The sequence below is a fragment of the Falco rusticolus genome, chromosome 1 (assembly GCF_015220075.1).
Source record: "Falco rusticolus isolate bFalRus1 chromosome 1, bFalRus1.pri, whole genome shotgun sequence".
NCBI classification, from domain to species: Eukaryota; Metazoa; Chordata; class Aves; order Falconiformes; family Falconidae; genus Falco; species Falco rusticolus.
Genome location: NC_051187.1, coordinates 125,987,781 through 126,276,138, shown reverse-complemented (window position 1 = coordinate 126,276,138; position 288,358 = coordinate 125,987,781). Strand labels below are relative to the sequence as shown.

Below are 288,358 nucleotides of genomic sequence, written 5' to 3'. Positions count from 1 at the left end.
CACATTGAGAAGATGACATATGACTAAGAACCTCCATTGTAATAAAAAGATGTAACAGTAACAATTGGCAACCAGCAGAAGCACAACAAATATGTGATTACATATTCTTCTCTAATACAGACAGCAAGACAGAAAATAGCATGAAAGAAAAAATACATTCTGTAAATCAATTAAAAAAAAACACCAGTACCATGTACTGTATAAAACTTACTCAGGTAAAAAACACAACAAAGGAACTACCAAAATGTCTGTAGAAATAATTTCCAGTGAGAGCAGGAATCTGAAAACCTTCCAGAAAGCACTTCAAGGCCCAGAATGAGATCTGCACTGCTACTGCCTTCCATCTTTCTCCTCCAGCCTTCCCCCATCCTTTAAAATCCCCTCCCAGTAAAGGAACACTAGAGGATTTTAGGGAGTATCCATTGGACAGTCCCATGCCTGTCTTCCTTAACTGGGAACTACCTGGGAGACACAACAGACGCTGCAAAAACTGCGCGCAGATAAAGGACTGTTTGCCTGCACTGGATGCTTGTGCTTGACCAAATTAACAAGAGGACACATAACGGTCCTCTGCTTTCCTGTGGTGCACAAGTGGGCTTAAACAGAGAGGACAAGCTACGCTCGTACTCTTGGGTAGTTATGATAGGGTCGTTACTGTTAAAAACCTAACAAATAAATGAACCAGCCTCAGTTAACGCAGAGATAGGGTTGCTCCGGAGCACTTCCTGGCAACATTATTACCAATGAAAAACCAAGTAAAATCAGCATTCAACTATTGCCAGAAACTATTCATGGCACTGCCCAGGCTTCAAAATCCCAGATACTCACCCAGGCTGGCTCTGTACCAGGAGCTTTCTTATGCTTTCAAATTACACTTACCAGCAGCACAGAGTTCAGTCAGATCACAGAGCTGTAGGTCTGTTCTCCTCCCCCCAAAGGGATAATGTGGATCATTAATAACAGGCCAGGGCCATGAGCAATATGTTGATAACACCTATTTCAGTGCATTATTGAAAATAATTATAATTACAAAAAGCCTCGTAGCAACACCTACAGAAATCAACGTTTAATCTTAAATCTATGTATTCAAAAAAGCATACAGTTTAGGGCAGTCACAAAAAGGTCACAAAAAGCAGTTCATTCTTATTAAAAAAAAAAAAAAAGTATGTTCTGGTTTTATGATAGCTGGGTGAGAGGTGACAACAGTGTGAGATCCGTTTGGCTGAAGTTTTGCTGAGGATTTTCTCTATTTTTAGCGACAGTAACAATAGCAAGTGGAAGAAGAACTGTAGGTTAGCATCACGCCACAGAAAAGCTTGCCACACCTTTCTGTGCATTGCCTAGTCTTCCTTTCATCTTTCCTCTGGTCATGCTTTTCCACATGAATTAGCCCACCTGGATGTATTAACCCAATTTCACCTTAAAGGTTTTCTTTTCAAATAAAAAGATATATTTCTATGCACTAATATATAGAGAATAGTGGAAAGTATAATTTATCACATCAGAGTACCTAAACAGGTAGTTGGGCTGTAAGTGTGTAAATCTGGCTAAATCCATCAATTTATTTTGACATATCCATTTCTTCATGACAAATGAAAGGAATAGTTCATACCTTACGTGGCTTATGTTTCAATGTTTAGACATCTCCAAGACTCACAGAGTCACAGATACGCATACAAAGCTCAGAGAAAGCTGGCACATTTGGGGAAGGAACAGGTTTCTAAAAAGCAGCAGCCATGAAGTGAAAAAAACCCACCCAGAAATAAAGGGATCCCGAATGTAGAGTTATAACTCGCATGCCTAAAAACAAAATAGCAATGACTAATCGTGTGTGAGGCCTGGAAGTTAAATTCCAGGACAATGGATGAAAATTAAGGGATGGACGGAAGAACCTTTTTGAACCAGAGTAACAATTACCTTGCCTCTCTGGCCACTGCAGTCTAAGCAAGTCTCCCCGGGAGCAAGGCAGAGCGTTGCAGTTGGATTACCCTGCTCAAAAATCTTTGCACAGCTACTCATCACCTCCACCCCATACTAGGACATGTGCACGAAGGGGCTGCCAAGGCGAGTGAGTGCTGTACCCTCTGCTTTTACACTTGAAATAAACTCAAGTTCCATTTTGGAGAATCAAGCTCTTCTCAAGTGATGTATAAAATCTGCTGCTAAGCTAGGGGACTCTGTCAATAATCAAATTAGACATGAATAGGGGGAGGGACATTTCCTTCTGCTATACTCAGATTTGCCAAATTTAGGTATATTTGTGACATTTTAGACAGTTAGAGCCATCCATCAGCATCTCTGTCACTAGCTTTGGGTTTGCAAAAATGGAAACAAGATGTTGCCTTGGAATGCAGCTTTGTAAAATTCTGCAGATTAAAAACCATCTCACTACAAATCCAAGTTTCTGTATGCAACTAGAAGCTACTGCTGTAACATGATAAGCAAGATAGGTGCTACATTAAATGGCCATGTGAACGGTCATTTAATAAAATGTTAATCGTAGGATACTGAACTTACTCACATTAACTTTCCTATTATTTACAAAGAACATCGTTAGGCTATCAACACACACCACACTATAGCCCAGAAAAACAGGCAGTGTGCTGGGGGGGTGGAAGGAATCAGCATTCTGGTGCAGTAATAAAGGTTTCTTTCTCCAATGATAATCAACTCTGCATAATTAAAATAGCTCAGACTGCTGAACTAATTTTCAGACTGGAGGTTTCTTCCTGTAGCAACACTTACACACAAAGTTTCTATTGCGGCTGAATTTAATCTTGAGTCTAATTACAATTTTAATGAATATCTTCAACACTGCATGTAAACTTGCACTTCACAGTCTTGCTATCTGAGCATTTTTAGAAGCTTTCTGCATTTAATATAAAGGCTTGTTCTGAGAGATACTCATGGTAAAGCAGTATTTTTTTAAAAAAAAGCTCAAACTATATTTGGGCAAATTGAAATAACGTTTAAAGTTGGTTTGAAATAACTGGAAGTTTTAATATGCATATTTCAGAATATTTTTACTATACATTTAATTAAGAATGAGCATTTGGCCTATTTCTAATCAAGCTCTAACTTCAGCATGGTCCAAACTGTATCTATTGAGTTTCCCTTCTTCTCTTTCGCTCCTTTTTGTAAGATTTGTAGCTTTTCTCACCAGAGGGCAAAAACCAATACAGGAAATTCTCTGTTTGTTGGCAGGAAAGAAGCCCGTCTTTTCATAGTCAAGGCCTAAAACCCACACCAATAAAATAGCAATTCTGTCTGAATTGCCTGATTTTTTTATGTAATTCTGGTGCAGTGAACTAAAAATTCTGTAGCAGCCTCACATAAATCAGAAGCTTTTTAATTAAACCTGAATACTGACTGTTCTCCACGGAGTTTCTTCTTCTATAAACTGTTCTTCTACAAACATTTTGGTTTATTTTACACTCCCCTCAAATTTGCAATAGCCAGACTGATGTACCATTTACATTACAGCAATGCAGGTTGGTGGTAAAATAAAAGTGGCCTGGTAATCCAGCAGTTGGCAGACAGGATAGATTCAAGATGACAGGATACGTTCTGTAGCAGTTATCGACGTGTCCATCAGTACTGAAATCGTCACTACAGAATAAGCATTTTTATGTTCCAGGGTTAAACTTCAGGTAAGATTTCTACGAGGAAACCTATTCGGATGTGCTGAAGGTTTCCAGGGTTGAGTTTCCTCTCCCCATTCCACCTGTGTACTTCAGTTGAGAAAATGTGTTTCTTATTTGCTTTAGAATTTAAATCTGGCAGGAACATCTTCAATCACTGAGTACTATTCCCTGCTTCTATATATTAAGAGTATATAATCACTCTCATAAATTTATAAAACTTGATGTTGAAACCAGTTAGGTCTCTTGTCCCACTAGTTCTACTGGGAGGCTGTTCTAGAATCCCACCGATTTACTGGCCAGAACCCCCCCCACACTTTGAATGTTGTCTGTTAAGTTTCTGTGCAGGAGGATTTCTCCTCCAGACCCTGCCTCGCTGTCCCTCGCTGTGATGCTGGAAACTTCTGCATTCACAGTTCAACACAGAGGCTTCTCTCTCCAGCTCCAGGAACCCCCTGCGCCCGATGGTCCCACTTCGACCTCCAGCCAGCTGTGTCTCACATGTGGCCCTAGGAACAGGCTGCAACATTATAAAGCAGATGGGGTGCTGTGTTCAAAGGAGCCTCACGGGAAATGCTGCTTTTCCCAGCTGCAACTGTGACTGCAGATCAGACACAGCTCCTCCCACCATGCTCTGGGTATCAACTAAGTTGAAAGACCTGCTATTTAAGATTAAGGAGAAAAGGATTCAGAAGCCTGAGAGGGGTATATTTCCTAGTAGATTTTAAACAAAAACATTTTTCACTATTTGCTTTGCTTTTTCTTGCTTCAGTTCAAATGTCCATCTAAACACACCAGGTTTGCTCTTGGTTTCTTGGTGTGTGGGTAGGTTTTTTCTTTTTTCTATGACTTGCATTTAATTTCATGAGGAGAACAGCAAGAAGTTGCTTTTTAAAATTCAGAAGCAGTGGAACTCTTTAATCTGTGCATTTCATGGGTAAATTCAGCCATGTTTCAGTAGAAATGTGAATGCTCAAAGAAAAGAGGTTGTTTTTTAATTTATTTTACTTTACTCTGGAAGACATCACTTCAGTATTGGGTCATATATATGCATATATGCTGTAAGGATCAGGGACAAGAAAGGGGAAAGTTTTGTTTTTCTATGAGTTGTTTACTTCTAATTATGCCCTATCAGATAAACATCTCCAACCTAAAAGGTAATACAGGTAATAATAATTTGCCCTACTCTCAGTGGAGGCCATTTTCCTACTTGATTAAGTACCAGTACAAAAAACACCGTCCAGAGTTTAAAAAAGAAAACAACAACGGGCCAGGGGGAAAAAGCTCAAACCCAATAAAACTAAATCTTTTCAGGAATTTGCCAATGTTAACCATTATTATGCTTGTAACAGTCCAGAGTGATTCCATGAAGAGGTGATGCTGCAACGGGAGGCACAGCCAGGCAAACATCAACCAGTGAGGAAGTATGTTGTACCTACAACCCCGTGCTGTGTAACACAGAAGGAGCTGTAATTGAAACAGCTTGACAATGCACGTCTGTAGGCGTGATTCCAAGGTTTGGCTAAACTGATCCAACTGCAAACCAGTGCAGAAAGGTGCGGTCGTGTCCCCCTTGTTCCTCTCCAGATGCATTTTGCCACCTCTTCCTTCTGCCTGTTCACACACAATCTCACTCATCTAGCAGGAAAATGAAAACTTCCGTGTTATCTTTCGGTCAGCTGGCAAGCAGGTCTGGCTGGCTGGGTACCGTACGCTGGCAATACAGCAGGATGGCTGCAGGACTGTACAGCCCAGCATCAGGGTAACGACAAAGACTTCGCTGACGGTGGCAACTTCAGGCAGTCTGATCTGCTCAGACCGCTATGATACCCTGCACTATGCCCAGAAACTTGACTCTGACATCAGGCTAGCAACTGGTGCAATAATGACATTTTCGTTTTTTAAATTATGCACACAGTGGAAGAATGAAGTAGCTAAAAGCACGATGAGAGCTGGAAATACCTACAAAAAGGAAAAACATAAGGAAGTTCACACAGCACTTCAAATGTACTTGCAAAGAATAGCAGCCAAAAAATTACATACACAGGAGGTGGTCTGATTTTTCACATAGCACTGGCTGATTCAGAGCACAAATGTTTTAATAGTTTTCAGCTATCTTAGACATAGAAGTCTAACTATGAAACCATACTAGAAATTCGAGGAGCACTGCATTCCTTGTAAAAATGAAACACATGAAGTATGTGCTTTTAATCAGAGCACAGAAGAATGTGAAATTACAGAGTGGGTTGTGATCAATCTAAGCCAATTTTGCAAGTCTAACTAGGACCAGATATGAGATAAGATTGTAATTGAGATCTGGAAGAAAAACTGAGTGTTCACTGGAAAACGCAGAATTAACCCTGAAGTATGCAATTGGAATTTACAACACAATCGTAGTTGTCCAATACGTAATGAAGATTATGGGATCGTGAAAGGTACGCAACGGTCTGACACTGAAGTTACGATTAAGGATACCGAACAGAAGAGAGATGTCATGAGAAAGGTTAGGGGGGAGTTTCAGTTTGTACCCATTATGATAATTAAGGTAAGCTGCAACAACGGAAAGAGGTAAGACATTAAATTAAATAAATTAAATGGATTTTATCACTTCACAGCAGTTTGCAAGCTCCAGCAATGTGGGCTGCTGACAAGAAAACATCACTTCTGCCAGCTGATTGCCCCAATACAAGTGAATAGCCTAGAACCCGGTCTTAATCAAGTATGACATTTTTTCTTGCACATCAGCCCAGCCCATGCACTAGGGAGTAGTTGGGAACAGGGTATGTATGTAATGTAAATGGGTGAAAAATACAACTTAGAGGAGTGACTGTTCTCTGTGGGGAGGGAGCTAAGCACATCCATGAGAAAGAAACTGCAGTAACACCAGTGAAACAGAAGTAATTGTTATGTTAAAAACTCCTCCTACATTCAGTCTCATCTAATAGACAGGCCAAAATGATTAAAGAGGAGACTGGATCAACTTTTTGGGGACAAAGTTAACCCCAGAAGACAAAATACGGCTAATTCCATTACCTGCAGAAACGTTTCCCTTACCTTATGACAGAAGCCAAAAGAGAAGCCCAAGAGACACATTGTTCCGGGCATACAAGACAGAACCAGATAACAGAGTGAGTATACACATTGTGCATTGTTTTAAAAATAGAAGAAATAAAAGAGATAGAGAGATCAAGATCATACTTTATTTAGAGCTAAGTTACATAGCAAGGAGCAGGTATGTAAAAAGGGAGGATTTTTACCACCTGCTGAACAAGAAATACTGGTGGAAGGGAAAGAAATAATGGATTTCAAATATTTTTCATGTGTGATGTAAGAGGTTGTCATAATAAGTAATATGTCAAAGAAAAAGCTCATATCCATGTATAACAACAAAAAAACTCAACCATTTTTTCACACTCATATATGAATTCCAGTCAATACCCAGTTATATCTGAAAACACAGAAGTTTGATCATATAAAAGATACTTAGGTCTATATAGGTGATCTTTTAAACTGGGGAAAAACAACAGAAGAGTATGACTGGAAACTCTAGGCAGTTTTTGGCAGAGCTACAACTAAGACAAAGGAAAATGACAGAAATATAAATCCCATATAAGCAAAATAACAAATAGGAAAAGCATTAACTTAGCAAAGCATATAAGAAAATTGGGGCAAATTGAATAATCTATAGAGAAAACTCTTTTATGTAAGACTATTAAATGTTGGGATAAAAACTCTGACACTTTTGTTTCTTCCAAGTCCCCTTGCTAGGGTTTGCTGGAAGGCGTTGTGGAATACGGCTGATTCTGGCTCAGGTTTTCGGATAGATCACTGAAGGTTTTCTAAATTGGTCGGCAGTAGATTTTGCCAACACTCATCTCAAACTTCCCCAGCTTTCTCCAGGGTGCAGAGTAAGCTGGATCATGTTTCATGTTTAAATTAATTTGGAATTGCTTTTTCCAAAAGTGACTAGAGTTTGCAAGTTTTTCTGCTTTCCTTTGCTGGAGATGAAATATTACTTTCTGCCACTATACTTTTCAGAGTCAGAGTCTCCAGCATTTCAGCCTACCTACATGACCAGATCCTTCTTGCCTTCTACCACAATTCATTTGTGTTTCGTTCTAAATTTTTCTTAACTGAGTACAGTTCTATTCCTGTCAGATTTACCCAGTTCTGAGATCCCATCTGCTTGGCTATATATTCTTTAACAGATTCTGTTTTCTATATGCTGACCTAGTTCAAAGTTACATTTGCTCATTGACTGTTCTGTACTCCACCTTCTCCCATGTTTATTTCACCAGAAAATTGTGTGGGTTTGAAGTTAGGTTTTTCACCTAGGGCATTTTTATAGATTAGAAACAGTACAAATTCAAGTATTGATCCCCAGAGACCCTATTTAATACTTTACCTAAATTGAAATAGCTCTGCTTCCAATCACTTTTTATTCTATATGTGTAACCACTGGGCTATTCATCCAATTTCATATTACTGCATCTCCTGAATCCTTGAAGGTCTTTACTGTGGGCAGTCTTGTGACAATGCTTGCTGCTTAAATACTTCGCATTACACCCCTGCTGTGTACGTCTGAGGTACGTTATGTGTACAGGTCTAACATTACACGTGTTGGGTCATCTAATGATTTGCCTTCTGTTTATGCCTGCTTTGTTTATCAGAAAAGGAAATTCTTCTGGTTTTGCGGTGGTAACTGTTGTTCTTACAGGAAAAATGCAGTGATCAAGACTGACTGCCATTTTTTGGCTATTCTCTCTAACATGTAGGTTTCATTGCTCTAGTTAGCACACTGAAAGTGTCACCATAGCAAAATGCCTCACAGACAGATCTGAAGCTCCTCCTGAGCTGCATCTCCTTTTTGAAAGCTCTACCATTCCCTACAAAACTGGGAAGTTTTACTGGGCATTAATGCAAAGCCCACATGGAGCAAGCAGATCTCATACCGTATAAAAGCTCCAAAACTCCACGATACCTGTGCAAGCTCAGGCACAGAAAAGCTAATCTAGCATGAGAAGAAAAGCTCCAAACCTAGCAAAAAATTTTATGCTGACTGGGGGTGTGTGTGCAAGGGAATTTATGACAAGTCAAGCAAAGAAGCAGCTCTGATGCACAAGGTTAGTGTAGTTTCCCTCTCCAAACCAAGCTCCCAGAGGCCGACACATTTCTCATTGGAGGGAAGACTGTACAAGACAGCAGAAACAACTCAGCATTTTAAGGTTCTCTTCCCACCTTTGTCCGGTTCTTGTTGAGGGGAAAAAAAAAAAAAAAAAAAAAAGCTCTTTCTTCTGCCCTCTCTAACAGTAGGCTTTATGGAGAAGTTGGGGATCATAACCACTTCAAGGCTTTTCAAGGAACTGGAGAAACCCAGGGTCTGAAGGAAAAGCAATGATGAAACTAAAAGCAGCAATGCTGAAACAGAGAAATGAATATACTGGAGCGGGAAATGCAAGACCTGCTGGATCTAGAGATGGAACTGATATGGGAACTACATCATTCATCCATAATAAGAGAAGCTTCAGTCCTCTCAGAATGGGCACCAGAATTGAGGACAGGCAGATGTCAATTCTGTTGCAATGATCTGCAGGTTGGGAGAGGCACAGAGTTAATTATAATTTTGGAAGCCTCACAACATCAGGCAGACCAAAACAGCTGATAACCCTGTCAGACGAACACTTTGGAGCTAGACAGGGATATTCAAAATCAAAAGGCACACCAAAATAAGCCAAATTCTAAACATTTCAAGCACAGGCACATAAATTCAGATTCTCATACATAAATGCACATACATACACACATACCAGCTAATCTCAAAGCTTTTTGGAACCTCAATATTTTTAATTTTTGGATTTGGCTATCCTGCACTTCTAACGGGGTTATTTGTTAAATGAATATGAAGTTACTTGTCACCCTGCTAAGGGACTCGCTGTAGATTTCAGTGGAACTAGATAGGATCTCCTTTTTCCCCTAAACACAACTCAGAAGTTTAGTCATGTTATTTTAAATGTGGTATTAGATCTTTATGTAATATTTTTTCTGTCTCTATTCAATACACCATCTGTTGCATACCACCCATGACTACTTCCATATTCTTTTGTTTGCAGCTGAGAGGACAACTGGACTTGATCCATTAGATCAGCTTATCCTGCCCATTTGGTATCTTTTCAAATAAACACCTTTGCATTTTTTCCGTGCTACTGCCCACACTTTGAACACTGCCCTTAAGTATCTGTAAAATTTCCTCATTATCCTCCTTTGAACTTTCTTTGCATCCAATCTTGAGCTGAGGTAGGGCGGGGAGGAGAAGACAATAGGAAGTAAGAGCAGGTCCAATGTGTGTTACCTTCTGCAGAGCCGCAGCAGAGGCCTGAGGTTACAAGTAAAGAGTAAGTTTGCTGCTTTTCAGCAAGTTGATGGATTCTCTTTCCCAGAACCCATGAAATAATTCTACATTAAGTTTAGCTATAAAGCCATGACCCTGGAGAAAGGACTTGGCTCTAAGCCAAGTGTTTTTCATATTCAGTTTCACTTTCCCAATATAAAATATTTAAGAAAACGTAATTCTGCTTAAAATAATTCTATAAAAAAGTCATCACATTCTTGTCTTTTTTAAATGTATCAGAGTCAGACATTTCAAAATCATTTCAAGGCTTCAGCCTCCCTTATGCTGTAAGTGATCAGTACTTGTGAAAGCCTACAGAATTTATACTGAAAGGCAAGCCAAAAAAAAAAAATCTTAATACATTACAAACCTTCTTCCTCTGATCTGAGTGTTTGTACTGTCACCAGCCATTGGAGAATGTGAATGTTTCTACATAAAACAGATTAGCGCTAATGAAGTCCCTGGTAAGCCATGTGGAATTTCTGGCCCTTCTGTCTGTTGAGGCTGTGGAAAAGCTCTTCTCTTGTTGAGATTTTTTTAAAATTATGATTATTTAAGAAGTGTGAGTGTTTGGTGTTGTGAGTGACATTCTAGTTTTGATGGAAACACTTTATCAGATGGAGAGGTTTTAAAGCCTTTTTTAAAGACGGTCAGTTTCAATTCACCTAATCTCCTCTGGAAGTTCATTCCACAGCCAAGACCTTTTGTCCCCAGGCTTTACATGTGCTTCTACATCAGCTTTGTGATGCATTTAAAAAAAAAGGGGGGGGAGGGAGAGTAAAAGACACTATAATTCTGAATCTCTATAAAATAAAAAATGGTTTATTTAAGGACAAAGCATTGCAAGTTTCATAGTTCAGGCAACTGTTTTTGTTAACCAGTAGAATTTATTTCATTTGTTGAACTAATTTATTTGACTTTTTAAATAAAGCTTTTATATAATCTAAGTTTTATATAACCTAAGATTTGGCCTAAATAGCTTTCATAATAAATACATCCTGAATAGTTAGGCATATTAGATCCTTCTTCTTAATCTGGTATTTTTGAAATGTATAAGGTATACATGGCAAGCAACCAAACCACATTCATGTTTAAAACAGGTCTTTAAAGCCGCTGTCCTGAATATACAGCTGTGCAGGATGCCCCCAATGAGAAAGTTTTCCCTTCAGTAGGAGTCACAATGCTTGGTCCTTTCCCAAAAGTGGCACTACAAATTCTACCATATGGCTGGCTGCCCAGTGGGGCAAAGCCTGTGAAACTCATGTTTTTGGGGTGGTTTGTTTTTTCTCTTTTTTTTTTTTTTATTTTTTCTGCATTGCCCAGGAGGCTCATTGATTTTCCACAGGGTGGCTGCAGCAGAGCCTGTTTTCTTCTGCTTAATCTGTTTTAGGGAGGTCAGTGAAACCACCTGATGTCTGGTGTAAACACAGAAGGAGAAAGGAATTTGAAGAGGATGCTAGGCCCAATACTTCTTTCTTTAACAGTATCTACAGGAATCAAGAGGTTCTAGAGATCACTGATCTCCTTACGTCACCAGTAATGTCTCCTTTTTATGAAGTGAATCGAGAAGTCAGTATTTTTAGCAGCTGAACTTACTAGAACAACAGTTTTCTATGAAACTAACTAGGTTTCCATGAAGAGAAGTGAACAGGCAGCTATCTCTCCAAAAAAAGGTCACAAAGGAATTCCTTCAGTCCCAGAGACGTTCCTGAAAAATTAAGTACCTTAATATGTGGGACAAAGACAAGGAAGCAGACTACTGCAGGGAAGTGAATAATTTCCTGACACATAGCACTCTGCTGGAGGTCTTCCTTCCCCTTGTTTGCCTCTCAGAACTTGCAATCTCTGTTCTGCCAGCAAAAAAACTACCCTGCGCAGAGGTATAGCCCTCCGACGCTTCAGGGCCAGGATGCTGACATCCATTCAGAGAGGCTGGTCTCATGGCAGTCTTCTGCATTAAGTTTCTCATTTTTAGAACTGTTAGGAAAAGAAAAAAAAAAACCACTTCATTCTTTGAAAGTAATTAACCTTTTTGAGAATAATCATGCTGCATTTCAGAAGGTCAGCAGCTAAAGGATGAGCGCTTTGGCTTCAGCTCATCAGGCTACACATACTCCCTTTGAGACCGCAGTGTATCGAGTCACGTCTTGGGTCAGTTTTAGTGGTTTTCAAACACAGTTCACTTTGCTGCAACAAACTGTAGCTTTATTATTATTATTATTATTTTAGTACAATACTTCACATCCAGACTATATTATAGGGTCAAGCACAAAGACATGATCTTGTGTATGCCAAGGCATTTTCTAACATTAACATTTGCTAGAACCATCTATTACCATTTCTCATTTGGTCTACTAAGGCAAAATGGCAAAGACACTGTTGACCCCATGAATGTAAATGGATGCTTAAGCTGCAGCTGGGAACGTGTAGCTCATAACATCATGTAAGCAACAGTAGCTTTGACTTTAAGGTAAAAACTAAAGATGTATCTCTGTACTAGAATTCCATAAATATTTACTATTTATCCATAATTTTCTATTTTTACATGTTGTCTCTATTCTATTTCTACATATTATCTCTAAACTGGAAAGACATGGATTTGATGGGTGGACCAATTGGTGGATAAGGAATTGGCTGGATGGTCGCACTCAAAGAGTCAATGGCTCAATATCCAAGTAGAGACTGGTGACAAGTGGCATTTCTCAGGTGTCAGTACTGGGACCAGCGCTGTTCAACATCTTTGTCAGGGGCATGGACAGTGGGATTGAGAGCACCCTCAGCAAGTTTGCTGGCGACACCAAGCTGAGTGGTACATTCAACACCCTGGAGGGAAGGGATGCCATCCAGAGGGACCTTGACAGGCTTGAGAGGTGGGCCCATGCAAACCTCAAGAAGTTCAACAAGACCAGGTGCAAGGTCCTGCATGTGGGTTGGAGCAACCCCCAGTATCAATATAGGCTGGGTGGACAGTGGGTTGAGAGCAGCCCTGAAGAGAAGGGCTTGGGGGTGCTGGTGGACACAAAGCTCAACATGGCCCGGCAATGTGTGCTTGCAGCCCAGAAAGCCAACAGAATCCTGGGTTGCATCAAAAGAAGCGTGACTGGCAGCTCAAGGGAAGTGATTCTCACCCTCTAGTACTCTCTCGTAAGACCCCACCTGGAGTACTGCATTCACCTTTGGAGCCCCCAACATAAAAAGGACATGGACCAGTTGGAGCGAGTCCAGAGGAGGGCCATGAAGATGATCAGAGGGCTGGAGCACCTCTCCTCTGAAGACAGGCTGAGAAAGTTGGCGTTGTTCAGCTTGGACACATGTCTGGGGAGACCTTACAGCGGCCTTTCAATACTTAAAGGGGGCTTATGAGAAAGGCAGGGACAGACTTTTTAGTAGGGCCTGTAGCAATAGGACAAGGGGTAATGGTTTTAAACTAAAAGAAGGAAGATTTAGATTAGGTATTAGGAAGAAATTCTTCACCGTGAGAGTGGTGAGACACTGGCACAAGTTGCCAACAAGTTGTGAACCCCCCATGCCTGGCAGTGCTCAAGGCCAGGCTGGATGGGGCTTTGAGAACCCGGTCTAGTGCAAGGTGTCCCTGCCCATGGCGGGGGCGGGGGGGGGGGGCAGAACTAGATGACCCTTAAAGGTCCCTTCCAACCCAAACCCTTCTCTGATTCTATGATTTTGAGAGGTTTTGGCTCCTGTTCTTACAGGACAAATACTACACACATACCAACTTTACTGTTACTTCTGCCTTTTGATTTTAGTTTCTCTTTAGCTTTTCTTCTTTTTTAGATGAAGGTAAACTACAAACTTTGCTACTTCGGGCTTTCTTTACCGTGTCTTTCCTTCCTCTATTTTAAAGATTTTAGCAATCACAAGAACGATTCACTGAATCTGTGCCTTGCATTTTACAGCTAACGGCCGAGTTGTGGACTGAGTACTGAGCTTTTTTTATTTGGAACACTGGGGCTTCCTTAATAAATGAACCTTTACCACTCCAGATCAATTCCTTGGGAATTTTTTTTTCATCCTGGTCAAATGCTAGACTATCATTTCCAGCCAGAGTCTACTCTACTTGTGTCCCAAAGGGAGACCCTTTTCTGGTGTTGACCACCATAATGACAATCCCTAGATTTATTCATTTGAATGTTAGTTAAACTGCGGTTTATCTCTTTTTGCTCTTGATCAGATTAATAACCCCACCCTCACCTTGACTCAATTACATTTATTTCAATCACATTATCTTCACAGAAAGGCAAAACTTACAACATACAAGGGATCTGCAAGCTGGTTACTTAGCAGTAAGTTTATTAGTATCCTTAGCACTGACAGTTCTGTTTTCTGCATTATTTTTGGATTTTCATGATTTTCTTTCTTCCATTCCATTTTAGCTCTTTAATCAGCCTTCAGCCATGGAACATTTTTTTCTTTTAAGATTTGCTTGATAGAGTAGCTTTGGAAGAAAATTTTTTATTAGCATTTCACAGCAATTTTGTTTTATCTTTAGTTTATGGTTCAGTATAAATTAATCCTTGGTTAAGGCACTGTGTGGCTCCATGGGGCATTTTGACATGCCTAACATATTAATGGTTCAAAATTACCAGTCATCTCCCTTCTCTCTCCCTTGGTTTATCTCTCTGGGAACCTTTTGAAATTAACAGGTTACATTTTATTACTGTTTGATGGATATTCCTGTCTTTTTGCAACAAATTATTTAGCACAATGATTTTAAATATAACATTTGTTATTCAGCAGGACTTAGCAGTGAAAATAGGGTTCAAACCTTTTAAATTTCAAACTTACAATAGGCATTCAAAATGAAATGATTCAGCAGTGACTAGTTTCTGAATTACTTACTTAAGTTAACTATGTAAGTAACAAATTCTGCCTCCGTAGTACCGCATGCGTACTTCTCTCCATGATGATTATCGTAGGGATGGAAAAAATGAATGTAGACTTAGATTCAGATTTTCATATTTCTTGTTTTCTTTCAGTTTTAGAAGAGGGGTGGGGGGTGGGGTTATATTTTCTCAGATTTTCTTCCCTAGTTAAAACAAGCAAATGTCTTGAAACTTCAATATGTTGTAGAATTTTCTGTTCCTCCATTCCTAAGAAAAGAGTAGGCATTCATTGAAATTACATTGGTTTTGACTTAATTTCCATCTTCTGGATAAGGAGATTATATTTGACCTTCTAGAATAATGGTAAAAAGTACTTATAGCAGAGGTCCATCTAGTCCTGTCAATATTCTGAACATAGCCAACAGCATGAAAACATGTAGTATATCCCAGGATATGCTCGAGCCTCCATGTATTTGCTACTGAGAGACAAAGGTACCTGAACTGATGGTTGATTTGGGTGGGGTTTTGACATGAATTTTCCCAGACACTATTTAAACCCATTAAGTGCACATTTCTTTATATATGTATAATACATAATGTACATATACATATAAATATATACACACACACACACCATACAGATATGAAAATTTGAAACAAGGCATTCCACAGATACTACGTATCACTTTTACTTCACTTTTAATGTGCTCCATAAAGTAAAGAGTACAAGCTTGTTAGTTTACTTAGGATCACCCTAGATTCCTTAAAAGTCAAATGTCAATTTGAGTTATTTGTAAGTTCCCTTTAGAATAATATTTTTAAAGTTAAAGATTTTTAATATTCTAATAATATGGTAATCACAGAAATACTGAGAGGATATACAGCATAATTACTCAGTCATTATTTTGTAATAACACTCTAAAACCTCTTTTAGCTAATAAAATTTCCCCACATCGAGCACATAAGCACCTTAGCTGTACGCAGCATTGTACCAATGGACGAGATCTTCATATTTGGTGTTATGAACAATGCCTGTGGATATTTTCATGTCATATTAAAGATTTCTTCTTGTGAAAGTTCTACTTACCAACCTGTAACAATAATGCAGCAGTAAAATCTGATAAATGAATGCACAGGGTGCTTCACCAATAAGTAGGTTTCATCCCCAAGCGTGAAAGCAATGACTGAGGGCAACTTTACTGTAAATGAGAGGGCAGGAGAAGGGAAAAACATTGAAGCTGACCTTGCCTTTGAGCAATGCTGACCACTGGATCAATAGCTATCATTAATAGAGGTCCCTTAAAGGAAGCTAGCTGCCACAGTGCTGACATTTAACCTGTGTCAGGTGGCACCATGTGCACACACCGAGAACTTCAAGTTTAGAATTGGAAGAAACAGAAAATAAAAGTAGGTTCCTAAGCTAAACCAATTCTTTCCTGGAATCTTGAGTAGCTGTTGAGTTTCAGACAAAAGTAACCTCGTTACAACAAACCAGTGAAGCTAGAGCAAATTTCAATACTAAAGTTTAGATGTTGCAGCTCATTATGTGTACTTGGGATCATTGGAACAGAGAAAGCAGTGCATATCTGCATAAACCTCATTACCAGTTGAAGGCATGTCATATTCATTTGATTAATCTTAAATTGCCATTGAATCTCATTTCATTCCAAACAGGTTGTCATTTCAAATAACTTAACTACACCCCCCAACACCCCCAAATAATGAACTTACCAAGCTTGGTAAATGCGCTGCTTACGTTGTTTGTGTTACCTGACTCAACTGACAACCCTCTCTACAATAGTCTGTATTTTTAATATTGTAGCATGATCACAAAACACTGAAAATACAGATAGCATATCCATGTCGATGGAATTAATAATGAGATCCAAAAATTTTTCAAGACTATTATCAGCACATAGATACAAAATGCTTTTGTCTCCAAAGGCACCGAAGAAGTAAAACCAGACTGTACCTGAATGCTAGATAACTTCACATATAACTGCACTGTCTAGAAAACCCTCTGGAGAAATGGATTTCTGATAGTTTCATCAGTGTGCAATCATCACAATAAAAAATAATCCCCTTACTCCAAGAAAGTTATAGTCTGAATAGACACGACAAAAAGGGAAGAATAGAATGAGTCACCACAGAAAAGTGAAATGTCCAGAATTAGATAGGACAGGATCTGTCAGATTCTATTCCAACACCACAGTCATCGATACTCTGATAACACTACACATGTAAGGAGCATGCTAACACATGTTGTTACTGATTCTTGTTTAAGGATCATCTTCCCTCATGCAAGCAACAGCATTTAGGAATATCAGATTTAAAAGTGCACAAATACAGAAGACAATTTTCACTTTAAGTTTGGCCCCTTTGTTCTGAAAGAATGCCAAACATAAAAATCTTGGCTTCAAATTCTTTCTCAGAATCACTCTCCCCAGCTTTCAGACAGTAGTCCCGTGGTATATAAGGCATAATAGAAAGTGTCTGCTGTGACCAGAACAATTAAAAAAGCAAACTCTGACTGACGTTTACAGAGGAAACAGAAGACGGAATGATTTCAAGCAAATTACAGACCTGCAATACCTTCCAATAGAAATGAGGGAGACAAAGCTTTATATGTATTTTAGAATTTTGTAAAATTATCTTCATGCCATTCTGTGCCTGGTGGGAGTAAGATAATAAAGAGTTCTTCATCTCTATTCCTGGGGAAGGTGATCCTGCACAGTTAGGTCCCTAACCTGTTTAGCTCCACCTGCATCAGCAGCAGCACTATGTCACTTTTCACCTTCTTCTTGGCTTCCATGCTCCACTTGCAGCCAAGGACAACCTCATCTTCAGCTTTCAGATCTTTTCTCCTCAGTTCCTTAGAGCCCCACAGAAAACAGGCCTAGAACCTCTTTGCAATCCTGGTAAATCTGTTAGCCATCTCCAAACCTGGCTTTTTATTCCAATACAAGGATGGGTTTGCTTTGATCTGTTCTGGTGCACACACTAAGATTTTTCTGAGGGCAACAGCTGCAAAGCTGACAGCAATGTCTCCTTGCTCGTACAGCTCCTGAAATATTCCTTTTTAGCAGTAAATCATAAAAGAAACTGATGATACATTACTGCTTTTTTTTATGCTCTCATCTCCATCAGAATTTGTTCATAGTGTAACTTTGTACTTAGGGTGACTGCTAAACAGTTAAGGTAAAAAGCAATGCAACATTTGAGAAATAACTGCTGCGTTCAGTGAGACACTACTTTAACACAGTCCCCCCCCTCCCCATTTTCACCCTGACCATCCAACAGACATTTAACGCTTGGCAACAAACATGGAGTTCTTTTTTGTGCTTAGACTTATTAGGACATCCACTTGAAAAGAGATGTCTAACCACACATTGACCAGTCCATTGGTGGAACTGCTCTGACATCTCATGCTTTCACAAAACCTTTCTTGTTCCTCAGGCTAAAACCTTCATGTACCCAACTCCCAGGAATCCCATTTTTCTAAATGGCTTTAAAGTTTTGCAGTTTTCATTTTAGTAAAATAAGTTTAAGGGGTTTTTTGTTTGGTTGGGATTTTTGCTTCTTGTTTCTGAAAGCTTTGGGTATGTTTGAACCAACCTTTCTGATGCAATAATGAGAAAGCAATAACAGTAAGTCACATGACCCCAGGAATTTGAGATAAATATGGTGAGATTAACAAGAAACCTGCTGGAGCTGACAAAACTGGAAGAGTAAACCCAGCAGTGTCAAGAGAAGTCCACTCATGAGTCGGTACAATTTATGTGAATTTAAAGTTCTAAGAATGTGAGAAATTACTTTTGATTTTTTTAAACAGATCTGAAACAGATAATAAAGACAAATTTTCTATTTCATCATTTTTTATCCATAAATAATAGTAACCTGCTGGTTGTAGGCCTAAAGCAAGGAATGTTTACCTTCAGCAAGCTATTTGGAAGAATGAGCACCGTACTTCTTTCATACTCTTCCCCCCATCCCTTCTTCTTTTAAATGCTTCCTTTTGGACACACAGAAGAGATTGTCATTGTGTTGAAAAAAAAGGAAAGCCTCAAAATATAAAAACTAATTTTACTAGAAAGTTAATGAATGCATCATAACCCGTATTTTCTATGGCTATTGCATTAGGGAGAAAGAGTTATGAAACTTCATCTTTTTACACATTTTGTTGAGCTTGCAATCCTGGCTGAAGGAGAGAGAGAGCAAATTCTCAGGTGCTAAACATGAAATTGCTTATTGGAACAGCTGCTGCACTGAGCTGAGTAAGCAGGACATGCAATGAGGGGCGTTTTCTAGGCTGGTCTTTGACCAGCTTCAGTGCTAACACTTAGAAAGTAAAAGGAGTATCTTACAACTCAAACGTTGTTATTGCTATTTCTCTTCCACTAAATATACAGAGATAAATGTTCTTTTTGCATCCCTTACTTTTGGTTCCACTGTTTTTGTCCAACACTGGTTAGGCTCTGCAATGTGTATTTTATGTGTCCTATTCTCCAAGCTGTAAAACCTGGGAAGGAGGGGGGCTGTTGGTTTTGGTTTGTGTTTGGTTCTGTTTTGGAGGGGTGGGGTGGTATTTCTGAACAAATATTGCTTCAAGTAGAGGACAGGAAAGACTTTCCACTTTGAGGACCAGTGAAAGACACTGGGGTAGAGCTAACGTTAGGAGACTGCATACCAGTTTTCTTCTTCTTCCAAAGAAAAAAAGTATCTTCTTATGCTACTAGTGCAGAAAATCCTCCAAAGTACAGATATTTTATCTTTTTTTCTTTGAATACATTACAAAGAAAAATGTTTACTGATTTTATTGGGGCTGGGCAAAGAATGTTAAATATCATGAAATAACACTTATTGGAATGTAGATTATTCAAGATTCAGGCTCTTTAACTCCAGAGATGAGTTTTGGTTCTTATGTTGACTTAGATGATGAATTGAATCATTTACCTGGGAGCAAGTAAGGCTGAGCAACTATTAGTTGCTCGGTGATAGAAACAAGATTAATATGGCAAACAACGTATTTTGGCTGTCAAGGTGGAAGCAGGGGAATGCTGGAGCACCTTTCACCGCAGACACTTTACATCGACAAGCTCTGGAAGCAGGTAGGAGTGTCTTAAGGAAAAGGCATGATTCTGAAGAGCAGGCTCCATCAGACTGCCATTAATACCCCTCCCCACCCCCCTTCTCAGTTTCAGGCTTTATTTCCTTAACCTTTGATTTCACTCTTAGTGTTTCTGCATTTTATGTTTTTTTGCTCTAGTGAAGCAGGGGTTCAGCTCCCGCTGGGGAATAGAAGGTGCCACTCCTGAAATCTCCTGCTCACTTTGAACAATGACTTTCTCGGTAAGTCAGCTTCTGTTTCCAGCAGGTTCCAATTCATGTTAGAAGCCTGCAGGAAATGGGCACATTGCAGCATCTGATTAAAGTCTTTCATTGCTTAGATTAATGCAGGGTCAGCTGGTGAAAAATCTTTTTTTAATAGAAAGCAAGCTGAAACAAAACTAAAAAGCCTCTTCACTTAAAACTCAAGCACAAAACCAAATATCCCAATCTTGAAAAGAAACCCTAACAGTTATATAGATGCTTTTGAAAACTCTCCTAAAATGTGTTTTCCCCAACAGCAAAAGGGTGTCCATATTCTAACTACAAACCTTCACATTTCAATAATTGGTGGGAGACAATTATCTGGAGATCTAAAAGCAGCTTCCGTACTTTTCCATCCCAATTAACAATAAGCAAGTATGAAAAACACTAGAAGTTTGATTTATGAAAGTCTAGAAGATGCATGCTAGGACACACCCAGGACGTAGTCAGGCCTTCCCTCTTCACAGAGGCAGAACTTTCACAGTTTCTGAATCACTACTTGCCATTACAACCCTCTATTTAAGCTAAAAACCTGCCAATCACTAGCTTGATTCATAATTCTGATGCTTCATATGGTCTCAGTATATCAACAGTTGCCTTCTAAGCTGTCAGGTTCTCAGATTTCTTGCCCCTTTAACAACCCGCTCTGAGATTTAATCTCCCAGGTGCTTCCTGTTTGCAGATTGCGGAGCAATAAACAGCAACATCAATAAGTATGCAAGTTTGCTGTGTCTTGCTAGTTGGGAATCTAAAGGCAGAGAACTGGTCTGAAAGGAGGATGATATTTAAGTACGTTGTTCTAAAAACTTAGTAAAGAGCTGCATTTATATTTGGTTTCAGTAGAAAGTGTCAGAACCCAGAGCTTTATAAATTCTCCCAAGCTAATCCACCAAAAACATTCAGTCATTCTGTTGACCACTGCAGAAGTTGCCCTTGGGCCATTTAACTCCTAAACGAGCTACAGAGGAAATATAGGAGAGTCTGATTAAATGTTTTCTGAGCAGACAGTTTTTAAAATAGGTCCATGCCCAACATACACATGCCTGTAAAATAGGTTTCTTGTTAAAGTAAGCATGTGCTGGCTTTCACTGTAGAATTAATTTAGTAAAACAAATTTTCTAGATCAGACCTTGGTGTCTATTTTGCAGCTGAAAGATACCTGGTGTCTTATGCTGTAGGAAATGCTGACTGAAATGTTTGGAAAATGGAACTTTTTGGAAGTTCACATCAGCCCCTTGCTTTCTGACAGTCTTTGAAAAGCTCAATCCAAGTGTCTCCAAATGGCTGTTTTCCTCCATTTTAATTCTATGGCCTTTGCTATGTTTCTTTACAAAATAATGTTGCAAGTTCTGAACACTCTGAAGGCCCTTAAAGCATCTTGCTGCTGTGTTTCCTTTTAGTGGCACGTCAATTGGAGGCAACTTTCCAATCTTGGTATGGACTAACAGGTGACTACCTCAAACCTCTTTTCCGGACTCTTAAATAGACCTCTTATTCTGAGTTCTCATTTTTGTGGTTATTTACTTTCCAAAGTCAGACCACCTATCTTTGCCTGCAATGCTTTTACTATAGGTAGTATTTAAAGCTTAAGTGCACAATGTTAAAATTTGTATGTAGCAAAATGGAGTCACGTTGTCATTTCCTACACAATCTATGGTCTCTTTGTGAAGAATGCCATTCACCAGTGACTGTTCATACAGATAGAAGGACTTAAAGCATAGCCTTTTCCCAGATGTCTTTGTCTGAAAAAGAATGTTTTTTTGGTCCCAGGATATTGGAAAGAAATATATGCAGATATGTGAAAAGAAAACAGGGCTGTCTTCCTGAACCTGCCTGCAGGCTGTTGTGACAATGATATGCTGCTATTACTCAGCATATTCCTCGTGGAACAGAGGACTGAATTTCATAACTGATTAAAGCCTCTGCTAGGAAAAGGCCACAGACCCCAGCTAAGAATCTAGCCAGGAGTCCTCAAAAATTGTCCCTACAGCAGCTTCATGCAAAAACAGCAGAAGCAGATGCTACAGTTATTTATAATGAAAAATGACTCAAAAAGATAAGGACTGACACAGCAGTCAGAAGGGTCGTGAGGGACCCCTCTAGTAGTTTTTGGCATAGCATGAAAAAGATGTCACTTCTCTTTTGGACCTTCAGAGTGTGTATGGGAGGTGGGGGTGAGGGGATGAAGCAGACTAACCCCATGAAGAATTTGGCGCAAGGTTATGTATTCATTCTTTTTCTATTTATGAGCATGACTTCACATTGTAATGAAGAAATGAACGGTTATGATGATATAGTTCGAACACATGTAAGTCAGTACAGAAGCCAAAACTCAAGACGACTTAGCTAAGCTACAAGGTTGCTGGTAAAGCTTGCCTATATAGGAAATTTAAGGCAAAGTGAGCTAGAACACTAATTTATAGTATGTTATTCATTTCAAACAACTTTCCTGTGATGGTGAAAAGTAGCTTTCTCCAAATGGAGCAGACCTTATGCCCTACAAAAGGCTGAGAAAACCACATTGCCCTTGCACTTCTCAGTAAAGTATCTGAATAATTTGGTAGTAGAGACTAGCTAAAGTACTGTGAATCCACACCCTAGCTAACTTCAGAGTTCTATTCAATATAAGACATCCTCTGCATAAACAGAAGATGGAAAAATCAGTTGGAACGCTAGAGTATCCAACTCTACAACAGGGATAAAGTTAAGATGTGTTCAAGCATCATCAATTCACTTAAGCTATGTCATTTCATCATTTCATTTTTCATTATCACAGCCCAGGGCCTTTAAAAAGTCTGCAAGATCTTTCCTCTCAATTTGTTTGCTGCTGTAGTTCAGCAATATTTAGCACCAATGTGTGTTGGCCCTTTAGCACTTCCCTTCATCTTTAACATAATTTATCAAAGAAGGTAGCAAAATACAAGTTGATCAGTCTCTCTGGTTTAATTTAACAAGGCAGGTCATAAAGGCTTTTGTTCCTTGACCAGCCATGCCAAAGTGCTGCTTTCACGTATTAATGTGACATGACTCGTACAGTCATAATTACTATGACAAGATAAAGGGAATTAGTTAAAACTTAATTAAAACCACATGCCTTACAACTGTGACACTGTACATATTTAGTAACTTCACTTCTTTGTTCCTGGTTTATCAAAAGGGGAAGGGGTCCGCATGAATTTTCCTGGTATTACAAGTGCATCAATTAAGAAAGAAAATTAAACACTGATCATAAATAACAAGATAAGAAACAAACCTGAAATAAGACAAGTACTCTGGTTCATGGTGAGTAATGAATTTCCTCACTGATACCTACATACTAAAGCAGCAATAAAGGACAAAGAGCAACTCCTCTTCCATGGGTATGAGAATAATTGATCGGTGCAGAGGTAGGGCACCAAGATGGAGATCTGCAGTGACTCTGTGTTGCATTATTGGTAGCCCTTTCAAAACAGGCATTACTGAACAGCACCACGAAGAACAGAAATAAGGCTTGTCTTTTCACACTAAAAATAAGGGCAATCAAAGGAAAACAACAGCTTTCTCTGGTTTATCATTACACTGTACAGGTCTATAGAGGGAAAGCAAATAGCCTAGTCTAATACTGGTTAAAAGTTTAATCCTATGCAGTATACTATAATAAGTCGGCAAAATCTGGTTATGTGTGCTTTGATTTAGTAGATATACCATTTTCCTATGAAGAATCCAGCTATACAGATGCTCTGTTGTCGTTTGTTGTCACCACATCTTTTCTGTTAGTCACTCCGCCAAGGGCAAGACCATATTATCATGGTACAACCCCATGGTCCAACAGCATCACATTACCCTTTCCAGGTTCTGGCTGCAGAATAATCTATTCTTCTACTATTGTAGAAGTCATATGCTTTTAGTGCAGACATTCTCAGTATGATCTGGGCTCCATGGTGACAGGTTCCCATCACTAGGATTTGACTGTTTCAACCAGCTTTATAGGCTTCTCATTCTCAACATCTCAATAAACTTTGTATGTCTCAATGTGTTTCTTAACCCCTGTTCACTAGCAGAAAACAATGGCAAACTGTGGGGAAAGAGAAGAAAGCAAGAGTGTGAACACATTGCCCCAATAGGACAATTGGATCGTTCTTGAAGAAGGTAAAGTGGTGGGTTATCTCCCACACTGGTACTAGTGGTACCAAATAAGCTCTGGCTCTTAATAGGTTTTGCAGCTCTTAATAATTCTGCTCTAACATGCTTCTGATCAGCAGTGAAAGAGTTAACAGCACTGACATTTAGAGTATAACTAGGTATCAGCATTAATACCGTTGAAATGAATGGGCCCATCACATCTGTCAGAGCTATTGTTTCAGGTCCCCATACCCAGTGCCTGTTTTCAAGGCTAACAGGTAGGGCTTGACATTTTTATTAAAACAGAAAACGTACCAGCATGGGGAAGAAGGCGTCTGCACCAAGAAGCATCTCTGTTCTGATGCACCACAAGTCAGCACAATCAGACCTTCACCGCTATATCTCGAGGCTGGAAGAGTGTGTATCCAGGAGAGTGCAAAAACATCTAAGGATCTAGGAATTTGAGAACATTTACAGGCAAAATAAACACCTTTCCGGTTTCCTTTGTAAAGGAATGCTTCAGAAATAGACCTACAACTGAATCCGACTCAAGGTCCAACTGCTTTGTAGTGACTGTAGGTCTTATAAGCAGACATAAACTAGATTAAAACCAGCTAGTTCAGGTGTCACTGGTAACATAGCTGGAGCAACACAGAATGTGACACCATCTACCTACTTAGATAGTCAGCATCTCAAGGGCGAGCCTTGGTGTGAGCTGCCATGATCATGCCTTTCTACAAAAAGCTAGTACAGGCACGTAACCCTTTGAAGGAGGAGACATAACATCACAATAGCAGTCTGGTTCTTCTGTTCGTATTCCATGACACAAAAAAAGTTTCACATGCATCAGAAAAGAATGCATCAAGCTTTTGCTTCTGCCCAATAATTTGTCTTTTTCTGCAAGAATTTTTGGTGTATAACAGCATTTTATAAATACCTTTTTAAGGGAGTTCCACCTTTTCTGGCTGCTAGAGGAAGGGGAATTATGTGAAATACAAACCCAAGATTTTAAGGTACAATTACCATCTTGCAACTAGTAAGAATAAGAATAATTAAAGTGAGAAATAATCCAATCAATAAAGTATTATCCTTGCTCTCCTATTCTGGGTCAGCCATACTGCAGCTATTGCAATCAGAGCATATCTACACATCAATTAGACCTATCTGTATTAGTATCACGTTAATGTTATATAAACAGGTTATGTATGCCTGCATGCTATAAAGTATAACATGCTCTATACCACGGTAATGCTTCTAAGGCAGATGTTGCTATACTGACAGACCAGCACAACCTTATCCTCACAAGTGGCACTAATAAAAATACATTTTTTAGATGTAACAGACTCACTCTTACGCAAAGCAAACCGCTGCAATGCTTTAAGACATTATTGCATGCGGTTCTTTACCTCACCCACCTGGCAGAGGTAACTGCCCCCCACAGCAGGGACAATGAAAGCAAGCTCCGGTTCACAGTTTTGCACAACCTTATTTTCATTAGCAATTTAAGCAAATATAGCAGAATGTGAACTGGAATACCCATAACGAAGGTATGTGTTCCTTTCTGCTCCCTCTGCTCATCTGTAGCAACTGGATAACGTAAAAAAGTCAAGGCCAGCAGCATCTTGCCTCATTTCATTGAAATCCAGACATGTGAGTCAGAGTGGGATCAGCCAGCAGAGCACAATTTACCTGGCTCACAGAGCTATGCCAGCAGAAGTCCACCATGCAAGCATACACTCAACAAATCTAGAACATTCCTTAGATAATTACAACTCAATGAACACTGGAACTGATATGCTGCAAGCTGCACATAAGCAGAGTCAAAGAACCTGAAGCATGATCTATCTTTAGCTTTCAAGGTAGATGTCCCTTACTGACTTACAAAAGTAGCAACATCTTGAATCAAACGCAAATGTTAATAAACTAAAATACATACTTCTTGCAGCCCTGTGGCAACTGCTGGGATCTGCACATTTGTAAAATAGTACAAGTCTTCTGTCACCGCATCATCTGCAAATGTGGAAGATGTGAAAATATCTTTTTTTGCCCCAGCAGTAACATATCGGGTGCAGTACTAAAGAGAATGTTTCAGACAGCAAAACTAACTCTGAAAGGCAAAAATATCAAGAACAGAAAGGAACATTTAGGGCTGTAGCAAGGCATGGCTACTTTGAAGACTGGGATAAATTAAAATCCAAACTAAATTTTATATTTTGATTTAAAAAACACTCCCATTTTGAGCTGCTCTATATGGTGTCATTTACTTACTGTTACGCAGTAACAAAATAGACATTCACAACAACAAAATCCAGACCTGAAAATTCAGGGAAACAAGTACATCTAAGCAACCAAACCCACAAAAGATATAACATGCTTCCTGAATAGAAACATGACAGAAATATGTATGTAAGCAAGCCATATAAACAAGGGAAAAGTTTTTTGCTTTGGACTTTAAAACCTACCAAGTTTAAAGCACTCATTGGAATACTGACCTGCCATTTTGCAACCAAAATCACCCTGACCCTTGCACTCCTGAAGGCTTTTCTTATTGCTCCGTCTACCCAAAGACAGTTACTCTGTAACCTAGGAAGTATGCATCCCCAGCGCTTTCATCCAGAAAACTATGACAAGACCCTCATATGTGTTATTTAGCCTGTAACTGGAGCAAAATCTCGAAAATTTGTCGGGGAAATGTCCCTTACACCCGGTCTAACATAAAAGCACAGGAAATGTCCTGCTGCGTTAGACTATCTAGCCAGCCTGTCTCCAGCCACATCAGAGGCTCTGCTCCTAGGACAGGAGAGCCCGTCAGCCAGCCCACTACCCGCCCCTCATTGCTCCCTTGCTTTCCCAGCAGCTGCTATCAGGGGTTAGGGATATCAGAGATTCATCCCTGCCTTTTTCTTTAGTATCTGCCTTGGCCCTGTTGGCCAGGAATTTCCCCAGGCCTCTTTTCCACCTGATGATACCATCTGTGTCCTCAATCTCCTGTGGCAACAGTTTCACAAGTTCACTATCCACCATGTAAAAAAATCCCTGATTTCCCCTGTTTTCATTTCTTGCTATTTTCAGTGAGTGACCCTAGATCTACTGTTGCTGCATTTGTTGAATAGAAAATTAATTTTTGGCAGATATCAGGTGTATTATGTTCAGTTTTTACCTCTCCCAGGTAAAAGGTCCCATCCTTTTCAGTCTGTCCTTGCAATGCAACAGCTGTCACCCCCTCAACCATTTCAGTTGCCCTCTTCTGTAGCTTCCAGAGTTCTGCTGTGTCCTCTACAGAGACCAGAATGGCACACTGTGCTTCAGATGTGGGTTCTTTAAGGCTTTAATTAGCAGCAAAATTAGACCCCGCGTCTCGATCTCAAAATGCCTCCTGATGATGCCAGACGTTTCGTTTGCTTTTCTGGCTGACACCACACGTTGCACCACCAATTGCTTCAGAGAACTGAAATTAATGACAGCTCTCGAGATCTCTTTCCTGAGTTGTAGCTACAAGGTTTGCAGTATGTATATTTTAAAGTCAGTTTTCTGCAGATGCATTATGGTACATTTATCTATAATGAAGTTCATCTGACACATTTTTGTCCCCTCACTCAATTTTGCAAGGTCTTTTCAGAGTTCTTCATCAAAAGCGTGGCATTTGAAAAGCTGAAAGAGCATAGTATCATCCATGAACCTGGAGATTTCACCACACATTCCCTTCTCCAGGTCAGTAGTTGAATAAGAATGGTGCTAGTACTGATCTTTGGGAGCCTCCACTACTGACTCTTTTCCTTCCTGAAGTGACCTTGAAACTCAGCCATCTGCTTCCTAACCTTTAATCAGATCTCAGTCCTCAAAAGGACCTTTCCTCCTGTTTCTTCGATAACCCCAGTTCTCTTTTCCTGCAGGGCTCTAGCTTGCACCAACTAAAAGAAATGTAGAAATAGCCTCAACCAAGCAGTAATAACCATGGATTCCTTCCTCAAATCCTTTGTGTACTAGAAGATACTTTTCTGGGTTTCCCTTAGCTTTAAAGGTCTCTTCCTACAACCCTAATGATTTTCCTGGCACCTCCTCTCATCTCTCTCTGTTACTTTTTCTTTTCTAAATAGTTCCACTGCTACTGGTACCAACTCCCATCTTTCAAACTCAAATAGTCTTCTTCCTTATTGCACCTTATCAGTTGCTTCACTGACTCCCAGTGGATTAGGAGGAGTGCATTTCCTTTCTTTAAGGGGTAATTATTTTCTCAAAAAAAATACTTAGTTAGCTTGCTCCAATCTTCTTCTATATGTTTTCTTTTAAAAATAATGTTTATATTAACATTTTAAAGAGTAGTTAGCAGAAGGGAAAGTTGGGTAATAATTTCATAAGCAACAAAAATGTCTAAAATTATCTGCCAATTTGTGACTTGGTTACACTTTCTTTACATAAATGATTTACAGATGAAGTACTAAACAGACCCCATTAAAGGGTTTTTTCATCTAGCTAGCAACTTGCTGCTAGCTAATCTGGTACAGCAGGAACCATGTCAGAGGGGAATGATCAAAGTATTGAACTAAAAAATAAAGTAAAAAGGATTGGGTGACAACAGTTTGATGTCTCATTGAAGAGAGAGTAAGGCTTGGAAACAACTTTTAACATTTGGTTGTACATTCAAAATCCAGTTCCTGTGTAGCTTACACCAATTAAGAAAGGAAGGGATATTTGCTAATACTATTTAAACTACTGATGTTTTTCTGGTACTTATTAGCACCTACTTGTGTACAATAACAAGGGAATGTTTTGGACAAATGAAGTCTTTGTTAAATATTCAGTACTTCACTTCTGGCTACATACTTCATGATAAACAGAGGCCAGCCAGCAAAGACAGGTAAGGCTCTCCCCAGACTCAGTCTAACCAGCCGTGAAAGGGGCCCTTGTAATTTGGGCTAGGAATTAGAAGTTGCTGGCTGATGGCTGCTGATGTTGCTGAGTATGTTCTCATGTGCTGCTAGCTACAGAAGTTTACATAACTTGATTGACTTACCCCAGGGGTATTTCAAGATCCACAGTCTATCTGGCCTTGCTATAGATATTTTCTATAAAACTGAGAAAGGGCAAACATTTCTAGCATGAAAAAGACCTTTTTCTCCCTTAAATCATCAAAGGGTAGGACTGAAGGGCTATTTGAAGTTGGAAATAAGAAACAGAGAAAAAAAAAAAAAAAGAAAAAAAGTGAGAATTTTTGGGATCTCCTTTGCAGACCTAGACCTATGCCATCAGAAGATAAATGGGCATAAAAGAGATGAGACTGGCACAAAGTTATCAGACAGCTAACTCTCACTAACAAGGTACTCTGTATAGTCTATCAACTCCTTTCTGTCGCCGCCTTTGTTTTCCCAGTAATTTCATTCTGTAGACTGCTATACAGAGGCGGGATTACATCTCTCTTTATATCTTCTTCTAACAAAATAAAATATTGATAGCAAGGCAGTTTCTATTTCATTGCAATTCTAATATGTTTAGGCTAATGCAAAGTGCTAACAATAAGTATTAAATACTTCCCTTGGGTTTCATTTAGGTGGATTTTGTCTTCCAATTACTGTGTCAACATGACAAGAATCAGAACAGGACTAACAAACAATGATGAAGCATCTAAATATAATATTTATATTATATATAGTATATATAATAAATACATAACAACAAAAGCAAGTTAGTTACAGATAAGCAACTAGCGTTGAGTCTAGTCACTTTTATTTATCATTTTTTCTCTCTGTTTTTCCCTGTTTGCAAGGGGAGAAAATACAATTCCTAAGAGACATTTAGTTGTCAGCTGCAACACTGAGAAAAAAATTAAGATATTGGATCTTGGTTTATGCTCTTGGAAAGCATCATCCTGGGGTTTGTTACATAAACCAAACTGAAAAAAAAAAAAAAAAAAAAAAAAAGAAAAAAGTCAGAGACCAACCTGAAAACCAGAACTCCAGGGAATTGTTTGACTTAAGACATTCATTTCAGGTTAAATGAAATGTTTTGTTTGATCTGTGACAATCTGGGGGACATTTTTAGTACATGGTGAGAACATAAAAATAAAGAGATCCTGCTTATGCTCTGAATTTCAACGTTTAGACAAATTATTTTGGGCTAATTTTCCTCGAAGAAATAGGCCTGGGCACTGCCTATCTTACCACTGTCTAACACTATGCAAAGAAGATTCTCATCTTCAACTTCTTAGACACCCCGGCAACAGGAACTATTAAGAATTGCTTTAACCTTTTCTTAAAGATAAAATGGAAAAACAGTCAAAGAACTGAAACTGTGAAGTATTAAATCACTCTTTTATATTAACTACCCCTTGTTCCTCTGCCCTTTACTTGTAGAGACATTTTTAAAGGGAAACAGTCCTGGTAATCTTGCAGGTGATATTAAAGATGGTAAGAACTGTCCTTTTAGCAACAGTTGATATGGGTGGGAATTGCTGTTAAAGTTCAGTATTGATTGCTTGAAAACAAAACTAGACAAACATACACCTAAAGGTGAGACAAAAGAACAGCAACAGAGGCAAGAAATGCAGTTTTTGTTGACAGCCTCCCTGACGACAAAAGCAGATGCTACACAAGGTTTTATCAGCTACTATGGGACTTGAGTGACCTGTACCTATGTCAGCCTGCTTAAGACATTGCTTTTAGTCGCCTTCTAAATTATAACTTGATGCAATGTCACAAAAGAGGCCTTTTTAGCCATAAATGTCAAAGCAGAAGGCAAGGGAGGGGAGCAGGGGGAGAAGTCAAACCAGACTGAGATAATAGGAGAACAAAATATCACAGCCAAGGTGTTTCCCCCAGCTAAGACACTTTATAACCATGATAACTGCTCTTTGGGGTAAGAAAGTATCTTAGTAGTAAGTATTCTTAATAGCAAGGTGCAGCTATGATGACTGAGCCCCCTTAGTTCAGGCTGGCTGTAGTAGATCTGTAGTAGACCAGTAGTAGATCTGGCACTAGTTGGGATGTGGCAGGGAGCTTTTCATCTGCTTGCCTGCATCCAGCCACGTGAACAAAAGCACATGGCAGGCAGAGAAGTACCAAGAGAAGGCACGGTTCTGTTTACCAGAAATTCATGTAATACGGCGTGTAGGTCTGGCAGTAGTACTTCTGGTTTGGAAAAAGCTCGTGCTGTGGTTATATGGTAAAATAAAAGTAACTTAAGGATTCTTAAATTAACCAGATCAAAAATGTTGTGTCTACAGAACTTACATAAGAACTTCAACTCACTCTGGCGGTTTGTATTTGTTCAAAACCCTTTGTATTGCCAGGTTTTACTCTGGAGCAGATATCACCTGTCTCTCTACAATCAGCATAAAATCAGTGTAAAAGTAAGCAAGCTGACACAAACCTCATACCACGTTCTGACTAAATAGACAGAAATGCAATTGTGTGCTTGTGCCTGATCCGGATCTAATTTGTCTTGCTGGATGATTCTCCAGAACCAAGATCTGGTATTAATGATCATGCAACCATGGCCACAGTCTCTTTTTTTTTTGGTTTTTTGGTTTTTTGTTTTGGCTTTTGCAAACATTTTTTTAATATAAAAACTGGATTGGACTCTTGTTACGTCTGACAGTTTCAAGTCTAGGCCTCTGCTGAGTGATAACACAAATTCAAATTCTCTCTGCCTGTGATTTAGCAGGAGGATTTCTATCAAAATCTCCAAGCAGGCTGTAAACCACCATTCTTCCACTTCTATCAGATTGCATCATCTTCTCAAAGCCTCATTTTATGGTACATTGCAAAAGACCACTCACATTTCCATGTCATGACCTATTCCATTACTCTTGCTTCTCTTAAAGACTGTTTTCTTTTAGGCCTGGGCAAAGTCTCTCTACTTGGTAACTGAGTGGGATACGTGTTCATCTTGTTTCTGTTGTCTGCCCTAGGCATTGCAAAACCATCCATGGCATCCTTAGGCCCAAGATTCAGGATTCCATAGGAACATCTGCCAAGTAACCTACCCGGCAAGGGTAAAATGCCCCTGATCTTTCATCATTTTATGGGCTACAAAGCCTAAGCTTTGTCTCCAAGAATGAAGGCATTTTACTAAAGGCAGCACATTGAGAAGGGAGATACAACTCCCTCCAGCAGTGCCCTTTCAGCCACGTGAGAAGAGTAGGTCATGTCACTGCTGCAACACTCTCCGGTTGTATGGCAGGACAAATAGGCTGATGAGAACGCAGGTGTTCCGGCAGAGCAGTGCCAGTAAGAGATACACCAGTATATGTTGGGGGGCAACCGGCTGGACAGCTCCTTTGCAGAAAAGGACCGGGGGTTCCTGGTGGACACCAAGTTGTACATGAGCCAACAATGTGTCCTGTAGCAAAGAACTGTAATGGTATCCTTGGCTGCATTAGGAGGAATGTTGCCCAGGAGATGATCTTTCCCCTCCATCCTGCACTGGTGAGGCCACACCTGAGTGCTGTGTCCATTTCTGGGCTCCTCAGTACAAAAAAGACCTGGAGAGAATCAAGTGAAGGAACATAAATATTTGGAAAGCACTGGAGCATCTCTCACATGAGGAAAGGGTAAGAGCTGGGACTGTCTAGTCTATGGAAGAGAAGGCTCAGGGGAGATTTCATCGATGTCTTCAAGTATCTAAAGGGAGAGTGTAAAGGAGCCGGTGGTGCCCAGTGACAGGACAAGAGGCAATGGGCACAAACTGAAACACAGGAGGCTCACTCTGAACATCAGGAAACACTTTTCTACTGTGGGAGTTACCAAGCACTGGAACAGGTTGCCCAGGTAGGTTGTGGGGTCTCCATTCTTGGAGATATTCAAAAGCCATCTGGACACAGCTCTGGGCAGCCTCCTCTAGTTGACCATGCTTTAGCAGAGGGGCTGAACAAGACGATGTCCAGAGATCCCTTCCAACCTCAAAAGATTTTTGATTCTGCACATCTGCAAGCCACGCTTGCCCACTTTTAAAACTGTCCACCCTTTGGTTTGCAGTGGCCTCTTGGAACAGCTTTTGGCACAAGGGATGTTGCAGCAGTTCTGTACTGCTATATAACCTTTCCTCCCAGCAGACTTCCTAGTGCCAGGCATTTGTGCCAGGATTTATGCCAAAGGAAGCTGGCAGAGCCCCAAGTAGAACCTTACCCAATGTTTTAAGGAGTCTCAGAGCCAGTTGAGGGAGTTTGTTTTTCACATGCCATCACTTGTTATGGCAGCACAGCACGTCCAACCCTAGCCAGGCCCAAAAGTTAATTTCTTGGAGCTGAGACATAAAATGCAAAGTTCTTCCCCATTTGAAAAAAGGCTTACATAGTTGATGAAACTGAACTATACTCATTCTCTCCTTCATCCTGGCCTCTTCTTTGAATCGCTTCCCTTGTTATACATCCCAGCCCATCATTTCTAAACCTAACACCCCATCTGCCCATCTCACTCCATCTCATGCTCCTGTTCCCGTTCTGGGAAATACAGATTTGGCATCCGGAGGATGTTGTTCCTTCTGAGGACTGAAAAAAGCAAAGCCCAAGTGACACTGAAAATCCTTGTGATTTTGCACCAATTATGACATTGAGAAGTTATCTGCTTATTTATTTTTCTGTTCCAATTCCTTAAAAGCTGTTATTTCGAGAAAATTCAAACTTTCATTAAAAACAAAAAGGGAAAGTGTTGCCTTTTTGGCAGAGAAAAGCTTGAAACACATTCTGAGTATATTTTACATGCTCAAAACCTAAAAGGTTACTACAAAGGTCCCACCACTGTTCATTTAATCTAACCTAACAGGTTTGGAGGGGGAAAGGCCAGTACTTTTCTAGCCAGAAAAGACAGGAGTACTGCCTCTTCAGGCTTCTCACCACACAATTGCTGTTTTCAGTTGAGCTCTAGACAATCTGTGGCTTCCTTCTCCAAACAGAAACACTGAGCTTGGAGACAGTCATATGAAAGTTTATTTCCTGCAGATTTATTTCTCTGCCTACAGAGATCGCATTCTAATCTAAAAAGCAGAAGAGGATCCAGTAGGAACAAGGAAATCTTCATTTACCTTACCTCCATGCCACTTTGACATGGTAGATTTGTATTTATTAGAGAACAAAGATTTTTGATGCATCTCTGGGCATGAAATATGACCTCCTGGTGAACCACCATTGAAAAAGAGCTTGGCTTAAGTCTTCTTTGGTCAGATTTTACCTGGATCAAAGAATATGGAGTTTCCTGAAGCTGAAGCCCATAATCAGAGGGTAAAACCTTCCTAGGCTCTCAGGTAGAAAAGGACAGCAGACTAGCAATGGTGCTTACTATGGAATTAATTGCTTTCCTATTCTGTGGAGACAGACTTGATAAGAAGCCTTTTCGAGGCTGAAAGATGAACAACTGCCTAGGGAAATACAGTGGCCAAAGTTTTGGAGTACTTTGGCAGAAGAAGCCAGTACAGAACAACATGAACTGAAGTCTTAGTTTATGCAAATTTGCAGTCAAAGCTAAGGACCTGAAGAAACATTTAGCAGTCCAGAAAGCAAAGGTGAATGCTTCCTGGTGCTATTGATCTGGGGGGGGGAAAAAAAAAAAAAGTAAAAATCAGGCTTTGAAAAATCTGGAATTTTATTTATATATATATGTGTGTGTGTGTGTATGTGTATATATATATATATATATATGGTTTATTATAAATCTAGGATGCCTACATCACTAAATCCAGGTCTTCACAGTGACAGGTAACCACATAACAGATACTCAGTTCAGAAGAATCCATGAACACATGCATCTTTTCACTAACTGAGCCCAACATGCACCCCATCATCCTATCTGAAACTTGACAAAAATAACAAAAGACACATACAGAGATGTTAAAAAGGAAAAGAGTATGCAATTCAGTCTCACTGGCCCTTACAGCAGCAGGGAATGTCCTCAGTGAAAATGTGTAGTATCCTAGTATCTCCTAGTATCCTAGGTGAAGGCAGGCAAAGTATCCTGCACAGCCCCAGCTAGTCTGACATGGGGGGAAATTACTTGCTAACACCAAATATGAGACTGGTCTAGCAGTCTACTACAAAAGCTCTTACTAATCGACCCAAGCGAATCAAGTACTGAAGACACAAGAGGTGCCCTCGCCCATGAAGAGTTTATAATCTAAAGCAAAGTACGCTGGACAGTCTAACAAGCTGATGAGATTGGTATTGCCAGAACTTTCCATTTAACAGGAACAAATATTAATCTCTGCTACACTAAGCAGAACTGAAAAGAAACAGATTTGCACCTACTGCCTAAGTAGCCCAGGAACCCAATGCAAGAGGATGCTGTGGATACCATCAGTATGGATACATTCAGAGAGTGATCAGACAAATTAACAAAAGAAAAATGTATTCAGGATATTAAACTTAAACAACAGGATATAACTGAAGGGTCAAGAAGTTCCTGAGCTGCGGTACAATAGGAATGTAGAAGATAGGGAGAAGAAATAATATATAGTATACTACCCTGGTTTTGTGTCCTTTTCTTAGTCATCTGTTACTGCCTATTACAAGGGGTGTCGGGTGAGCAAAGGGATCTGTGGCTCAGTAAAATTTTTCCTACATTCTTACATTGTGTTATTAAACTGGGTGACAGAGAGGTGAAGGGCTGTACAGCTCATTAGTAGTGTCTTGTCATATAAGCACCAACTTTAAGCTGAAAACCTTACTTTCTGGAAAGAGAAGGCATTTAAATATTTAGTATTAAACATTTTTGGCCTTCAGAACTCAAAAAGACAAGAGCGTCCACTCTCTGCTTGCACTGACGAAACTTTGCCTTTTGTACTGCTCTGATTGTTGAACCTACTAAGCCTGCAGCACCCAGACTGTGTACTTTTGAAATTGTAAACATTAAACAAAATACAAATAGTTTTGAACAACACATTGGAAAACAAATACTACTGCAAGGGCTAAATTATGTTTGAGCACAACATCCAACAACAGAAAGCCATTCAAAAAATTATTCCAATGATCTTTTCAATGACTCTTCCATGCATGCTGTTAGTGTTTTTCATAATTCGCCCCCCGTGGCCATAACAAAAGCAAGGGATTTAGCTCAAAAACTTCATAATCACAACTACAACCTCTTCCATTCCAGAAAAAAAGGGGCAGCATAAAGAGAAAGGAGTTATCACAACTCTGTAGACTGGACCATATAGAGGAGGTCTGTCCCTTCATCTACATGTCCTCTTTGCTGGTAGATTACACAGTAGTCCAGCAGTGCTAGGAGATTGCAGCTACTCAATTTCTCTTCCTGGTTTTAGGAACAAATTGTGTTACAGTGTTTACAGACATTAAAAGGAAATTAAAAAAGTGTTTGTGTCTGCATTACAAAAAAAGACAGAACTCCCGGCCCCGAGATAGAAAAAGCACCACTCCTCACTTGGTTAAAGCAGCATGTGTAAGTCCCTACAGCTACGACCAAGAACGGCCAAGCTCTCCCTACCTTCCCAGCAGCAGAATCAGAAACTTCAGTGCAGGTTTAGATGCTGTTGAGTGACAGCACCATAAAATGGCAAAGCAGAACAACATAGATCAGCTTCTTGGAAAGCTGGACTCTGCCCTTTGCTTGGCCACCCTTTCTCAGGTTCTCGGTTGAAACCACCAAGTAGTGCCACACGTGTCCAGGTATGAAGCCTGGAGAGATAGAGGGACGGTAAGGTTCAGACATTTTAACACAACTTCCTGGGACATCTATGAACAGGGACCCTAGTCCCTCACTTATTTAACATACGTTCCAGTTTCGAAGGCACCAGAAGATAAAGATGCAGGGTAGAGCTGATTTCTCTCACATCATCTTAAGGCTGCTGGCTTTCACATCACACAAGACTTCCCGCAAAAGCGAAATAAAAAAAGTCTGTGAGAGAAAAAACATTCTTGAAGATATGACCTAGTGGATACATCAGCTTTGTAGCACAAGAGTATCCCAGGGCACATAAGAGGAAACAGGTGTCGTCACACACATCTACAGTTTGCCTTGACTGTGCTGCACCTCTCCACACAAACAGCAACTGCATAGCTTACCGGAATAGATGGACATGGTCTTAGTGCCAAACTGGACAGTAGGAGTGTGGTGTGGAGTGAAGCATTTAAGCAAAGGAAACAATACACAGCCGTTTAGACAACAGCCCCTTAAAAGGAGTCTTGCATTGCTTTGATAGCATTGCCTTTCCCCTCTCGAAAAACATGCTTAATTATTTTCCCAATAGCTTGATTTTTTCAGGAAAATATTTGAAATAATACATTTTTAAATGTGGCAGTGAGCATTTTAATCACTATTATCCACTTCCTCCTCTTTGATGCTCAGGGACTGATGACAATCAGAGTGCCCAGATGCCAGTCTGTATATTATAGTCTCAGCCAGAGTATTTTTCTCCTTGGCGAGATCCACAGGCAGTTATTCTGGCAGTTCTCAAGTTGTCCCTGCCTAGCAAACGATTAAGGCTGTTGACTGACTGCTCAGACTCCCCTGCTCTGGACGTGCGGGAGTTTCCCCCTCCCCTTACTTATAGCAGAATAGCTGTTCTGTGCATGTATTGCATTTGTGCATGTGTGCATCCACTTATTAACAAGAAATCAAGAAAAGTATGTTTATACAGGTCCATTTTAAGTGACAAAACACATGATTATCCCCTATGCTAGTATGATTCATCATAAATTAGAGAGAAAGTTTCCAAACAAGTAGACACCAAAATATGCATGAACGGCCATATCTGGGAAAAGGTCTCTACACACATGTAGGTCTGTAGCAGGCAATGCATATTGCTTGTTGCTTTCCCCCGAAATCTAAAGAACACTTGTTTTAATAACATGTGCCTAAGAAAGTTGCCAGAGACTCTGTAAACCCCAACTCTGACCTTAGCCACCTCTTTGACTTCCTGCACAGAATTTCCTCTGCACCAAATGGGCCAGAAACACTCCATATGTGGCTGATCTCTCAGCAGTATTGGCCTTAATTATCTTTTTTTTTTGAGTACCATCAAGGTATCTGAGTCTGTGTGATACAGAGGGAAAGAAGTGGTCCCTGTCTGGTGAGACTTAATCTAAATTAGACAGAATGCTTAGTGCAGATATTTGAAGTAATACCACACAGCATGAACAGGTAAAGGGCCAGGATCAAAATTTCATCACTCAGCTCTGTTATTATCTAACATTATTGCAGAACATGTGTGCTTTCAGTAAGGCCAGGTGTGCACATAAAGATTTTCTTAGATTACCTACATTAAGATGGAAAGTGATAAAAATCAGACCTGTTTGACATAATCGTTCCATCCAAAACCTCAGCATGGATGAAACAAGGTTACAAGTAAGAAAGTCCCCTTGTGATTTAGCTTATTTTGTTTGATGAACAGGTATAAGCCATTGTAGCCGAGGAACAGTTTTGTTGATATAACCAGTCTCTCTTAGAAGGTTTTGCTGCCACAGCAACATTGTAAAATATTCCTAATGTACAAAGGCCTAAAAGTGCTTTGAATGCCAGGTACAATCCTGGAGGTGGCAGCTAAAAGTTTTTGAAGAAAACTTGGACTGAATACACATAAAAGTTACTGTAAGATTACATAAAATTAGATAGCTGCCACTCAGTAGCTACTTTATGCCTGGTCATGCTCAGTAACGCACACACTTAAAAGGGTAAGAAAGTATTTGGAGGAAAATGACTTATATTTGCAGCCAGGAAGAGAATGCAGTTGGGTAGTTATGGGGGTGCAGCTGACACACTGTAGGTTCCCAACCTAACCTACCTCATGGCCGTTTGTTTGCATACCCACATGCTTTGTGAAGTAACTTTACTCTAGCAAATGGGCATGAAGATGATGTGGAAAGAAGTGAGCAGAATTCCAGGCACAGCTGGAATCACTCACAGTTATGACTGCAAGGAAGCTGGAACTGAATGCAATAGATATGGGAAAGTCATTAAAAGGATCCAAACGCAAAAATAACATGGTCTAAAGAGTCACAGGGAAAATGGATTGGATTGGTAGGACAGAATGAATTGAGAAATCTGAATATTGAGATGGGTGAAGTATGTGAGTCAAAACCTGTTTCTGTCAGATGTCCTAGACTAGCTTACTGAGAGGATGTCCCCTCTGCAACAGGGCAAATGCTCAGGATACCTAGTTTGGATGTAAACCTGATAGCCTACCCAGGCATTTTGCTTTTTATGTTTCATGGTATTTCAAATCCTGGTCTAAATTCCCATAAATGAAGAACAAACATGACTACTGACTGCCTACACATGCCCATCTGTTCAGATGGCACAGCTCCCACTAACAATTTAGTTGGGCAGTTTCACTAAAGTCTAGGTGCCAAACCAGCATACGTTTCACAAAGATAGTCTGTATGACACTACAAGCACCATTTCCTTTGCAAGATTCCCTTGTCTGGGACAGGTTTGAAGATTAGCCATCCAGTTCTTCCCTGTTAGCCCAGTTTCGCAGAAAACCAGATTATGCAGTCGCAGTGTGACTCCGCATCTGTTAGCCTGCCCTCTTCTTTCCTACAGAAGTTTGGCAAATCTGAACCAGATTTGACAGAAAAGCGATGATTTCAAAGTTATTATTTTCCTATATGTTTCATTAAAATGGCTGGTTAGAGGAGACCTTATCAGTGAGTTTACTGAGGGAAGTTCAATGGTGTGAACTAAATCCTTACTAGACAACAGAAAATCTACACAGGTGAATGCTGGTTTACCCATGGGAAAAGCTGCTGTCAGAACTGCGCTGGTACTAGGCAGAAGGGAATCCAGTCTTTAGACACAAACCTGTAGTAAAGAGGACAGATGCTCACAGACCAACTTGGTTTTGTTCACACATCTCATCCAAATATGTGACCAAACCAAATACCTGAAGGCAAATGCTGGAAAATCTCAAAGAGTTTACAAACATTTCTGGCCACAGCTCAAGCACTCCATGTGTGTAGCAGAATAAATTGGCGGCCCGCTCCCAGCTTGCACAGGGCAAGCACAGTGCCACCCACCTACACGTAGCAGGAGCGCACTGGAGTATCTGTTGGGGTTTTCAGATTTTGCAAGTTCTTCAGTAATTTCTTAATGACTGCTACAGAACTTGGAAAATTCACGTAAGCTCTCTCACACTTTCCTGAATGTTCAGTGCTGTCCATCAAACACTTGGCTGCAGGGGAAAACCGATTCGATGAGCAAGTCATCCATGGACTTGTCCAGTAAAAACCAAAAGGCTTTGTGACAACTTCTTCTAGCTGGTACAGTCCACTCCAAGTACCTCAAGCCATTTCACTAAGGCTACTTACAAAGTTACACCACTAAAAACTCTCAGTCAAAGATAACATTGTACTCTAAAGACCGATGGCAGCAAACTGAGCTGTTTTTCTGCCTCAACAAATGGCAGTGCAGAATGAAATGAGGAAATATAGGCTAGTTTCCAAACAGAGCCATAACAAAATGTGACCAGTGCATACTGGTCACAAGAGAGGGCAATTATTTATCTTTTTAGCTTCAAAAGAAAACAAAATCCACAAAACTATCAGCATACAGAGGCGAGCTCTACAAAAGCAAGTAGCTGTAACAAAGGATGGGGAGAACTACCACATTTGTGCTTGCAATATTGATGCAACCACCCAAAAATCAGTCCCAGCTGTCCTAGCTAATGACATGACCAGAACTGGATTAACCGTATTGCGGGAGATGGCCAGCACCCGTAGCATGTAAATAAAGTCATCCCAGCAGGAAGAAGGAACACCATCCCATTTCCTTCCAAATGCACTGTGGCCCCAGATGATCCACCTCTCCCAACAAGTCTGTGGCAAAGAGCAGATGTTAATCTGGATGCGTGAACCATATCGGTATCAATAGTATCAGTGTTCCCACCATGAAATCTGCCCTAAACTGGAACCCTCCCAGACTAGGATGTTATTACCAGAAAAAGCAGAGGCAGGCCAATGTCACAATTCAGAATTCATTAATAGAGATAATTTTCACTGACACCCTTATTTGAAATTGCTGTTTTGTACAAAAGCATTTTATCGTAGTTTAGGTTTAGTTTATTTTTATTTTTTTTTAGTAATAACAAGTATTTTCTTTGGCAAACCTAACTAAGATTAGCATTACTGTCACTGATATTCTATCCTGGGAAGAGCATTCCCATTAGAAATGGTGAATTTTGCAGGTATATTAATTGTCCCTCTTGACCTTGTTGAACCAAATACAGCACAGTTTCTGTGTACAGGTGGTATTTACAGGCGGTTGATATCCTACAGAATAGCTTCACTGGAGCTGCATGCAGAACAGTGTCACTGACACTATGAGAAGATGACAGATATAAAACAGACCAACAAATTATTATTTTTTTTCTAACTGTAGTTTAGAACTAAACAGAAAAAATATTCCTTGTGTTTTCTGAGAACCTTTTACTCTGTTAGATAAAATTGGTGAAGATTTTTGAAGGATCCAATTTCACTGGCAGTTACTCCTCAAACTAAATCAATAACTCTAACAATTTTTAATAGCAAAGCTCTTTCCATCTGAGTGGCTGCAGTGCATGTGCATAAGCTGCAGTGATGTTTATTGTATATCAAGATGGAAAAGCTAGACTCTAAATTGTGTAACTTTCCATAACACAGTTTTCCTGAGGGCTGTTCAACTCAACAAGCAGCCAAGGAAAAGGGAGGGTGAATACAGCAGATCTGTTCCTTTCCAGCTTGAGATGCAGACGAGGCCCCACCCAGCAAACCAAACCTTTGGCACTCATCCACACCATCCTCCCGGCTAAGGAAAGAGGAGCCATGGATGGAACAATATAGCAACACAAGAACCTCCGCGCCCTTGGCATCCTGGTGGTTTCCTCCTCACAGAAATAAACTGCCCGAAACGGTAAACGCGGCTGTCAGATGATGGTCCACCATAACTGTAAAGCAGATGTGTAAATCTTGCTCCTAGTATGCATTCTAGAATTGGATAATGCTAGAATTCTAGCATTTGCCCAGCTTCATTATGGTAGAAGCCACAGATTTTTCTTCCCATTCCTCACTGTGTCCATCATACTGGGCACTAACAAGGTAGACTCTTCAGCACAGCCAGAAACAAAACATATTACCTTTCCAAACCTAATTATCAGTGAACCAACAGGAAGGCTCACACATCTGAAATTTAAGAAGTTATCAGAACTCCCTCAAACTACAAGATTTTTACTGCAAGATCAATGTGCAAATAATTTGGTAAAACATCACCATCTGGTGGATACACACACTGACAATTTGGGTTTAATTTTTTTCTATATTTCCCAGATATTTCTTCAGCTCACTGAAGAATATTAGATCATAAGGAAAAATTCATTCCAGCGATCCAATAGTAATCTTCTTCTTGGGACAAGACACAAATGTGCAAAAAGAGAGGGAAATTCCTGTTTTCATATACCATGATAGGTGGCAGAGCTGTTAAATAAATAAGAGTCCAGCTTCACCTCACTGTGATCAACAACTCTTCCAGGCTGCTGTGGAAAGATTTCATCCTTTGTGGAAAATAACAGACACCTCCTCCAAATAAAGTCAGAAAGCAAGTAGTTTTCTGCTACCAGTTGGTTAAACAGCACATTCCACACCAAAGCTGAGACGTCTTTTTCTTTTTACTCTCAGAACTGAGAAATTAGTCTCACTGTTGATGGACATCACCTTCTTTGCATAGTCCCTACTCCCCAGTATGTCAGCAATGTGCAAGATGCCATACTTCAGAGCTCTGCCTGGACAGGGGAGGAAAAGAGGAGGCAGGGAAACAGAAAGCACCCATGCTGGTCCTGTGAAGGCAGTCTGACATCAGTCAAAAATCAGATTGCCTAAAAACACCACCTGCCCTTAGACCTTGCATCTCATGTCCTTGAAACAAGATGTTGAATATGGTATTTTCTTTCTGCTTTCTTTATTTTTTCTAAAACAAAAAGCCCTATCAAAGAAAGCACATATATAGCAGGTTCGATAATTTTCTCATAGCATTATGAAACAGCTTTTTTCCGTCTGTTTCCTATTTGTATGAACCTTCATCCTGCAGTTTCATATTAGCCCTGTGGCAATGGGCCTTATGTGATCATTCTGTGTGTTTATGTCTTTGCCTGAATGTCCACCTGCTTCTCTCCACTGAAATCTGAGAGAAGGTAGTGGTCTCTAGACCCAGTACGTTGCAGCAAGCCCCATATAACTAGGCTGATACATAAATAATGGGATGGAACTTACACCACCAGGGAGATCTCTGCAGCACAGAGTGTGTGGAGCTCAGATGCCCAGAGACAAAAGTATGCCAGTCACTGAAGAAAAACTTAGAAAAGGCCTCATGAGATAGTTAAGGCATCAGTGCTCCCAAACTACATGCTAAAACCCATAGCCTACCATTACTGTCTACCCCACCCCCTTTATAGTTTGTAACTTAGTCCCTTATTCCACAAATTCCTTAGTCTGGCACGCTTAAACACTACATTATACTGACAGCCATAGATGCTTGGCAATGAAAAAGCACAAAAATCAAAGTGATTTCAATAGAAATATGTGTTGTGAGATTCATATTATAATCTTACACCAACGTTAAAGCATAGGTAAAAGTTGAGAAAGGAAATCTTTTTGGTGAGATTTTACATAATAAAATAAAAACACATACAATGCAGCTGCTTCCTGCTGTGCTTGTCAGGAGTTTGTACCATAAAGTTCCCATGAAAGTCTGTGACAAGAAATGACACAGTAAAGTAAAGCTGTACAGCCACTCAAATTTATCCTATCCAATACAACTTGAAATAAGGACAAATAAAGTGTTTAGATGTAATAATCTTCAGGTGCTACCAGAAAAAAAAATATTTTAACGCATATTTTAAAAAAACATAAAACTACTAAAAACTATCACTACCACAGTAATTAAAGAGTTAACAGAAAAATCCTGTTTCTTCTTTGTGGGTGTGGGAGAGGGCCCGGGTAAGTACATGACCTGAGAGAGAACCCTGTGCTTTAAAAGACTGTGAAGTCTCAAGGAGAATCAAAACACCTGAGCAGTGGCTGAATTACCTAAGGCTTTTGTAATATATTTAAAACAAAAGATTTTTTTAAAGAAAGCCAAAATACATACTCGGAAGATGACAGGGAAACAGGATCAATAGCAGATCAGAGATAAACATCCTTAAGAAACTGTCAATAAAAAGAAGTACAATTTGGATTCCTTGTTGTGGCAAAAGCCACTTTGAAAAAAAAATGTTTAAAAGCAATTAAGCAATTTTACAGAAATAGTCTGGGATTTTGTGCAAAGGGAGAGAGACTCCAGGCTTGCCTCATCTCCTAGAAGCATCCCATATTCTTAGATGTGACGTTGCCATGACAACCACAACTTGGTGACCTCGTTATTTCAACCTAATCCTGCTTTGAAATTATAGTTGCTCCACCCTTTTGCCTGGCTAGCCTGATAACATAATCATTGTAAATGAGGATGGAAAAACACAGCAGGATACCATTCCCCTAGTGACATGGGACTAGTCTCACCTTATCAGGGAAACATACCAACAATTAAACTGTACAAATCTGAAAGCCCGAAAGTAGATATTTTTTTTGTTGTTTGCTATTCTGTTTTGAAAAAAAAAAAAAATCTAATAGCTTCTCAGTGTGGGGATTCAGTTTGGAATGGGGGCTTTTGGGGAAATTCCTTTTAATTTAATTTAATGTCTTTATCAGGAAATTAAACAGTAATAAGGGGTAGTTCTCCTTAATTATGCATTTGTTTTGACTAACAGCTGGAGGAAGATTTAGGATGTACACAAAGAGTCAGTACAGAACTTGTTTAGCAAATCAGATTGGGGTTTTTAGGTTCAGGCTTGTCTTGCTTTATTTAAACTGGTTAAAGCAGTGAGCATTACAAAATCCCAGCTGTAGACATTGTGGAAACACTTACTATATTTACTCAAATGTTACAGGAACATTACTGTAATTCTGCTCTTATTAAACACATGGACAACAGTACTGTTGCTGTCGTAGATTTAAAGGAAACATTTTCTTGGCTCCTTGGGGAGGGAATTCAGAGTTTTCTATGTACACGGACATATGAAAGCTAGAGGAGGAAAAAACGGAGAAAATACCTTTAAAAGGACATAAATTTGGAGCTATTGATGTGTGATCCAACTGAAGCTCCATAGACCGTAGTTGACAAAATCCTTTTATGACTGTTCTTGCATACTTCTGTCTCCCTCTCTTTTCTGGCAGAGCACTCCGATTTCTCCTTTTCTTGGTATTTGCATGTTCTAGTATATGGGGGCAGATTTTACCTTGGAGGTGGTGGCGTTGCATGAGACTTCTCGTGGAAACAACATGCACACTGAGGCAACTATATTTGTAAATAATGATCATTATTAGGAGAAGATGACAAAAAGAAAGAAAGGGGAGCTAATCTGACAGAGAAGTGCGGAGAATTATTAGCTTGCTCAGTATGGACACAGGACTTCTGTTATTATGGTTATTTTCAGGAGGCAAACACAAAGATTTCCTCAGTTCTAAGCTTATGTGCCTCTGCCAGCAAAGGGGCTGAGTCAGCTTCTGGGGATATGAACCTGTGATTCTAGAAAGAAACCCTACATTTTAGCATTTAGGTTGGTGTAGTGCTAAATTGTTCTTTCCAGCTTCCATGTCACAATAGGGAATTTGGGTGATACCCTCTAAAATAAATCAGCAAGGACTCCGTGCACAAGCAAAGGTACCTATTAGGCACCCATAGATTTTACTCAGCAACAAGCCAGGAAAACTTTTAGCCAGAAACTGTTTTATTAACAGTATAATCACAAGTCTGTTAGCAGTCATCAGCTCTGACATAACCGATGAAGTAGCAGGGCAAATAAAGTGATCCTTTTCTGGTAAGGTTTTACACAAAAAAAAAAAAGAAAAAAAAAAGAAAAGAAAAATCTTTTGCATACTGCTTCAACAGTACTTGGGGATAATTTTCCTGAATAGCCAAAAAAGTCCCCCAAAGCACTATAGCCATACATTGCGGGTACAACATGTTGAGCTGTAAACTGAGCTCTTTCTGTGCCACGAAACTTTGTATTGAAAAGCATCTTCAACAGGCAGGGCTAAACCACCACCGGCCTCTCTTTTAAAAACTTGCCACTCCCAGGTAAAGAAAATCAAACTACTAATAGCTTACACAGCCGCCTTCACCTATGATCAGCATATGGCGTCCCAGGCACACAGAATTTAGCTTTTCTCAACAACAATAAAAGGAGACTGACAAAACACAGTTAGTTTCCTCCATGAAGGGACCATTTAACATCCCCCTGGCCTCTCCCTTCAAGTGTGGCATTTTGCTGTCAATTGCCAATCATTAAATGATTAGAAGAAATGTGAATGTAATTGTTAGACATTTATTGCTTGAGATGTTCAGCAGGGGTTAGAAATCAGCCTCCATCCAAGTATTTTTCTTAAGCTGAGTTGAATCCCAAGAGCAGAGAACAGACACGAGTAGGAGATGTTTATACAGCACTGCAGCAGAGGAAGCAGGTTTTCCTTCACTAAAAGGCCAAAGTTCATTTTCTTAGAATAGCAGCATACATTCCAAAATGGTGCATCACATTTACCAAGAGCTATCATTGAACAAGATTTATGTCCAGATTCACATTTAGTTCTCCTACATACAGTAGTAAAAGGCCAGACCATTCAATACTTAATCAGGTTTTGAGTCTGATTTCTCCAGCCTTGCTTGTGATCACCATATATCATGTGTAGGCTGATTAATTCTTCTAACTATGGATGCTAACACATGAACAGGAATCCAGAAGCCCCAAATTAATTTCCAAGCAGACGTGTACTTTGACAATTGATTTTTGCATATATAGTCTGACTTCATCTGTTACAACCTAGTTTTCTGTACTCCTTTCAAAAAAAGTAAAACACTGTCCCTTTTACATTATGGTCCTGGATTTGAACAGCACCTAAAATCATTCTGTGTTCAAAACAGCTAACATACGGGGGGGGGTGTGTGTGTGTGTGTGTGTGTAATACTAACTCCTCCCTGCGTAGTACAAGTGGATTGCACAGCAGACTTTTTGCTGAATTTGGGAAGCATGCAATGACTCCTTACAGACTATGCTATGGAGTCTTTAGGTATGAGTTTTTATAGACAATACAAAAGTTTTATATACAAATGATTTTCTGCTTTGTACAAATTTAAAACAAAAACAGAACCAAAGCTTTGCTTTTCTCCTAGATCGCGAGTGACACCTAGTGACCAAATCCAAAGGAACAGCGCCTGGGGAGGACCGATTTTCACAAATTTGTGCTGAATTACATTACCAAAAAAAATGTTGGCTGTGGACAAAACCACCACCACAAAAACTCTAGGGTGTGGCAGGAGGACATAAAACAAATAAATACTGACATTAGCTATGGGACAATTTACAAATTACATAGAAATGCTACATCTGCTTTAAAAAAAGACATTCTGTGATTCAAAAAGGAAAGGAAGGGATGCTTTCCACAAACGGGAGAAACCATTTCGACAAGTAGAATGTAATTACCCAGCGAAACCTGGAAAGTCTGTAGCAGAGCATTCCTACACATGAATGGTGTCCATAGGACAGGGAACAATTCCTAGTTGTAAGAACCCCAGTTTTCCGTCTCATCCAAAGAGGATAATTACCAGAACAGAGTGCAACTGCTCCAGTGTTATGCTTATTCTGGTCTCTATCTGGACATACTGCTCTAGAATAAAAATTATTTTGTTACTGATAATTACCTGGATCAATGACTTGTGGAGGCAGGAGAGCGCTGAAAAGACTAGGCTTCTTATCAGCCTTGTCCAGCGTTGGTCATATATTCTGTATTATATGACTATGGAAGAGCTATGCGGGTGCAGATATTCCCCAAACAGAAGGCTAGCTCCAATCTCTAAGTCACCTTTACTTGGTAACATACTATCCACTTAATAATCTTTTACCAAGTGGCAGTAACAAAGAAGCTCGGCAAGCTCCAGTAATGCTAATCAACGTTATGGAAACTGCTTCAGGAGGAAAGGATGCCACTTTCTTCCTAAGAATCACTTCTCCTTTCCAGCTTTTCACTGGGTTTTAAGATTTGTGAAGTGCTCCGTGTGGCACTTGAAATATAAAAACTTAAAAAGAAGCCCAGGAGTAAAGTTAGGAGAGTTCCCAGAGGAAAAGTTTAGTCAAAATAGAAAAAAGTTTAAGGGAGGTCAAATCTGGGCAAAATCCATAGCAGAAGAGATTAGCAGAAGATGTACACCATAGATCAAAAGACAAATGTGCAGTTCAAAAGCAGAGCCACCAAATCCTTCTGCAATATATCTCAGATTATACTTACAGTGGAAGAAAATTATTTTTTTAGTATCACAGAAAAAAGTGGACAGTGAAGTCTGCATCAGTCTCCCTTATCTTCATGTTGTATTAATTTCTCATCAAAGAAAGTAACTGCAAGTCTTAACACAGTAGAGAATCAGGCTTGTAATGTCCAAACTGGAGAAACCGTGCTGATTTGTGCAAGGATGCTTGCACAAAACAGTTAAAATCACAGATGGCTAAAGTAGCTGAAAAAGAACTTGAGTGAAAGGAGAGACATCCATGGCCAGCAGCGAAGAGATCATTAACCACAGAGCCAGAAAAGCTATACATATTCCTGGGAGTTTTCAAGACAGGTGCACTAGAAAAAATGTTCAGAAATACAAAAGAAAACTACTTGCCCTTTGAATTTCTGAGATAAGGAATGCTGGGGACTGATGACAGAGAAGGTTTAAGAATTTTGTCTTACCAAAAGATGACAGCTGCAGCTTTGATTGCTAAAAAAAATAACCAGCACAGTGACTAGCAGTGTCAGAAATGTGTGGTTTGTTACACCCAAAAATGAATCCAGCCATGTTACTTCTGCTTGCTACAAGCAATTTGCCCTGTAACTATCCCATTAGATGTCACTTGTGCTCCCATTTGTACCACAACCTAAGATGAGGTCCCCTCAAAGAAAACAGAGACCAACTGATTACGGGAATCAAACAGCCCTGGAAAAGTCCTCAAAACAAGCCGTACTGCACCAAGATCAGAGAAAGGAAAAGGTCCCATGTTTCACCTGTTAAGACTTTTCCTTACTGCCAGCAAAATAACTGATGAGACTAGCCAGTTACCTCGACCTGGTTTGTACAGAACTTAGACAAGTTTGAAGAGGAACAAAAGATGTTGTTGATTCAATCTGCTGGCAAGACAGTGGTTGCTTTTAAATGGAAAACCACCACAGATACCTGAATTCAAGAAAACTGCTTTCTGTGTGACTGGTCTTTGATAAGCAGTTTTCACCCTGGCCCTTAGTCTGTGTAGTATTGCTAAGGAACCCATGGGAAGTGAAATATAGCTATTATTTCACCTTTGTGAAATTTCTAGGAGTCAGAATCACTGCTGGAAAACCTTTAGGGGTCCACAAAGAAAGAACAATTAAAACCATTGCCTTAAATTGGCAGATCTTTGGTTTTGTTCCCATCTCCAATGTGGGCAGCCGTGACCTTGCAGAAAGTTTGGTAGGACATGTTTGACATGAAAATAATCAGCTGTATACTATAACATCTCTTATTCGTGCCTTAAATTGAAGAGAACTTGATTTTAACTTGTATTAAGATTTGCAGCCTTCTTCACATGAAGAAGGCATCTTCTTTATAAATAGTGAAAGGAAGGTCAATATCTATTCACAACATAATTTATGTATTTGCTAATTACTGTAGATTACATCTGAAGTGAGGTGATCACACACTTGTTAGCTCTAATTACAACAGAAAAATCATTAATCATAGCTTTATAATACAACATAGGTATTGTAGGTATTAAATAGGTGTTTAGCTTATTTCTGTACAACTCCTATGGTATCAGTGCAAACACCCTAAATATCTAGAGTTTATAAAAAAAATCTGGAATGCCTTTGCTATTTTGCAGGGTTGTGATCTGAAATGCTGAATTGCCAAAGAAACCAGGCGCGCATGCACTTGGGTGGGGGGAAGGAGAGACTCTCTTGATGTTTCATAAAATGGAATGTATGTAGTTTAATACGAAAGCCCTCACCTCCATGTAAAAATTATTTTTTTTTTCCTCAAAATGAAATGGAACGTTAAGATTCAAAAAACATAACCTTGTAAACAGATGCATTATTTCTTTGCATCAACCCTTAGATACTTTCCTAGGTGGTTCTGCCTGGTGATCTTACTGCTAAATTCAACAAAATTGAGTGTAATATACTGAAAATACACTCAACTTGTTGATGAGGAGTGTAGACCTGTTAAAATTAACAAAACTGAGAAGTTCTCTATTGCCTCTTATTTTATTGCTCTTTTGGTTCAACACATGGCCTTGCAAGTATAAAGCCTTTATTGCTTGCTGGTTGGAAAGGTCATGCTCAGGAATACATTTCTTTAGTCATGACTCAGTGTCTTTTATCAGTTTTCCTCTTTGGTGTAAATGCTAATTTGTTAATGGTACCTAGGTACAAAGGTAAAAATAAAAATATTTCAAGGAGTTCTAGAGAATACCACTGCCCAGCTAAGGCCATGGACCTTTTCTTGAACGTACTGGAGTAGCAGAGACACCAGTAAAAAGAAAAAAAAAAAATAATCATGCTTTCAGTTTAGCAGTACAATCATTGCTAGACGAGTGCTAAATGCAGGAATCACTACCCAGATTTTTTTTTGCTGATAGGCCACCGGAAGATCTGGTTCATGACATGACCCAAAACCAGCTGTACTGGGAGCTGCAGCGATGCAGCAGAGGGTAGGCATGAAGAACTGTGAACAAAGAGCCAAGAAAAAGGATGATAACTCTGCCTAAATCCAGAATTTCAACACCATATTTCTAAGCAGCAAATTTCTACCAAGCATGTCTCCCCTAACTTTAATTCCCATGACCACCTCAACATTTTGTGGAACTAGACTGAGAACCACATCAATCCAAACAGATATTTGGTGATCTGTTTCAACAAACAGGCCTATAAGTAGTCATAGAAACACAACTGAGGGAATTAAATTTGGGCAGAAATGACTGAATACATCAAGGGAAGAAAATGCTTAAACCAATTCAATAACTAATAGAACTGCCAAAATTATTTTGCTTTCCCTGATGCTGCCTATGTTTCCAAGGCCATATCAAGTTATACCCAACACAGTCTGTGCTGAAGCCAACTCTCAGAAACAGTTCAAAAGCACTTCATACATTAAACAACTGTAAAATATTAATAATCCAATAAAATGTTTGAATGCAGTATACTGCACACAAAAATACCATGTAACTAATATGTAAATGCCTATGCATTAATTTAGACTCTAAATGTAAAGTATCCAAGGCTCTGCCATCTATGATATATTACAGAAGTCAGAGTATTTTACTAATTGCAAAACCAGAAACCTCAAAATTAGAAAAGTCGCTTTGTACATTCTGATTATAATAAAGATATTAAACCTTGTTCATGAACCCCTATTCACACCTGATCCTCATCAGGCTATTTCCAGTTCAACCACAATCTTACTACACACTCTCTCTCCCAACCCTAATCCTTACACTTGCCCTAATAACACTCAAAGACTGGTTCTTCACTCAAACTCATCAGCAACATTGCACGTGAAAACCTTCAAGGGAGAAGTCCTTCAGTAGCCCAAACCCTTCTTTATCAGCCCCTTTCCAGCCCCACTCCAACCAGGCCTCTGGGCTTGATAGGTTGATTCTGCCCAGCTTTAAACAGGGACTGTCTATATGGACACTTGTGCCTCATATCTGGCAAAATCCAAATGTTCAACACTTCCTCATAGTGAAGCACAGCACCAAGATCTCTCAGATAACTGGGACTTTGCCCAAAGACCTCCCCTTCCCACCTTCTCTTAGCATTGACACAGTCTTTAATTTTGTATGTGGAGAAGAGGAATTGTCAGAAACTTTCAGACCTTCAGAATACCTTACAGTCTTCCTCGGGGACCTCTGGCTGGATCCTGTGGTCTGCAGTGACGCTACAACTTCTGACTAAATGATGCCTGCAAATTCACTAGAAAGGTTTCAGAATTAACTGCTACCAGTTTACCAGTAGAAGTGCTTTCCACAGATTTAAAATAAAGCACCCGTGTCTAGTTATACAGTCACAATCAAACCTTGAATGAGGGCTAAGTCTCTTGTTTGCCAGCTGACAAAATTTGTAAGTAATATTTCTGCCTGCAGAAAACATTATGAAGAAACCACCAAGTTGCTTATCATGTCAAATTAGGAGTTACTTCTTCATTTAGTCTAAATAGATTCACACGACTGAGGTGTAGTTAGACATGTGGCTGTCCACAGGCACCTGAAGACGAGTGAACGTTTGTCACGACACTTGCTTTGCAAGGTCAAGGCCTCTCCTTTCAGCTGTATTCCGACTTCAGGAATCCATCCATTCCCTCCTCGCTTCTAGAACAGACTACAACACACTGCACCCGTCCACTTGAAACCGCAGCTTCTACAGCTGCTCTCCTCATTTTGCTCTCACATGCCACAAAAGGTACTTGTACTTCTCACATCTGCCGTGGCCTTGGAGTTGTTTGGATTAAGACAAATTCTGGTCCTGTGGTTAACAGCTAGTTATACCGCTGTGATCCATTCAAGCAGCTGAATGGCAACCCTCGGTTTTAAATACTTTTAGACTGCAGAGAAACTTGGCTCCTGATCCTACTCTTTGTTCTGTTTTTCTGAGAGGGAGAAAACCTGATGAAATTTAAAATGTAGGCTTTTGTATGTCTGCTTCTAATACTGTTTTGGTCCCAGGTGATTTCCAGATCATTTTACATAAATTCTAGCTCCTGTATTTTTACAATTTATATCCACTCTAAATGCAATCAAGTACATTGACAAAAGTATGTGATAAAATAAATACAGAAGATTGAAATAGAAAGTATTATTAAAAATCAAAGCCAGTTGAAAACCTGAAATTATCATCACATTTAAAAAAAAAAAAACAACAAAACACAATATGTGCCATTTAAACCGTTGTTTTGGTTCTTTTCTGTTTTTCATTTCCCATTTCAAATATAAGTATGATGAACATCGATTTGTCCCAGAGAAGTACAGCCACAAGAACATTAAACTTAGTTTTATCCTTCTTGCTTTGGTAAAACTTTTTGTATTCTTTAGTCTTATTTTGACAGCTGGGGAAGGGGGAGACACTTAGAACCTCAAATGAAACAGGAAGTCCTCCTTGTGCTATTTATATACTATGGAACGTAAGTGCCTCCTAACATTGCAGCTGTGTGGCAGACAAGCAATGCAATTGTTTAATGCAATTTAGTCAAGAACAGCTAAAGAAGGAAAAAAACCTGACTTAGGAAAAATTTGAGACAGATTCCAGCTTTGCTCGTTAAACTTTAAAGAAAAGTACTTTTATGTGCCTGAATGACTGCCTTAGCAGTATTTACTCCTTTCCAAGTCCTGAATTTCATGTCTCTGTTCTTTCTAAAGCTGACTTCAATTTTGTACAGCATCCATTTATAATGACTTCTGTGTTTTTAATTCATCCTTTGAATACAGAATTGAAACAAACAGGTTTGGCTAGGCGGCTTTAATCAGAAACAAAAGAAGTTTTGAAAATGGAAAAATAGGTAAACCTAATGTGCCAAATCAACTTTCATTCATGTACTCCTTTTTCCTGTTATCTACAAAAGGATAGTTTAGCACTTAGCTTTCTCAAAGACCTGAAGGAAAAAGAAATAAGAGCACCAAGGATACTGAAGTTACATATCAATTTTAAGATATCTTAAATTAGAAGAGAGTATCAGATGGAGGTTGTTGTCTGTTGCAAAAGAACTAGATAAAGCTGAAAGTGAGTCCAAGGTAAATGAGAAATAAGTAAATATAAAAGATTTCAAGAATAGGAGTGTGGCTGCTCTGGTATTATGAATATATCTAAGATTTTTTTAAGGCCCTAATTTGTTCTTTATTCTTTACTAACACAAGCAAGACTGATTTATGACAACAGTGTTAACACCACTTTGGAATTTAAACATATTGTAGTAGAACAAAAGTTGTTTAAAAAAAAAAATAGAACTCCATGTGCAGATAAAGCCCTTCAGATCTTTAGAATTGATATTGGGGTCTCCTAGTTTCCAAAATCTTGGTCTTACCACTGAAATAAAACTCCTCAATCTGACATTAAAAGTAGGACTAGGTCTGCAATGAAAATAACTTCTGAATTCAGTCCATCTCAGTAAAAAACAGTCTTGTAAAAAAAAAAAAAAAAAAAGAAAAAAGGGTAGAAAAGTAAGCACATGCTATGCTTCTGTTTAAGTTCAGCTCAGGATACATGCATTAAACAAGCATATGAAACTTCCAGGTTTGGGGTCCTCATTTAAATATATCTGTGCCTAAAACTAATCATTAAGTGCCTTAGAAATTGAAACTCCATTGAATTCCTAGCTCAATGTCAACTGGCACTCTGCTGCTGACTTTTGTAGCATCAGGATTTTGTCAGAGATGCTACAATCTAAAACAAGTTCTGAGAAGTTTCAGCTGCCCTATTTATTGTGACAGGGTTTTATCTTGAAAATATAAAAAGCGAGGTTATAAAAGTTACATTATTTTCACTGCTAATAATCTTGATTGTTTTTATAACTGTTGAATCAAATAACGGTTACAGAAGTAGAGAATTCAGGCTTGCAGATCGTCATCTTTGTTGGATAAGAGACTAGGAGATCACATTACAATCACTCACAAAAAAGAAAGAAAATTAATTAAAAAAACCAACCTTCTGTTCTTGCCAGTATGCTTAGAACAATGCTCCCCATCATCCAAGGAGCAACCACCAAACAAGAGCAGCCTCCAACAATCTTCCAGGACTCAGAAGCATCAATTACTCCACACCCAGATGCAAATCCTTCTTCTTAGCTTGTAACAACTTCTATAATATAGTTATGTGTTAATCAAACAAAACAGATGCAGCAATACAAAACCTCAGGCACAGCACAGAGAAATGGATATGAGAATGGGGAATAACTACCGAATACATTATAGCAGAGCCTCTGCATCCAAAAACTTGCCTGTATCTCACCCACACCTCTATTATGGCATCAGTAGGTCTAACAGAGTATCTTATCTTCCCTTACAAACCTGGCCTGTGTTTTTCAGTATTAAACAGAAATTATCCCTTTATAAAATGTAGTGACAGTAGAAGGACTACAGAAAACTAACTGAAATGTCTGCATGCTACATAAACTGTTCCCTAAACCAGAAAAGAGGGAATCAAAGTTAAAAAACTAAGAGTCCAATTTCAGTAATGAAGTCATAGCTCAAATACTGAATGTAACAGAAACTCTGGGGTATGACCACACAAATACCAGCTAATGCATTTATTAGCATGTTTCAGATAGTTCTATTGCAATTTTCATACATCAAAGAAAGTAGAGGCAAGGACAAGAGATGATCAGCAGGTAACAGACAGTGCCCTTGACTTCCTCTTTTCCTTAGCTTACAGGAATGCTTGCAGTAAAATGGTTATAAAAGAAATCCTGTGAGAACAGAGATGCTTATAGCTGTTCTGTGTAGCGTGAGGCCAAGCACCTTACTGATGGCACAGTAATAGCCAGTGATTTCCTCTTTTTTTTTTAATTAGTTCTCAGCAAATTTCTACTGATTTATGTGTTAAATCAAAATTTTCCTAATCTTCCCCCAGAAATAGTTTGTGGATAAGTATTGATGTCCAGGCCTCCCTTTACGTTGGCACTGACTTACACATGAATACATACAGTTCACATACAGATGTTTTATTTTGCTCAGCCATCTGTTCCATCTGAAACACAAAAGAGATCACAGAAAATGAACTCTAACTCTCTTTCTGAATACACAGGCAAACAACTGGGTTCCCAACAAAATAATTCTGTTGGTTTTCACACACTGTTTTGGAAAACATTGCACTTTACAGACAACTCGGACAGTCAAGTCCCCGATCTGAAGTGCGGAATCTTGGTAAGATAATCACAAAGAACTGAAGATGGGATAAGGGAGCACGCAGATCACTCTGGAATGATTTTTGTTTGCAGGATGGTGTTCTGAGTTTGTAATATTTTTTTTCCTTTATACTTCCAGGTGTTTGGTTCTTTTGTTTTCCGACACACACACACACACACCCCAAGAACTGGATTGCACCAGAGCAGATGCACTGAAGGGTGGTAAACTGAGAGAACTGATTTAATGAGAGACTTGAAGGTGGACAGTGCCAAAACAGAAGTCTATTTCCAAGTGCAGGGAAGAGTCGGCCCATAAGAATTGAGTCACAAAAGAGCCGTCAGGTAAGAGGTACCTGCAGAGGGTGCATGAAAAGGGAATGATAAAGGCTGGAAGAGATATATACATGGTATGCAAAACAAAAACAAGAAAAAAATTCTTATTTGAGAAGGCAATTTAAAAGTATTCAGCTTTGAATCAATGATAGAAAATGACAATGAGAGAACTGTAAGAGCAAAATTTGTAGCGGAATCTGTTAACTGAAAAGAAAGTTCAGCTGCTTGGTGCAACTGGAAGATGGTTGAGAAAGGGAAAACAAGGGTAGAGCTGCTACAGCCCTGTCAGAGAACTGGTTCTCATGAGTATGAAAAGATTTTGGCTGCCTGGAAGTAGTGTTATCCATTCCTGTCTTTTGATCATATAACCACATGAAAAACTGTCCCTTTCTTTCTTGGCACCTACAGCTAGCCAAGTCTCTTTTGAACTTTGGACCTGAATACTAAGTGTTTTAGAATGCCTACAACCTAAAAACTGAGCCGGTATAAATGGTTTAGCCAGAGGATGATCTGACACCCAAATAAATGAACATAAGCAGATTCAAATCTCATTGGAGAAGGCAACAGCAACATCTTGAGCCAAGAGGGTTCACTATAATGACTTACATTATTTATATTGACATATTACCAGTCAAATTTCCACGCACCAGGCCAATTCTCACTACAGGTTTCACTTCACTTTCATTGCAATAGATTGTGCACTCCTGCATTGCAATGGTATAGGTATACGATAATACTTCAGGATGACAACTTTCCATTTCGTACTCTCTGAAATTAAGCAACTAGACAAAGTATGAAGTTTCACATTACCGAGTCAATCAAATTCATGTCTTTATTCCTGCAATCAGGCTTTAAACCAGAACGACACCTGGGGACTAAAAGCCCAGCCTACAAGAAAGCAAGTAACACAGCCTTGCTTCTTATTTTACATATTAAAAAAAGACAAAACAAAAAGCCAAAGACAATTTTTAAACCTGGAGTTTCTGTAGAGAAATTACCACCTTCAGGTTCCAAATATGGATATCTACCCCATACAACAGCCCACCTGATCTCCCTATGTATTAAGTAGCAAGTAGCTACCAAATGAGGAAATTTTGGTTGGTTTGTTTGTTTTTTAAAGGGAAGCTTTCTGATATTACAGAATTTTTATTTTTTTTTAAATGGGAAATTAGGATTCTGAAAACTAAATTCATGAAATATTTGCACTATAAAACCAAGAGTACAAACTAACATTTTGGCTGTAGTTATATGAAATGCTAAAGTATTTGTTCACCTATGGAAACAACCCCTCAATATTCCATTTGAAAAATGTTTTGGCATATTTGATGCACACATGAGTTTGGAAAATAAGAGTGAGACTAAAAGTTGACACAAGTAAGACAATCATTTATAAATCTGTTAGAAGTTCCCACGTATACAACCATCTAGAATTACAAAAAATTGAACTACATTCAGAGACATCCAAACTGGCACTAGTCAAACTAGATCAGACACTGGAAGCAGTTCGGCGATGTTGTTATGGTATAGATGTGCTAAAGCTGATTCATCCTGTACTGACTGAGCCCAGCAACTGTATCATAGGAAGAATGGTAAGTTAGCCCAAGAGGTGCTTTACCACCTACACTGCAGTAACATTTACATTTGCAATAGCTCATTTAGATCTAGCTCATGAGTCCATGCACTGTACTGCACTGCGCAGTACAAAAAAAAAAAAAAAAAAAAACCACCCAGAAATAGCCAAGACAAAGGAACGAGCTTTTGAATACCTTGAGATTTATATTCAGTCCTATTGCTTGTGAGTGAGCTTTCTCCTGCACTATAAAAACATGTTCGTCTGGTACATGTGAAACTTTCAGCTTTTCTGTTAGAATGGCTATGATTTATCACAGTGAACGGGGTTTTATGGAAGCATGCCTAGTGAGGTAGGACACCCAAGCCAAAGCAAGTTAGATTCATTCAAGTTCATACTAAAGGGAAATGTCAACAGCTCTTTATAGTACTTTTATTAGGCCGCATTATTGACAATGTGTTTTTCCTACAGATGTCTTACAGATGAAATAATGATGTTATGCCACATATCCAAAGTAAAAAGCACAGGCACGCTTTAAGAGGAGACAAGATACATCCACAAGATGTATACAAGATACAAGCTCTTCTTACTGGGCACTGGTCTTGATACAGTCTGCAACAGCTGATCTCATGGCATAAAAAGACTCTAACAGATTGTGCTTTAAATGCCCATCCTTGCTGTACCCAGTATCTACACCTCAGCATACATATACACTCCTACATTAATCACTGGAAGTTTACACACAGGCTAGTCAAAAACACCCTTCTAAAGAAACACTGGTTCAGGCACTGCCATCTTGCTTTCAGTTAGTTAACCTCATTCAAAATAACGTCTCTCTCCCTGCTAGCTCTGATTTGATATGTAATGCTTTCAGACTCATTTCTGTTGTTCTTGATGCATTCTGTTCCATTCTCTACCTGGATATAACCACATGGATTAATGCTGATGCTGTGCTCAGTACAGTGACAGCATTATTAGAGCACTATTTTGTTGTCCACAATAAGCTCCCTCTTGTGCCTCTGGTGTTCTGTAATTAGGCCCCTTCAGACACAGAGTTTGGTTATTATGGTTCATCAACTTATAATGCATTATTCTAAATGGCTGCATTTTCATTCTTTTCTTCCTTTTCTTTTTTTTTTTTCTGTTAAATAAAAAAACCAGATAATGGAGGTAAAAAGAATTACTCACCCTTCATCTCGATCTAACATGATGTTTATGGGCAGCAGGGATAGCAGGAAGACGTCCTTGCGAAGAGAGGAACTTGAGCAGCTTTATAGGACAACAACCTAGGAAGAAATGACAAGCCAATACCCACATTTACTGTTTGTAAATCTGAGCATTGATTCTGCTTTCACAAGTGGCTTTCATCAAATGCAAATCAGGAGCCTGGCATCTGCTTGAGTAACCAGGCAGCCCTGTCCCCCTTTCAGGGGAACAAAAGCCATACAATCAAAGGGGTTTAAGAGGATGGCAAACTTATTGTAAGCTAGAAAAGGTTAAAAGTCTGCCAGGGTTTAAATATACCTCTCAGAATTCCCAAGTATGAAAGCACTTGTGACCTTTATGAATTTTTTCCTGTGAAATGTTTCTGTATATTTGAAACGCAATAAAAAGTAACCACACAAGAGAGAAACAAACTCATTACGTGTCTTACTTTCCAACTGATTTTGAAAGCTCCAGAAAGCAAACTGAGATAATTTTATTTATTCGCAGATTTCAACATTCCTGTTCCAACCTGCTCTTGGCTGTCATAACAGGGCCTGCCCATGCTCCCCTGCATCAGTGACAAATTTCCTTCTGCAAAGGTGGGTAACAAGTGGAATTCACCCCAAACATACTATTCCCTCATCTCAGAAATCCTCACTGGGATTGGCACATCCTGGAAAATGCCTGAATCACATTTGAGTAGAGAAAAGCATTTTTCTAAATATGCTAAAAATTGCTACTTCAACTTACATCTGTTAGAAGAACGCATTCCCAGCACCAAGGAAAACCAGATTACTATTTGTACTGGAAGTCTTATGGAAAAATGTCCAATACTAATTTCACATGTATTTTTCTTTAATAAAATAAAGCCTTTTGCTGTCTGGTAACAGCACAAAACAGAATTTAAATAAAAATGTGTTAACACTTAATGAGTTCATCAGAGTGTGTCTTTCTAATAGCCTTATTTCTCATTCATTTGGGAATAACCACAAAGCTTATCCCAATGAAACCAATGTTCAAAGATCTGAAATGAGCCTGAAGTGTCAGTTTGATAATTTTTCAGCTTTTTGTTTAAAGATTGATTCCAGATTCCAAAGTACAGAAAGCAATACCATGTCACACAAGTTTTAGCTTCATAAGAACATGATTTCTCAATGTTATTAATAACTAGATGGAAAATAATTCAGTCAGAGTAATGTCTGAAGGACTCTGCTGCTCTAAGGAAACAACTCTTTATAAACATTTTAATTTGAAACAGGTCTGGGTTCTAATGTTTTGAATACAGTCATTGTCTGACAGAACAACCTATGATTTCTTCTGAGGGATTCATAACTCTCCCTGGTGTTTAGAGACAACTATAAAGCAAAAGCTGGCAAAACTTTAAGGCAAAATCAGAACAAAAGATTCAAAGCAATAGGAAGGCTTTTCTTTTTTTTTTTTTTTTTTAAGAGCTACACAAATCAAATTATGAAACTCAGTGTCACAAGATGTCATGGAGCCCAAAAACGTAAATAGATCTGAAACAAAATTACATGAAATAAAGAAGAGTTCTATTGACAGCTACTAAACCTGATGGTACAAGTATAACCTTCAGGTTAGAAGGACAGACTGAAAAATACCAGGCTTACCCTATACTTTCTGCCATTTTAATTCTGTTTTCCGCATGTCATACTGGCTTGGCAGATATGTTTGTCGGATTACCTCAGGAATAAGCTAGCTTGAAACGAACAGCCTTCTCTCTGAAGCACAGAATCTGGAGTTCAAATAATGCAGATGCAACTGATGCAAAAAAAAAAAAAAAGAAATAGAAAAAAAAGCCAACCCAAAAAAACCCAGGCACAATGATTTAAAAAATGAAGGACCCAAGAAAAAGATACCAAGGAGGAAACAGATTCTGTTATCATTGTAAACATAGAAGGTAAAAGTCTACTTCAAGAAGGAAACATCACATAGATGCAAACCATGAATGTTGATTGCAGGACTAAGCATCCTGCATTTTGACCCTCACATCTTAAAGTCTACCCACTCTCTTTGCTGCCAGTGATGATTTCTCCCAAGCTCAAACTCTTAACAGGGAGCAAGAGGGCTACAGAAAACAAAAGGGAGAAATGAAATGATCCTAGACTACAACAAATCAAATAAAGGAAGAAGTCAAAGCACCAAAAGTAGAAAAGCCAGGGGACTGGAGACGGATGTTAAACCGAACAATCCTGACAGCGACCACCACTCCCTGACACTGCCCAAGGAGCTGATGGATGCTGCCAAGTGGCGGTCTGCCCAGGAGCAAAAATATCACTATCGGAAATAAGAGCTGGACTCAATATCTGATATTGAGCTGGCACTTCCATCTAGCCCACTAAGAAAGTTCCTAAATCAACAAGATCAGGAAAAGAAAAACACAAGTTATGCTATGCTGCTTTTCAATACAGTCCTGTGTTGAAAGTTGATCTGCACCTACAGCGAGGCTTTCCCCACAAAGACCTTTGTTTTAAGTAACATTGCAAGACCCTTCTCCTCCTAAAAACAATGCCTGGATTTAGTGAATCTATTAAAATATCTGTTTCAGATCCAGAAAAAATTAGAAATTGTGCTGAGTCATGCCCAGAATCATTCTTACCTTCTCCATGATCCTTCTCAGCTGCAGATATCAGATACTGTTTCCTGAGAAAGAAGATAAACAACTATCTTATTAGTGCTGCAAATAAGTCATTTTCACAATATCAGCTTTGCATAATTTATTTTCATCTAATAAGGTCATCTGCATAATAATTGGTCTTCCCAGACCCTTCTGCAGAACCAAAAGATGTAAGAACAAGTGTTAGCTACTGGTGCAGCATCCTTACTTGCCACTCATAGCTTAGGCCGTGTGAAAACTACTAGCAAATGCTGTTACTTCAGTTACTTAGTAAGACCCAACATTACTCTTTTCTACAAAGCAATTGGAAACAAGGTTTAGCTGAAGATGCTCAGAAAAAGTCTATACTTCAGGGTATGACCTATGTACCTAATTTAACTCTCAGCTTGATGTACCTTATCTTGGCAGTGTTAAAAACTGGTATTGTTAGAGATTAGAGTGGCATGCCATGTTTCCTTAAGATAGCTATTCTAGAGTATCTGCACTGATGCACATTGCACAATAAGGATGATAAATTTTACTAATGCTATCCCAAAATGCTGATAGCTTAATGTTAAGTTCAGCATCTTTGTTTATTGTGTTTACACAAGATATGTAATATAAGCATGACACATTATGATAAAATTTAATATTAATACAGGCATTAAACCTGTATATTATTGTTTTCCACATATTCCTCTGGTTTTCGCTAGATCTCACTTGATGCTCTGAAATATTTTCAGATAATATATGCTGATTATCCCTTGAAGTATGAGCTGGACTTTTTAAAAGGGTTAGCTCCTAAGTCCCACTAAAACAACGGGATATTTGTGTCTAAACAGTGTAAGCTCCCTCTCCTAGATCAGTACCTAGGATAACACAGATATAAAGGTTAAAATCTTGCTAGTCTTTTTAGTTCTTTTAATCTTATTTCAAATTTAGTTTACTATCAGAGCAGCAGCAGTCCCAACTGTAAGATTTTTGAGACTTTCAAAGCAAAACCATCAAATATTTAAATTACATTAACTTCTCACCTTCTCTTCCATCCACACTTTCACTTCTTTCTCCTCCCATACACACAAACATATGTAAGCATGTTCACACACACACACACAAATTACTGAGGAGCAGAAAGCATCAACATTTTTTAATGTGAAAGTATAGAAATATACTCTCATAAATGTGAAGCCACCGTGGTTTGAAGTCTAAACATTCAACACATAATTTGTAACTTTAATCAACACATCTCATTTTGCTAATGCATACTGACTGGATGCCCGAGTGCTAATGAGCATCCCTGAATGCTAATGGCTCTGTGAAACTAGATGGCCTCTGAGCATCGCATGGATTATCTAAAACTTATTTGCATCTCAGATTCCCAGCACCATTCAGCTTCACCTCTCTTTGACCTTGACATTTTATAAACCAGGGAGAACACTCATGTTATGAAAGAAAAGCCAAAACTAAACCAAATAATGCAGGCAAGGACATATTCATCTAGAATATATTTGAAACAATTTATCGAGTGGAATATTCTCATGCTAGAATGTGATCACTGTAAGATATTATACATCTCATCTCTTCATTCTTTGAGCTCTAACGCTTACAGGACATACGCTTAAGAACAGAATTGCTGTAACCAAGAAATTTTAAGAATCTAAGTAAAACAAGGACTGTAAGAAGACATAATACCTTTTAGAACAGATTGATTTGCCAGCAACTAAAGGTATTAAATACATTGTACATTACTGCATAAATTACTATGAGGTAATATAATAATACATGTATCGTAAGTTCAGTGCAGTTGGAAAATCAGACAAGGTTTCAGGTACACAAGCCCTTCCTCAAATCCTATCCCATGGGGAAGAGGGATTATATTCTTTTGGTACATCATGTAACATTTATTTGGTGATTGTTAGATGTGCTCTGTAACTGCAAAAGCCCCACTACCCTCCGAAACTGTTCCAGTGGGCAGACATTGCATCAATGCCGCTCTGTGAAGGGAAACCTATACTCAAGGTGTTATTTCAGTGCCCTGCACGTATCTCTCTGTAGAAAGCTGGAAATACTTTCTCTGAAAGCCTTTTCTCTTGTTGTTTCCTATCTCCTATTTTCTTCTGTGAAGAAATACATATATAAAAAAATATACACATATATACAGGCACACACATATTTACATATTTTCAGGAAAAGAAACTTTCCTGTCTGCCAAGAAACATTAGAAAAATTGTAATTGAAGAACATGATGCCAAAGTTATTTTAAAATAAGCTGTCTTTCCACCCTTTATTACCCTCAGAATAAACAGACACAATGTCCAGATCTGTTTCCCAGCCTGAAATACAGCAAAAGAGCTTTATGTATTGTTAAAGTCAAAACACGGGAGGGGCCAATAGATCATCTGGTTTGATTTCTGCAATGTATAATACATTTTATCTACCAGTTTTAATATGGAACCCTTAATCTGTGGTTGACTCAAACATACCTCCCAGAAAGGTGTATGATTTCGATCTGAGGACTTCAAGTCACGGAATATCCATACCTTCTCCTAGTGTTTGTTTTGCAATGGTTTACTCATTTTTCCTATTAAAAATTATTTCTAATATTAATATTACAATTTATACTTCCAGATGATAGAACACTTTGGTACATGGAGAAAAATACAGACCAGTACACTTCTGTATCTGCTTTTCCATCCACATAAACACACTACCATTGATGGCCTCATCCAGCTTGTCCTTTTTAATATTTACATTTTCTCTCTTCTGCTTTTCTAAGTTTTATCTAGTACTTCAAGATTTATTAAAAATTCCCAGCATGTCAGATGTCTTTCTAGTTCTTTAAAGACTGTTTGGTACAAATTAACTACAACGCTAAAAGTGTTTATCCTTTAGTGACTATCTATGCCCTGAAAAGTACTTTCTTATCCTTACAGAATGCAAACACGTGGCTTTCCAAGTACAGAACAGAAACTCTTCGTGAAAATTTCTACATTCTTTATATCATTATTAATGATTTAATTATCTCCAGCTAGTAACAGGTCTACAGCACGACTAGGATTTCTCTGACTCCTCATTATCATTAGCTTTGGGTTTTGCCCCTATTGTTCTTGGCTTCCTTAGGATTTTTCTAGGTTTCCTTTCTTCCAAATGACATACACTGCTACTTATTTACCAAAACTACTTTCCTGTAACTATATAAAATTACATGTCCTACAGGAAGAAAGGTGACTTCACGAAACTGTCTCCAGAGACATTTACATAAAAATAAGGTTTGGATAAGACTGAAGACAAGTTTCTCAAAGGCGGAGCTCAAGGGAGCATGGATTCTTCTAGGAGAACTCAAAATGATGTCTGAATCAAATTATGTCCCTGTACAATCAGGAAGTCAGGACTCCTGCATTAAAAAGGTTATGATGTAACATTTGTAAAACACAAGTTAGTCATAAAAGTTCAGTGAAATGATTAGATTTGACATTGTAAGGAACACCTTTAGCACATCCTAAACAAAGATCACAGAGTATAATGTTTCTTACGGACTCTGCTGTACGTGGTAGGTGCCAGCAGCTGCTACAATCACAGCAAGAATATATAAAGAAAAAAGATAATGTGAGAAATAAGCTAACATTTTAGCATGGTTAAAGCGATGTGGGTAACGTTAATAGAGCAATTAATTGTTCCAGGTGCACACCTAACACTTTGCATAACAGATTTTCCAATACAAAACTAGTACTTACTTCACATAGCCAGACAAGAAATTAATAAAAAGGAGAGCATCATAATCTACAAGCCCTTTGTATCAGTAATAATCAAACATAACAGCATCTTGGATGTATACACATGAGACTTATGCTGAAGACTCCCTTTAATTCTAGTGGAAATCTACTGCAGTAAAGCTTTTAAGCAGTAATGGTGGAATAATATTATACAATAAACTACATCAGGTGATGTAATTTCATTTGGAGTCCAAAATAGTTGCATTTCTATCATTGCCTTCTTATGCTAACAAAAAACAGTTTAAGGAACTCAAAAAATTTACTCTTGAAATGTAAACTTTTTTAATTTTATGATTTTCAAATACTTTGTTACTGTCTTAGTATGGCATACAAAAAAAGTATTATTAAATATTTAAAGAACTTTGTCAAGTTTTGATTAGCTTGTCAACGTGCAGCAACTTCTCAGCCAATACCATAGCGTCTAACTCGCTATTTTCTACTTCTCTGCGAGCTGCCTAGGTTTCACTGACATCGGACAAGAGCCCAGACTGTAGGTGGCTTTTGCCATCAATTATGAATTACTGTTGTGGGTTATGTAATCTGAGCAAAGGACCTTGTCAGCTACTTAATTCTCCACTTTTTCTGGTAATACATTCAAAGGCAGGTAAAAGTCAATTCTGCCGTGCCAGTTACCTGCGCTGTGTTACTCCAGTGCACACCTGTAAGAATCCCAGTAGGGCAGTGAAGCTGTGGCAGGCAGAGCTGACAGGGACACGGGGCAAGTCACGCTTTTCAGACCTTACTCTTCCAGTTTTTCTTCTAACATGTCTATTTTATTTCAGATCGATCCGTATTCAAGTTTGGAGGTTTTTCCTCCACAATTACAGTTGCTCACAATTTTAAATGTTAAAAGAGGAAAGGAAGAATAAGGAAAGTTAGTGGCATAAGATTACTCAGCTGTGGGAATATGGGAAAAGAGTGGAGGTCATTGCTTGTTTCTGTGCAAACCCCAGTTTATTCTGTGCCTTGATCAACCTCTGCATTTGCCACTAACATTTCTGTCATCTCCTGGTTCAAGCAGCCAACTTCAAGCGCTACCTGTTGGAGGTATTTAAAGCAACGTAGCACAGGCTATCCCAGTCTGAATCTGAACTGCAAAGAAACGTTCAGTTTCAGTGAGAGATCCTGTATTGATTATCATGTTCCTTGTTTCTCGAGAAGCAGCAGGAGAATCATACCTCCACCACTGCTACGAAAGAAGCATGTGAAGCTGGAGCCAGTACAGAAGATTACTCTGCGGAGCTGGGTAACAATTCACTGAGCAGCCCTCCTCTAGCATATCACGGAAAGCAGTTCTTGTTACAACTGTTGTGTCATTCACAAAATAGAGCAGCAACAATGTTTTAAAATACTCTTGTCCTGCACTCTGACATACGGGTCATCTCAGTTTGACCAGCACCTGCTTCCACGGGGCCATGTGTGGAACTGTATCAGGAAAGTGGTGTAGACTGGATGAAATGGAAGAAACAAACAAATGAGATGTTAAAGCTAGATCAGGCCCGCGAATTCTCCTTTTGCAGTATCTATAGCTAAGTTACATACTGCATAGAAGCAAGTCATAAGGAAAGGAAATACCTTCTGTTGGAACTGGTGCCAAATTTTTGGAACATGAAATGATGGCCTCTAAGATATGTACAAACCAGGTAATTTCAGACATTGTTGAAGTACCACTGTGCAGAACACAGACTAAATATAAGCTTGTACTCATTCAAATTCCATAGGGATTAATTCAGTAGATTATCTTCTTGAGTATGTACTTTATCTGAAAGCCTGACAAAGCAGCTGAAAATAACTACAGTATAAAAAAATGCCTGTAAGAAAAGTTTCGCAATATCAGAGTTAACCTGAAAAACTCTTTAAAAAGCATCCTTTTATCAGTTTTCCCATTTCTTTATATATAGTCATTCTATGTTTTTTATATGTAAGAGGTATTTTGAATGTTTGTTGTTCTTTATATATTTTTTCCTTTTTTTCCTATAAAAATTCTTCCAATATAGACAACCCATTAGAGACGAGTAAATTCACATGGTTTCTGAGCTAACTTCTGTCCAGGTTAGGTGCCTCTTGAGCTTTGCTGCTGTATATTCACTGCTCATTACAGTGGCCATCTAAACATTGTTTTATAGTCCCTCGAAACACTTGTCTAGTTCTCATGAAAACATGAAACCAAGCTTCACCTTGTGCGGCTAACAAAATTAAGCTTATCCTTTTATCATTAATCTTATTATCTCTAATAATGGCTTTAGAAGCTACTGCACTAATATCTTAGTATAACTCCATATAGCACATTTTAATCCTGGTTTAACACACTCTTTTAGCAAGAAAAAGAAATCCTATCAATGATTCTGATAACTTTGTGATATACAGAAATAGGTGTTGTCTTCAGTCAAATCCTTCTCCTTTTCCACTTAAAACCTAGACCAGAATTAAGAACATGGGCAAATCTCTGACGCAGTAATCCACTGGCACACAAGCACTTCTGTGAAACATGTTACTCCCCAACATTAATTTTACATTTGCTGTGTTAAACCAGCATATCCTTTTTGCGCACTGATGCCGTGATCGCACCCCAAGCGTCAATGTATTACAGGTATACCATAATTCAAATAATTTCTTTGGACATTTAGTCTGTAAAGCTTAAAAGCTTTATGGCTATCAACTACATAATTCTGTGCACATTTATTCTGCAGAGTGACAACTTTAAAATTTATATAAATCTTTGGGATACTTTGTCTGATCTTGGCCTAACTTTTTAATTTCCAGCCAGATCTTATTAAAATAACAGGAAAAATATCCACAAATTTCTATATTTTAGCACTTTAATTAATTTCTATCATCTATCAAGAGTATTATCATTTCCCATAAATTCACAAATATAAAAAATATTAACGTTATATCATATCTTTTCCACAAAATTTGAACGAAAGTTTCAAGATTACACTTCCATTTCTCAAAATGTTTTCATCACTTCCCTAGCTTGTAATGTAAATTACTTAAAAATGAAAACAACGCTACTTCTTAGCAGGAATAGAAGGAGTCACGTCAATCTTTTTTATAAAAAAAAAAAAAATCAAATCAAAATAGAACTCTCTCAGCTACGGGTTGTATAGACAACAAGTAATTTTGTTGTTGTTTTCCACAAGGTATTTTTCCCCTGCTTCCCTCCAAGGAAACAGGGAGATCATTAATTCTACAGTCAGCAGCTGAAACCAGTTAGTCTGACCCCAGACATTACTGATCACATCCCTTCCTGCACAGTAAACCCCAGACTACAACAGATATATTGCTTTTCCTTTCTTACCAGAAATTAACAAAGCAGCCAGGCCAGATCATTATTGCTAATACAAATACGCATTATTAGTTATAAATACACCTCTCTGAGTACTTCGATCCAAAGTTCATGCCCCTGTAAGGGATGACAGAACACAGCAGCAGTAAGGAAAGCTACGTACTGCTTTAACCTATATGACTTTGCACATTCAAATTACAGCACCACGGATTTGATCAGCTGCTTCTGACAGCATCACAGAATTACAAAACAAGACCAGCCCTCACTGTAGTTTAATTTAAAAGAAGCTTGGAAAAGACATTTAGGAAAGTCTGTTCTGACCAAGATCAAGACTACAAAGCAGAAAAAGCAGTCTTCTCTGAAACGGTTAAACACTAAAGAACTGCTAATCTATAGGCTTTACAGCACGCTCATTCACCAGCTCTGAGTCAGATGAAAGTCTGGTGTAAGGACGGCCATTCAGACTGTAGGATCTGGAATCGTTCTGGGCTAACTGTGTAAAAAGAGGACAATAAGCAAGAAAGAGAAGCAAGCAAGAATGTCTCTAATAATTTTCAGAATAGATTGACTATGCAGTGCATTGTCACGATGAATCAAACCCATCTATCATGTGGTCACTCTGCAGCTTTCTATAAAGCTGAGGGATTGCATCTTTGGACTTCCAGTTTATTTAAGGTAGCGTGTTTCTGTGGATCCAAGCTTGACATTGATTTCTCAGCAGCCTACGTAATTTGGAAAGCCACTTCAGCTACAATATTGTAAAATGATCTTTTATCACATGGTATTTCAAAAAAATCTCATGGAAGAACGTGTGAGAGCTCTTTAAAATGCAAGATTCACCACAGGGGAAACAGCGGTTAGCTCTGCAAAGGAAAAAATGTCACATGGCTGAACACATTCTCTCATTATTCCCAGCAGCTAAAGAAGTAGCTAGAGGCAGAAAACTGACAATAATTATATTGCCTAGGAACTGACAGCATACATAAATCTACTGTATTAAGCCCTTATTCATTGATTTATTTTCTAAAGCTCGTTTCAGCATTAGCCCAGAAGTAACACTGTTCAAGACACTGCTCTTCAGTTTAAGGAAAATTTGGGTGAATTTTTCTTCCACGTACTGTGATAATTACAGTTTTGACTGGTTGCTCTCTCTATCCTGTGGCAACCTGAATTGGCCATGATTTTTGACTGCAATTTTCTTCCTTAGTAGATTGTCAGTAATACTGAAACAGAAAGCAGGCCTGTTTAAAGGAAGAGTAATTCAGCCCTTGTTGAAATTGTTATATGTACAGCATAAGCCTGCAGTGATGGCAAGGCAGCTTTTCAGTCCTGAACGTCTGTTTATGTCAAATCACAAAAGCATAGTGCAAGCAATCTAGACTCAGCAGGATCCTTTTACTGAGCTAATTTTGACAGAACACTGAAAAATCATGAATCAGAGGTGTTTCTAAAAGGGAAAAATAAAGGTTGGTGATGCTATAGAAGCTTAGCACAGTACTGGCAGAGTGGCACAGATGTGTTCCTGTAATTATCTCACAGGCCAGTAAACTTGAAAATTAACTTCCCTTTATGTAGGTACTACATCCAGCCTGCACTGATACTGATCCTTCAGAGACTTACTGTAGCACGCTGATGTTGGGTCACCCACACTGAGGGGAGAAACGAACTACCCCGGGTGGCAGCCAAAGGGAAAAACAAGTTTAAAACTTCCCACATTTATGAAATCAAGGTTGCTATTTTGCTGCCATTTATTGCTTAGAGGTGCCTGGCAGCCTTAGTTGCTTGAGTAAACATTGTACCTTTGGTATAAACAGATTACAAATCCAATTAAAAGTCTAGAAAGTTGTTCTATCAAAATAACTCATTACTTATGATGTTCCTTTATTCTCAGATTTTTTGTGCATGTTGTTATGCATTTATTTCATTTTGGATGTCTAATTTTTAATATGGTACTGTATCATTCAATGACATTTCAAAGTCAGGAAGAGTATTACGAATTGTAACACTTCTATAGCTACAGCTACTGCATATTGTATATTAACAAGTAAAATGTGTCATTTTTAGAGTGACAAGAGGAATGTTAATTAATCAGGTTTTCTCCTATAAGTTTCAGGATATAGTCTCCTTGAACTGATGATAACAGGTTTGCACATGGTTCATTGCACAGGTTTTCAGCATTATTGGATCTCATAGTTAAGACTGAGGGGGGGAAAAAAAAATCAGAGCACTTTCAGTACCAGATATTTTTGTATTTTCTACACTCTCACACAGAACAACATACACTGAGGTTTTTCTAATGCCATATGCAAAAATCAGATCTTGGGAAGCCCAAAAAGAATTGTGTCCAGTATATTCCTGATTGTTTTCTCTGTGGCTTTTGAATTTCAGGTTCTAGACCTCATGTAACTACTCATCCTGCCGAGGGAGACAATTTGTTTTCTTTTGCTTTCAGGGAAGTTGCTTCAGTGTGTACATGGTAAATGTATCAGCCCTATAAAGCAGGCTTTTTGCTTTTTTAAGGGACAGAACAGACATAAATCAAACATTCATTCAGCAAATCTAGAGCCCTGAAGGAGGAGAGGAAAGAAACTTGCAAGACTCAAAGACAGCAGCCAAGCAGGGGAATCAGTCCATTCCTCCTGCAGCCTGCTCCCTAGCTGTCCCCTATGAAGGGGGCTAGGAGGCATCGCCTGTGCGAGGTAAACACTGTCCTAATGGCTTGTACAGGAGGCAAAGGAGTTTGCAAGCAACGCCTCTTCTACTGTCTAGCCAGCAGCTCAAGTACTGCAGCACAGGCACTGTCACTCCTTCCCGGTTTCGATGCAGTAAATTATGCAGAGTTCTTTTGCCAGGATAGCTACACCTATGCAGCCAGCTTTGGTCTCTGTATCAAGGTGTAATTGTTCTGCTGCTCGAACCTTTCTGCATGGCTTCGGGTAACCCCGGTGAAAGGGACAAAGGATTATTTGTGCAGGATACAACAGAGCATATAGCAAGGACGTGGTCATCAAGTCGCTTACAAGTTCCCATTTCAAGTACCGCATATCTCTGATTTAAGGAATTTGCCAATATTTGAGACTTTGAAAAAGCAAAGAGCAAGAAAAACTTTGCATTCAGGGCGGTCTTCACCTAAAATCAGCATCTGTGTTGCTCACATAGCAGCCTAGCTGCAGAAAAGAGAAGCGTAATACTAGTTCCTTGAGAAACATATTATACCTACAGCTTACATTTTCACATTTTTAGGGAAAGCTCTGAAAAAAGAGAATTTCAGCATTGAAGACTTTCTCTCTTTGACTCCATGACAGGAGTACTGCATTCATTTTTTCCTCCCTATACCTATCGTTTGTACTAAGCAAGAACCGATACTTCTACAGAGACAAAGTTTTTCCTTTTTCCAGAAGGTAAGGAAGGATAAGAACAGACCACAAACAAACAAATGAACAAACAGAAGTAACAGGGCAAACCAGCTTTGCTATTACCTAATTTGATTTTCTAAAAATTGTTAATAATAATTATTATTGTTATTATCATCATCATCATAGGAATGAGTATGACCAACATACCTAAACATCCAAATTGGCACATCTCAAATTATGATCCAAGAGCTTACTGGGAAGGAAGAGGGAAAACACTATTGAATTACAAGGAAGAGAGTGTCATCTCTATGAAACTCCAGTCTACCCTATTAAACAGTTGAAGAAATCCTTGCTCCGGCACCAGTTAAATTAATTTTTATAGAGCATTCACTGTTAAGATCTATTGTTCCAACTTTTCCAATATGCTAGCAATTAAATATTCAGTTGCATATTACTTGCATATTGCCCGCAGGTTGTGGGGAATAAGAAAATACCATAAATGTTTTGTTTTATTTTTATTAGAGTATGTTATCCTAATTAAATATTTTCAGGACATTATTTTCTCCTCATTATACATGCAGACATTTTTAATCAAAATTTTAGGGCACAAGATTATTTTGGGTTGTGTATGTCCAGCCTATCAGCAAAGCCAGTTGAAACTCCTGTTTTCTAGTCCCATAAAATACAGTGTTCCTACATGGTCCTTAGCAATTTACACCTCTTGCCCTGTAAGTAGAGAAATATCGTTTATGTCTAAATGAAAGGTAATGAAGAACCATAATTTGGTGAAGAAGCAGGAACCCCTGGTGCCCCTCACTTATTCTGGGACCGTGTGATAGACAGCCACAGCCTTGTTCAGATTCTAAACAACCTCCTTCTATTGTTGGCTGAATGGTGCCTATTAAGTCTGGCTAAAATCCCTCCCCAGTCCAATGGGTTTTTTGAAATTTAGCATAAAACAATGCTGTCCATACATAAGCTTCCATGTATCTACCAGAAGAAAAGGAAAAAAACACATTCTTTTCTTAAGCAACTTGAAGGAACATTCGTTAGCCTGGGGGGGAGGGGGGATTTTTGTGGCGTAATGTGGGTAAATCCTTATTGTCTAGGGAGATTCTACAAGAGGTTTTACTCCATTAATCCCTCTTACTAGAAAATACAGCTCCCCAATACCCACTCTTATCCATTCTTTCCTCCCTTCTCCTTTCGCAAAGTTCCTTAGTCCTAACTCTTTGCATAGTCAAAAAGAAAACGCAAGTCAATGAGAAGACAAGTGATTTTGGAATCAGTGAAATAAAAGACCGATCTCCCTCTACAGCAATGATCTGCAACCTTTGCCAAGTTATGGCTAACACCACTGAAAGCAAAGAGAAGCACATCAATTAGCAAAAATAAGGAACCCACTACTAACCTTACTGATCTTGCTACCACTTGAACAATGTTGGTAATGTTGATATAGTGGAATACACATAAACACTGTCGGGAGTATAAAGTATTAAAAAAAGAATGCATAGAGTTGGAACACAAGATGATAGAACATCAAGACAGAGATTGTATAGCATTTTGCTGCTGGGTGAATATAAGAAAACTAACACTTTTTTTCTAGTGTGACTAAATGACTTTAAGTTGGTTGTAATTTGGCACAATATTTTTATTATGCAAACGAAAATGTTTATTCAGTATTTTTGTTCTTGGGTTTTATACTTAGCAGATTGTAAATGCACATTATCTTAATATTTCATGCAGTCTTTCAATTGTCAACATTCAGATAAAGTGTATTTTTAAAGAAAATGTAGACTTAAAGAGCATTTGGATCCTATGTCAGTACATTAATCACTATCACTGTCTTCCTCCTATGCAATGATGGGAGGAAAACACATCTTAAAGATGATTAATGTTGTGAAACAAAGAAGAAAAGTATTTTATAATTTTTTTCTCAACTATTTCAGAATCAGTAATTAGTTGAAAAAACAAGTTTCAGCACATCTTGGTAAAACAGATGGGAATTTTTCCATCTATATTTCTAATAGAAAAACAGATTTGTTTTAGTCACAATTAAATACCTCATTAACTATTTGAGACTTTTACTACATTGTTCTTATTTCCTCTTTTTGTTACAAACACAAAGTGTGCAGCAAAATTTCCTCAGATTTACTTTCTTATTGTTTTCTGGGTTTTGTATACATTTACACACTGAAAGCATTGGGTAGAAGTAAAGGAAGAGGACGAATTTTTCCCTAACTGAAAAAACATCTTTTGAAAGCTGTTTGATACAGTTTAATGTAATAAACATAATTTCTTTTCTCTAATTTCACAAAATGTACTGCTAATTACCTACTTCTTTAAGTTAGCTTGAATCTCCTCATTAGATATTTAGCTACAAGAAAAAAAAATGTGAAATTTCATCACATTAGTGCAAAAATAATCTAAACTGGCTAGTAATTTCGCCTTTCAGACACTACAAAGTGTTAAATTATCTTTTCTTTTTTCCTCTAAATGAGCTTTTAAAAAAACCTCTGATCCTACTCATGACTTTTCTTCCTCTCTTTCTTAAAATAGGCTATATTGTAATTCCTCTGAAAAGACAACTTGCTTTGGTAGATCAAGTCAACTACTGAACATAATTGAAGAAAGGTGTTCAAAGCAGAACATCTGCTGCTGCTCCATTGTGCATTTGAGATAAACAGTCAAATCTCCAAAATAAAACTTGAAACTTTTTGTTCAGTTTGCGTGCATGGATTCATGTCCCTCTTGAAATCTGTCAGTAGTCCTGAGGCTCTGCCATTACATTTAAATTATTTAGAGAATAGCTGTTTATATGAACATTGGTGATTTAAATTTTTAATGATACCAGAACCACCCTGATAAAGGATCTGATTAAATTCTTGCCAAAGACTTCTGTCTCAGGCTTGGACTTCTAAGACACCTTTAAAGAAAGCTTCTTGCTTTGGTTCTAACTTACAGATATTCAGTGAACCTTCAGTCATGAATTACTGCTTTGAAATACAGTATATTCATCTTAGGTTATAGAAACTAAATTCCCAGTTAACACTTAACTCAGCATCTCTGATCCTGCTTTGTTTGCCTCCCCACATAACTTTACTGCCACATTGTCGCAGCACTCTCCAAACTATCAAGCTGCAACAAGGTCTTTTACCATCTCATACCAACATATTCTTCATACCAGTCCCTCTGCTACCTTCTCCAAGTCTCTCCTCACCCCAGGCACGTATTTTCTCTCTGCTTCTTCCTTCTCCCTCTTCCTTGGCTGCTCAGTCTCTTAACAGAACCAGCCACAGCTGCACCTTATCCACATCAGCCAACCCACCGCCCCTGAAGCCAGCCCACAGTTGTATATTATCAATGGTAATTAACCCAGCTTCATTCCTCTACAATTCCCCCTTTTTTTTCTTTTTTTTCCCCTTAACATTTCATACCTTATGTTTTTAACAATCATCACAATCTTTTTACAAATAAATTTTTCATACAGTCCAGACAACTTGTTCCTGAACTCACATACATATTCCTTCTTCACTTTTATCTTGGGCTTTTCATCTTCTGTAGGTTAATCACCTTTCTTCTTATCTGCTTTCTTGGCATCTGGGATTTTGTTTTCTTCAGAGGGGGGGTTCTAATAAACTTATAGTGCCTTGTCCTTTCACCTCTTGGGTCACACTGGACAGTAACCCGAGTGAGCGTTCAGCAGCAGCAGATCTAGCATACAGCACTAACACATCATCCTGTGTCCTGACAAACTTCTTAGCATCCTTATGGTCACCCATTTCTTCTACAAATGGGGACACCTTCAATGAGCACATAAACACCGGCAAGAATACTGCCAGGCCGAGCAGCAGCAGCAACGGCGGGAGCTGCTCGCAGCACTGTGCTGCTCCCGCGTGTTCCCCCGGCGCAGCCATCACCGCTGGCTGGCTGGACCCGCTCTGGACCCGCTGCCGCGGTGGGCCGCTGCCACATCTGGCCGTGTACTCTGCCGCTATTGCCCATTACCCTCAGTCTCTTAACTCCACGGCAGTCAGGCTGCCTTCTCTTTGATCCCAACAGCTCACCTTGACCGGTGTCCGATCCAGATCCCCAGGCTCTTCCCGCCTCTCTCCCCGTGATCTGGATCGCAGGCTATCCCCGCCTGTCTCCACTTCGTTGTGCGCTGCCATAACCACTCCAAACTTCAAACACCCCCCAGCACAGCCATCACTGCTGTCACCGCTCATTACACCCGGTCTCATAATCTGAAAGGCCTCACACGGGCCACCGATACCACGTGATATATAAATCAATGTCTTGGGATTTTTTAATTGATAAATACATGCCTACAGGGTGGCATTTGGGCGGATCTGATCATTATCCGATTAGATCCATAGTTTTCTTATGCTGCACGGTAGCATACTAGAACGCACACATAATGAAAGCTGATTTGAGTCATCAGTAACTGAACAAGCGACAAGGCAATGAAAAAACTGAGTTTGCCACAAAGCGATAGTATCCAAGTAGGATTTAACGTCTCCGAGTCGTTTCAGGAAGGTCTAGAATCAAAACTGTGTCCATACAAATATTACAAAGTATACTTTGAAGAAAAAATATGTGGTGGGTGGGATAGTGAAGCCCTGTAGACCTTTAAGAAGAAAAGTCCAAGATGAACACCTATCCATCACCAGTCCCATCCTTTCTCACCAAGCAGTTTTAGAAAAGATTAGTCTAGGTAGGGAGTTACTGTTGTACTCTAAGAAAAGAAATCAGGGCTAGTCAATTGTTAAACTGAAGAGCTATTCGTGGTGCCTCCTGCGCTCTTCTAATTCATTGCATCCTCACTCACTCAGCCTGTCTTCACACTAGCGCTTGTTCCATTCACCTGCAGAGACCATGAGCAAGATTTTCAGATCATTAAGTGAATATAAAGGCCGTTTGGAACTGTGGTTTTGTCACTTCAGCAATTTCATTTCCATTCATATGCTTTAGGGATCTCAGTTTGAGGGGGAATAAAGGCTCAGAGGGCTGTGCTACAAGGGCAATTCTAGCCTCATAGAACAGGCTATGATTTACATTTATCTGTGTCTGACAAGGCTGCGTATGGCAGGGGCAAGGAAATGTTGCTGCTTATCTCTCAGGCTATTGATAATGGGAGTGATGGTTAAAGAATTACTAACGAAGTAACAGAGTTACTAGATCCTAGCCTTAAGGACCAGATGCAGAGAACTTAGACCCACTTCACCTGTGACGGAATCATCTGAAGTGAATTGGTTCTTTTCATGGCTGTAAGCCATGATTCATAACACCAGCAACTTTACTATTTCATGGAGAAATTCAAGATCTGCTAAATAATGGAATTTTCTAACTGCTGCAGCTTTTCTTCTTTTTTCTGAATCCCATCCCCTGCTCTCAGAAAAACATTTAGTTCAACCAATAATACAGAGGACAAGACATGCTACCCAAGTACAATACAGCTGTTTACTCCATGGGCACAGCAGACATGCTGCTAGAATCGGATACTGCATGACCAGCAATAACATACCGCAGCAATAGAAATAACATAGAAATGTCTCACCCAGTCAAACTGATAATTTTGACTGAATAGTCTACAAGTCTCAATAGTCTACAAGTTGTCCCAGCGAGATCTTCTACATAATAGCTGTCTGTGCTCTCTTTACGTGTCTGTCCACACACTAATGGCTGCTCCCCACCATTCTTGGACATAGAGCAGATTTTTTTTTGAAAAGAGAAAAACAGTGCTGATTTCATATCAGACGTGATGTTACATCACATCAGAATTTCAGGTTTCCTCTCCTCAGCAGACAGAGCCACGAACACATCGGTTGGTGATTCCCCCTCCCTGCACAGCTAGCTCTGCCCAACACTCCCTAAGGTGAGAACGGAACCATGAGAATGAAGCAATGGCAGGGGACAGCATTGAAGAGGCACACCTGAAAGCCACTGTTCATAGGGTTTATGCTGGTGTGGTTGAGGATAGTCAGCAAGAAGCACCTCAAGACTGAAAAGGTCCAGATGAAAAAAAAAAAAAAACAACCTGTTTTGCAAGGGCCAGGGCTGGTTCATAGGCTGTGACTCCCACTAAGTCAATCTCAAAGCTCACAGTCAATCTCTGCCTGTTTGGGTTGACAGTCTATAGGTAAGGAAACACTGTGCTCCCCTTTACGTGGCACATATTTTGAACCTGTGTTTTATATCTGCAGTTGTGGGTTTTTTTCCCCTCCAGGAGAAAGGAGGGGGAAAAAAAAAAAGGACAGCCGTTCCAAACAAACAGTTTGCAATTAGAGAAATGGGTGATGTGAGTGGGTATTTCCCATTTTCAAGTTACAATCTGAATAAAAACTTCAGTGCTGCCAATTTCATTTGCTTTTTTTCCCCGTATATGTGTGTCTAACGTACTACATATTAATGGAAATGCTGGCTTTTTAGCCTTTACTCCAGCCAGCTACAAATCATGTGGCTGACAGTTAAATGGCCAATCTGAAGATGCTGTCTGACGTTGCTGTGGCTTTGGTATGCCCCGGGATGTAGGTCACTGTTAGTGCACAGCCTTTCTCATATCCTTTGCTCCTATGATGCATTTAGACGACAGTGCATTAATATGACACTCTTTCAAAATAGAAGTCGAGAGATGTAAAATCTGTTTCCCACATAAATGATTTTTAATCTGTAATTTACATGACTTTTGACATCTGCCACCAAACGAATATATCTTCTTGTTTTATCCTCAAGAGAAAGGCAGACTGTTGCTATCTCCGCTGCCAGCACTCATCATCTTCAAACAGCCTTATTCCTGGTTTCCAGAGGTGCAAAAGAGACTCCTGAGGAACAGACCATTGTGGGTTTTTTGCATAAGAAACACTGGAATGAAGAAAGCTCCTAGGATCAGCAAGCCTTGCCCCTCATGTCACACATGGTCACATCACGCAATACCTATAAATTTAACAAGTTCCGTCTTGAAGATAAGGCAGTATTTTGCCCTTCTCTAATCCTGCTGAGAGGGCTCTTCCAAAATCTCACAGATCTAATGACCAGAGCCTTATTCTAATTTCTAGGTTGAACGTATGTCAATTTAGTAGCAAGATGTAAAAACACAAAAAATGTAAGAACTAGCATATTACACCAAAGCTGAAGTCCATCTGTCTTGGCATCCCATTTCCAACAGTGGGCATTACAGAACATTTTGGGAAAGAATTTAAGAATCAAATACTTGAAGAGTTATACTAACTGTGACAGAAACAAGCACGCTAACTAGAAACACTTATTGCCAACTGTAACTGAAATGAAAATTAACTGAATAAGCATATTTTTTTGGTCCTATCCCTTTCTGACTAGTCTGAGCCTCCGAGACATTTTAGGGAAGAAGATTACAGGTGCATTATTAATATTTTTTTTTAACTGTTGCTGAGTAAATAGCTCAGGCTGAACCTTGAGCTGTGATGCTTGTTCTCTTGCCACACCTGGGTTAATTTAAAACTGGTCTGTATTCCAGTCTGAAATATCTGGCTGGATTGGGTGACAGTGGAGGTCACTAAACCATATCCAGGGTTAGGACCTATAGGGACTTCAGGGCTTTGTATAGGTAGAAGTATACTTTTTTTTAAGCAGTTTCATTGTGGCATGCCTAAACTTAGTACCACTGGCTAAAAAGAATCACAGACATGACACTAACACTGCTAGATTTTGTTTTGAAACTTATGATCAACTTTATCTTACACTAGTTATTTTGACAAGAAATATCTGATTAACCAAAACTTTACAAGTGAAATGTTTAGTTTTCCAACACTAATTTTTCAGTGAATGGAAGACAATTTGGCTTTTGAATAACGATTCCAAACAGCTGCATAGGCAGGGCTCTTGACATGGTAAGACTGATCTTGGTGAGTAGCAACAAACTGGACATTTTGTAGTTTCATTATCACTGCACTTGCCACGAAACATCTTACAACTTCAGGTTATTAAGCTAGTAGCAGTGGAGAACATTCTTCTCAGAGCGCTAACAACTCAAAATGCCAATTTCATCACCAATGCCAGCACTGAAGCACTGATAGCTACATTCAGAGTCTTTTCCCATGTGATATTTCATACTGGTTATGACAAGTTATCTGAATATCTTTTGAAAAGTGGGAAGAACTGAAAGGAGGGTGAACTTCATCTCTTACACTCCTTAAGATAAAAGAAGGATGCAGAGAACCAGAGGTAACTACACAATACTAAAAGACATAATGCAGAGGCTGCCATTATTAAAATAAGCCCAGATATAACCAAGAACATAGAGGGTGGTAGAAGGTTGTGGTGTAAAACTGTAGAGGCGAATTTGTCTCCCAGCTCCAGAATGATCCTAGACCTTATCTTCCATTTTTCACATCCCTCCTCACTAGCCAATTAACTTTATAGCTCATGGTGTCATCATCTTGGTCATTATCTTCTCCTTCTCACGCACTCTTTCCCCTAAGTCCTACTTATGCCTCTAGTTTCCCCACGGAATTTGTAACTACTTGAGGTAACAGAAGATGCTGGCAGTGAAAAGAACCACATTTTTAATTTCAGCAGTGATGTTATAGGTGTTCTGCCTCCTGGTACAAGCCAAAGGAAGTAGCTTCAAACCAATTTGTTTCCCCTGGACTCTATGAGACCACACTACATGTTTTAATCCAAATCACAACTTATGCCACCAATAAGCCCCTGACAGGCTTTTAATATTAATTTTGTATGGCTGGAGAAGCTTTCCATCAAAGTAGTGGGCTGTTCCGCTCACATGTGAAAGACAGACAGTGTAACTCATTACAGACATTTGGGATGTCTGCCTTACTACAGGGAGGGTTGGTTTCTGAAGTTAGCAACAAGAGAGCACTTTGTTTCTTCAGCAAATACAAATCGGGTTTTTAAATGTTATCTTTTCTGCGTGGAACAGGTATATTGTTTCTATCACCTGACTGATAATTTCCACTGTATTGGAGACTGATCCAGCAAATTGATTTTTTTCATGACTGCATAAAGAAAACACATGCAGTCTTGGTTCCCTTAATCCAGAAAGAACCAAGCAAGAGAAAAAAATACCTTGTTACCATTCATGCCTGTTTCAGCTAATCCTTAACTCAAAATTCACGTCTCTCAAGCTTTTTTTCCCTTCTTGGTCATAAATCCATGGTTTGCATCTTTACCTATAACATTGATTTTTCTGTATGACGTTGATACCCTTACACCAAACCCCGACAATTACTGCTAGTACAATTTAGGCTTGCTCCGTTACTCAACAAGAAAACACGGGTGCTGCATAGCTCTGCTTCTTGCCGTACACTGGTGTTCTGGGCTAGTATTTTTAACTTAATTTGAAGAGTAAGCCCCCTCTTCCTCATGTCCATGTTTGCTCTTCTCATTTCACTCATCTTTTTTATCCCAGTCTTCAGTATCATCATCATGCTCTACTTGTTTTGTTCCCACTTGTTCTTCATTAGAATAAACCGTGTTCTAAAGCTCTAGCATGGGTTCACCCATGCCACAGACCCTCTCCTGTTAACAGTTCCACTTTGCTCGGCAATCCAAAGCAACCTATAATCACAGTGGCTAGAATCATGCCTCACATAAAGTGTTTTTGATTGAGATCTCAAAAAAATTAATAGGACAAGAATAATAAGTTTAACAATGAGTAAGTGAAATAGAACTACTTAAGATCAATTCCCCTTTTTTCCTGCTGAACTTCAAAATTACCCTGTAAATACCACCCTCAGTGAAAAATCATTCTAGGAAAAAAACCCTAAACATTAAGACTTTTCCTAATCATGACATGTTTAGCTGCATTCAGAGTCTCTGCATGAAAACCACAAAATGCAGCTGTATACAAGGCAATTGCTCCGTTTTCATCTGTTCCCTGTTGACTATAGTTCAGGTGAAATTAATGCATTAAATGACGGAATGTAACTCACATTTGCTACAGCTTTTAGAAAGCCTTAATCCTGAAGGTGCTTACCCACCTAATTTTGTTGTAGCAGATGCATGTAACAACAGATGCACCTACTCTCTCTTTCTGAATAGAAAGTATTGACTTAAACCACTTAACAACTGCAAACCCAGACCTTACAAAAACAGGTGTGGCCCCTCATCTGAAATCAAGTGGTTTTGGCAAGTTACTACCTAAAAATGCAAGGGTTAAGGCGAAGATGTTAATATGTAAATCCAGCCCCCACTTGAAATGAACAGTGGGCGCTTCAAAAGCACCAATTCCTGTTTTGCTCCAATTTTAAACTACTTCAAAAAGTATCAGACACCCAGGAAAGAATTAAGGATTACCTTGTCTGAGAAGTCAACTCTTTTTGTCTGAAAGATACTTTTATCCACCCCTGTGGCTTTGCACGGTCCTGGTGACCTGCCGCAGCAGAAGCCTCGTGCCTGGGTATGCTGTGGGGCCGCCCTGTGCCCATGTGCCCGGCGTGCCGCCGGCAGCGCAGGCCAGTGGCCTGTCCTCGTCCCTTCAGACAGTGTTTATACTGCCTGATGACTAGAAGGGCAAATGCCACTTGGCCTTTCCTAGCAAACACCAAGGAAAAAACATTTTAAGCAAATACATGACTGCATGCCAGCTAAACAGTTCTTACATCACGAATAACATCTTTCCCGCCCCCATATATCTTGCACACGATCTTCATGCTTTTTTCTACAGCGCTCATGGTGTCTGTATGCTAAGCATACGTAAGTGAAGAAAGATTTAACGCTCTTTTTCTCTACCAGCACAACGAAGGCAAAACCCCTCTGCAGCAGGAACATGGTGCATGCCTGCAGTCACATCAGACAAACCTTTCAACCTGCCCCACGGCAAGGTGGCAAAAGCTATACACAAACTTTTTAACTCTTTTTCCCTACCAAGCTGATCCTTTCCTGACCCTCAGCCTGACATATTTTCCCCTGCTCGCCCTGGGAGCCAGGGAGGCAGGGAGGCAGCCGGGAGCTGCCCTGGGCCTGTCACTGCTGGCTCCTTCCAGCCCAGGCACCTGTGGGGACAAACCCATCCTGCACCAAAACCTGGCACCTCTGGGACGCACAGCGTGCCCCAGCCAAAACTTATTTAAAAAAGATGCCAGTAGCAGCTTGGGGACACTCCCAGGGGAGTTGTTGCATACCCAAAGGGGGTATGTGCTTTTATGGAGGGGGCTGCTGCCTGTGGGGTGCCCCTGAGGGGACCAGGGACACCCCACGGTGGGGCAGTGGCTGTGGTCCCCTCAGGGCTGTCCCACAGCAGGGCAGGGGCACCAAGGCACAAAGCAGTAGGAAAACCAGCAGGCAAAGTGGAGCAGAAGACCATTAGGCACACAGCGCCTCAACCTCCTACACTGCCTGGCACCTCTCTGGGCAAATTTGGGCTGAGACTGTAATCCACAGGGAAAATAAGCAAAATTGAGCAGGGGAGGGGGGAGTATACATGTTTCTACACGTCTCCGTAGCCTCACATTGTTAATAGCATGGTTCCCCTACGTGCTAGCTATACAGATGGTGTAAAGGTTTGCAGGGTAACACTTTGGTTGAAGATAGGCCTAAATTTGCAAACAGGAAGTTTTGGGGGAAGGGGGATGTGGTTGTAAGGAGAAACAAAATTTGTTATTCACAAAGATTGGTTGTGTTAAAGCTATTTATCAGGTCATGTGGATAAAGCAGGTCACTAACAGTTGGATTATGGACTGGTTCATTTGATTAGTGCAAGATGATACACGAGGCACATACTTCAGACATGCACAGCTGCGCCCTGCTGGCCGAGACACCATGCACTGGTTTTGATAACTAGCAGCTGGCATTTTAAAAGTCTGGTCAGTCTTCACCTGGAGGATGGAGAAAAATATGCGAGTCTGGGCATATGAGAAGGACCTTAGTAATTCAGAAAAAGTACCTTCTTGGGGGTCAAAGAGATTCTTTTCTTCCAGGTGATGTTTGTGTATGGGCTTAAATAAAAAAGCTAACTGTCACACCAACTCATGTGGATCCAGAATCTAACATGGGGGCCCATTATGTCCTCAGCCCTGTCTCACTAAGATATAAGGAAACGCTGGCAGAAAGAGTAATTGTTTGTTCAAACTTAAAAACAGCATTGTATTTTTAAATTCCAGCTGTGATAGTCTCAAAAAACCTAATGCCTGTTGTGCTGGATAGAAAATACCACTACGTACCACCAGATATACACATAAGTGATGTCCAGATTACTTGGCTGAGGTAACCTTTGGCACAGTATTTTTTTTGCAAATCACTGAATATGACTGGTAGCAAAGTGATACCAGTTTGGTTTGTAGTCACAATTTTACATTAATTTCAATGAGACCAATGATGAAAGAGGTATTCTGGGCTTCTATTATTGCACTCACAGATAGATAATTGTATTTCATTCACGTGTTCTGATTTTCATCAGTAGATCTCAAAGCACTTTAAAATAGTCTCATACATATTTGGAATATGAGGCATAAATGCAGAAATGTATTCAGTCTTCCAGCAGACCAGTAGCCAAAGCAGGAACAGAAACCAGGGGCTCTAATCTTAAGGTTTTTCTATACTTTCCATTTGTAAGACTGTCCTAATATGTACTCAATAACAGTATTTAAGAGGAAGTTCATGCAAGGAAAATACTGTGATTAGTGGTGTAGTTCATATCTACAGGAGGCACTGGATAATGAACATTAAACTACAGAAATGACAATCATATGGCTTGCTACTTTTTGTCCCCTTCTAAATAACACAATTTTTTAATTCCTTCATTTCACAGCCAAAGGAGTTTAAACTTTCACATTCCAAACTCCATAGCAATTAATTTTTATGTCTCCAAATCCCATCTCTTTCTTAATACCAGTCTGGTCTTAACAGATGCCGGTTCTTTTGGTCGGGTTAGGAAATTCTTATAATCTTTATGTACAACACAGAAGTTAAATAACCTGTTTCTCTTCCTATTGTGTCCAAGCCCTTAAAAGCAGTGTCACAGAATATTGATTGACAATCCACTGGCTGATAACACGTAATGCTACACACTGCTGTGGGACTACCTTCACTTCTTTTTTTTGCTGGTTTTGTGTGTGTGTACTGTTGTTTCTTGGGTTTGTTGTTGCTTTTTTGTGTTGTTTGAAACAGATGGAACAGTTTCTGGAAGTGGTATACGTAACAGGCTGCGTGTGCTTGGTGTAAGAAAGGCCAGAATGGTTGGATTGCGGGCAAGAAGACAAGAAGGGAGAATGAGCCTCTCAGCAGAGGCTGGGGCACAACTGAAATCCTTTCTGCCAAAAAGAACAGTTCGGTATTCCTAGCGGTAGAGAAATCGCCCCGATGCGTTGGAAGTCTCTGCCCTCTGCTGGCAGCCTCAACTCCGATGTGGGAGTCTGCGATGATATCCCCGGAGAGTCCTCGCAGACAGTGTTGAGACTGGCAGGATTTTTAAAGCAAATCCTTTAGAGCATGGTGTTTCAGGAAGTGCAAGAACGAGAGTGTCAGAGGGGGATATAAATCTCAAGTGACATTTTCTATTGACTTCTGTAATGCTTTTCAGATGTCTGCCTACTTCTCACCTTGTTCAACACTACAAGGGTTAGTCTGAAGCATCTCCCCATCTGTTTTCCTCCAGTGAGCCAATACAATGACGAAGAAACACGATTATAAACATTATTTTTTGTTGTGGTGGTGGTTTTCATTCCACTATAAAAAAGACTGTGCTTGTTAAACATAATGAGTTATTTCAACAAAACGTTTCAAAGTGCAATTTTGGGTTAATGTAGAACTGCAACTGCTGAATGTGCAGAACATGATTTTAAACCTTCATTTTGTGGCAATTGTTATTAGCCAACTGGTAGAAAACTAATTTTCCCATAAAAATATAACTTTGAAAAACTAATTAAATCTGTTGGTAAAATATGTGATTTTTCACTTCACAGTGAAGTCTGAAAACATTTCAGACTCAGTCCTGCAATAAAACACAGGTCCTGCAAAGCAACAGGACTGTCCATGGGTCAGGATTTGCAGGATGGCGACCTCAGTCCAAAGAGCAGCTCAGGTTCTCACCCACTCATACCTGAAATGGCAAAACCAGCTTCTTGCCCAGTACTCAGAGGTCTTTGGATTTGTAGTGATAATACTGATACTCTACTGCACAAGTCTCTTTTATACTTACTTGTGCTTGATTAAAATCTACTTTTTCTAAATCTGTGGGAGAAAAATATATTCATACAGAACAGACTGCCATGGCATTCTGGCAAAGCCATGTATTGCCTCTGCACATTTGTATCTGATGCCACATGAAAGAGCTGCCCCAGTTTGGGGTATTTGTATCTACAGGTGCATGGATGTACCATGCAATTGCATCACCTTTTCAAAGGCACATTGGCTCAGGTCTGGAAACATCCCTTTTCTAAGAACAAGGCGTAGACTACTACACCTGTAAAAACCAGAATGCTAAGCACAAATGGGTTAGAGAGTAAGAGCAGGACTGATCTGCGTTCCACGATTTATTTTTCCCCAGACCTCACCAATCCCTTTCTTTAGCACACAGTAGTATGCATCTTTGAAAGAAGGTCGTATAGAAAAGTGCCTTACCAAATTGCCTCTGTGCATGTCAGTTTTTCAGTATGGCATCAGTTGTACAGTCCTAAATAAAAATCCTGATAAATTCAGCTGCTTAAAATATACTAAATTAATAAATATTGCACTCCAATTAGTAGAGGATAAACTTCTTACTGCTGCAGAATTATATTGTTGTTGATGGCGTCATATAAATAATAAAATATGCTAAACAATTCAGGGGCTCTCAGCAACGCTAGAGTGGAAATTCTTCAGGTATTGTATTTCTGTAAGAAGCATTGAGGTGCCCCTGCCCATGGCAGGGGGGCTGCACTTCATGATCTTCCAAGGTGCCTTCCAACCCAAACCAGCCTGTGAGTCTCTGAAAATCTTCACAACGGACCTGCAGTCTCCGATTGTGTCTGTGTGTTTACAATGGATGAACGCCCGGCAGTTCCCACAGAGTGCACCTCTCCTCATTGCAGCACCAACAGATCTCTGAGCCTGCTAAAGGAGCCAGGCAGCCCAGACTGCAGTGTCAGGATGGCTTTTTTACCTAGACAATTACTCAAGTGGAATGAAGTTTGTAGAGATGCAGAATGAAACCAATCACATAAAGCCTCTTTTCCATCAAACTCCCCAGATTAAATCTCTCACCTCTAGCAGCAAGCTTGACACATACTCATCAACACCTTTGTTCTCACTCTGAAGCTTCAGCAGTGCCATTTTTGTATCTCTCTGCTCATACCTGCAATTGACAAAATTTAGTAATCCAGTCAGGTCTTCCATTCACAATTATGTTTTAACACTATTCAGTGTTTCACAGTAAGCATGTTTCACCACTCTTACATTGCTACAGTCAACATATTACTGTTTCCAACAGCTATATTCCCACTTCTTATCTAGGGGACACCGGTAGAAGTTGAACAAGGACACCAGGACAGGCACCTTTCATGGAATGGAGAAATTGCTCATACATTGTACCACTCTTCCCCGTTCAAGCAAGACTGGAAGAAGTAAAGCTCAGTTGAGGACATGTCCATTTGACATGGGTTTCTTCCATCTCATAAGTTTATACAGCTACTCTGTCTTACAATAAACATTTCGTTTAATCAGCTGGGTGAGAGCAGCAGCCAGCGTATGCACAGCAGACCCCTGTGAGGCCTTGAACTGGCACTGGAGCTAGAACTGCACACATACAGCACCACAGAGTGACTGCTGACACTGCTTCATGTTCAATACTGTCCCCACACAGCTGTTCTGCTTCTAGACCTGCACCAGTACATTCATGCAATATGGCATGGAGGAGACAACTAACCAGGTCAGGTCTCCACAAGCTTAGCAACCCTCTCCTTAGCATACTGTAGACGTCCCCTGTTTCCGAGGCTCTCTCTCCGATTGGCACATACCTGAAGCATCTAGGTCAGAATTACAGATTTGCCTCAGGTTTTCCTACCGGGACCATCAGGTGTTTCCAGACAGGACAGAATCAATCTAGCTTCTGAAGTGTGTGGATCACACCTCGTTGTCTTTTTCTGGCCTTTCTGGCCTTTTGTTCTCTATCAAAAAGACCTGGTTTCCCTCTTTCCTCCCATATAAGCTCAGGGTTGGTAAGTTACAACCTTCAACTTAATTCCACGTGACCAGTGACCAGCCATTTGCCTTTTTCACTAGGTTATTAATAATAACATTAAGGTATGTGCACATTTCTACAAAAAAATGCCTGAAAAGCCCCTGCAGCCCTTGGCAAATAAAAAAAATTCTCTGCCCATCTTAGTCCTATCTGCTGTGTTACCATCTTCCGCCACAGCAAGTTCTGCAAAAATATCCCTGCTAGGTCCTCGGCCCTGTGCTCCCACAGAGCTGTGTAACTGTACACCTGGGATGCCAGCTGCACTCCCTTCACCAGTCGTTTGATGTGCTCTTCAGGGACTTCTGAGACAATTCAGTAAATGTTTGCACGACAACACAGCAACCTGAAAGCAACTTGGAAGTTCAGCTAGCTTGGCAGAGGGAAGTCTTCAAATCATGCAAGCTTGTAGTACAACAGTTCTCCCCTTCTCCAGAATTATCAACACCGTGTTTCATTCTTCATCAGTGCCTTGCAGTTTTTGTCTACACTCTCAGCCTGTAGAAATTGCTGGTCGAAGAAGATGGCTGAAAAGTCAAGAGCAGCTTCATAAATTGACAGTTCTTGACTGGTTTGACAGGACATAGACCTCCCTCTACACCTTTGTATTCAGCAACTGAAAAGAAGCAAAGGGACAGTCACATCAAAGAAGGCAATCATGCAGCTGTACAACCATGGTGAAATTGACACGGGCCATATGAACCTTTCCTAGTGGGAAGAAGGGAAAAGTTTCCTGACCCATGATAGTAAATCCTTCCCCAACAAAACCCTGAAGTTAATAGTAGTAGTGCATGGAGAGAACATACGTTACTTTGCATATTCAATTGTTTTCAAGATGTTAAAAAAACCTGACAGAATTGATTCCATGTAAGTCTATGCTCAGAGTAGACGATGCTTTCACTCTGTAACCAAACTGTATTTTCAATGTAACATAGCTGGATTAAAGAAAACATTTTCTCCAGCGGAAGACCTGCCTGCCTGTATGCACAGCTAGTAGCCGTTTTGCTACCACAGAAATGTATTTTATGCAGCATTATCAGAAGGAAGTAAGAAAATTAAGTCCTTTGCCATAACTGAACTGCAAGTTCAATTAAACAGATTAAAATGTTATCCAGATATTTGGGTTACAACGATGGAGACAGCTCAGTACGTAAAACAATATATGTTTATTTAGCACAAAAATTCCGTATTCCAACAGAAGTGTATGTACGCTAGTACTTCTTTACATCACTTTGCTTTTTGAAAAGGTAAAGAACTGTCAAGACCAACGCAAAGACATCCTAGCCATCTGACAGAACAAATCTTTTATCTTACAACTGTAGGCCTGATAGCAGCTTATAAACTGTAAGGCAGATTAGGAACTCCTTCTCACATGAGTAATCTCTATACAGTTCCATTAACTCAAGTGGAACTTGACAAGAAAAATGTTACAAGACTAGGACGTTATATATGGCTGCAGTGTTTCCTATAATTACAGCCAACATAATATGCAGAGGCAGGGTTATGTTCTCAGACAGAAAAAGGCAGACCACTGAAAGATTCACAGTAAGTTGCCAGAAACACTTATGAGAAAAAAATCCAACCCTTATGTTATTACATAACATAATTAAGCACAATTCCCATTTCAGACAAAACAGGTAAGTCAACATAAAATGCTCAGAAGTGGCAACTTTCATTTAGAGACAAATACGCGATACTTGTTGGTAAATAAATGCTGATAGCTCAAAACAGACAGCACAGAAATATTACTTGAAATTTGGTTCCATTAGTGACATAACTACAATTACTGGATACAGAAGACCATCCAAATTATACTGGCACAGATTTTCCATAGCTTCTCCTTTGCTAAAGCTCCACCAGCTCAAGTGACTGACATCAAAGATGTGCTGCTGCAACGAGTTCAGTCTTCCCTCCTGTAGTTATCACCTGGATAAGACTCCCCGAGTTTGGTCGATTCTTCCCTGTTATCCAGTTGTAAAAGGTTCTGTTTTAAAATAAATGGATAAAACAGAGTGAGGAGAAGGGGAAAAGTAAATACTACTGTCGGGTATATTGACAGGAAGCATAAAAGACTATTACTTCTCCTTTTCCTACAGCCCCCTCTAGTGATTTCTATGTATGTTGTAAACTAGTGATGCGATTACTGGATTCAGACCCTCAGAGCTGGACAGAGGCTCAGAGAAATCTGTAGGGCTTTACAGTGCGCACACACAGGATTTTCAGAACATCTCAAAGGAAAAGGCCAGGAGCTTAAAATGTCGAAGTGGCAAGCCAAAGTGGCAAGCGTCCCCCCCCACCCCCCAAGTTAAAAAAAAAAAATATTTGAAAAGGGGAAGGAGAAGCTACTTAAGTTGCCTTTAAAGTACATACCAGAAACACAGATTTATGGCTAAACAGAGTTGCTAAACCCATTATATCGAGCTGTGAAAGCTGCCCAGCAGAAGCACAAAGCCTTAAGACATCCAAAATAGTGCCAATTAAGATGGGCTTTTTCTGGGTAGCACACCAGAACACTCTTTACCAAAACGTAATACAAACTTCTTACTCAAAATATACTACAGGAAGTGCAGTGTATTTCTCAGGTCCATTAACCTTTCCAGTATTGCAGATGTATCAGTACATTCCAACATGGCAGCTGCTGACACAGCTGTTTCCAGGGCACAAAATTCAAGTGGCATACAGAAAAAGATTTCCTGCATCCTTCCCAAGATGCAGATGTTACCAACACTTAACATCAGATGTTTTTCTTCCACAGCCAGTGAGATTTTCAGTTTTCAAGGCTGGATTTGAAGTTGGGAATTAGAACCCAAGAAACAAAACAAACTAATTAACCTAATTCTTCCATAAGGAAAAAATACTTAAAATTTAAATTTTAAAAAATGAATTTGTAAAACCATGGTATCTGGCTAAGCAGACTCTGGAGCAGAATAAATTGAAGATCTTTTTTTGAATGTTTTTAGGCCAACTAAATTCAATTTATGGGGCCCTTTTAAAGAGCCACATCAAACAGCTGCACAGGCTTCTTGCAACATAAACCATTCCCCACTCTGACACTCAACTTAAAAATCCTAAAAAAAAAAAATCCAATGTCAGAACTAAAGTCTTCTCTGAACAATTAGCAATAGGTAATATAATTTCAGTGTCAGTTCTAAAAGACTTTAAAAATGCATAAGAGTAAAGCCCTTGACAATATATGAACATAGATTCATCTCTGGTTTTCCTCAAAGAGGCAAGACAGTTGTGTCCTTGTATTATTCCTTTTGACAGCTCAGCCACAGGAGAATCTTTGCCCCATCACATCACAGAAAGCAGTACTTATGCTGTAACTTCTCTAACGGAGAGGAATGAGAAACAGCAAGCCTTAAAATCTCAGCCTACTGTTACATAAGCTACAGTTGAAATTTCAGCATTTTGCAACATCATTTAGGACAAGCCTTTGTAGATGATTGAAAACAAAAAAAAAAATCTTGACTAAGTTTCTCTAAACAGCAGGAATTTTGACAGCTGAGAGAAGTGAACTAACACACCATAAAGCAGGCAGTAAAGAGTTTTTAAAAGAAAAAAAATCCCAAAGTTTACATGCGTATTTGCAGTTTACCTTTAAGCCATTCTGTCTCCTGCAACTGCTGTCTACAATTTAGTTTGTCTACAGGCTTTATGAGATTCTCTGGCTTCCAAGTGCTTACAGCTATCTCCCTTGTCAGAATAACTGGTGTAGAGATGCTGAAGCTGATTGAGTTGGGCTAATTTTCTCCAGTTAGGAAGCCTGTGCAATACACCCAACATGATTTAGAAACATACACAATGAGGAGATGACAGGGAAAAAACCCACCCAAATCTAAGACAGCTATTTAGAAAGAATGTGCAGTAAGATGCAGCAGCAAGAGTGACAGTGAAGAATTGCTCAACAGATACTCACTCAGCAATGAATTCTAAGGATGTCCAGGAGCTGAAATCTGCACCAGGCATTGATTTCCTGTTTGCTGGTGTATCTAAGGTAACCCTGTGATTAAAAAAAGATAAGCCTTTTATTTGTACATCATGTTTCTGATAAGCACCACCTGCTTCTATTCACTGCTGTAAAATATGCTTGACTTGTATACCACATGGCACAGATTTCCTTTGCATCCTCCACGTGCTATACAGCCATCAGTTTCAATAAGTATCAAAAACGCTCCAACCTACAGCCCCTCACCTTCCTGGCTCACTGATGACATCCAGCCCATTAGGGCAATCACTTAGCCCACAGGTCCCTTCCAGTCTCTCATATAAACAGGGAATGGCAGTAATATGATTGTTTGCCCGTACTGCACAGCACACATGCACAGCATCCATGCTTTCAAAGTCTCACACCAGCTGCAATTGCAGACATTAAAGTGCACAAGCACAGGAAGTTCTGACTTTGATGATACATATTTACACTACATACAACGATGTTAAGGGGAGAACTTTCCACAACTCCCTTACTGAGATGCTGATGGCAATCCAAGGTACAATTACTCTCTCAAAAATTCACTCAAGAGCAGTTTTGCATGAGAGCTAGGCAAGCGCAGAATGCCCAAAAGTCCAGTGATCTTTGTGTCTGCCTGTTTGCAAAGCCCTGTAGAAGGCGGTGCCAAATTATCCAAACCCTTTTAAGGCTGTTGCTCTCTGACCTGAAAAGATGTGCATAAGAGCATGTATATAAGGAAGACAAAGGAGGGAGAATTCAGGTAGAGTTCTAAATCCCTATACAGAATTCTTCAGTCTTAATTTTTGGGTCCAGAACTAGATACAGACCTGGCAGGAAAAATACTTTTAATTTTTGCAGCAGAACTGGTAAATTTAGACATAGCAAAGACCTACTAGGCTGTCCACTTTTTACTAGCTTTCCTCATCATAAAGCAAGCTGTGACAAGTAAATACACACGAAACCTTTCACATATGCTCAAACTGACCTAATTTTACTGATCAAGCATAGATATGCACCACCTCATTAAGTATCATTAAGTCAAAACTCATCAAGTAATCTTTTGCTTTACTATGACCACACAGCTAAATATAAATCCATGCTGAACAGCTCATTTCATTTTCACAGCTTTGTCTATACAGAAAAAAACCCTACAACAATGCACACATTAATGCATGGCTACAGTTGCATTGGTTGAAAGTGAATCAAATTCTAATCCTAACAGCCACTACTGTTTTGCAAAGGAAAGGAAGAGATCTTCAGCATTTTCAGAGTGACTTCCATATAATTTTGTTCATACGTTCAAGATGCCTCCTTTCTCTATGAAACCGTAAGTAGGTCTGAGAAGCAATGTTTGTGTACTGTGAGCAGGACACCGTAAGCATATCCACGTGACTCGAGGTTACAGCAGTAATTAAAACAAACAACACAGGCAGAGGCAACTATGCAAACACTTACGGTAAAATGGCAACAGCAGCAGACCCAGATGGCAAGCCACTATTGGCACCAGCTAAACTCTGACAAAGCTGATGCACTGCTCCTTTGGCCATGCCGTAGCCAATCATCCCTAACAATTAAAAACAGGCAAATTAGAGCACAACTGAAACAGTTCTCGGTATCATCAATAGTACAACAAACTCTGATTGTTTGATGGAATATTAAGACCACATACTACAGCCAGAACAGAATCAGACATTTAAAACACATCAAAATACACATATTAAAAAGAAAAGAAGAAAGAAAAAAAAAATAAAAAGCCAGGAACTATCACAGAACTCACATTTACTCAGCACTACAGAAATAAGCAGCTTACCGAGTAAAGTATGTTTAGTTAACGTATCCAAATATACCCTGGAGGATGCGACCTATGGGACTAACCTTACTGATCTAATACAGTAAGTATGAAGATGCTCACAGACTTTAATAAAGTAATCATCCATTAATTTTAATTGTATGACTAAGGTATTTGCAAGTTTGCACCCAAGCGGATTCAGCTCAGTTTTCTTGAGAACTGCAATTCACTTGGTCAGCACCTCAAGTCGGACAGGCACTTTGGAGAAAACCACAAAAACATCCTCATAATAGGAAGTTACTGAACAACCTGCAGGTAAAGCAAACTTCTTCCTGAACCCTGGTGCATTCTAGGCAGACAGCATTTAGCACTGTAAGAGCAACAGGAACGAGAGCAGAAGGCACACTGGTCAGGTACAAGATCTAGACATCAGTGCTACAGGTCGGAGATGTCTCATGGTACCCATGTGCCAAGCAGTCCAGATACAATTACATTTTCTTATGTCCTTAATGTGTATTTTGTCTACTACAACAGGATGCCTTTCTAGCCATCTGTATAACTACACAACCCCTTTCCAATGTTCCTGAGAAAGTATTTTGTATTAAAGTTACAAAGGTAATTTTGCACTGTAGAAGTGTTTCCATTATATTGAATTAGACACGTTGTATAACATTGATTTTTATTAGGAGGAATCATGGGTAGCAGTAGCTAATTGTAATTACTATTACAATAAAAATACTTGCATCTCTATCATATTTGCCTCATGTCATCCAAACTAAACATTCCAAGTCTTCTTAAATGTTTTCATGCTTCTATATTTCTTAGCCATCACTATCAGACTGCTTCTGTAACTGTTCATATAACTCAGGATTTTTCAGTTTGCACTATGCGAGTCAACATTTTCACATGGGAAATTGAAAAAAGAAAAAAAAACCATCACTAACAGCAAACAAGAAAAAGATTGTTCCCTCCATAACAGCTAGTAGTAACAAGCCTAACAAGTCGTATTTGTGCAAGTTGAGTAACAATCCTTTCACAATTCTTCCTGATGTTAATATGTTGCATGTGTTTGCCCAAAGCAATGCTGTGGTTTGTTTAGAAAAATCCAGACTAGTTGAAACCAACCAGTTCAAAACATGAAAGCAAATCACCGATTCCTGTGTTGTGGTCCCTACCTCCCAAAACCACCTAGACAAAAAACCATGAAAGCTTGACAGAGTTCACATTTTTTCATTTGTGTATGGTCAGTCAGTAGTACACAGTAAATTATTCCTCTGCTTATTCTCATAAAAGAAGCCTTTTATCTTTGGACTATGCCAGATGCAGCTGTAAACACAGAAAATAAATCATTAACTAGAAAATAGAGCATTTTTTTCCTGAACAGCTTTAGAGACAGCTTTCAGGAATATTCATAAATGTTGTATGTTTTAGAAGTTTTAGTACCTATGTTTCATCAAAATATTGCTGAAGTCACTAATAAAAGATTGAGAAATAAGAGTATTTGCCTCAAAAGCTTTCCTCTCCATGCCTGTGGGCTTGTGTGTCAGTGCATTTTTATTTTATTTTAAATTGCTCCACATTTCTTCCTCCATGCAGACCGACATGGCAAGGAGCAAGATGAAAGAACTCAATTCATATTAAACTCAAATCAAGAAAATACAAAAATCAAGTCCATATTAAATAGCTAGTGGAGGACAAAGCCAAAGGTCAACAAGCTTATCTATGTCTGCAGCAAATGTAGACTGGAACAGGACAAGCACAGTTAACAGAATCAGCCGAGTCATCACTAAGGGAAAAATCGAACAATTAAGGACTTTCAGAACACAAATATGGAGATTTAACTTTAAGCACCATACTTCCAGCTCACTGTGTGCTTCTATTCTTCATTATTTTCTCAACTTTTTTTATACTGTATCATGTATTAGCCAAGTACATTTCAGCAATGCATGTCAAATTACATACCAATTCTACCTGTTTGCACTCCAGCTTCAAGAGATTAAGTATTCCTACATGTAAAATTACACTCTACTTCAGTGTTTCAGGAGCAATTTTCCATTTGTACTAGATGTCAAGAAATTGGGGAATGAAACTGTTGCTTCACAAACAAGAACGCTCAGACAAACAGAAAGCTGTAACTGCTGATGTCCCAGCACTTACCATGCTGCATTTTGCATTTTACCTGGGGTTCCAGATAAAGCAGCCTGAGCTCCTGTCAAAGTCAACAGGCCGCCTTCTTTCAGGTGTTTTGTGGCTAGGTGGCTGGAAATAGTTGACGTCCAAACACTCTGCTTCCACATCAGATCACAGTTATTGTATAAAGCTGAATACAAAGAGAATTACTGAAGTTAACTCAAAGATACAAGACTTATAACCAATTTCCTTACTGTCAGAGTGCAACAGCACAATGGAACAGGACTATGAAAACACGCTTGCTATGATTTTCTACTTCCACACTGGGTGAAATACCAATTTGTATCTTCTCTATCTCCCTTCCCTTTGGGCTCCAAGTCCCAGCTCTACAGCACATATTCTAGGCAATTATCTGCTTTCTCGCTACCAGAAATAAAAAAAGCCAATCAAAACAAACCAACAAACACACACACGATTGAACCATTAATGGAGAACTAATGGAACTAAGTTCTTAAAACTCCTGTAGGGGCTGCTTCGACCTGTCAAGGATCTCAAAATTTTCACATGAGCCCCATCTCACTTCGTAGCATGATCTGTCCCTTTCCATACTTCCTCAATGGCTGCAAGAGAGCTGCATTACATTAGTACGCAGATAGAAGAAGAAAATTCAAGAGATAAAGGAGTTCAACAAAAAAATATTTCTTATCATCAGATTACTTCATAAACCAAGAAACAATCTGTATATCTGACAGTAGTAGGCTGGTATGAAACATCGAAGATGTATGCATCTGCACTGTACCACATGTGCATTCCAGTGCCCCTACATACTGGAGTGCAACCTCTGGTAAGGCAGCCTACCAGGGAAGGTACAAAAATAACTTCAAATGAAAGGAAAATATGAACTCTCATTATTGTTTTTCATTGCCAATACCTGCGCAGGAAAATAAAAACAGTAACTAGCCATGTCAAATATTTTAGTATTCACGAAGAACCACTTCCATAACACAATATAGAATAAGCACAGATAACTCTGTGACATAGGCCAACCACCTATGCCAAGATATCCTGCCAGCCTACCAGTAACATTACTTTAAAATCATGATTATAGTAAATCAGCTTATTTAAAATAAGGCGTACACTAATAACAATCTAATATAATGCAATTGTGGTGTAAGTCTGTATGCTTTTCCATATGGTCTCTCTTTAAAAAGAGATCTTTGTCTGTAACATCCAAACTGGAAGCTAGGAACAAAAAAAGACGCATTTCACCAGATTTACTCCAGTCAGAACACAAAGTTATTTTTTCCTCTTATCTCTGCACTAGTGGATAAATAAGATTTCATTCTGAATATCACATATTTAAAAGCTTTTTTTAAACTGAAGGCTTTTTTCTGTAGCTTGTTCTCAGGTCATTAGATAGCTCCTTCCAATACCGTATTGCACAGTAACATCGCAGAGAACTGCGGGAGGCAACTGAGGTTTTATGCATAAAACAATGCATTAGGAAACAACATTGTGTTTCTACCCAGCCACGGTCTTATGTTACTTGCCTGAGACCATCAGCCTTGGCAAAAGTTAGTTCATAGATGCTTAACACCTTCATAAAGCCCATCAAGATTTTTCTGATGAAAACTCATACATCACAAAGTATTAAGTGCTCTGCAAATTTAACAACAAACACTCAAGAGAAGCCCTGAGAAGTACTGTGACAGCTACTTTGTACTGTTATGTTCATGTCCTCTTCTGGACTCAGGAAGAAAGAAGATCTCAGATTTATTTATCACTATGATTTTTAAGGATTCCTCTCAGATTCCATTCATGTGTTAACCAGCATACATGTACCAAAGGCTTACACTTAGCTTTGGCGCTGCCTCCAGCCCATCCTCCAGCTACACACAAGATCGCATCCACCTTTTCTTCACCAAGAAGTTTTCCAACCTCTGTTGTCACCTTCAATATATAGAAAAAACCATATCAAAAACACTGGACTGATAATGGAAAAAAGTAAATATCAAGACTGCCTTAAAGTTACTTTTATGGAGCCACATAACACAACACATGGCAGTTTAAAGAGCTGCAGAAAACTAACATTTATGATCTTTGAACAGAAAACAAAATAATTGTGTTGAAAGATAACTGTAAATGAAAGTCAGATCAATGGAAGTCAGACTATACAGTGTGTGATGTCACTGGAAATAATGGATTTGAGCAGGACTGAAAAGTCTGACCCTTACCTATATCATTAACAAAAGTTTTTATTTGTAACTTAGTTTTTAACAGGTTCTTCTCCAGGTATGTTGCTATTTAATATGGGAAATGAAACTCCAGGTTTGACAAGGGCCACTGGTGTCACTTCTAATGATAGTGCAAGAAATGTACGATTGAAGATTAGCCTTCTTACAGCTTATATCTAGGCTACAACCACTAGTTCCAGTCTGGCCCGGCCCCTAAATCTGAGTTTCTATACTTTTGGACATCCAGTGTCTTCTTCTCTTTCAAATATAAGACTTCACTGGTGGTAATCGATTTGTTAGCTCTGAATTTTCTCCACCAAAGTGAAAAGCAAACAATCGATCTCTCAAAAGACAAAAAATCCACTGGCTTTCAAACAGGCTCAGCATTGAAAAATTGTAGAGGTTCCATATTACCCTTTAAAAATCTTAAAAGTTGTGTAGATATAAAGAAAACACTGGCTAGTGACTGAACTTACCAGTGAGAGACGCAGGTTAAAAAGTTAGAATTTAAAAAATAAATCCTATCTCTTGAGAATGATGCAGAGTTTTTAGGCTAGCCTGAATTCTCCCATATCTACCTTCGTGAAAACCAGCACATTCTCTAGGGATCCCATGGAAGCTTTCGGTCTGCTTCGAGTATGCCATCCAGCCACACACACCACACTTAAAGAGTCATGACATTAGAAAAAAAAAAAAAGCGTTGCAGTTTAAGATGTCCTTATACAACTTCGTTATACTCATCTGATCCGGTGTGCAAATTTTCAAGTCACCGGGAGAAAAAAAAAAAATAAATAAATGCAAAACCGCCTTATGTGCGGGACCTGCAAAACCCCAGATCGAGCCCTTTCTGCATATCCATGTCCGCGCGCCATTAAAAGAAATTACAAAAGAAAATTAAAGAGAAGCGACGATCAGAAGCTAGGCTTTCCGGGTTGGTGGCACTGCGGCGGCCTCGCCACCCTCACAGCGGCGGCTTCTTCCCCGCCGCCGGGCCCATCCCCCCCGCCTCCCGCACCGCGGCGGCGGGCACCGGGCGGGCGCCGCCAGCACCTCGCCCGCCTCCGGCCTCCCGGGCAGCGGCCGCCGACCCACCTGCTCGGCCTGCTCGGGGAAGGAGTCGGTCGGCTCCACCACCACGTTGGCGCTGGCGTCCTCGTTCTCCGCCAGGTCGATGCTGGCCACCCACTGCCGCAGCGAGAGGAACGGCGCGTTACCGGCCCGCTCTCCGAAACGCCTCACGCTGCCCAGCCGCTCGGGCGCCCTCCCGGGGACCGCGGCTCCCCGCCCCGCCGCCTCCCGGCCCGGCGCTTACCCAGTTCCTGGACTTGAAGTACCGCACGCACTGCGAGCCCAGCGCCCCTCTGCCCCCGTACACCAGCACCCTGCCAGCCGCCGCCATGCTCGCCGCCCGCCGCTCCGGCTGCAGCCCCAGCGCGGCCCGGCCGGCCCCGCCTGCGCATGCGGGCTGCCCCGCGAGGGGCGGGCGGGGGGCGGCAGCGGCGCTGGGGGGCAGGCCCGAGTGCTGCCTTGGCTGGGGCCGTGCCGAAGCCGGCAGGAGGGGGAGCGGGGGGCGTCCCTGCCTCGGCCGAGCCCCAGCCCGCCGCCCCCGGGGGCTCGCGTGGTGCCGCCGCGAGGCTTTTCCCTCAGGACCCCCCCGGCCCGCGGCGGCCGGGCCTCGCTCGGGGCGACACCGACAGCGGTGTCCACCGGCTCGGCCTGCCTCCCCAGCTGGGGCAGTGGGCGGGCTAGTGTTACCTACCCCCCAGGGATACTGCCAGCGTTAATTAATTAGCGCTTATAAAGGTCTCTGTAGGCCCTGAGTAGCGGTAACCGTAGAAGGGGCGGTAACTACAGCCGGTGCTCTGGAGTGCTCCCGGATCGCACCTGTAGCTTGAGTGACGCCGCTTGCCCCAGCCCCGAGCGCCGGGCCGCGCCGCTGGCCCTGCGCCCCCGCGTTACCTCCGCGGATTCGTGCGTTAAGCCGCGGCGTGCCGGGCGCCGTCCCTGCGCCCCAGGGAACAGGCGCCGAGCCGCAGAGCGCGGTGCCGGTGGCCCTGGAGCGGTGACACTGGGAACCCGGGGCGGCGGGGACACAGGCGCCGAGGGACGGGCCTCTCCGCACGGCCCAGACGACGCCGCCGGCCTGGCGCCCGACTACGTGCTTTTAATGCTGTGTCCCTTGCACACATGCTATTTACCCGCGGTTCTAATGATCTAAAAAGCTAGGTTCTGCTCCTGATTTCCTTCCCGTGAGGTTACAGGAAAGAACATGATGTCATTTGAGCGAGACAAATAAACCTGCAATGAAACACTAGCCAGGCAATATAGGATTACTTTCTGCAGAAACAGGCATCACCATGCTACAGTGTAATGAAGCTGTTACTTGCAACCATTTCAGGATGTTGTCGCAGCAGAATATATTTTTGAGTTGATTTTTAACCTTACATATTAATTTTTGGAGCTTCAAAATACAATGAGATGTGTTTTGAAATGACTGCTATTCATTTGCGGATTTCGGAGCATGAGGAAAAAAATGCGCAACGTGCCTGACTGCTGCAAAGAGGCCTTGGAGATGATTCCCTGAAACCACTAGGATGCCTGGCTGTTTTAAAAAGACTTTATTTGCTTTGGCTTCTCTAGTAAGTTTCGTGTCTTTCATCTTGATTGTTGTTGCAATGGGGACCCCGAAGTGGATGACTGGCAAGATCCTTTGCAAAACAGGAGCTGACTTGGTCAATGCCACAGATCCAGAGCTGGTCAAGTTCATTGGAGAAATTTACTACGGACTCTTTCAGGGTGGTAAAATACGCCAGTGTGGGTTGGGCGGACGGCGTTCCAAGTTCACAAGTAAGTACAATTTTGGTTGAATTGTTAGTTCAATGCCTAGTTCAACTTTAAAAATGCTATTCTTTTTGTTTACAGAATTTACAGAATGCAAATTAATTTTATTACATTTATATTTGTGGCTGACTTGTGGTCTTTATGGTTTGAGATCTGAGTGTGAATGTAAAATCTCTATCTTTTCAGGCTAACTTTTCTTCCACTTATGGTCTGTAATCCTGGAATCCAGATGGGAAAAAAAATCCCCACGGCTAGATTGAGGATTTCCTTTTAGTCTTATGAAGGGGGTAAAAGTCATTTGGAAATGACCCTGTAAATCATACTTGCCTTTTGACTGACTCTTTCCTATGCAAAGTGTTGTTCTGTGGTCTCTCTGTGTCTCTGTCCTTGCTTTCTCTGTTGAATTCCTCCCCACCCACCCACCCTTTTTTTTTTTTTTTTTTTTTTTGCTTTAAGAAGTAGAGATTTATTTAGCTGGCCATATTTCTTTATTTCCCTAGCTGTCCCAATGCAGATGTCTGCCACTGCAGATACTCCTAACTTTGTTAACATGTTGAAGAAATGTTCGCCTTCTTTTCTGGTAACTTTGGAGAGAAAAATATTGCTGAACTCTTAAAAAATGTAGAAACTCTTAAAAATGCATTTCATTTAATGTCAAAGATTTTCTTGAAGTCTTAAAATCACTCAGATGGTCTGTACTTCAGATGATTTCCAGTTTTCACACATTCTGTGCTGTAGTGAAAATGATATTTTGCATTGAAGATTTTCAGTTCAGTGTGCAGATCCATTACAACTTAAATTAGTATGAGCGGAAGCTCCCACAGTCTCCCCTTCTCCCTAGCCCTGCTGTCCTGCCCCATCCTTTGCAATGGCTCTGGTAGTTGCTGTGGTGAGGTAGTTCAGGAAGTTTAAGCTGGCCAAAAAATTAACCTGCCAAAAAAAAAATAATCAGTTTCCCATAAAATCACGGCTGACCACACAATTGCACAAGCACCACTATAAAAACTCGAAGGCAAGCAGGACTGTGGGACTTCAGAGGGAACAGAGAAGAAAACCTGAGCAACCTCAACTTAGATCAGCCTGACCAGCTGTTAAGCTGTGGTGAATCTGGACCAGTCACTTTTACACTAACCAAGTCTTGTGCAAGCTCCGACTGCAGCTGCAACTTCATGACATGGACATAGCAGTCATGCTCAAATAAAGGCTTTGGCTAGTCGGTTTGACTGGCTGGCAGACAGGCCATCAGGTCAAAGCTCTTCCAGCTCTGCTTTGCTCCTCTTCAGGGTGTTCAGAAACACAGTCCCAGTTCTTTCACCCTATCCTGTCAGAGAGAATGAGGAAAAAAGCAGCCAGTAAACCTTTTGATTAATTACTGTGCAACCTGAGAGGAAGGCCTTATGTTCCACCATCACCGTGGACTGCGTTGATATGTATTTGGAGGACATGATCCTATACTCCTTAGACCAAAAAAAAGCTCTCAGTGAAGCTAGTAAGAATTCTCCCTGTTAGAACTGTAAAATTGTGTCATTAAGTGCAGTGGGCACAATTGTGCATATAGGTAAACAAGTGTCCCAGAGATTTTCTTTTTTAAACATTTTAATAGCTCTGTTGGGTTTGATACTTTCACAATATTGATTTAAAAATGGTATCACAACAGTATACAAAGCTGTTAAGTACTTCTGCACAATGGTCAGCGGACTTCGGGGGTTCTGGGTCTGACTTTTTTTTGTTTTGAATGTGTCCACTTAATCACCAAGCATTCTGAGCTTACCGGGGAACAAGACATGGGAGACTTTTCTCGGGGAATGTGTTAGTGTAAATGGACTGCCCAGGCAGCAAAGAGCATGACGGAGCACCAGCACCTCGTACGCTGCAGTACTGCAGTAGCTCTGGCACTTTGGAACTCCGAGTTGCAGTACTATATGGTTATTGGTACACTGCTTTTCACTGTGTTAACATTCACTAGAGTAGGCTTACAGCTGGCACGCTCTCTTTTAACTGGGGCAGTGACAGCATGATTCAATTGACATAATAGGGGTCCAGTGCTATTTTACACTCCCCAAGGTGTATCATCTGGCCTCCAGCTGCTGCTTCTGGAGGTGTCCCATACATAGTGTGACATGTGCATTAGACCCACATGGTTGTTACGGCAGCCCTAGGGCATCTAAATTGGCAGAAGATGTTTATGTTTTGCCAACTGAATCGAGCCAAGAATAAGCTGTGGGGAAGCCAGGAGTTACGCAAGCTCAGCTGGAATGTGTCATGGGCCGCCATGCAGACTCACTGGTCAGGTCTTTGGGACTTGGCCGAGAGCCCCAGAAAAGAGGCAAGAGAATCCTTATAACCACTCTAAAAACTCTACTGGTTTGTAAGAAGGCTAAGTTCTGTGTGCCTTGTTACACTGCCAGTTGTCTTCCAGTAAAAAAGCAAGCCAGTTTCTGGCTTCCCATTTCTCATACATACTTTTGATTCTGATTTACTCCCCTCCTTTCTTCTTGTCGTCAGTCTCTTTTGTAGGTCCCATGTATACCAAGCCCAGCTACAACTGCAGAATGAGCTACTGAAAAGGTAGAACTGTCAAATCATGAATTTTTGTATGGAATTTGTACAGTATGATGTTTTCTGCATAATCTACTAGAATTCTGTCATGTCATGATGACCAAATGGTACACCTGACATCTACCAATTATTGCTGCCAACTTTTTAAGTGGCTTTTTTTGATTTTCTTCTCAGTTACGCTGCATAGGAAGCAATCTGTTTGTTTATAATATAATGTACCTTCTTTTTAGAAACTTTTTAGTAATTAGGCACTTAGCGCTTCAAAACATGCACAAAATATGCTACACTACCCAAAGGGCTCTTTTTGATCAGCTTGTATTTTAGGGTTCTTCTCTATCACCTTCTCTTTTTCCTGTCAGTCAGCATGTCACCTCTTAATTACCCACTCACATTTCTTCTGATGCTGTTACTAAAAGGCTGCTGCATAAACTAAATAATCAGGTGCTCCACACTTCCTTGCTGCTGGCCAATCTGTCCCTCCAACAAAGTAACTCCCTCAGTGAAGACAAAACTGAGGACGTTGCCATTCTTTAGAGGCAGGTGAGCAACAGGTTGCTGGAAGACCTCGTGCCTAGAGCAACACGTGAGCATTTCACCCAAGGCCCACCCAGCTGCAACACTTCACAACCTTTCTGCAGATGTAACTAAAATACTGCCAGATACCCAGAAGAGCAGAAAGGGGCCATAAACACTAGATGAGAAACCAAGGAGAGAATCTGAAAGTGGAAACCTGTGGGATTAGGAAGTATGAAAGCAGAGTAGATCTCACTGTAGCCAGCATTAAAGAGAGGGAGAGAAAGAAAGAAGAGTAACATGAGAAAATACAGAAAGGAGTGATACTACTTGTAGGCAGCCAAGGGCTGGACAAGGACACTGGGACTATCAGACTTCAAAGGTATAAGATTAAACGCATAGGACAGGAATGGGAAGCTTAAAAAAAGTTTTGTATGGACAGCAGAGGTGAAAAAGAAACAGGAAAGAATGCAGCAGACAATACAGCTGCAGAGATAAAGACATTACACAACTAGATAAATAAATCAGGAATTAAGGCTGAATCCTTATTCACAGACCCTACGTAAAGGATTATTCACATAGTGTAATATCCCTGGTTTCTCTGATATAGTGGCAAATAAAGCATCATGAACTAAGATGTGTGTAACTACCTGAATTAATTGCCTCTGTTAAAAATAGTCTTTTTTAAGTATAATTAAAGTTTGTAGCACCAGCAGAGTGTGATGTTTACTGTTGTCAAGAAAAAATATACACTGAACAGATGATTTTTTTTCCTTGACAGTTTTCCCACACATGGTGAAAAAGCTGAATACAGGCCTGCACGTGATGATTATAATGTTCCTCTGTGTGGCCATTTTCTTTTCTCTGGTCAGTTTTGGATTCTGCATTCTTAACGCAATAAAAGTTCCTTACCGGGCTATTAAAGGTCCAGCAGGAGTAGGCCTTTGGAACTTCCTTGCAGGTAAAATAATTTACCAGTATTTTACACCAGTCACATTCATACAAAATGTTAAAAGTTCCTTCTCTTGCCTTCCTAAGTATTTACTTGACTTCAATACTTGTCAATAAAATGAAGTTAGCGGTGAATTCTCATCTATCAGAACTGTCAGGTGGCATCTTGGCGTACTGTGTCTAGTCAACTTCTTACAGGAGCTACGAATGCCAGTCTTTAGGCACTGTTATCACTGATAAAAGGGCTTTATTACAAACGCTGGTATGACGTTTGGCCCTACAGTAAAGGGTAAGCATTTTGAAGGCGCTTAAGCCATGCCCAAGTCTATCCCTGCTCTGTATAGCGCTCACGGCTGTATGCAGTAAAGCCTTCTGAAGCACAACCAAAATGTCTGTCTTGTTTTGACAACAATGGTGAATACTTCTTTCATTTTGTTGCAGGTGGATTTATAGTACTTGCAGTCACCAGCTTTATGGCTGCTGTGAAACTTCATCAGCTCACAGAAAGAATTGCCAATTTTCGGGAAAATGCCTTTCAATTTGTTATCTTAGAAGAAGAGTTTGAAGACTGTTTTTGGGTTTGTGTGGCAAGTGCCACAGCACATGCAGTGAATTTGCTGCTAGTAGCCATTAGTGGGATTAATTTCCCTAAAATTAAGACTAAAACAGAAGAAGCAAATGTTACAGCAGAAGATATCATGTACTAATAAATCTACACAAAACTACTCTGATCAAGTCAGGATAGAAACAGCTTCTTGACTTTTCAGCTTTTGATTTGGATGGATGATTTTGGGTTAAAAATGAGCGAAGATGTCAGTCTACAATATCAGCCATTAACATGTGTGGGAAAGTGGGACAAATGCTACAAGTATCATTATTCTGAAAACTAACCTACACCTGCAGTGAATATATGCTGTTCGCAGTTTTTAGAAATTTCGCATTTTGAGATCTTTTGGGAAAAATAGGATTTCATTGAAAGCAAGTGTTTTCTTTGTTGAGAAAGAAAATGTGTGTATCACAACTCATGGATACTATAAGGTTATTTCAAAACAGAAAGACTGGACATTTGCCAACTACCTTAACAGAATTATCTGGAAAATAAGATATGTTTGATGATATTAACGCTGCATTGAAAAAGAAAACTTCATAATCTGTGAGGCTAAAGTTAAGGGGAAGCACAGGCTAAGTATGTGTGAAATGTTTTCAAAACAGAAAGTATCAAACCCCACTAAGTCAAGGCATGAGAAGAGTCAAGTTTACAGGATGCTAGTAGACTATGAAAAAAATATTATTAGCTGCAAGATGAAGGTTTCATTGCAGCTTCTGGAAGTAAAGGTAAACAGAATTCTAAATAATAGTGCTTTTAGATAACCTGGAAAGTAAGAATCTGACATACTGTCTTCAGAACCTTGTCTTATGTCTATCTGAAATCAAGTAAAAGTGATGTGTGATGAAACAGTGTTAAAATGAATAAAAATGGTTAAACAGATGGAAAAGTTGCTTTGTTAGGAAGTACCATAATTTTGACAGGCATTCAACCAGTTTTTGGGGTCATGAGTAGTATTTCAGAGAAAAGAATATGCTGTTAAGCATGTCACTTTTAGAATTTGACATAATTTAGAATATAGTGAACATACACTAACTTTTTAGCAATAGAACCTACATGTAACTGAAGAATGACTTTGAATGAATGAAAAAGTGATCATCTAAATTAAAGAAATTGTTTTGGAGTCAGTTACTTTTCATCAGACCGCTAGTAACTGTATTCTTGTGAAAAGCTCTTTGAAAAAAATAGCAACTTTTTTTAGAAAAGGAATTCAAAGTGTTTTAAGAACACGTCAGGATATACAAACATGCTTTATTTTTTTATTTGGAAAGCCCTCCTCACAAAAGTACTATCGTAAGGGTCAAGTATTTTCAAAGTGCCTAAACCTGTATTTTATGTACCCAAATTACTAGTTTTGTCACTGAAGTGTGCAGAACCCTCAGTAGAAACAGTTGCTAGAATAAGTTGTCCTTAGTAAGACTTGTTACTTCTTTCTGTAGCAGTTAACAGAAGGAGTCTTCAGGTGGGAACTGCAATATACTGTTATGAGACCAGGCCCGGCTGCCCTCCTCCATCATGTTCTGCTGCTGTGACAGGGCCAGTTCTGTTACAGATGCATGGACAAGCAAACTGTTACACATAGTGTCGCGTCAAATTCCCACATACTGAAGTAAATTACTTATAATGTGTTTCAAATATTTTCTAGGGGTGGGAAGGGGAAAAAAACCCCAAAACTAAACCCAATCCGGATCACTTGACATTAAAATCCAGGGCATGTTCAGTGCCACTGAAACTCTGGATAGAGTAAGTGTTAGCAAACTCCAAACAGTTGTGTTCCATACAGTGCTTTTGCTAGAAAAGCATAAATCTTCTTCTGATATACATGCATACACATACACCGATGACCCAGTGTTCTGGAGTCACTTTTCCCTGATAAAATACCACCCCAGTGATTCTCACTGGCCTTTTGTTTTCACTGACCACTTTTTTTTCTTTGTAATTTTACTCTGGGTTTGTTACTGCTTTCTCTTAGAACCTAATCAGCTCTTCCCAGACAGGCGTGGTGGTATTATACAAGTAAACCACCATCCCACGTGGAAAACAACGTCAATTTGTTGTCTTTGCATTTGCAATAAAGCTTTGATTATTTTTCCATATACCATTTACATTCTAATCTCCAATATGCCAGTTCAATATAGCGTACGGGTACCAGGAATGTTTCTGTAAAGCCTGCGGTGAACCCCCCGGGGAAGCAGCTTCATCCGCAGCACACGCGAAGACTCACCCAGGGCACACAAGGGGGCGAAAACCCACGGGGAAACCGAGTCCCCCCACGCCGCGTCCACCCCGAAAGAGCAACGCAGCCCGGCCGGCTGCTCCCTGTTCCCGCCCCCCGCCCCGCCCCCCCGCCCCGCCCCCCCGCCCCGCCCCCCGCCCCCCGCCCCCCGCCCCGCCCCCGCCCCGCCCCCCGGCGGGCCCCCCCCCGCCCCGCGCCGCGCCGGCTGATGAGGTCATGGGCGCGCCCGCCCGCCCGCCGCGCGGCCATGCTGCTGCCCTGGGCGCGGGGGCTGGGCGCGCGCTGCCTCAGCCGGCAGCTGCCCCTGGCCTGCGGTGCCCCGCTGCGGGAGCGCGCGGCGCGGGGCCACGGCGCCGGCGGGAAGGTGAGGGGGCGGCCGGGGTGAGCCGAGGCGGCGGGCGCGTCCCGCGGGGTGCGGGGGGGCGGGGGGGCGGGGGTCCCTTCCTCCTGCTGGGTGCCGCGGCCGAGCGCGCCCGACGCCCGGCTGGGGGTCGCCGTGTGCCCCCCGGTTCCGGGCTGCGGCTGCGGCTGGGAGGGCGTCGGCGGGCGCCGTGCCTGTGGCGGGGCTGCGCCCCGGAGAAGCCCCGGCCGGGGACGGGCCGCTCTCCTGCCCCGGCCCCTCGCCGGCTGCCTGTGGGCTTTGTCGGGAGCGGTGCCCGGCCCTGTGGCCCTCGGAAGATCCGCATGGGGCGGAGGAAGGGGGGAAGAACCTCTTCTGTACTGGAAATTGCAGAGTGAAGGAGATTTTGTCTCTGCTTGTTAGGCAAATGACAACAGTTCAGTTATGCTGTATGTAATTTCTTTGTCACAATTAAAAGTAGTTGTAGTAGTTTATCCTGGTTTACTAAAGCGTTACTCAGTGCATTGTGTTAGATGAATACACAAACTAAACTTCACGTTGTTTACATTAACATGCATCCCTTTTTTAGGGTCTTGTTCTGGGAATCTACTCAAGTGAAAAGGATGAAGGTCCTGCCCAGTTCACTAGTGCAGGTGATGCTTTTGACAGACTTGTGTCTGGAAAGCTGAGAGAACTTCTGGCTGTGTAAGTGTCTGATAAGCTTCTGAAATGGGTAAAAGTACCTATAAACACCAGTAAGAATGGTGTGTGGGGTTTTTTTTAATCAATATTAGTATTTGTATCCATACCACTTCTCAGGCTGGTGTTTGCCAGGCCAAGCAGTCTGGAGGGAGGGGAGCTTCTGTGGGAAAACCAAGTACTGAGGAAACATGCCAGCTGTCCGTGGGGACTGCCCATGCTGTGAGTCGCACTGAGCCAAGCGTCCCAGTAGTGTTGAGGAGCACTGCGTGGTTGTGGAGTGAATGTAGTACTGTAAGATTTATCACTAGTAAGGACTTCTTTGTTGGAATAATCTTTTTGTGTCCTAGATGTGGGCCACCTTTGAAGAAAGGCAAAACACGCATATTCCATGGTTTGCATCAGGTATGAACTTTGGATTTTTGTGTGCATATTGATTAGTGTGTGAGGCTTGCCCTTGTATCTTACCTCAAGCTGAGTGTACTGATGTGCTTGTATAAATGCTCTTCTCTTCCCACCCCCCCTGCCAACAAAAGATGTGGTTCTTACTCAGACCTCCTGTTCTGCACTCCCCATGTTTGCATGTCTTTGCATGATGCTGTAATCTCCGCTGTGCTGCAAAGTGAGAAAATGTAGTAAACAAGCCTGTTTTAAAGGTGGTGTACTCTGAGTAACAGCTTACTCAATGAGCTGAAGCACAACAGTTTTGGATCAGGCTTCTACTGTTCCCCCTGTGTTCAGGGGGAGTGAGCGCAGAAGTGTGCACCGAGGTGCAGAAAGACCTTCCAGACATGACGGTTCTAACACAAGGCAGCCCTGTCATAGGCTTTCGTCAGAAAGCAGGACTTCTGTCTGCACAGACATGATACATCACAAGGGTATGAGGTGGGGATTCATCTGCTTCAGGTTAGACTTTTGGTGGTTTGAGAAGCTGTAATGCATCTAATGCACCTACGTGGAGTTGGCAAATAGTATGATCTGTGCCTCTCTGGAGCAATAGCTAGAGGCTAGGAAGACATGTCATATGACACTAGGTGTCCCTGTCTAAGTAACCAAATCTTACATTAGGAGTATTTAAAGGATTTTAAATGTATCAGTTTGTAGTGAGTATTGCCTACCATGTATAAATTCCTGTGTGGAGACCCCAGACATGCGATACTGGACTCAGCAGAAAGATTCTTGGAAATTTCATGGAAGTTGAGTCCTGTGAAGGTCCTGTTACCCCATTTGTGCATACAGGATGGCCTCTGAACTGAGCAGCAAATCTCCGCAGGAGAGGGCAGTAGCATTTGGCCTTACATACTCATCTAAGTGTGTAAAAATAAAGATAACTAAAAAAATATTGAGGCATTGATCTTCTGGAGGGCTAACACTGCTTTCAGCATCTTGTGGACTAAAAGACTTTACTGTGGTGTAGCAGTTTGAAAGCTGATTGTTAGAATCTGACAGAGCTGCAGTTTGTGATGGAAGGGTAAAGGCTGAGAGTAATTTCATTTTTCTTCAGAGCTGTGGGAAATCTGTTCATATATATAACCTTGAGTTTTATCCAAAACTGACTTCATTCTTAAAAGGCTCCTTTAATCTTCAGTATTTCTTCCTTTTCGCCTTCTGCTTGCAGCTTATAAAGCAAGCATTTAGTAATCTGTAGTCTGTGCCACATTGCTTTCCTGACTTCTGGAGCTGTGTACCACTGGGCAGCTTTGGTTTGTTACCTGGCAAATCATGCTTTCAAAGACTCAGCCTTTGAAGTGATTTTATTTCCTCCAACTGTGCCAAAAAAGATTACACTTCTCCAGCTGAGTGGTGGCATTTGTTGCAGCTGGAAAGCTGGATCTGCTTTCAACGGACTCTGAGACTAGCTCTTAGAAGTATCAAGCTTGCTATGTGTTGAGCGTAAAGCCCTATCTGCTAACATACATGTAATTGACTATTAACTGGACAACAGAACAGCTGGTTGCACACCCATAGCAAGTAACTGGGAGTGCAAGACAGTGGCACCATACTGGCACTTCTCGTGAAGAAATGTGTGTAACAGAGAAAGTACTGAATGTTATTTTGATGCTGCCCTTGGTTTGATTTGGAAAGTAAGGGCTTTTTTTAATAACTGCTGTGGCTGTAACAGTGAGGAAAGTGAATCCATTTGTGTGTCGGCTTCTAGGACTTTCCGAGTGTGGTTGTAGTTGGCTTGGGTAAGAAGAATGCTGGAGTAAATGACCAAGAAAACTGGGATGAAGGCAAAGAAAATATTCGTGCAGCTGTTGCAGGTTAACTATTTTTAAAGTTTCTTAAGCATTTTGTATATAAATGTATTGCAGTGGTGCAGCATGTTCTGTTTTTCAAGAGTGAGTCTAGATGTGGTTTTGTTTTGGAATGCAAAATGTATTGTACAGTTTGGTAAATCGTTTACTTGTCACCGATATTTATGTAAGTTTTTCCTTAACAAGGAAGGAGTTACAGGGCATGTAAATCAATCTGCAGGCAGGTAATTGCAGTTATTTATATTAAATAACTTTCCTAAACAGTGTGATATTGAAAGGGCACTTGTTTAATTACTGCTACTTTGAAGTCTGAGAGCGTCACCAATTCACATTATGCTCATGCTGTGCTTAAGGATGTACATATTTAGTTTTGCCACTTAGTTTGTAACTGAAATATTTGTGTTGTAAACTTTTAACTTTCACAGCATCTTAGTAGTATGGTTTGGTATGTTATCTGTGGTAGGCAGAGGAGGCCTCCGTCTTAATCAAGGATGACTGCTGCACCTAAGCATGTATAAAACAAGAATAAAAAGAATTCTCACTGCGCAGTTTATAATCTGAGACTGGAGGTCAGTCACCATGTATGACAGCTGTATGTTGAAGGTGCCAGCCCATGTTGTCTCACCAGCTGCCAAAACATTGTTATTTAGGTACAAAAAAGAATGTATGGAATATATTATTTTGTTTATAAAAATGTGTATAAACTAATTTGGAAGAAAACAGCAGTCATCTATTACTAGCAAATAACTAAATTACAGTACATTTCTGATAGTCATAGATATGACTATAGGTAGTCATAATCCATAGCACTCCAGAATAATAGAGCTTCTCTTTGCTATAGAGTAAGCTTCAAGGAACTGGAACAACTGTGGACTTAGATTTTTATTTTGAAGTGTCTTCATCATTACCATTTGTCAAGTGGTATTTTTAGTTAAAATTTGTCAGTATATGGTCATTAGCATTTCTAATTACTCTACTGCATGATCTTCTTAATTGATTTATTTTAAACTGAAGATATCTGACTTTGTTTATTCTTTTTTCCTTCAAATGTCATATTGATCGCCTCAGATGCCCGTTTTGCTGTTCTGTGCAATACTCTGCCTCCTGTACTGTGTTTTTCAGCTGGCTGTAGACACATCCAGGATCTGGAGATCCCTTGTGTTGAAGTAGACCCCTGTGGAGATGCTCAGGCAGCTGCAGAAGGCTCTGTCCTTGGATTGCATGAATATAATGAGCTGAAGCAAAAAAAGAAACTTGTAGTTACTCCTCAGCTTCATGGAAGGTAATGGCAAAAGGAAAGCTTGCCTATTTATTTATCGCTTTGTTTATTTATAAAACTGTGTGCATGCTTGTACATGAGAACAATGTAAAATGGAAAGAACAGGGCTAGCAGCAATATCTGTCTTAATTCTAATGAGTAGGAGGAATTTCCTGAAGTATTTTACATCTCAAGTATACTTACCCTGTTTGTTTCATATGTTTCCTTAGTGTTCTGAGGTCAAGGTAAATAAAAGTTGCTTCATAGAAAAGAAGGGCCAGAATAAAAAAAAAAGTAAAAAATTACTTGAAGCATAGTTGTGACATAAAAGGACCTCTGTTGGTATTGCATGCCAAAACCATGGAGCAGAAGTATTTTAGACTCCATAAATGAATAAATCCATTTGAGAACTAGGAAATGCGAACTGACACCAGACCATGCCACGAAGGATATATTTTACATAGTTCATTTGTTGTATTTTCTTTCACAGAGTATAATGCAAGAAGAGAAGCTTGGCTGCTTCTGGCCTTTAAATGGGTATCACTGTTACTTGAGAATAGAAAGTTGTATTGGAGCTTTTGGTTCCAGAACAATTATCAAGAATGGACTTTGGACCTTCCCTATAGGATATTTTGTCATGCAGAGGAGAGTTGTTTCCTGTGTGTACTTTATACAGGAACAAGTTATTTGTGAGGAAGTTAGTGAAATAGAATAAAAACCTCTCAGCTTAAGCATGTCTTGATAAGCTACATGCAATGCTTTTCCCATTTATGATACAGCAGGTAGTTTGGGAGCTGATCACATTTATAGTAAACAAACATTTCCTGAAAACATAGGTGGTCCAGTTACCACTTATGACACTAGACATAATTCTTGTATATAATAATTTAGGTTGGAAAGGACCTCTGGAGGTCATTTAGTCAAGCCCCAGCTTGGATTAGGGATAACCTGGAAGTTAACGTACAACTTTAAAGCTCACTCAGGCCTTTTGTCTAGTCCAGTTTTGAATATTTCCTGAGATGGAAATTCCACAACCTCACTGACCCATCTGTTCTAGGGCTTAACAACAATAATGGTGATTTTTTTTTTTTAATGTCCTTTTGCAGTTTGCCTTGTTGAATCTTGAGACTATTGTCTCCTACCCTTTTACTGTGCAATTCCAAGATGCATCTGTCTTCATCTTCTTTATAAACCCTATCTAAGGGTAAAGGAAAGACTACAATTAGATCTTTACTAAATTTTTCTTCTCTAGGTGAAACAAACCCAATTCTCTTAGCTCGTCCTCATAGCCATGTGCTCCAGCTCCCTACCCCTCTTAGGGGCCCTCCTTTGGACTTTCTCCAGTAGATCAGTATTGGTTTTGTATTCAGGAAGTTTAAAGTGGATGTAGGTAGATGCAGTCTCACAAATGGAGGTAAATAACACTGGCTATGCTCTAATCCAGCTCAGCTGGCCTTTGTCTCCACAGTAATGCACTGCTTACTCCTGTTCAGCTTGGCCACCAGGATCCCCAGGTTCTTTTCTGCAACATTGCTTTCTGCCTAGTCAGGTGTCCAGCCTGACTGTTGCATAGAGCTGTTCTGTCCCACGTACAACTTTAAGCCAGTCTTCGTTAAACTTCCCCTTGGTGCGTTCCTGCAGCCTGTCAAGGCCCCTATGAATGGTGGCCCTACACTCCCTGTTTCAGCTGCTCCCCGCAATGTGATGCTGTCCATAAATTTCTGAGGATACATTTCATTGTCCAAGTTGCTGATGAAGGTATCAGCCTCAATACCAACCCTTGAGGAACACTGCATAACTAACTGCCAGCAAGATCATTCAGCTGTTCGCTGTCTTCTGAGCCCAACAGTTCTTCCAGTTTTTCACCCATTTTATAGTCTCTACCCCTCCAGTTCATGATTTCTCAATGATTCTATGTAAAAACCTTACTAAAGCCAAGCTATGGCATCCATCAAGAATGATATCCACTGTGGTCCTCTGTGCCAACCCTCTCATCATAAAGGTCATTCAAGTTGGTCAGGCATGATTTGCCCCAAATAAATCTATTATGACTGTTCCCAGTGAACGCCTTGGCCTTTATGTACCTGGAAATGGCTTCCAAGATTACTTTCTCCATAAACTTTTAGGGGATTAGTCTAGGATAACTGGCTTGTAGTTCCCTATATCCTCCTTGCCGTTCTTAAATATGGGGCTTTGTCCTTTTTCAGTCAACAGGGACCACATTCGAGTACCTTTCGAACAGAGAGGCGCTAGGCTTGCAGTGACGCCAGCCAGCTCCCCCAGCACTCACACATATATCCTGCCTGCTGCTGGGGACCTGTACGTGCCCAGCTTCATTACGCAGTCCTAAATCTAGCTTCCTTTGCTGTGGGTGTACCTTTCTTCCCTAAACTCTGCTACTAAGCACAAAGAACTGGGGAATCTGGAAGCAGAGGTTAATTATTAAGACTGATGCAGAGCAAGCACTGAGAACTTCAGTCTTCACTAGATTGTTCCCTTGCTAAATGGGGCAGGCAGCATTATTCCTGACCTTCCTTTTGCTGATGATGTACCTGTTGAAGTTCTCTTGTTGCCTACGCTGCTACTTGCAGCTTGAGTGTCAGCTGAGATTTGGTTTTTTAATTCCATCCCTCCGTATCCACGCAATGTTTCTGTGTTTCTCCTGGATTTCTCCTTCACTGTGTTGCTCTTTTGAGAGGCAGAATCCTTATGAGTTTAATGCCCTGTTTTGTGATATCTTTTAAAGCAAATAAGTCTTCCAGTTCTGTCTCAGTGAAGTGAAAGGTTTTGTATTGGTAGTGTTGCAAAGTAACCAGAGAGACTTCTTCATTTCCTGTGCAGGCAGCTCTTCAAATATTGCTCTGTCATTTGTTAGCGAAATGCCTTGAGTGCACTGTGAAATGAGATACCAATTCCACTCTTGCATCACAATCATATTTCAGTAAAGTGAAAAACAGAATTGGAGGCTTTATATGATAAATAAAAACTTTCAGAGCTGTTATAATTAATGTGATGATAAATTTTGGAAGGGATATTAAACCTTTTGCTTGAGGATTTAAGACAATCTCTGACTCTTAAGGCTTAGGACAAGACCTAATGTATTAGATAATTTTACGTCTGTCTGCTCTAGGATTCCTCTAGCTTTCTGTGAAGCATTTAACACTGACTAGAACCAGAGATGAGCTACTATATTAGATGCACCCTGGATCTCATACTAAATTAATTGTAGTAAGATTGCTATGACATTCTTAATTGCCCCAAATTAATGATACTGCATTTTCAAACAGGAGAGGACAGATGGATACTGACAACATCTTACTTTTGTAAACATTTATGATCCTGATTATTGTATGGTGTTGTTTAGTGCTGAAAGTGAAGCCTGGCAAAAAGGTGTTATCTACGCTGAGGGTCAGAACCTCGCTCGGTACCTTATGGAGGCTCCAGCTAATTATATAACTCCAATCAAATTTGCCGAACAAATTGAACAGAAGCTTAGAAGTTTCAGCAATGTGAAGGTCCATATAAGGTAAATTCTGTTGAAATGATTCCTCTGTAGGGTAAGGTACCTTCCGGGTTAATCCTGTCTGCAGTGGGCTGTCATTTTCGCTTTGCCATTTCAAACAGCAAAAGCAGGGGAAGTGTTTGGCAAAAAAGTATGGAGCGGTGCCTAGATTGCAAGCTCCTCTCAGCCTGTGACACAGTAAAATGATTAACTGTCAGCTAGTCATACAGTCAATTACTGCTTAATTAACACATGTGCTGTGAAGGGAAGCCTGATAAAGACTCTGTGAATAAAGGACAAATACCAGGTACCTTTTTTCTAATACCTTTTGTTTTCTTCCCAAGTGGGTTTTTTTGTTTGGATGTGGTAATTAAGCATCCTCTTCTTATTGATGTTATTGTTGGGATTTTTTTAGCTTTCAAAAACATTGAGATGGAGCCATAAAAGCCCTTGCGGTTCAGTTTGCCCAGCTAATGCTTCTGAATTTCTAATCACTGCTCTTTGGTGGAATTGGGCTAACTGGTTGTGCAAGGGGACTGTTGTTGAAAAGCAAAAGAATGAGGGAAATCAACTTTGTCTATAGTTAACCGTCCTGATAGCAGAAAGCTAAGCTGTAACCTGCAAAATTGTTGCTTAATATGCCTTCAGAGACTACGGTTTCATGGGCAAGTGAAAGTTTAATGTTTCTGATATAGAAAATGTAGACAAGCTGTTTTGTTGTTTTTCTTAAGGCAAAACAAAAAACAAGCAGCAACTTTAAGGAAGTATTTTTCTGTTTCACAAAGTAATAAATTTGCATTTAAATGACAATAACTAATAAAATCAAATTAAGTTTGTGTACAAACCTTCAGGAGTTGTGATCTCTTAAAAACAAACAAAATCATTTTGGTCAAAGTGTCTTAAGTAAAAAAAAATAAAAACAAAATCTTTTTTTCTGTTCCAGACCAGAGTCTTGGATAGCAACACATCAGATGGGAGCATTCCTGAGTGTAGCTAAGGGTTCTGCTGAACCTCCCATCTTTTTGGAGATTCACTATTTAGGGGGTGCTAACACAAATGACTCCCCATTGGTATTTGTAGGAAAAGGAGTTACATTTGACAGGTATGTATGCTGATATTTTAGTGACTAGAGGGGGTAACATGCCTTCCAGCTATTCATGTTCAATGAGGAGATGCTTTTTCTTTGCTCACCATGTCTTCAAATGCCATTCCAGCGAACTTGCCTTGTATAGTAGATTGTGCTGCTTTTCCGGGGGATAAGACAAATGTGAATAGACAAAGTAGGAATTGATATTCCCTTGTCTTGTAAGGGGAAAATGCAAATTCAGGGGGAAAGAAAACAATGTGCTGTTTCTTCTTTTTTGGCCTGAGCAAAGCTCTAGATAAAAGAATTTACATGTTTAGAATTGCAGTCTGTCATTGAACGTCTAGATCATACTTAACAGAAAATAGTTAATTCTTTGCAGCAGTTCCTTCTAACTCTTTTTTATGTCACGTAACTACTGAAGAATTTATCAGTCTGTTCCGCTTCCATATGCTGACTTTACCAAGTGTTTTGTGTTCTTATGTTACTACAAAGACCGTTGAGTTAGTCTGCTGCAGATTACCTGTGTGTGGTTTTTGGTTTTGTTTTTTTTAAAAGGTGTCCTAATTATGAGAAAGTAACTCGGGAACATTCTATCTGAAATGAAAACCCAGATACGTTGCTTTCAGTGTGTTTACTAGGGTGTTGCAGGGATATTTGAAAACACCAATCTAGCATTTACTGATACTTGGTGCTAAAACATACTGATGGACAGTATATTATCAACGTATGCAACATAGAACTTCTGCATATTGGATGATACTTGTGCTGTTTGTTCCAGTGGTGGCATTTCACTGAAGCCATCATCTGGTATGGATGCGATGAGAGCAGATATGGGAGGCGCAGCAACTATCTGTTCAGCCATTGTGACAGCAGCAGCTTTAAATCTACCTCTTAATATAATCGGTAAGTGTGTTTCTGTGAGAAGCCAAAAATCTTAGTTTTACAAGGTCTTGTTTAGACAGTAATTTTCTAGTTTCAGTAGTGGTAACGGTCATTGTCATGGTTCAGCTCCAGCCAGAAACTTAAATACCACATAGGCACTTGCTTGCTCCCTGCACCCCTACCTGGAGGGATGGGGAGGAGAACCTGAAACAAATGTGAAACTTGAGGGTTGAGATAATAACAAGTTAATAATTAAAATAGGAGGAAAAACCCCAAGCTGTATTAATAGTAACTATTATAATGAGAAAGAGGGAGAAGAAAAGAGGAATAAAATCCAAAGGGAAGGGAGAAAAGAAAACAAGTGATGCAGAATACAGTTGCTCATCACTCACTGACCGGTGTCCAGCTAGTCCCTGAGCAGCAATTTGCTGGTCCTGGCCAGCTCCCCCCAGTTTACATACTGAGCATGTCCTATGGTATGAATATCCCTTTGGCCAGTTTGGGTCAGCTGTCCTGGCTGTGTCCCCTCTCAGGTTTTTGTGCCTCTCCAGTCTTCTCGATGGGAAGGCCTGAGACACTGAAAAGTTCTTGACTTAGTATAAACGTCACCAAGCAACAACTAAAAACATCTGTGTTGTCAACATTGTCCAAAATACAGTGCTGCACCAGCTACTAAGAAGAAAATTAACCCTATCCTAGCTGAAACCAGGACAGTCATATAGAATTGTGATAGCCTCTTGCAGAGCTACTTTTCTTACTCCCTTGCTCAGCCTCTCTTCCGTTTTTACTTGCTTATCAAAAACCTATTAGCTTTGCTTGAATAAAATACTGCAACACAGTATTAAAATTCTGAAGGCATGATTTTTAGATTACAGAAGAGAAATGATTGTTAGCAAACTTGACAAAAAACTTACTGAAGTTTTAAGTCCTGATCATAATAAGGAGGAATACGGATATCTGTAAAAGCAATTAAAAATGAGGAGTTAGCTTAACTGACTCTGTGTTTGCCACAGCTGAACAGGAAGAGGGATCAGCTCTTGTTTCTGTAGGTGAATATCTCTGCAGGAATCTAAAACAAACCCAATCTGCTGCTGATACTATTTTTAAGTACAAGCAGTGCTTATTTTTTTTCTGCAAAAATGTTGCACACCTAGAATTAAATAAGCTGATTCAAGAACCATGGCCACACCAGTTGGCAATGATACATAATCCACTCACAGAATGGTCAGGGTTGGAAGGGACCTCTGGGGATCATCCAGTCCAACCCCTGCTAAAGCAGGTTCACCCAGAACAGGTTGCACAGAATCCCATCCAGGTGGGTTTTGAATGTCTCCAGAGAAGGAGACTCCACAGCCTCTCTGGGCAGCCTGTCTCTGTGCTCTGTCACCCTCAAAGAAGTTTCTCCTCACATTCTAATGGAACTTCTTGTGTTACAGTTTGTGCCCGCTGCCCCTTGTCCTGTCGCTGGGCGCTGCTGAAAAGAGCCTGGCCCCAGCCTCTTGACACTTGCCCTTGAAACATCTGTAGATGTTGGTAAGATCCCCTCTGGCTGCTCTTCTGGCTAAACAGGCCCAGCTCTCTCAGCCTTTCCTCACAAGGGGGATGCTCCAGTCCCCTCATCACCTTCATAGCCCTCTGCTGGACCCTCTCCAGTAGTTCCCTGTCTCTCTCTTGAACTGGGGAGCCCAGCGCTGGACACAGCACTGCAGGTGCGGCCTCACCAGGGCAGAGCAGAGGGGCAGGATCACCTCCCTGCACCTGCTGGCCACGCTCCTCCTAATGCGCCCCAGGATCCCACTGGCCTTCCTGGCCACCAGGGTACACTGCTGGCTCATGGGCAACTTGCTGCCCACCAGCACTCCCAGGTCCTTCTTCGCAGAGCTGCCTCCCAGCAGGTCAGCCCCAGGCTGTACTGGCGCATGGGGTTACTCCTCCCTTGGTGCAGGACCTTACGCTGGCCTTTGTGGATCTCCACTAGGACCCCCTCCACCCAGCTCTCCAGCCCATCCAGGTCTCGCTGAACGGCAGCGCAGCCTCCTGGTGTGTCAGCCACTGCTCCCAGTTTTGTGTCGCCAGCAAACTTGCTGAGGGTACGCTCTGTCCCGTCACCCAGGTCACTGATGGATACGTTGAACAGGACTGGACCCAGTACTGACCCTGGGGAACACTGCTCGAGCTACAGGCCTCCAGCTGGACTCTGCGCCATTGACCACAACCCTCTGAGCTCTGCCATTCAGCCAGTTCTCGATCCACCTCGCTGTCCACACACCTAACCCGCACTGCCTGAGCTTACCTGTGAGGGTGTTGTGGGAGAGTGTCTAAAGCCTTGCTGAGGTCAAGGCAGACAACATCCACTGCTCTCCCCTGTCTACTGAGCCAGTCATTCCATCATAGAAGGCTATTCATCAGGCATGATTTCCCCTTGGTGAAGCCATGTTGACTACTCCTGATAACCTTATTTTCCTCCACATGCTTAGAGATGGCATCCAGGATGAGCTGTTCCATCACCTGTCCAGGGATGGAGGTGAGGCTGACCAGTCTGTACTTTCCTGGGTCTTCCTTCATGCCCTTGTAACAGACTGGAGTGACATTGGCTTTTCTTCAGTCCTCAGGCACCTCTCCTGTTCTTCATGACCTTTCAAAGATGATGGGGAGTGGCTTCGTAGTAACATCTGTCAGCTCCTTCAGCACCCCCAGGGTGCATCCCGTCAGGGCCCATAGATTTTTGGGTGTCAAGTTGGCTTAAATGATCTTCCTCCACCGAGAGAAAGTTTTTCTTTCTCCAGACTTTCTCTCTTGCCTTCAGGGCCTGGGTGGCCTGGGCAGTGAAGACTGAAGCAAAGAAGGCGTTCAGTAACTCTGCCTTCCCTGTATCCTTCATCACCAGGGCACCCACCTCTTGTTCAGAAGCAGTCCCTCTTTTTCCCTCATCATCCTTTTGCAACTGACGTTGGAAGAAGCCATTCTTGTCCTTGACATCTCTTGTCAGACTTAAATCCAAATGGACCTTAGCCTTTGTGTCATCTCCCTGCACATTCTGATCATGTCCCTGTATTTCTCCCGAGCGGCCTGTCCCTTTTCCCACATCCCATAAACTTCCTTCTTGTGTTTGAGCTTTTCTAGGATAAGTTTCATGTTTGAGAACCTTGACTTCCAGGAAACTAGTACTGTAGTCACTAATACGCTTCAGCCGGTGGAGGGCAGTGAAACACACAGCCGCACTACATTCCTGACTGAACAAGTACGGGATGGGAAGGGCAAAATCTGGAGCAAAAGTCTGTGTACATAATTCTACTGAAAAGAGGTAGTCCACAGTTAGTTTATTCCACGTGCCAGGAGCAGTTTTTTCCTAGGAATGGTGGAGTGCCTTTCATCCTATTATCCCATTCATAGTTAGAGTTTTAACACTGACCCTCTTTGGTTTTTTGCTCATCTCTATTTGATCTTCTTATGGTTGGAGTCTTATGGCAAGTCCTTGGACCCCTCTTGACATTAAACAATGTTCACAATGAGCAGAGCTTGACTGGCTCAGAGTGTTAATTTGAGAAGTTTTTATCTTCAGAAAGAAAGAAATCCCTTTACATGTGACTAATTATTCATATATGGCAGACATAAGGATAATGTTTGTTGCTTCTCTGATCTCGGTTGTCTGGGCATAAAGTAGAATTAAATCGCAGTGGTAAATGGTAAAAGCCTAAAATGGTGTCGGTGGGAGAATGTGGTGGTACAACATGCAGAGGAATTTTCCTGATTGAAAATTGGACCATGTATCTTTCAGTGACCGTGTTGGATTTTCAGCATAAATTGAAGATGAGAATAGTACTGTTTTCTTAGAGAGGTGTTTGTTTTTTCTTTTCAGTATTGTTTCTACACCTTCTCTGAGAAAGAAACTAATAATGCACTTTTTTTCTCTGAGGTTTGGCACCCCTCTGTGAAAATATGCCCAGTGGCAAGGCAAACAAGCCTGGGGATGTAGTTAGAGCCAAGAATGGAAAAACAATACAGGTATGCCTGTGAAACCTGGATTTTGATTACTTTCAGTTAATTGGTTTAATCAACCAAGTTATAAGACTGCAGTCAGAATACATGTTTGAAAAGACCCTTTAAAAAGATAAGCAGTGCAAATGCAGTTTAAAAATACGTAAGCCTGTTAATTAGAAATTGCTATCATAAGATTCTTTGAAATATAGATTGGAGAGATTAGACGTGTTTTATAAATTGCTAGGAAGAGCTGAAAAGTATGAGCATTTAGTGAACGTGCTTGACAGTCTTTGTTTTAGCACAAGTGGTGGTTACAATGCTCATAAATACAGGTTCTTGGTCAGAATAAGTAGCATATTAATTGCTTCCAGCAGACCCTTCAGGACACTTCCCTGCTATCTGGAGTAAGAGCCTTCTAGTTCCTTGAGGTTCTTGTCCCAAAACTGAGTTCAGTCACCCTCTGCTTTGAGGGAAAAGACCGAGCACACATCACACCACCAGGAAGAAATATGCAAGAAAGTGCTAGTAGCTCAGAGCACATCATGCAGTTAATCTTGCAGAATTCATTATGAGCATTCCCTGAATGGGGAAAGCAGCAAAGAGGCTCTTGTTTTTTTTGGTGGATTTTTTTTTTTTTTTTGAGGGAATAAGTTTCAAGATCCAAAGAGAAAGCAGTACAACAAAGAACTGTTTCCAGGCTTGCATCTGTGCTTCTTTGTGGCACAGAATCACAGAATGGTCAGGGTTGGAAGGGACCTCTAGGGATCATCCAGTCCAACCCCTGCTAAAGCAGGTTCACCCAGAACAGGTTGCACAGAATCCCATCCAGGCAGGTTTTGAATGTCTCCAGAGAAGGAGACTCCACAACCTCTCTGGGCAGCCTGTCTCTGTGCTCTGTCACCCTCAAAGAAGTTTCTCCTCACATTCTAATGGAACTACCTGCATTGCAGTTTGTGCCTGTTGCCCCTTGTCCTGTCGCTGGGCACTGCTGAAAAAAGCCCGACCCCAGCCTCTTGACACTTGCCCTTAAGATATTTGTAGACATTGGTAAGGCAAGCCTCTCCTCCTTGGCAGTTTCCATTTGCCAGATCACTGTGCTTGCGCAGTACCAGCCCCTGGGATTCCCAGGGCTTTGCTGGGAATGGTAACCAGCCCCTGCACTCCCCTGGGGCACATCTCCAGCCTCCAGGCTCTTCTGAGGGGTCAGCAGTACAGAGGCCCAGCATGTAGAGGAGGTTGCATTGCTGAAAGATGACATCAGCTACAAATTTTATTTTATAAATATAACTGTATATCAGTATTGTCTCTTTTCTTTTTTTTTGTAGTTTATTTTGAGTAAATTTTTATTACTTGAAGTTCCTAGGGCCTGTGGCAGTGCATTTATAACCTGACAGGTATTTAAAATAATAAGTAAGAAATAAGTCAGTGAAAGGGATATTTTGAGTAGTTAATCTGTTTTTACTGGTTTTTCATCTGAAGGTAGATAACACAGATGCAGAAGGAAGACTGCTGTTAGCTGATGCTCTCTGTTATGCCCACAATTTTAATGCAAGGGCTATTGTGAATGCTGCAACGTTAACAGGTAAGCAATCTCCCCCCCAGCTCACTTTGCAAGTCAGTTCTTTGTTGCTGTCATTAATTGGGCTGTGGATTAGTTGCACTCTGTTTAGAAAGCCAACCTGAATTTGAAAGTAGTTGAGATGATTTTACATGTTGTAGGACAACAGGTAGCACAGTTTATGCTCTAATAACTTATACAGCTGCAGTGTGTCTATAGGACTAAGGGAGGGTATTGGCATGCAGGGGACAGCAATGTCAACAAAGTTGGGCCAGCCCAGCCGAGCTGGAACCTAAAAGCAGGAAAACCGCAGACTTTCTGCAGACGTTTCTGCAGAGCTTCCCAGTGCTTCCATTTCTGAGCTAAGCCCTCCCAACTCCCAGGGCTAAATGATGCAGAGATGCTGGCATGGTTATGGAAGAATCCTACCAAGTCCATATGGCACTGGCCATGCTGGAGCCAAAATAGTTTCTTTGTGAATGGCTTTTGGACTGCCTGAGCTCTGACCTAGCCAGCACCAGTTCCTCCATTATGTGAGCTAGCTCAGGTCTCCATGAAACTAGGTAACAGGAGAGTCGTTATCATCTTCCTAAGAGTTTGACTGAAGTATCTCTTATTTTATGCACAGTGTGCATGCTTTCAGGCATAATAAAATATGCTTCAATTGTTTCATCTCTACAGTTGTATATGAATGAGGTTATAATTTTAAATTTAAAAACAGCAGCCTTATGTATGCATCTCATGAACTGCAGTAACAAGCTGTCATGGGTGAAGTGACTAGCTGAAATGAGAACAAACATGGAAGAGTAGTTCAGGAGTCCGTTGTGTTGCTTAATGAATGTGCTAAACAAAATCATTAGCTTTCTGTATGTTTTCTACTAGTGCTTTAAATTATGTTCCATCAGTTTTACCAGTTCAAATGCTGAGGAAAATTTCAATAAATAGAAGGGAAACTGATTTTAAGATCATTGGCCTGTATAAAAGTATTCCCATATAAAGGGCATGATAAGGAGGAGGAGTTTACTCCCACTATAGATTATTCTGTGTTTGGGTTGCTTGGGCACCAAGCAAAAAGGACAGCTCCTGTAGAAATTTCTTTGACATACCACTTTGTTAAATTACCTTTCTTTTTTTGTTTTTTATTCTCACTGTATTAGAAAAGCGGTTCTATGGCATCAAATAAACACATATGTAATCACTCTGGTTTAGGCATGGTTTAGTATTTTGATAAGGATTATTTTCCACTTTGAGTAAATTAAGCTATACAAAAACCTATTCAAGTGAAATTCACAAAAGGGGAAGTATCAGCTTGAAAATTGTAGAGGTCTATAAATTTGAAAAAGTCCACTCTTATTGTTTCCATATGGAAAATATAATTTACACTTTTTTTTTTTAGAACACACAGTTATTATTGAATGCATTGTATTAGAAATATTGCTAAGAAACATCAAGCTGAAAACAGAAAATCTAGTTTAATGAAATACAGAATATGTCTATGAATTCTTGTCCTGCTAGTTTATTTAAATGTTTTGACAATGTTTAAACTTCTAAAAATTCAAGTGTACTAAAATATTTTTTGCAGACTTCAGAAATTATTGATAATGGGAATTAAAGATGGAAAGTTCTGTGAGGAGTCAGGATGCAGAGGAATAGCTCAGGTCTACCTTTGCCTTTGTATAACCTTGAAGGTGTGTATCTGTAGGTGCCATGGATGTTGCGTTGGGGTCTGCTGCAACTGGAGTGTTCACAAACTCATCTTGGCTTTGGACTCACCTTTATGAAGTAGGCCATCTGCATTATTATTAGATTATAGTAATAACTTAGTAATAGCAGGTGTTACTGGAAGTTTGTGTGTTACTGAAAGTGTTACTTTATGCAAATCTAAAAGTTATATTATTGGATTAGGAATGGTGTTAGTACTGTATTTGAAAATATGACAATTACTAGCTCTTTAGTAAGGTTTAATATACAGCAAACAGCATGCACATCATCTCAAATCTGCATGTTCTGGTCACTTATTGCATATGCATAAGCTCTGAACTACTGATGGTAATTAGTTCACGTTAAAAAGATAATTGATCTTGCTTAACACAGAAATTCGGGGAGGCTTGTGAGTGGCTGAAGTGGAATGGCTAAAGGAAGTCTCTGCAGGGAAGGATTTGTATTGTTAGGGGGGAAAAAATGAAAAAACGCGCAGTCTTTAGATTTTGCCTTTTGACTCTTAAGTATCTAAAAAAGTAGTATTCACTGTTTTGTTTTGCAGTGTATTTCCCAATACCTAGTATTATATTGGGCTGAAGACTTCTATACTGATCAAAGCTAAACAAAAATATGCATGATAGTGGGGCTTATAAATGCAGTTTTTAAAAAAATAATTGCCAAAACTATCACTGTTTCTTTTTCAGGCCAGCATTTTGACAGGAGACAGGGTTTGGAGAATGCCTCTCTTTGAACATTACACAAAACAAGTAACAGACTGTCCTCTTGCAGATCTGAGTAACGTTGGAAAGTATAGCAGGTAAGGTGTGCCAGTGTCCTTTATGTGCCCCTTTCTTTCAGTGCATTCATTTAATGTTCACGCTGTTGGTGTTGCTTTAGAAACAATACAATTTTTCTGCTTCCCACAGAGCTGGAGGAGCATGCACAGCAGCTGCATTCCTGAAAGAATTTGTGACTGCCTCTCACTGGGCTCATTTAGATATAGCTGGTGTGATGTCGAATAAAGATGAGGTGCCCTATCTTCGAAAAGGCATGGCAGGGCGGCCTACAAGAACGCTAGTAGAGTTTGCAGCTCGATTAAGTCAAGACAGTCACAATACCAAATAAAACACTCTTAAAATCATCCACTCTGCCTTAAGAAAAAAAAAAATCTTAAAAGTACTCTGTAAATGAATGCCCCAAGTGTATTTTCACTATGGCAATGAACTATGAATGCATTTTATAAATCATTACTTGGGTAAGAATATTTCACCTTTGAGATTTGTCTTCTCATATTATGCAGTTTAAAATAAAAAATACTCTATTTCAACTATTGAGATACTTAGTACCAAAATACGATGATGGAAAACATCTGAGCTCCTATTTTATATGTAAAGTAAGTATAATTATTGCAGACAATAAATCTTATGTGGGTGTGTGTGTTGATTGAGAGAGAATTGACAGTAGATGGAGATCACAGCTGTGCCTCGGGTTTGGGTGAATCGTAGGTGATATGAAAGGTAACTGCAATGTTGTTTATAAAAATGCCCTTTTAACATTTCTCCTTAGAAAAACTAAGACAGCTGTTGGTGTGTATAAGGGTAGAAATTATGTGCCATCAGACTTTCTCAGCTGTTGCAATTAGTACAATTTAATTTGTCTTGCAGGCAACTTACAAGGTGTATATCTTGTGATCTGAACACCCACTTTCTTGACTTTTTTTCTAATTCTTTAAGTCTGTACAAAAAAAAATCCAGACCAGAAAAACATTCCTCAGACCAGTCAGGTTCAAGAGGTACCTGGGCTGTACTCTGCCCTAAAGTCCAAGCCTAAAATACAGGGACATAGGCCTTTCTGATAAAACAGCATTTTTAAAAAATGAGCATCTGTACATGGATTGCACATAAGTATACCATGTGGATTTCCAAAATAAATCACCACCAGGGTTAACCCACTACACCTGTCCAGTGTAAAATACAACCCCTGGTATAAAATACTAACAAGATTGCACACCACATTGCTAGTCTAGTGTCACAGTATCTATGCATGTCTGTATTCACCTATTTGTTCTCTTTTGTGACCCAATAACTTCAGAATCCACAGGCTAATTCCAACCATATTTGAGAGAGGCCTCAGAAATACTCAATTCTTACAACGTTCATGAAGAAAGAGGCTTGGATATACATGCTGCTTTAGCGAACCCTCTAAATCAAAACTTGTAGTGTGAGTTTGGCTCTTTAAGTGCCTTAATCAGGGGAAAAGACTCAAATGAGAACTTACACCTTCTTAGAGATGGTGTGGAAACATACAGTTGAAAACAAATTATTTCATCATACTATTTATGATCCTATGAACCTGTCCTATGACCAACAGACCATCTCTTTTCCAGGAATAATCTTTAGGGTGACTGGAACTGCCTATCTCAAAATAATGAAGTAGAACTAGAAAAGATAAAGACAAAGGAAACAAGGATGGCCATCTCAATTCATAGATTAGGTTTTATCTAAGAGTCAAAATAGGCTAGATCTCTTCAGCCAGTGAAAGGGATGGCTGAAAAGATCTATGAAAGCATGAATGACACACAGAAATTGAATAGAAAATTATTTGCTAGCCATCATTAAAAGGGAACACATGGATTACCACATGGATATTTTAAAAGTAACACGTGCAGATGCTTTTCTGCAGGACTTCAAAAATAGAATTCAGTGTGGTAGGATGTTTTGGAGACCAAAACTTCAGGGGGATAGATAAATGCCAGGGGTACATATCCATGATCTGAATATAGAATTAAGAATCTCATAGTTTGTAATTGCCAAAAGATGTAACATCAAGAGGGAAAGAATACTTTTCCTTATATCCTTTGCACCTACTTCCACTAGAAGCTTGTTGGAGGTGGAATACAGTGCTTGTGGGACCTTTTGTATGACCAAATCCCTAATTCATGATTCTCAAAAGGGGTAATGTAAAGAGGGCAAGGCTGTATGGCTTTGTTCCTTAATCTCTTCATCTGCTTCTTGTACTGACTATTGTTGGATACGGAATATAGTGCTTGGGGCTTTGGGTATGAACAAGTATGATTGTTACAGTCTTCAAGATCATACAGGTTAAAACTTAGCACAAGTTTCTAAGGAAGGAAGCAAATTCAGCAAAAGTTTTCACTTGCAGGTGATGTGTGTTGGAGCTGTATACTCCGCCCAGTAAATCATATATAAAGTGATACCCTATCCACCTCTTCAGTTCCTTCTGCTACAGAAGAATCTGTTGGCAAGGTCAGGAATTTCACAGCAGGACTGGTCTCCTCAAGCAATAGATTCTATTTGTCCAGAGAACAGAGTAGGAAGACATTTTTTCTTATTTGAACATGCATAGGTAGCAGCTACAGAGGAGTTGGCCTTAATGAAAGAAATCATGACTAAGTTAGCTCTAATGAAAGAAATCAAGACCTATTTTTGTAGTTCTGCAATTCATGGGCTACCTCCCCACTATTACACTGACACGGTAATGGTGATGTAGTGAGTTAATCGGCAAATTTTTCTGCCTGAACAATATTAAAGGAAAAAGGTATTTGGTAGACAAGTTCTGTGCAGCAACTAAAGGAGGGCAGTAGCAGAAAAGAAGAACAAGCAGATGTTGGCCAGTAAATGTCTGTGGATTAAAAGTCCACCTCTGTACCTGATGGCCGCAGGCTGGTGGGGTCGGATCCCGCGGAATGCGTTTGTTACTCCTGTTCGGTGGGATTACTCGGTCTGTAACGGGGTCGTCGGCAGCTCTTTGCCGTCCCTCAGCACGGAGCAACGGTCTCTGCGAACGAGGCACAGCTATAGCCAAATGGCTCGAGATTCGTGTCATCTTACAATGCTGAGCTTGACGACGGTGTCGCCACGGGGTCAGCGCTGCCCGGAGACCCTCGGAGCGCCCCTCCCCCCGAGGCTGGCTTCCGATCGCCTCGGCGGCACTGCGGACAGCCTGCCCTCTCCCAGCTACCGCCCCGGGGACACCCGCGCGAAGGAGCGGAGCCGGGGCCGGGGCTCGCCCCCTCAGCGCCTCCCAGGCCACGGCGGCGCTGCCGTTAACGGCCGCCGCGCGGCCCTCCGCCAGGGGGCTGCGGCACTCCGCGCGCGCCCGCCGGCTCCGGGGCAGGGCCCGCGCGCCGCCCGGCTTCCGCCCGCCGGCACCTCCCCCGGGGGCGGGGCGGGCCGGCCGGTTGCCCGGGGGACGGGGTCGGTGTTTCTCCTGCGCGGCGGCGGCGCGCTGTCGGCGCTGCGGGTGGACAGGTGAGGGCTGGCGGCTGCCGCCGCGGAGCGGGCCCCGAGCGCGGCAGCCGGGCCGGGCGGGCGGTGTGGGCACGGCGGCGTGGGTACGGCGTTTGGCGGCCCGGCTCGGGCGGTTAAGCTGGGTGAGGGCCCGGTTGTCCCGCGGGCGGCGGTTCGGTGGGGCTTGGCCGGGCCGCGCCGCCCTGCGCCTGCCTGCGGCCGGGGGGGGCCCGGGCAGCCTTCGGGGCCTCGGGCCGTTGTCTGCAGTATCCAGGGCCGGGCTGACGGTGTTGCTGGGGTTTGACACCGGTTTGGGGACTTCTCTAGTGTGCGCATCGCTGTGCGAACCAGCTTGTGTGGAAACGTGGATTTAAAACCCAGGAAATGCGGAGGCAGCGGTCTGTAGGAGCAGCAGACCGGTGGAAGACGCTGCCCTCCGCAGAGGGAAGGGAAGGCTTCGGGCTCGCTCATACTTCACAGGCTTTTCCCAGCTGGGACAAGTGCTGGAGGGGGAGCAAAAACAAGCTTACAGATTTTAAAAAAATATTCAAGTACAAAAGCAAACTACAGGTTAAGCAAACAAAGTCTTGGAGAACAAATTTAAGACAGCAGGCTCTGTAAATAAATAAGTATTTAAAGTTTCTTCTGCTAAATAAATTCTTGTGATGTCTTAAGAGATGTTGTTTTACATAGAAATACAGTCATGCAACAATTTGAGAAACTGTTTTGAAAGGCTTGCAAATGCAGGCATGAACTCAAAAGTCTGACTGAGATCTTTAATTGCTCGGAATGCTGTAGTACAAATCATAACCCTGGATTTTAAAATAAATAAAGACTATACTGTTCCTAATAATTGGCTTGACCACTGCTTGATATAGAACGTAAATACTTGGAAATTTCCTTTTCAAGCCCCAAAACTGGTTGTTTCAAGACTGTCTTTGTGAATCCTGTGTACTCAGTCTTTCAAAATCACCGTGCGCTAGGAGGTCCATTGCGTCTCTTTCTAACTAATAGTAGAGTTTCAGTCCCTTCTGTGTTAGGCATGTAGAGCTTTCTGGGTTTATCCTTCACTGAAAAAATTTGTTTCCTGCTATTCATAAGAGCATTTAGGACAGAGAATTCTGATAATAAACACATAGAGTAAACAATCAGGTGTTCTTGAAACTTTAGCAAAATCTTATTTTGCTTAAGTTATTCATAGTACGGCATATTTTCCATTGTTGTAAAGTAAGTTCAAATTGCTAACCTTTGCACTTCATAATTTTTCTGTAGCCTGTAACCAGGGGAAATTAATTTAGGTTGTGCAGTTTCTTTCCTGATTAAAGACACAACTGTATAGGTTACTGATCTGTTTTGAGGTTTCTGTTACAGAGCAAGTGCATTGAGCAAATCGGTGAAGCTAACTTTGTGTTATCGTTATTTATGTTTTGTGTATCAGAGCTGTTCAAAAGGTTCAATTAAGACTGTAGTCATCTCTGGTTAATTGTTGTAACCCATATGGAGGCGTGGTGATCTAAAGAAACTGCAAAGGTAGTACGGAGTGTGTATGGAGTAATACAGATAATGCAAAAAATATAAAATGTCTTGGAAGCATTGTTTTACTTACTGATTTTTCTAGTAACTTACTAATTATTCCCCCGATGAGATATCTGCTGTCTTCTTCCATCTCTCTTTAAACGGAAGTGTCATTCTGTGTGTTCTATTACACCAGGTCTTGGACTCATTGTGTATCTCTGGCTATTCAAAGGACCCATAACACAATGATAAACTTGCCATTTGGCCATTTGCTATGTGGAATTTTTCCTCATAGCAAGAACGACATAAGAAAGTACTCGCTGAGTTTGGCCCACTGAGTTAAATGGACCATTAGACAGTATTTTATTTCTATCAGTGGTAATAGGAGGTAACCTAGGGAAAGCGATAGTTCGTCTTCCTGCAATCTGGCAGTCAGCTGATGTGGACAATAAGAGTTCTTCCAGCAAATCCTGGTGAAGATATCATGTGACATATTTTGCTATATAAAGCAAAAGTATGCAGTACAAGAAGAGAAGCAAATATCAATATAACATTTCAATTACAGCAACTGGCTACGAGAACTGCGAATTCACCAGTATAGGGGTATAGGCAGTTCAGTGACATAGTGTGGTACAGGCTAGCAGTTATTTATGGTAGCAGCTGAGCTGTGCTCTGGGCACTGGAGAAAGATGGCGGCTTTTCCCCATTTAAGTCCTATAATCGGTACACCCTGGCTGAAGCCACTGCGGGTATTTATTCCTTATCCTATTCTAGCACCGGTTAGAGAATTGCTGCAGTGTGTGGGATTTAATAGATTAGCAGTAAAGGCTTGTACAGTTTTGCCTTTTTTTTTTTTTTTTTTTAATAGTTGTTAACAATATCATATGCTAGCTCTCAGGACAGTCTCAAGTGTGGGAACTCGTCTCTTCCAGTTCTTTCTGTCATTTGGTGGTGTTTTCATTTATGGCGATGACCTTAATTGCACTGTTACCTCTGCTAAAGCTCCTGCTTAGATTTTTCGCTTGACCTACTTTGTTCAGTTTTATATGGGAAGGTGTGTGTAAGCAGACAAGTTGATAATTAGTCATTTCTAAAATCTTCATCAGTGATGAATCTTTCTAGTCAGTGGCCAGTTGTTGAAATGGAAAACTATTGTAATCTTTTTTTCTTGGGCTGTATATTGTGTCTCATGCAGGTGAAGTTATTACTGCCTTTTCCCTACTTAATGAAGTTTTTTTGCTTAATGCTTCTACTGGCTAGAAGTTCAGTTCAGGTACGGGAACCTTTTATCTACTTTCCAGCTTTTGTGGCCAGTTTGAACCCAGCTGCTTAGTCTGTGTGGTATCTTGACTTAAATAACACTTCCGTATCTCTGGTAATTACTTTTTCCCATCATTTTTTTCAAATGCTGTATTTAAAATGTTTAAATCCATCTCTCCTGAATATGCTAACCAAATGTAGTGTATCATTACCTAGTTTAATGGTGTGAGGCTTCCTTCTGTGTTGAAAGTAACTTTCCTAACAGTTCACTGTACATCTTTTCATGGCCACATCCCATTAATGCCTTATACTTCTCCAATGGTTTATCACATCCAATTTTTGTATGGTTTTTTTCCCTCTCTCTTTGACTGTCTCTTCTGTCTGTTGTACTGTAGTTGTATAGTTTGTACTTGATTTCATGGTCTCTTGAAACCAATCATCTGTACGTACTTGCAGGGGTTTTTGGGGGGATAGAGTTTACCCCATCCCTTCGACTTGTATGTTTTAAGGTCTGTTTTGTTTCTGTCTTGGATGTAATTGTTGGTATTTACTTGTGCCATTAGACAACCTGGTTTTGCCTTTTATTCAGTAGCCTTTTAATGAGACATAAATTGCCTAGTTTATTGATAGTCTAAACCCTAATCTCTTTGGTTTTGACCTTCTGTATTCTTTCTTTCAATCTTGTTAAAGAATCATTTGCGGTTGTTTATGCTAGACTCGACTCACACGAACACAGTGTAGGTAAATCAAGGCCGAAGAGCACTAATTAATGCTAGTATTTTAATTCTTTTAACTTCCCCTTCTAGTTGTTACCTATTGTTTGAAAATACCTGCAGTGGGAGACTGTAATGATGGAATGAAAGTGAGTATGTCAGATCCCAGAGATCAATTCCATACCTAAGTTAAGATACCAGGAAATAAAAATTAAGAACACTTCCACTTTGGAGTGTGAGGTTAGTGTTGAGAAGACCTCTGTAATAATTTGTTACTAATCTGCAGCATGTTTTTTATATTTAACCTGCTGGCTTAACCTGCTGGCTATGAACAGACATTTAGTTCTATTCCATTCAGGTTTCCAGAGATTGGAGTGCGATCTTGTTGCAGTTAAAGAAGTTTCTTTTTTTTGGAGGTGATTGTGGTGTTTGTTTTTTCATGGTTCTTTATGCTTCTGTGGTTATTGGAGCACAAGGGGCCCCTGAAGTGTCTAAGCAAAACTGTTAAATTGACTGCTCTGTAAAAATCCTTAGGGCAGAAAATCTCCATGTTTTATAACATTAACTTGGAGGCAAACTTTCAATAGTAGATCTGTTTTTCTAATAAAGTCAGCTCTGTCTTACCTATGTCCAGCTTTAGCTAGTTTTGCAAATTTGGAAAATTATTATTAGCAGATGTGTGACAGGATACGGTTTGTACAAGACGATATACAGCTGGATGTCATCCACACTGGCTATCCAGCCTATCAGCTCATCAAATCTGTTAACAAGTACATACATGTGATGAATAGCATAGGGACATGACCAGATACGAGGGATTTTAAATACTACTTTGAGCTTCACAGCTAGAGAGAATTTTCTCCTTTTTTCTTTAGTTTTTTTTCCCCCCTACTTTCAAGTTACATTCTCTGTGGGCTTGTTTGTGCTTCAGATGCTGAATTTTTTTTCTGCTAAAGAAATTCTTGGTATGTTGAGTTAAATATACTGAGGAAGTGGTTTTGTTATTTCTTATATCTGTCATAGAAATGTACTTAAATGTAAATTAAATAACAAGTATTATTATGTTAATGTCCAAATCAGCAGAATGTAGTTTAAAAAGTGATTATTATTTAAATATTTCCTTTCAATTGTGTTCATTATCATCCCAGACAGGGATTTGCGCTATCATAATCTAAATTTATTATAATATAACATGTTTTTGAAGAACATGTTAGAATGGAATGACTTGGCTAGACATAGATAAATCCTGTGAGCATGACACAAATAACGTATGTAACATCTTTCTTGCAATATTAACTGTTTGTTGGCAGACTGAACTATCAGTTAGCAGCTGTGTGGTGTTTAGCTACCTGCTGGGTTAAATCATAACACTGGGGCACTTTTCAGCTTTCAGTACATTCAAATTTTATATGTAGTAATTATGAAACCGAGACAAGCATTTCAGTATAGACATAGCTTTATGAATAAGATTATAATTTTTCTCCATATATGCTGTGTGCCCTTTTTGTCTTTTTTAACCAAGGAATTTGAAAATCAGAGATATTTAACTTTCCCTTTTTTAAAACATTATTTGTATTCTTCATGGAACTTAAACGGAAGCATCTGGTAAGCCATAGTAACAGTGATACTGTGTATATAAACATACTCATTTATATGTTTTCTTAAAAGATTTTGATTTATTTTCTTAGAAAAAAAGGCTATGAAATTTCATTGAATCTTTTTTCAAGATCCAGTTACAGAACGTCCTTAGGAAGATACGTGATCAAGTCCAATCCACTGCTATTGTTGGCAGCTAGAGCCTAATCTCCTCCATAAACTGATAAAGCTCAATCTTAAAAGTAGCTATGTTTTTATCCTTGTATTCTTGTGAGAAGGTTGTTCTAAAGTCTCATCCTGGTCCAGATCTGGTGATGATGATGGTGTTGCACATCTGTTACTAACAGCTTATTGTAATCACTGTGAGGGTGGCCTGGCTATCCTGTATGTCATATTGTCCTGATAAATCCATACAGCTTGTTGGGAAGGGACAAATGAGGGGAAAAATAAAAAGGGCAACCATTTAAAGCCCTGCTTGTCTTTGTGCCCTGAACAGCTTGGAAAGAGTAGAGGAAATCTGATTCTTAACTGACCTCAAGTGACATAGGAACACAGAGATACAGGTTTCCTGTGTCATTGTCATGTGATTGCTTATTGCACAGCCTTACTGTAAAGATTGTGTTTTCATGTTTATTTCAGGGTATTTGGGTTCATTACATGCTTCATATTCTCAATATAAAGGTTCTTAAAGCACTAATTAATAAATAAAACCTGAAGCTTTTTAACTGAGTTCTTCACTGTAGCTGTTTAATGTAACGAGTTTACAAAATGTTATATAAATTATGAAATTAATGAAATTTTATACTCTTGTAATTTAAGGATTTTTTTAAAGTATTTTGTTCTTGGGGTTTTTTTGTTCTATGTTTAAGTTATAACAACGTTAACTCCTATAATGAGTTTTGTGGCTTCAAAATGTGTTAGAAGAGAAAATGGGAAGTTCTAGCATGTTAATCTTTAGCATATAGTAATTCAGTAGATAATTTCTAGAGCTATGATGGGATGTACTATGAAATAATGTCTATGTGGATTGACAGAGAATTAGTTTCATTACGGAAATGGGTATAGTGAATCTAGAGACAAGCTTACTAAAATACCAATTTCTGAGGTGTAAATACAGTCTATTAATTGAAAGCAATTCTTAATTTTGAATCCTACTTAATGTTACTGATTTTATCCTTTGTTTTCAAGGTAAACTATACATGTATGTTATATTTGGGAATATCTTTTAGTGTGTAGAGATCGAGGCCACTATATTTTTCGGCATATCCTTTCAGAGTCTTTTAAAGTCATGTTTTTGTAGAGAGCAGGGTAGTGGCGTACTCATAATAAGAAGATACCTGTACTGGAGTGTCCAGAAGTAACTCAACTTTCATATCAAATACAAATAGAAGATAAACATTGATTATTTTTTAAGTTTTTTGTAATTATCGACTTCTGTAGCACTGAACTTGAACCATGCATTTTAATGTTCTTATCCTAAAGCATCACAATTTGGATCACTTCCATTTTACCTTTCTGACTGGTTTAGGGTTTTTGTATTTATGCCTAGTCAATCAAACTTTGGGGCAAAGTATTCACCTGTTTTATCTGTGGTAATGCAGGTAGTAACCTCCACTAATTGTCACTATTTACACATTGCACATCCTTCCTTATAAGGAAGAATCATTAAAACCCGCTGGCAAAACCCAATTACTATCTTACTACTGCTGGATCATATCTTAGAGGAAATTTCATAGGGTTTAAGCTTTCTGTCCTGCCTAATGTCCACGCTTAAGGTAACTGAAGGTTGTCATCATCAATAAAGTCCTTACTTGGAATGAAATCCTCTCCTGCTGGAAGTTAGGAGAACTTTCTGGCGCTGGAATCACATTGATCAGTTCAATACTGAACTTTTTTGAGAATAATTTGGTTTAGGAATCCAAATAAGGATTAAAGAACATTGTATTGTTGGCCACATTGATCCATTGTCATTTCAGACAGTGTTCCTTGGGCAGTAATTCTGTGAATATGTATGACTTCTTTTGTCCTTGACAGATGATGCTCATAAACTTGAGAAGAAATTTCTTCTGCAATCTCAGTCAATATCTCTGAGGCTATACGTGTTACAAACCAGTAAATCTGAAAGGGGGGGGAATGTTTAGCATAGAGTATAGACCTTTTTTCCCCGGTATCAACACCTTATGTGAAGGATTCCTAAACTTATTTGTCCATTCTCTATATCCTACAGTGGCACATCACTGCTTGTGATGGCAGATCCTAGAATTGTGGTCGCTACATGCATTACGATCCTCATAGGAGTTGCTTGTGTGGCAAGGTGGAAATGCCTTATATGAACATTACCTCCTGTATGACCCATAAAGCTAATAAACTACGTACTCCATCAGTCTCCTTCATCTGCCTATTTTGTACTCTTCTCCTGAGTCAGCAAGCTTCTTTGAATCCCTGTAACTCACAGTTGTGGAGCTTGCGGCTGTGAGGTCTAGTGTCTCTGCCATTTATACAGCCTTCTGCTGGTGGGCTTGGTGCACTCACCATCCAGGCAGCTGTTGGTATACTCTGGAGCTCCCCAGTTCACCCCCTCCATCTCCACAGTGTAGCTTTCACCTTATGAACCATCTTTTGTTCCACTTCTGTCTTCCTCACTTGAAGTTTACCAAACAGAGTAATACAGGGAGAAGAAAAAAGAGAAACTGCCTTCTAGAAGAATGTTTTCTATCTCCTGTCATGGCAGCAAGATACCGGTTTTCATGACGCTGTTGAGATGAGGGACACTAGACTCTGTGAGCAGAGGAACCTTCCAGAACCATGGCCAGCAACAGCTGCTCTGCACTGCAGCGTTACACCTTGAGAAGGTAACACTGGCCGTAGGCACCCAAACCGTGGCTCTTTCCAGGTCAGAATGCCAGTGTAGTGACCTCTTGTGAGCTTACAAGACTGTAAGCTTGACCTGATGATGTTATGGCGTCGAGTGTTGCTCCTCTGCATCATCTGTTCCACCAACGTACAGGCTTTAATTGGCCTGACCAGCCCATAATTCTTGCTCTGCAGTCTCCCCCGTTACCCCCTTTCTTCCCCATGGCAGGGGTTTAACTGTCTGTTTACAAGGCAAGCTCTGCTACGGTGCAGCTGAGTAACCTTAGGTCAGACTGTGTGGAAAGAGTGAAGCTGGGAGAAATCTTGTGGGGGCCTCTATCCATGCACCTTCCACCTCGGGGCTCTAGAGCTGCACCGGAGCTCAGGCCTTTGCCCTGGTCTGTGCCTGAACTATGCCATAGCCACGCTGGGCCTGCCTGTAATGCCTTGCTGCTTCTGACCTTGCCCTGCTGAATTCCTGTCGTGATCTTGGATTTACTTTGGCCCTGTGAACTTACCTGGTGATCACTGGACTGTCAGCTGAACCTGGTTACCATCACTAGCCCTGTTCTGTTGTTTTTGAGTACTGAGGGATTGTGTCCCTCGTCAGCAAGATCACCCCCTGCATACTTTGTGGTCACCTTTGGCTCCTGGCTGCCATACTCTGCTAAGTAGCCTGCTTACACTGCTTTCTGTTGGTCTTATTGCAGGCAGGTAAGGGCCCTGCTCCGAACAGAAAGTCTCTCTCAGAGTCTAGACTGAGAAATAAAGAATAAAGGCTGCACAATTACGTGAAGGGGAGAGAGCAGAGTCCATGGCCCTGTATTGTCCAGCTGCCTCTCTGGCATTGTAGAAGTTGGCCTTCTCCTGAGCACACTGGCTCATTCACAGCCCTGAGACACAAACCAAGTATGACAGTGGGACTTGATGAGGGCTGTGGACAGTCTGGATAATGTACTTGAATATGTGCTAATACAACTGTGGATGCAGGAGGTGCTAAGCATTGGGAAGTGACCCAGAACTGCATTAAATCTAGAATGCTATTTTTGTATGCTTTTAGTTGGCTTATTTTGTGTATCTCACTTGCCTTTTCAAGTTTACATGGCAATGTAAATAAGGTGAAGTGCGGAACCCAGCAAGATATCTTGGGTTACTTTAAAGTATGCTCTTGGAATTATATGTATTTCTCTAGAAATCTTATATTACAACATTAATAGCTATTGCAATTTCCACCTCAAATGATGAGAAGATAATATTTGTGAGTGCTAAATAGTGACAGACCTTTTTGACTTGTAACATACATTGACAGTACTATTCTCGTTGTAGCATATATTTAGCTATTAGTTATTACATATGCGTAACAACCGTCGTTTCTAAAATGCAGTTACTGTACCAGTATGTTCCTTCTAGGAGTTAAGTCCTGACCCTGAAAAGGGTAAAATGATACTATGGCTGAAATGTTCCAAAGTTCCAAAGAGAGGATTGTGAAAAAACTACAGCAGAGGCTTGATCACAGATTATCTCAGATTGGAAGGGAGCTGTAAGGATCATTGAGTCTGAAATCCCTGGTCCTTACAGGACTACCTAAAACTAAGACATATGAATGAAAGCATTTTCCAGGTGGTCCATGAACTCTGATAACCTTGGTAGCGTGACCGCTTCCATGGGGAGCCTGTTCCAGTGACCAACCATCTTCTTGGTGAAGAACCTTTTCCTAACATCGAAAGTGAACTTCCCCTGATGCAGCTTCATTCCATTTCTTTTTGACAGCTGAAGAATTAAACAGTTGTTTCTGCATGAAATGAATAAGATCTGTTATATCTTTTTATCCCCTCTGGGATATTGCAAATACATTTATTGGGTAATTGATTGCAAGGCCGTATAGATGTCTCTTTTGGTCTGATCTATTAAAATTTCCTATTAACATTCAGTGCTTGAACAAAAATCCAGTTTTTTGACTTTGACATCATAATATGTTTTGTTGTCTTTAAAACTGATTGCAAAGAACACTTAATTAAACGTACCATCTGGGCTTTGGGTTAAGTGCATACTAAGTTATTTATAAAGCATTTAATAAGATTTATAATAAGATTAATTATAAACATTTAAGGGATGGAATACTTTGAGATTTTTCATATTTTTATTGTAATATTTAGTACATAGTTTCCTTCATCCTCCACTGGAGTATTATACCTATAGTATAATAATTTTTCCAGCAGTTGGAGGTGAGTGATGGAATAGGCAAACAAATGCAATGGACCCGTGATGCATTTGCATCTACTAGTCTTTCTTGTCTTAATTTTTCAAGTGTAATTTAGCACAAAGCTTTTTACTTTATTTACAGGTAATTTTAACAAATCAGTTTAAGCAGTTTAAGTTCCCATTGACTATCCTGTGATTATTTGAATTGCATCTGTACCTTTGAGCCGAAGGTAGCACCAGTTAATACAGTATCCGTATTAATTTAGCCCATGCTCTCCTGATGATTCTGAAAATGTGAACCATGGTGTTAGTCTCTTTTGAGAGACTCATCATTCTAATAGGTTGGTATTGAGACTAGAAAATTCAGTTCACATATATTGTGGAACAGCTATAGGTGTAAACCAAACAGATTTGTTATTGTTGAGCTACATGTAAGACTTCGCTCAAGCTTCTGAATATATGTGCTATATATATGTGACCTTATAACAGACAGAGCAGCCTGAAAGCAAAGGCTTTCCTAAATGCGCCAGTATTAATTTATTTTAAACTATGATTTTGGGGTGTAACAAGCAGTAATAATGTGGATAGGATTTGTTTAGCAAATTGTAAAATTTTTGTTCATAGGAGTGGTACATCAGTAACATTTTTATCATTTAGTCATAGACCATGGATATAGTGAGGCATTTCTTCAGCTGTATGTATAAAGATGTCTGAATTAATCCTATATTTCCCATGTAGTTTATGAGACCATGCAGTTTTGTGTATTTTGCATTGTTTATGTTTGAGCCAAAGTCTGAAAGGGCAAGTAACCTGAAAAATTTCAGCAGTATGATGGGAAATACCTCTGTGTCCTGTTCTGTATGTATCCTTTCCTCTGGAGGACTGTATAACTGCACAAAAAAAATAATAATTATCTGCTAATCTGGGAATGCTGCTTCCCCTAAATATAGTGGGTTTCTTGATTAAAATTTTTATTATTTTGTGTGGTTTGTTTGTTGTTTGGTGGGGGGGGTTCCCCTTGGATGTCATTTCTGAGTAAGAGGTTGGAAAGGAGAAGTATTGCTGCCTGCCTTTATTTCCCCACTGTGTATCTGAGAATGTAGTTTACTTATACAATATACAATAGCCTTATTGGAAACTACGTGTGCTAGAGTAGGACGGGAAATGATACTGAATTGCTCTTTGGAAATGGTGAGTAGTGTTAACCAGTAACTCTAGATTAGTATCTGGTACTTCCAACTGTTCTTTTCTTACTTTGTTTAGTTTATTTCTTGATTAAACAATTGACTTCACAGTCTAGCTTTTGCATTTCTTAGGAATTTTGGGTAACAGCTTGTTAACCCAGTACAGAAAGGCAGATGTTGCCTGGGTTGTAGATTTCTCGAAGAAACTGGTGATTTTTAGGTCTGCATAATATCTGTTGAGGATTTGACAGTTTCTGCAACCGTGCAGTCAGGAAGATCTGTATGATAATGTCTCCTAAACGGCACAGTTGATGAGGTGTGCTGCTGCAGTACTCAGTTGTGGTGTGAACAATACAGCTTTTATTCCTCTTTTTACTTCTTGTTCTCATTGGTATAATGCACTGTGAAATCTGATGTAAAACTTGGGAGCGTACCAGAAAAAGATAACTAGCTGCAGAAGGAATAAATACAGTCAGATAAGTGAAACTCTCCTGAAGGAGAGAAAAGAAGCAGATGCATTACAATGAATTAGTGAAAATTAGACTTTTTAAATTTTCCAGCCGGTGCTGGTGCCTGTGTCTGAGCCCTTCAGGCTCTGCTGGCTGCTAACAATGGAGATGCAGATCTTTTTCTCATGCTTTTTTTTTTTTTTCTCTTTTTAAAAAAATGTTAAACATAAGATGTTTGGCACTTGCGATAATCGTGGCTCCTCCTACTGTGCCAGTTGAAAACCCTCCCTGCGTAACCAAAACGTAGCGCTCCCCATGATTCTGAAGGTATTTTACATTTCAATACAAGCTTTTGTGCACTGAACCACATTTCTTACAGACAGTACATTTGAAAAAAAGGAAAATAATTTTTATGGAGACTCAAACAGCACCTCATTTTCAGAGCTCAGAAGCATTGTAAAATGGAGCTTGAAGCACTAACCTGTTTTAATTTAAAATACTGGAATATAAAATTTAGTAATTGATTCAGTGTTGATTTCTGTTTTCCGTTTCAGAATCCATTACATGTGGCATTTAAATTGCTGTTGAAGTATTTTAGATTATATATTTATAAATGTAAAGCTTATTAATGTAGAATCATATCAGAGTTCAGATCTGATCTTTGGGTAGTTTGTTATAATGTTGAGTAAATTTTAGCACAGGATCATTGTACTTACATGTGTTCAGGTCCTTTAGTTTTTATTTCAACTCTGCCTTCTGTCATGGCTTGGATGACTTACATTTCCCACTGGTTTGATGAAGATGATTGGTATGAAGGACAACAACGAGTAAGAATTGTTTAAATTAATATTTTCTCTTTTACTACTTTTATATTTTTCTTCTTTAAGCTGCTGTTTACTATATTACTAGTACCAAAAGTAATATTCCCATAGTGGTGCTAAGAAGGGATTTTTAGTAGTTTTGATGAACGTCTTGAATCATAGATAAACACATGTAAAATGAAGTTTATTGCAAATTAATGTTGCTAACTGCATAAAAGATACTGGAAGTTTAGTGGCCAGCTAGTTGCATTTTTCCAGGTTGCATAATTTAATGAGTAGTAATTCTTTAATATGTAATGAGATAGAAATCAAACATTTAATTGTATTGTATTAGGAGGAATTAATGTACTGTGCATGGAGTAAACTAAAATAATTATAAACAGTAATTGAGTAAAAAATATTTGGGAGACATCAAATTCACCTAGGGTAATTTTCAAGTTATACATTGGATATCTGTATATTTTTATGAACATTTTTCCAAGGAGGAGAGGTTGTTACTATAGCAACATTTGCAGTATATCTTGGATTTTTTTAATGTTTATTAACTGCATGTTTTGGGCAAGCTTGATCTACTGCTGCTTTCATAGATTTGTGGTGAGAGGTGAATATAAGTCACATTTCTTTCATTATACCAAGCTCCTTTATGTAACCATATATTTCTGTAATTTTTATTTCTCATTTTGATAGTATACTCTTAGCTAATGAATTAGAGATGCTACTGAAACATAAAGGCCAGGAGCTGCTTTAATTGTGTTATTGTGTATTACTCTGTAATGCCAGCTATATGATTATAAGTACTAAAAACTAGCAGGTTTTAATACTTCACTGTTCTCATTTTGCGTGTTATTCATGATATGACTGTTCCACATGTGGAGTTATCTTTTAAGAGCTGCTCATCAGGGATTCGGGAGTGAGATGTGTCAAGAGGTAACTTTATCTGAAATCAGAAGCATCTTAGCAATTTGCCAGCAGAAAAGCAATTTTCTGGTGATTGTGGTAGCTCTGGGCTGGAAGACGAGAACAATATTCTTACAGAGGCTTAGATGCTTTATGCTGAGATCAGACATGGTTGTATGTATTTCTTTGTATTACGTAACAGTATCTGAAGACTAGATCTCTGGTACCATACAACTAACCAATACTTAGAGATGATGGTTTTGTTACCACTGCTAGATAGGATGTCTTGGGTTGATTAGGTATGTAGTTCAGCGTAGCCGGTGATGTGATGTTAGAAATACCAGCATTTCTCCATGCCCTATTTCAAGCCCTAGTGTTGCTTTGTAGATTATCTTGTTAAAGTAGTACAGTAAAGGATATTCTAATTAAACTGCACAAGTAGCATAGTCAAGACAGTCAGAAACTCTCCTTTGTAAGACCTACCACAAGTTACTATTTTTTAAAGGTTAAATAGTTGGCCTTAGGTTTTCTAAGCAGGGTAACTATCTTAGATTAATATCTTTGTTTTTAATGTCAAGTGTTTGTTTCTGTAAAATACAGTCTGAGGCTGTGACTGTGAATTCAAACTTTTTCCAGACTTCAGCAAGAGGTCCACAACTTCTTCCCTTGTGAAGCTAGAGATACTGTAGTTAAAAAAATTCTAGTAGCTATTTGACTCCGAGTTTATTGTGGAGGTTTAAAATGGCTGCAAACACTAGTAGAGCACTTGTTTATTTAGAATGATCTTTTAAATAATAGTGTTCTTTTGCTAGTCAGTGTCTGGATAACTGAGTACACTCATTTTGAACATTTGCTAGGTTATCGTTAAGTTAGGAAATGTCACCTGCAAATGTAGGTTGTAGGAGTCTAGCTGAGGTTTCTGGCATTTTAGAAGAATCTTGCTAAAATTCAAAGCCTTCTGCAAGGAACTCTCTTGTGTCTCGTTAATCTGATTCTCTGGGTGCCACAGATAGTCTGTGTGCCCTGAATTGCATACAAAAAATAGAAAAACAATTTGATTTTCACACAGAATGGTACTGCATAGTGGTACAACCTGATACTGTTACAAGCACTAGACTACCTAGATTAAATTCTCCTGGAAATACGAAAGGTTTAACCTTTGTTTAGAGCAGTAGGTGCATAAACCTATGTAATTATTCTACATTGTTCTACATGTGACTGTCATGATTAATATAGTCAGGTTTTGCTCATCTTTTGCCCAGAAGTAGTTGCTTGAAGTAGTGTGTAATAGTCTCAGTAATACTGTTTAGAGACCTACATTAGAAACTGCAGTTTGATTGTCCGTATAAAGAACTGAAAATTCTTTATCGTTTTGTGGTACTCCATGCAAAGTAGGAAGAGTCTTTGTTTTAAAGGAGTAGCTCAACTAATAATTGAGATATCTGGTTCTTTAAAGAGTACAACTGAAATACAACACCACCATCTGTATCTTTTTTTCTAAGCTTTTTTTTTCCTTGTGGGTCTATTAATATTAATGACAGCTGATCTTGGACAATATAGATATTGTCAGAATTTTCATAGTGTAAGATTTCTTTTCATCTTCTGATGTACTTACTTTTAAATTTGAGATTCCCCAGATTCATAAAGTAATAGATATAAATGCATATAAAGGTAATGGATAGGTAGCATAGAATAGTACATTTCCTAAATTCTGAAATGCTCCTTCCAGAAACATTGAAGTTTTTGGAAATTTCATTGCTCTGTTTATTCTTAGTAATTTAAATTTGTCCATTGACTTTTAAGCTGCATATGCACAGAATATTTCCAATTATCCTTTATTTCATGGGTCTGGATATAATAATCAGAATTCAATTTCTTAACATCACTGTACTGTGCTAAATGTTTTCCAGCCCCATTGGAAGAAGGCTAGTATTAATTACACTTAACGTTAATACATGAGTCTCGGTGTTGTTGAGGCAGGCATAGTTACGATTAAGTTGGCTTCCACACTGTCTTGCACTTGGATGTTTCTTGGTTGGTTTGAAGGTGTTTGTGGTTTTAGCAAGATAAATTCACTGTCCATTAACTGGTGCTTCAAACTGGTCCCATCAGATAGAGTAATGAATTTGAAACTGTGGTTCATAGGTCACGTTTTCATTTCCAATGGATTTTCCCACAAAGATGGGTAAATATACCCAATGTTTTTAAGGAGACATCACTTTTATGTCACTGAAGAAGATCTTTAATTATTACATTATCATTGACATATTGACAAAGATACTGGTACCTGGCGACAATAGTCTGGATGAGATATAACAGTTTTATATGTCAAATATACAGGAGTGACAGCATGCTTTCCACATAAGAAAACATACAAACTTCGTTGGAAGATAGTGACAAAAGAATGAACAGAAGCAGAAGGCATTGCGTATAGCACTTTACTGCATATAGCTGTTCAGAAATTAGGGGTTTGTATGCACAGAAGCATATTGGTTAACAGAAGGCTACTGTATATTCACTTCTGTGTGCATGCCATATTGCATATGTACTCATTTGGACAGGTCATACATGATATGGACCACAATTGCTAACAAAATAAGCATATGCTGTTGCTTGTGCTTGATGGTTATAAATTTATGAATACTTAACAACATGCAAGCACACCTCTTCATAATTAAAGGGTGCTAAGTGATGAGTGTAAAGAGCTGTTATTATTCTGTAAATACCATTGTAGTATAATCAGGAAATACAACAAGCAATGAAATACGCTGAGTAGCTGAAGCAGTGAAAAAGGAGTTAGGTTAAAATTAAAATGGTGCCTGTTAAAGAGCTGCAGTTGCCAGGCTACTGACACTGCTGTGTTGTGTGTGTGGTGCGACACAATGCTCTTGCATCCTTTAGTAACTGCATTATTCGGTGAACATCAAGGTTTAGTTCCTTCATCTGTCAAGTAAAACGATTTCATTCTACAACCAGGACAAGATTTTGCATTTTGGAGAGCAGCAAGGTATTGGAATGAACATGGACATTCTTAAGTGGTTTACAAAAAATGATACCTATGCTAAGGTAGGGATTATTAGGCATTTATCTTGAAGTTATTGATATATAGCCATGTCCATGCAGTTGTTTTAAAATAATATTAACTCTATGGTATACAAAATTGAATATTTTTTTTTCTATATTTAGTAACAAGGAAGGACTTAAAATGTTGCTGCTCATGCCAATTGAAAAGAAAGGTTTTTGTTGTCCTCCCTCTTCCCTTCATCTCCTTGGAAACTGGGCATCCTTTGATAGCTTTCCCAGTGTGGTATATGTTTTTTACATGCGGAGTTTTTTTCAGTGTATGCTTTAGAGTCCAATATTAATACTGGTACAGTCCTTATATTGAAACAAAATAGTTTTTTAACAAAGTATGAAAAATCTCAATTATGTAAAAATGTGTGAAATCATACATATATTCAGTTATCCTGCATTTCTAGTTTTCTGCCAGTTTACTCAGGCTGATCTAATGAATGCTGCTTTCTCCTTTGTGCTATGAGTATGTTCAACAGGAATCTGTAGTGTCTGAAAATATTTGTAGAAAACTGCTTTAATGCAGAATTCTTAGAATAAGTCGGTGTGCCACACAATTGTAATTTCTTCTTCTAGATACTGTTGTACTGAATTTCAAAGTGAATGCTTTTTCTTAATTACTATATTTTTTGTAAAGCAGTGTAACTCATTACAGGGAGCAGCGAATATTAACAAGTTTAAAGCAGCAAACATTATTATTTAAAGTGCACATTCCTTTCTATAATACAACTCTGAATACTTAGATTTTTCCTATTTTAGTGTATGTTAAAAAGTTACCTATATGAAGAATCGATGTTTAATAATGCTTCTTAAGCATGAATTAACTCAGTGAAATAATGATATACCACAAAGCAGCATTTTTCATCTAAATGCTGAGTCTTATTTAGGAGGCATTTTCATTTGAATTTCAGACTCTTAAGAAAAATAGTACATTATCAAAAAATGATTGTTTAGTTTGAAGTTGTGAATGAGGCTTCAATTGGAGAATTTCTTCCAAAAAATCAGTTACTTTTTGTCTTTAAATGTAGAACCAAGAGAAGACAAATGTGTTGTTGTATTTCAAATACGGTGCTTAATGTGTCATATCTGGCAATGCTTACAGACATACATTTAGAAGTAGGCTTAAATAATTTTATAGCTATTTGATGACAATGATTTTTTGGTCATCATTACTGTAGCCTAAATTCTAAGCAGTGACATATGCATTTAGAAACCATTAAAATACCCTAAACTATGCAGGTGTCCTGATGACGTGAAGAAAATACATAAAAGACTCTTCATTGTTAATCAGCTGCGTGGAAAACACAGAGAAGAAAGCTCTATAGTGGAGAACTGTCTCCAGACCCAAAGTGCAAGTCTGTTTTGTGGTCATGGTAATTTTAAAAGCAGTGCAGAGGACCTTTTTGTTCTAGATTTCAACATTTAGGCTTGGAATCCTCCTTATTTGCAGCTGCTTAGTGTAGTATTTTCCTGTAGACTAGATTTCATGTAGTCAGGAATAACTTCTGTCTCTTATACCAAGGCCAAAAGGAAGATGTACTGAATATATTAACAGGATATTTTTTTTTAAATACAGATTACTGCACCATTCTACAAGACAATTTGTTGTTACTCTGAAAAAAAATATGTGAAATTGTTTTAGCATCTGTAAGACATCTTAACTTTACGATCAATTTTACCTGTAACCAAATGGCAAATTAAACAAGATTTAAGTTAATACTTTCTTACAGATTAAATTTCATCAAATCAGGAACCTCTTAGCTCCCATATAAGAAGGCAAAAGAGAAGATCTGTTCAAAATGAGACAAATCTGTGATTACTGTAAAATAGTTATCTGTGCATTCTTAGTGTCTACAATATATGTTAACTTTTAATCACTCTTACATGCGGTAAACCTACAAACTCAACCTATGATAATCCAATATTGTACATCTAATTCTCTTCTAATTCACTGGGGCTTTTTTAATGTTCCTTATGTTTTTGCTAACATATCTAGTCTTTTAACCATTATCTTTTCCCTGGAATCAAGAATGGAAACAGAGATATTCAAGATATTACTCTGCATTTTAGTAAGTTATGTAATCAACTGGATGACTGATTTCAGAAAAAGTGGTTGTTGGTGGTGCCAGTTATTTTTTTCATTGTGATTGGAAAAAGTCTGTAGTGCAGTTCTGAAATCAGAAATCTTTGGATTTGGGTATATATGTAATTGATACTTTAATTGCACAGAAGTGACCTCTGGAACTTGTAATTTACTAAATGGTAAAAAGAACACTAAGTGGCAAAATTGGAAATTTGGAGTCTAATTTTGGTCACTTTGCTGATTCTTTAAGAAGATAAATTCCTCTCTGTGGGACTCATGTCGTTCATAACATGAGATGGATTGCAAATGAGCTGCAAGGTGGTGCAGTTTATAGAACTGTTCTCTGGAATCTCTAATGTATTTGCTGCAGAAGTCAGAAGAATTAATATCGTTGGCAGAGACAGAAAGGAGGTCTAATAGCCAAAGCACTACTCTGCAGCAGAGCTGTACCTTGTAACCTGTTTTTCTATATATTTCTGCTCTGTTGTTGTACAGTCTCCTTTACCAACATTTTCATTCAGAGGTTAAACATGGGTGTTTGGGGGTTTTCTAGGCATTTAGAATTTGGTCAGAACTATTAAGCACTGTAACTACAGTCAGTGATATCTTAGAGATGATTAGTCCCAGACATTCAATCTGATCCTGATCTGCTACAGCAGCACCCAAAATAAGTCTCTCTCTCTGTTTTTTTTTCCCTTTCACACCTTCCAAAGTAAGAGACTTATAATCTCACGGAGGTTGCTTCTTATATTTATTCATTACTCTTTGTCTACCAAGTAGATACCCCAAGCAAGAAAAATGGAAGATAAAATTGATCATTCAACTTCATTTTAATCCCTTGTATATATGCATTAAAATGATTTTTTAATTATTATTTATATAATATGCTTTTTTCAGTATTGACCAATAGGTTCCCTTGGCTATTATAGGTCATTATTACCATACCTGTACAAAGTTTTTTCTATATGCACCTTTAATATTAATGTGTTTCAGAAAAATATTTCCCCCTCCATACAGCTGATACCAAGTAGGTGAAGTGTGATCTGCAGGCAGCGTATCTCTCCTAGGGCCGTTAGACAGCAGTGCATTGCATAGCCAACCCTTGCACTTAACCAACAGTTGCTCCCTCAAAATACTTGATGGCATTTGAAGTCTCCTTTTTGCTTTTTAATTCCCCTTCCTTTCTGGGGCTTGAAAATGTACTAACACATGGTAAATTGAACATAACTCTCCGTGTCTTTAAAGATTAATAGTCTCATCTGTTTGACCTAAAGATCCCATCCCAGTCTTGGAATGGAAGGATATGAGCTCTTTAGGAAGAACAGGCACGGGAAAAGAGGAGGGGTTGTTGCCCTCTCTGTCAGCAACCAGCTGGAGTGCATGGAGTTCCACGTGGGGATGGATGAGAAGCCAACCAAGACCTTATGGGTCAGAATTAAAGGAAGGACAGGGACAGGTGATCTTGTAATGGGAGTCTGGTACAGGCCACCAAACAAGGAAGACCAAGCAGATGAGGCCCTCTATAGACAGGTAGGAGCCATCTCATGTTCACAAGCCCTGGTCCTCATGAGGGACTTCAACCATCCCAATATCTTTTGGGGGGACAACAGAGCAGGGCATAAGCAATCCAGAAGGTTCTTGGAATGCATTGACAATAACTTGCTTTTCCAAGTGACAGAGGAGCCAATGAGGAGGGATGTTATGATGGACCTTGTGCTCACCAACAAGACGGGGCTGGTGGGTAATGTGAAGTTCAAGGGCAGCCTTGGCTGCAGTGACCATGAAATGGTGGCATTCAAGATCCTTAGGGCAGCGAGAAGGGCACATGGCAAGATTGCTACCCTGGGCTTCAGGAGAGTGGCCTTTGGCATCATCAGGGAGATATTCTTCATAGAGTAGCATGGGATAGAGCCCTGGAGGGAAGAGGGGCTGAAGAAAGCTAGTTAATATTCAGGGATCACCTCCTCCAAGCTCAGCAGCAATGTGTCCCAACAAAGAGGAAGTTAGGCAAAAACTCCAGGAGGCCTGCATGGATGAGCAAGAAGTTCCTGGACAAACTCAAGCACAAAAAGGAAGCCTACAGCGGGTGGAAGCAAGGACAGGTATCCTGGAAGGAATTCAGAGAAATTGTCTGAGCAGCCAGAGGTCAGGTTAGGAAAGCTAAATCCCTGGTAGAACTAAATCTGGCCAGGGGCATGAAGGGCAACGAGAAAAGCTTCTGTAGTTATGTCAGTGATAAAAGAGAGACTAGGGAAAATGTGGGCCCTCTCCAGAAGGAAATGGGAGACCTGGTTGGTTACCTGGGACATGGAGAAGGCTGAAGTGCTCAACGACTTTTTCACCTCGGTCTTCACCAGCAAGTGTTCCAGCCACAGCTCCCAAGTCACAGAAGGCAAAGGCAAGGACTGGGAGAATGAAGAACTGCCCGCTGTAGGAGATCGGGTTTGAAACCATCTAAGGAACCTGAAGTGGGACGAGTCCATGGGAACCGATGTGGTGCATTTATGGATCCTGAGGGAAGTGGTGGATGAGGTGGCTAAGCCACTGTCCATCATATTTGAGAAGTCGTGGCAATCTGGTGAAGTTCCCACAGACTGGGAAACCTAACACCCATTTTTTAAAAGGGAAAAAAGGAAGACCTGGGGAATTACAAGCCAGTCAGTCTCACCTCTGTGCCTGGCAGAATCATGGGGCAGATCCTCCTGGAAACTACGCTAAGGCACATGGAAAATAAGGAGGTGATTTAGTGAAGCCATGTTGGCTGTCACCAAGGCAAATCACACCTGACAGATTTCATGGTCTTCTATGACAGGGTTACCAAGTTGGTGGATGAAGGAAGAGCAACTGATGTCATCTACCTGGACTTGTGCAAAGCATTTGACTCTGTCCCACATGACAACCTTGTCTCTAAACTGGAGAGACATGGATTTGACAGGTGGACTGCTCAGTGGATAAGGAATTGGCTGGATGGACACACTCAAAAGAGTTGTGGTCAATGGCTTGATGTCCAAGGGGAGACCAGTGACGAATGGCATTCCCCAGGGGTGTGTACTTGTTCCCGTGCTGTTCAACATCTATGCCAGTGACACGAAAACTTGGATTAATTGCACCTTCAGCAAGTTTGCCACCAACACCAAGCTGTGTGGTGTGGTCAACACGCTGGAGGGAAGGGATGCTGTCCAGAGGGACCTTAACAGGCTTGAGAGGCGGGTCCAAGCAAACTTTATGATGTTCAACAAGGTCAAGTGCAAGGTCCTGCACATGGGTCGGGGTCAACCCCCAGCACTGATACAGGCTGGGTGGAGAATGGATTAAGAGCAGCCCTGCGGAGGAGGACTTGGGGGTGTTAAGTAGATGAGAAGCTCAACATGGCCTGACAATGTGTGTGCTTGCAGCTCAGAAAGCCAACTGAATCCTGGGCTGTATCAAAAGAAGCATGGCCAGCAGGTTGAGGGAGATGAGACCCCACCTGGGGTACTGCATTCAGCTCTGGAGCCCCCAGCATAAGAAGAACATGGACCTGTTGGACTGAGTCCAGAGGAGGCCACAAAGATGCTCAGAGGACTGGAGGACTTCACTCTCCTGTGAAGACAGGCTGAGAGAGTTGGGGTCGTTCAGCCTGGAGAAAAGAATTTTCCAGGGAGACCTTACCGCAGCCTTTTGGTACCTAAAGGGGACCTAAAAGAAAGCTGGTGAGGGACTTTTTGCAAGGGCGTGTACTGATAGGATGAGGGATGATGGCTTTAAGCCGAAAGAGGGTACATTTAGATTAGATATCGGGAAGAAATTCTTTACTGTGAGGGTGGTGAGGCACTGGAACGGGTTGCCCAGAGAAGCTGTGGATGCCCCATCCCTGGAAGTGTTCAGGACCAGGTTGAATGGGGCTTGAAGCAACCTGGTCTAGTGGAAGGTGTCCCTTTTTAATCCAGTTGTTTGGGTTGACTTCTATGCAGAAGTAAATCCTTTTTGCAGCTATTTAGACCTTGTTCTGCCATTTGGATCCCCTCGCTGTTGTAGGCTGTGGTCCACCTAGTCATCCTTGTCAACCTCACTTGCAGTTGTTTGGCCACCAGAGCCTCCCATGGTGGTGCTAAAGCCACAGTCATTTCTGCAGGTTGGTGAAGCAGGCTTTGTACCAGCTTTGTACCAGAGCAATTGTGGTTGGAAGTGACCTCTGGAGATCGTCTTGTACAACCCACCCAGGAGTTAACGATACCTTTGCAAATGTGTACGTTCTTGGTCGTAGTAGGGTACGTAAATGGGCCAGAGAAAAACGGCGAGGCTCGTGTGTGCTCTTGGTAACAGTTTGACATTATTGTGAATCAGATGGGAGCTAGGCGGATAACGGCTCTGGGCGAGCAAAGCATTTCTGGTGTTCTGGTGGTCAAGTCGGTTGTTGCCTCATTATGAGCAGGACCGGTAAGCTTGACGCTTGGTTTGGACAGTGGTAGCACACTTTGCTATACGCTAATACAGTAATGTTACACCAAGCCTTGCTTTTTATTTTCCAGTTTACAACTTTTCTGTTAAACGGTAATTATCAAGAAAATTTAGAAAGCCTCTCCAAAAAGGATGATGATAATAAGTGATGCATAGTTGTTCTATGCAGGTGCTTTGAAGACCTTTTTAGACACATTGCTTAACCTAAAGCAAAATTATTAGCGTATGGTTTATTTTGTGGGGGATAAAGGGAAGAAGAGAGCAGAGGGGGCATTACACTGGAATAGAGAAAGTGTCAAACCAAGCTGCAGAAGAAAGTAGAAGTGATGAAGAACAGCTTCAGCTACTTGATTTACAAATCAAGAACTATTCAAGTGATCATGGGCTGTCCCCAGCTTTTCCTCTCTAAAGTGGATCCCTGTGCGTGGTATCAAAGTCCATTTCTTGTGTAGCACTGAAACCTCCAAACGTCTGCTTTGCTTTATTTCAGATACATTCATTTTACCTCATAAACACAAGATGTTGCTGTTAAAACATAAAGGCTAGCTATATTTTAAAAATACATATACAATACATTATTTATGGGAACAAAAATGTATTATTCTGTTCTTTAACACTGTTATCTTGTAGTCTAATAAGTTTCTGTTTTAAAGGCAAAAATGTCGCAGGTTAAACAAGTGGGACTTTTAGCTGCTGGATGTCAGCCATGGAACAAGGATGTATGTGCTGCTAGTGGGGACAGATTTGCTTACTGTGCTACCCTTGCTATTTATATTTATCAGGTAAGATTATTTAACAGACTGGTTACATTTTTACATTGTAGTTTATCTCACTTTGAACTCTTTCAATAAATATTTCTACAATGCTTTTGAAAGTATGATTGTTGCTGAGAAGATGCCTATTTAAAACTCAGTCTTCCATTCAAGATACTCCTTGCAAATAATTTTTTCTCCTTATTACAGCTTGTGCAAAAGATTGATGTAAATGTTATGTTTGAAGTTGTATATGTCAAGAATTATTGAAAGACAGGCTCTCAGTCCAGCAAACATTTGAGATGATTGTGATAGAAGTGATAGAAGAGCAGATTCTGAGAGAAAAATGAAACAATTCCATGGTTTCATTTGAAGCAGTAGTGTAAAAGTATCTTTTGAAATAGTTTAACCCACTGTGCAAAGTTGTGGGTTTAGTGTCCCACCTTTCTTTGATTTGGAACAAGTTCTTTCTGCATATCTGAACTGCCTAGCACCATGGTCCTCTGAAGTTCACAGTCACTATACAACACCACCTAACAAAAAACCAGAAATGCTGTGATGTGGAATTTTCAGACTGAGAAATAAGTCAGGAAATAGAGGATGTGCTTCATGAGTTATTCTGCTAGTAGGATTAAAATAAAATTTACTGTGTCAGGTTTGGGCATTTGATTTTTTTTTTCTTAGGTGTACCAAGCAATTTAAGAAATGAGAGGGATTTCAAACTCATTTTCATATTCTATCCTGTTTAACCCCTTGCAGATTACTAAATGATTGTTACCATGCCTGTAAACAAAACACTTCAGGGTTGTGTTTGAGTGCAGTTATTAATGGAATATAATAGTTCATAAGTGACAGGAGGATAAACTAAGTACTGGTTCAGCTCATTGAATATTTAATATCTTTTCTGTCCAAGTCAAATGTATGAGAATTTAATTTATTGAGATGTCGGGTACTGACAATCGTTAAATCCACTATAAATTCATCTGTAAGTCTAATATTGTTATATGAACTATTCTCCAACCAGACATTACTTAAAGTGAGTTTAAAAAAATACATAATTCTAAAATTAATTTTACTTTTTGTTTAGCTGGATCACCAATACAATGAATTCAAGCTCCGGGCAATTATGTCTGAGCATAAGAAGACAATCACAGCCATATCTTGGTGTCCCCACAATCCTGACACGTTTGCAAGTGCCAGTGCAGACAGTTTAGTGATTATTTGGAATGTGACTGAACAGAAAGTTGTGGCCAAGCTGGACAATACGAAAGGTATTTCAGACATGGAGATCTATTTGATCCATACATCTTTTTCATGCACAAGTATCAGAAATACTTGATATAGAGTAATATCTAAGCACCTGGTAGGCCGGATGTTTAACAGTTACATAACACAGTATTCTTGTCAGGTTTTTGGCACTTCATTTTAGAAAATAGTGATAGTGTGTTTGAGTTAATTGCTCTGAACCATCTGGTAACTGGTAAAGAAAGAGGTTATTCTTTTTGTTAAAGTACTTGACCAATTCAGGAATTTACTTTGCCATTGAGTTCTTGTTGAGCAAGAAAAAGAAACATTTTTTTCCATCACTGTATAAAAGGATAAATAATTTTTAAGCTTTGTGTGTTTTTGTGATAACTTTGTGGAAGTGAAAGCTAGTAAAATGTAGCCTTCAACAGAATCAAGTATAAATTAGCAGTCAATTTGAAAATAATTTTTTCTTTAAATACCCTAATGCTTGTCTACCTTCATATTCTCTCAGAACTTGAAACTTCTGATTTGGAGATTGTAATAGAAGTTTAGGGGGTTAGAAGTCTGTGTCTGTCACCTTTCCCTGCCCCACTATGATTCATTCCCTTTGGTCAAAACCAGCGCCTGTATTTCTGTTCTTACAGTCAGTCTCTCTTCAGTGTCCTTGACTCCTACATTTGCATTCTTGGAAAATAGGTAAACCCATGAACAGTCAGTATCTCAGGATCTTCTAAGATGTTTTGGGATCCCCTACTCTGTTCTTTCCAGAGTACTAAAGATACATCTGAAAATCCTGTACATCTTGCATATCCTGCAAAAGGAATAAGTAGGAAAAATCCCACACTGATTTGATCAATTCTAAAAGGAATGTTGTATCAGTTAACGCATTAATCTAAAAACTGTTGCTTTTTTCCCCAATACGTTGCTTGTTTAAAAAAAAAACTACTTCTGGCAATGACTAAATGTGAAAGAAATGTTATTATTTTAAACTTTTTAAAACCTAATTTACTTTTAGGTTAGTATGTTTAAACCTCCTATCAATGCTGCTTTTACTCTCTTTGACACTGCCATATTTAAGTGTCTAAATACAAACAGGTTTGAATTTTCAGCTTGTGTCATAACATTTATTCCTTCAAATGCACATTAAGTTATGAGGATAATGAGGAGACGTTAAGGCCAAAATCCTTAAACTGTAATGCCTACAGTTAGATGTTAGGCAACTGAATTAAAACCGTCAAATATCCAGAAGAAAGCTATCAGGAGTTCCCTTTGATTATAGAACTAGCTTTCCAGTTTTGTCACAAATATCTGCCTATGTTATATTTATCTCTAAATTAAATTTTACTGTGTTTTGCAAAAAGAGACATTTTAAAGTTTTCAATATTTTACCAGCTTACTAGCAAATAGCTTATAATAAAATAAAATGATGAATGGAATGGTGAACGACTCAAACTATTGTTTACAGGATCAGGCTTATCATCTTTCATATGTGTGATTGTCTTTGGCACTAATTAAGTATAGGTAACATAAAATACGGTCCATCAAAATAGCATTAAAATAATTTGGGAAATAATCCTACTTCCTGCCTATGGATATGTGTAGTTTACTTTTACACTGTAAGATATTCAGACAGTTGTCTACATTTCAGTCTAATCGTTTTTATGTATAATAATTATTTCTACAGCTTTTCAAGACAAATGCTGGTACTGGGTCAAGCAGTAATACACTGAATTTCATATCTTCGTTCTCATAAGGTTTACCTGTATGTTTCAGGAATTCCTGCGTCACTTAGCTGGTGCTGGAACGCAGATGATGCAGTTGCATTTGTGTCCCACAGAGGTCCGTTGTACATTTGGACTATCTCAGGACCTGACAGCGGGGTAACTGTACATAGAGAGGCACATAGTTTCTTGTCAGACATCAGTCTGTTTAGATGGCATCCAAAGAAGAAAGGAAAAGTAGTATTTGGACATACTGATGGAAGCCTGTCTATTTTTCAGCCAGGTAAAAACTGTCAGGGTAAAGTATTTATTTTTATATATGTATATCTCTTTTTCTCAGTATATGTGTGTAATTTGCACTTTTTTTCTTTAGGTTTTAAAATGTATTTACATATATAAAACTTCTTCTTAGTTCATACTATTTCTGCTCCTTCCATATCACAAAAATATGTTTTCTTAGATAGCGCAGAGCATTTTCTTTGTATCATCTCCCTTTTGTGACCAAGATAACATTGCAATTCTCGATGAGTACAATAAACTGGATTTTTTAGGGAATGGTAACAACCATGATCATCTACTGAACTGTATTTCCCAGCAGGTTTGTTCTTCTGCATAGTGATTTGAATCTTTTGCTTAGTCTTTTGCTTTTCTTGCATTTGTTCTGGAGTTCTCTGCTTCATATTCCAGAGTATTCTGTACTTTTGTAGGTAGAATCTCATGTCACGTTTCATATTACCTTCATGATTCTGTTCTGTTAAAGACTATATGGGAAAATACCAATCTCTTTTTGTCTGAAATCCACCAAGCACATTTGTGAGTACTTCATAAATAGTCTCATGAAGGTGTCTTGTTCATAAGCTCATTTGAAGCTGAAATTTATCTCGCTTTCATAGGTTTCTGCAAAGACAGATAGCTGTATTAGGTGGACTGTTTTGATGTCTTTTTTTTTCCTGGTGGATACTTTTTCCTCCACTAAAAACTGATTTTGAACTTTGTGAGGAAAAAATGTTCTTTAAGTTATGTGTTAATTTTACATAGCGTTTCACTCCAACAGCCATGCAAAATTTAATTTCCTTCATTTCACTTTACTAAGTTGTCACTCCGCATGCCACAGAGAACATATTTCTTTGCTTCTATATTCAGTATATATTCATTACATTATATATTATATTATATAATATTATGTTATATATTGAATATTATTTATTCAGTAGTGCTGACTAAATTAGTATAGGCATTGGGAAAAGGAAAATAATTTTAATATGATAACCTCTAAATATATATCAAACTGAGACTTGTCATGGAGCTTGTCTAGGATGATTTTAATATTAAAATAAAAATAATTGGAAAAGGATTTAAAATGTCAAAATTATGTTCTGAAAATGCAAACATAATATTGGCTAAAAAACCTAGCAGCAGTGGCAGTTTTGTACGTACCACAACTCTAGTTGCTATGAAAAATCTTTTATTGAAAATTATCCATTACTGCTGGGGAAAAACCTACATGCATTGGCTTGAAATTGAGTTTAGATTATTACAGAAATTTTGCGTGTCTCTGTATTTAAGATAGTTTTCATTATTACTGTAATATTATATATATTCATTGAGATAATTTTAAAGTAAAAATAAATGAACCATTACATTTGTTTGCTGTTCTTAACATCTTTAAGATTTTTGGTTTCAAACAGAGTTGTTGTTGAAGGTTAATACACAGTTGGGTGAAAATTTTTGACAGAATTCTTTTGCTGAAAATCCTGGATTTAAGTAGTGCGGTTTACTTCTACTTAATAAATCTGTTAGAATTGAGAAGGAAACATTGCAGTTTGGCTTTCAAAAATGAGCTTTCAAGTTTTTATTTTTAAAATGTTTAGAATTCCACTTTCTCAAAATTATTCAAGAAAAATAGTACACTTTCTGTTGGACCATATTAAGTGTTTTCTAAACCTGAACACACTTATTTTAAAGAAATGGATGTAAAAACCTTCTTAGTCAAATAAGATTCTCATTGGATTTTTATGTAACAAAAGTATCACTGATCTGCAGAGGTCTACTTGCAAAGTAATTGTCAGAACTGAGTAGCAAATTCGACTGTGTGGGATAAATTAGTATAACCAATTCAGACGCATTCAGGAATTACTTCTAGGTGAAATAACATAGAGCTGCCATTCAAAGCCCAGACTTGTATGCAATAAGAAATCTGAATAATTTAATACAAAGGATTATATTCTTGTAATTAAGACAATGACATTGGAGCAATCATGGTGACTTGGAAATACTGCAGACCAATATTAGTTTTCTTTTGACTTGCCTTCTTTACGCTGTTAAAAGGGATTTGTTTAGATAAAAACATCAATGTGTTTTAGAATAGATCACAAATATTTTGGTGAACGGATAAATTCATTACAGTATGTTTCAAAATCAGGTAATCTTGAAAAATAGATTGTATCACTATAACAAAATATAAGTACCATTACTGTGGTTACACTTTCATAAATTAATTTAATATGGCTTAAAAATCAGATACAATAGAAAATGTAGGCTTATCCAAGCTATTTTATCAATTGCGGGTTTCTAGTTTGCAATTTATAGTCAAAGTTCATCTGACTTTTGTTATCGGTAGCTTTTTAAAATTAACAATACATAGAAGAAAGTGGTATTAATAGGATTAATATAGGTTCTCCATTTAAGAAAAAAAGGAACACACACAAAGAATTAGTACTTTTAAATAAGGAATAGAAAGCTAATATTTTGCTTCAAGATTGAACTTCAGGCCTCATCTACCTCATGTCAGAATGTGCAGAATGACTTGTTATCGGACCAGAGCTTAGTTTGTGAAATCAACTAAGTAAATTAACAAGTCAAATCAATTAAAAATAAATAAATCCTATTCCTTACTTCTGAAAGTTTCAGTCCTTGTGTAGGATATCTTACAAAACCTACAGATCATTAGAGAATGTGAACATCCATAAGTTCCTGTTAATTGCGTGAAAGTTCAGTGTGATTGACTCCTTGAAAGCTCTAGTCTTTCTATTGAAATGTGGGTCACTGCTGCATAATTAGCAGAGTACACAACTACTTTTTTCACTATGTTATCTACTTAGGTTTTTCTCTCCTGGCTGTATTTTCTTTTTATTAACTCCAGACTATCCATTAATGTAACAGAACATTTAGTGTGAAGAAAAAAATATGCAAGGATCTAAGATCAGTAATCTATTTTTAAAGAAATACAGAGCAGTCATATAGCGCCAAATGTTCTGTACTAGTTTACCTTTCGTTTGTTCTCAAAATATGCACAGCTTACTTAAATGACCTGTGACTCAGTTGCATGATTCAGTGCTGATTTCTTCTTTTAATGGAAAAAAAATATAAATTAACAGTTAGGGTTTCCATGACCTTGGCTTCTGGACATTTTTGTGAAGTATGGGTATAACTGAATAGCCTCAATATCCGTACTCTCACACCAGCTGATTGTGCTTTCTTGGGACTGAAGGGTTTGAACATAACTGGCCTTCATCACTTGAGGACTTAATGCCTTTAGTTCTTGTAAAGCTAACCAAAAAATGAAAACTCTGCTTTGTTGTCAGTACTTGGTTTTCATATGAATGTTGATTTTCATTCAACAAAAAAATTGAACTGATTTGTAAGCCGGGGACATTGTTAAAGAAAGTGAGAATCCTGAAGTTTTTGTTCTACATCAATCATTAAGTAATATAGGTAGGTCTTGGCATTTATCATAATATGACAAATTAATTGTATACTTCATTATCAAAATTGAACATTAGATTAGAAACTGAATAATGGAAGATGTCAATTCCTTATTTCTAGAAAAGAGGTAGAAAATCAGGTTTTTTTTTAATAAAGGAATTACAACTTCAAAAATACAGATCTGTGTATTTTTGCCAGCTCTCCATAAAAGCAAAAAGTGGGAAATAAACCTGATGTTAAAAATTTTGGTTCTTGATAATATGGATCATCAAGCGAAATATGTTTTCTGTTGTGGAGGTGTTAAATTAGACATTTAATGGCCTATTTTGGCTTCAAAATCTATGAACGCTTCATAATTACGTACATTTTGAGAAAGAAAAAAAAAAAAGGAAATTTTTTGTGAAAGCTTTTTTGACTGCCACAATTATTTCTTGTTCACACTGCCTTTATTTTGCCTGTATTTGCGGTGGTATGCAGATTTACTTAACTAATTTGTATTTTAGGCTGTGCTGCAGGCCTTTACTCATGGAAATTGTTAGGGCAATGTATATGATTGAACGTACTTTTCTTTAGTATAAAATCATATTAATAAACATGTCAGTGGTTTCTATTTTATGCTGTATTAAAAAGAAGGTCAGATCTGATGGAGCCAGAACTACTTTAGGTCAAATATTGCGAAGCCAGCGCCGTTAATTTCACTGGTGCAGCCAGTGGAGCAGGCTACTAAACAGGTATTTCAGGGAGAGATAAAAATTATGTTTGCAAACCTTGTAACTATTGAAAGGAGATACTTCATTTTGAGATAATCTGTTTTTTTGTGCCCTTAAAGGCTCTAAAAATCAGAAACACGTCTTAAGACCAGAGTCTCTTGAAGGAACAGATGAAGAAGATCCAGTTACAGCGCTGGAGTGGGACCCTTTGTCAACAGACTACCTTCTTGTTGCTAATTTACATAATGGTATTCGACTAGTTGATTCTGAATCGTTGTCCTGTATCACAAATTTTAATTTTCCCAGTGCAGCAGCATCTGTTCAGTGTTTAGCCTGGGTTTCTAGCGCACCTGGAATGTTTGTAACTGGAGGTAAGCCTTTTATTTCCTGTTATACCAAGGTAATAAGAACAGGGCTGAGTCTTCAAACTTCAGACTTTGTTTGATCTTTCTGTTTCTTAACATTTCTACAAATAAAAGCATACGTGCATTGTACCAAAAAAAATATATTACATAAAGCTGCAGAAAAGAACAGGAAAACTGCTACACTGAGCAGTTTTTACTTATTTTGTATTTATTCATACATAAACAAGTGACTTTAAACTATTTTTTAATACTCAATATTTTCCTCATGCACACTTTAGCAACAAGTTTAAGAGTTACTTTGGGAACAGGAAGAAAAATGCATTGTCCTAGTGGATGTCACTTCTTGATCCCCCCCACTTTTTCTCTATTTTCAGAATGATTTAAGAAAAAAATAAAAAAAATCTATTTCCTGCCACTTTTCTACACAATAGATGTTATTGCTCAGGTTGAACTAATGAGGAAAGTGAGACTGTATGAATGTTTTATACTGAGAGATATTCCATAGAATTCATCTACTGAAGTTTAAAAAATGGTTATTAATTATTGTTGTTAATAGCCATATTACCGTGGAGAGAATGGTGCCTCCTTATAAAATTCTTCTTGGGATTTTAAGCTTAATTCATTGTTGTATTTTTGCATAAAACAGTCCTTAAACTGCATACCTCTGTGTACAGTAAAAAGAGGATAATAAATAATAAAAACCCTCCATCTTTTTATATTTTGTTTTTAAACCTCAGATTCTCAGGTTGGTGTGTTACGTATTTGGAATGTTTCACGTACAACACCTATAGATAACTTTAAATTGAAGAAAACTGGTTTCCATGGTTTGCATGTGCTCAGTTCTCCCCCAAAGAAAAAGTGTAAGTGTAATTTTGATTGTTATACATTGCAATGGCTGCAAGTTGAAGAAAATCTTTTTTGTGAATTTTGTTATATACAAATTGATCTCTGTAATTGTGTTGGCTCTGTAGTTCTGAATTAAAATACCCTCTTGTGCCAGTGGACTAGACAAATGTGTAAAGCATCAAGCACTTGATAAGGTCTTTCTTTAGTGGGCCAGGCTTCATACAGGAATTCATTTCTTTTTGGGTTTAATCTTATTGGAATATAAAGCATTTTACTCTTAATAATTGTTCCTTATTATTAAATGGGAAAAATCTATTTATATCTTTTGCTTTATTTTGTTAAGCATGTTCATCACAGTATCCTACTAAAAATCACCATACATCCTCAACAAGTGAGGCTGTTCCTCCTCCAACTTTAACCCAAAACCAAGCATTTTCTCTTCCTCCTGGTCACGCTGTGTGTTGCTTCATGGATGGTGGAGTGGGGCTTTACGACATGGGAGCCAAAAAGTGGGATTTCCTTAGAGATTTGGTATGTTTCATCTCTGTTTTAGGAATGAGGGTTTATTTTGGCTTATACATTTTCTTCTAACAGCAGAAAAATGAGGATGAAGCCTTTGCAGAACTGTAAAACAGTTTGTCATTAATAAGAGTCTAAATTTCTAGGAAACAATTACTTTTCTGGAGTTGAAAGCAATTCTTTATTGCAAAAGACTGAATTCTGTTGGAAGTATCCTGGCAGTTAGTTTTCATCCAGAAGAAGATTTAAGGGCTGTTTTGTGTGGGGTTTTTTAACTGAAATATGAATTTGATGGCCTTCTCAGAAATTTTATCTGGAAAGTTTTCTATAATCCAGAATAAAAATTCCAATCACATCAGAGAGAAAAATATATGCAACTCAGATGGTGAGGTCCATCGGTTTAAAATGACAAGGACTGAATTATTAAATCTTCTTTGAAGCAGAAATTGAAATGGGGTTTATCACACATTAAGTGAGCCTATTCTTCACTGGGCTTTTGGTTATTCTGCGGAATTTTTCTCTTTTCCTCTTTCCCTGTTCCCTTTTCATTGAAAAACTTGAATAATTTTCAGCTGTACTCCCATACATGTTTGAATAGAGTCTGCTGGTTGGTGTTTTTCCATTTTTAATGGTGTTGGTCCTGTAAAGCAACTGAGGCTTAAAAAAAATTTTTATATATATTATATGTTTCTCATGTGTGTGTCAAGTTAAATTCTACAAATACATGTCTTAGAAAGCAAACAATTGACATATAAAATTTTGAATGGATTGAAGTTTAAACTGCAGTAGGGCGTAGACTGTATTTAGAAACAGGTCGATGGAATACTAGAATGAAATACTAGAAAACTTGTAGCACATGATCAACTTACAGAGCTTTATTTTTTCCATCAGGTACTTTTTACCTAAAGGGCAAAATTATTTCTGTTCTAAAAAATTAATTTTTCTTGCTTGTTTTTTTAGCTTAATCTTTTTTAGTTCTACTTTTTAGCAACTCTGTTCCAAGGGAAAATGCTAACAAGTCCCTGGCATTGCATCACCTTGTTGTTTTAGGGCAAAATTTTTCTCTCTTTAATAATGATCTATGAAAGGGAGGAGTGTTATAGTCCAAGCCATTATATACCTTTTAATTATGACTGATGAGCTATAACATACAGGGGTTTTTGGAACTCATAATTGACATGACAGTTTATAATACAATGTATTTTAGAGTTTGATCTGGAGTTGGACTTCTGAAAAAAATCAAATGTAATAAAAACGGATTAAATATTTGTTTCATTTAAGGGACATGTTGAGACCATCTTTGATTGCAAATTCAAACCTGATAACCCTGATCTTCTTGCTACAGCTTCATTTGATGGCACAATAAAAGTTTGGGACATAAATACTTTAACAGCAGTTTACACATCTCCTGGTAATGAGGGGGTTATTTATTCCCTTTCTTGGGCTCCAGGTAAGATTATTTTGCTTTAGGTTTAAGTATTCTTTGTATTAGCCTTGACTAGCAGGATTTGTGTTATGAAATTTATTAGTTTTAGATAGAAGGGTATCTTATATGGTTTGAACATAACAAGTATTATTTGTGAAACCTGTAGAATTCAATGTTTCAGACCTTGTTGAGGCTTACCGTTATGAGAAGTGATCTCGGTATTTCATACTGAGTCAGAGTGGAGGGAGGAAAATCTCCAGAACCTTTCTAGCGTTACATTACGCAGATGATGAAAGGTTTTCTTCGCATGGGAAGCAGCTAATTAAAGGCATTCACATTCTGTTTTGTGCTGAAAAAGTGGAACATAGGTGTTTACTACTTTCTCTTCCTTCTTTGTGTAGGATTCTAATCACTGAAGAGCTCTGCTTTTGCTTTATTAGAATAGGGATCCTTTTTCTGCAAAGCAGCTACTTGTTCTTAGAGAAGTCACCGAAGTCAATGGGAAATCTTTAAACTGTTCTGCAACCCAGTTAGTTGAACTTGGGAGTACGTTTATGTTACTGATGTCAGTATTGATAATACTGATGTCAGTATTGATAAGTAGGCTTTCTTGTGTTTTAATTCTTTGGACAGCAGATGCATTCTTTTTTTTTTTTTTTTTTTTTTTTTTAATCTAAATAATTCAGCTCACTGCCTTTCTCTCCTGTGCTTTTAAACTCTAAGAAATTATAGCTGACAGGAAAAAAATACTGTGATGGGAATCTTAATGTAGTCTGCGTATGTAAAATGAATTTGCACTTTTTTCATTTCAGAGACTGTCTTGCACCTTATTCCTCTTCACAGATAATTTGTCTTGCAATATGAAAATGATGGCAATATAAAATATGGTGTTTTCCTTTGTGTTACTTTGTTTTGGAATTGAAATTCAGTTTGTACTAGTATCTCACATTAAGAGAATAGTTTGTTCCTGGGAGGGGGATGGTGGTGGTCCCTTTCAAGTCTTTTATTCTGATCTTATATTTTTAAAAAGTAAATTTAAGCTAATAGGCAGCTTGTGCTTCATCTTCAGTTCCTTGCCAACCTGTCAAAGGGTTCCTGTCCATCCCAGGCAGAACTTATCCTGCTTCTTTCACATTCCTTACTCCTAGAGATTTCCTCCCCACCTTGTACTTTATTCGTAATATATAATCCAGTGCATGCCACCATTTGTATTTGGTCTCACAAGACCTTTGAACATAGTGATTGCTCTTATTTTTTTCTTTTTCTTCTTTTTTTCCCTATCATTCTGCTACCTGAATCTCTTTCTATCTTATGTATGTACCTTTCTAGACTCCTCCTGCATAGATTGCCTTTTTCTCTGAGGTGTGCTATAAAGTAACAGTCAAAACTTTTATATAAATGTGTCATACAGCGATTTAGGAAAAGTATAGCTGTATTGGGATAGAGAGTCACTGTGGTGAGGAGTGTTCGGTGGCTTTTGGATTAGGCCTGAATTCAGTTTTCAGGTTCTTGCTATAGAGTCATATATTCAGATTTTCCAGCCTGTAGAGTGTGGTTAAAAATTCAGGTACAAGATTAAGAAAACAAGGTACTGTTGTATGTTCTGTTGCATTCTTTCTGATTTGTCTTAATACATAGGTAACTTCAAATGAAAATGCTGTAGTTGCTACAACTTTAAGCTTGAAACATTGAGATTGTATCTCTTTTAGTTCAAGTCATACGCATTATGGACATTATTTTCTTGTCACCTCAACTGCAAGACTTTCAGCAGGCATTGAGATTACTTTTTACAACAATACAGCTTCTTTTTTTTGCCCTTTCCTCAAAACAGGAATGTAGGAAAGCAGGTCTGGCTTTTGTCAAAATTTGTATTTGTGACTTAATATCAAATACTGGCCTTAAACTATGACAGACTTGCGTATGTGCCATTGATGTCTTCTGGTTATATTAAATTTCTTGTATTTCAAGTAGAAACACATTAATCAAACAATATTTATTTATATTTTTTCTGTTTTATATTTTTTGGGTTATATTTATTGTGAGATCTCACAAATATCTTTCTCTAAAGGAGATCTGAACTGCATAGCAGGTGCAACATCCAGAAATGGTGCCTTCATCTGGGATGTCCTAAAAGGCAAAATGATAACCAGATTCAGTGAGGTAAGATGATATCACTTCTTTTTTTTGTCTATATGAAATGTAAGTTAATCATTCCCTCTAGTGTCAATAAACAAAGATGGGTCAAAGTGCATATGTTTTTAAAAGGTGCTATAATATAAAAATCTATAGGAAAAATTATGTGGGTGCCAGTTTATCTCTGAGGCAGAGGTATTTTTACTTCCTCGGACTGGTTTGTGACATGACAATGATGAAGCACCATATTATCTCCATTATCTTCAAATCGGTCCTGTAGTGATACACAGCAAAAGCATAGCTGATTCTTTCTTAAACTTGTAAATGTATGTGGCCATACAGACTTCAAACTGGGTGTCAAAATGTAAAATTGTGTTCTGTATTTTGAAATGTAAGGCCCATAAAAGAATTTGAGTCCCTGCAATCTAGACTAATAAAGCTCCATTTTGCAGCACACTGAACAGTGCTGGCAGAAGGAGTTATTTAATACTATGCTGTAGCATTCTATGCTATTTTGTGAATTCTTAGTATATAGCTGTAAGCTTCAGAGTACAGACATAATTAACTGTGGCATCTGCATCAGAGGACAAAGGATGCTCTTTAAGAAGACAGAATTGGGAGGGGTAGGGGGAGGCAGACAACAAATATATGTATGTACATTCAAGAGTTCCTGAGCTCTAGCACTTAGAAGATTGGCACTTATGCTACTAAATGTCTTTTCTCAAACACTCGTTCTGATACGTCTCACTGAAGTTTTCATGTACTGCCGTTATTCATGCCTACTAACTTCATTATTCCAACAAGCAGCTAACCTTTATTCAAGCTTCAGGTTTATATAGTTATGGATTGCTCGATCTTCAGCTTGACCCAGTTTTGTCTCTTGGATCATGGAGAACATGGCAGTTTTACTGTCTCTCTCCTCAGTCCCACTTTTTTTGGGCTTGGATTCTCAAATATCCCAGCTATGTTGGGGACTCATTATAATGTGGTTTTGTACAGTATACTTTACTGGGAGCAAAGGGCTGAAGCCCGTAGGAGAATAAAATAAAAAAATATGAGTCAATAGATGAGAGAAAAAGGGGTGAATTATTTCTTATTGATAGGTATTTTGCATTTTTTGAAGCATGGAAAGAATGGAATCTTCTGCATTGCCTGGAGTCATAAAGATTCCAAAAGAATAGCAACCTGCAGCAGTGATGGATTTTGGTGAGTGTTACTGGAAGAAAAAAAAAAAGCTAAATGTACTTCGCAAGTCAGTAGACTTGGACAGCACTATCGGTGATTAATTTTAAAACTTTTCTTACTGGACAAAATTTGGATTAGAATATAATAATATAATAATCTCCTGTACTTGTTAGGAGATACTTTTCGTGATTTTTAAGAAAAAAATAAAGGAAATGTTTGCAAAAGGAATAGTGTCCAAGACACTGTGATAGTGAAACTGAATATTTATTTTTATTTAGCCAAGAATATTCTTCTAGGTTTTTATCTGTAGATATGGAGGACAGTTTTCAAAAGCTATCCCACTTTTCTTGTCGTCTTTTTTATAAAAAAAAAATTCAGTTTGTTATTTCAAGGACTAGGTATCACTATTTTACAACAATGTAATTGCAATTGTATTATTACAGGAGTATAATGGCTTATTTGTAAAACTTGCAAATGCTTATGGAGAACAGTTTTGCATGGATTGTGTTTCAGTACACTTTTAAATCCTCGTTCATTCTTTCATTTGCTACCCATATTATTTTAGCTCAAACATAGTGAGCACAAATTTTAGAAAACAACTTTTTTTTTTTTTTTTTTTTTTTAAAGCCCGACAGATCTGTTTGTACCTTAAAGTGATAGCTGCAACATAGATTTTGAGCTATGAGGATCCTTTCAGGGAGGGAGGTACCACAGTGGACATCTTTAGAGCCCCTGTGAAGAAACATGGACTCTGAAGTCCAATGAAATGTTTTGTTGGGTAATACGTAGTTAATCTTGTAGTTGAGAGGCTGCAGGAATAAAGATTTCTCATATTCTTTCTGTATACGTTTTTGTTATCTGGCTTATTTGCACAGAATCAAACTTGGCTTTGGATAGCCGCCTCAGAATGCTTTTTTTCCTCATAATATTATATTGTAATTGATTTCAGTATTATTCGGACCATTGATGGCAAGGTTCTTCACAAGTACAAACATCCAGCTGCAGTGTTTGGTTGTGACTGGAGTCAAAACAACAAGTAAGTGAAAATTAACCCAAAGAACTGATTACATTTACTATTTAAATTGATTACCAATGGAGTAACACAAAGTTATTTAGAATGTGATAGTTACTGTGATATTAGAGCACTGAAATTGTTTCTGTTCCACAATAAGATATGTCTGTAGCATCTCTGTATTCCCAGCAGTGTATTTCATTGTCCAGCATGATTAACTTCCATAAAAAGATCTTTTAATATTGATGGTGTGTGTGGAATTCTCTGCCTGAATATATAATGGAGGGGGGGGGAAAAAAAAAAAAGAGACATTCAGTAGCAGGAAAGAAGGATTTAGATTGCCTTCCTTTTAATTTAACAAGCTGAAGATACAGCAGGCAACTAAATACACTGTGATATGTGTAGATTTTGCAGATAATCCCTAATAACAACATGAGAACTTTTTGTCAAAAAACAATTACACAGTAATCCAATTTATTAACAGCTGAGTGCTGGGTGCTTGGTCAGTGCTTGCACTGTTCTCTGTTGCAACTAATGGATCTTTATCGGGTTATTTTCTGGTTTAGTATGTTTAATTGGGTTATCAATAGTTACATCATAAAGAGACAAAGAAGAAGCAAAAATAGCTATTTCTTAAAGTTAGTTGCAAAATACACATCATATTTATTTTTAAATTAAAAAAACCCATAAGTACTTTTGATGAGCCCTGTGACTAGAGGATTTTATTTTTCTTTTGCAGAGATATGATAGCTACTGGTTGTGAGGATAAAAATGTTCGTGTTTACTACTTGGCAACCAGCTCTGATCAGCCGCTTAAAGTTTTTACAGGGCATACTGCAAAAGTGTTTCATGTACGGTGGTCACCCCTGAGAGAAGGAATCCTCTGCAGTGGCTCTGATGACGGGTGTGTATTTCTGAACTATTAGAAGACTCACAGCCTCAAGCAGGAACATTAGATAAACTTAAGATCTTTAGTTATACTGGTGCTGGCACCTTTGAAGACTCTGAATAATATAATAATAAACTAAATCTCTGCCTTGTTCAGATTCAGACTGTAGCTTTGCTGTTAGCTTAATATAGTATTTGAACAGCAGGATGATTACCTAAGATTATCACAACTGCTGTAGCAATGCAACTCTCCAAATGCTTTCCCAAGAGTAGAGTCAGTGATTGATACTTGTTATTCCCCCGGAATACTACTAGGAGGACACCACACGCTTACATTATCTCAAAAGATACAAGTGCAAGACCTGCTCTTATTTGATGTCTTTCAAAAGTATAATTAAGTAGAATCTATGAAGATTTTTAGAGTGCAAAGTACTTCTATTTTGTTGGGGTTTATGACCTTTTTTTAGGGAGACAACATCACACTATGGTAAACAGGAGGATGGATTTTTCAGTGATACTCTGCAGGGAAAGTGGCTTAGAATCCTTTTTGTAAAGGATCACAAGTTTCGAGTATTGGCTTCTGTTGCTTTCCCCAATACCATGCACTAGATGTCTATCCTTGCAGCAAAATCTGTTAGTTTGTAGTGTAATGATTCATGAAAGAAATCAACCTGACAATGAACTTACGTTTAAATCCTCTGTTTCACGTGAGCAAGAAGTAGTCAATCCAAAATTCTCTCATAGTATCATGAGATATTCTGATTCAATTACCAGTCATGGCTATGTAATAAGACTTGATTACGGAGGGAAAGGGATCATTGGATAACTTAGTCCCAGGTAACACACAAAGTAAGTGATTTTTTGAGTTGTACTTGGTAACACTCCTGTTCATAATCATACTCAGAACGATTTCAGATGACCTGTGTAGCACCTAGGCTTATACAGTACATAGGAACAGTACACAAGGGTCACGCATGAGCACAGGTTGTTGTAGGACTGAATACGGGTAGATATATAAAATGGCCTTCTGGCTTGTGGATTCTGCTTTGTGATGCAAAGTCCATCAAACGGCCTCTTTGCAGCACAAGTGAAACTGTAATAGGTGACTTTGCTCACTAGTGAGCTTTGCTAACATATTTGATAATGTAATAACATTTAGCCAGAATTACAATGATCTTTTCAAGTAACTGAACTTTTAACTTCCTAATTCTGCAGTCTGCTCAATTAGATGTACCCAGCAGTCGCAACTATTGAAAATAAAAGGAAGTGTTGGAAACTTACTTGGTTAAAAGGGAAGAAAAAAGTATTGAGAAAGGTGGTATGAATTCTTTCTCATTACTTGTGTAATTGTGATGAGAGTTTCACAATTTGATATAGTGTGGTGTCTGCTTCTGCCATGTGACAAATGCCCCATTCGAAGGACAGAAGATAATAAACTACTTCAGTTGGAAGGGACCTACAGCAGCCATCTAGTCGGGCTGCCTCACGGGTTCAGGGCTGGCCAAGAGTTGCAGCGTGCTCTTCAGGGCACCGTCCAAATGCCTCTTAAACACGGGCAGGCCCGGGGCACGGAGCCCCTCCCCAGGAAGCCTGTTCCAGCGTTTGCTCACCCTCTCCCTACGGAAATGCTTCCTAATGTCCAGTCTAAAGCTGCCCTGGCGCAGCTGGGAACCATTCCCAGGGATCGCCGGATCCCAGGGATCGAGAAGAGCGCCGCACCTCCCTCTCCTCTCCGCTGCCCCTCCTCAGGCAGCCGCAGAGAGCCAGGAGGTCGCCCCTCGGCCTCTTTTTCTCCAGACCAGACACCCCCAAAGTCCTCAGCCGCTCCCCACAGGACATGCCCCCAGCCCTTTCACCAGATTTGTTGTCCCCCTCTGGAGGCCTCCAGGGACCTTCCCATCCTTCCTGAATGGCGGGGCCCAGGCCTGCCCACGGCGCTCGGGGTGAGGCTGCACCATGGCCGAACGCGGCGGGACAGTCGCCTCCTTTGACCGGCTGGTTGCGCTGTTTGATGCCCCCCAGGATGGGGTCTGCCCCCCTGGCTGCCGGGGTCACTGCTGGCTCACACTCGGCCTGCTGCCCACCAGCACCCCCAGAGCCCTTTCTGCGGGGCGGCTCTCCAGCCACTCCTCTCCCAGTTTATACTTGTGCCCAGCATTACTCCGTCCCAGGTGCAGGATCTGGTGTTTGGACTTGTTAGATTTCATCCAGTTAATCATTGCCCAATGCTCCGATCTGTCTAGATCCCTCTGCAAGGCATCTTGTCCCTTGAGAGAATCAACAGCACCTCCCATTTTGGTATCATGAACAAACTTGCTAATGGTGCATTCAGCTCCTGCATGCAGATTGTTGATAAATGCCTTGAACAGGACTGGCCCTCAAGCTGAACCCCGAGGAACGCTGCTGGTAACCAGTTGCCAGCAAGATGTAGCCTCATTCACTACAACCCTTGAGTCCTGCTGCTCAGCCAGTTCTTCACCCAGCGCACCGTGGACCTGCTTGTCCCACAGTTAGACAACTTGTCCATGAACATGCTGCGAGGGATGCTATCAAAAGCCTTACTAAAACCCAGGAAAACTACATCCACTGCCCTCCCTTTATCCACTAGGTGGGTGACCTTATCATAGAAGAATATCAAATGAGTTAAACAGGACTTTCACTGTGTGAACCCATGTTGGCTGTGCCTTTGCCTGATGATGGCATTATTCTTTAAAAGCCTTTCAATAGTACCCAGTATGTTTTCCAGGAACTGAGGTTAGACTAACAGATCTGTAGTTTGAGGCTGTTAAAGCCATAGGAAAGAGATCTTTCAGTTGCGCTTTGTATTTCTTGGATTATTTTTTTTCCCCTTGAGAGTCCCAACAAACAAATTTATTACACATGGAGGTGTATGAGCAAACTTTTTTCTCTCACTGACCAGTAAGAATGGTGCATGTGAGAATTTCAAAGACTCTGGGGTGGATGAAGTAGTTTCTTACTCTGGTGAACCGTCTCTAGTTTTGTACCCCATCCTAAACATGAGGGGCATTGGCTTCAGCTTCTCCTATTACAACTTCGATAAACATACTACAAACAAATATTCTGATAAATTTGAAGTTTAGAATATTGCTGAAGTAAAGGATTAATCGAATTTCAGTAGATGATTTGATGGACATAGGTCTTTTTTTATCATGTTTCAGTACTGTTCGAATATGGGATTATACACAGGATGCTTGTATAAATGTTCTTAGTGGACATACAGCTCCGGTACGGGGACTGATGTGGAATCCTGAAATTCCTTACCTTCTAATATCCGGCAGTTGGGACTATACAATTCGAGTCTGGGACACAAGAGATGGAACATGTTTGGACACAGTTTATGATCACGGTGCAGATGTATATGGTAATATTTTAAAATTTTCTTTTATTTTGGCATTGAAATGCATTTTTAAATATTTTAAAATGTATGAAATAATCCAACTGGTTATTAGATAAACTTAATTGACTACATTTTCAAATGCCCTCTCTATTAGGATTAACATGTCATCCTAGTCGTCCATTTACTATGGCATCTTGCTCTCGTGACTCCACTGTGAGACTCTGGTCACTGACACCTCTTATACACTCTCTACAAATGAATATCTTAGCAGATAGATGTTGGGATGAGATTATCGGCAATACAGGTAAGTAAATTGTATATACCAATGTTTTAATTTTCTGTATGTTACTATACTCAGGGGTTGTTTCTTTTCTTTTAATCTTCATGTATAAATTTGTGTGTGTGTGTTAGATCGTGCTGTGGAATCTGGTGCTCCTCCTTTGCTGTGTGGTAAAGTTTCCAGGGATATTAAACAAGAAGTGGAAAAATTGACAGGAAATCCTCGAGGAAAAAAACTAAGGTGGTTTTCAGAATGTTTTTCAGTAAGTATTCTGCAAACAAGGTGTCAGTGTGCGTACTTTCTCTTCTGAAGTCAGTCTCCAAAATGGAAATTTTTTTCTTCTCTACTACTTTTGTTTTTCACTCTTTCTTAAAGGTGGCTTAGCAAATATGCAGAAATCATATCTGTATCTTAACAGTTCTACATGTAAAAATGTCCATGACCGAGTTGTTTGTCAGTTATGAAGACCGATTTTTCACAAAGTGAGATAGTGGGATAATTTAATTTTCCATAGGAAAGGTTTGATTTGACAAGAATTTTCTATTGAAGAAAATGAAAATATGTGTTTTATCAAACTACATTGGAGTTTTTAATTTTAAGCCATGAAAGGGACACCCTCATTACAGATAAGGTTTGAACTGCCCGAGTGTCAGTGCGAAAACTGCTGTATTACCTTGTAGGAGCTGTATATCTGGATGACGCGTGCCCCACTATCCATCCATTGCCTTTATTCCATTGCAGAGTGATATTTCCTATAAATCACTGCTGCCTCTCTCTGCAATTGAGTTAAAAATATGAACTGCTGGGTCTCTGTGAGTGCTTACCTGCATAGGAGCTGAGCTTGAGGCAGAACAAGGACAAAAAAGACTTGGAACTACATCTTGTGTCAACACTGTTGTAGTCTAAGTCAATACTTAGTTCATCCAAAACACTAGTTTTGATTTCTAGCTAAATTGAAGTGTATGATTTAGAAATGCTGAAACAATCTTCCTCAATTACAAATCTTGAAATTCCCTGTTTTCTTAAAAATGTAGTTTTATGGAATTCCTTGTTTTAAAGAAGTTACAAATTTTGATGTCCCATATTGATTTGAGAGGAAAACTGTTATAAGATTAAAATTTTCCAAGAACAGAATATTTTTTTGATAAGCTGTTTTCAGTGCTTTTTGAGTCCAGAAAATACGGTTCCACTTAAACTGTGCGGAGTCAAATAAGAGCTTTAAGGGACTGAAAAAAGAAGGTATAGTCTTTTTTTTTCTTTTTTTTTCTTTTTTTTTTTTTCCTATTAGGATCTTCTGCTTTTTACTAGCTCAGAAAAAATTGGACTTCTAAACTTGTAATCCTGTTGTTAGAAAACCTCCTTCAGGTTGAAAGTTTAATGATTTTTTTTTTTTAAACTTTTAATTACTTAGTCTCTTCTAGACCTCATTCAATGTTAAACCGTTGTCCTAGTTCTACAGAAGGATTGATTCAAGTGTTAGACCAATAAAAAGGCTTAAAAGTTATTTTTTAAAAAATCACCTTGATTGCCTGCAAGATTTTGTGCATATACAGTTATGCCATGTGTGTCTATTTTAAGATTTAATACTAAGATAATAAACCAGGTTGTGCCAGTCGAGCCTGGAAGTTGTCTTTTACCTGGCCTACACCTTTGCTTTACAGAAAATGGTAAATGAGTACTGGGGGCAGCTCCTGCATCCCAGCAGCTGAATGTTGGTTTATGCCAGCAGGAGCCACCAGATAGCTTGTATTTCTTTGGAAGCAAAAGGGAAAACTAATGGTGAGCCCTCAAATATGTCCACACATAATAAAATATGTTGACGGATCTTGCTGTATCTTCACAGCCTTCAAGAAGCCTGAAGGAGTTGTAGTATCTTTAACTAATTCATGTCTTCATAGTAAAGCTTCTAATACTGAAATGGTCTGAAACCGTTTCTTGGAATTGCCTGACAGATGTTTTCCATTGTCTTTATAAGTTCAGGTTTCTGTTTTGAACATTACTGTAATACAACTCTTTTCTTCCCTAACAATTTTAGCCTCCAGGAGGCAGCAAAAATTTATGGGATTTGGTTGCTGTAATAAAAGGACAGGATGACAGTTTGCTTCCACAAAATTACTGTAAAGGAATTATGCATATGAAACATCTCATTAGATTTAGAATGGTAAGTGAAGCATAGATGGTATGTGAAAATGGTTGTTAATCCATATAGTATTTCTGCCTTTAAAAATAACATTTAATGCTTTACAAAAGGGACACAGTTTCATGTCCAAAGATATTTTTGCAATATCAGTTCTCTGTGCAATACTAGTTTGTTAGAACAACAGCATCTAGCTAAGTCTGCGTGACTTCATACTCAGTGCTAAAATGCTAAGACAGTTATTACCTAGAAAAGCAGTTTTCTAAATAAGGAAACTGCAAAGAAAGCATGGCTACAGGGTGAGCTACGAAGCAAATTTGCCCTCCCTGTTATATATACTGTACTTCTATATTCAATAAAGTCAAATTATTTGATTGTATAAACATAATGTTTGTAGTTATGTTCAGATGCAGGGACAGAGGAATTCATGTCTGAAAATGGAGAGTCAGCAGAAATATGCTCTGTAGCTGTCTGGAAGGAGGAGTGAAAAAACAATAAGCGTTGTGAACACAGATAGGCAGCTGAAGAGTGACTCAGATGGAAATGGGAACTTCAAGTACTAGGCCATGAATTTATTTGTAGTCTCGTCTATGAATATGCAACCAGACATACAATTTTTGCAGAATACGGGAATATGTGGCTCCGTCAGGGACTTCTCAGGGATACTAAAGAATCCCATACTGTAATGACTGGGCTGGAAATAGAGTAAATATTCTCTATTGGTATAGATCAGCAAATGCATAACACCCCACCTCCCCCCTCCGGGGCTAAATACCTGCCAGGTATCACCTGTTTGCTGTTGCAGGCTGTCCCTTTTGCAAAATCACAGACTCTTAGTGTCCTACCTTGACTCTTAAGTGATGGAATTTTTTGATTGGTGATGTCAACTGTACTAATAGCAGCTGCTCTGCTACTATGAAGCTGCATGTGTGTCCAAAACCCAGTTTTCTCAGCCAGTTAGCCTGAGAAGGTGGTGTTAATTCTTGACTCGTTAAGTGCAAGCAGTCAGTTTGTCCCTGCAACATGATTTCATGGCTATCTAATTTGGGTGACCTAGAGTAACTACAATAATTGCTGAGCATTCAGTGATCTGGATGAAGCATTCACGTTAATTAAAAGCATTTTTATCGTCTTTTTGCTGACTCAGAATCTTGCCTGAGAACTTTAAGAGAAAGTTAGGAGTAGAGTGATGCTGGCTGCTTGTGCATGGCTGCTAATACCAATTTTTCCTTAGGAAAATGGGTAGTAGCAGTGCAGCACCTAGACATTTTGGGATCAAGTAGGGACCTAGAACAAGTGTGGGTTTTGTTTCTAGCAAACAGAGAGGATACACTGCCGACTTGAGCATGAAAACTAAAAAAAGATACAGGTGCCAAGTAAAAAAGTAATATTGTTAAAAAAAACCTCAACAAAACATACAAAAAAACCCCAAAACAGATCCTTTGCCTTTCTCAGCGGCTGCCACTAGTCTACATTGCAGTTCACTGATAAAGAATGTTCAAAATTTGTTCTCCCTCCTCCATATGTGGTATTGTAAAGCCATAAGCCATGAATAACCAAACACCATCTTGCATGTGTTGATGATAGAGTTAAACACCTGAAAATTATTGAAATACGAAGCTCCTTTTGCGTTTTTTTAATGTTAAATGTGATCCTGTTGCAGCTTGTTTCTCAAACACTGCCAGGTGGAGAAATTTAGTCTTATCTCTTAAAAGAATATAAAAATTGTAGTGGTTGGGAACATAAATAATTTATTAGTTATAATGTTAATGGAGTATGACAGATCAGGACACAGGCTGAGCCCACTGTCTTTATTCTTTCTTTATATGGATGTCTATTATAATGTTATAAGTACAGTTTCTAGTTCTGTATGTTTTATGTTCACAAATATTTTTTGTGAAATTTCAGAAATGTCAAGTTTTTTATGATGGACATCTGGGTGAATTACTATTACATATAAGAATGTGGTTGAGAATAAAAAATATAAAAAAGATTAAAGGAAGATAATAGAGGAAAATGTGTGCCACAAAACTAATGCAGTTACTTTAATATATATAGTTCACTGTAATCTCATTGTAAACTTTTCTAATTAGTTCACTGTAATCTCATAATCTCTTCCAATTAGCCTTTTCTCAAAATTTTTCTTAAATGATAGCCTTTATAATCCATTGTAATGTTTGACACTAGTTCATGCTTAAAGAAAACTTGCTTTCATCACAGAAAACCATTATTTTTTTAATTTTTTTTTTAATCTTTTTGTTTTCCCCTCAGTCCAAGGCACAAGAACTGACAACAGTAAAAATGTCCAAGTTTGGAGGTGGTATTGGTGCACCAAGCAAAGAGGAGAGGCTTAAAGAAGCTGCAGAAATACATTTAAGATTAGGACAAATTCAGCGATATTGTGAACTAATGGTAGAACTTGGAGAGGTAAAATACCAGAACATTACTGAAGAACAATAAAGTATGAAGGTTTCTGAAAACTAGCTGCCCTAGTGAAGATGGGGTAGTAATAAAATGGGTCACAGGTCCAGAAAAGAGTAATCTTGCTCCAGTTATGTTATGTTTAACATGTGCAGTCAAATGCATAGCTCATACCTTATTTAACCTCTTGACAAATTTATTTTTAATGGAAGAAACGTGAAACTAGTTTAAGATACAGCTATTTTATATAAAATAAAATGATCAGGTTAAATGTATTGCTGTTTCTTCTAGTGGGACAAAGCACTCTCAGTTGCACCTGGTGTATCAATGAAATATTGGAGGAAGTTAATGCAAAGGTAAGGTAATAAAATCATGACGCTGAATTGTAGCTTCTGTCCCTAAAAGGACACAAGCAAGTAGGAGGGATGGATACTAGTGTCAGTTGTCCGTGGCTTTTGTTACAGCATACTAGTGACATTGCTTTTTCTTCAGTAAGCTTTGGGGTTGAACTGTGGAGAATTTCAGCAGTGATTTTGTGTACAGGAATCAAGGTGAAGGGCTAAGCATAAATTGCAACATTTAACTGTAAACTCTTTGGTGCAGTATCGACAGTTAGTAAGTCTTCTCATGTCTGGAAAGGCAGATGGGTTTCAGTGAACTTTATGTGGCTTCATCCAACACCTGTACCATAGAGATAAGGTTAGTGATCAATTATATATGTAGATTTTATTTTTTGTTTATTTATTCATTTGTTTAATTAGGAGAGCTGACCAGTTAATTCAGGAAGAAAGTGATGATGTCATTCCATACTGTATAGCTGTCGGGGATGTGGAGAAACTAGTTTCTTTTTTTACTTCAAGAGGCCAGCTTAAAGAGGCTCTTCTTGTTGCACAGGTATTGTTACATATAACTGTGGGAGATGTATGTAGCTGTTTTTCTAACACTGAAGATGACAAGCATATTTAATAGGCTAGCTCTGTTCACTTTTGCAAAATGTCTAAGTAATGATACTCTACTCTTTCATATTATTTTGACCGATCTTTATGCAGAAATCATAAAAAGCTGTCTCATGTTTACAGGTTTTTGAGCCTGATTCTTCTAAATTTCAATCAGGTTCCCATAATGAAAACTGATATATTCATTTTTGGTTGAAGTAGAAAATTAACCTGATGTGCAGCAGTGGTCAGTATTGCCCTCAACATCAAAAACGTGTAGGGTTTCTCTTGTATTTCTCCTGAGGTCTTGGTTATACTGCTTTGTCTAGAATCTTGGGGTGATACTGCTCAGTTGCAGCAGTAATCAGTATAAGAAATCAAACTTCTAAATTAATCCAAAAAACAGTAAAGAGATTACCAAAAGCATATATATCCCTTCTGCTTCTTAATGTAAACACAAGTTAAAGAGCACACAAGACATGTGAGACTGATACTTTGTTTTACTCTGCCTCACCATTTCTTTATTCTTTTTTACTAATTTCTGCATGCTTAGTATAGTTTGCTAAATACACTCTCAAGATTTGTCTCTCATACATTGTCATGCCTGCCTGTCCTTGAAAGTTTAGTTGCCTCAAAGATAAAATTTTAAAAACATATGTGAATTTGTCCTATAAAAATTGTCTATCTCTTTGTTGTTCCTCTAATAGTAGCTGAATAGTGCACAGAACAGTGTTTGAACCTTAAAGCACCTTAAAGCTTTAGAAATATTTTAATTTTATTTGTGAGAGGCACATTGAAGGGGTTGCTTTTATTACAATTCATAGAATAGTCTTCTTCTCAAAAGTTTAAAGCAATAAAATACCAGGACTTTCTTTGCCTTTCAATCCCAGCTACACCCTAAAGCACATGAAAGAATTTCCTTTTAACTCACACTGATCTCTTCTCATTTAATGTTAGAAATAATTTATTGCCACGCACAAAATGGTTCAACTTGTGCCATTGTATAAACCTTTGCAGATTTGCTAGCATGCCTACTGAGGAGTATTATGGAGTTCATCCTTTACTCACAGCCACTTGTTCCTTGAGGTTTAAAACTCAAGGTTGTATTCCTCACTGTCCATTTTAAATGTATTCAAATACTGGAAAAAATCCTGTACAAATGCATGGGAAGGAAGAGGTCTTTTCTGTAGAATTTCTTGTATGGCTGGATAAAACTAGTCTAAGATTTTGCTATGAATAAGTTCATTTGTTTAAATATTTCCTTTTTTATAACCGTGCTTTAGAAGGCTTTTTACAGATCTTAGATTTTTTTTTTTTGGGGGGGGGGTGTGTGTGAAAAATCACATTGAATAATCAGTTTGATCGGTGCATTAATCCATTTTTATATTCACTTCTAGGCAGCCTGTGAGGGAAATATACAGATTTCACCACTCTCCACAACAAGTGAGTCTTCAAATTCTGGTGGAAACAATACAGATGATTACAACGAGTAAGTTGTTCTAGTTCATTTTAGTGCAGAAAGTAAAGTCATCAAGGGAGATAAACTTTAGTGCTTTAATTTGGCATCAGCAACGTAGAATTTGACAAGAAAATATTACATCTTCTAGTACGTATAACAGTTACTAACTCACTGATGCTCAACTACACCGAATAATTCCCTTGCTGTGCCTCCTGGCACCAAACAGATTTTTTCATATGTATGTATTATAGTTATCCTTTTCATTTGCTTGATATTTAAGGACCATTCCTATGCACTTAAATATGTTTAAATATGTAGCATATTAACTTAGAACTTCTGATAAGTTCAGTAAGATTTAGCATTAAGAAGTATCTGTGAGACACTATGTTTGATGCACCTTGTCCTCCTGAAGCTTCACCGTTTGTCATCAGTGAAGCTTCTGACAACATAAACTAATGGCCATATTTTCATTGTATGTGTCCATAAAAGAAACCATGCATCTCTCCTTGTTTAGAAGAGTGCTGAGAATCCTAAATTACATAATCAAGTTATATGTGTAGTAACAAAAGCAGCTTGGAGGCTGTGTAATTACTTCATTTACATGTGCAGGTTTTGAGCAATTAGGTATTTATGTAGAGTTTACAAGTACAGAATGAGTATCCAAATATTTCATTTTTCTTCTGTTAATCTGAAGAGGCATTTCCATACTGATGTAGATTTTGGGAAACTGACTTACTGAATATGCACCAGCATAAGTGGGGGGTGAAGCTCAAACTGCATTTTGAAAGCTAGTGCTGTCATTATCTGTAAATCAAATACAGAAATTGTAGGGTACAGAAGCAAACGTGGTGACTTGTAAGTAAATAAAGAGCCAAAGAGCTCCAACATTTATGTGATCTTGCAGAATTCATGTTTTGTTCTTGCAGGCTTCTGCACAAGGTCAGTAAAGAGCTGGCAGAATGGTATTTCCAGGATGGCCATGCAGTGCTTGCAGCATGTTGCCATCTGGCTGTTGAAAATATAGAGGTAATCTTTTTTTTGTTTTGTTTTCTTTTGTTTTTCTCTTTAACTATGGAAAAGCTAACATTGACTTCCTTTTTACATCTCCACATCTTAACTGGTTTTTAAAATGTGTGTACCACATTCTAAAATGTACTACTTTTACTTGGTATTTGCTTTGTATATATTTATAGAGTTTGATCTTTATACATTATTCAAGTTAATAGAATCAGGGAAGTTTTGCTACTAACTTCAAGATTTCTGTCATGCATAGAAAGTAGTATGTTGTTATTTAATTGTATTTTTATATATACAGTATCTTGTTATATTAGAAAATATAAGGTACAGAAGTACCTTACATATATACATAGACACATAAGTATTACTGTTTCCCATTTATGGTGACTCAGAAGACCCATTCAGAACTGGAACTTCATTGTGCTACAAAAGATGCAATCTCTATCTTGAATTTGTAGGCTAAATGATGAAGTAAATAGGAACAACCCCCTACCCCTCAGTATAAAAATAGGGATGAAATATAGGAAAATTTTTTTATTTATTTTTCATTTTGTTTGTGGTTTTACAAATTACTTCTTTTCCTCGTTCTCTGGATTTTGTTGTTGCTGACTCAATATGTTTTTGCTCCTCTATCCCTCAGAATAAATAAAATTCCATCTTAATGAGCTGTTCAGAAAGAAAACAGTAATCAGTTAATGTCTGTATTTCAAAATAGACATATTTCAAGTTATTGAGTAGTCTTTTACTGTTGAATATTCTGCTATGCCTATCAGCAACCCCAGTTGCCCAGGAAGGGTCAGAACAGGAGCCTTCCTGGTTTGGTTTCTTTTTTTGAGTCTGTTTTCAAAAAAGAGGGGAAATACTATAGTCTGAAAGTTAATGTCTTAAGACTAGAAGGAATTGCTATCATGCTTTTTCGTTATGATATTTATGTAACCTCTTTAGTTTACTAAAGGAAGATTCTGCTAAAGGAAATCTGTTTGGTTATTTAAAAACTGATTATCGTGTGGTGCGCAATTATTTACTCATTCGGGAGACCTGAATTATATATAAAATTGCTTTAATTAATGCATATTTTGTCCTTCTGTAAAAAGCAGTCTCATGAATGTCATATGCTCAAAATGGTGAATCCCCAGAAATGCTTGTGTCCCTTAATGATGTAATTTTTTCATTGAGCAAGCTTGCGATGGCAAACCTGATTCGTGGAAACGAACTGGAGTTGGCAATCAGTGTGGGTACTGTCTTAGGAGAAAGTGCAGCACAAGCAACACATTATGCCCTAGAATTACTAGCAAGAAAATGTATGACAGTAACAACATGGTAAGAATTTCTTAATCCAAAGATTATTCCCCACCCTCCACCCCCACCCCTGACGAAACGATAAAGTTGTTTCGTTCTGAAACCTGTATAGACAGCAAACCACCATGGGTAGGTAGAATAAGAATTGCTGTATTAGACCTTTGAAGTACAGGGCATGCAAATGTTCTGCTTTAATCTCAAAATACATTGTGTATGCGTGGTAAATGAGAGAAGAGTTATGGTCAAACAGAGTATGAAACCTGCTGAAAAAACCCTAGGTACTTGGGCAATAGGTAGCATAGCAAGTCCTAGTCTGTGCTGAGTGAAAATGACTGCTCCAGACAAAGCAAGGCTAGAATTTAATTATAAAGTCAAAAGGAACAGAAACTTCAGTAGGATGTGTGAAGTGATTTTTAAGTACTTGCTTGAAAAATATAAAAAATTAAGAGGCAGAGGAGTTATACTGGTGTTAGGAATACAAGACAGTTGACAAGATTTAAGGATGAAACAGGATTACTATTTAATTCTGCAGGAGTAATTTCTCTGTTGCATATGGGGAAACTTTACCTCTGGTAAATTTTCTTTTCTTTCTTGTGGTTTTACTTTGAAGGATACAGTTTTGGTCTGGTTTTTGTCTACAAATGAAAAGCAGAAAATCTTCCCAAGGTATACTTGGTAGCTGTACAGGTGTTTCAGAATTAACATTTGAAAGAAAACGTGTGCTTAAACAGATATTGCAATTGAGCATCAATTTTTCTGCTACGATTGGTATTTGTTTAAGTATCTAGAGGTAGCCTGGGAGAAACAGTGCAACTCCTTTCTACAGAGCATTTCACTTGCCTTATGCAATTTTATTGTAGAAAAAGATAAACCAGGAAACGGATGACTTGCTGCTTGGCTTTTGCAAGGATTTAGCGTGTCTGCATTGCGCCAGTTCTAACGGGGTTGTTTTGGCAACTCCATCTGCAGCTTTTAAAGCCTTTGAAGATCCTTCTCCGATCTCCCTGCCTTTATTGTGAAGAATGATTTTTATGTAGCCTCTGATAGGAGCACTGGACGAGAATTAAGAAAAAGTGTATTTTTCCAGTTCCATAACAGAAGCTTCTCCTGATCTCAGTGCCATAACAAGTACTTGTAATAGTATGGCATTTGTGTGTATGTACATAAAACTTCTGTAAAGTTATGGCATGTGTACACTACATGGTATACATGATAAAGTTTTAAATTGATGTACTGCATATTGCCCAAGTATACATCTGGATTTGTCACAGGGTTTCATGTACTATACTGAACACCTATTGCAGCTACACCCTGCAATCCTGGGTTCTAATTTGCAGCCATTACAGCATGTTTTTCTGTTCTGTAGGAGATCAGATATCCTGAATCTATTTGTGTTTTGTAATAAAAGAGATACTGGCACAGCATAATACCCCTCAGTCTGCTGCATGTATAAGATCATGTGTGGGGAAGTTGGAGTTCCAGGGCCTCTGATATTTGAAAAGCTCCTTTTTTGTTCTTACTGGTTGTTAGGCTTAGGGATATCCATCTATTGGGAACATTTCATTGCAGGGACACACCTAATTTAGGTGTAGACAGCTCAAGGAATACCAAAAGGACCTTGATGGGTTAATAATGAAATCAGTAATTGGTGGAAATTTGGTTTTTTGGGTTTTTTCGGTTTTGTTTTGGTTTGGTTTTGAGATTTTTTTGTAGAAGTACTCTAAAATAAGAAATCAGAATAAGTCATACTAAACATTTGTGCCCTTCCCCATCTTTCTGAATTTACAGCCTTGGAAAAATGTGTGAGTGTTTTAAGAACACAGTTTTCATTTTGTGTTTAGTACCTAAATATTACTAAAAGCAACCTTCTGCTATTCAGAAGGCTAGTGGTATTTTACTCAAGACTTAGTCACCTGATTTTGTTCTTTATATACTGACAGTTGATTCTTAAAAAAAAAAAACATTCCAGGTAATACAGTTTGTTGGCTTCTTTATTTTTTAAATAAACATTTTATTTCAATTTTTTGGCCGAGCAATTTCTAATCACTTAAAAAAAGATGTTTAAATTGCCTATGAAGATGAGTACATGAGAGTAACTGATCCTGAAAATAGTTTAAGAACTTGTGAAATATCCTATATTCTGAAAGAGCCTGTCTGTAACTTGGAAAAGTAGCTATTGCATAGTAATAGGATAACAGATTTTTCCAAAGACCTTTTGGCATTAGCTTCTTTAGATTGTCAAAAGGCATTGGAAAGCTATTTTTGCATTGCTAAAGTCTGTTTAACCTGACCCTTAGGTTTGCTGTTGTAGTTCAGTTATTTTCTATTAGATTTTTTTCCTTCATAAAGTAAGAATACAAAACAAAATTTTGTTCATTACTGTTTCAATGTCTTCCTTTTAGCTTTCCATCACTTGGATACAGGTATTTTGCTTCTTTATATATAGAGAGAGATTTGAAATGCGTGTGACTTTACTAATGCTTACAATAAGCTTGAACTAAGTGTTCTAATTTTTAAATTGTGATCATTACTTTAAAGTAAAGTAAAGCTGTAAATATTGGACAGTAGCTTACTTGAATATTTTTAAGCCAAGGACCACATTCTGAAAATCCAAGGGAACTCGGTCAGAGTTTTTGCCTTACACAGGCGCAAGTCAGTCTTGTGGGTCACAGGAGAAATGATGCCGGCATGATTAGAAGAGTTATAGAACAACCAGAATAATTGGTTATTAAATGCTCAATAGAATAATTGTTTTAAAATAATTTCTTAATATTTCCATGTTTTCCCTAGTGCTGCTTGTTATGTTAAGGAGGGGGTAACAAATGGTAAAAATTTAGGAATATTTGAGAAATGTCAGTTAAAACAGTTTTTCTTTCAGAAGGATGAAAATAGGTGTCACCTTTTTTTCTTGTTTAATCTCTTTTGTAATGTCACAAAGCACTAGCCTTTCTGGATGACTGACAGATGCTTTTTACTGATGACATGGAGCTCTATCCTGGAAGTTTGAGGATGGTTTCACGACACAGAGCCACATGAACATCCTTCCTTCTTTCATACGGGATGGGCCCTACTCTACCTTCCCATCCCTGCTCACATATACACCCACCTCACTTTGAGGTGGTTCTGATGCTTTAGGATTGCACAGCTGTTTAGTTCGGCCAACTAAAGCAACAGAAAATTAACACATGTATTCCAAATAAATACATTAAGCCTCATTTAGTGCACCAGTCTCCAAGGCTGAGGTTGCTTCTGCTCTTCTCTGGATATAGTTGTTGGGTTGCTGGGTTTTTTTGTAAACTCTTCTTTATAAAAGGAATGTAAAAGAGAAAACAGTCTCCTCCTATTAAAAACCATCAAGAGTAACTACATGTCATCTTTTGTTTGTGCAGGGATTTAGCAGCTGATCTTCTCATGATGATTCCTGATAATAAACTGCAGTTAGTAAAACTATGTGCTTTTTATCCGGGATGCGCAGCAGAAATAAGTGACTTGCATGAAAAGGTATGACAAAAAAGAATTTACCTGAATGCTAACAAGGGGTTATGTATTGATTTGTATACTTATTTCAGAAAACTGAAGGCCAAATACATTTGTAGGATAAATTTGTCACTAACAGTCTTATACGTTACATATCCTTTTTTGCTCTTTTAGTCCTCATTGACTTCATTTTTGGTATTGCACAAGAACTTTAGTTCTTTAAGTCTACTCTGTGTGTAGTCTTTCAATGACGTGGGTTATTTCCTGAAATAGCTTATGATCTTCAGAATTACCTGTCAGTATGATTTATAACCTCCTCATCACTGAAGTGCAGCCTAATCATGTCTTGGCACCTCAGCTTTCTGTACTATCCTGAATTGGGTTTACATTTTATGCCTATTATTTCCTTTAAATCACCACTTTCCTCTTCAGCAGTAGAAGGGTCTGCTCCACTAACTTCCTTAAGGTTCAACCCAGACTGCATATCTATTAAACAGTAGTTAAAGGTTCACAAAAACATTAGCAATGGAAACTGATACTGCTTAAATTAAAGTTGCAGAACCTTCTCCTTCTATGTTGTTCTCTGATCTAGATGACTTTCTTAATGCACGTTATATGCAGGTATGTGCTTCAAATCATGACTATTCTTTCAGAGAACGTTTGATCTTATTGTTATGTGCAAACTTCAGTATATCTATGCATCTTAGAGAATTGTTTGAATGTTACAGTAATTCTTTGGCAAAATCTTTGTTTTCCAGTGTAATCTTCCTGATGTAGAAGAATGTATGCGGTTGGCAGAGACATTTCAGGCAGATGGGGATATATTCGAAACTATAAAGTACTATTTGTTAAGCACAGAACCTGAAAAGGCTCTCCCTGTTGGCATTCAGTACGTGAAAGGTAGATACTTGGATGAAGAAACCTTTAAAGCCTAAGTCATTTGTACAGCTTGCTTCTTGAGATATTTTTGTTTGTTTTTCAACAGAACAACTTTGTGGCTCAGATTGGACTTTAGATTCAGTTTGTCCATATCTTGATCTTCTAAGTTACATACGCACTGAACGATTAGTGTTGCATAAATGCAGTGAGTAAGTATATTTTCCTTACTTATAAAAGTGGAATTTTCATTAAAGGAAACTTCTGGAATTAATAAATATATATATATATATATATATATATATGTACACTGTTAGTATCATTTTTTGTTTATCAGAAGAGGGGTACAGAAGAACTTCAGCAAGCAGGCTAATTCCCAATCTGGAGAACAGAATGTGGAATTTTCCTAAATGTTTATGGTTTGGCAAGAAGAAAAAAGATACTTTATTGCTTCATTCTCTGTGGGGCATTTACAATGAGTGAAGAATCTCACTTTGATAAGCTCTTGGTTTCAGTTTCCTGAAGGAGAAGAGCAGTGGTGCCAGACACAATATGGATTATTATGTTAAAGTGTTTAAGGAAATTTGAGCTGTCATTCTCAGAATTAACTCTTAAAATAGCTGGATAGCTGTGGTTCACCTTTATGACAGGTGGTTGAAGCTATGACTGCACAGGTGTATGTGTGAAGACCTAGAAGGAGCAAAAAGCGTAACTCTTACCTGCAGCCTGTGGGAGAACTTGGCAAAACCCAAGTTCACACTAATATGAGGGGCAATTTTATTTACGTTTAGAGTTTTATCACATTCAAAGGTCATAGCGACATTGTTTTTGTAACTTTACATGATTATGCTTAATAACTATCTGTTGTATGTGTTATTTAAAATTTACTAATTGAGATCAGTATAAAGCGGATGGAGTCTCTTGTAACAATTACATCACACAGAAAGTAAGCATAAAGAGAAATCATATATTCTCCACAAAAGATGGGTGGATAAATTAGGTTTTAAAATTATAATTTGAATATGAGTTTGTTTAATATTTTTGCAAATGCTTGGTTTTGTTCATGATTAATACTTGTCAACTTACAGATTTCGGAACGAGTTGCTGATTTTATGTGGTTACATTGGTGCTTTACTTGCTATCAGAAGACAGTACAATAGCATTGTACCTGCACTTTATGAGTATACAAGGTAATATTATGTTTTCTGTATGCCATGCATTGTCCCTACTTCCTGCTTCACACACACCCCCTCAAAAAAAAAAAAAAAAAAGGTAAAAAAAAGTATCTGAGTTCCCAGTTCTGTTGTAAAGTTGAAGGGTTATACCCATACCTGCATATAAAACTTTCTCTACTCTTTCTCTACTTTCTTTATGCGTTATACACGTAGAAGTTTCTGAGTTAATGCAGCAAATTATGAATCCCAGATTTCAGGCAAATTCTTAATTCTGTAAGACAAACTTGTAGAAGTAGATGAGTATTCAGCATTACCTCCATGCATGATTATATGTTCACTGTAACAGTTCTAATCTTGCGTTGATGTGTAGACCATCTGCCAAGAATTGCTCCATAGCAAAAAGGACTTGCATTTAGAGTTCATGACTGGGCACTAGCTTGATTCCCACTAAGAAACTTGGCTTGACCTTTTGTTACTCAATGAGTTAATGTTCCTTTCTGTTACTGAATGAACTAATGTTCCCAGGCGTTAATACACTTGACCTGGCCCACTTGATACAACCTGGTCTGGTCCTGCCTGCTTGGCCCACCTCAACCCCAACCAGTCACCTGACTTGACCTGACCCAGCTAGGCCCACCTGACTAGACTTGACTAACTTGAAACAGCTCAGCCCAAACCAATTGACTTGATTTGACCTCAATGACTTCACACGTCCTACCTTGGCTCACTTGACGTGACTGGACTTGCCTTGACTTTACCCAACCCACTAAGTGACCTGACTTGGTCCATTTGACTTGACTAGACTCGGCTTCACTTGACCAAGCCCACTTGACTTGACCAGACTTGGCTTCACCCACTTGGACTTGAACCAACCAACTTAGACTTGATCAGTAGACTTGATGAAGATCAGTAATCTTTATGTTATCTGGTAAATAAAACAGGCTTGCATACAATACTTTAGTATTCCTTACTCGGAGTACAACCACAATTGTTTAGGCTTCCTGTCTGCTTTGGTTACGATACTACTATCCAGCTGACTCATGTCCGTTTCTCTCTTACAATTTGGGACTGTCAGATCCTTTTGGGTTTGTCACCTGACTTGCTGGGTGTCACACCAGGATGTCACTGATTTCATAGTGAAAGCTGTGTTAGTATTTTTCTAGCTGTTACTTCTCCCCTAGCTGCTCTAACTGACCACTGTAGCTTTGCTATATCAGCTCATTTATCTCTGCATCAAAAATAAATGTTACGTGTATGTTGTCCAGTCCTTTCCCACCTTATTTGAATTCTGAGCTTTCCTGCACCTCCTGACACTTTATCAGAATTGCCTGCCAAAGATAATTAAACAACATAAATTTAACACATCTTAGAATTGTGCATTTGCCCCTTTTCTTTGAGTCCTCTTCAGCAGATGTCTCAACAGCACGCCTTTCCTCTTAGTCATCCTCATCTCTGAAACATGGTGAGAGGTAGGGAAAAGGGAAAAGAACTGTTTGGTGGTTTTGGTTTTTTGTTTGGTTTTTTTTTTTTTTCCTGAGCAGTCAGACTTAATGGATGGAAAACAAGAAGATGAAATATAACCTTTTCCAGAAGGGCTATTCTGATATGGAAATTAATAGACTAGTAACAAGCTATATTTGACTCAGTCTGTGATACTTTGGCTTGTCAAGCTTCAAGTTTTCCTGAGGTTTAAAGAACCACAGGACGATACTGCTTTAATTTTTTTTTTCTCAGATTGCCCCCAATATTTTCAGGATTCATAGATTTTTAGATTCCATCCCATTTAAACTGGACACTTACATGCTTAAATTGGACATTTTTAAGGCATCCCAACACAAATGGAAGTTTGCTGAATTAGGTCAGGTAATAACTGACCCTTGTATTATATTTTGATAAATAAAAAATGCATCCATGGCAAAATTTTTGAAACTGTTTTCCACAAGTAATCAGGTGAAACAAGGCTGTCCCAGAGCATGTGTTGAACCATGTTACTCTAACTGTGTTTTTATCGTATCTACTGTATATAGGCAAAATGGGTCCTTATTTTTAGTAAAGTTGTCATTATTAAGAAATAAGAATGCATATATTCCTAAAATATAGAATGGCCTCAAAGAAAAAAAAAATAGAGCTAGTTGAAGACAGTTTTAATAAGAGGGTGTAAATAGGGATAACTAAACCCAAACTTAAATAAAAATGTATACTTTTATGTGTAGTAATTTAATATTTCTAAGGTTTAATATAGTGATTATTGTGAAGGATCAATATATTTCCATAAAGTTATTTCCATATCCAATTAAAAATTAGTTTTATATTACTACTGTCTGTCTTGTTTTACTTCTAAGAAAATATTCACTATTAGAAAAGATTTGGACTTCAATTACTTGCATTCCTTTTCAGTCAGCTTTTAAAAAGACGGGAAGTATCTGTACCTTTGAAAATTGAACAGCTTTCTGAGGAACTAGATGCATGGAGAGCTTGTACTCAATTAAACAAGTAGGTGGAAACATATAAAATTACCATCAATGAGACTATTGGTATTTCACTGTTTAGTTGCAAGTACAGTATTTCCTTTGTAAAATCTGAATAGGAATGTAAAAAAATGAGTACTTTGTGTCTTCATTTTTAACACAAATTAAGAGATATCGTTGAGAAACAGGTGTCTTTTGCTCACAGGCCTACCGATGAATTGCAGTGTACCCCGCCGTCTGAATGGCAGAGGACGGTGTATTCAGTGCTCGTGTCACGAATACAGGAGGAGCCTCTGAAAGGAATGGTTGGGCCCGACTATGTCACGGGATCAAATCTGCCTAGTCATTCAGATGTTCACATTTCTTGTTTGACAGGGCTGAGGATACAGGTACGGTTTCAGAGCGCTGACGTGTTCTTTCTCAGTGATGGTATTGACCAGTTGTGAGGTTGGCATATCACTGGGGAGGAAAAATGTTTTCCCTGTTCTCACAGTAGCAGAAGTGAAAGAGGCCAAGCGCTGACATCTGTTATACAAGAAAGGCCATATGAAGAATTGTCCAATCAAATAATTGCCCAGCTTCCCCATCCGAAACTTTTTAATTTCCATGGGAAAGACAGATTTCCTTTGCCAAATATTCTGTCTAAAGTGCATGTAGCTTCTTATCTACTACCTCACCACAGCTTGAATAAAAACCAGGAAATTAGTTATCTTCAACCACATAGTAACATTATTCTGTTGTTAGTATTCATCATTAGGGAAATGTATACTATAAAACTTGTAAATCATGATTAATCAAAGTCAGATATTAAAGATCAAATATAGTGATTCTTTACTATATGCGATCATTACTTGCATAGAATTTATGATCAAAACATACCAGTCCTAATATATGCCATATATAAGTATATACCATACTTCTTGGTATATGTTGTTATTTCCATAAAGGGAAGAGTCACAGAGCCTGGAAACACTACTCTCGGGCTCCTGTCTCCAGGCAGTGCCTCAGTGTGAATTTGCTCCCTTGTAAGAGCCTGACTCTGTTTCTTCTGTCCAATGCAACATCCCAGCCCGAAAAGTAACGGGCTTGTTCAGGGATTAACAGGGAGAGTTTTGTGTCGGAAACTGGAGATTGGAAAATGCTAGTGGGACTTCAGAGATGAACAAAATTCACAACTGCAACCATCAAGTCTAAAAAAACTTGCTGCCAACACTTCCATGTTAGACCAGTGGTCCCTGGCTATGGCTTTACTCTCAACATCTGCGAACAGCCACGTACAGCCACCTTTGTTACGATCCATCCAACAAGAATAGCAAACATGGTGTCACCGGCTTGTCATCTACGCTGTCCATGTCATCTACATATTTCTGGATTAGTGAACGTTAGGAGTCATTGCCTTAGGCATGCAGATCAGCTCACTAATCACTTAGTATTTATTAACTAAGGTATAGTAGCTGAACTGCAGTTTACAAATTGTGGTTTGTAAGCTTTAAGTAGCAAGTCTGGAGAGCTTAACTCTTCAAGAAAGCACTCCTTATCTGAACTGCAGCTTTGAGACCACATTTTGTCAAATGGAAGTAATTAGCAAATAGCTCCTCTTCCATCAGATAAATTAGTATTTTGTCCTTTTTACAGTGAACATGTGAAATTATTCTGCAGACTGCATGTAGACTCCATGTTTTCAAACGATTCATTGGAGGCATTATATTGGGGGTTTTTGCACATGGGGAAGCACACAAATCAGCACAGGTAATGTCAGACACAATGAAATATGTATGGTATTCTGAAGGGAAAACCCCTTGTTACCTCAGTTTCTAATTCAGGTTAAATTTAATTCTAGACTAATTGACAAACATACACAAAACACCACCATTACTAAAAATGAAACTAAAAATTTAAGGGTTACTAAATGTTGGGTCTCCAGATCTTGGAACATGGCAAGTTCAACTAATTTATAATGTATAACTGTTATCAAAGCTTGAAGTCGGTGGGGTACAAGTCTTGCACAAACACAGATGATAGTTGTCAGGTTTTCACGTTCTTCTCAGAACAAAATGTGCGTCCTGTTGCAGTAGCTTTACACGTTACGTGTACTTCTTTTTCTTTCCCTCCCCAAACTTTTTTGCTGTACAGGGTCCAGTGTTCTTCCTTGAAGACGGAAAATCTGCTATTTCACTGAATGATGCTTTGATGTGGGCAAAAGTGAATCCTTTTTCACCACTAGGAACAGGAATACGACTTAACCCATTTTGATGAGGTATTTTCCTCTGTACTTTGTAGTGCTTAAAATAACACTCTGGGGGTTAATACTGATTTAACCTTGATTGTCAAAGGACAGAAAGATGGCAGTTGATTCCTCCTGAAGGGCAATTACTTGGACTTCAAAAACTGTAAAATGAGAACAAGAAAAGGATTTCTATACAAATGCTTGTTGAGAATCCAAAGAAGAAGTTATTTGAGAATCCAAAGAAAAAAGTCCTAACTTCATAGACAGCCATGTCTTTTTTTTTTCTCTTTAAATAAGAGTAGTGTTGTCAGACAATACAGACATACTTCAGTCAACTCTGTGTAAACAGATGCTTTGTAAAGGAAGTAAGCAACTATCTGCACACTATCAGGATATTGATAACAAACTGTGAAATCCATCAACATGCTTTCAAATGCATAATAATAGAATTACTTTATTGATAGCCACTGCAACCTGGTTTTAGAATGAATGAAATCCTGTGGCAGTTTCACACATTTGTGGCCCCCTTTTTAATTTTCACTAAAATTTACGTACAGGATTCTACAGCAAAAGTAAAATCTAAAAAGTGCTTAGGTTTTTTGTTTCATACATTGATTATTGTGCTTTAACAGCAGTACAAAGATGTTTACTAATGTTTTGTTTAGATAGGTTTGAATATCTAGATTATAAAAGTCTATTTTCTAATAAATTAATCTTTGGCAGCTGTCCCCCTTACACTTTCATGGAAATTAAAATGTATTTATAAAAACTTTTTTTAAAAAAACACAAAGGATTTGTAAGGAACAAACAGCAAATGTATTACAATTATTTAAATATGTTATGTACATTTAAAATATTTGTTTTCTTTTTATATTTTGTATTAGTTATAAATATACATATAGTATGACAGACCAGGAGTAAATACTTCTGCATATATTTTTATTCACTAAAGCTATGCTCAAATGGAAAGAAAAATATGGTAATAGAATACCAAGAGTATTTAAATTTTAAAGCTATGTATAGTATGGAATTTAATCATAAGGCAACTCTAATTAATTATTCTTATTAATAATTCTTAGAATTAATCACCTGTAGAAAAGATGCCTTGGTTATAGTATTCTTTATTAGCTTAATTAATGGCATACAATCAGAAATCGACTTTATCTGTTACAGTTTTTTGCTGCTGCTTTAAAATAAATATTTAAATCCTGATAGTTACATAAAATGTAAAGAAGTTCCGATTAAAAATTGGCAGAACTATTTCTAGAGAAACTTGTACAACTGGAAATAACACAAGGTATCTTTTAGCAGACCCTATTGAATAAAATCGTCAATATATAGGTAAGCAATGCCCTCGTTTAACTAGAAATAACAATGCCACTTTGCTGGAAAGGTGGGATGGAGATTAAAATAAAAAATTATTCCCCACCCTCAGGCTTTTTTTTTTTTTTTTTTTTTTAATTTTAATGCCCCTCTTTAAATTCATTCTGTCAGTGTTCTGGAGTATTATTACAGGGTTTCTAGCCTAAGAATACATTGTGGGGGGGGATGGGGTGGGGGACTTAGCTCTTTTGTATGTACAAAAACATTTTTGTACATACTTGGATGCTGGAACAGAATGTTTTCCTTTTTGCAGGTGTTGTTTAGAAAATGTTTTCCTTTGTTTAACCTTGTGGAGCTTGGGGAATGAGAGTTGGATTTTAGAAATAAAAATTCATAGTTTTTAAAAGAATCTTCCAGCAGTCAGTATCTGATGTGTTGCTTCTGTCAAATAAAAGGCTAGCTATCTTCTAGCACATAAATTGAAAAACCTTGCGTGTAGAAGTTGTTAATACAGAGCTGGAGAGCAAAGGTAAGAGCTGAACATGCAGCCCCACGACTGAGGATTGGGATCTGAAGGATTGACTCAACTGCCACTCTACTATATTTCAAATCTTTTGCTGTGACCTAAGGATTTTTACTGATACTTCATAGTTTAAATATCTTCCGATATGTAGTCTAACTGCATCGATTGCGCTTAAATTGTGCCTTAACATGGAATCTTAGACAAATCTCCTCCCTCTTTAAATTGGACAGTGAGGGTTAAGAACTCTTTCGTTGCTAAAATATGAAAATCAAGTTAAAAAGGGCACTTCTATATCTAGAATCCATCAGGTAACAGTAATTGTGAATAAAATGAGGTTGCATTTTCTTAAAGGTGGTTGTACCCTATGTGGTGAGTGCGGGGAACATGCAGAAAAGGTTGTAATTGTGTCTGCTGCTACAACTGTGGTTGCAACTGTCAAACTATAGATTCATCACTTTCAAAAATAATTTGAGATTGTTTGCTAATGTGTGACTTCATTGTCTGGCACAGCTAGTCAAATGCAAATATTTCCCCGTAATATTAAAGAATCCTTCCTCTTCAAATGATTGTTTGACTCTTCTGTAAAAGTCATATTTCTATCTGAGTGAAGAAATCTATCAAGCTATACAGCTAGTGCTTTTCAATTACTGTTACATCTCAGTTAAGTTTAACATCACTTTATCCCTACAAAATTAAATTAATTGTTCTACTGAAAGAATCTGACCAACATTACTGACACGTTTATAAGCTTTACAGACTGCAGTCACATGTGTGACTTTCCCAGGTGGGTTCCAAAACAATACCAAAAAATTCAGTCATGCTATAAACTCTTCTTATTGCAAAGACTGCCTTTAAAATTAGATATGATACTTGATATCCATGTTGTTGAATTTCTTCATTGGGTAAAATCATTTAAATAAAAAATTACGAAAATTTAAGATTACACTAACACAAGAAATATTCATTACATAGAAAACTAAACTACTGAGTCTAGATACCTTTTTCACAATAGGCATTAGTGGATTTTTTATTTTTTTTTTTAATATTTCATATTTATGTAGGAAGCAAATGAAATCTAGGATCACCTTTCCTGTAGATAAAAATCGCTAAAACCAGAGGATGGGAAATATATTTCAAAAAACAGTTGTGAAGACCAGCATCCATTTGCACAGTAGGTCAAGATATGAAGTACGCTTTCAGAATTAGTGAAAATTTCACATGCAACAATTATACTTTGTGGCTTCTAATGTGTATCAGTAACATCTATGTCAGAAAAATCCACTGATAAAAACACTAAACCAGCTCTAGGAAGAAACTGAGCTGAAAAGGAAACAAGGCTATGTTACAAAAACAAGTAAATTGCAGTATTGCAGAAGTTAAGAAATAATAATAAAAGCTATATTTTAGAATATGGTTATTTCAAAGAGGTTTTCAATTTATTTGCTTAAAAGTAAATTGTTCCCTAACAGACAGTAAATTTGAAATTCTTTTTGTTGGTCATGCAGTCAACACTACTGCAATCAGAATGGGGTTTGTGTTTCAAAGTCCCACTCTCTGGGTAATCCTTCCAGGAGCCTCCTGGGAGGTACCAACTGTCCATGCATCCATCCCAGCGGGATTTGTCAGCTTGTTTCACCTGGCCTTCTTTAAAATGAAGACCTGTTTTGCCACTTGTTTCTGAGATCTCTAGATGCATGTGGTGGGAGAAATACTGGAAAATTATGTTAAAAGAAAGAGCAGCTTTTGAAGATTCGAGGTATTCAAACTCCATAATTTAAAAGTGACAATGCTATTTTAATCACCTTTTAGTTTAAATTTAATGTACAAGTTTATCATTCAACAGTGAAAGAAGGCTTCATCTTTCCTTATGAAAGCAGCATTTTTAGCCCTACACATACATAATGCCAAAGCATTACTGTCTTCTGAGGGTACGAGCATTTGAACCAACGTAGACTGGTGGTGGTGGGAAAAGGGAAAAATATGTACAAAGAACCTGAAAATTGATCTGACCGATCAGTTTGGGAGTATTGCTAGCAACGTCCAAACCAGCCAAACACACTGGCAGCTATTCAGCAGCACGCCTGTGAACAGGACTCGGACTTGCTCTAGAGCTGACTATGAATATCCCACTTCTCTGGCACCGTATCCTACAGTTCCCTACACAGTAAAGACACCTGTCAATGCTGTGCGAATTATTGATTAAATAAGGGCAAGAACACCTGCCCAATCCCACATTCATCAACAGGATAAAGATCTCAGTTACATAAATGGAGGAAGGAACATCAATTTCAGTATAGTGACAGTGCGCAGAATAAATCAAAGCTCTGAGGAACATACCAGAAGCAATTTTGAATATTGGAGTAATTTCTACAGATGTCATGCCAGGAAAAAGCTCAAAGCAATTTTATATTAAAAAGAAAAAATACTGGCAACCCCCCCCAAATCTCCTGTTTTCTAAGAAATTGTATCTCATGTCTTCAAATTCTAAACTCAAAATCTCTTTGTTGCCTTTATAACCAAAGTAAACCAAAACCATGTAACATTGCAATCTGAAAAGAATAAAATGAAGACTTACATGATGTGAGAAACAAACTTACATGATCCGACAAGCAGTTTTTCCTTTGGGATACAAGCTATATTCTCAGGGGATGTGGTGAACAAAGATGGTGAACTGCATGTTGTCCCAAACTTGGGCTAATGGTAAACCACCCTGTAAAGCAAAAATCACAAGTTGTTCATTTCAGCAGTTTGTTAAGCATCTGATCAGTAAGTTTTTCAGTTTTCTAGTTTATTGGCAGTTACTACCCTTCCCCCACCTGACTGACACCCGGGTGATCTTTGGCAGCTGTATAAAATGAATATTACACACCAAAAAAAGAAACGAACCCACTACAGAGAAGGGGAAACATTAAACAACAAAAGGTTGTATGGGAAATCTTTTAAATCAAATGGTTTGCATCTGTTGAAAACAACTAAAATGAGATGCTTTCAGCATTGATGAGATCATCATAAATAAGCATGAAATTGAATGTTGAGAGATTACACAATATGTCTTGAAACCACATATGGTGATTTGAACAATTTTAACTATTTGAAGAGTAAAATCATTAAGTCATTCTAGTTAAACATCTTGCTTGGCAAAGCAGGTCCGATATTAAAGAAAATGAAATAAAAAACCCCCCAAAAACACCACCTCTGACAGACTCTGATCACACCCATCCTTCTGATGATCCTGAACAAAATTTTCATTTAATGTCTGTCGATCGCTATATTCTTTTCAGAAATTTTAAAGATGCAGCTAAAAGACCAACTGACCTGAAGTTTAATGTTTAAATTCTGATTGCATATGCTTCATTTATTCCTGCAACTACCACTGACATCAAGAAGCCGGAAGTACTGCCCCTGTACATGCAACACATGGTGCATTAAAAAGTAGGAGAGATTTTTTACCTTGGCTTGGGGCACAGAATGGACTCGTATGGGAATGTTGGGTTCCATGTTGGTACCAGCATTTTGAGAAGGACACTGAGAGCTCACAGTGGTGCAGAAAAGGGCTCCAAAACAAAACAAACAGGAGAACTTGATCTCATTTGGGAAGCATCATTGATAGGGCCATGATGTCTTTTTACTGAGACAGTGTCTTCCAAAAAAAAAAAAAAAAAAAAAAAAAAAAAGACACACTTAGGAAGTTGAATGTAAGAAAATTCAAGTGAAATGCTGTGGCCTACAAGGCAGAGGATGTCAAACTAGACAGGCTGATGATCTCTTTAGACCTCAAAATACCTGAACTGGTTGCAGTAAGACCGATACATGTACAAACAGTTGCAAGACTGGATCGCTACAGGAGTATGATTTTTCTGAAAAAGGTCATATAGTTTGCCTTACAGAAGAAAGCAGTAATAAACAACATTAAAATGAACAGAATTATGAATTCAGACTAATTTAAAAATGTCCTTTTAACTCTTGAAGACCATCTGATAATACCATGGATCCAATGCATTACACTCATTATCCACATAAGTTAAATTAACCTAATTAGCAGAAGGAGGAAAAAATCAGCTACTGCATCATTACTTCCCCTGTTCATCTTAAGGCTGAACCAACCCAGTCCTCTCAGCCACTCCCTGTACATCAGCCCACCACCTGCCTTGGTGGCCTTTCTTGGACTCGCACCAGTATGTTAACGGATGATTTGTACTGGGTTGCACTGAGTGCAGTACTCCAGGTGCAGTCTCACAGGGGCCATAAAGAGGCTCAGAATTGCTTCCAAAAGTGCCACCATATCACACCCTCAGTGACCCAGCCCAAGGTGCTGCTGACCCCCACTGCTGCAAGGGCACCGTCCACCTCGTTCTCCATCAAGCGCTCCTGCGTCCGTTTCCGCAGCACTCTGTTCTAACCAACTGGCCGCTGCCTGTAGCAGCGCATGGGTTGGATACTCCATCCCCAGTAGTGCACTCTGTCTTTGCTGACTGTTATGTCCTGTCAGCCCATTTCTCCAGCCTGCTGAAGTCCCTCATGAACCCGGAGGGACCTTCAGCGGGTCAGTCACTCCCCTATTTGCTCTGTGTGCCCTCCATTCCATTGTTCCAGGTCATTAATAAAGACATTAAGCGATAGTGGCCCAAGAGGTGATCCCTAGGAGACACTGCCTGTAATGGCCATCAGCTGGGCATCACCTACAGCCCTGTGATCACAGCCCTTTGAATGTGACGGCCCAGCCAGTGTTCCATCTGCCTCATCATCTTCTGTCTCAGTAATTTGACTACAAGGACACTCTACCACACTCGCTGCTATCCCCTTGAACCCAAAGCCATTTACTTCTTTAAAGAATACTGGTGACAAGTTATAGTCTCTCTGCTGTAGGTGTAATGACTCAGCCAAGAAGAGCTAAGGAACTCAGCAGCTTCTTTCAGCAATAAGGAGTGGCCGAGGGGAGCATTTATCAATCACATGTTAATGGTGGAAGTGCTATTTATTAAATTTAAGTTTTACTCCAGCAGCGTAACAGTGATATACCACCCAAGGACTATTGGACGTAGCCAGAGAGCAGTCAACAAACACCGTGACACACTGGAAAAACTTCAGAAGTCTGTACGCGTGACCAATTCATCGCTGCTCGCTGCCTTCGCATGTCACTCTGACACGTAGCACTGTAGCTGCGGTGGAATATGACTGTCCCAAGCTCTGGTCCTGCTGCTCTGCTTTTTAAGGGGAAAAAAACCCCAAAAAACCAAACCAAACCAAAAACTCCAAAAAAACCTAACAACAAAAACACTTAACTCACATGGACCCTCGTCCCTCTCCTGTGCATATTGCCGATGGCATTAACCCTCTATCTCTGTTAAGACCTGGCTCCATGATCCCTCCTGTTGGCCTCACGCTGTTACTCTCGGCAGCCTTTGGAGCTGTTGCTCTGGTGCCTCGTAACAGCGGCAGTAACCAGCCTCCCCGCCCTGAAGTTCTTCAGTTCTGAAGGAAAAAAGAAAAAGTGTTAAGGAATTGATTACATCATTGACAAAAAAAAAAAATCACTAAAGAACTACGAGTTCTCTAGCTTCTGCCGTTCCACTTTCATCTGGAAAACAGGGGAGCCCGTACGCAAACGTCCCGACCAGCCCGAGCGAGGGGCCTGGGGCTCCCGCCCCGAAGCCGCCAGCGGGGTCACGGCTTCTCCCAGCCCACACCGCCGCTAAACGCACCTTCCCCCCCGCCTGGGCCATCTCCTACCGCGGCGCGACGAGCTACGGGAGACCCTTGAGCTACAGCTCAGGGTGCCCGCCGCCCGGCCCCGCCCCGCCCCGCCCCGCCGCCCGGCGCCGCCCCGCCCCGCCCCGCCGCCCGGCGCCGCCCGGCCCCGCCCCGCCCCGCCGCCCGGCCCCGCCCCGCCCCGCCGCCCGGCCCCGCCCCGCCCCGCCGCCCGGCCCCGCCCCGCCCCACCGCCCGGCCCCGCCCCGCCCCGCCGCCCGGCCCCGCCCCGCCGCCCGGCCCCGCCCCGCCGCCCGGCCCCGCCCCGCCGCCCGGCCCCGCCCCGCCGCCCGGCCCCGCCCCGCCCCGCCCCGCCCCGCCCCGCCGCCCGGCCCCGCCCCGCCCCGCCGCCCGGCCCCGCCCCGCCCCCCGCAGCTCCCACGCCGCTTCTGCTCCGCCAGAGACTTTGTGCAACAGGAAAAAAAAACAAGACTCGGGGCTGGACGGGCGCGAGGGAGCCACCCGCGCGGCTCCGTTAGCCGCACCGCGCGTTCCGGTTGCCCGAGAAGGCCCTTACTCGGCCCAGGGAGGGCTCGGACCCGAGGCCCCGCCCGGCCGCCGGCCCGGTGCTGCACGCGCCTCGCCCCCGCGCAGGGGGTGACCCCGCCCCAGCGGCCCGCCCGCGCGCAGCCCCGCCCCGCCCGCCGGGCGGCGAAGCCCCGCCCCCGCCGCCGGCCCCACCCCCGCGCGGCCCCGCCCCTGCCGCCAGTCCCGGCCCCGCGCGGTCCCGCAGCCCGCCGGCCGCTCGGGCCGCCGCAGGGCCCCGCCGCCAGCCCGGCCGGGGCGGCCGCAGGGGGCGCGGCTCCCGCTCAGCCGGGGCGGGGGGAGCGGCCGAGGCGCTGCGCCCGGTGGAGCACGGTGTCCGCAGCCCCCGGCCGCCCCCCGGCTGTGGCCGCGCCGCAGGGCCGGCCATGGCCCCGTTCAGCCCGGCGGTGGGGGGGTACCCACGTGTGCCCGGGGGCCGCACCGGAGCCGGCCCGCAGGGACCGCTCGGCTGGGTGCCCCGGCAGAACTGGGGTGTCACGCTGCTGGGTTGGGGTTGGTTTGTTGGTCGTCGTCCCCCCGCCCCCCGACAACGCCTCGCGATCTGCTGAGCCGCGGCCGCGTGACCGCTGATACTGCAGCCGGGGAAGGGCCCTCGGCGGCTCGGGGCGCTGCGGCAGCCCCGGACAGGGCTCTGACAGGGCTCGACGTCTGCTTCAGATCCTGCCCTCACCCAGATCCTGCCCCTCACTCACCCAGATCCTGCCGTCACCCAGATCCTGCCCCTCACTCACCCAGATCCTGCCCCTCACTCACCCAGATCCTGCCCTCACCCAGATCCTGCCCCTCACTCACCCAGATCCTGCCGTCACCCAGATCCTGCCCCTCACTCACCCAGATCCTGCCCCTCACTCACCCAGATCCTGCCCCTCACTCACCCAGATCCTGCCCCTCACTCACCCAGATCCTGCCCCTCACTCACCCAGATCCTGCCCTCACCCAGATCCTGCCCCTCACTCACCCAGATCCTGCCCTCACCCAGATCCTCGCCCAGATCCTGCCCCTCGCGTTTCAATACGCGGTTTAACGCTTCTGTCCCACGGAGAAGCCAACAGCCCCACAGCCCCCCTGCAGCAGGGCCCCACGTAACGAGAGCTGTAACCAGCCCGTTTCCTTCCATTTCCGCCTAAACAAGGGATCGTTTTTTGGAAAGAACTTCACCAAAGACTAATGTCAGGTATGTCGTTACTACCTTGTTTTGGTATGTGGCGTTAGCATGGTCTGCTGTGCCAAAGGCCTGTTTCAGCCCAGGGTCCTGCCAGGGCAGCAACACCCCTGCCCTACCTTGTCTGTTCCTGTTACACGGTAACAGGAGCGATGCCCGCTCCAGCTTGGCTCAGCCCGCCAAAGGGGCTCTATTTTCATATAATTAACTGGTAGCAAAATCTTAAAGATTATGTTGAGAGCTGCATGTTGCCACAATTGAAGTCATAGTATTACTGCAGGCTAGTTGGGGATTACTCTCCCAGCTAGTCTACCATTCTGTGGAATTACAGTAGCGCTGAATACCTGTAAGCTCTCCAGATGGTCTTGCTCACTCCTTGGATGACGGCAAGGATCAGTGCGAACGGTGGGAACAGACATTGCAAATGCCACAAGAGCACGGACACACCCTTTTGCAATGAGATGACTTTGCAATGATGTGACTCTCAGAAAAACTCCTACCATCATCTAATTTTGCTTCCAACAGGTGTTTTGCAGAACAGCCATGCGCGCCGAAACCTAATTTCATTGTATAGAACATGAGAGCGCCTTTTTTATATGACACTTTCCCCGAGTCAAACCTGAAAAGCGCTGCACACAGCCGAGGGTGAGGGTCGAAATGATCTCATTCTACATAGAGAAGTTCGATGGTGCCACCGTTGGCCTGGCACTTCCTTGTTTCTTGAAGTACTACACAGTAACGATATTGGTCACAGAATGAGTTATGCACTTCACTCGTAGGAGGGAAGCAGCAGTATGTTTATTGATATAAAAGTGATTTAACAAAGCTTGATAGTAAATGCGACAGTGGTTTAACAAGATTCGGTGGCAAGGTACACTTGATTGTTTACTGCGTAGAGCACAGAGTCAGACAAAACCATCAGGGAGACCCCCCCACCGAGTCATGACATTCAGAAGTGAGACCCTCGCCTTCTAAACTCCTTCTCAGAGGGGAGTTCAGGCGAGGCTGGATCCAGACTTTCTCCCAGGCTTGGTCAACAGTTTACGTCTAAAGCATTGTATGTGCGCAATCAGTCCTTTGTATCACATCGCTAAGATTTCAAGGTTTAGCGGGCTGTTAATCACTTACCAAGAATCTGTTGTGGCAAGGGATCTCTCAGCCTCGTGGAGTAGCCTTGAGGGGTGTCCCTACTCAAGGGGAGATCCTGGCGTGCAGCCCGCTGCCGTGCAGGAGAGCTCAACCGGCCCTGGGCTGTTGCTATTTATAGAGTCAGACAGTTGACTTATAGTCACATTTGCACACCAGCTGCATTTCAGTCGGCACACGCTCAACAAGCCTTCAGCCGTTGAGAAGATTGATGGCCATTCACTACTGCGTTACCTGTCTCCCCAAACTCCACTAGATGCAGCCACCACGACCATCACCAGTGGCTATTGCTTAAGCAGAAAGGGGAGGGGAGAGCACACCACCACAGTATGGTACATAAACCCACAAATTACTAGTTTTATTTCTAGATGAAAACCCAAACCACCCAGCTTGCTCCATTACAGAGTACGTACATTATGGACTCCTAAGTAGTTCTCTTACTTGCATCTGACTGTCCTTTACAGGGGCTCCTGAAGAGGCCCTCACTACTGTTTTTGCAGCGAACAGAAGCAAATTAAAATTATTTTTAACAAGGGCAAATGTCAGAGAGCGGCATTTTTATTAGGCGGATATACTTTAGCAACAGAGTAAGCATTCTTCTTTGTGAAAGCTTCCTCTCTAGTAAGTTCCTCAGCTAACACCTTTCCAGTAGGAACATAAATACTGAAGAGTCACTGAAAAGGAATGGAAGATGGTGAATCATCAAGGGAAAGGGGTAAACATTCAGGTGTCTCATGCTTTGGTTTGCAGGAACTGAGTATCAGTTCCTGAGGAAGTAATCCGTTCTCAAAAGAAGACCAAATGAAAAGACTGAGAGAGGGAACACCGTATCCTGGTGAAGAGTCAGATCACCTTTTTTGACGTGACTGGCAATCGTCACAATGCAAAGTCATGAGCAAGGCAGAAATCCTTTGGGTTTTCTAACATCTCTTGGGGGTGTCAGCATTCCTTCTCTGGCTAGAGAGTTGAGCAATAAAATTTCAACCTGATCACAGAAATGCCTGCTAAAGCATTTTGGGATTCTGCAACACTATTTTTGGAGCTTGGCAATTGCTTATAAACTAGACAGCGAGACAAATGATGTCCTTTACAGAGTGATACCTGTGCTGCTATAGGGAACTGATGTATTTCCAGAGCCTTGCATCTCCCTTCTGGACTTGAGGTTGAAGATTCAGTATCCACATCTCCACGATATGCCTTCAGAAACCTCACAGATACTATACAATAATATATGCCTTTCTCTGAGGCAAATAGTTATTTAATATGCCCATTAGCTGTGATTACAGAATTGGTACAAAAAGATAAGAGCCCAGATAACTGTGGTTTACAAGAGGAGATCAAAAGTATCTCAGCATTAAGGCTTTTGATGAATATTCCTCTGGATTTTTTAAAGTTACTAACTGTACTAATAAACAGAGATTCTACAATCTGTGCATGGCTGAAAAAAATTATGATCAAATTCACAGCAGCGTAATTCCAATTCCCAGCACAGGCCGTGAGGAAGAACAAAGGAAGTTTCTCGCTGCCTTTAATGAATTGTCCACCTAAAGGAAAGGAAGAAAAACTGACATCTATTTGTTTCACTTTTATCAATGTATGTAGTGCACCTATCACCAAGTATTTTTAGGTACACGAACAACAGAAATTCAAAAACACGTAAAATAATGACTCTAAATGGACAAACAACAAATAATAATGAATAATAATGAAGAAACGCTCTGTATGTCAAACAGATTTTAAAAGTATAAATACAATTAAAATTAACAGCACTAAAGCTATATAGTAAGTGTTAAGCTATAGCTACACAATCATTTCCCAGAGTATCAGCACACTTATTCAATTCAGCCTTATTAGCACCTTGGTACCAGTTGCTGAATGGCTTCCAATTACTATTACATACCAACACCAGTGACAAAGATATATTATTTTTTTTTAAGTAATACGCAAAAGGCTTTTTTTCCGCCCAGCAGTTCTTTAGATAAAACGTACAATAAACAGAAAGATGAAAAAGTACTTGTTATTCAAGTTTCTAAAGGTTAATTACTCTGTTATCTATACTGCAAGAAATTCTTCAGTATTGTCGGCAACTGGAGTTGTGGGACAAGATGCAGTCTAGCTCTTCCTATGTAATTTCGAATACATAGTCGGCAGAGCTGACAAAGAGAAGATGGTGTGGCTGCAAACAAAAAAGAAAGGAGTTTAATCATGCAACTATAAAAGCCAGCACTTTTTTTACAACAGTCTTGCACAACAATAGGATTTCGGGCTGGGGGGGAGGGGGGGGGGGGAGGAGTTCACATTTTGCAAATTTGTCCTTTTCTTTCCTTCCTTTCCCTTCATTACCTTTTTGCCCTCAAAGATAAAGACTGGGGCTGCTGAAACCTTATTAATAATCAGGGTAATACTCAAAAAAGCAAGAGCAGAACAGCAAATAATTTGTGTTTTTAAATTAAAAACTCACTCCCAGAAAATATCTTATGTCAACGACTTAAAAAAAATGTCAGTTGTTTGTTTGTTTGTTTTTTAAATTCACAGGGCAGGTGAAATGCACGCTACGGCACTACGAGGTGCACTATCAATGCATCTCTGCAACAAGAATAAGCAGGCAAAATACGCCAAGGTCCTGGACTAGGTTTAGTAGTCCTACTAGCTCATGATACTGCCTTTGTCCCTCTATGCCCGCTGCCTCCCTCAAAACAAACACATGGCTGTGTTTCTCTGGGCAGTGAAACCATACGTGTCCCGTGCCAATTAAATTGTATCTTGTACATCTTTGCTGTCGATTTTAAAAATCCTACTAGCCTTGGTATTTTGTGATAAACAATTGGTTTTAGAGGGGTTTTTTTTAACAGCATTCAGACTACAGAGATGTCTTCCGGAGAAAAACATTAATCAGTGCTACTTGTCAGTTCACCTCTAAAGACAGATGCCCACAGTTAGTGCAGCAGTTTCTCTGCTTACTTCCCACCTTTGTCTTGTGGCTTATTTTTATGCTGTACATGGATCAGTCGGAACAAATCCAGTTCCCTTTGGGATGTTCTCTCTCTTTCTCTAAGACAACAAACCTTTCAGAGTCTGAAGTGTTGACTCCTACTTCTCAGGTACTTAGAATTCAGTAAAGAAAACTTAGAAAGTGAAACTTGCTACGCTTTTTGCCAACAATCAAAATAAAGTGCTTTATATGCACTTAAAAATATGTTTTAAAAAATATTGGGACAGCTGGCCCAAACTAAATAAATTTTAAACTGCAATTTAAAAACTCCATTTCTTTTTAACAAGGTGCGTAAGAGCCAATAAAAATGTAGCTTTAATGTCTAATTGTGTAATTACCCAGTAAAGATGTGATGTTACCTTTTCAGCTTGTATAAATTCTGGTGCTGCTTGGTCAAAAGCCTCTGGCCTGAGACTAAGTATTACTGGGTATTTTTATAGTTAAAAGGAATTTACCTGAATGTTAATATATTAATTTCATAAAGCATAAAGTTAGCTTGTGTAAAATGGGTTGCTTGGGCTGTTAAGGCTTTCTTTTTGGGTGGGGTGGGGTGATTCGTTGTGGGATTTTTTTTAAAGAATACAGGTTATTGTTGCAAAAACACAGATGTATTTGCATCTCACCTTCATGGAGGAGGAGCAGTCTCTCCACTAAACTGCTTGGAGCAGCTAAATCAACAGGCCTCTCAAAATCTGTATTTTTGGCATTTATGTCTGCCCCAAATTCAAGGAGTAGGTTTACGATCTCTGTACTAGAATGCTGGGCAGCAGCATGGAGTGGAGTTTCCAAATGCTTTCCTTTCTGCACATTGGCACCTGGTGGGTAGATGCACACAGAGAGACATAAGAAGAGATTAATTAACATCGTCATTGAGTAAAGATGATGTTACAAAACAAACAAAAAAACCCCACTGTCCTAGAATGCTACAGTGAATTTGGCCACTTTATTGATTTTATTGCATTGCACTATAGCTACTCATATCACAGGGTTTTTTTGAGCCCATACACTTATCCTAGGTTTTATTACCAAAGTACAACTAGATTTTAAAGGAAAATACTTTCAAAAAGAAGGAAAAGAAAAATCCAATTAGGTCATGTGAGCATCATTGTTGCCCTAATTATGAGAAAGTACATTCTGTACATGTTGAAGAAAATTTGCACTGCATAAAAAATATACTTTCCTTATTTAAGTCTTTAAAAGGAATAAGCTGAAGTTTACTATTTATATTTTTGGAAGTACACCAATTCAGGAAGGAATCTAACCCAGATGCTTTGTAGTTTTTCATGTGTTGAAGCTGGCAAAGGATTTGAAATAGACTCCCATCCCATCCAAGCTTTATCAAAGATTTTTCTATAAAGGACTTAGTTTTAATTAAGGTGGGATACACAGTCATGAAAGCTAGTAAGAAAAAACTCAAAGCATTAAATCTCCCAATCCACAGAATTCTAATTATTACACTTCTGTATTAATAAGGAATTGCTAATTTATTTTAAATTAAAATGGACTAAATTAATCTGCAATAATGCATTCATATTCAAGAAAAAATCATCCAACCAAGAGTTAAATAAAACTAGCTAGTATGGAAGAATGTTTCTCACGAGCAAGCTGTTAGTCCCCCTAAAACTGGGTTTGCCCCAACAGTTTTCTGGACTATTCTAGCAGAAGAAAAACTAAGACTTCATAAGAGAGATTTACTGAGCTTGTGAGACCAAGAATTGGCTTCTGTACCAACGTTTCTCCCTGAATCAACAATTCTTGCCTTTTTAATTATCATTTGAGTAAAATAATTTAATAATATCACAGGCCTATCCTAATTTGCAGCCTGAATAACTCACTGGTCTCAGTATTAACAATCTGAAAATACACAGTACCATTCCCTTGCCTATTTCATTCTCTATTTGCTTTTCAGCTTCTAATACATTCTCATAAACTGATCAAATATGAAAAAAATCAGATTGCCATAAGCAGTTAGTTATATTCTCAATTTACATACCCTTTTCTACTTCAGGGCACCAACACATGTAGAATATGACCTTGTGTTACTGTTTTTAATGTATGGCACTATTTGAATCCCAGAATATGCTAATTATAGTTCTGTGGTTCTTAAAAATCAAAATCATGACATAGGATAGTTAATCGTACAAGGAGACTGACTTAATGAGAAACAATTTAACTGCTTGCTTAAGTTCTAAATAACCTGCAATTAACTGGAAAAACAATTCCAGTGCAGTGATGGCAAGCCTGTAATTATTCATATATGCATTTTCATTCGCTGTGCTGCAGGACACAAAAGCCCTGTATGTCATTACCTGACACACAGCAAATGATGCTTCAGCTATTCCAGTTGTGTCCCTGGATTTGTGCTGAAACAGAGCGAGCCTCCAACATCTCCTTCCCATTGATTAATTAAAATAACGTGAAATTTACGATCAAATGCCTTTTACCTTACCTATTCTCTCTGCAACTCAGCCTCTGCATCTTGTAAAAAGATCAATCAGAACATGCTGAAGAATGAAAAAGGGTGGGACTACATTGCTAAAAAAGCTCTGTTGAAAGCTCAGTGTTTACTATATAAAATTCCTTTCTCAAAGCTCACTTTTTACCTTTATTTTTCCTACCAAAAACGAACATCTATGAAGCTGTAGGAGGTGCTAAACATTTTGAGCATCCATTCTTACTGGTTTTGCTTTCTTTTTCCCTCACATGCTTGCTACACCACAAAAAAATGAAAGACCTAGTAAGTTATTATAAGAAAGCACGCATCGCAGAATGAACTCCGAAGCCCTGCAAGCAAGGGTTCCAGTTTCATTGACTGAGCACAGCTCAATAATAAGGTATGCTTATTTTACAAACTAGTAATATTTTTATTTAAATCACGACATACCTGCGTAAAGAAGCTTTCGAATACAATGGATCTGCTGTGAAACACAGGCTACGTACAGGGGTGTTCCTAAATGAGGAAGGTCTTGATCCACATCTATGCCCCAGGATATCAGTACCTCCAGACATTCACTGTGACCTGTCGGTACAAAGCATGGCAGGGTTTGCTCGGCTTCAGTAAGCTGTCTTACAGACAAAACCAGACACAGTTCTTAATACTATTATTGAGAGATTTGTCAACTGCTGCGTGCTTGTTCAACAGGTAGTTTTCCTACCTCTGCTGGCTGCTTCATGAGTTGGTGAGGGAAGGCAGGACTCCCACTGAGCTTTGGCACCATACTCCAACAGGAGCTCGGCGCACGCTGCACTGCCTCTCGAGCATGCATTAAATAAAGGTGTCACTCCATCAATTGTTGTAGCATTCACCTAAAATATATAAAATCTATTTAAGAACAGAAAGGTAATTTTTGAAAACATGATATAGTTAGAAAGTCCATTAAAATACAAAAAAAATTTACTGGTTAGAATCATGTAGCTTAACTGATCAGTCCCTGTGCTACTGTCTTCCTCTCACCACACCCCTCAGTTAAAACTAGTTTTATGTTAGTCTTGTTAAACTATGTTGGATAAACCAAAATACACCCGGAATGCTAAAGAGCACACACCAACAACTGAGCAGGATATAATTTTCAAAAATCATTGCGCTTAGCTTGTTTCATTGATACAGAAAATCTACGCTCTGTGTAGTAATGGGGTAACGGGGACCTTCTCGGCACAGCTCTGCCAAGGATGCAAACTGCGTATTAAGTGTCAGAATTATTTGCCATTTTCTTCTGTGGTTTTAATCCCCAGGTTGGAGCGATACTTGACAGAACGGAGGCAAAGCTAACGGTACAGGCTGGCTGTTTTAATTCCAGCTTCACCACCTCACTGGTGAACTGAATATTCCCAAGATGAAAGAATGTGGAGAGAAAACAGGCAAATTTGTGAGGGCTAATAATACTAAAGGAAGGAGCACAGGGATTAAGAGAGGGCTCATTCCAGGACTCTGGCCTTTTCCATGCACCCCCAAACCCACTCAATTAAAAGTACTTACAAAATTCAGATAAGGAAAATGAAATTTGTTCTTATAGTTTTGTCTATAGTATCTGTCAGTTTGTATCTTTAGAATCCTCCTGCTAGCTGAAGTGGAGAGAAATTGGTTTTGGAAACATCTATGTATTTTTCCTTTTTCTGTAATAACAAAGACATTTCCTACATGATTCTCAAAACTGAATTGTAAGGACAATAAATATTTCCATCACAAAGATCAGAGATCTGGGCAGCTACGCATTTGAACTCTGATGTCAGCAGAGATTGTAGTGAAAGTGGTCTGTAAAGTCACGTTTTTGTTTTGGGACAACAGATAGGCTATGTCAGGAATACAGAAAAGAGCCGGTGCTTTTTTGTAGTCAGACCAAAGAATCTTAAGAGCACACAGGTGTAGTGTTTAAAAAAGACATTCTGGAGATTAAAAGAACAGTCTCCTGCAAGCACTCAAAGCAAGAGGAAACCAGTAGAGGAACACATTCCATACTTTGGAAGAGAAATAACGTAATGAAATTCAGAGAAGGCTGGTGACACGCTGCTAACATTCTCTCCGATTCATTACTCTGTCTCAGTGTCTGACCATCACTTTTCCTTTGATAGCTTTCAGATGGCAGCTTATTGTAATTAAAGGAGATCAACACAACCCATAGGGTGAGTAGAGAAAAATACCAATAAAAATAAAAATAAAAAAATCAAGGAACATATCCTCCTCAGTCAAACCAAGGCTAGCACTGGACTCCATATATAACACAGAAACCCAGCCCTTACATTTGCTCCTGCTTCAAGAAGGATTCTTGCACATCCTACGTGATCTCCCAGGCAGGCTTCATGAAGTGGAGTTACTTGGTCAATTGTTAGTGTGTCTACATTGTACCCCTAAACAAGACATGAATGACATGTAAAGGTCATAGAAAAGCTGTTAACAGTTGTTTCCTCACGCTACTGGTCAAATTAATAGTTTACAATACTCTGAACAGGCTTAAAACTCTGCTTGCAATAAATAAATCTTCAGTGAGCATAAAAAGAATAATCTATCAATGTATCTAACAGAATAGAAGTAAGTTGTCCATTCTTTACGTAAAATCAGAAATAGCAATATGATATAGAGGGTAAAAAGAAGATGGAAACAGACTGCTGAGATGCACAGCAATAAGACAATAGGTAACAGACATAAGTTGGAAAATAGTGAATTCCCATTAGTTATAGGGAAAAAAAATTCACTGTGGGGACAATGAAACCCAGGAAGAGGGAGGTTGGTGCATCTCCACTCTTGGTGCTCTTTAAAACTCAACAAGGTCCTGAGTCTATACTGTCCTGTGATTCTATGTGTCTCTGACTTAAGGTCCGAAATATCTAAAGCCATGAATTTTAGCAAGGAATGCACTTCTTGGATTGAGAAAATCACCAAGCCCTTGAAATTTTCTGCAGTAGATGTTGCTTGATTCTTAAGAATGAATAATTGCATCTACTGGCTTTCATCAAATGTATTCTATAACATAATTTTTCAGTATTGTAGTAGCTAATATGACAATACTGTGATTTTAAAATTTAGCAGTTTACAGTCTCTCCCTTTGTTATTAACAAATTATTATTGTTTTAAATCAATATGCAAACCCCAGAATCCTTCAGGGAATCTTCCCTCAACAAGTATCTTCCTGACTAGCTCTATTTACCTGACGGCTTAAAGCAGTGGAACTACATTAACTCATTAACTTACACCATGCAAGAGTGGAAGACTGATACATATTTAGATACAGCTTTGGAAAAAAAACACTAGGCGGGGGGGAGTTTTAAAAACATACAGAGGAAATACTTAATAAATTAAGTTAATACTTAAACTTAAATCTTAACATATAAAAAATTCCTAAATGTGTATTGCTCTGAAAAATTCTGAAAAAAGCAAAGCAAAACATACTAAATCTGCATTAATAATCTGTGCTGAGAAATGAAATTAGGTAAAAAATGAAAGCAATTTTAAGAATACAGCCTTCACCTGTGACAATAAAGTCTTTAGAGAAAGAAGACGTCCTTGACTGGCTGCCTCATGCAGAGGTGAGCGATCTGCCCAAGAACCTATATAATAACAACATTTATTGAGTAAACCGTAAGAATTAGCAGGGTTTTGGAATGCATAGAATGAAACAGAAATACAACATACAGAATGAAGTCAACTGTGCCATGAAATCAATTTTTTTCTCTTTAGAGACTGTATATCAAATGATCAGTTTCTAGAAAATAAAACCCGTTTTATTATTAACTGTAAACATCTCTAATCAATTATTATGTGATACAGAGAACAAAATACCGATATATTGATTTCAGTAATCTGATTTAATAAATTCATCAATTACCATATTTCCCACTTCTATTCTTGCATTGTTCATTAAAAAAAACCCAACAAAACACAAACCCCATTTATTTTTACAGTTGGCATATAGAAATTTATATTCTTCTTAAGGAAAATGATATTTGAACTTAAACCAGACATAAACCTGCCCGAAAAAGTCCTTAAAAAGCTGATGTATGTGAAGATCAATATGGAAATCCTTATGTATGATAAGCTACTACAAACTGCAAGGAGAGAAATACAGTGAGAATTACACTAAAAAAGGTAGCTATCATAGAAATACGGTATTAAATCTAACTTCCCATTCTACTAGGCTCTTAGGGCTAAAGGTTTGGCATTTACTTTCATTTATTTATCACCCCAAAAAAAGAAAGGGGAGGAAAGAAACCCAACAACCGCCCTGCCTTGCCCTCCTGCCCTAACCCCCGGCCAGGCCCCAGCGTCACCCTGTGGCTCTCGCGGAGGAGCCTGCCCTTCCCTCTGGAAGGCTGGCCACGGACAGTCTTTGATCCCTTTTTGATTTGATCAGATCCCTTCTCGCCAGACAGGGCTGCAGGCACGGCCGAAGCCCGTTGTATGACTCTTGCAAATCAAGTTTTGAGAGACTGCGCAAGGAAGAACTAGCGTCAAAAGATATTATGAATTACCAGTATTTATTCCTGTAAGAGGAATATCAGTGGAACTGTACAATGCTAACACAATCACTCGTGAGTTCTAGCAAGGCCCCCAAAATCCCTGAAAAAATGCGAAGAGAATTAGCCGAGTACGATCACTCAGTATCAATCAGATGAACCTCCCGCGTCTGACACTGTGGGTTGCAATGGACTAGGACTGCCTGCAACGCCAGGTCCCGCGTCTGAGAGACAAAGCGGTGAATTGTGAAGGGAAAAGCTATTGCACAGTCACTGGCAACCATCAGTCTAAGCTCTAAGGAAACTACTCAGTAGAAAGAGACCGTTTCTGCTTCATATTGGAGCCCTTTTCCGTCCACTAGCCTGTTTCTGAAAGTACACTTTGAGTTACAATTACCACCACCCTGCAATCACACAAAGAGTGACCAAAAAGATGAAGACTGCTCAGCCTGAAGAGAAATCGGGCCATAGTTAAAAACATGAAATAGTGCACATACAGAAATTGAGGCAAACCCTCCATTTTCCTTGAGGTATTAGTGAATGAAACTTACTCAGATGTAAGACTGCATCTTCTCACAGAACATCTAACTCCACCATGGGACTCAGTACTACTGGATGCTATTGAGATCAAACCCAGCAAAACAAAAGCACATCTGAGTATTTAAATTATCATGAGACTACATAAAACTGATCGCAGAAGTTAAAAAATACAGGAGATTAAAGATTTGTAAACCTGATCTTAAAAATGCATGGAGATTTCTATTATGTCAGGGTATGCAGTACCTGTGAAGCAACTTGTACTCTTTCATCTGTGGGAGCAGATGAACCATAAGCAAAACTCGGCTTCCAAAACTCTTTCAGAACTATTTGCACTAAGCTCTGATCATCTGTATGTGCACATTTATGTACGTGCACACACATCATTCCCTATAATTTATACTTGAGGTTTATTAAATGTAATACTTCACAATTCTTATTGCTCGTCAGCTAAAAGAATTACAATTACAGCTAAAAGAAAGCCACACACAAAGCGACTGGGATTTTAAGAGGTATTATACTACAAAATCTGAGCTCAGAAATCTTAAAGTGACCTGATTTTGATAAAACATAATTTTTTCTGTCTTCCCAGTAAGCTCAGGTATATTTATCCTATTGTAGGTTGGATGTGTGCAATTACTATGAGAATTTTGCTCAATGTTTTCCTTCTTCGGTAGTAGTCTGAACAAGCATGTGAGTCGTTTAATTCAAACGAGTTAGATAGGTTAAGTTCTCCTGCTGGCAGCTGCAAAGGATTCTTCAAAAATAATTAAAAGCTGCATTTAGTAGCTACTTTTGAAATTTTGTTCCCCTGTCTCTACGGATGAGAACTTCTCTCTCGACAGTTTACCCTACTCCTAAATTAAGAGGGGAAAAACCCCCAACTATTACATAGAAAAACATCTAATAAAATTGTGTCATAAAGTTTTTGTGCCTGTTAAATACATTCACACTTTGGACATTTTTGTAGCTGTGTCTCTAAACAAGACAAAGATGCAGGTGCAAAGCAACATTTTTTCCCCACCTTTCTTTCCTTCACCTCCTTCCCTGTTAGATTGCTCAGAAGAATGTTAATGTCATTACTCCAGTGACATTTGAGAATCATATGATGCCATATACCACCGTGAGCTCTGTTTTGCACCTAGGCACACCTTATCTGCCTGTCTTCATGTAAAGGCATCCAGCAGCTAGCTGTTTCTGCTAAACCCATTAAATACAAAACGCTTGTATCATTTTCTACTAGAAATAAAATCTATAAGCAAAATGCTGCAGAAATATTTTATGCAAACAAAGTTTGGAAAACCCCCTCCACATTCCAACCGATTTATCAGTAAACATCGTAATTCATCATTAAATACCACAGGGACAAGAATATATTCAAAACAAATATGTACCATAACTAAACATCAAGGGTGTCTTAAAATAAATTGTCTAGATTGTTGCTAATCTACAAACTTGCTATGCCTCTCACTTGGAAAGCATTAACAAGCATATAAACGAGGACATTTTTTTCATTAATTGTTGCCTGTAACAGCAGTATTAGCAAACACAGTCTATTCCAAAACTGTTAATGCAATAATTCCCTACCGATGTCGCCTCTGACAGATGCTGAATACAAAGTATCTCTAACTATATTTAGAAGCCACATTAGTTCCAAGATCTCTAGTGTATGGTTTACCAGGAAGGGCAGCCTGCATTGCTGTGTAAAAACTAACGTGAAAGAATAAATATATTCACTGCATTAACAGGCAAAATTAAAAAAAAAAATAATTACAAAGTATCATACAATACCTAAATCTCCATCTCCCCATGGCACTTCCAGCCAATTGCAATTACAAATCCTACTCATTTCTTTCAATCTGGAAAATAAAAAAAAAATTTACAAAAAATATCTGTTTATGCTAGTCAGACCTGTTCTTAATGCACTCGAGCTATGTTTGGAAGGAGATCAGCAGCTCACTGTAATATGAACTTTCACCCTTCAGCAAACACAGCTTTGAAGATACGAACATATACAAGCTGCCAGGTTCTTATGATAAAGGACTGTGGCCCTTCTTGTTCATTTTTCACATGTTTTTTTTTTTAACAGAACAATTTTTCAAAGTGCCAGTATCTGTGCATTTGCTTTCCAAGACAGATTAACTGGAATTTCAACTCAAGAGGACCTCAGTGAAATCAGGAGAACCACAAGCTGAATAAGAACTGCAGGACAAACTCTCCCTTACTTAACCTCATGCAACAAGACACATAGTTTTGTACCTTCAAAACCCAGTATTAGTATATAGATTTGTAAGGGAAGCACTGCCAAATGCTCCTGTGTTGTTTTACTACTTATTTATAATATACTTAGAAAAAAAAAAATAAGCACAGATACCCTGAAATGTTTCAAATGCTATTTGACTGCCTCAATTGCCTTCTAAACAATTCTTTGGCTGTAAAACAGGGGTTTTGACAACTATTCTCAGCAGTGAAAATCCCCCAAACTGGGGATTTGCAATTCTGACTTTGATCCCTAAGTCATCAGTGTTCTTTTCTTCATGTTTTCCTACAGACTACACTCTTTTACATCTACCTGCAATTACCTGTAAGTCATTCCTGCAGTGATGATCATAGTAGTGAAATACTAAGTAAAAATATTTTCATAAGTCATTAACTCCAGACATCCCATCCCTTTCTTTTTATTTCTAAAAAGTTGTGTTGTCTTCAAAAAAAACCCCCAAAAACACCACAACCAAAAACAAAAACAAAGACCCCACCACCACCACCACCCAACCAAAAATAATTTTTAAAAAAAAGGATTTTCAAAACAAGGAGGAGTGGAAATGAATGGAAGTCTTCTCACTGACTTCACCAGGAGAAGATTTATGCCAAGGCTTAGCACTTTAGAAAAATACTGCTCGAAGAGTAAACAGGTGGTGTCCCAGTGCTCATAGGAAGCAGCAGCATCAAAGAAGAACTGGAAGTAGAAGCCGCCACAGTTCATTAGTGGGAGAGGAGAAACACAGGTCATTTGGAAAGTGCTGTAGCTAATATTTATTTCTGCCAAACCAACAAATGCTATGTATGAAGCTCATCACTGTTACCTTTTATTCCCGAAGATGTATTGAGCATTTCAGTTTGTGACAACTGAAGAATCAATCAATAATTATAACAGAAAAACTCTGTAACATTATAGTTCCAAGATCAATGGACTCGCTTGACTTCAGTTGTTAAAAGTGGCTGGTATTTTGTATATGTAATTAAGTTCTAACAGATTTTTACGGTGGCACTATAAAATTACCCATCTGTCTTAAGCCCTTGCAGGATAAAGAAGTGTGTCAACTACTTAATTGATACTTGATGATAAAAACTATTGAAAAAAATCTCAAGTCAAGGATTTAAAAGTTAAGAAATGCATCTGGGGTGCTTCACTACTCTGATTAGATATGACCAGAAAAATAGAAGCCACTTCCTTTTAACAAATGAAATTCTACCGAGGAGCTCCAAAATAATCAGAATTTAGGCTAGAGATTATTAAAATATGCCTGAGAGGGAAGACGTAGTTCAAGTGGCATTTAAATATTTCATTTTCATATTTCAAATAATCTTTCGTTTCATTTGACTGAAAATTATGTAACAATATGTACACATAAATATATAAACAAATGCATGAAAAATAACAAAACCTTGATTCGTTCAAACCAATATTATTTCTATTGGTAGACTTCCAAAATTTGGGGATTTCATTTCATTTCATGCAAATGCCCACAATTTCCTATTCTTGAAAACCATCAAAACAAACCCACCTTCCCACACAGCTCTGTTTACGATGCACCAACATTACATCACCACACATCAGTTTTGCCATTGCACTGTTGTAATTCAGTGAATGTGTTAGCATTCAAATTGTTGTCTGTCTCCGTATCTAGCAAGATCTCTCATTTTTTAAGACATGCTAACCAAACTATAAACTGACCGTAATTATTAATGTTATATTGCCTTTTTCATGGTGTTTCCCCCCAAAAAAAAGAATACTTCAAAACCCTTGCTGAATCTATCCTCATAACATCATCCATTCATACTACTTTATAACTAAGGAACCACAAGACAGAAATTTTTAATGCCTAAATTGTAAACCCAATCTAATAGCTTATTTTATCCAGAGTACGTGAGCATTAGGGTGTGCACTGAAAGCATAGTTTAATTATGGTTATGAGAGCTTTGAGCTTCTGAAATTTCAGCCTTAGATAATAATAACTATGATCAGTCAAGAAGCTTTTAGGTTAGGTGACTGGTCTTAAAACACACAGGTGCCACAGCAAAAAACAAGAACAGAATCTGCTTTTAGGGACAGTTAACGTTAACTCTTTTTTTTCCTACAATACACTACATGTCTTCTAACCATTGCAACATACAGAAAAACAGAGGGTGGATTTTTTTCTAAGTATAAGCCTAACACATTCGCAGAACATCATCCATCTTGCACATCAAAGGAAGCAGGGGCTTTGTGGAAAAGCACTGCGTGTGACTGTGCTGTCAAATAGGGGGTTGTAATACACTGGAGGGCCAAGTCAGCGTGGCACAGGCAACAATATTGCAAGAAGTCCTAAATTTTGAGTACTTTGGCGTTGCAATTTATTGTTGCAAACTTTTTACACAGAAACATGAGCCACTAAAATGTATTAAAAACCCTAAAAATCCCACAACAGCAACATCCAAGCATAGCTCGCTTGGTTCCCAAGAGAAGCCACGTCACGCTGCGTGAAGGCATTGCTAATGACGATGGCAGCGGCCGCAGCAGTTGCTGCTGCTGGCTCTGTGCCGAGCCTTGCACATGCTGGAAGAAGCGTGTCAGGCCCCTTCTCCCATCACATGAAAGCAGAGTCACAACTCCCCTGCCTGTTGCTCACGTACAGTTTGTTTTTTCCATCTTCTCAAAGGATAAGCAACCGGCTGGATGCTTTTCTAGCTCCAAGGAGCTTGCAAGATCTGTGTGCCATGGCCAGAGCGCCAAGGTGTAAAATCATGTCAACTGTAAATTCATTAATCTGTTAGACCCCCGTCAGATTTGATTTGAGTACGCAGAGCAGCTGGTAGCACTCTTTGGCTGTTGTCATTTCCTCGGACAAGTCACTAAAACAAAGTAAGGGTTTTTCAGTGGCCTTTTCAACAGACCTCACCTTACCAGAAGGTGACAGAAAAGGCATATGGACATTCTGAGCTGAGTTCGGACTCTGAAGGAATTTTGCCTGGAATAATTTTGCTCCTCAAGTGCACTTTTGGCCGTAATCCAGACTGCAAGCAATTTCCCCCAAGATGTGCTCAGAATTCTCCGTATTTTCCCAGCCTGCCAGGCAGCGAATGCAGTGTGTGGCCTCAAAAGCAGCACCCAGCTGGGCAGCGCAGCTGGGCCTTGTGTGCTGATTTTTGCCACATCCAGGAGATTTTGGTAAAATACCCTGGTCGTGGACCCTCAAGCCAGCAGGCTGAAGACCTTTTCCTATAGCCTGACTCTACCCTTTCACCCTTGTGCCAAATCTTATCATGACATATTCCACCCCTGCATCACTTTTAGTCCATTTTACGCTCTGCATATGTAATGATACACGGCATTGCAGTGTGAGTGAGTTCCTTTGCTCTGCAAGGGTGCCTGAGGAACAAAGTCAGGTTTGGACACCTCCACGGATGGTATTAAATATACCTGTTATTCAGGTGAACTGCAACAACCAGAAGCTTCAGCTGCAACAGGAACCTCTCAGTACTTCAAGATGTCCATCAATAAATACAGACACCCTGTCTGGCTACCACCAAGAGGCTGTAAGTAGCCGGACCATGTTGAAGATGGATTCTTCAGAAAATTTTACTTTCCATATTTTGCTGTGATTTTGAAAATTTCAAAACTTGGCTGCCTATGGCTATTTCTTTCTAAGAACAGCAAAAGAACTTAACTCTGAACCGTATCAAGGAGTGGTTACTGCTAACATTGATACACTTCTGTAAAATATCTTTTCAGTCTCAGGGAGCATGTCTTGGTTTTTTGGGAACTACTGACCTCACGAGCTGAAAATGTTACTATGGGTCAGGAAACCTTAGCCCAAACAGTGAACAATGTGAAGGTAAAACATACACTGCATATTAAAACTGCTGAATAAATATAACCTTACAGTACCATTGCACCCAGTTACTTCAGAAGCTATGGTAATTGTTGCTTAAACTCTTGAGTATTGCTTAATTCTAAAACTGGCAGTGCTGGAAATTAGGCAAGGTATTTTAAGAATAACTCTGATTCCTATAACATATAGCTACGTTTTACATAGTAAATTTAGAATTATTTTTATGCACAATATATCAGATCTCTCTTTCCTGTCTCCTCCTTTCCTTGTTTTTAATTTGGTATCATAATATCACTGATTTTAAGTTTGATTTCCTTATTTTCTTTTTTGTTTCACTCTAAGCCTTATGATATGGTCAATATTAATTGGAATTATGATCACTCAGAAAAAACTGCTATTAGACTCTTGCAGTTACTCAAAGCACCCTTTTACACACTTGAATTATGAAAAAAAATAGGGAAATGCGGCACAAACAATAGCATTGTTAAACACTTAATGACAGAGTTTGTTCCTCATTGCTGAAAACGTCAGTGTCTAGCAAATTAAATACCTCCTAAGTACTTCTCTATGCAAACCCTTAAAATTGTAATTTTGTCTTAAGTATTTCAGTACAGGACAATAACTATCACCCGTAGTTCCTCCATTGCCTCCTATTTCAGCTACCTATAAATTTCTTTTGATATTAAAGTTATACGTAAAGCTTACTCCTCCCCCTCCTTTCATTTCCCAGTTCCCTGTCGTAAACAATTAGCCTTCAGTATCCAGTTACCATGTGACAGGACAGCAAAAGTCAGGGTAAGTCAAGCCTTAAACACTTGCATAAAACAAATAGGGCAGATAAACAAGAAAAGGTATTTTAGATCAGCTGATAAGAGTGCAGAAAGAACAAAAATAGCTTTAACGCCCTTGTATTAACCCATGCAAGACAAGAAAGTGCCACTAAAATAAGCATGCATTTATATTACAGCTAAAAGAAAACCACCCAAAAAGCAGTTTAGAGCTAGAACATCACAAATTGGGTCAGCTTAGCATATTTCAGTACACAGTTTCTGAAATGGCTGCTATACCAACCTTGGCTGGTCAGAATACCCCAGCTAGCTTTTCGTTTCGCAGGACACTCCCCTATACTTTCTAGGCGTCTTTTGGGGAGATTCTGGCTTCTCTGAACAGCAGTGTTTGTTGTCATTATTTGTTTCTCGAGGACAGCCTGTCTGTCATTGGTGCAGGTACTCTGGTCTGATGAACGTCCACAAATGGATTTCTACTACCTTTTTTTCCTCCTTTCGCTTTTTCACAAAGGATCTTGCTGTACTTACTGTAGAATGGCTACAACACTGAAATCCATTCAGTAACATTTACTAGCTTGGACTAGTGAGTACATAGTGGGGGAAGGGAAGGACTGCTCTAGCATTTTCTATTTTTAAAGCAGAGACAGAATCAGCTTAGCTACAGCATGAGTCTTAACTATTTACATGATTTAAATGGAAAGAAGGTGTTAATATTTGTAATCATTTAACCAAAAAGGAAACAGATTCTTAAAGCGTAACTATTCAATGCTTTGTTGTTTGAATAACAAGCAACCTAAAACAGAAAAACTAGACCTGTTTTGTCAGAAAGGCAATTATTTTTATAATAGAAACAATAATTATGACTTCATCAGGCTTTACTCATATATAACTTGCAGTTAAGAGAGATTTTGGACTTCAGAAGAATCCATAAGACTATGAAGCACTTCTGCATTTTTGTGGCTCGGTGTTTTTTTCATATGGTTTTTTTTTATTTATTAGGGGACAAGGTTCCTACAGATGTCAACTAGAAACTACATCCTGAAAAAATTAAAAGCATGGTTTGACTACCAAACAAAATAAAAATTCACTGGTTATTTTGAGAATCTGATCCCATTATGAAAGTAAGGCTGTGGTCTTGTCAGGAAAAGCACAAGTCAATATTCTTTTAAAATAGTAACAAAACCAAGGGTGACCACCTAGTGGTAGAATATTTTTTTTTGTTTGTTACTGTGTATCATGCTGACACTATACAACAGAAATCTGCAGGGAGAAGCAATCCATGATAAAATTCCAGCATGGATAAAGAGGACAGTGATTTCTCTGTACTAATAATATGTTCAGATGCCACCTTTACCTTCCTGTCACTTCCTTCTAGTACTCCCTCGCTATCCTCTTCTACTGACACAAACCCAAAACATTTGTAGAGTTTTTAAAAGGTAATTAATATTACTATTACTAAACCCAGAAATTAAATTCTGGGTTTCATTAATACTCCTCCTTTCAGATACCTGAGAAAAATTAATCCCTAAAATGTTGAAATAATACACAGGTATTTAATGACATTTTCTATATCCCTCTTGTTTTCCTTTAAGAAAAAACCAGAGGCAAGCTTAGCGTTAGGTAGGGCGAGGGGAAGAAGGAGGAGCTGCTGCAAATTTCACCTTGAAATTACAGCACAGGAGAACTGCCCTGCTGGAACGGCACTACTCTTGACAGAACAGGAGCAGGTGGGCTAACGCTACTCTCCCCAGAGAGAACAAAACTGCACTCTCCCAGACGTTTCGCTGCTTTCCCTTGTTTTCTTCAGGTTTTATTCAGGTGAATGAACCAGAATATCTCACAGACTGAAATAAGCACTTCAGCAATCAGACTCTGCAAGTGGGTCTTGCACAGAGCTTTCGCAAAAGGGCTCATTATAAAAGGGCACATTCTAAATATATCACTTTAATAGTAGAATTACTTTTTAAATTGCAGTGTTTTCTTCAAGTGAATAAATACTGGAAGGTATTTATTAATTAACAGGAAAGCTTACTAAGGACGTGTATACATGCGTCTGTATCAGCAAGATATCAGTACTATTCTCCAGGTGAGCAATAACCAAGGACAATTTCTGCACTTGCTATGGCTGTGAGGCTCATCTCAGTTTTACACTTCCCTTCCTTTTGGAATGGAATCCCAGGAGGTGGTGGTGAGGATCAAGATCAAGGAAAGCATCTGGCACTGCAGGGCAGGGATTGACAGTGGGCTGGGAAGACAAGACCTACATGTTTTTGTAGGAGTTTTGTGGGTGAGGTGGTCAGCTGAGAATGAAGCTGGGTCCTTCTAGAGGAGTGGTACAAACCTGGAAGTAGTTCATACAACTTGCTTTCCACAGATATTCCAGCCCCCATCCTCTCTTGTTTTTCTGAGGGGTGTGACTTGCAGGAGCAACGAAAGCAGCAGACCCACAGAGAGCTGCCACAGCTTCAGAGGCAGGCCCCGGGGAGTCAGCAGCACCTGCTCACTTTCATCTAGAGAACTGCAGAGGAAGCAATGAGCTACCAATAGGGTTAGACCACCCTCAAAATCCGCCACCCTCAAGGCAAGGGTACTAGAAGTATCTCTATTCCACAGACACTTGCCACTCATTAAGTTACTTTGAATACTTTGGAGGACATCAGAATGCAATGTATGAAGATATGCACTACCTTTTTCACGCTTTAAAGAAGGCAAAGTTTATACCATTCAGGTCTCTAGAAGCACCTTTTGACTAAATTCTGCTAGGTACATATGTTGAAGCTCCAGGCAAAAGCCATTTAAAAGTCCTACTAAACCAGTACATAAGCAAAAGTTGTTTTTTTAAAAAAGTGAAAGCTAGGCCAACATCAGGTATCAGCTGGAAACGTACTAAAAATATACTTGAGATGTTGATATAAAGAGGGGATGAACACACAGGTAAAACTATGGAGTAAGACTGAGGAACTCGGTATTTCAGCGTCACCTCTGATTTGGAACCGCTACGTGATCTTCCTCAAGTCAGCCATCCATGCACTGGGTTACGTTAGCTACAAACCAAAAATCAGTCTCTCTCAACTTCATTAGGTAATAAAACCATTAACATTTGAAACTGTTCTTCAGACTTTTCTCTACAAAAGACACTCAAGTACTTCCAAAATCTGCCAGAAAACCTATCACAGAAAACTAAGTAGATATCCAAGCACATAGAAAATACAGTAGGCCATTATTTTCCCTGCCCTGGCACACAAGCAATTAGGGAGAGTATTTAGATTGTAGTTACTCGTGGAAGCAATGCAGCTACCGGCAAAAAAGCAGCCAGAGGGAAGGGGCAGACACTACAGTCTGAGAGTAAGGGAACTGGAGGATTTCATTGATGAGTTTGGAATTCTGACTTAATTTAGCAGACAAGCTTCAAATAAAACACTACGTTGCATTTCACTAATAATTAGCTCTATTCGACTTCTATAACACAGGGGAAAAATCATTAAAGGAAACTGTCAAGTGATTTTCTTCACGATCTTTATTTATCCAGATTTTTATAAAAAGAAATGTCAGGACAGTTTCAGCATTTCTATATCAGCAAATAGCTCTGAGTTTACAGGGGCAGCTGTTCTTACAGGTGGGAATGAAAATAGACAAATATTGTTGATCCTCCCTTTCAGTGGGGAACTCATTCTATTTTGAAGAATGTTCTTAAGGCAATAAAGATGCAGTTGTGATAACACACACACACACAAATGTGATAATGAAAACAAGGACAAGAAAAACCCCACACCCTTCAACACATGGTTCAGCCCAATGCAATGCAGTCCAAACTCCAGTAACAACCATTTATGTTATCAAAAATCTGACAAAATTGCACTATTTTCAAATGTCACGGATCAGCGTCTTGTGCGCCACCCTCCTCAAGCTAGCCAGCTGAGGTGCCACCTCACCTCTCAAGCTGTTCTGTACTTTCAGATTCACTCCACTTTTACGACCCGGATTATTAAGGGGTCACAGTGACTGCACAGAATGTGCCACACGACATTCTGGAACAGGACCAGAAACTGCCCCTTCCTGCTGACGTGATCCACAGGCTACAGCCATGACGTGACAGACAGGCTCCCTGAATCTCAGTGCCAGTACCCCAAGAGCTGTCAATCATTTGACATTGGCGGAAACAAACCAGCAGCGACCCTGAACATTTCTCCCTGCAGCAGAAGCCAAGACGAAGCAAATTTCAGAAATAATTACAGAAAGGTGGTTACTGACAAAAACGGAGCATCCTAAAAGGCCACAGGGGCCACTGTTACATCCTGCAGTGCTGGCTCAGTGCCAAGGAACTTAAATGCAGCATAAAAGCACAATGATAAAGCTCTAACAGCAGGACAGGGAAAGGACTGGAACAACTTTTTTTAAAAACCAGATTTTTAAACATAATTAATGATGTTATGTCACTAGCAGTCAATGAGAAGCTTAGGCATTACCCAGGTGTCACCAACCAGTTCTCTGTCCTCCCAGTTTTGACAAATGCCAGGAGATACACAGATAATACTTAACAGTCATTAGTTATTTAAGCATAAAATGACATTTCTCTTCGCCACTGTAAGCACTGAAAAAACCCAATACACCCTCCTACTCTTTATACAGTATCATCACTGTGTCTTAGCTGGAAATCCAAATTATTATTATTAAGGTAGCAACAGCATGGATGGCTAGTGATTTTCCTACCTCTCCTCCTGAGATTTTTACAGTAGTTAGGCCTTGTATCCTTGGATGCTGGGAATCAGAATGGAAGGTTGAGAGAAGATTTAAACTTCTGGTACGATAAAACCTCTGTCTCAGCCCCCACAGAAGTCAAATACGAAACAACAATACATTTACTACATTTCTTGGCTTGTGGATTTGCAGTATGTACCCAACAGACCTCTTCACACAGACAGGCAGTGGTAACAGAATATTTGCTAGGGTGGGCTAAAGTAAAACAAATCACAGCAGTCACGCCGATGAATCTGGCCAAATCAGTTACCAAGCAGGCCTGGTCTTCAGATACTGACAGAGAAGACAGACAAGGCATGAGACCAGTGGTTGGCATGGGGGAGGTATAGAGCACCACAGAGTAAATCTTCAGCCCATTACTATGAGAGAACAGCCATAAAGAGAGAGATCATACCTATTGCCAGAAAGACTCTAGACATAGCAGGGAATAACATCCACTAGTGCAACAGATGCAGCATGCCATAATGGATTTATGACCAACCAGCCAGCATTGCTGCGGTCATGAGTAGAGCTCAGCACTTAGGCATGCAAGGCATTCCCCTGAAGCCGTCATCATCTAACCCTGGCAGAAGTTCACTCGCTGCTTGCCTGCATTGCAAATGTTTGAGAACATCCCCTACAAGAAAGGGGTGTGAACAGCAGGACCCTGGCCATAACAAGTCTATAGCTGAGGGAAGGAACATCACCTTAGCGGAGCTATGCTATTTTGGTCTTCCCCTGTGTTCTCACACCCCATCACTGCAAAAAAGACCAGCGCCGATGGTGTGTTTGAGCTTGCCCCACTCCAGTACTGGAGTTCCCTAACAGCTTTTCTTTAACAACAGTTGTCTTTAAGGCTTTGCAGGAGGACTGCTCCAGGATTATCTTTCAGTCTTACTGCGACGTGCCTTTAAAAACCCATGTTTTAAGCTACATCAGAGTTCATAAGGTTTCATTTTGTCCTTGTTTGTAGCTCAAAAGCTTATTATCCATCTAATCCAGAAAAAAAATAAAGAGATCAATTGATGAAGGGGATTTCCTTGTGAGCTAACTTAAGGGTGTGCACATCAAAGCAAGCCAACAGGACCTAGGCTGGTGACAAGTTAAGACCCATCTTCAGAAAAGACACATTACAAGGAGGCACACACAGGCAACACTGACTCTAAAGTACGGCTTGTGGCAATGCTATTCTAAAGGAAGCCCTGACACACAAATACAGATAGGTGTGAAAAAATAACCCACAAAGGAATCCACATGACAGGATATCTCAAGTCGCTTTCAGGGAAGCAAGCGTGCAAACAAAGCTCCAGCATGTATATTCACTAGAAGCTTCTGTAGCCTCAAAGATTTTCTTTAAGGTGAGGGAAGAGTCAATGCTTGCCAGCAGATGTGCCTGGGTTTTGTTGCTGCAAATAAGTCAGAGCTCTGGCCATGCCAGTCTACTTGCATCATATAGCTCTCACCAAAATCCCTTCAAGGTAGATTATGTTCTTCAGAGGAGAATGGCTCTGGTATCTTGCTGATATGTGGTGTCGTTTGCTTCATTCAAGCAGGTGTCTTCTTCAGATTTATTCTGAAGTATGACTCATTTAGCAGTTATTCGTCATACTAGACAAAGTTACTTAGCATATAAGAGGTGATGAGCTCCATTAAAAAAAAAAAAACACACGAAAACCCAAACAAAAACCAACTCCCTTCTGAACTTTCAAAAAAGAACCTTCATGCTATCTTAAGCATTTTTACACCATTAGCTTACCCGTTGCATATGAAAAGCAAATGCTAAATGTGGTGCCTTACACCAAGTGGTATGGTGAATAGGTATGCCGTATAATATTCCTGTCATTACTAAATGAATCTCTATTGTATCCAGGAAGCTAGTAGAGGTCTTATATGGCTTTTATTAATAGAACTGTGATCTCTATGGAATGCAAGTTGAGAAAATGCCTCGTGCCTATCTTCCCTACCTAACAACTGTTGCTGAGTGACATTATCAATTGCAACTTGTTAGAATAAAATAATAGGAAACCTTTGCTCTAATCATTCACTACAGTTCAAAATGTAATCAAGCTTTCCAAACAGCAGATATGTAACAGTGAAACACAGCATTATTTCCTATTTATGAGCTGTATTTAATTGGCCAGTTTCTTGGGTCCACTGAAGCACAGTACAAGAAAAAGAAGGAAACAGAAGGCTTCACGCTCTTTACAAGCCTCATAATCCTGAAAGGAGATGGGGACTCGTCTTGAACTATCGCAATCCCATGGGTGGCTTAATTTAGGGTAATTGGGAATAACTAGTGTACTGAGCATTCCCACCATGCCTGGCCAAGGCAGATACAGCACAGACATGTAGCTTAGAAGTTGCTATGTTCATTCAAGAATAGACTTTTTTTAAAAAAAACAACTTAGAAGAAATCAGGGCATATTCACCTCTCTAGCTTTGCAAAAATAGTATAATATATTTTGAGAAGCTATGCTCAAATACTACAAATGCAAATTCTGCTCTCAAATAACTTTCAAATATTGTGTAGTTACGCATAAAGTGATAATCTATGCATTTTTTTGCAGAGTTAACATGATTAAAAAATAGGGTATTAAAGAAAAAGCATTTTATGTTGTCAGAACTACTTCGCTTGTGCATCAGATCCAGGTATCTGTATAAGTCCATGACCAGTTGTTGTTTATGCTTTATTAACTTCCGCAAAATTATTCTTTCATAAGAAAGTTCCTCAATATCACCTTCTGCTTACAGCTAAAAGCACTTTGACAGTTACTGAGTATCAGGTTTAATTTAGATAAAGTAGACTCTTTTTACTTTATAAAATGTTTATGAATGGGAACTATATCTCCTTCCATAAAGTCTTCTGTATCATCAAAGTATGGCCTCATCCACACAAACCAAGCTCATACCAGTATTTGTTAATAGTTATATCTTACAGACCAAAACCACCTGACAATGAATTAACTCTTCAGATTTGATATACACTTACACTTTGAAATCACTTCATACCACAGCGCTACTACCTCTTCCTAAAGCAACTGAACTATAAAACTCAGCTGAAGGTCCAACTGAGTGCTTGTATATAGAGAGCACTTTCATGATACGACCAGCTAGTTGGTATGGTAGGAAGAGTCTCAAGGTCGCTTTTGATCCTCTATTTGTATCCAGCAACAGCTGTACAAAAGGCTGAGTTATTAACTCTTCACAAGTCTGAAAACACAGTGAGAGAAGAGATCTTACTGTGCAGATCATGGTCACTGCAGATAGCCTGCTAAAGAGCTAATTATACCCAAATTTAATTTGTAAGTTCTTTTTTGTAGGTCATTTTGTAGGGCACAGAATTTTAAAATGGAATAAACATATACATACTATGACTTTTTGCATAAAGAAAGAAATTATTACAATGTTAACTTTTGTGAGTTTTCTAGTGCAATGAATAAACATGTGTTCAAGACAACAAAAAAAGGTAAGCGCCTGAACGTATTTACAACACAGCTATAGTCCCTGATCGCAAAGCACTTGGCTCTGAACAGCTAATCGGTCTCTTTCAATTCAATGGGGCAAGTATGTGTGTATGAGTAAGTGTTTACAAAATGAGTGCCAAAGTTAAAAATAATCCAGTAAATGGGACCTTAGAATGGATCCCTTTTTCATTTAATTCTTTATGGCAGTAATACCACTGATTTCACGGAGAAAATAATTAAATTCTGATAATTTATTAAGACAAGGGTGTTTAATTCATTTTAAACAAATGTAAAAGACTGCAGAGTTCTGTCCTGCATTTAGCGCTATTTAGGTTTTTAATATTGTGGATGACAGAATACCGTACTTTTATAAAATCAGTAGATGACAGTGAACTGCAGGTGCTGCAGCTGCTCAGAGGGAAACAATCCAAAACAGATGAGTAAAATGGAGAAATTATCTGATATCAAAAGCATGAAGTTAGCTGAAGGCCAGTATTAAGTATTACACCTAGAGAGAAAAAAAAAGCAAACACATAGTACAGCAACTCTGTTTCAACATGGGGTTTATAGGCTACAGACTGTATCCTTAATACTTTACTGTTGGGGTGGTGGGGAGGGCAACAAAAAAAAAGCATCATTCCAGGAGGTATTACATAGGTTATCATATATATGGCATATGACATAACTGTTCCACTTTTATACAACTTATAGTTCAGCTGGGTGTACTGATAAAGTCTCAGCTGGAGCATTCTAACATGGAGAATCAGATATCAATATAGATGTCTACGAACTGTATATGAACTGGCACAAGTCCAACGGAGAACAACTACAGTAATTCCAAGTCTAAAAAAACAAGAGTTAAGAGGACAGATTGTTAAATCCTTTTTCCTTTCTTCTAGAAAAGACAAAAAGAGTAGAGGTAGGAAGATGCATGGTCATAGTCTTTAAATTGATTACTTGTCATACATGGAGAAAAACTGATAAATACCTTGGTCATATTTTATGTATTTAGTTTGCAGAAACAAAGATTTAGGTAGGTCTTGGGTTGAGTGGGAAGCACTCTAGTGATGAGAATAGTAAAAACTGTAATTGGCTGCATTAGGACGCTGCAGAAATCACTATCACTAAGCATTTTAAAAACAGGTTATCCAAACATTTGCCAGACAACCCATGTGTATTTGATCCTAGAGCATCCAAATTACCTCTGAAGGTGCCTTCCAGCTGTACACAGAAGTTTTACTCAGACTTCATCTCCATAAACAAATTAATGTGCCTTATAATTAGTAGAACTTTTAAACGCACTTCTCTGGTCTTAGCTGATGCTGAACACTGATCTAGTTCTTGTATTTCAGCGCCACACACACAGTGTAATAGTTTCTAATTAATTATAGGGATAACACAGTAGGTTGGCGACTATATAAACGGGAGAGAAAATATTCCTGAAATATTAAGGAACAAAATATGAACTGTTTCACTACTAACATGTAGCAACAAGATCACAGTAGGCAGATGACACAGGTAAAGCTGTCTCCTTGCATTCAACAAAGAACAAGCCACAAAACAAAGTCAGCCAGCTATGAAATGTGTGATCCCTCGGCCTCAAATCCTGTAGCGGCTTGTGTACCTTCGGTCTGATAAAAGGAGTTCCACCAAGTACCACTGCTCAGTACCTAAAATGTCCTCAAGTACACAGGCTTTGTGAAAGAAAGGCTTATTTTTGCTCAAGAGCTCAATTCAGTAAACAATAGCTATGCCTAGTAGCACACTATTTCTAAAGGCTCTTTTCTTCTTCAAAATTACAGCGCTCTATCCTAGCCAAGCCATTATAATAGCAAAAAGTAATTTTGCACTTTTACGAGCAAACTGAAAATACCAACACTAACAGAATTTAAAGAATACATAATTAGGTTAGAATTAGAAAATGAAAACTAACATTTCCTCTAATTTGAATTACTTCTTGAAACACTATAAACTTTAACTAGGCAATGACAGGCTAATTTTCTGTTTGTGGGGTTTTTTTCTGCTGAGGCTTCTCTGTTCGTAAGAGAAAACACAGAACAGGATCACTAACTGGGAGGAAACTCAGTATTTTTATCATTTAATGTTTCAAGCTGTAGCTTCACATTACTTGTTGTACATCTTGATATTCGAACAGGATATTTTGTTACACAGTATCGTATAAACTCTACTGAGGTATCTCTGTACTGTATTTCACAAACATAAACAAACCAAATCCCACAACATGCTGTGAGTTGAGACAGTAACGTGCCCCCTTTACAAACACAGAACAAAGGAATAGAAAAGATGAGATAAAACAGTAATCTTGAGGAGACTTAGTTGCATCCCAAAGAATAAGGATTGGTCCTGTTAATCATGACAAATGGCTGAATTTGCAGATTATGTAACATTAATTGAACATGTGTTTGGGGCTGTTACAAATCCAGACCAAAACACTGCGAGTTGGGCAGCGAAAAATTAAGACACGCTGATGCGCAGTTGTAAAAAGTACAGTTAAGCACAAAACATTTGCATTAATTATTTTCTTTTAACAAACCAAACAAACCCAGAAACTTTACCATATGTTTGAGCCTTTAAATCAATATAAACCTCTGCCACCCGAGCAAAACAGTAGCCTGCAAGAGTTTCATCTTTTGCATGGGCCAGCTACTAGAAGGCTGAATATATATTTATTTAGATATAATAGCTCAGAGATTTGATGAATGACCATGTTTCCTGGATTCAGCAACAGATAACATTGTAGACTATTTTACTTTCCAACTTGATGTATATTATTCCTTTCCCCCTAGTTTCTCCCCCAGTCTGTTTCCTTCCTTACTCGGATCTTCCCAGAATGAGCTGCCTTAGAGCTACACAGCAATTTCCAACAAAAAATTCTTGATTTCAGGTGCGGTCTGCCACATTCTCTGCGAGTATTTCTGCCAGTAGGATAGACCTTCCCTTCCTACCAGTAGTATACCCATACATACACACACTCCCGCATACATCTATATCTGTACATATACTCACACACAAACACACATGCATAATAGTTCAAATTATGTCATTAACATAATCAGATGTAAAACCCCTGGATTTCAGAACTTTCTAAATTGCGCAGAGAATATATGATATAAACCCATCTCAAGTAAATCTTCTGCCAAGCAAGCCAATTCCTGCTTTGGGATGTAAGCCTCTCTTTCTGGTTTGCACATTTAACCGCATATACATATACAGAAAATGTCTAGCTTTTGTCCCAGCATTGAAGACTGAAAAGATCTTTAGGTTTGACACCATTTCTGTCTCATTTCTAGAGTTTCTCCCTTTGCATTTAACTCAGGTTTTTTCTTCTTGCTCACAGTAGTACCTACAGATGAGGGGTGAAGGTGATAAGATGCAAGACAAGGCTTCCTGTTCCATTGCCTAAATGCCATCCCAGAATACAAGGAATGATAAAGACAAGTGAGGCAGCAGGGATCTCAAGTTGAGCAAAAACATGGCTCAGGCATGCACTAGGATACTACAACTGAGAAGAGCAAGTTTTCTGTGTTCCACGAACCAGAAAAAGAACTGCATGAAAATGGCACTGGGTCACCACAGATGAGCTTGGGGAAAGTTCTGCTTGAGCGAAGAAAAAAAAAGAATTTTCACAAAAGCTTTCAAGGCAGTAAAATTTGATGGGTTTCCACACTGATGTTCAACAGCTCATCCTTACAATCAGTAAGTTACCTTCCTGATGTGTACCAAGACACCAGCAGTACGGTAGGACTATATCTTCTCAAATAAATTATTAGAAGAAAATTTTAATTTAATCAACAAATAATTCTCAGAAAAAATTTGGACTAGTTTCACTAAAGTGTTGCAAAATAATCACATGCCAAGCGTGGAAAATTTCAACCACACATCAGTAAGCTGAGGAACCTTAGAAGCAATTGGGAAAATGGTCTTAGATTAGGAAATATTTGTCAATCTTAAATATAGCCATCTTAAGTACAGGCCTCTCTCCTAACACTACATTGGCTGTAATACTTCAGTTTTATTCTGAACTTAATAGTAACTTTAATATTAACTTTAAAAAACAAAACCAAAACCAAATCTTAAATAACCTGACAACACTCATTCAGATAAATTTTGTTAAAAAAAACCACAAGAAGAACTACAGGGGAAAAAAACCCCCACTCACACATACTAGCTGACAAACTGGATATAAATGAGGCTAGCAGGTAAGTAATTGCCTGGGGAAAAAAGAAAAAAAAGTAACACAAAACCCCCAAAAAGTAGTGATAATATAGTAAGTACAAATATACCTTGTCCTTGAGGAACTCCGTAAAATTCAGCAGCTATCCTTGCTGCTTCCTTACGGTTTCCTTTCACAATGTAGAAATGACTAAGTATAGCAAGGCTGATCTTCACAAAAAGTTTAAAACAAAAAAGTGAAAGTATAGTAAAGTAGACATTGGATAGCTGCTGGGCAAAAGGGCGACTTTCTTCTATGACAGTCATTGCTGCAGCAAAAGCGCTCTCAGTGTTTGGGTAGGGCTCTCAAATGTGTTGATAAGATCATATGGCTCCAGCCATGCACTCTTGGGAACAACTGGTCCTGAGAAAAGAAAATATCAGCTGGTCATGATGCCTGCTGCTCAAAATATGACGATTATTTATACTGTACATAGTATTGAGTTCACTACTGCTCCTGCTAGCCTGGTGATATTCAAGTGGGGCAGAATATAACAGAAATAGGTTTCAAGACCCCAGCTTGTACTTGTTCCACTTAAAAGGTCTGTTTTGTTTCAAATTCTGCATTTCTAATTAATTTATTTACCCTATTAATACATGTGTAAAAGCACACTGTCAAAAGTATTATTAAGAACTACAATTTAATGTTATTAAACCAGGTAAGTCAGGTAATCAGTTTTTGCTAAAATAAGTTCTCCTGCTTCTTAAGTGCAATTGGTCTTTTGTGCTACTTCATTTCATGTTAGACTAATATTTTTTTCTTTACAAAACTAAAAACACATCAGTAAATACTTGAAATGCACATTAATAAAGAAATAGATTTAATATATACTAGCTTTGACAGCCTCTTATTATTTTGTTCTGGCTGAATGAAAATACCTAGTATACAAGTCTTACAGCATTATACAAAAAACAGTATTCAGAGCAAATTTTAGGAATCAAACTCCTAGATATTTTTATAAATAAGATCATGGGGCATCTAAAATGTAATTAAAATTAAATAAATGCAATGGTAAATATATACAGCATGGAAAATTTCTGATGCTTATGATACACATTTCATTGCGCTGCATTGTATTATTTTAAACCTATGACATGACAGACTTTATTTCTTGGCCAGTTTTAGAGAGAGGAATCTATAAATTCCTCAGGTTTTTTAAGAATTAATTTGCTTATATACCATAAAGTTATTACTCACAGTCATCAGGAGTTACACACAAGTTGTTCTATTAGTGTGAGTAATCGCTGAGTAAATAATGGTGTCACAACATGACACAGACTGAGGAGCTGCAGGACAGTACTAGATTCCTAACTAGGTGATAACCCTAAAATAAAGAATCACGGCAGCATAGGAAAAGCTCTTGTTCTAAACTTTTATATTTCTTTTTAAGTACAAGAAATAGTGTCTTGAACTATAGTTTAAAATACTCTACCCACAGTAATTTTAAACTAAAACACTCTTTCTATTCTACCCTGAATTCTCTTGTTTGATGGTCAGAAGAAAACATTTTAGAATGTTGGCAACTGTCCATCAGGAACAGAGGGTATGATCCAAATGTCACTGTGCCCACAGATCCCTCTGACTTCAATGAACAGCATAGCAGGCGTTAAGGATATGATACAAAATCATATTTCTGAAAGGAAAGTGGCAGAATAAAGAACCTCTTATCATCTGGCTCCAGGAGAAATTTATTAAGAGTAAGAAACGACAATGTTTTCCTGAAGCTACATTCAAGTAAATCTATATAAATGAAGAAAAGACAATGATAAAAGAAAATGTGCTTGGAAATAAGTATCAAGATTTTTAACAGACATTAACTGAATTGTGCTTATCTTAAGAGAGACACAGTCTTTTTCCTTGAAAAAAAATAATCCACATAAAAGTCAAAACAGTAACTACAAAAGGCAATTAAAAAGCAGTTTACACTGTAGACTACATTAGTCTGTTAAAAAATATATGCATTTTCTCCTAATTTTCATTTATAGACATTTTCTCATCCAGCCAGAATAGGAACTGCTCTCCTCATACCATAGTTAGAAGCAGGAGTGTGTACTTAAAATGCCAAATGAGAAATCCCTTGTTATATTTGGCACATTGTTATCTGACACTGAATTGAGGTGTCATGTTTTCCGTAAGGATAAATAGGCATTATGTTCTGAGCTCCACTGCCAATTTCCGTTTCAGTCATTAACAGAACCGATATTTTCCTTAGCAACACATCCAGTATTGGAATTTACTACTTCTTCCATATTTTTACTATATTATTAAGCTCAATTCAATCAGTCCAAAAATTCCCCTGCCATCTTAAAAAGTACCTGTTTTGCAAATTTACCACACAGAATAACGAAGAATCATAATTATCTCATGGAAAACATTTTTCTTCTTTATAGCGTTTTACGTGACTCCACATTGCATCATCTAGTAACTGTGCTTCCCCATCTGGACTTCTCCCATGTTTTGTTAATTAACAAAGTAGTCTTTACAGAGGTGAAAATCCAAATAGCAATTACTATAAATAACAGCTGGAGTTAACAGCAACGCTCAGAGTTAATCTTCCCCTTACTGTTTCCTGCTTTTATAACTGCAGTAGATAAACCACTAAAAAGAAATTTCTGTCGTTGTCTTCTTTGGGTTGAATTTTTCTGTAAAGTGTCAACAAATATAACAAAAACCTTTTAAAAAATAAGGTTGTGGATGCATGTAATATTTTGTAAGTGATCTTTCAAAAATCCTCTGATCTGTAGAATGACATGAAAACTGAGCAGGAGGGTTATTCTTGTATCAAAGCTTGTATTTTGTCCTCTCCAAAATTTCCCTCCTCAGCTATAAACTACATAAAAATGAAAGAAATTATGAGTGTTGAGAATTTCAGTTCACACATGCCCACAAGCAGCTGGCAAAATTACTCTCCTAATAAAATTTCTTCTTTTTTAAAGCTCTACAACTTATTACACGCCAGCCTAACTGGGAGCTCTCCCAACTGCACAGAACAACCAAGTTTATCCTAATCTAAGGCTACTAAAGCTCTGCAGAAATTGCCATTACAGCTTGTTGGCAAGCCCATGCTACCAGGTCATTAAAACAGAGCAACTGGTCAGATGTAAATGCTCACATGGCATTTTGGGAGAATCAACAATGTGAATACTTAGACAAACACAAAATAGCTGAGAGCAAGCCCATGCAGACTGGGAGAACCAGGAACAGAAAGCTACAGATGTTGCAAAGGCAATCATGAAGTAGAAGCATAAGTAAATAAATGAAGGCTCTGACATTCCATGTGATGCCATGAAAGAGTGCAAAAAGCTGGCATGTAAGTGTTCCAAATTTTCTATTGCACGGCAACGTGAAGCAATTGGAGTCTGGTCTTGCAGCAGTGCAGAATACTGACAGCTTCCAAATAGAAATGCACCAGCAATACGTAACAAATATAAAAAGTTACAAAAATATCAAAGCACTTGAGAAAAGCAGTGGTTTACACTGGACATTTGCATTTCCTGGATAGTTTTGACTTTTGGAAATTAAATGTCTCTTGCCTAATTTCCTCACTTGTAAAATGGGTTTAAAAGGGCCACTCAATGGAGTACCCTGAAGATGACCTCATTACCGTTAACAAAAGATTCCAATATTCTGGTGAAAATAATACTGAAACTAATTAGGTATCTACTAATTTTTCTTTTAACACAAAATTTGGATAACAAACCTAAATAAAACGAAATAGCGTTTGTTCATTCACTTAATGGCTACAAAAGGGATAGCATGTCAAATTTTTGTAACATTTAAGGTTTTATCATAGCACACAGGAAACTGGCACCAAGCTACACTGCAGATAAACAATATTAGGATTTTTGTTTTGTTTTAAGAACATAGTAATGCTGTGACAGACAAGAATCCCCCTAGCTTGACATACTAGCATATTCATGGTAAATAAAACAAGAGCAATGTAATCATTTCTCCGATATGCTTTCCTCATTTCTGGCAATTAACTATTTTAATTTTAAAACCATTTTAAAAGCTTCAAATACTGGAATTTATGGTCTTAAATTCCCTTTTAATGTAGCTTGGTCAGTTATAATTTCTAAAGTACATAACCACTATATTCAAGACAACAATATTCCCATTTGTAACGACTATAAAAGTAGTTAATTTCAAACTCCAGTGCTCAAAGTAGCCTGCCCTTCAATGCCTCACAGCGTAGTGGCCAACGACAGGAAGAAAGTATCCAGCAGCAGCACCTGTTTATGCTAATTCAAACTGTTTGTGAAATCTAGTGTGACTTACCCACATCCAGAGTAACTTTTAGAAAAAAAGTATGCTTTACCTTCTATGCTAAATTACATAACCACATTAATAAACTCTTTATTTTGTTCCAGCGATGTTTCCTCGACGCTTTAGAAGGCTGGTGTGTTTAATTTTCAGTAAAGCAAGATACACAAGAAAAGTAACACAACATATAATATTTAGTCTTTCGAGGCATTTTTTAATACTAAAGACTGTTAAACCCTTAGCAACACAATTTCTTTATAGCGTATACTGTCTTTGGTTCTAGAAAATACGCTTAATTCTAATTAAATCTTTTTAAGTAATACCCTTAAGTTAAATTTATATATGCTGTAAAGGAGTAATTATATTCATGGCATAAATCCTATTACAGTTAGTTTTAATAGTTTACTTCAGTATTTTGCAGATGCATCTAAATGTCTGAAAGTGAAAATTTTTTTTAAAGACCAGATATGCAATACAGTATAAGGAATTATTTGTATGACACTTCACCTGCATGTCTTTCTCCACCTATAATATATTTGGCTAAAAATACACAAGAAGGTAAGATAGTCATCCTGCTTTTGAAACTTCTGCCTAATAACAAATACAATAGAAGATAATTCAATGAAAAAGGATGCCAGGCAGAGGAATGGGAGCTCTTAGGTGCTTTGAGGAATACATTATTTTAACATTATAGACAAGCCACCAGGAGAAACTTTGAAAACAATGACCTTGAAACAGAAAGAGTTTAAAATAAAATCAGTAAGAAGCCACTAGTTCTAGTACTGAGTTTCTGATGTAAGCATACAATGCCTGATGAAGAACTAAAATATGCCGAGAAGCCTGAGCTACTAAAAAGGCAATGTCTAATTCAGCATGAAAAATGACCTGCTTAGTGATCTGCTGACTTGTATTTTAATAGGTGTATGGGCTGCTAATCCTCAATACTTAAAATTTTATCTGACTCATCTAAACTTACTGAATGTTGCTTATGTCATTTCCTCCTTGGTGTACGTTAAGCAATTTTTTCTATTGTTTCTTATTTGAGGCATTTGAACTGAATAAATCTAGACACAGACCAACCATTTTTAAATTCATTTGCTCATGTATGTCGTTATGCAAAATGTTACCTTAAGCTAACATTGAAGGCAAGACAAAAAAAGACAGATGTACCTCAAAAAATGACAGACATCGTACAGAACAATCTTCAAAAAATATTAAACATTCTTTCCAGTAATGTCCTTCATAAGTTAAGAATATTATGCATCCATGGTGAGGCATAGAAAAACAAAGAAAAAAATTATTTGGTAACTGCAAGAAATTCAGAAATTGGAGTGACTGGAAGACATCAAACAGCTCTCTTTCCAAATTCAAGCCATTAGCACAACCCAGACATTACTCATTCTTTGCAAAATATGAAAAGAGCTGGCCAAAATACAGACATCGTGCTAGTTTTGGGGGACTGAAGAGACAAAAGTGAGAGAACACAAACTTTGGTTCAGAAAAGACCAAGCCTGGTTCAGATCTGAACAGCTTTTTCATTGCACCCTGATGTTTTCCTTAAAAATTCTACAGACTTACTTGGCCGCATGACAAAGCCATATTCACAGCACAAAAACCTGAGAGCTGTGTTGCCACCTGAAGTAAACACAACATTTAAAAAAAAATAAATGAAAGGCCTACATCTCCTTTTTACAGTTTTTCTTCCTGAAGTACCTTAATGCCATGTCTATCCAGAATCTACGCAAACAATGCAGCATGAAGTTACAGCTGATACCCAAAATTATGTTTCATTTGGATTTCTGCAGTTCTCATAATTCATGCTAGTCTCCTGATCACCCAACTAAACACCAAAAATCTCTTTCAAAATGCAGTGCAATGACATCTTAAGTGTCTTAAGAGGGAAAATCCAAGTATCATATAACATGTCACTCTCCTCCTCTTAGTAGCTGTGCTCTCACTTTTGACACTCATTCTACTGAACACCTATGTATTTAGATACTATTCCTCTCCTTGCAGAAGACTATGAAACACACCAGTTAATTTAAAAATCTTTAACACACAAAAAATTCATCTTACACAAGTTCTATTACATATATATAATTTCCCTCTGTATTTTGGTGTAGCACATCATTTCCAAAGAGTTCTCAAACTGCTCCAGAAAGTCCAAATTCATGCCTTTGGATAGATACAGTAATATGTTTGGGTTTTTTTCCTCCACTGTATTAAAATCAGTGCTCTGATACAGTTTCGGTTCTACACAAGTCAAGTTCTTCTGGTACATGAATGATGCAACTTTTCATTTGTCACATCATGTGAAGTTTGCTTATTCTGCTAACTTTTACTGACTTTACATTGGTATTATTCAGGTGTTTTGTCTTTCCTACTCCTATCATAGAAAACAGTTCTAACATACAGGTTTGCATATCTGGATTTCCACATCCTGGTCAAGAATTTAAATATCAATCAGTATCTTTAGACATAACAGACATACTGCCATATGTACTTTAAAAAGATAAAAAGTAACTCAGGTATGTAAGCAATGATGAAATTCCAGTTTTCTAACTTTCTCAGTTCTTTGAAGGAATAAACTAATTTTAAAACTGTATCACTTTGTTAGACACCCACTGGATAGCTGCTTCTCACAATGGTGATAGATGCCACTTCACCTACAAGTCTAATAACAAATGATCCCTTCTATCAGCAACATTATCATATTAGCATGCTTGATCTGCTTAACCAGTCCATTTAATCACTTACAGTAAAGTTGTACACAGAAGGGAAGCAGGTATAACTGACCAGCTTACAAGTAAATTCAATCTGAGTGCTGCTAAGAAACACAGTAAGTTTGTCCTACACTGTTTGTTGCAATCCTCTTTGGATACCTAACACAGCCCAATTATTAAAAGTATTATAGAAGATTCCAAAATAAGTCATGTGTGTACTTGGAGACATTACTAAACTCAGAAACACGTCAGACAGCAGGCACACACAGCCTGCTGACAGACAAACTCTAGCAAATTTGCCCCCCAAGAGTTTCAAAAGTTACCACCTCCAGCTGCCCATTCCATTCCTCAGCTAAAGGTTCCTGCCCCTCCTTCTCCCTTCCTGGAAATCAACAGGAAGGAATCTGTATTGGTATTCAGCCTCTTCAGTTCAAAATCGGGCAGTTTAAACTGCTGATGAGTTTAAACTAACCTGCTGGATTGCACATTGAAAAAAACACTCACACCCCTTACCACCCATTCTCCTATGGAGATAGTAACCTACTAAAAAGTAGTAGCAAACTATGAGGAGAGTGTAATACCAAAATGCACGTGCAAACTGCCTCTTAATAAGGACACTTAGCTGGAATTTTTGATGGTTCAATGCACTGATACAGCTGTATCAGTGAAACTTTGAAGAGTCTCCTCATTTTGCATCTCCTTCCCTTTGTACAGTTCCTTTCTTGGGTCCAGACAAATGTTTTCATTGCCAACCACATGTCTACAGAACTTCACTATTCTTCAGCAACTCACTCACCCTCTTCCTTAGGCACGTGGTACTAGAGCTACTGTGCTTTTGATATTTAAACTAGCTTAGCAGGCAGTGCAACCACCCTATTAATCTAAATTCACATAACCAAACCTGGTACTTTTGCAGTTTTTACAGTTAAACTTTTCTTTAACGAACTGCAAAAATGTCACGTGTTCTTATTAAGTAGCTCTCTCTAAATAAATAACAAAAAAACAAATCAGTAACACTCAAATCCTAAAGGAGCCATGACATGCAGATTTGGTTTTCATCACATATACAGTATGTGAGAAATGAATTTGACAGAAATTTTCTATGTCAACTGACAGTTTTCAGAAGACCGTATTTGCACCTTTAAGTAATACCTCTGCCATTTTGAAACTTACACAGACCTCTTCAGCTGTTTGAATTAATACTATCTGGACTTACGAAACAATTTGGGATTCATAGTAATTACTTATTTCTGTGTAAGACCTTTAAATTATGCCAAAAAGATGAAACAATCGTGAATTATTCTGAAGTTAAAAGTCTGCTCAAAATAATATCTGTTGTGAATGTTTTGTCACCAATTTGAATTCCCTTCAAAATTTTTAATTTTATTCTACATTAGTCTGTCTTGTCATTTAACTGATTATTTTATTTCATGACAAACTGTTTCTAAAACCAGTGAAATCATCTGTTTCCTTTAATTTCACACACCCTCTCTTCAAAGTTTTTCCAGGTTTTCTTCTGGCCTAAGTAAAAGTGGTTTCATTTGTCTCCTTTCTGTGTAAAGTATCTTTTGGTGCCCATGAATGTTATTAATAAAAGGAAATTATAAAGTCAATTTCATGACTTGGTAGAGACGAGAGTTAAAAGATTTATTCTGCCAGCCTAGGTCACTATATGCTGACTCCCATGGCTAGCGTTCCTATCAGAAAGGTTTTTTCCATCCACTAAAAATGGTATCAGTTAAGTGATATCATCATGTCAGAGCTTGCAAAACATTCTTTTCCTCAAGCCGAGGCATGACAGTCTCTGCTTGGTGCTTTTACAAGAGACATAAAAATACTTCATGATGAAGAACTTCGAACTGACTTAGGGAATGAGGTAAAACTGGAGTGAGGTGGATCAGTAGCACACAGGCTTCTTGCCACAGAATGCAAAGCACAATGAAGTGTGAAAGCTTCAGCGGAATCAGCGATGTATGAGACGACCTTACCTAACATGGCTTTGTATGCCATGGAACGGGCAACAACAGATCCGACAGGAGCCAAAAATGAATTGTGTTGGGCTCCAAAACATACTTAGAGTTTGTTTTGGAGCCAAGAATACTTGGTTCCCTCTCCAACGCAGCATTCTTACACCGCTAAATGAGACAGTGTTATAAAATATCAAGTTCATTCTGAAATCAGAAATTTAAAATTCCCTGAGATTTTCTTGCTGAAGGACTAGCAATAAGAATACAGAGGCAAGTGAAAACTGTTTACTTACCTTCTTATTCTCCATACTTTAAAGATACAAAGCAAAAAAAGGAGGTCATGAGGTTAGAAGCAGAAATCCTTCAATGTGGTCCAGAAAGACTGCTTCTCTTAGCCACAGCCTTTCCACACCAGTTGTAAAAAAGGCCCACCCAGAAGAGGTGCGAAGTGAAAGGGAGCTGTTGCAACAGAGACAAAAATTCCTCAAGTTGCTCATGGCCATGTTTATTTTAATCTTTATTTGCATTTCGAGAACTGCCTAAGAGGTTGTGTGTTGCTACAACATTTCAACAATAAAAGACAAATTCAGTAAAGGATTTTGATATTTATGGTAAAATCTAGGAAGTATATAAATGGCTCTAGACCAAAAAAAGTTATCTGTACAGCCCTTGTCTAACTAGCTAGGTACCAAAGATGCCACAGGCACCTGAACTTTCACCTGTAAAATCAGTCAGAAATTTAAGCCCCAAGGTCAAAGGTTCCACCACCTGGGCTGAAGTTAACACCTCTCCTTCACCTGGAATTCACAAACCGTACACCCCAAACTGTCAGCCATCTCGAAGCTGCTGTCTGTGTGTACCATGTTAGAACTAATCTGACTCCAGCAGAAAAATAAAGAACTCACAGCAATCTCTGTTCATGGTCAATGTCAACACTTGCCATTTTATTTACAGATTAAAGGAATCACTCACTAACTTAACCATCAAACTAGAAACATACCAACCAAAGCAAGCAAGCTGCTCTCTCTGAGAGATCATCAAATCATCAGCTGCTGACTGGGATCGATCCTGTTGAAGTGCTGACACTATAAAAAAAGAACACATGATTAATAGATCAAAGAGTGCATAAGAACACAATTCCAAAGTTGGATAATTCTGGGGAGAAACAGAAGAAAGGAGAATTCTACATTTCAGACTTGCTCCTGACCTCATCTCTGCGTTTCGTTCAATTAGTCTGTAATGAAAAATTATGAAATTTCTCGAAGTAAGAATCAGCCTGAGCACTGCCATGCCTTAAGCACTCTGCTGGTCTGAGCCTGTGCTCAGGCACACTGAATACCTTATACCACTGCGTCTTGGAAATGGTCACCGAAAATTTCCTGCCTCCCCAAGATTCTATAAATTTGCTTTCATAATGATAGTATTTGATCCATTCAGGCTAATACAACTTCTTTAGCTGACAGTAACTTATGCCACTATTGTTTAAAAAAAAAAACAGATTTAATATTTTTCACAGAACAATTTGGAATTTACCAACAAACAGCTGCTTTGAATAATCATCTTCCCTTCTTCCTTCACAACTGGCTTCTTTGTTTCAAAATTTTTCTCCTCTTTTGATTTTGCAAGATTTCAGTCATAAAAAAGCTATAGGGTTCTTTGTTCTGAAACAGTAACGGATCAATCCTTGAATAAACTGCACCATCTGTGTTCCCCTGCACACTGTGCTTTTAAGTGACATTTATTGAAGGGTTCTACTAAAATAAACCCAAAACCACATGAGCAACAGCCACTTTTATTCAAACTCAAAACCACATGAGCAACAGCCACTTTTATTCATTTTTCTTAAAAACACATGCTAACATGAATTTGGCTAAACCTTTTGATTTTTGGTCTTCTTCAGGTACTTAACTGCTGCTTGGGAAATTTCACTACTTTACTCCTGTAAGTTCTGCCTTAGTTATTTAAGTTATCCCCAACAGCAAATTTCCTTAATATCTAATGAAAAACTCCAAATCGCAAAAACAAGAACTGAACACAAGACCAAAGGCAAATGAACCTTTTGTTTGGAGAAACAAGAAAAGGATTGCGTTCACATTTATAACTATCTTTTTGATTACAGCAGAGATTTCACAACTTCTGAAACCTTTAGGTTCCTCAGTTTGCAGTAAAAGCTTCCTTGTTGCTTCTAAGTCTTCAAATATTGCGGGGAAAGGACCCACGTTTCAGTAACAGCTATCCAAGGTTTCAGTAACACTACATTACAGACCATAAATCAAACCCCTTTACCTCACAACAATTAATGTTTTCAATGGCAAATCAAAACATAATAACAAGCCAACAAAAACCTTTACACAAGAAACTCTCTGTGTTTCTGGAACTCTTCTGGAGTATCAGGAAGATGGAGAATTACCAAACGGAAAATGGCAAAGCATTTATCATCAAAACATTGCTGAAGAACCTATTATCCTCCATGGGCCTGCGACTGGCTTCATTATGGCAAATGCACAGGCACACAGAAACCAACAGCATCGTGAAAAAGAGGTTTCCAACTACAAGGAACGTGCCCGTAGGTACTTTCCCATCCTACATTTAATAACAGTTCTAAACAGAGATGTGCTACAGTTGCTCAAGCTGGGTGAAAACACAGAGCGTGAGTATGATCTTTTTCCTCTTCCATTCCCTACCTTTATCTGCAAAGATTTTTCTTCCCTGAAGCACAGAACTGACTCTCAGTTACAGGGGAGGAAAAGAAAGAGCACCATCAGCACAGAACACACATATTTCAGAATAACCTGACAGTCTACACCTTCTCCTCCCTATCCCTTCAATCACCATGGGGCTTCCCACCTTTTCAGACCCCTGTGTCTGAGCTCCTGTTCCTACTCCCCATATTTACACCATTGGAATCTTAGGACTGGAAAGAGGGAGTTATATTTAACTGAGCCACTGCTGACACCTGTTGTCCGCCCTGAGAAATCTGTGTTGATCCGGCCTGCTGTACTTGATACAGTGAAATATGGGGGAAAAAAACATTGTACAGGCTCTGTCTTCCCCCAGTTCTCAGATTCATAATGTTGCAGGTCCGGGGAGCAGGGGCCTGGGAAGAGGACTTAGAAACCACTTCGCCACATCAAATTGGTGCTAGCACACCTTATTTTAAGTGGAGAAGGAGGGTGAGAGACTGCCTTAGCCTGCAAATGGTGTGGAATCACTGAGCCATCTGGTAAAGAAAAAGGATTCCAACGCCATGCCCAGCTACTAAATGATTAGACTTACCTAATGACAGTTTACATACTGGCAAGATGATTTACATAGTGAGCATGTATGTAACAAAGTGGATACTAACAGGAACATCCCATAGGAAACAAAGTAGTGAGTAGCAAAGCACAATGAAAGCAAGATACAGATATCAAGTGAAAAAAACCAGCCATCACCTCAAATATTATTCACGTTTTATTATATAAATGCAAAAATCCACCAGAGCTACAAATACCAACTTCCCTCTAAACCCGAATGCCTTAGAAACACCGTGGCAACAAGTAATTCACAAAAATACGCTCCACCACGTAACAACCCTCTCGCCCCCCCCAGCTGTTAATGGACCGGGACAGGCACACATACTGGGAGCGCTAACGGTGAAAGCGCCCAGCAGCAGCCCCGAGAAGCCCTGCCCCGGGGGTCGCTCCCAGGGGACACCGATGCGCCGCCACCGGGCGCTGCTCCGAGGGGCCCCGGCTGTGAGGGAGCCCCGGGGACCCCTCCACGGCCACGCAGAGGGCGGACAGGCCGCGGCGGCACCGGCTCCTCACGAAAGGAAACCAAAGCGCCCGCAGCCGAACGGGGCGCAGCCGAGCGGGCCGCCCGGCCTTCGGGGGCTTTTTCGCCGGTAAAGCAGCCCGCGGCAGAAGCACCGTACAGGCTCCCTTGGGAGTCAGTCACCTTTGGTACGCGACAGCCAAAGGGCACAAGGACCTTCTTCCTCCGGACTCCCCCGTGTGAGCGGTGCTCGGCAGGGTGCGGCGCGCAAAAGGCGCAGCGACGCCAAGCGCAGCCCACCCGGGAGGCCCCGAGCCGCGGCCCCCCCTCCCCGGCGGCCAGGGGCGGGGCCGGCGGGTGCCGGGGGTGGGCGGGGCCGGCGGGTGCCGGGGGTGGGCGGGGCCCGGCCCAGCCGCGGGCGCAGGCGCGGTGCGGGAGGCGCGTGGCCCCGCCCTGGTTGGGCGGGCTCTGGGCGAGGCCGCGCCCCTCCCCACCGGCCGCGCGCGCGCCCCTTCCTCAGCGGCCCTCGCGCCGGCGCCGCCGCCCGCTCCGTGCCGCCTCCCAGCGCCGCCGGGCCCGCCGGAGCCGCCCCCCTCCCGCCGAGCAACGGCTGCAGCCTGGGAGCCTGCGCGGCGCGGCGGCCGGGCCGAGCGGGGAGATGAACACGGTGCTGTCCCGGGCCAACTCGCTCTTCGCCTTCTCTTTGAGCGTGATGGCGGCGCTCACCTTCGGCTGCTTCATCACCACCGCCTTCAAGGGGCGCAGCGTGCCCGTCAGCATCGCCGTTTCCCGCGTCACGCTGTGAGTGCGGGCGGGCGAGGGGAGGGAGCGGCGGGGGAGGGCCGGGCCGGGCGGCGGCTGCGGGCCGGGGAGGGGAAGGGTTTGCCTGGCAGCTGCCGCCGCGGAGCCGCTGCGTGGCGAGCAGCGCCCGCGGTGCGTGAGGGGACGGTACGGGCCGGCGGGGGGCGCCGCGGACGCGAGGGCAGGCCCGCCGTTGCGGGGCGGCTGCACGGGCCGGGCCCGCGGGGCTCGCTGCTTCCTGCCCGCCCGGCCCAATGAGGGAGCCCCACGACGGCGCTCCGCCGCCGGGCGGGAGGGGCGGTGCCGCCCGCGCTGGGCGCTGCGCTGCCGCTCGGCTCGGTGCGCCGCCGGTGGGCGCGGGCCGCCTCGCTGGCCAGCACCGGGGTGGTGGCCGGCGGGGGAGCCGAGCGAACGGCTTTGGCGGGTTTGGGGCGTGCAGGGACCTCAGCGAACGCACGACTTGGCTCCCTAGTACCTTCTTTTTGTAATCGGTAGTTCCCTTAGATTTTTTTTTTTTCCCCACTGGTAATGTATTTTCATGCCTTTTCTTGCGAGCTCTGTGACAGCAGACTGCCCGGGATGGCTTACCTTCCCGTGGAACGCCCCGGGTGTCGAACACGTAACGCCGCTTCAGAAGCGTGCTGCCCACGAGACACAGTGTGCTGATGCAGGCTTGCGCTAGGGCAAACTTTTTTCAATTTTGGTTTTTGTTGGTTTTTTTTTTTTGGTTGGTTGGTTTGTTGTTTTTTTTCTCGCCATGAAGGAAATTTTATGACAGAAAACTTTCATCCAGTTAAGTATGTATGATGCGAAGGGCTGTAGTTCCACGAGCAATTGAAGTGGTGGTCCTCGCACCTGCCCCTATACACATGGGGCTTTACTGGAGCTGCACAGGGGAATCGGGCACATAGGATGCTTTACTGAGCTGCTTTAACTCAACTAATGACTTTAGTTTGGGCCGAGTCGGTGAGCTGACATCTCAGGATGCTCTGAAGCTCCATGAGCTGCAAGAGGCTCAAATAGATGGCTAACAGCAGGGTTTGAAAGGGAAGGTGAATCTAAATAAATAGTGGCCAGCGCTGTTTGGTTTAATACCTCAGGAAAGGAAACCCCATGGTTACGCTAGACTTGAGGATTGCAAACAGCGTAAAACTGGCATAAAAGCATATTTTTGAGTGGATGAAATTTATACTGCCTCCCTTCCATGAAGCAGAGATCTGGTATTAACGAGAGGCGTTATACCTTAATTGCTTTTCTTGGACGTCGTAAGAAGTTCTGCAGACCCCAATCTGTTATTCCACCAGATTGACAGTGGTTCAGAAACGAAGTCAGGTGCTTGCTATGGGTTACTAAAAGATGTTGCTTTTTGCAGAGGAATGAAAATTCATAACAAGGCTTAAATTGGGAAGTTTTGGTGGTGTTTTTCTTAGTTACTGTCTCCAACAGTATTTGATCTGCTCGTAAACTTTTTTGTCTTTGAGATTACTAAGATTAGTTTTAACGGCGTGATGTTTTAATGGACTATTTTTTGAAACTGGAGTAAATGTAATTAAGAAATTCATTTGTAACACAAGATCATACATGAGATGTAGCAAGAAATTTTTGTAGCATGAGGATTTAAGGTTCATAGCTGATTGCCACCTGCTTATGGTATTCCTCTTTGTAGAGGGTAGGTTTGGTAAATTGATAAGCTTTGTGAATATGCGTGAAAATAGCTGCTGTCTCTGTAATTTTCCAGTTTCTTTTTCTAATACGGTTTAGTGTGCCATGTCACATAATCCTCCAAATATGGATTTGTAATAGTCTTAAAAAAATTACGTGACATCCCATAATGTAGAAGAAATTAAGCGTTTTCTTTATACCACTACCTAAATGCATTCCAGGACGAAATCTTGTAAGCTGAGCGAACTATGGACATAAACTCTGTTTTATCAGAATGATTGGAGTGTCTTGTATAAGACTGACCACTAGAGGCTTTTTATTTTTTTATGGAAAGTTGAGAAATGATATTGCAAGTGGTTGCCAGCATACAGCTATGCTCTGGTGTTCCAGTCAGCTTTATATATTTGGGGATGGCTAACACGTGTTTTACTAAAATGAAATGCAGTGCAGTTTAGGAAGAGGCAAATTTCTGTTACCAGGAGAAAGTCTGTAGGCTATTTGTGTAACTTAGACTACTGTGGTGGCAAGGCCTGTTGTTCAAAACTGGGGCTCCATAATTTCTGGAAGGCAGGTTTTGTTTTGTAATGTTGATTATATTTTAGCCAGAAGTATTTAAAAGAAAGTACAGAAAATGGATGAGGTAAATACATAATAATTTATGTAATGCATGAAAGAGAAATGATGAGAGGATAATCTTGTGTTTTGTTTTGTCTTAGAAAAAATGTAGAAGATTTCACTGGACCTAGAGAAAGAAGTGATTTGGGATTCGTCACATTTGACATTACTGCAGATATCCTTAATTGTGCACATGATGAAATAAGAACATCTTGACATCTACTTTTGTTATAATCTTCAGATATTCAGAACTTGAGGAAAACTAGCAATTTGTCTCAAAATACAAGTTTAAAGCAGTGAAAAGTAGTATTTTACTTAGCTAGGGCAGTAAAATGGAACTTGGAATAACCTTCTGCCTCTAGTAGATGACAGAGGACAAGTTGTTTTCTCTCTTTAAGGCCTGTTTTTAACATCAAACTGTAGTGAAGTGCACTGTATCTAGTAATAGGAAGTGTGGTTTAACATCTGGACAGTATTGTGGTTAACTGAAGTTTGTATTGATGGTTTGAGATGTTAATTAATTGTAGGATTTATATGACATACTATTTTGACTGTCATACTGAATCTAGAGACACTCCCAATACACCTTTCAAACTAGAATAGTTGTGAGGCTTTCAAAGTTCTGGCCATATAGTTGCATACCAGTACCTGTCTCCATTTAAAAATAAAAAGACATTGTAATCCTTTACTTGCTTAGATTTTTAAACTATGTAATCTTTAACATAGGATGACATTCATTGGAAGCATATGAGGTGCTACAAAATGTATTGCGTTATTTTGGGGCCTCTTTACTGCAACTTTCCTTTCCTGTTGTTAGTCTGATATTTATGGGTCAAAGAGGGTTGTGTGTGGGTGGGTTCGTTACATTTTGTTTGGGGTAGGTTTTTGACAGGGAATCATTCATAGGGGTCTTGACATCAAAATATAGATCTGTTTTTCTGCAGAAGTCAGTACCAAATACAAGGCGGCATGCTTTACCTCAGCTGATTACACTAAGTCTTGCTATGCAACTGGGCTGATACACCTGGAATTTTTCCCTGTCTGCTGTTTTTTGTCACTGTGTTAGGCAAGAGACCGATTACCTCTGTGTTTGTTTCCCTGTTTTGGAGAATGCTGCATTGTGTAAGCAACCTAAGCAAAATACTACTCTTGAATGCATGTGAACACTGGGTAAACAGGTTAATCGGATTTTGCAGGCGTGTGTTGCGCAGGAATAAGGGAGATTTATTTTTATTAGCTGGAAGCAGAAGAGGTGAACTCCCAAGTCTTGAGTTTTACCTCTGAAATGCCTATATGTATGATGACCAGAAACTAAAATTCTAAAGCAGGTTAATTGAATTGTATGTAGTGTATACAGGGGGAGGCAGAGCAGGACAGTACAGGACCTCTCAAAGAAATGTTCTTATACAAGGATTAGTCTGCAGTATGCGGACATAAAGATTCAGTGTATTAGTAACTTCTAATAGGAGTGGTAGTTTTACGTTTATTTTTATAAAAACTTTTACTTAATTGTTCATGCCCAGCATAAACAAACCTTGCAGTATGAAATTTTCTGGGAGGCTTTTTTTGGACAAAATTTGTAAAGAGGTACTGGTACATGGGCTCTCTTAACTAACAGACACAAGTTGTTAGGCCTAGAAGGAAGTAAATAAAATGACAGAAAAAGAAACTGGGGAAAGGAAAAAGGGGGAGGAGGCAGTTTTCAAAACCACTTTTTAGCTTACTTAATTTGTGAGTAACTTTAGCAAGTGTTAAGAAATCCTACAAAAGAGATCTCAGAATCTTTTTTGTTGTTTTGAGTTAGATGGTTAAAAGTGTTCAAGTAAAATAGCTCCAGCTGTTCTTGCAGCAGCAACAGTTAATTATTTAATTCTTTCCTTACTTGCCCTTTGAATTAGCAGCTTAAAACCATGGTTCAGTCTCAGGATGAGTGGGACAAAATAGAACAGATTTTTGAGGCTGGCAGGGGAATATGTTTAGTTTATTCTTTGAGATAGTGGAAAATAGAATAAAGAGAAGGACTGGGACATAAAAGGTTACAGTTCATCTTTATTGTGAGTTAAAAAGCTTTTTGCTTAACAGTCACACATGGTGCATTTTATTGCTAAATAGACAAGTATTGAGAATATCAGCTTTATTATACTGACAGTCTCAAATGGCAGTCATCAGTTCTTTACTGTTGATCAAAATCTGAGCGGAGTTCTGTTCCAGTATAAGAAGGTGACTTTCTTTGTAGTAATCAGGTAAATATCCTAATTCCTGGTGTCCCTTCCAATATGAACTCTACTAACTTCCCTAGTGTGGGTGTTACAGGCTCTTTGAACTCTCTACTCTCCGACAATTTTGTATTTATATATTGTTTAATGCTGTTTTATCTTGATCCACAGTTGAATACCAGGGTTCTTTGACAGTATAAATAATTGCTTTGAAGGTATTTACTGAAGAATTCTGTCTTGCCTTTTATGTTTAAGGTTTTATAATAGATTGTCTAGTAGTGGATTATAGTTACTAGCTTGCAGTGTCAAATATAGAACTCTTAAATCATGGAGGGAATGGCTGTTAAATTTCATAAATAGCAAAAAAGAAACAAAACAGAAAACCCCCAAACCAAACGAAAACCCTGTTCTAATATGATTAAAATATACATTAGAACTCCTGGAGTGCTCTGATGTATAAATAAGATGAGGTATGTTCAAAGGTAAGAACTCATTGTAATTTTCATGGTCTATTTAGGTCTAGTAAAAATAAAACAAGGTTATGTAATTACAGTATGGTATTTTTCTTAACTTGCATACATTTGGAGAGTGTATTTGACTGGAATGTTAAACAATTGTTTCTATATTTGTCTGCAGAATACTCAACGAAAAACAATGTAAGTATCAAAAAGAAAGTTGAAGCGATTACCCATTTTGTACTGCAGCTATTTTTGACATTCTGAAGTTCTGCTGGGAAAAGTTAAGGTACCAGCATTTCCTGCTAGCTGGGACTGTTTCTGCTGGCCTTCATGATTGTTATTTTCTTGACAGTTTAACTGCAGGGTGGGAGGTTCACCCTCATGAAACCTAACTTGATACGTGCCCAGCAGAGTGGGAGAAAAGTAACACATGCCTTGTTGTTCACTTGCAACAGTGCACTGTAATTTAGGTTTTTTACTTGTTTTGTCCTGTCACTTTGGGGAGCTGAAGGCTTTATTCATTGATTTGATAGTAGCTGTGTGGAACAGCCTATGGAAAAATTATTTTAATGAAACACCAAGCTGCCATGGTACCATTGAATTCTAATTTAAGCTATTGTGGTCACACTGCAAGGATATAGTGAAGACTTCGTTTTGAGCAGCAAGTTAAAAAAAAAAATCTCCCTACTTTTCTCTCTCTCTCTCTCCCTCTTTTTTTTTTTTTTTTTTTGCGCCTTTAAAGTACCTTAATTATTTTATACATGCCGATGGATATGTGGGTATTGTGTTTGTGCTAAAATAGTTTTTAGGGTTCTTTATTAGCATCTGGGACTTCATTGTCTTGTTTCATCTTTTACGTATTTCTTTCCGTAAATCACTAGTTCTCACAAATACTGAGAAATATTTTTTTCTAGTATTGTTCTATAAGGTACTAAACAAAACCCTTTAGCAGCTACCTACTTAACAGTGTAAAGTTTCAAATATTTCAGAATTTGGGATCAGTCTGTTTAGTTGTTCATACAAATCTTGGGATTACGCTTGCAATTCAAGTAGAGATATTTTTTTTCCATGAAAGCTGGAAAAATGTTTGATATCTAGACAGGGTCATGATAGCTCAATTCAAGCCCTTTATTTGAAACCAAGTCTAAATACTGCTTTAAAAGTAACTTCCTTTGCAATTCAAAAGGAAACCCCATCATACTTGTAAGTCTTAGAAAGCTGATGACTCGTTTAAACGGCTTTCACATGTTTTATTGAACTCGGTTTTTTTTGTGGGGTTTTTTTTTTTTTGTTTGTTTGTTTCCATTTATTCTGTGCCAGGCTTCGGTGTGTACTAGTATTGGTAGTAAACCATTTCCCCTCTGTAAACCATTATTTTGTGAAAATGGTTATGGATTGCAAGCACATACTTCAGGGTTTTCAGATGAGTAATGCTATGAAATGCCAGTGACTGAATATGATCTTGTAAGGTATCTTGCTGACTTAATTACAATTGTATTTTTAGGCTCTAAACCAGGTGGTCCTCTGGGATAAGGTCATGTTGAGAGGAGACAACCCAAGGCTGTTCTTAAAAGACATGCAGGCAAAGTACTTATTCTTTGATGATGGAAATGGTCTTAAGTAAGTAAATCCTTTTTTATTATATTATTTGTGCTGTCTTTGATTTACTTGCATACTTTGCATTTTATATGTGTTTTTATTGCTGTGGTGAGGTACCTATATATCATACTCTGTCAGTCTATTGCATCTTTGTAGTTTGATTGTTAGCAGATGACCTTGTGATATGAGATGCCCTGTTTCTTGTGTATTTAATTTATTAATTTCTGTATCTAATTTATTTCATATTATTAATTACTAACTAAATTGGTGGATTTGAGTATTTGTGCTGATAGTCTTTGTTGCTTTTGCAGGGGAAACAGGAATGTCACTTTGACTCTCTCCTGGAATGTTGTACCAAATGCTGGCCTTCTACCTCTTGTAACAGGATCTGGACATGTGTCTGTACCTTTCCCAGATACCTATGAAACAACAAAAAGTTATTAAATTATAATACTGAATCCTGAGCAAGATATTTTTATACTGTATATTGTGAATAAATTTTATTGCGGTTTCTTCTCACATCCCATGCAGCCCTTCAGTGAAAGGTACTTAATTTCCTTAGGTCTAACAGCAGAGGAAAAGGAAATGAAAGTTCAGGTGTGTGGGTTTTTTTTATAAATAAAAATAAATAAACATCGAAGCAGAAACTTAAGGGAAAAGTAAATTGCAAAGTAATGGTTTTGGGGGGGAAAATACAGGAATTTTTTTTTTCTCCTGGCCATCTGGGTATAGTTTCCTTTTCTTTTAAATAAACGTTTTTAAACCAGGAAGTAGTCTTACTGTGGTTTTTTTTTTGGGGGTCCTGTGATACTTACCTAGTCTGTGTGGAACCGGGATGTGCCTTCTGGTCTTGGTTTGTGTGAGTGCCTGAAAGAAATGGCTACCATATTTTACAGCATTTTGTTAAAAGCATGTTTAGGGTGTCACAGTAAGGTAAGCTTGGTCCTTTCTAGGACTGCCAGCAGCTACTTTGAAACTGATAGTTCATTATCTGTCAGTCGGCCTGTAGATCTTGAGTGCCGCTGATGTAGCCCACGTGCAATTCTGCATTACAAAACATTTTAATCACTCCTAATAATCCAGCTAACTGTAAGAATAAAAAGAAATCTTGTCAGTGTGTTGAGCATAAGGCATTAAGAAAAATAAAAGCTTTAGGTAAAGAAAGACTGTCTACAAAGCAGCCACTTGATTTTTATTGGGATCTGCTTAGCAGGAGGAATGAACTTGTTGCAGGGGGGGCTGGGACAACTACTATTAGAGGGGCCCTTCCACAGCGAGGAATGGGACACATTCTCAATAACAATCCGCGTAGAGGATTTCCCATGGGAACACAGAGAAATTCAGACAGATTTACCAGCTTGATAATGGACACGGTCTACCTGCAAGCCTTCCTGATTTGCATCAAGGAAAGGGAGAAGTGTGTACCAATTTCAGTCAGCACCTCCGCTGAAGAAGCAGCCTCTGTGGCTGCGCATCCTGCTTTTTGTGTCCCTCACTCAGCTGCAGCTTCAAATGCTTGTCGTAGCTGAGAGGACGGAAGGAGGAGGCAGGGTGTCAGGGTTGCCTCTTGGCCATAGCAGTGGTTTATGCCAGTTAGCTGGTGTTTCTTGGTCATCAAATATTCGGGAGGAGTGCGCTTGCCACTGTCACCTTCCTGACTTAGTTCTTAATGTACCTGTATATATTCAAATGAAGTATGGTGGGCAGAAGTTAATTTATTGTGAGACATGGGCTGTTCTGAATGTGTTGGGGACTTTCATTTTCAGACTATGTTTGCTTTTTGAGTTTTTAAATACTGCAAATCAGCAAAAATAATAGGAAAAATTACGAGAGCTGCAGTGTGGCAAATCTTTCAAAAGAGATGCAAAAGACTGGAGCAGTGTCTTCCCCCTTTGTTGTGAGTTCACCTAAAAGCTGATGGATTTTGAGGAAGCTAACTTGCTAACAAAAAAAAATAAAATCTTTAATTATTTTCAGTATGTTCCCCATGTTGGTGTATTAATTGCAGAGGTGTTGAAAAAGTTTCCAAAAAATGCTTTGTCTTTTTATAAACAATTTTTCTTTAAGTGTGAAAACTAAACGAGCATTTTTCACAAGAATATTTTAGGACAATTTTTCATTTGTATCCAGCACATTTACATGAATTTCAGTTCTCTGAACTTGTGCTGTTTTCCACAGATTAGCATAATCAGCACACAAATATATTTTTTTCCTGTGCTTTGATATCCAATGTGTATGTATATATATTGCTCTAAAAACTTCACTGTTATAGAGAACTTAATACTGTCACACAGAAGGAAAACAAACAAAATATTTTTTTTTAAAATAATAGGGCAAAGTTTTGTTTTGTTAATTGCCAAGTAAGCCGTTGGTTTATTCATAAATCATATTCCTGAAATGTTTACTTAAACTTACTTCTTGTGGCTTGGCATTCAACCACTTCCCTGCATTCCTTTGGCAGTCCCCTCCCAATGAATATAAAGACTGCCGATGAAAGAGGTGCTTTAACTACAAAGAGGAGGATCTGCTGTCAAAAACCATCAGAGAGAAATCTACCTTCTTTCCTCCAAAATGGTATATTCCTCGCAGCAAACGGTAGAATATTAAGACACTAAAATTGTAGCTCCAAACGTGATGCTTGAATCTTCTCCAGCCTCTCCCAGTGAAATTACCCTTAAATGAGCATTTTAAAGAGATGAAGAAGAAACCGTCGGTCAGTTTATGTTCAGGTTCTTGGGGAGAAGAACCTATCCTGAGGGAAAGGCCGGGGTAGATGAGCACTGCAATGATACTGTAATAGGTTCCTCTTCACTTCTCAGCCACCGAGCAGGACGGTTCTCTTGGTTCAGGGAGCAAGGAAGCAAGTTCCTCAGTAGGGCTCTTTAAAGCCTTTCAAAAAGTAAAGTGACTACTGCATCTTGTGACAATTCTCAAACCATTTATAAAATGAACGCACATTTTTTTTTTTTAAAGGGAAACATTCCTGTTGTGTCTTGTAATACTTCTTTTAAAAAAGAAGTACCGTTATTGCTGGCAGCTGATTGTTCTCTTAATGTGTTACTAGCTAAATAATGGTGTTTTCTGATGTGTACAAAAGATGTATTCCCTAGCAACTGATTTACTTAATGGGAAAGGGTTTGAAACCTTTTTTGTAGGAAATTTGAATGAAAAACACTTCTGATGCATTTCAGATAGTGATTTATTGAGGTCCTGGAGACAGGAGTTGTTGTCTTAAGAACTAAAAACTCTTGAAGTAGCCTTGGGTTTCCGTTTAGTGTTCAGAGCCTGCAGTGCAACATGGAAAGCCCTACACAGGAAAAGAACGTAACTTAAACATCTGTATTTACAGCTCTGCTCCCCTGCACATCAGGTCTTCTTTATGGATTGGCACTGTAGATACTGGAAACAGAAATTGAGAAAAGAAATTACCTCTAGCTATTGGTTGTTCATTCTTTCAAATTCTGAACAGCAAAATTAAAGCTAGCTATTATACCGCTTAACAGCCAGGTTCATGTAGAGTGCCTGCATTGTTTTTGGATTACAAATGTTGCAAATATTATTCTTCTGGAAATTATTTCTAGAGAGGTTTTGCAGGAACAGTTCTGTAAAATGAAAGTTACTTAGATAAAAATGCAGGTATTGGAGGAGCAATCTTACTCCAAATCTGTGTCAGAAAATACACCAAAAATAACTATTTGTAAGTCTTTGGTATTTAAAGAATGTTCTGGTTTACTTGGCTCCTTTATTTTGGATTAAAATTGGTATTTTCTCCATGAAAAACAGTTTAAAACTGGTTTTAAAATATTGTAAATTGTTTATGCAGACAAACAAGCGAACAGGCATATACTCTAGCATGATGAGTCCTATTCTAAGCACACAGGTAAATGCTCATATGACAGTAGTCACGTCAGGCATACTTTTATTATACAAAAGAAATCCAAAACATTGGTTGAACAAGCCAGACCACTGCTGGTTCTTTCTCTGGCACTGTCCACCAGTTCCCTGGGGCCATTTCTGTGACTCTGCACGTTCTTGAAGAGATGAGGCACAGGTAAAGACAAAATAGGCATTCTGTTGTTGAAGTTGCTTTTTCACTTAAAAAGTTTCAGAACACATTTCCTCTCCCCCCCTCCCCACTTCCTCCAAGCTGCAACAAAGTTGCGTTTATGATTTATTTTTCCAAACTGAGATGGTCTAATAACGAAATTCTAAAACCTCTGTGCATAAGCTATTGAGAAAACAAAACAAAAAAAGAAAAAGGGCCCTCTGCATCAATACAGTTACATTATCCAAACTTACAAACTATTGATTCAAAATAAAAACAACAGACCCAAATATATCATTAAGAGAATATTTCAAAACTCGGGCAGGGTCACAAGTGCTAGCAGACCTCCTGACCCCTCTCCCTCCCCCGGCTGGGTGCTGCTGACCCAACCAAGGTCACCTCCAGACCAGAGTCTGGGGCAACAGCTGATGCTCCTTTACAGTCCTAAGACTGGCAGAAATGGATTCGAGGGAATATAGCTGTTTCCAGCGCTACAGGACTATGATAATTTTCTAGGATAGTGTTTTCTAATGTGAAGACATATTTATATTACGCCCCTAACTTTGTTAGCAGTAGTTGTCATGCATTTGGCAGTTAGAATCCAATGATTTCCAAGTGCTTTACAAGAAAAATCTGTATTTATTTCCAGAAAGGTGCTGGTATTCTTAAGCTATCCTGCAAGTGCTTTTGCGGGTGACCATCTCCACGCCACTGCCAGGGCGGCGTGTGACCGACCTGCCGCAGGCTCCTGCTGCCCGGCTTCACGGGTGGCTGCCAGGAAAAAGGGGGAAAAAGGAAAAATCCAGGCTTTGGATGCTGCTGTGGGGTTTTGCTTCTGCGTCACAACAGGTACAGTGCTATTAATTCAGGCTGCCTCCTTGCTTTATCGGCGCCTCTTTATTATTTTTCTTTTTTTTTTCCCCCAAGTGACTGCTGTGGTCCTGGGTGCTTGTGCTGAGGTGAGGGGGTTGGATTTGCTACACAGGAGTGGTTTCAGAGGGTGGTAATAGGAGCTATTATGAGAAAAAGAAGGGGGTTGGATGTGGGAATGGGAGATCAGTTGAGAAATGAGTGCTTGGTTTAAGTGTAAGAAATACTTGCCTTTAATGACTTGTATCAGGTGTAGTTATGAGTGGCTGACAAGGCAGGCAGACAAAAGAGCTTTTTTGTGTGTAAGGTAGTTAAAGATTAAGATGGAACTACTTTAACTGTGATTGGGGAATAATAGCGATGAGATTGGGGCTGTTGAAGTCTTTTCTTTTTTTCTTTTTTTTTTTCAATTTTAATTCTATAAGGTAATTTTCCTCCTGTTATATTTCTTCTTCTCTCTCCCTGTTCCGAGCAAAGGAGAGGGTCAGAGTTTCTTTTTCTTCCCTGCCCTTCCAGCCCTCATTTCTCATTAAATACTACTTGTTCATTTATTAATTTTTTTTTTTTTTTTTTGGTTTAGGAATCGGCACGGTAAGAAACAGAAAGAGCAGCTGCAATCTAGCTGTGTATGTGGCAAGGCAACACTAGCATTTTTCTTTTTAAGGACTGGGATTTTTTCTGTTTACAAATGTCAAGATTAAATAGTGTAGAATTTCAAGCTGTAATAAAATCATAATATTTCATCAGATATGAGCTCTCTGTAAGGACTATCTCATTTCACAAGCTCTGATCCACTTCCACAGAAAGACTGAACTTTGCCTCTGTCACCTCTCTGTATTGTCAGGTCTCACTCCTAAATGGAGTATCTCATTAGGACTCGCCTTTCCAAAGGCATTTAAAAGGGGAATTTGGAGAATTAGTCAAAGGAGCATCCCTAAAAACAGTGAAGACTGTATCAAGAGATCTTGATTGAAATAAGGCTTTTGCCACTGTCTTCAGTGCTATTAATGAGCTATGGGGAAAAGAACTATAAAGGGGAAAATGCTTGAAGATAGGTGTAAAACTATTTGGAAGATTACACAGAGTTAGTAGCTAGGAGTTTTTCAGTAACAGACTGGAAAACTGTGTTGGACTTCATGTTTTGGGGGTATGTGTGTGTGTTTATTTGTTTTTGGGTTTTTTTTCCTTTCTTTTGCTTTTTCCTGGATCTCATGCTATTCACTACTCATTAATAGATGGGTGATGGAACAGGATGTATGCCTAATGAAACTTAGAGATTACAGTTGGTGTAGAAAGTTGTAATTGTTTGGAGATTCAAGCAAAGGTAGTCAGTAAATAATATTAAATTATTCTCCCTGTTTATCTGGCTCTAGAAAAATAAGAGTTGGGTTACTCTAAAAGTGTTTTTTGCCATTAGAGGCTGTACATTCACTCCACATTTTGAAGTGCAGAATAGGAGATCAGTGGGGTGCTTTTTTACAAAATATGGTTTACACGGGTGTGCATTTAAAAGTACATGAGTTCTAGGTCTTGAAATGCCTATTACTTTATGTGGGAAGAAAAATAAGTGTTACATCTACTGGGGGTGGGAGTTTTCATTAAGTATTTGTGTTTGAATGTGACTCTGGCTATTTTTATAGCTATTGTGAATCTTAACAGTAAGATGATTTAACAATCAGTAGGATTATGTGATATTTATATTCTTCACACTTAATGCAAGTTTCCCGTATTGTGTTTAATTTAGTCTTGTTCCCTGTAGCTATCCCATTGCAAAAATCCATGCAATGTAAGAGTAGGAGCAATTGTATCTGCATAATCTTAAATACAGATCTGAAACTGAATTTCAGCTAATGCTGTAATAGTCCTGGACTGAGTAGAAGTGTTACAAATGCTGCTTTCTAATGATGTTCAAGTGCTTTTTGCTAATAATTATATTTAAAAGGAAATTTCTGCTTTCAAGCTGAAAGTGGTTGGAGAATTCATTACATGCAATTTAGCATACGTCACTGAAAACGGTTCAGTACAGGCAGAAATCCACTTATATAATGTCAATAAATATTTCATCCTTGTAGTTGTGGATTTTCACCCTTGGGTTTGGGACCAAGAAATGCCTTGCCTATAACTGCTAGAAATCCAAAGAGATGGATGGAATATAAGTTCTGGATAGCTCCAAACGAAGTAGTGCTGTGTCTTGGAAAAAGCAGAGAGTAGTCTATGGTTCTTTGATGCTCTGGAATCTGGAGTTGCTATCTTTCTGTCAAAAGGAGAAGGGGAAAAAAAAAGAAAAAAAAAAATCCTTGTATCTAGAAAGTTGCTTAAACCCTTGACTCTGTGATACAGTTTGTAATTGTTGTGTATTTGGAGAGCAGCTCTATGACAGCATGTGAAGTTGGTTTTGCAAGACCTTGAAGTGTGTCTCTAAAAAGCTTGCTTGGAAAGACTAAAAGCAGTGGTCTGTGCTGCGTCAAGGATGTCCTGCCGCTTAGTTTTAAAATTCAAAATAACATCTTTGACCCAGATACAGGATATATGTTTGTGGGTTATAATGTTTTTTGCATCCCAACAAGCTGATTCTTAATGCAATTCCTTGCTATACAAAAATATAACCTTATCTTTTTTTACTGTTTAAAAAGTGTAACAAATAAGTAGAAACACTGACAAAGCAGCTCCCTACCACGCTATTCCATAATAACAGTAGTCTACACCGTGTCTGAAGTCTCTAAAGTAAGAGTGTGCAGATTTAAAGTTTTTCTTTTTCTTCAAATGGATGGGATTTTTCCTTGCAAATATTTAAATTGTCCAAAAAGATATTGATATAAAAAGTGAAGGAAACTTTGTGTTATATATATAACTTATATATAATTTATAGTTATATAAGAGACAATATAAGATATTGTCTTTGGCTTGGTGAATAGTCAGGACTATTATTTTCCCCTCTCCCCCAGTTTTATAAGTAACTGATCAGAAATTTGAAAAACAGCTGCTGACTTCCTGAAAATGGATGGTAGGCCACTCCTTTAAAGCAAATAATTCCATGTAGGAATCCATTAATATTCATCAAAGTCAGTGGATGTCTTCAGATAAGGTATATCTGTTGGTTTTTTTTTCCTGGGTATTTGGCATAATAATAATGTCATGAGTACATTAGTCATGTCTCTCTTTTTTTCTTTTTTTTTTTTTTTTTTAATGTTCTCCCTATTCCACCAAAAGGAGGAATTGTTCAAGTACTTTAACATTTTTTAATGTTAAAGAAAACAAATAATGTGGAACTTCCATTTGTATTTTACATAACAAACTGTTACCCTTTCAGGGACACCCAGCAACTATGTATGGTGTGTATATAGGTGTATCTGGAGTTCAGTGTAATCATTCAAGAACTGGTCAATACCAGGAATTTTAGCAATCTGTTTTCAGTCCTGCTTATATGTCTGGGGAACCAGTGTCAAACACTGAGACTCGTCTGCCCGATTCTACTGGGTGCAACACCAATTTAACACTTTTGTTTCTGAGGAGCTGTAGAAGGTGTAAATGACTTAATTTCCTGGAGCCAAGAAGTAAAGTTTTTTGCTCACTTTGATTTTAATTTTTTTTTATTTTTTTTTTCGTCCGCCCGCCCCCCCCCCCCCCCCTTTTTTTTTGGGGGGTGGGGTTGGTTTTTTTCCTTTTGTCAAAGTGAATTGCACATAGTTTGCATTCGGAAAACCAATATGCATGTGTCATCAAATTCAAGGTAACTCTTTTATGCTCTATTTTTGGCAGTATAGTAGTGAAAAATAGCTTTTATGTTGCACACCACCAGAACTATGCATAGAGGGATTCAGCAGATGTTCTACCAGATTTTGATTCTGTTTTATTGTTTTTGTTGGTACAGAGGAAAAATGAAAAAATAAAAATGGTCAGAGGCAATAGCTTCCACACACACACATTTCATTGGGTTCACGGTGATGCTTCTGCAAGGCAAGAGGAAATCTTGTCAAATACTTAATTTTCTGTTCGTTGGTTTGGAATGGAGGATCAGTTTCTGTGGCTGAAGGAGCTCTGCTATTTGATATCTGCATAGGCTTTCAGTAAAGGTCAGTTGTTAACTTTGGAAGCTTTGAGGATTTTTCTCCTCTAAACTTTGTCAAACCGAGCATTTTATTTGCTACATCCATATTAAAGAATTCATAAAACATTTTTAAAATTCCCATTTTCCTCTGTATATTCTTTCTTTCTCTCATCCTTTCTGGTTGTGTTCCAGCAGGATTATTTTCTGACCCCTTCTTGCTCAAAAATAATTTCTGAGTTATGTTTTACCAAGACATCATGTTACACAGTTGCTTCATAAAATCACAGGTGCTTAGATTTTGTAAAACTGAGTCCTACTTATTGATACTGTTAAGTCCCCAAATTTTAGAAAAAGAACTGTGCAACTCATGAAAAGGTGAAAAACTGAAAGCCTTCAGTTTATCAGTTTTGGTGCAGTCCCCATTTGCTGCTTTTTCTAGTCGAATATCCTTTGTCGTCTCCCATGTCTTCGCTGGCTGCTAAGAAGCCCTCTTGGATAAAGACCCACCTGTAGCCTTCATCACAGGTGGGACTTCTGTAATAACGAGCATTCCTGCTGTCCTGCTGTTTCAGTTAGCAATTGCATTTTTTGGTAGCATGGTTGAAAGATGACAGAAATAGCTTTCTAAAAAAACATTGACTCTAAACAAAAGGCAATGTGAAGTACTGTAGCACTAGAATTGCTCCTGTTTATTTATTAAAAATAATGTGCACAAAAATCGTGTTGGGGAAAATATGTTTTTCTGACTACTGTATTTGATCAACCCTGCTGGAAAATTTCCTAGGAAATTTTAAGACTCACTATCTTATATCTAACAAGTAATAGCAGTATTGATGCAGCTGATTTTGAAAACTCATTACATCATGATTGAAATAATTTAAATATTTATTTGAATAATTTATATATTTTTAAAGCATCTTCCTTTAGTCTAAAAACTGAACTACTAAAGGCAGTTTCATTCAACAATATACAGTTTGTATAATTACCAGCAGATGTCAGGCATTCACTTTACAAAACAACTGAGTGTCCATTTTCACAGTAGACTATAAGAAGCTTTGATTTTAAATTTAGGTATATAATGCTATTGTGCAGCTTGTTACCCATTAAACTTGAGAGATTTAAAATCAATGAATGAATTTGCGGGGTGTTTTGTGTTAGACAGTGGTGGGCTTAATCTTAATGCAACATCTTTCCGAATGTTTGATATATTTATGAAAGCCATATATAATAGGGTAAAAAAAAATAAATTCAGAATGACATACACGTGTACATAAGTGGCATCTTTGCATCTATCTTCTCTAGACACTCAATGTCTGGTGACATTTAAGAGAGTACTATTTAATTTATCCCTGGGATTTGACCAGTCCTCTGCTGCAAATGAAACAATCCTTCTAGTTAAAGTCCATCACAAAGTCAGGGCTCTGGGATCTTATTCTTGGCTCCTACAGATCTTTCATGGACTGAAGGAGAAGTTTCAGATGACAAAACTCCGGTACAGGCTTTTAAAATATATATAGGAGCAAGGGTTGGTTTTCTCACAAGCACTTTGAAACCTAATTCATTGTGAATCCAAGTTAAATTTCTCAGCTTGGATTTGTAGGGGGGCGGGGGTTGCTGTAGAGAATGACAGGACTGGACAAATTAATCTTCTTTCTAATGCTCCACTGTTGTTGTGAACATAATAAATGCACTGAAAATTGCCTTAAATAACTGCCTGCTAAATATTTCCTGTAGGAAACCAAATACAAATATTTTTCCTAAATATTTGGGCAGTGGAGCACGAATAGCTGTCCTTTGAAGTGGGGTGGTATTTCTATACAGATAACCGCATTGACCCCATTCTTCAAGGTAAATGTCTGTGTCCTGAGCATCTACCCCTGCTAAGTGGGAACAGCTGCTTCCCGAGGAGACAAGATACAAGTCAGTCGCTGCTGCTGCAGGAACACGAGTCTCAAAGCTGCCTTGGTTAAAAACAACAGAAAGAATTGAGCATGAAATGAGAGCTGCTGCCTTGGCAGTTCCCACTGTATTAGAAACAAACCCACTATTTTTATCTTCTCCCTGCCCAGCTTTAGCCACTACAAATAAAAGGGACCAAAATAACTGGCATAAGAAAATATTATATTCTGTATATATGTGAAAGAAAGAGGGAGGACTACATTTATTGGGCTTTTTTTTTGTACCCGTTCCAGAATGTTGTGGGTTTTCCCCTCATGTACAAGCACTAAGAAAGTCTTTTTGATCAAAACCAGAATGGAAATACAAAGGCTAGATCCGCTGTAAATAGGGATCAGTGGTGTTCATGGACAGCTTTGAACGTGCTGCACATTGAGAGCGCCCGGGTAAGCTACGGCAGGGGATGACTTTGCGTAAAGGTAACAGGCTTGGAAGAAAATCTTACAACTTCCTCCACCTCTTACATCCTGGCCCAAGAGCTGATGCCTCTGTAGCACCAGGTAACTGGTGGGGAAGTAAAGAGCTTACTGATAAAACATACTTTATTTATTCAGAGAAAAAATGTAACTACTTCTGTAGTCATGCACAGAGAATCAATTAGCATCTGCTCCACACTGCACTTAGCAGTTTGTGGTGCTCAGGATTACTTTCTTGCCAGGTAGCATGGTTAGGTTTCCATTTCTTTTGTTTGGACCGCATTCATTCATCTCTGAACTGCAAGAAGGCCAGCCAAATGGTCACCTTCAGTGGCTTGGTCCAAAGCCTACAAACAGACTCAGCCAGGGCATCCCACTCTGCCAGCACGTGCACAACAACTTCTGGCAAGAGGCTGTATTTCAGAGGCTGCTTGGAACAAATAATACATTAAGAGACAGGTAATGGTAACCTTCTCAACCAATTAAATCGTGTAAAGGATGACAAGCCCCTTGGAAATGCCCTCTGTGTGGGGGACTGTTAGCTATAAACCTGTCATGACAGCGGCCAGAGGTAGCGCAGCCGGGTGTCCCCTGGGCTGGGCAGGCTGGGGTGCACACCACGAGGCTTGCAAAGCTAAGGGAGGGAGCGTGCCAGCGTTACGGTGGGGTGGGGGTTTGACTGTGACTCCCCAGAGCTTTTATTTTTTTAGGAAGACTGTGCTCCTGTTGCGGGGGATTTGCGGTGTGTCCGCGAGGTGAGCTAGTGGCACGGTGGCTCCCCTGACCTGCTGGGACTGACTTCTGCCCAGGAGAAGGCTGTAACCCAGCGGTGGGTGGATGCCGCTGATCCTCAGCACAAACCCGTTCATTTTTGACTTAATTCCAGCATTTCCACTTAGGCTCCTGGGTCTTAGATATATAGTTTTGAAAGTATCTTGTATTGATTAAGATGATGGCATGTAAGACGTGCATCAGGAGAAGGTTTGAGTTTTAAATGTAAAAGAAGTAAAGCCACGTATGACTGTTCAGTGTACTAACAGCAAGCTCTGCAACCGTGCAAACAGTCCTGTGTGATCTCTTTCCTAAGGAGAAAATACTACCCTCCCCTTCCTATTAATATAAAGGTCTTTTTCATTAGCAGTACCAAAAGGTACCCACCAGGCTTCCGAAGCGCTAATCATGGAAATGCAAACACACAGTGGGAAATATTCTAAAATCAATCAAATAATAAAACTTCCTTTCCTATTAAACTACATTAGTGTTAATAAAAGATTATGTGGACCATTAAACTAATACTGAGCTAGATTTCATTAGGAAAAAAAGTGATTTGAGAACAGTTCATAGGCAGAAAACACCCTTGGGGTATGTCACTAGATGGCAATGTCACATACGGCATCGGGGGCTTTTGGCTTAACTGTACAAGATTTTAACATCGAGAGAAAAGAGCTTTTGGGGATGGCTTTCTCAAGATGGATAAAAGTGCAGCAAAGGAGAAGAGAGAGAATCTTGTTGCAAGGCTGTTCCCTAAGAACCATGCATTTATAGTTGTGAAAGAAAAGTGTTAGTAATGTTTGTGGCCAGTTGTGTTTGAGGGCTCTCAGCAGTTACAGTGGAATAGAAATTGCGCTAGGTACGTCTGGTCAGTTGGTGTCAGAGTGCTGCTTCGTGGAAGGGCAACCTGAAAGATGTTGGCATCTGCTGTTTTTCTTGGTAGCTGAGTAACCCTGTGTCCAGGCTGCAACCTGTTCAAGCTTGCACATGTTCGGTAAAACTAGATCATTCTCCTTATTTTCGGGGGGTGAGGTGGTGGGGGTGTAAGTGTGTGTTTCTGTTCGTTTGGTGGGGGTTCATTTCTCTCTTTTTTAACCTCCAGACCCAATATTAAGAGGGACCCAACAAACGGTGGAACTTGCTGCAGGAAAGCAGCACTTGACAGAGCCTGATGCGATGGTCCTGTAACCATGTCATGCTCAGAAATTCCACTGGTATCGAAGGGAGTTCCACAGGCATAGCACACGAAGGGCCCACAACACAAAGGTTGCATGCAATGAATTATAGAGGGGAAACTAAGCTTTTCAGTCTCCTTCGCTTATCCCAGCGTGCCTGACTATTGCACAACAGATGGGGTCAAGTGACCTCTTAATGTATGTACAGACTAGCACCCATTAATCTTGAAGGGAGGTAAGGTTTCATGGTATGTAAGGATGTGGGTTTTTTTCCCCTTGTGCTGAAATACAGAGATGCTATGGGGAAATGAAGCCTTGGTGATGCATTGACTTTACACAAATGGCATATTATTTTAAGATTAAAATCATATTCCCTTTCCTTTTTACTGTAATGGATCATAAAACAATATTGCACAAGATGGATGCGTTTTATTTGCTGTTAAGAAGTCACTTAAGTTTAAATAAGTTCATATTAAACAAGGAAACAAATTTCTTAATTCCTGCCTACAATTCGAAAAGTCAACCACTAGAACGTTAACTAAATGTTAACTTTTTGTTGACAAGGCATTTGAAAATCTATTACAATAGTTTTCTCAGTCTTTCTTACCAATGGATGTTTCCATTACTGTTGCTCATTCATGAGAACAAGGGAAGTGATGCAGGATGAGCTGGTGAGAAAATTTAAAGGAAACAATAGTAGTGACTCAAACCAAAGTCTGTGCTGTAGAATTTCCCACCTTTCAAAAAAGGTTTGCTAAAGATAACTCTTTAATGTTATAGCCAAATTGCTAAATATAGTAATGTTCTAGCCAAATCAAAATTATATTGAAGAAATACTATAGCATGCAAAGTATTGTTTTCAGAGAGATAACCCCAACTGCCTGTACTTTTGTTTTGAACTTTTTTTGGATTAATGGTGTGTTATAATTGCTTGCCCAATCATTGCCTTCAGAGACTGCCCTTTCTCTGAAGACTTAAGAGTTGAATTCTGCAGAGACCTGACTGCTTTCTCTGGTGTTTTCTCCACTCTTTGGAGTTCTCTTTTGAAGTGTTTAGTAGAATATGTTTAATACTTCAAGGGCTTAGGTCTTTAAAACATTACATTCAGTGTAACAGTATTGGAACACAGTGACTGAAAGAAGAATACGCGTTGTAACGTGATAAGCCACAGAATGTGATGGATTTTTATGTTTTAAGTTTTATGCGCTTTAAACTTGTGACGTTTTCAAACACAACTCCCTCTCTCTCCAAGTTCTCTAAAGGTCTTTTTCCTGCCTGGTGTGTACAGCCCCACTGGAGTTTTCCAAATGCTCCTCGTTGTGACTACACTTGGGATCAAACTAAGTCATGTACCTGATTTTAGCATGTGAGGAACGTGCTCCTATGAATAGTGGTTCTTCTGTGTTTGGAAATAGAACAGGATCATATCTTGGGGAAATTTAGTTCAGTGTAGTAAGATTTTTATCTGCTGCTGGTATGTGTCTCTGCATATGGCTTCTGTTACATGACTGCTTGGAAGACTTACTTTCTCATGAATGCTTGTAGCTGTCATATTAAAGGAGTCTTGTTTATCTGGGAGTTGAACTTAGAATCACAGAAGTTGTATTTTTAGTGGTGATTTGATGTGTATATAGCACTGAGAACACTAATAGGCTAAAGTTGTCTATTAATCCACTAAACAGAAAACATACTGTGTCATACACAGCCAATTCCATGTTAATTTATCAGTGCTCCTTAACTATGTTTGGCAAACTCTTTAAACTGTCATCTGGAAGAGTTGAAGAGTTGCTTCTAATTGTGTACGTGTTCTGACTTTTTATTTTTATAGTAGAAAACATGCTAAGTCTTTTTTTTTTTTTAAGTGGGTGTATTAATGTTACCAGATATTTCAGTGATTGTCTACTGAAAACCTTTTCCAGATCTTGGAATATATTGTAGAGTGAGCAATTTAATAAAAATACAACCTCAGACCATGTGCAGATGTAGTGAAATGTGAAAGGCAATGTATGCAAATTGACAGAGCAATATTGCCTAAATATAGAGATATAGATGATATTTATTAGGTATGCAGTGTATCAGTAAAATGAGATAATGTTTGAGAGAGTGGCTATATGGTTGAATTCTGTGAACATTTCATTCTGCATACCAGTATGCTTTTGTGTTCAGATGGATGCCTATAAATGGATCACACTGCTATGTCATTCTTAAATTTCTAAATGTCTCATCATTAGAGAAATGAAGTAGAAAATGCAAAACATTTCTCAGAAAGATGCTAATTTTAAGGAAAACATTTGGAAAATAAAAGTCTTAAAATGCATCGGCTGTAAAAAAATTCAAATCCTAATGCTTTGAAAAATTGCATTGTTTCCTGCACTTTCCTGCTTTTATGTGTTGCAAGTTTTCATTTCAAATTTTGATTGTAAGAGGAGCATGGAATGTGGAAGGAGAGAACATCTAGCACTATTCTTAATTCTGCAGTACACGAATGAAGTAAGACATAAGCTACCTTTCTGCTTCCCCATGAAATAAAAGATTGGACTTCTCCCCGTTCTTAAGTGCAGTGCCCTCAAGTGTCACCCAGTTTTTATTTTTAATGATGTACCTTCCTTTCCATTTCTATATGCCACACACAATATTGTGTAGCCATCTTTACCAAGCAGCCTCTTGTGGTTCAATCAAGGTTTTTTCACTGATCATATCGTACTGACAAACAGTTGAAGTGATCAGACTATTTTTATCTTTTAGCCATGATTTGCTGCTAAGAGTTGTACTCTTTCTCAAATATATCATTTTTATGCTGCCATCTTTTGTGCTGCTATTCTTTAATAACCTGGAGTGCCAAGCTTTCTGTTTTATCTCTAGAGAAGCAGTCTGTTTGCAGTTCCTATACAGTAGCCCAGAGTGTTTTAAACCCAGCTCCCTGCTAGCAGCAGCTCAGTTAGTGGCTCTTCTGTGCTCCTCGCAGTGCTTCCCTTTACAAAAAGATTAATTAGTAGGCTATCTGAAGCCTGTGCTGAGCTTCTGGTTCATGTGGATGTAATTAAGTAGCATGAAAGCTGGTCTGTCAAGCAGTGTACTGCTATAGTTTAAATATCTTGGGCTGGAATTTCATTATAGAGCTCGGTGTCAAACAAGTAACGAAGTAAGTCACTTGTTGCCGGTAGCAGGTAGTGGAGTGTAGGGGGAAGGTGCCTGTGTTGCAAATAAGATGATTGATGCTGTCATAGACTAAAAACTGAGCTCTGCAGGAACAGTTTTTTGAGTCTTCCCTCTGCTAATAAACTACTTTGTGCTCATGTGCTTGTCCTGTTGCTCCTTCTGGATCGAGCTCAGGGATCTCTGTGTTGTATTACACTGTGTAATATACACATTATTCTGTTCCCTGGTGAGGCTTTTCTGTGAATCGGAGCTCAGTGTGCTAGCTGGAAGCAGTGACAGGCGAATCTGTAATCTGATCCAAAAAGTAGGGTGGGATGGAAACCCTTAAAAGGGAAGACATAAACGTGGAAACTGCTGTTCTCTTTCTGGAACTACCGAATCCTCTCTGTGGCTTCAGACCAGCTATTTATTTACTATCTTTATTTACTCATCTGTGAAAGAAGGACGATAATTATTTACCTCACTGGAAGTTTTAATGGTTCATTAGTTTATTTTCAAAGAGCTTCATGACAGCTGATGCAGACCAGCATACATGCACACAAATTTCCAGTGGCCAGGACCTAGCAGCTCAGTTATGCTGATCCCTGCTCAAACAGCTGTCTCCACTTCTTCATCAGGGAAGCTAAGGTTGGCTTGAAGACATTTTATCTTTTTCCCCCATGCCTGCCTCAAATATTTAAATTTATATACATTTTTTTCTCTCTGAAACCTGTTCCATGGTATCCTTTGTGAGTGTCCCCAAAAACCAAATTAAACAAAACGGGCACATAGACTTGCGATCACTATAGGAAGGGGGTCCAGCATCCAAATGACTTTTGAAACTGTTAAAGAACTGGGGTTTTCAGGAAACATGATTCAGGTTTTGTAGGAAAAAACATGGAAACTTGATCTGCTTGCAGAGAGGGGACAGCTACCAGCGATGGTAGAAAGAAGGTGAACAGTGGAGAGGTGAAGTTAACAGAATAAAAATAATAGCATCACTTTCTGGCAAAAGTGAACAGAAAATCACAAAAAGGGCTAGACAAGGCCTGTTTCACTGCCTGTGTGAATGAAAATGTAAGCTGTGTTGAGTTACAAACTGGCCAGTGCCTGCCTGCCACTTGGAAATGAGTTTTTTGCAGGTAGGATGTGTAAGTTCCATTGATGCCTTACAAAAGCCTGCTCTTGTTTTGTCAGAGATTACCAAAAGGCTTTGAGGCTACTAATTACAATTGCCTTTGCTTATCAAATAATGGGCATGTATTGTGTCTCAAAATACACAAAGTTACACAAGATCTGAAATAACATTAGGCATTATGCAGATCTGGTAAGGGTTGTGGCTTGTTTTCTTTTTTTCTTTTCACAAACAGGACTTCAGGCTATAGGTAAGAAAATAACCGCTGACGGGTATTTGTCCTGCTGCAAACAGCTTAGCAGTGCCAGAATGCTCTTCTTTTAACTAAACATTTAATTTTGCCAGTAAATTGGCAGAAGGTGCCTCACGGTATTAGATACACCTGTATATAGATAAATGTAAGTCTCAGTAAGCAATAAATTATGACACATATCGTATTGATTAAATTGTGGTATCCAAGTGAAGCTGATTTGAGATAGATAAGAGAAATTGCTACTTATTGCTGACGTAATGGACCAGATACTTGGCTGTCTCATAAAGATGATTTAACGAAATAGTTGTGATTACAAACAAGCTAAAAGCTGCTGAAGTGTTTATATACAGAGGATAATGTTTTAATGTAATTCTCCTGTTCGGTTCGAGCAACCCTTATGTTCTTCCAGACATGAGAAAGATGTGAACGAGCATTGCAAAATCTTGCAACAGAGACTGCTTCAGCTTTTCATCCAAAAGCTAAAAACAAATGTTCTCTCATTCTTCCATAATCTTTGACCCAATTGCCTAGGTAACATGACATGAGGTCCCACCTTCCCCCATCCTTCTTTCCCTTTGGGTTATAAGGTCTTAGCATTACTTTCAAAACGTGAGAGCAGAATTGTGCCTCAGGGTCAGCTCTGTCACTCTGGACCTGAATCTTCCATGTGTTTTTTCACCTCTGAAGAATTCGGAATGTATTTGTATGTTCTTGATAGCAGTAGCAGGAAAAACAGGTAAAAAATACGCAAACCATGGTTTACAAAAACCAACCTGGAAAATAATATCTTAAGCTTTCTACTGTCAATGTTTTCATACACCTAATTTTACAAAAATTTTAAGTGATGAGTTTCTGGCTACCAATTCTGTATGGAATAGACTTAGGATATTATTTGCAATTTACTCTGTATGAAAATAACAGAAGAGCAGAAGAGTCTGTAGTGACCACATGCATATTTGAAATAAAGAAAGATCTTCACATTAAGAGGCAAATGGTAACTGTTTCTTAACTCTAAGATGTTCATAATTAGTCCTTTTCTCTCTAAGGCCTAATTCTAGGGTTTTTTCCTCTGTGTATGCAAGTGTTATGCTTATAAGAAACCTAAAAGAATATTAGATTTTCCCCTCATATTCTGACTTTCGAAAATAATTCTGTCACTTTTATTTTGCTTCTGCAGTGATTAATTTTCTCTAAGTTTGGAGTCAATGAGGCTTTAGAGCTGTTTCAACTGGAAGCTGCTTCCAGAACTATTTGCAGAACAAGGACTATGTTAATGAATGGCATGAAAACTGTTTACCTGAGTTCAGGGGGGCTAATTACTTGAAAAAGAGGTCTATGCATGGTTACTAAACAAAAAATATGTCAGTCTTGGTATAACCTTTGAGATTAAAATAATTGAGGGGGTTCTTACTTGCCTTCCCTGTGATGGGTGCTGTGTTCCCTGGAAGTGTCCCTTGGGCCTCATGTGGCTCCTCTGCCTCGTGCTTTGGTTGCTGAAATTCTCCAACTAGTTTACAAAGCATGTTTCCATTCTAACTAGGGGGATGCATGGCTTTTTAATAACACTCCTTCACTGTTGCTTTCCTCACAAGACATATTTTGTTAAAAATAGTTGCAGTATATATATAAAAATACATTGCAGTATATTTAGCAGATGCTAAATATTCATGTAGATACAAGAAAAAGCATGTGAATTTTTCAGTCAAAGCAATTATGTTGTCACATACTATACACACAACACTATGAATGGATCAGTTCTATATGTATATTGAACATTCAGATGAAGCCAAAGCTTTTATACTTAAAAAATACAGGAGTCTCAGTTGCATTATGAAATTTGAATTTCCATCCATTCTTTTCATTAAAATTTGAAAAAGGATTTTATGACTTTAACGTCCCATTCTTCTACATGAAGGTGTTTTCTTAAAAATATGTGCAGTGAAATGGGTTTTATGATAGTAATTGGAAATGAGCACTCTTCTGTTGGAGGTCAAGAAACATGCAGTTTGGGCATCGTTGCTATGGGGATTTGTTTAAGATCTTTGGGCCACTAAATATTTTTGAGCTTATCTTTCTTTTAAATTCAACTTCATTCAGTTGAGCAAGAAACTATATGTAGATTTCAAGTCACATGTTAGGTATGTAGAATACTTACATCTTAAAAAAAAGAAGTAGAACATCTGTTACTACTTGGTTTTGTCATCAGGTAAGTTAGGGCTTAGATTTACTTCAGATTTACTTCCTGCAAGCTCTTTGATCTGGTTATGACGTACAAACCGAGTGCTGGAAAACACTTTGGCAGTGCAAGTAACAACATTCAATATTGGAGAAAGTTAGCATATAAGTAAAATACCTCCTTTTCTTAATCACTAGAAAATACTTTTAAAGGCTTTCATGGCTAAGTTACTTGTTGACATTAGGTTTGATATTTCATAGTATTTGCAGGAAGTAAGTGGTCAGGATTTATTTTTTTGTTATTCACATTGACAATGTCCTTTTCCTGTATTAGATATGTTGAGGTTCACTTCTGTACAGAATAATGAAGATCATAATGGATGAAACAGTTTTAATTTTTATGTGTATGCATTACATTCTGGGATAAAAATACATACAGTCACCTACTACATAGTTCTGTCTTCGATGTAATAGCCAAAGTTTAAACTGCAAACTGTAATTACAGAAAGAACCATAATCTTAGGAATTTTATAGCATCATCTTCATAGCCCAAAGTTTTTGTGAGAGTGGTAGAAGAGGGATTTTTTTTTAAATTTTCTTCCTTTTCTCTTTTAAATTCTAAGGCAGATTATGTTTCAATGCTGAGTGGACTCCTGAAGACCTTTTCATCCTGAAAAAGATTATAACAAAGATTTGCACAAAACAATATTGTCTTTCTTCTGGCCCTGGTTCCATCTGTGTAGACATTCTAAAAGTATTAGCATTTAAAAATGACATAGAATAACAGAATACTAGCTAGTACTCGTGATTACTTGTTTTCTGTGTTGTCTTTTTTTTTTTTTTTTTGTCACTTGTAGCTAGGCATTTAAACTTACAGCTCTTCTTTTTGTTACAAATAGTGTGGCTAAATTCCCTCATCTCTTGTAACTCTTGAGCTTCATCATTTAAAAGTTCTGTGTTTCATAATAAATCGAATTTATCTATTGTTATATTTATTCCTGAGATATTCAGAAGTTTGCCATGGAGCAAAAAATTCCATAACCTAGAGTATCCAATGTTTTTATCAACAATAAAGCTGTATAACTAAAAGCCAAATTGCCCTGGTGGTGAGAGACAACAGGTTGCATTATTTCAGACTTGACACAGCCTAAAACTGCTGCCAGGAACCTTTAGAGCTACATTGCTGTTCTGAGGGCTGGCAGAAGCCCTTCCACTTCCAACTTCCAACTCTGCGCTCCTGCTATCTCTTGCTCCCCTGACAAGACCAGTAGGGCAGACCTAGCCACAGCTGGCTGCGTGGGGGTGCAGGTACCAGGGGCTGGGAACAGCTGCAGTCTCCCAGTAAGAAAATTTACAACTGAATTATGGCAACTTCACTGGTAGAGACAGTGGGAGCTGCAAGCTGTTTGTGAATCTAAGAACTTTTTCATCTTTCTAGTATGAGAAGTGAGCTGATGTCTAGAGGCGTTTGCTGCACAACAGCCGACATTCAGCTCTCCAAACCTACATCCATGGGGTATGGTTTTCCTCTCTGATATACAGCTTGAGGGAACTAAGCCCTGTAGCACACTGGGAACAGACTTCCATCTCTGTGGATTTTGGTGGATTGATACAGGTGAATAATTTCAGTGCTTCAGCATCTTAAATTGTACGCAGAGAGGGTGACACTGGAGTGCAGGAAGGATACTTATTCTGTTATTTTCTTATGGAAGATGTGTATTACAGAGTTTTGCAATAGCCATGAAAAACATCTTTCTGACGACCTAAACTCTTGCAAATGTTAATGTGGAAACATTTAGTTCCACTTTGTTTCCTGAGGTGACCTCAATCTTTCAGTGAGAGCCTGATCAACTACTGCCAAGAAGCATTTAGGAGATGGTTGGGTGTGCAAAGATTTCCCTTGACACAGCACTGAGCTTTTAGATATGAAACTTGTTATATTCCATATATTCCAAATAATCCATAACTATCAGTCACTTGTTCTGATGATTAAAGAAAAGTGTCCAGAGTCTGAAGTTAGTATAATTTGCTGGTGTTGCTATTTAGCTTGATAAATGAATGGATGGAGGCAAGGAAAAAAAAAACCCTACAAATTCAAGATTCTTCTTTTTTTCATTTCTGAAATTTCTAAAGTTAGTCTTCCAGTCCTGCATTTAAGATAGTTTGGGAACTTGAATGAAGTTTGGGTTTGTATACATAGTTATTTATACTTGTTGCTGAAATAATTGCTAAAACTACAGACCTTCATATAGCCTGAGACAGCTAATAAGGCATACATGACTCTGGGACTGGGTTTTGTGAACCCCAGGCCATTCTTTGGGATCATGAATACTAAGAGTCCATCATAAAAAAAATGGAGATACTCAGCATTACTGTCCTAGGGAGTTCTAAAGATGTTTACTAACAAAATTTACTCCTCCCCACACAATGCAGAAATGCAATTTGTCAGATTTATCCCATCACCCACCACCCCAAATTAAATGATGATGAATTTCTCATTTAAAAAAAAAATGGAGTTCTTTCTTGGAAGTTTCAATTTAAAAGCTCTTATTTTCAATTCACACCCACTGTTTCAACAAAATTTCTGTTAGAATAAAACCAAAGTATTCAATTACATTGGAATACATATTCCACAAATTTTTATGACTTTCATTTTTGTCTTTGATTTGTAAAAGGAAAACAGTTTTGGAGATAGGAAATATTTCCCCAGACAGAAAAATTTCAGCTTAACTTCAGCCTAAATTGGGTAACTATTATTAATGGGTAGGCCTTAAGTATTATGATATTGGAGTTGAGGATCTAATTTTCTGTACATTGACACTTTATAGTACATGGGGATGTGTATAAATGATCAGTGGCTTGCAAAATTTTGAGGCCCAATTAACAGCTATCAAATTTCAGAACTTCTGGATCAATACATACTTTTTAAAGGGTACCCTAAAAGCACTCTTGAATATGGTTCTGGGAATTACTGAATTCTCACAGACCACAGTTTGGAAGCTGTTGCTAAATATAGTATCCATTGTTCCTCCTTGCATAGGAGGATGTGGAATAGGCAGAGAAAAACTGAAATCTGTGAAATTTATCTACCTGTAAAATGGGTTAGTGACATTTCCTTCCTTTTTGAAAATATATTGAGATCCCTTAATGAAAAATTATGTATAAGAACAAAATAGTAGTGTTGTTTTTTACTGCTATCTTATAAAGAAATGCAATGCAGTTTGCTCAAGTTGTATTAGCTTCAAACTCTCATTGCAGAGGACAAACAAAATAAAACACCCAGAAACATCACATTTTTTTTGCAAGTAATTGCTCAGACATTTCTCTTTTGTAATAAAATAACCACAAGGCCATGGGTTAACTATAATTTTATACCAAAAGTCAAAATGATAAATGCCACGGTTTAAAAGTCTATTTCAGTTATGGTCGTGTGGGTTGAATTTCTTTCTAGAACGCATGTGATATTTCATAGCTTTCAGAATTTTACAGAGTCTGGTAATGCTGTAGGGTTTGGTGCCTAACTCTGTTTCCTTCTTTTTTGAGTCAGCTAGAAACAAAGCAGATAAGCAGCTCAGGATTTACTGCTTTATTTAAGAAAACATTTTTTTTTAATAATTACTGTAACATGTAAATGTGTTTGTATAATTACTGTAACATGTATTAATCAGGACTAATCTTCTGAGTGCAAACTTGAATCTCATTTACTAATAGAATAAGCCCTCAAAGAGTATGTAGCTTATGGTGTAATTAGGAATTAGAAGTGTTTAGTTATGTACTGTATCTGTGAATAGACTTTTCTTAAATACACCCATTAAGACCAGAAATTCACTGACTTTGCTTTAGAAATAGTCCAGGTACTTATGAGAAAGGTGGAAAAAAGTGCGTTGCTGTTGAGATACTTCAATTTTTAAAGCTTTCTATTAACAGTAAACCATAATGTAAATAATGTTTTAATTATTTATTTTAATAATAATCTGTAAATAATGTCTGCATTGTTAAAACTGCTAGAAAATAAATTTTCTTGGCCTGGACTAGACAATCTCAAGAGGTCCCTTCCATCTGAGAAGGTCCTGTAATTCCTGTACCTTAGGAGCTTTGTGTTGATGCAATAATAAAATATGTTACCTTTAAGTCATGGAAACCCTGAATAATTCAAGGAGAAGGAGACCTCAGGAGGTCCAAAGTAGGGCCACCTTTAACTTTAGATTGTGTAGTTCAGGGTGTCCCATGCAGGACAGGGCTGGGCCCTACCAGCCAGGGACATCCCTTTGCCCCAGCCAGGCAACTGGGGCAGCCTCAGGCATCGGGCACCTCCCAGGCCAAGGCCAGGCCTGGATGTCAGCCCATGTGTGGGGGTCAGGGTCAGGCCTCATGAGGGGAACCAGTGTCAGACACAGGGCCACGACAGGTGCCCCACTGGGTCAGGGTCTGCAGTCCCCAGCGGCTCCGTGATAGTGGTCACTTGTGGGCCTTGGCCCAAAATGCCTGATGGCGGCTGGGACTGGTCCTGTCACAGCTTCCCCTTGGCTATGCTTGGTGGTCCACCCTGGGTTGGCAGCTGGAGTGAGGTGCTCAGGGCCCCAGCGGGGGTCTTGCTCAGCTTGCCCAGGTTCTGGTACTTTCAAGGAGGCTCCACAACCTTGGTGGCACCCCTTGTCTGCATCTACATGGCGCTGGCTGACTTTAGGTGGCCACTCTTCACAAACACCTTTTAAAAGAAGATTTTCAGGCTGCAAGATATTGCCAAATTGTAAGCACGTCACCTGTCTACATCAAAGGTACTGCTTAATGTGATGCTGTGAACTATTAAATAGGGCTTGATCTCAAATTCAAGAGTTTTCTCATTACAAAATTGTGTGGTTCAAGCTTGTTTGTATTTGGGCTGGTTTTCTTGAAATGAAAACTGAAATTTTCTGTTTAAGCTAAAATTACAGTAATAGTGGTTACATGCACAATACCTTCAGTCTCTGACTGGTTGATCTGTCTTTAGTTTGGACTGTAATACTCTAAATCTTTAAGATTTTATTATATTGAATACAGACTCAGTTTTAGTGCATCAGGTTCTTGTGGCTGAAGTGAAAATTGTATAGTTCCTCCAAGAGATTTCTGTTTCCTGCCTGTGTTGGTGTACATATCATGAATTGTAATTTCGGGCTGGGTTTAGCAATTTGGTTAGTGACTATGTCTATCCCACAGTTTTTCTTAATCTCTTTCCATATGGTATTTGCCACTTAGTCACCCCTGAAGAGATGAGGGAGGACTTGTGATGTAAATTGTGTGCAAGACAGCCATTCTTTCACTTATTTGGCTGTTTTGTAGCCCACATCAGTCATATCTTTTCTTATTAGAAGTCCTTTCCCTCTTTGCTACTCCCACAGGTTGCTGTGATTAATTATGCTGTGGAGTTGTGGTGACTCACCATGAAGGAAGGAGGCTGATATGGCAATGCCAAAACCAAACAAAAAATTAACCAACATGAAAAAAAAAAAAAAAGAAATTTAGTGCATGTGTTGGAAATGAAAAGAATAGTTTAAGTTGTTAAAAATCCTGAAAGGCTTAACAGTGACTTGTAATCAAAGCAAGGTGAGATGGCTACTAAGGGGCAGAAGTGCCATCCTTATGCAGGGACTATGGCTTGAAACTGCCAATTCTGGCAACTTTTTCCTCCTACATACCTGATACGCTCCAAAGGAAGTCTGTGAAGAAGCTTGAAACTTCTGATAGTGTCAGCCAGGCACTGATGAAAGAAACAATGTGATCTGTGTTTTACTTTTAGAGACTTAAAGAGGGTATGTGAGCATATCAACATCGGCAAGCTCTTGTGAAATACTCTATTTTCTTCCACTATTTCACTTCATACAGCCATGGGTCCGTCCAGGGTAAAAGATGTAGTTTTGGTCTGTAGAACCATGGAATATACTAATGATTCCTGTGTTATCAGTATCTGTACACCAGTATCAAATGCATTGTCCATGCTTTGGATTTTTTTTTCTGGAAAACTTTCAGAAGAGATAATGATAATTGTAGTTGTCTCTTTTGTTATCTTTAGTGTTAAATGCTTTACTTTTGTAAAACGTTATCTATTTAAATTTGCATTATCTCCCAATTCTGTTCATAATTTTAGCTGGAAAGTTGCTGATCATGTAGCCTAGCCCTGTATAGATGGCATGCCTGTGGTGTTAGGTGGGTCCTCTCAACACATGTGTTCAACAGTGAATTTTTTTGTCTTGGTAATTAAAATATCCTTTTTTTATTCTTGTTTGCCAAAGCAAGTAAATGAAGAATGTTTTCATTTCTCATTCAGACTGAGGATTATATTTTCTGTTTATACTAATCCATTACATCTGTGGAAGGCTAAAGCTGTTATGTATGTGCCATTAAGGGCAAGCAGAAGAAAATAAGACTGCAGAGGTACATTTCTGGGATTAAGTTGGTTAAACACATGTTAGTGTTGGTAAAAGTGTATGAAAATGACAGCATGTGATCTGGCTTTTAGTTTTTACTTGGATTTGTGAGGCTGAAGTTTAATGTTCTTTGTTTTACTTGTAAACTATATAGTTGATACGAAAACTTTTTAACAAAAAAATCTTAGAGAGCTTTAGGATTTGTAAAATCACTTTCAGAATTTTTGTCCTGCAAATCAAGGTTACTGCTCTTTAAAAATCAAATAAACAACAGTGGACTGCAATTTGCCTGAATACTTACAATTTATAAAGTTAACTTTACTAGGTTTTGCAGGGCTGAAGTTTAACATTTTTTGGCATTAAACCTGTAAACTACCTATTTTATATGGAAATTTTTTTAAAAGATCAGAAATATTTTCAAGATGTCCAAGATAATTCTTAGAAATTTTGTGTAAATTAAGCTTACTGGTCCTTCTTTTGAAGTCTACAACAGAAGAATATGATTTCCTCCTATGTTTACAACTGATAAATTAATGATTTTAGATCTATTTTTCTTTTAATATCTGTATTTTGTCGGTCCAGAGTACTACAGCCCACAGAAAAGTACACTTTCTCATGCTTGCTTAAACACTTTTAATATAGTTAAGGTGCAGCCTTCAGTGATTAGCATGGTATTTCTCGTTTCCTAGAGACCAAGTGCTAAGTCTATCAGACATTTCCTGCTATTCTTTTGAATTGTAAATACTATTCTTGTAAATTGAAAAGGCCAGTGTAGGGAGATATTCATGCAATTTCCCATCTATTAAAGATGTAGATTTGAGAATGGAGAAACAATAAAATGCAGTTTTTCATAGAAATTAAGGCACACTATAGATGGAATTCACACTCTGAGCATTCACAGAGAGCAAATATTTGGAATGCCAGCATCAATTATTTTCCTTTTTCTCATGACCTGTTTGAAGCAAATATCAAGCACATAACTAAAGCAAATGGTCAAATCCTGATCTCGGCGATCCTGGAGGAAAGTCTGTAGCAATTCTTTTTAGTGTCAGTGAAGTTATTCGGTGACATCAGTGAGATCAGAATTTGGCCTCCTGCTTTATCTTTTTAGAAAGTCCTTCAGTATACAAATGCAGATGTTGTAATTCTTAAATTAAGCTGTTTGGCTAGCATTTAGAATAACAGCCAGTAAGAACACAGAAAGCTTACAATGTACCCTGAGCAATGTACACTGTTTGTAAGAATTAATGTTTATAGCCGGATACAGCTGATTTTGGGGCAGAAGAGAATGGAAGGAAAAGCAGGAGGAGGAGAAGGAAGAAAAGAAACTAGTCCAGGGAAGGGGGGGAGAGGAGGGAGAATGAAATCACACAAGCTACTGAATGTTAGCTCTGTGTGTCAGCCTGAAGGGGAAGAGGACCACCCATGGGGAGGACAAGTGAGTCTAACCTTTGCTTAAAATTCTGGCTGCCTTTGAAATGCAGCATCCTACAAAACAGCCACAGCAAAAAGTATTAACCAGCCTCAAGTGCAGGTATAAACTTCATGCTATCCAGACTTCAAATGCATCCTGTCAGCTGTGTTTATACAGGTTGATCTAGAACATGTGACATTTATTGGGCTTGGTTAATCTTTGCTGGTGTAGGGGAGCTCACATTTGCATGATCCTGCTGCATTTCAGGAGGGTAGCTGGTAGCCACATTATTTCTTTCCTTAAGGATTCTGGCAGGAAAGAATGGAATTTCACTACAGCTTAGATTGCCCAGGAATTCCTTGGGAATATACCATTATCTTCTGAACTGACCTGCTGCTTGAACATGGAGTCCCAGATACTTTTACATGGATGCTGGCCACTTCTTTTTTTTTTTTTTAGTTTTTTTTTTTTTTTAAAGTTCTAACCTGACTTTTTAAACTACTTCCCTTCCCTAGGCCAGAGTTTTTTGAGGCCTTTACATCATTAGACCTTTGTGGCTGCAGAGACCACAGTAATCTAAACCAACTTCAAATAGTTTGCCAAGAATCTTTTAAGGCAAAGTACAGGATTTAGCCACATGGTGGAGGCGGAATGGCTATAACATAAGCAGAGAGGGGCACACCAGTATTGTACTCAGTCTCTTACTCTCCTGCAACAGTACCTTCGTTATAGTATTTTTTAAACAACTTTTGTTAATCCAAACCCTTTTCTGTTGCCTATGGGTTTTATAGATGGCCTGTGTTTTTTTGCCTGACTGGAACCAAAAGAAGTTGGGATAGAAATAGCACCCAGGATTCTCTTCATCGGTTTTGCCCTTTAAAAAAAACCACAACAAACCAAACAAAACCCCCAGGCAAAATAAATTGTACTTGGAGTAACAAGGTTTCAGCCTATTTTGCACTTTTGGCTTCTAGGCAGTCCTCAAGAAGGGGTAGGGCAACGCTTGTGCTGCCATAAAGAAAGCTTGCAGGTGCAGCTGTGTTTTCCTTTCAAAAGTTTTGACTGTGAAAGCAACCCCTTTCTTTCTCTTACTCACAATGGGTGTGCTTTGTTCTAAGAAATAAATGTTGTCCAGTTTACAGAATAAGAATGTTTTTTTTTCCAGAGACTAGCTGTGAGGCCTGGTTCAATGACGCCAGTAGTTCTGTCTTCAAAAGCTCTTCCATTGCTGGAAGTGGTGGAATGGTGTGGTCTTGTAGCTCCCCTCTGCTGGGGAGAGAGGGGCTAGAAAGGGGAAGGCATTCAAGAGGGACCACTTCTTCACTGACAGAAGTGCTTTGCTGTCTGACTGATAAAAGCCCTATGTGCAAGCCTACAGATTGCAGCTCACAGTCTCTTTCACTTGTGCAATATGGCACACTTCAAAAATAATATGCTTTGTAGTTATTAGTGATGCTTTCCACGCACTGAATATACTTACAAGTTCTATGTGCTAGTCAATAATTTTAGAAAACAGGCAATACAGAAAAAAGAGAGAAAAGTTTATAATGTCTTGTGTCCTGTATCGAAACTCTAGTGTGTGTGCACACATTGTTTTACCACTGAATTACTTGGATCATTACTTTATCTCAAAGTAGAGAGGTTTTCATTCAAAAGTTTTGCAGGGGGGTGAAGTAAGACATAGAAGAACTCTTGCCAAAGGTATTTTGAAGAACACGAGTTGGAGGTACTGCAATAACATGAACATACTAATTCCAGTATTTTTTTAAGATGATAATATATTGCAACTGCTATACTATAACTTGTTTTTACTAAATCACATTTTTGTAATAACAAAGTGTATCACTTGTACCAAGTAATACGTGAAATCTAAAAAAAGTAATTCCTGTATTGTGTCAGCATCAAGGTTTAGACAAAAAAAAAAACAACCCCAAAATAAACAGTAGGAAATTTTGGTTGGTTATGCCTCACCCTTTGAGCTACCTGTAAATTTTTTTCATGAAACAAATCTATGTAGGCTGAAGGGCAGGCTGACTAAGTTCACTCCAGAAAAATCTGTCAAAGGCAAAGATGATACACTGGCTCAGGAAGTCACCAAGCTACAAGTATAGCTAGTGATTGGGAGAGTATTCAGGGGAAGTATCACTATATACTTGCTTTATTTACTCTTTGCTGTCATTTCATTAACTCTGAAAAAGAGCGTGCTTGTCCACAGGATCCTTTGGCCTGAGCCTGTGCCCTCTTGTCTCAAGAACCTGGGTGAAGTGACATAATTCAGCAGGAAGTAGTTGTTCTGGGTTTTTCTAGGCTACAATCTGAATTTGTCTGCTTTTGCAAATCTAACAGAAAACGTCATGACTCTGGAAACTGCAATAGAATGCTTTTATTATGGCACATTGTAAAAAGGGGATGAATAAACATTCGTACAGACTGTGTTTTTGTAAATGTTTGGGGCTGTATCTGAAGTAAGTGGAAAACACAGCACAGTCTTGAATAGTTGCTTGCAACAAATCTACTCGTAATAAATCAGTGCTGGGAGTAACACATAATTCAAAATTAGAGCAGCTGAATGTCAGCTGGCATGGACTGGCTTTCAGCTTTTTTTTTGAGTAACGATGTCTTTTTTTTTTCCCCTCTTCTTTTTCTCACAAAATGCTTTTTAAATTTTTTTTTTATTCGGGAGAATGGGAGCAGTGCTGTGGGGTTACTTGACCGCAGCACTGCAGGAAAAAAAAAGTGAAAAACTAAACAAAATTGCAACATAATTTCTATAGAAAAGTAGAAAAGTTTATTTCCCCATCTTTAAAATAATCCTGCTGTGGTTTTTCACAGCAATCCTTTGAAAGCCTTTTCACTTTTTGGCACTGGATGTGTTCAGAGCAACTGTGTTTTGTATTACTGTGTTGTACTGGGATATCCTGGTGTTAAAGAATATTTTCCTTTTCCCATAGATGCCAGACAAGACATGCTGGGGGCAGAAGAACTATTATTATGTAAACATTATCAGCTATTGTGCTTCATAGCTGTTATTCCTGATAATAACCTTTTCCTGGAAGTGCCTGCCTATTGAGGGATCATTCACATACCTGATGCGTTTCAAATGGGTAGTATTGCTAAGACTATTTATTTGTGTGACTCCCTGCTCCATATTGACCCTGATAACTACAATAAGTTATCACTTTTATAATTAAAAGTTTGAGTGGGATGGCATTAGGTGTAAACATCTGTCTTCTGAAAGTGGGAAGATGAGGTAGTTTGCAAGCAATTGTGGAAAATGGGTAAGACAAGCATCAATGCTACAAGACCTATTAGAAGCATGAAATTAAAAGCTTACTACCTCAGTTATGTTACAGTAATGGTATTCTAAAATCCCTTCCCAAAGATACTTGTTCAGAATATGTATATATGCTTTCTTCCTTTTTTTTTTTTTTTTGTTTGTTTGGTTTGTTTTGGGTTGTTTTTTTGCTGTTTTGTTGTGTTGTGTTTTTTTTTTTTTTTACAGTTGGGTGAACTTTTTCTCTAGAAATAAAAATACAATACAAACTGGACAGAGCTAACATGATCAACACTGAAGATACATAATTATGTAGAGAAATGCAAAATAATCAGTCCTTGCCATAGGAATGACTGCATTATTTCTGTTAAGAGATTAAGTGATAGTTAAGTAAATCTAGATGAAAGAATCAAGGAAGAAAACTAGTGTAAAGGAATAGGAGGCTGAGATGTTCGCTTCCTCCTTTACAGCGAGAAAGCAATAGAAAGGGAGAGAAGGTTTGGCCACCTCTGGCTGGAGATGAATTAAACACACATTCTGCTGCCACAGTACCATTTAATTATTTGGCTTGTTTACTTAGAGGGCTCCATAAAAGTGTGCCGTAAGAACTGTTGAGATCTAGATTTTCCTGTCCAAGTGTGATAAACAGTCCTCTTTGAAAATAAAATGCCTTGGTTATACAGTATATCCAACTCTGTACCTAATATTATTGATATCTGTTTGGATCTAATTTGGTCATCTCTATTCCTGCTCATAGGAAAAAGAAGTGTGTTTTGGTTTTTGGGTTTTTTTTTAATTATGGATTTAGCATTAGCTAAATATGACAATATTCACACACACATCCCAACTAGAAGCATGATTAATGTCTTCTGTGCTTTGGTCAGGAGTTTTACACAGGATGATAAATTGTTCCTATACTTTGGCTATATTCTTCCACTACAGATACTTGCTATCTACCTCAGCACAGTCCATTTGCATTTTTTAAGGAAGCTGATGCTTGTAGTGCTAAACAGGAGTAGCACAACTTAATCCTCTAAATGAGTATTTTAAAAATTTATAGGAAATGATTGAATAATGTAAAAACTTTCCTTTATTTGCTTCTTGACAATTGTGTGGGAAAACCTACAGGAAAGCAATCAACGACATTCTCATGACTGATGTCTGGAACAAAAAAAGGATGAAATGATTGAATTCTCGTTTTGTTTCAGTTCACTGGGGTCCTGCTACTGACCTCAGCAGAGTCTTGCTCCCATTTCCTGTGGGTTGCACCCTGTGATAGGAGGCAAGCTGAAGCCTTTTGGCAGAAAGAGTTATATAACTAAGTATTTTTGGTATCTCTGAATTATATGAGAGGCCCTGGAGCTAGCTTGAGGACAGAACAAGGTTAAGGAGAGCAAAAACCTTTGTGTCGACCTGGGAAAGGAGACATGTTTGCACCTCTGGGTCAATATTTTAATTGTTACAGTTCTGTAGTTTTAGAAGCCTGAAGGGAAGTACGTATAAGTTTGTTCCAGTGTGTGCTTCAGTAGGTAACTGAGAGTAAGGATAAAGTTTAAAACAGGTTGCTTGGATTGCCTACCGTTTTCATTTCAAGCTTATTTTTTATTCTGTGGTCAACCAGCTGGCCACTGAAGTAGGTCTCGGTTTTTTGAGGCTTGTCTTATGTTGTACCACCCTTTCAAACTTCCAGTTTTATTTGATATGTTTAGGTGTATCAAATTTACCAAATTCAAAGCCTCCTCATGGAGGAAAACAGCAGGTCTACGTAAAAGATGAGCATCAGCATCTAGATATAACACAGCTCTGTATTAATTACTCAGAATTATTGAGGCTGATATAAAGTTATTTGCTTTCTGAAGATTTTTAACTCGAAGAAAAAAAAGCCACCAAAAAAAAGGACACATTGTAACAATGATTTTAGAGCTGTCATGGATTTGAAATTTCTGCCTATTTTCTGGTTGTGATGAAAACGCTGATATGTTCAGTGGCTGTATGTACCTCACTCCATTTTGTTAGCTTTGGCGAGATTACTGTGTCCTTCCGGATGGCGCCTACCTTCCCAGTTGGACGTGGAACCTGGTCGGTTTTTCTGTCAGGAGCCAGCTGTGCCTGCACATGTTCTCTGTTACATTTACCAAACAGGAAGAAACCTGACCCACTACTGATCAGAAATGGTTGCTTGTAATGTCAAGAACATTAGTAGCCAAACCCAGTTTACCTTCAAGATTTTTTTTTCTGAAAAATGTGAGTTATATAGACAAATCCCTTTTCCTTCAAGAAAGTCTCATTTTTTATTTAAATTTTCTTGCTTGTGGTGGAGCTATGTTTTTTCTTGCTTTGATAAAGGCAATGTCCTTGCCCCAAACCTGTTTTAAGTTGAAGTGAAGAACAGTTTAGATCTTAACAAAATGGGATTGTAGCTGCTTTCAGTGGGCTCAGAGGTTTACAGACTTCAGTGCCTGTAGTACAGCCACTCATGTTTTCCCCCTTCGTATTCTGCATTTGGGCAGTGCCTTGGGATGAAGGAGCATGAATAATCAACTGTCTGACGTTTGCACAAGGCAGTAGCTGTAACTCATGATAGAGGTCACTGGTGGGACAGGAGGTTTGTATTGTGTCCTCTTTTCCTGTTGCCAGTCATTTACTTTTTATAGGCATTAAATGTTAAAATAAAAATCATTGTACATTATAAACACTTCCCTTGATGAAGTATACAAATGTCATTTGAAACAAAGTGAACTAATTCTGTGACTGGTTTAGATTAAACATTCCACTGGAGTAGCTTTATATGTTAGGGCTTGAGTCATTTTCATCCTAACTCTAACCACCACATTAACTGATTTTTCCTGTTAACAAAAAACCAAAATCGTAGCTCCCAAGCCAGCCTTTAGAAAGGGCTTGAGGTGAGCCTACTAAATATGTTGACTTTAGAAGAGCTGTATTTCTTAAATGGTTGTATACAGAACCTCATTCTTGCAGGTGTATCAATAGCGAAATACTTTTTGAAGACACTTGTAGCTTAATTTTGAACAATATTAAGACAAATGTACTGCCAGTCTGTTTTCTAAATTAAAACCATGTTATTTCTTGTTGCGGTTAAACATGCCTTTTGTTCCTTCTTAGTGTCTGTACTGGGTCTCATGGGATGGAATTACTTTTCTTCATAGCTGCCCATATGGTATTATGTTTTAGATTTGTGACCAAAATGGTGTTCATGACACCAACATTTTTGCTATTGCTTATCACTTGCATATCACCAAGGCTTTCTCTGTTTCTCACTCTGTCCACCCAGGGAGTAGGTTGAGGATGGGCAGGAGGTTGGGAGGGGACAGCACTGGGAAAACTGACCCGAAATGAGATATTCCATATCTTATAATGTCATGCTCAGCAGTAACATTGGCAGCAGAGAGCTTTTCCAAGGTAGCCTTTGCTGAGGGATTGGCTGGGCACTGGTGTGCTCCTGGGGGCTGGTGAGTGACTGCCTGCCTTTACATCACTTGTTTTTTTTTAAATTTGTTCTTGGTTTTCATTTCTCAATCTGTCTCTACCTTCACCCACAAGTTTTTCTTGATTTTGCCCTACCAATTCTCTCCCCCATCTCCCTGGGAGGGAGCAAGCAAGCAACTGGATGGGGGTTTAGCTGATGGCGGGGGTCAGCCCGCCGCAGCATTGTATGTCAATTAAAAGTTTGTGTGTTCCGTTTTCATAAGGTTGCTAGAATTTTGACACTACATTGTAGGTTAAAATTTATAGATTTATGAACTTTGTACAGAGGGAGAAAGAGCCCAAGTATAGAAACTAATGCAAGCCCTCTTTTCTTGTGCCAAATCTGAAATCCCTTAATATGGGAAATTTCTTTATATGAGTAGAAAGAAGTAGTGTCAGCTGCAAAAACAATGAAAGCTTTTGAACAAACTGGGGACCTCCCCAGAAACTTCACTATGTTTAGGTGAAAACTGTTATTTGCCAACTGAAATACAGATAGGTTATACTTTATTCCTTCATTAATGAATACACACATGTAAGCCAAGATTAATTCTGTCAGTTGGTTTGGATTTAATGTAAAACAAACATGGGCACAGAAACTAGTCATAGTGCCTGTGCTTTCACGTTATATTAAGTCAGGCAAATGCTTTCAAACTTTAAAACAATGTAATCTTAAATGAGAGGTGTTTGAAATACTAATCCAAACTAAGTATTGGTTCCTGCATCCTCTGCTGCAAGACTCAGCGGAAAATGTAATTTACTAAGAAAAATGGCCCATTGTACATTTAAGCAAAAGTAATAATTTTGGGGGAACCCTCAAATAATTCAGGTTAGAGCAGATCTTCTAAACTGTGGTATGTATATCACTGAATGTATTGAAGTGAAATCTGGCAATCTAAGGAGTTAAGGGTGTCAG

The 288,358-nt window shown here is 39.2% G+C and overlaps 6 protein-coding genes and 3 long non-coding RNA genes across 20 annotated transcripts; 5 read left to right on the top strand and 4 right to left on the bottom strand.

Annotated features, from left to right (window-relative positions):
- Window positions 1–89,677: 89,677 nt before the first annotated feature.
- Window positions 89,678–100,083, bottom strand: QDPR (quinoid dihydropteridine reductase). Its single transcript, XM_037399603.1, has 7 exons — window positions 99,948–100,083; window positions 99,728–99,820; window positions 98,255–98,351; window positions 96,451–96,591; window positions 93,938–94,046; window positions 92,450–92,533; window positions 89,678–90,514 (listed from the first exon to the last, which is right to left on the bottom strand). The coding sequence occupies exons 1-7, from the start codon at window positions 100,032–100,034 to the stop codon at window positions 90,406–90,408; spliced, it is 720 nt and encodes a 239-aa protein (XP_037255500.1). The 5' UTR covers window positions 100,035–100,083; the 3' UTR covers window positions 89,678–90,405.
- Window positions 100,084–100,681: 598 nt separating this feature from the next.
- On the top strand, window positions 100,682–106,995 carry CLRN2 (clarin 2). Of its 2 annotated transcripts, none has more exons than XM_037399617.1 (3): window positions 100,682–101,482; window positions 105,330–105,509; window positions 105,941–106,995. In XM_037399617.1, exons 1-3 carry the CDS (start codon window positions 101,230–101,232, stop codon window positions 106,204–106,206), a joined length of 699 nt encoding a protein of 232 aa, XP_037255514.1. In that variant the 5' UTR covers window positions 100,682–101,229; the 3' UTR covers window positions 106,207–106,995. The 2 variants fall into 2 exon arrangements, 1 of the variants encoding a protein (XP_037255514.1); XR_005106113.1 differs by lacking the exon at window positions 105,941–106,995 and adding an exon at window positions 103,982–104,044 and having other exon boundaries at window positions 101,374–101,482; window positions 105,330–105,441.
- On the bottom strand, window positions 101,902–108,420 carry LOC119153325. The gene is made up of 3 exons (XR_005106114.1): window positions 108,331–108,420; window positions 102,609–102,797; window positions 101,902–102,406 (listed from the first exon to the last, which is right to left on the bottom strand). It is a non-coding gene; the product is annotated as an uncharacterized LOC119153325 (long non-coding RNA).
- A 146-nt stretch (window positions 108,421–108,566) lies between these two features.
- LAP3 (leucine aminopeptidase 3) lies at window positions 108,567–126,942 on the top strand. Its single transcript, XM_037399590.1, has 13 exons — window positions 108,567–108,706; window positions 109,272–109,387; window positions 109,732–109,786; window positions 111,540–111,645; window positions 112,762–112,921; window positions 116,262–116,423; window positions 117,343–117,501; window positions 118,265–118,389; window positions 122,285–122,373; window positions 123,829–123,931; window positions 125,610–125,689; window positions 126,313–126,425; window positions 126,535–126,942. Exons 1-13 carry the CDS (start codon window positions 108,590–108,592, stop codon window positions 126,731–126,733), a joined length of 1,584 nt encoding a protein of 527 aa, XP_037255487.1. The 5' UTR covers window positions 108,567–108,589; the 3' UTR covers window positions 126,734–126,942.
- A 2,845-nt stretch (window positions 126,943–129,787) lies between these two features.
- WDR17 (WD repeat domain 17) lies at window positions 129,788–192,629 on the top strand. The gene is made up of 30 exons (XM_037399477.1): window positions 129,788–129,879; window positions 153,597–153,725; window positions 154,783–154,966; window positions 156,717–156,947; window positions 161,199–161,450; window positions 162,182–162,304; window positions 162,634–162,821; window positions 164,091–164,259; window positions 166,304–166,395; window positions 167,492–167,574; window positions 168,503–168,589; window positions 169,305–169,469; window positions 172,633–172,835; window positions 172,966–173,115; window positions 173,223–173,353; window positions 175,127–175,252; window positions 177,500–177,655; window positions 177,941–178,005; window positions 178,411–178,543; window positions 179,982–180,073; window positions 180,970–181,069; window positions 182,241–182,380; window positions 184,762–184,782; window positions 185,749–185,860; window positions 186,595–186,736; window positions 186,822–186,924; window positions 187,801–187,902; window positions 190,285–190,380; window positions 190,561–190,744; window positions 192,489–192,629. Exons 2-30 carry the CDS (start codon window positions 153,603–153,605, stop codon window positions 192,606–192,608), a joined length of 3,873 nt encoding a protein of 1,290 aa, XP_037255374.1. The 5' UTR covers window positions 129,788–129,879; window positions 153,597–153,602; the 3' UTR covers window positions 192,609–192,629.
- Window positions 192,630–192,644: 15 nt separating this feature from the next.
- LOC119153299 lies at window positions 192,645–201,232 on the bottom strand. 4 transcript variants are annotated; one of them, XR_005106107.1, is made up of 5 exons: window positions 201,125–201,232; window positions 199,716–199,900; window positions 197,879–198,068; window positions 197,026–197,138; window positions 192,645–192,743 (listed from the first exon to the last, which is right to left on the bottom strand). It is a non-coding gene; the product is annotated as an uncharacterized LOC119153299 (long non-coding RNA). The 4 variants fall into 4 exon arrangements; XR_005106108.1 differs by having other exon boundaries at window positions 197,879–197,982; XR_005106110.1 differs by lacking the exon at window positions 201,125–201,232 and adding an exon at window positions 200,694–200,760.
- Window positions 201,129–205,043, top strand: LOC119153305. The gene is made up of 3 exons (XR_005106111.1): window positions 201,129–201,208; window positions 201,714–201,896; window positions 202,410–205,043. It is a non-coding gene; the product is annotated as an uncharacterized LOC119153305 (long non-coding RNA).
- On the bottom strand, window positions 204,601–242,862 carry ASB5 (ankyrin repeat and SOCS box containing 5). Of its 7 annotated transcripts, XM_037399507.1 has the most exons (9): window positions 242,776–242,862; window positions 238,664–238,720; window positions 232,893–233,185; window positions 211,985–212,064; window positions 210,760–210,867; window positions 209,178–209,328; window positions 208,907–209,041; window positions 206,646–206,837; window positions 204,601–205,206 (listed from the first exon to the last, which is right to left on the bottom strand). In XM_037399507.1, the coding sequence occupies exons 3-9, from the start codon at window positions 233,086–233,088 to the stop codon at window positions 205,079–205,081; spliced, it is 990 nt and encodes a 329-aa protein (XP_037255404.1). In that variant the 5' UTR covers window positions 233,089–233,185; window positions 238,664–238,720; window positions 242,776–242,862; the 3' UTR covers window positions 204,601–205,078. The 7 variants fall into 7 exon arrangements, with proteins under 7 accessions (XP_037255404.1, XP_037255395.1, XP_037255386.1 ...); XM_037399498.1 differs by lacking the exon at window positions 238,664–238,720 and having other exon boundaries at window positions 242,780–242,862; XM_037399489.1 differs by lacking the exon at window positions 238,664–238,720 and having other exon boundaries at window positions 242,776–242,860.
- A 3,134-nt stretch (window positions 242,863–245,996) lies between these two features.
- On the top strand, window positions 245,997–253,403 carry SPCS3 (signal peptidase complex subunit 3). 2 transcript variants are annotated; one of them, XM_037399457.1, is made up of 5 exons: window positions 245,997–246,332; window positions 248,711–248,784; window positions 251,405–251,481; window positions 252,788–252,903; window positions 253,194–253,403. In XM_037399457.1, the coding sequence occupies exons 1-5, from the start codon at window positions 246,190–246,192 to the stop codon at window positions 253,324–253,326; spliced, it is 543 nt and encodes a 180-aa protein (XP_037255354.1). In that variant the 5' UTR covers window positions 245,997–246,189; the 3' UTR covers window positions 253,327–253,403. The 2 variants fall into 2 exon arrangements, with proteins under 2 accessions (XP_037255354.1, XP_037255363.1); XM_037399466.1 differs by lacking the exon at window positions 245,997–246,332 and adding an exon at window positions 246,774–246,989.
- The last annotated feature ends 34,955 nt before the right edge of the window (window positions 253,404–288,358 follow it).

Bases quoted from the DNA above. Each gene is read 5' to 3' on its own strand.
- QDPR (XM_037399603.1), bottom strand. From the start codon at position 100,034: ATGGCGGCGGCTGGCAGGGTGCTGGTGTACGGGGGCAGAGGGGCGCTG. The intron at 99,821-99,947 runs GTAAGCGCCGGG...TCGCTGCGGCAG, and splicing joins ACTTCAAGTCCAGGAACTGG to TGGGTGGCCAGCATCGACCT. The intron at 90,515-92,449 runs GTGAGTATCTGT...ATTTTAAAACAG, and splicing joins TCCTTAGAATTCATTGCTGA to AACCTTTTACAACTGGATAA.
- CLRN2 (XM_037399617.1), top strand. From the start codon at position 101,230: ATGCCTGGCTGTTTTAAAAAGACTTTATTTGCTTTGGCTTCTCTAGTA. The intron at 101,483-105,329 runs GTAAGTACAATT...TTTCCTTGACAG, and splicing joins ACGGCGTTCCAAGTTCACAA to TTTTCCCACACATGGTGAAA. The intron at 105,510-105,940 runs GTAAAATAATTT...ATTTTGTTGCAG, and splicing joins CCTTTGGAACTTCCTTGCAG to GTGGATTTATAGTACTTGCA.
- LAP3 (XM_037399590.1), top strand. From the start codon at position 108,590: ATGCTGCTGCCCTGGGCGCGGGGGCTGGGCGCGCGCTGCCTCAGCCGG. The intron at 109,388-109,731 runs GTAAGTGTCTGA...TTTGTGTCCTAG, and splicing joins CTGAGAGAACTTCTGGCTGT to ATGTGGGCCACCTTTGAAGA. The intron at 117,502-118,264 runs GTATGTATGCTG...TGTTTGTTCCAG, and splicing joins AAAGGAGTTACATTTGACAG to TGGTGGCATTTCACTGAAGC.
- WDR17 (XM_037399477.1), top strand. From the start codon at position 153,603: ATGTCGCAGGTTAAACAAGTGGGACTTTTAGCTGCTGGATGTCAGCCA. The intron at 173,116-173,222 runs GTAAGTAAATTG...TGTGTGTGTTAG, and splicing joins TGAGATTATCGGCAATACAG to ATCGTGCTGTGGAATCTGGT. The intron at 190,745-192,488 runs GTACGGTTTCAG...TTTGCTGTACAG, and splicing joins TGACAGGGCTGAGGATACAG to GGTCCAGTGTTCTTCCTTGA.
- ASB5 (XM_037399507.1), bottom strand. From the start codon at position 233,088: ATGACTGTCATAGAAGAAAGTCGCCCTTTTGCCCAGCAGCTATCCAAT. The intron at 210,868-211,984 runs GTGAAGGCTGTA...TGTCTTGTTTAG, and splicing joins TAAAGACTTTATTGTCACAG to GGGTACAATGTAGACACACT. The intron at 206,838-208,906 runs GTATGTCGTGAT...TCTACCCACCAG, and splicing joins TCGAAAGCTTCTTTACGCAG to GTGCCAATGTGCAGAAAGGA.
- SPCS3 (XM_037399457.1), top strand. From the start codon at position 246,190: ATGAACACGGTGCTGTCCCGGGCCAACTCGCTCTTCGCCTTCTCTTTG. The intron at 248,785-251,404 runs ATATCCTTAATT...TAACTTGCATAC, and splicing joins CACATTTGACATTACTGCAG to ATTTGGAGAGTGTATTTGAC. The intron at 251,482-252,787 runs GTAAGTATCAAA...TTGTATTTTTAG, and splicing joins AATACTCAACGAAAAACAAT to GCTCTAAACCAGGTGGTCCT.